Source organism: Aphelocoma coerulescens, chromosome 2 (assembly GCF_041296385.1).
Source record: "Aphelocoma coerulescens isolate FSJ_1873_10779 chromosome 2, UR_Acoe_1.0, whole genome shotgun sequence".
In the NCBI taxonomy this organism is placed as follows: Eukaryota; Metazoa; Chordata; class Aves; order Passeriformes; family Corvidae; genus Aphelocoma; species Aphelocoma coerulescens.
Window position 1 is genome coordinate 7907258 of NC_091015.1, and position 288358 is coordinate 8195615.

General features: G+C 41.9%; 2 protein-coding genes and 1 long non-coding RNA gene across 10 annotated transcripts; 1 reads left to right on the forward strand and 2 right to left on the reverse strand.

Moving 5' to 3' along the window:
- Positions 1 to 60130: 60130 nt before the first annotated feature.
- On the reverse strand, positions 60131 to 90669 carry LOC138105598 (uncharacterized). 4 transcript variants are annotated; one of them, XR_011148550.1, is made up of 3 exons: positions 90530 to 90669; positions 88137 to 88249; positions 60131 to 60420 (listed from the first exon to the last, which is right to left on the reverse strand). It is a non-coding gene; the product is annotated as an uncharacterized lncRNA (long non-coding RNA). The 4 variants fall into 4 exon arrangements; XR_011148551.1 differs by lacking the exon at positions 60131 to 60420 and adding an exon at positions 75126 to 77695; XR_011148549.1 differs by lacking the exon at positions 60131 to 60420 and adding an exon at positions 75126 to 77698.
- Positions 90670 to 92657: 1988 nt separating this feature from the next.
- RBM33 (RNA binding motif protein 33) lies at positions 92658 to 194183 on the forward strand. Of its 5 annotated transcripts, none has more exons than XM_069006399.1 (19): positions 92658 to 92921; positions 103721 to 103799; positions 108656 to 108704; positions 110535 to 110611; positions 112603 to 112903; positions 113989 to 114099; positions 120799 to 120970; positions 125828 to 126036; positions 127818 to 128127; positions 133304 to 133362; positions 149076 to 149235; positions 150133 to 150464; positions 151197 to 151445; positions 152236 to 152523; positions 159950 to 160588; positions 173581 to 173784; positions 175168 to 175356; positions 187216 to 187304; positions 187487 to 194183. In XM_069006399.1, exons 1-19 carry the CDS (start codon positions 92894 to 92896, stop codon positions 187533 to 187535), a joined length of 3594 nt encoding a protein of 1197 aa, XP_068862500.1. In that variant the 5' UTR covers positions 92658 to 92893; the 3' UTR covers positions 187536 to 194183. The 5 variants fall into 5 exon arrangements, with proteins under 5 accessions (XP_068862500.1, XP_068862501.1, XP_068862502.1 ...); XM_069006400.1 differs by having other exon boundaries at positions 173584 to 173784; XM_069006401.1 differs by having other exon boundaries at positions 127971 to 128127.
- A 23870-nt stretch (positions 194184 to 218053) lies between these two features.
- SHH (sonic hedgehog signaling molecule) lies at positions 218054 to 227934 on the reverse strand. Its single transcript, XM_069005728.1, has 3 exons — positions 227414 to 227934; positions 222389 to 222650; positions 218054 to 218867 (listed from the first exon to the last, which is right to left on the reverse strand). Exons 1-3 carry the CDS (start codon positions 227720 to 227722, stop codon positions 218161 to 218163), a joined length of 1278 nt encoding a protein of 425 aa, XP_068861829.1. The 5' UTR covers positions 227723 to 227934; the 3' UTR covers positions 218054 to 218160.
- Between the last annotated feature and the right edge of the window lie 60424 nt (positions 227935 to 288358).

The following is a 288358-nucleotide window of genomic DNA, read 5'->3' on the forward strand; positions in this document are numbered from 1 at the left end:
GAGATGATTCACTTTTAATTTTGTGGCTGCATTTATCATTACATGAAGGCAATATAAAACATCTGACCTGAACACGATTTTGGTCCTTATTACAATTGCTGGATTCATTAAAAAGACCATGTTAACTTTATTTTAATAGTGTAGAATCTTGGAGTACAAGTATTTTCAAAATTAAAATCAATCAACATAAGAAAAAGCCTTGAACAAATCTGAAATGCCTTAAAGGATTGTTCTGAATCGATTTTAACACACAATGTAAGAGGAAAATGTACTTGTATACTACTATTTTTATTATAAAAATGTATGTGGAGGAAGTTTGGAGAGAAATTGTTCACAAGCATTGAAGTGCAAAGTGTGAAATATTAAATATACTCCTTTTTTAAAAAGAAATTGCCCAGTTTTAACAAGCCAAGAGGGTATGAATGCATGAACAGCATCGGCTGTATTTCAAATTAACCATAGCAAGCCCTTCCACGTACCTGGAAAACCTGATCCGTGTGCTGAGATTTTGTATGTTAATTTATACTGCAGAGTCCTTAACATCTGACATCGGCTGTAACATTACAAGTTGTGCTATGACTTTATTAAGGGATGATTTCCAAAGCCCTAAAGAATACTTATTATGTTGTAATATATATTTCTGAAGAGGATTAGGTCTTTGATGCTAAAACCTAGACGTTTTAAAAGCGAGTTTACTGAAATGAAAAAGATTACATAGGTTCCTTTGTGTTGCACCAGGTAGAGCTTTTCCACCTTCATTTCAACTCGGTTTCACAAACCTCAGTGGTATCACGACCGAGAAATGCATTTAAAATCCCTCAGAGTTTCATTACTGAAATGGGATATTCCAGAAAAGGACCCGGGGCTTGTGCTGAACCACAAACTGAATAGGTAACAATGGGAAAAAAACTGGAAAAATGCAGAAAACCTGGGATACATCCCTCCCTGCAATGTGTTCATGTTAATATCAGACTGAGCAGCAGCTGGATTTCAAGGACTGTGTCTGATTTCAGATGCCAGTCTTTTAAAAGTTGAACAAATAGCAAGAACAATGTAAAAGTTTAGAAAACTTGACCTGTGAGAAAAGACTGATGAAACTGGGTTTGTTTAATTTAGGAAAGAGAGGACGGGTAATGGTTTTCCAGGATGTAAAAGGTTGTTGCAGAGAAAAACACTATCAGTTGTTCTCCAGATCCACTGGGGGTAGAACGAGAAATAATCAGTTTAATTTGCAGAAAAAAAAAAAAAATGTAGGTTAGATATTAGCTAAAATGTCAAACTATAAAGAGAGTTAAGCACTGGGAGAGGTTACTTGGGAGTACTGCAAAAAACCTGGCACAGGAGGTTTTTGGGGCTGGGTTAGAGGAGCAGTGGGGGGTGCTCCAGGTACAGGACCTGCCTCGGGCACGGGACACAGCAGGTCCATGTACCCAACTCTGCAGCACTGCATGTTTGCCACCACAGAAATAGAACAATTTAACTTCTTTGCAGAAATGTCTGGTCAGCTTGGGATTTTCAGACCGAGGGCATGTTGTAATTTTGTTTGAAATAGCCCATTTTTCTGTTCTAAGCATCAGGAAAAACACTTTTCTTTTGGCATTCTCCTCACAATTAATTGACATTTCAGCTCTCAGGTCAGTCCCTATTTTAATATATACATTTATGTATATACATATATAAAAATATATCTATATAAATCTAGCTTTTAAATAGGAAAATTGAATTATTACCTTCTGCAAAAGCAGAAAGCTTCTTTTATTTTCCCTCCCTGCAACCCTTGCCAGTACATCTCCAGTACACGTTCCCCAGAGCCCAGCAGCCAAATCAAACTTGCCTTTCCCTGTGGGATGGCTCATAAATCTCTTGGTCCTCAGCACTGAAGTCTACTGTATCCCCAAGGTCACTTCATGAGGAAATATTGGATATTGGTCGATACTGCTTTTCTCCTGCAGGGAAAATTCAACTTTTTGTTACTATGGTAAAATGTATTTGCTCAGAAGGGAACTTTCTCAGACACCCATTTGAAACAGCACCATGAGTGTGAGTCCCCTTGCAAGATCTGCAGCACTGAAAGCCCCTCCACACCTGGGGTTTTACAGCAAAAAGAGTGATATCTTGTTTTTTCTATTGTAAACTGAGGGAAGGGAAGGGAAGGGAAGGGAAGGGAAGGGAAGGGAAGGGAAGGGAAGGGAAGGGAAGGGAAGGGAAGGGAAGGGAAGGGAAGGGAAGGGAAGGGAAGGGAAGGGAAGGGAAGGGAAGGGAAGGGAAGGGAAGGGAAGGGAAGGGAAGGGAAGGGAAGGGAAGGGAAGGGAAGGGAAGGGAAGGGAAGGGAAGGGAAGGGAAGACTTTTTCTTTTTTGGGAATTTGTAAACAAATGTAAATCACACATGGACAACCAAAGTTTTTATTAATGTACACCGCAAAGGCGCTAAGCACAGATATCAATAAGAGACTGTAAGAAATCTGGAATGAGACTTACAAGTTTAGCCTGACCCTACAGACAGTAGCTGCCATGCTCTTTCTTCCCTCTTTGCTGTGATCCTGCTCACTCCCACACCTGGGTTTGCATGGAGTCCTGTGTCCTGCCACATGCACTCCCATCCTCCCTGCTTGTGGGCAATGAAGCTGGTGCAGGGTCTGGAGCACAGGTCTGATGAGGAGTGGCTGAAGGAGCTGGGGGTGCTCAGCCTGGAGAAAAGAAGACTGAGGAGTGACCTTATCACTCTCTATAACCACCTGAAAGGAGGCTGTAGCCAGGTGGGAGTCAGTTTCTACTCCCAAATAACAAGTGATAGGACAAAGAGAAACAGTCTCAAATTATGGCAGGGAAGGTTTAGATTGGATATTAGAAAAAATTTCTTCACTGAAAGGGTTGTCAAGCATTGGCACATGTTATCTGGGACAGTGGTGGAGTCACCATCCTTGGAGGTATTTATAAGACATGTTGATGTGTCATTTTGGGACATGGTTTAGTGGTGGACTTGGTGGTATTGGGGTAATGGCTGGACTCAATGATCTCAGAAGTCTCTTCCAAGCTAAATAAATCTATGATTCTATTTTTCTATAGGTAGTTGCAATGAGTACCACACTTTGTGGATGTCTAGAGCAGGAGTGCAAGGCCTCAGTCAGAGGGATGCTCATGAGATCATAGCCAATGGCTTAGGACAGGAGATCCTTGAGAGAATGGATCCTGGTTCTTCCACTGAAACTGTATTTTCTATTAAACTGGCACTGGGTAAGATATAGAAAGTCTAGAAGAAGCTCTCCTTAGCCAGGGATGAGGTTTTCTGGGGCTCCTTTTGGGGGATGCAGCAGCTGGTTGCAGATCCAGCAGTGCAGGCTCAGCCTCTCGCCCTGTATTGTCACCAGTTTTCCTGTTACAGGGACAAATGTCTTTGTCTTTATCAAGGCAGCTGGAAACCTGTATAAACCTTAAATGTGTTTTAAATTTATGAGATGAAAAAAAAAGGAGGGGGATGTGAATGGAGCACGTTTGCACAGTAGCTCAACTTGAGAAGAAGTGTGTAAATCTGCACTCTTTTCATCCAGCTCTGTTCCTTCTCAAAGAAAATCCCCAGTGAAATACTATTCAGAAAAAGAGTCACTTTCAAACATGGGAAATGACAGTGCTTTTAAAGCAGCATCTACATGCCCCAAATCCAGGGAAACCTTAAAGACACAGCATGAATCTGTGTTCAAGCACTGATGTCGTGGCACTTTCAGACATGGAATAAAACTGTATGTGATAGAAAAGTTGCTTACCAGGCTCTGTGTGCCAAACAGACCCTGACTGTATCCTGTGTATTAAACCAAACACTTCTCTTGCACAGTAAAAAAGAACACAGATCTGCAAGAGCTGAAACAAACACCCACAGGTGCTACTGGAAGTGAGGGCACTGTGTTTAAGTGAGGTGTCACCACCTCACAGCCAGGTCACCTCAAGGTACTCAGCACTGTCGGGTCCCTCACCAGCACAGGGGAGCTTGTGTCTGTTTACAGGGTATTTGCCCACTGCTCCTACCCCTAAACTGTGCTTTTCACTGTTTCTGTTGACAAGGTTCAGCAAAGGATGATTTAGGATATTAGGAAGGTTTTAGAAAGGAACATCCCTATTTTCCCCAGTAGCAGAAAATCCCTGTTCAGAACTACACCCCATTACTTTGTCTTACTGGTCCCCGATGTTGCCAATATTTGCAAAATTTCTGTACTAGATGTTCTCTCACTGTAACAAAGATCTCTTATTATGGCCCTTTCTTACTTAGTATTTCTCCCCAGCAAATTCTTTTTTTTTTATAGAAAGATAGCTAAAATAGGCTCCTCTTACTTTCTGCAAACCTTTGTATCAACTCCCAAAGACTCTTCCATATACCTGGGCTCCCTGGCCTGGCTTCTCTTCCTGTCCTCCACCTTCTGTGAGGCACCCTTTCTCCACTTCCATCTTGACAAATGCACTTGCACATCACTGAAAAAAAAGAAAAAGAAAAGAAAAAAAAGAAAAATGAAAATTCAAACAGGCACAAGAGCATCAATATTCCAGATTTTTGGCTGTGTTGGTACTACAACTGCAAAGGTCCTTGTTTTCCATCCCTCTATCCTCAGCCTTTCCTCCCCTGAGCATCCCTCTATCCGGCTGTCTGCACAGTGCCTCTCCCATTCCCATTCTCATTTGCATCCTTTTTTTGACTTGCTGTTCCCGAGGAGCTTCCACCCCTCTCTCCATGGTAGCTCACAGGCTGATCAGACACACAGGGAAAGGTTTGGCTGTGCAGAGCCTGTGCCTCCCTCCTTCCCTGGGCTGGAGGTGGAGCGGGTGCTGCACACAAGGGATATCCACCAAGCCATGACCTGGGTTTCAATCTCCCTTCCCTGGGGTGTTTATTGATACCTGATTTAGCACCCCAAAATCAGGTCTTCAGAGGAGACAGTGACAGTGATATGAACCTCAGCTCCAATATTTGATTCTTTCTTTTTTCTTCTCCTTTCTGGTCCTGTCTCTTCATGCACACTTCAAGTGGGTCTGGCAGCCACAAATTCCTGCAGCCACTTTGCTGCATGCCCACTCCTTCACCAGATGCTGATGCTGTGGGCCATGACCATGCCCAATTTGCTGTTGAAACAAGAAAGAAATGGTGAAAGACAGACTCAGCTTTGCCATCACACACTCCAGCTTGTGGGGATAAGCACCTTCTGGCGTGGACTCTGCGTCTGTATTATTCTGCCTTTTCATAACTCAATCCTGCCAGCCTCTGAACTATTTTTATTGCTCTCCTCTGAATAATTTTCAATCTGTCACTATCTTTCAGGTAATATGGTGCCCATAATTAAATACTGCAGGCGCTACCGCACCAGAGCCATATGCAGACGGACTATTACCTCCTTGTGCTGTGATGTCTTCAGCCCCAAATCAAATTGGCCTTTTTTTGCTGCCATATCTCAAGGCAAACTCCTGTCTAATTTACTCCACACTATCATCTCTAGATCTCTCACAGCATTATGGCTTCTCGGGTTTTTATCACTGATTGAATATCTGGGGTTTAGATTATTTTTCCACAAATGTTGTAACTTCTATTTTCTATGTTGAATCTCATTTTATTTTCCACTCATTTTTCCTGCCTTTTCAGAGTCCTTTACATTATTTTTGCTTTCATATTTGGGATTTTCAAACCCACCCAGCTTAGTTCAGTTTGCATATTACATCCACAAAACATTCACTTCTTCCTTTAGATCAGTGAAACTCTTGGTAAATAAGCTCCCCATTGAGAGAATAATTTCAGCACGTGCTTATAACCTTTAGGACTCAACAGTGCTCAGGTATGGGATGGAGCACATGTTAGAACACTCATTAGCTTGGTAATAGGGACAGCACCTTTCATATTTGATGTGCAGCAGGTTTCTGCAGCGGGGTTGTGGTGAGGGAGCGACGTGGGGCAGAGGATACAGCAAATGTCACTGGTGCAGCAAACCCATCACAGGCTGCCAAGTGCATCCACACACCCTCACCTGTGTGCCCAGGGCCTGCATTAGGGTTTTGCCCTGTTGAGATGCCACGAGAGGCTGCCCCAGATCAGCTCGTGGCCGTTCCCCCGTTCTTTCTGCTGAGAGACGTTCGAAGCCATGTCAATCTGAATTAATGTTGGGAGTGAGATGCTGGGTGACAGCAGTGACTGTTTTATTAAAATCCAAGGACCCAACTGAGCAGTCCTGAACTGTGCTCACATGAATAATCCCACGTATTTTGAGCACCAGGCCTGAATTCACAAATTTTCTGTTTCTATAAGAAGGAACTCAGTGTTTGGTGGTCAAAATTTTCTTTATGTAAATCTATGATGTTTCTTTTCTCTGTTAACCTCTAAATTCATAATCTCACCAAAGTCAATGGAAAGATGCACTTTGGCTCCCAACATCTTCAGATTTGGCTGCAAGGATTTACCTACCTGAATAAAAATATCTGGAATATCTACAGTGAAATAAAATCATTCCCAACATCCAAAATACATTATTTGGATAATCTGATCTACAGCAAAACAGCATTTGTTTCTGGAAATCTCCGCTCAAAAAAGATGATTATTTGGAAAGAAAACCTCATTATTTGGGGATATTGCCCACATGGGAAGCTGCTCCAGAACAGCTATTTCTTAGTCTGACTCTTTTTTTTTTTTCCCAGGGTGCAGGGTGGTGGGTGGTGACAGAGTGGCTTATTTTGGCTAAACTCCCTACATAGACAAGCTCAAACTGATGTTTGCTTTATAATGTTTGTTCCTTTGCTTGAATTGGTACAATAGATCTGTTATCTTTTCTAGAAAAACAGGACCAGCTTTCTTCTGGCATCATAACATTTTCTTCCTAACTTTCCTACAGCTCTTCAGCTTTTCATCAAGAAAAGCAAATAAAGTGGCAGTGCTTTATGAAATTTGTTAATTCCCTTAGTGGTGAAGAAATCCAGGTTAGGTAGTTTATATAAATGGCCACATTTTGTAGAACCAGACTGAATTGCTTTTTTTCTTCTGCTTGTCCTTAAGAAATTCCATTTCAGATCCTGTAGATATAACAGGTTTGTTGTAGGATTACTTGGAAAAGCCATTTCTAAGTAATATTTAAGAATACTTGAGGAAAAAAAAGTGATGATGTGATGCTGGAGAAGGCTGGCTGATGGAAAGCTGGTTCCTGATGGGGAGGCTTCCACCCCCCAGCTCAGGGAAGACCAGCACAGACTCTGACCTTTCTGTCCACTCAGATGAACCCACTCGGCCTCAGCTTGGAGGAGCAAATGCTCATCGTGAACAACTTGGCATCAACACGCACCTCACAAATAATTTTCAGAGAACACCATGCAAGGCTATTTAATAACTGACATTTCAGAAAGCTGTAATTCCCTTCCAGACAGCCCATGATCAAAAAAGCAGGAAAAAATTGAACAGATAATTTGCTATATGTTTTCCCACTCCTTTTAACTTGGCTTGCTTATTTATTTTACTAAGTTTTCTGACCTTCCTACAAAAATTTCCTCAATTAATTTTATTCGTATTAAGAATAATTTATTTTTGAAAAGTTCATCAGTCCAGCCATTTTTTGATTCACCCTTAATTTAATCCCCTTCTAATTAATTAATGGGCCTGCTGTCTCTCTAGAATGTCTTTTCCCTTTGATATATGTTTTAAAACCCTTTTAGAGTTCTTTGGTTAGCTTTAAATTCTGCCCCCACCCCTTATCCTTATTATTTCCCCTATAATCCCTAACTGAATTTGAGTATGCTTGTTTGATTCCTTCCCCTGCCCCCTCTTGCTTTCTAATTTTGACTACAGCTTTTTTTTTTTTTTTTTTTTTTTTTTTTAATTAAAAAAATTAAAGCCTCAGATCTTTGCACAGTCCCTTATGAAGCCACACTGGCCATTTCTTGTTCTCTCTGTTCCTCATTTTGAGAGGAGCAGGAGTCTCTTGCAGCTTAATTGTGGTTTCTTGCAGGAGTCCCCCTGCTTCCCCTCCCGCTGGTGGCTGTACAGTATTCCTCCTCCTCTTCCTCTTTTCCCTCCTCCTCCTCCTTCTCCTCTGCAGACTTTTGTTAAATATAGTATGCACAGCACATACCAACCTTTTAGATCCACCAGATTTGTCCCTCATTGGTATATAAAAATACCTGCTTAAAGATTTACATCCAGACAGGCTTTTTCCTGTCCTTTGCCTTCTTTCTGGAATTAAATCCCCTTCCAGAAGGACCAGAGGATGCTGCTCCTTTTGTTAGCTTCAGCGTCCATTTTTTTAAATTGTTTTCCAGCAACTGCAGCTGCAAGGTCACAACTGATCCATGGCCAATGTTTTGGCACATTTCATACATTTCACCTGAATATAGCTGAAACCAGGGCCAGATCCTGTACAGGGGTAAATCTCTGCAGCCTTTTACTCCCTTAGACCTGCTTTCTGCAGGCAGCAGATGCAGCTCAAAGTTCCTCAAGACACTTGGGAGCGATTTCAAAGCCCTTCTAATTTTCCTGATAATATTGGCACTCCTGGGTGCTGGTTTCCTGGTAGCTTAATTTTTTTTTTCTATATATATAAACCTGCCAATGTTGATAGCTTGAGTTTCTGGAATCAACTCTCAGTCTTCATGAAGCTATTTTAATTAGAATGGGAGGGCTCTGTTAACTAAAAGTGGAAGAAATATTGATATGAGGATGCTCTGAAATGTGCTCAGCCTAGCGAGCATCTTGTAACTCCTTGTGAATGCTGAACTGTAAGAAATTTTAGACAGAGTTGGGGATGGGTGACTTTTTCCTCTCCTTTCTTTCTCTCTCTTTTTCCCTGTCATTTTTCCTTTCTTTTCTTTCTTTTCTTTTCCCCTCCTCTTTTTTGTCTTCCCCCCCCCCCCTTTCCCCTCATCATCTACTACTACCACCTAAAATCTTTTGTTCTCACATCTGTAAAATACCACATTCTGAGCCACCCTTTTCACAGCTTGCACGGTAACCCAGAAGGTCTGCCGTATCTCCCCCCCACCCCTGAGCCCACATTCGGTGCCTTACAGTCCTGTCCTGTTTGTCTACACCCACTTCAGGGTTTAGCTCCTCGCTCTTTCTCTCTGCCGAGCCTTGGCCCCGGTTCCCTCTGCGCTGCCTTTGATGCCAGCGGATCCCGGAGGGATGATTGTCACCCGGGACAGGCGCGGCCGAGCCGGGCTGAGCGCGTTTCCTCTTGTCCTGGCAATTGTTCCGACTGCTCGCCGCTCCACGCTCCCATGAGTTTTCTTTCCCCTCTCCGCTGCCTCGGGTGGCTCTCCCGCGCCTCCTGGGCGCAGTCACATCTTCACACGGGGCTGCTTTGGCTTCCCCTTCAGGGACACTTCGCCTCTGCCTCTGCAGCAGATTTTTGGCCATTTGGGGTTGGGGTTTTTGCCATCTTCTGCCGGGACTGGGCTTTTTTTCCCGGAGCGAGCGTTGTTGTGCAGGCTGCCCTAATATTGATTCCCAGTCCTCCTGGACTCTTATTTTATTTCATTCAATGTTGGCACCATATGGCAGCTATGGCAACTGAATATATAACCCTATTCAGTTTCTGACTCCAGTCTGGTCTGTTAAAGGGCTTCATGTTCTGGTCGGGAGAAAAAAAAAGTGATTCCTATAGCACATAGAGGTGGAGAAGTTCAGATAACACTTTGCTGCCTGTAATGTTCCCCTTTTCTGATATGACAAACAGCAAAAGAAAACAGAAAGAACATAAATATATTTGACACGGTTTCATATAGGGCAGGGATATATGCTATTGAAAGAGTAACAGGTCAGTTTGAATTAATAACAGTTATAGCATCTATAACTTTATAGCATATAGTTATAAATCACAACTTGTGTAGGGCCCATGAGCAACACATTCGTGCTCATTTTTGTTCCACTGTATTTGCAGAGAAAGCTGTAACCCACTGCTTCTCAGGAAGCCAGCTGCCAATAAAGAACCTGGCTAATAAAGGGCAGAAATAAATGTCTGAGGGAAATATTTAAAAGCATGCCAGTGACTTAGGGACATGTGTCAGTTGGGACCCATCATTTATTTAGGCATTTTCAGAAATGGAAGTGGAGCGCATACTCACTCACATGAGTAGTTTTACTTGTGCACTGCCTTTGAATTCAAGTTAAGGTTACTCATGTGCATAACTCTCCTCAGGACTGGGCCCTCTGGCTGTTTCTTCCTCCTGAAAAGATACTGAGGGAACTAATTTTTCTGATGATTAATCTCAAACGCTGCACCTGCAGTGCCTGCTTTCACTTGAATGAGAAGAGATTGATTTATCTAGCTATCTTTCTGTCTGTCTCATTATCCATCTCCCATAGCATCACAGTACCTCGGAAAATGATGACGAACTTATCTTCCCAACAGCCGTATGGGGCAGGATGGAATTATCTCCACTTGCCAGATGGGGAGATCAAGGTAGGAATCAGAAAAGTGACATGCCTGAGGTCATGTAAGAAGTTAGTGTCAGAGCCAGGCAGTGCAAAGAGCTTCCTGGACTCCCAGACCCATGCCATAATTCCAGCGCCATCCAACTGCTTTTTAGATCCCCAGCAAAGAATTAATAAATCCTGCTGCCCAAACCCAGCTCCGCTTCATGGTGGAGCAAAACCTCGCTGTGGTCCAGCACCACTGATTTCCTGCACTGCTGCTTGAGCAGAGACCTGAAAACACACATGCCCTACTGCATGCAAGGTAGCTGCAGGGGGCTAGAAGGAAGGAGCAGTTTTTCATGCGCTTTAAGATTGGGCAAAATGTCACTATCAAAATTAGGATAAAAAGTAGACATCTCCTGAGGTTCCTCCTGCAATCCCTCTGGTGTAGGAATTCGGTTGGCAGTGAGGAGTGTGAGCATGGGGGGCTGCTTAGGGAGAGCCCAGTGACAAGTGTGGCATGGGCAGAGCAGGGCTGGGGTCTCCTTTGGAGGGGTGAATGTGTGAGGGGTCAGCTGGGTGTTCCCACCACTTGGATCAATGGCAATCCAGTCCTGGTCATGCTGTGTGGAGAGAGAGCCCGTATGCCAACCTCCCTCGACACAAGGTTTTTGCAGGAATATTTCAATTTTTGGGGGTGTGATTCTCTGCCAGTGCAGAGGACTTTTCACTCAGCCATGCAATTCCAGTCATCTCCCAAGGTGAGCCAACAGAGAGCAGCTCCAGGGTGAGGGACACCTGCCCAAACATCTTGTACACCTGGAGGAGCCCGTGCTTTTTGTCTGACTCCAAATCACAGCTTGAATACAGGCTCCTCTTAGGTGTTACCTGGACTCTGACCACCCCTGGTGCATCCCGTCCTGCCCTGCCAGTCCCAGCCAGCTGGAGTGCAGATCTGACCTGCTCCAAACAGGACCTGACTTCATGGTGATGCCACCAGGAGCATGCCATGAGAGAAGTCATCTGACAAACTCTCAGGTATCCCATGGTCAGAGGAGGGGACATTTTTGCAGATTTTGATAAAGGCAGACACCAGCCAGAGCACTGAGCCCAGAGCAGGGACACTGAAGTTTCAGGCTTGCCGAGATGAATTCCTACAGCTAAAAGGAAAATAGCATCAAATGACATTCCAAAAGCACCAGTTTTAGCTAACTTTTATGCTGCCCCAGTGCCCAGTAACACCTCCTACCCCCAGCACCAGCTGATGGTGGTGGCACTTCAATGCCTAGACATGTCCTAGCCAGGTGCCAGTGAGGCTGCTGGGGATGGCAGAACCCACAACAAAGCCAGTCTCTTTCTCCAGCCCCAGCCCCAGCCCCAGGGGATATCTCTGCTGAAGGCTCTAACTTTTCCGGGCTTGTCAGCTCCATTACATTCAACAGTGCTACAAGCACGGAGAACCTCACCTTTCTTTTTTCTTAATGTGTGTCTTAATGTGCAGTCGATGGGGATAGTTATCTTGTCAGGGGCCTGGGGTGAGTGGGGCCTGATGGGCCCTGGCAGCCAGCAATAGTTCTTTGCAAGCTGCTTTGTAGTGTGCACCCAAGTATTACAAGCCTGGGCCCAATACAAATAAATATTTAAGTGCATTTCCTGGGGCAAGAAAATGAAGACTTGGAGCTGTGGCAAGAACGAATCAGTACGAGACCTCTAGAGCTGCAGTGCACGCACACAGCGGGTGACTGACAGCGGGTTTCTTGCAGCCATCACATCAAAGACTCTGGGAAACTGCTGTGCTGGGTGTCACTGGGAGGAGAGGAGAGGAGAGACCCCTCCAGAGGGGGGACCAGCAGGCCAGGTGGGGGCTGTAAAGCAATCCATGGTACTGGGAAAATCTGGAAAATTTGACAGGAGAATTTGCTGTTCTTCAGGCAGCACCATCAGTTCTAGTACGGTGGTCTTCGAGTGAAGAGGAGGGTAAAGGCCTTCCTCTCCCCAGCCCTGCAGGTGGAGAGTCAGCAGCACGTGTAAAACCAGATGGACCCCAAGGGAGAAGAGAGTTGTCACCTGTGTCTCCACAAAGCTCCTGGCTTCCTCCAGAGCTGGCTCTCCTCCCATCTCCCACCTCCCACCTGCTCTTCCTGTCCCACTCCTGGCAGGAGTCAGAGCTTCCTTATCTCCTCAGAAACATTGGTACAAGCCTTAAGAAAGGAGGGAGCTCTATGCCCTAGCACTAAAGATCCTCCCATCATGTAGGATGCCATGCTGGGGATGCCTGGAACTGTCCCTTGATAACTGGGGCTCTTGGGAGGTGTGCTGGCAAAATGGGTCAGCATAAAAGCCATCCTCTTCTGGACCATACTTGGGATGCCTCCTAAATGTACTTCCAATGTGTAAAAACAGTGTGAGGATGGTTGGGCATAGGAAGCAAGAAGGCTTTACACACACCTGTGTGCTCAGCTTCCTCCCACAGAAGGAAGTAGCCAAAGTTAGGCTCCCCAAAAAGTTCATCCATTTCTTCAGCCAGGTTTTTTTGGGGCTAGCTGGAGTCTCTGTAGAGGTCTCTCCATTTTGGAGCATGTCACTTTTGGGGCAAGGTCTGAATGTTGCAGCAACTCGACACAGCACACAACACTGCCAAGGCATCGCTCAGGGGCTGCACATTCACCACCAGCTCCATCACAGGCTGATGTAAAACAGACCTCTGCTGTCCCTGCTTGAGTTTGCATTTTGGCCTTACCTTTTACAATAAACTGAGTTTTTCCTCTTCTCTCCCTGTAAATTGGTTTAAACTTAGCTTTTTTAAAATTTCCTTCAGGGATATTGGTTTCTATTTGATTTTGTAAATAACTTTTCTCACCTTTGAGGGGAAAAGAAGTGCAGCCCAGTATTTCCTGCATCCCACAGCAGTGGCTAAGTACCACTTGCACTACTCTTATGGCTGTTTGGAGGATGGACGCTCAACACTTTCTTAGTTTTGTACAGCTTTGCTCCTTTGTTCAGTTGTTTTTATTAAAAATTCCTCTAAAAGGTCATTCTTGAAAAAAACCATCAACAATAGTACTTAATTATGCCTGGTATATGTAAATCTCCTCTCTGCTCCTGGACTCAACTGGTTTTGGTTTTCCTCCTTCCAGTTCCTGGTACCCCTTGTGCCTTGTACAATCCTGGTCTATCTCCTGATCCACACTAGACCTTTCCTCTCTCTTGTCTTTATTCTCCTGTTTCCTCACTCCTTAGATTTTATTCAGTTTTCCTGACTCTGCTCCAGCATTTCTCTTCTTTTCCACAGCCTGGCTCCTCCCTAGGCTTTCCCTCTTTTCTTCTCCGTGGGATTTGGAGCCTGCCCTGGAAAAGACACAAGCACTCAGAAGAACATGACTGACTCAGAAGGGACAGTGGCACAGAGTCTTCATTTGTAGAGAAGGTAGGGACCAAACTTGAGCCCTTTGGACACCCATGAACCTTGGAGTACTGAATGGGCTGTGTAATGTTAAAAGGTGGGTGCTTCCATTGTCAGACACACCTGACACCATTCAATTCACAGCTTTTCTTTGTGGATGGATCCATGTCTTCTGAAGCTACAAATGTCTCCTGGACAAGCTTCTTCTGATCTGAGTGGTCTTGGGTTTGCTACAGAAGGAGAAGACCTGGATGTTGAGATGGGTGTTGTGATTCAAGGCCTCGGAAGCACAAAAAGCAGAACTTAAGTTAAAAAATCCCACTCTTACTGATTTCTGAAGGATTGTGTCCATCAGAAAGCTTGGAGCCATACTATCCTGGAGCAGACCTTTGTGTTTTCCTTCACAAAACTAAGTTTTCAGATCTTTCCACTCTGTAGGAGGAAGAAGATGGAAAATACACTAAGAGAGAAAACTCAACCTGTGTATTCTAGGTATAATTCATTCATAATGCCAGAATTGGTACCTGGTGATGAAAATACTGTTCCTAGGTCTGGGAGCTTGCAGACAAATAGAAAGATGTTCTTGTTGATATGGACAATGTCCATGCAGTGAAAAAAATCTGATTTGTTCTTAACTTGTACAAGAAAAACTCAAAACATTAGATGAGTTGCCTTGATTTGTTAGTGAATTTTTATATGGAGAGCTCAGCTCTTTATGTGTTCCTATACAGCCCAGCTTTTCCAAGAATCACCCATCCTTAAAAAGTCTAAGATAACTCCTATGTTCTGTCTGAAGCACCTCTTAGAACTGCCTTCAGGTAGTAGAGAACAATGAAAAAGTCTTTTGAAATGGAAAAGCTTAGATTTCTTGAGGTGTGTTTTAAATGAAGTCCCTGTGTCCCACTGAGGTTGATTAATTCTGCTATCCAGATTTATGGAAGCAAAATTTAAAGCATGGCAAAGAGTAACACTCTTGTGGAAGAAACAGTTGTAGCCAGAAATATTATTTGGACAATTAGTCAACCAGGAAAACTCTTCCTTGTAATCATGTCAAGATGTTGGGTTCATTTCTCCTTTGGGAGCATCAAGAGTAAGTTCAGTCAAATCCCTGAAATTTTTCTGGTAATAAATAAGTCTCATCAAGAAGAGAATGAAGCACTTAAAACTTTTAGTACGAGTGCTATGTCACAATACACGCCTCAACTCCTCCCAGTGTCTGTGGAACTGGAAGAGAGTACACACCACCTGAAAGGTGTTCTGGATACCTTCTGGAGATGTTCCCATAAGCATTATCCAAACAGGACCTTCCAGACAAACCTGTGGCTTATACAGAGTCTAAGAAGCCTGAAAGCCTTGCTGCAAATGGCAACTCGTCCTGTGGATTTGAAGAGCATCTCAGAACACCCCTGGTGGCTCCAGCCCACACTGCTGCATGCAAAGCTCTGGCTATATCCAAGGTACCACAAAACTTCAGCTACATACTTTTCTTCCTTGAGTCACCCAGTAAATAAATGACCAGAAGGACAGGTCAGCCACGAGATCATACAATCTCTCCTCCCTTACAGCTTGTGGCAACTGGAAGTGACTGGACAACAATCCAGCTTGGATGGGGCTCTGAACAACCTGGTCTAGTGGAAGGTGTCCCTGCCCATGGCAGGGGGCTTGGAACTGGTCTATTCCAATCCATTCTATGATTCTGTGATAATTCTCCCTGTGTGTTTCATGAGCTTAGAAGCCACCCTTCCTAACTTCTTGCACAGTGAAGAGAAGGTCTTGATCTCCATGGGGCAGGTGCAGTCTTGTCCATGCAGACACCAACTTTCTGCTGAGACCCCGATAAGGAAGTGGAACCTATCTGCCTTCCTGAACACAGCCATGACAAATCAGCTTCCAGTCAAGGTAAATTAATATTTGATTAAAAACTGTTGTCACATAGAACTAAACCCCAAAGCTGTGAAGTACAAAAGAGGCTTTCAAGAAGACTTCCCTTGAACTGTGGCAGCTTAAGTCTTGTTGCCATTGCTGAAGTGCATCAGGAAATCATTTGAAGGGCTCAAAGTTTAAGAATCTGTGTGTTCATCTGCACAGAAAGGTGAAAGATCGGATGGCTGACCTCAGCTATTTGTGCTTTGTCTTTTTATCATCATCTTCAAATGAATCAAGGAGCTGTTCATTCAGTTTCATGACAGCAGGGCTTTCCTAGATGTATCCAGAGTTGTTTACAGGTTTTTCAGGAGAGATGGAAGACCCTTCCCAAAGAGAAACAGCCAGAAGTTCTGAGATCCTTTGTTATTTCCATCACTGCATTATTTCAGGAGCCCCCTGAAATTAGACAGCTCATGACATTAAGTCTTGTAGTGATATGTAATAAAAAACATGAGCTCTGTCCTTACTACTTGGAGAAGGAAAATAGGTGGACTCAAATAAGCAGATTGGACAGGAGGATGGAGGAACATGTCCCACCATGGAGACTTTGCAAAGTCAATCAGAGGTGAGTGACTGCTCGTGCCTACACTGCTCGTGCCCATCTGGTGTTTCAGACTCTGCCTCCCACTGAGGAGAGAGAAGTGCTCTCTTAATCCATATGTGGGTACTCCAAGGCTCTCCTCTAGTATTTTTAAAACCCTCCACAGTGCAGCAGTTCTGGCCAGAATGAACTAGGGTGACAAAATCCCCACTGAGGAGAAGCAGTCTTAGCCTAAAAAGACTCCTCTTATCACGGGGAGAAGATACCACTTTCCTATTCCTTAGAGGTTGTGCGTGGGAAAGAGCTGCAGGCAGATAGATTGACATCCATCCCTCTTTTGAATCTGGGACACAGCAGACAGAAGGCTTTCCTGAGAACTTAAGGATTGACTGCACAGGAGAAGCACAAACATGGTGAAAATGTGAGGGTCACTCATTTTGGAAGATGGAAATTCCCTGTGCACTGTGCTATGCTATCACACCAGAAAGCCTCACAACCACAGCCAGCCATAGTTAATGTCTTTCCAATGTCTTTCTCACTGCCCTCAAGTGTCCCCAACACAAGTGTGGCTTAGCCCAGATTGACCTCAGCTGTCATCCTTCCATGTGCTACCTTGAAGTGTCCTGCTTGTGCTCAGCACCGCCAGCTGATTTCTCACCCTAGTTTCAAGCTTGAAAGACAGCTACTCCCCCTGGTAAAGTGCTCTGGAGTGTTCAGGCTACCCTGAGGAAGAGTACAGTCAAAGGCCATATGAAACATGACTCAGCCTCAGAAAACACCAAGCATCTTGAAATTCCTTTTATGATCTTATATGGTCATGTAAGGTTAAGTCTTTGAAAGTCAAAGCAAAATACCCTGACAAAACCAACCTCACACATTCCCACAATCCCTGGGATTCAGGCATCCTTCCAGGGCTGTGCTATCACCAGGTCACCACAAATCCCTCTGCTTCCAGGTGGGTAAGACATGGCCAGGAAGGTTCTGGGAAACACAGAGTCAAAGCCCATTCCAGGTAGGAGAGTGCTTAAGTACCAGGTGAGTGTTGGGGTTTAATTATGCATGGGAAGCTTCTTTAGGAAAGGCAGCCTCACAGCCTGGGGGCTGAGGGCTGGCACCACTGCCTGCACTGGGATTAGGCACAGGGTACTGGAAGGAAAGAAGGTATCTGAAACCATAAAATCAACCCAACCTAGACAGTTCAGTTTTATATTCTGAAATTCACTGGCAATCAGGAAATTAGGAGGGAAGGACATATATGAAGTATAATGATAACCAAAGCCACACAAGGAAGCACATTCCTGGCTCCTCCCCTTCTTCACCCATATAAGCACAAGGTACCCAGAGGCTCATGGAAGCTGCTGGGGTGCTCTCTTTGCATCCATCAATCATGAATTTCACAGATTAGGAATGACACTGATTTTTCTTCTTCTTCTGAAAGAGTCAGGAGTGTCTAGCTGGATGAAATGGACTGCATTTTGCAGTTCACATCGTGTACTGAAATGGGCAGAACAGTGGGCTGGGGACACAACCACACTGTCCTGTTTCTGGCCAACATAGATGAGCACAGCTCAGAAAACCCGTAACTCAGCTAAATGCAGTGAAAAAGTGAATATTTAGTCATCATGACATAGGTTACATGGGGAAAGAAGTTGAGACAAGTCTCCGTCTCCTTTGGTATCAGCAAACAGGCTTTTAATCAATCTTTTGTGTCCCCAAAGAACACTTTCTACTCATTTACTATCCCTGTGGAGGCCAGAAGAGATGGCCATGTGGTGAAGACTTGGCCATGGCAAGGCAAAGGTGTTTAATGTCTGCCCATTCTCAACCTGTGTTAATGAAGGAGCAGTGATCCTGCATCAGCTGGTGTGTGATGACAGGCGTATGAGCACTGGGTGAATTAACTCTGCTGCTCATGCAAGGCCGAGCACAGGGGATCCTGATCCTGACCAGGGCTGAAAGCCACCCCTAATGAACAACAGCCATAATGAAACTCAAACACAAAAGAGATCAGCTCAGGGTAACCTGGGCAAGGTAAGCTGTGTGACACACTTTCACGGTGCCCAGCCTTCACTCTCTCACTCTTTACAAGCACCAGTGTCATGCTGAAAATGACATCCCAGCCCTCAGTCCCCATCAACAGCAAATGGCTGGTGCTGACTTTGTCTTTGGTGTGTTTGGCCCTGATAGCTGTGGCAGCCAGGCACTGCTCCTGTGCTTTCATAAGGCTGGTGCTGGCTGGAGCTCGGCCCCGGCCTCAGGAATTTGCAGAATTGATCAACACAAACAGCCAGATAAATACAGCCCTGCCAAGCACCAAGGCTTTCTGAACTCTCACCTTTTGCTCATGTCACATTTAATATGACAAGGAAGAATTTTTTTTCTTTTTTTTCTTCTACCATTTAAGAAACACTGCCATACTGAAATCTTTTCCTTTCTTCCTTCATTAATGTCTGTGTCACCTCAAGGGTTGTTGTAATTCCTTATTGGCTGCTCTTCCAGAATTTGCTTTAAGAAAACTTCAGCTAGTTTTCAATGTGGCTGCGAGGTTAACTAGAAATAGAAAATGTCATGAACATGCTGGATATATATCCCTTCTGCTTCCCTGCCACTAAGCCAGCTTTTCATAAAGTTTGAAACCGATATTAATATTTAACTTTTAACTCACAAGATCTTTCATGGTCTCAGCTCTGCTTAATTAGCTGACATTTAGCTCCCTCTATTCCACGGCATACACCTAGGAGTCCTTGGGTACTGGTTTATTAACATTCCCCAAAGTAGATTGGAGCAGGCGGTTACCAGAACCTTTATCAATTGCTCCCGAAGGCGATGGAATTTATTGCTGAATGCCATTAAACCAGCCAGGTCTGTAAATATGGTTAAAGGCACGAAGACATTCTTGTTTTCCAAAGCTTCTCGCTCAGTTTAAATGAGCTTTGTGAATTGGTCTCTCCTTTTCTCCCACTCTTTCGCAGGCAGCCTTGTCGAGGCGCTCCTACAGAAAGCCTCTGTATTAACCTGTGTTGCATTAAGCACAGTTCTGCTGTTAATCAACGCTCGTGCAGCGATCGACGCCGCTGCAGCGCTGCTCCGGCACAGCCATGGCTGTGGGGAACTAGCCAAGTGTAGCAACTCCACTTTGCAGTTATTTCATAACCTTTCACACTCTTCCCTCACTAAAGGCTTTCCTTGTTCTCATCCAGTCTCAGAAATGCCATGCTCAGACAATAGGAGGTGTAAGTGCTAGTTTTACATCCACTCTGTGCCCCCAGTAGCATCCCAAGAGCTTTTCTCTCCTTGCTCCCTTTCCCACCCCTGGCTGGTCTCACATTGCCACCTCCATCCGCCGGTGGCAGAGGTGCTCCTGCCCAGAGGGGAATTCCAAGAGACTTGTTCCAGAAGTAACTGCATCCAACCCAGCACTAAAAGTAAGGACAGTTTTCAGAGACCAACACAATTTAAGATCACTCACAGCTCCATAACCAAAATGCTAATTACCTACTTAAGCCTCCAGAACAAAGTATGCTGCACTCGGATGTGTACACCATAATTACAAGGTATTCCTCAGTGCTCCTGCTGTAAGACCCACTAATAGTATTTAATTTAATATGAATCTGGCTCTCCTCATTTCTGGTAAACTTCATATGTATTAGGGACACCATACGAGTTAATATTTTGCTCATAAAATTCTAACATGCTTGTTCTTTATGTCAGTGAAACAGTGACAAGCAAGATGCATTTTCTAGAAACCATGTTTTGATGAAGCTATTACAGTATGACCAAATGCTAGGCCAAAAAGACAAATATGAATAAAAAATATGACTAAGTTAGTGGATAACCTTGTTTTAGGGCTTATCTTAATAAATAAAGCATTGATCTTGACCATTTAGGATCTTGCTTCATCCATTTTTGTTCCTCAGTAAAATGAACTTAGTGACCTCCACTCATTCAGCACAAGCCGCATTTGAAATAAAATCTGTCAGCAGGGGCGTGCTCTTTCTCTGGTATATTTGGCATGAAAATGAAATTAACTGTTTTTAAAAATATATATTAACAGTCGTCATGAACTGGAGAACCCCAGATCAAATGTGACAGCTCTATCCCAAGTCAACAGACTAAAGCTACTTGCTCTGGGCAAAGATCTGGTCCTTAGAAATGACCTTTACACTTCTGTTGCACTGATAAAAGGCAAGATCATGCCTTTGGATACATCTCTGACTTCATCAGGGCAGGGTGAGATAAATAAGGGAGAAAAGACAGGATCTGAAGTCAGGACACATTTCCTTTCTTTCCCATATAGGTGTTGAGATGCTCATTTCTTGGAGGGAACCAAGGGGTCCAGCTGAGGACAGCTACATAAATATCTGGATAGATGGGACTTCAAGCATGTGATGTCATGTCACATCATATATATCATATCATTTTACCTAATCTGCTAACTCACAGATGATAAAAAGCATTAATCCTTTTTTTTTGAGTTGAGCACTTCTTACTGAACCCAAGATGAGTTTGGCTTCACAAAGATCCTCACAAATTTTAAGTTTGCATCTCAGTCAGTATCTGCTTCAATAAAGAGATGGTGAAACAATCCGAGTATTTATCCCAAAAATAAATACCCAAGGGCTGGGGAGAGTGTGTATCAGATGTGGTCCACTACAGCATGCACCAGGTTACATCAGGATAAGACTGATAAGGAGTGATACTGGGGTGCATTTGGCCCATATCTTAACATTGATACAAAAAGCAAGACACCAAAATTCTCTGGCAGTTCTGCAGTGTGAAATTCAAAGACAGATTGCAAAAGTGTAAATGTGCAAATCACAGTTTAAAGAAAGGCTTTCCTTCTGAGGGATGGATATCTCACTGCTACCATCTCGTAGTGTTTTCTCAGCACAAACCACACCAACCACAGTGGTTGAACGCCCGCACCAAGCTCAGCACAGGATGACTTGATGCTCAGTAAAAAAACCCAGCCAGGTTACTCAGGAACTCTTTTATAGCACGATTGTGATCAATTTGGAGGGCACATCAAAGCACAAGGCAGCACTTAAATTTTAAAGAGACATTCTAACATATCTGCTGGAAATAATTTACAAGTCCCTGTTACAGAAAGCACAAAAGTTTCCTCTATTACAAAATACAAAGGAAAAACCCCAAAAGTTACTCCCTGTCACTGCCTTACTTTATTTATTTTGATCTTTTTATAATGGTCAGCCACTTGCACTATGCTGTTCTCCTGGATAATCAATTTTATCAGTTGCTTTTATGGGTTTTTCATGTTGAATGATAAAAAGAGGATACTAGAGAGGTAAAATATTTTTAAATTCTTGGGAAAAAAATATATGATTAAAAGAAGGTGAGAATTACCTAGACTTTGAAATAGCTGCACAGAATCCCAGTAGCTGTCTTCCTTTTATGTGACATGGTAACATATGTTTTTTTAAATGTACTTTGAGCCAAATCTGTCTTTTCTACCCACTCAAAAATCAACAGATTTAACATAATGGAAACAGGATGGGAATAGAAACAAACAGTTTGATATGTATATATCTTAGTTTTATGCACAATAAGAAACATTTTCTTGCTCTCAGACTTTAAACAGAGCCAGCTGATTGTAGGTTTTGCGTGTGAGGTGAGCTCAGTATCCGCACTAAAGAACCCACCTCAGCCTAAACTGGCTGTTCGGAAGCAGAATGAAATAGAAAGGGCGTTCAAATATTTGAAAGTTTCTTTAAAAATCACTGTTTACATACACATCAAAGAAGGTGTTGAATTGGATTAAGTGTGAAGAAAGTCTTCCTTAAATACTGAAGGCATTATTTCCATTTTACAGAGTGTAGCTGCTCCACAACACTCAAATTATAACTTTGATGAAAAAAGTGGTCTGTCAGTAGGATACGGCAGAAAATGTTCCACCTGGAGCAAAACTTCAATCTTTTTAAAAACATTAGATCAGACAACAAATCTTTGTATAGCAGATTTAGGAGACAAGATGTTAAACTGCTGTAAATCAGCATTGCTCTAATGGCTTCTGTGAAGCCCCAGCAATTTATACACACTGAGGGATAGACTGTGTTACTGTTGAAATATTTAACTTTAGAAAGATTGTAAAAATCTATAAAGAAACCTTAAAATTATGTGACATTATTAACATATTTTTAATCAGAGAGAGGTTTGTTTTTTTGTGATACAATTCATCATTTTTTATTCTTCAGTGTTTACTCAATCTGTAGGAAAGGTGACCTATGTATTTTCAGAACTTTTTTTTGTTATAGAGCTTACTTTTACAATATTCTACTGCTTTGAATGAATTAGCCCTGCTACCTTAAAACCATGGCTAAGTAACATCTAAGTTAACATCTTTTTAAACAATGCTTTTTGGAGTATTGGAGCCTGAAGCAGATATTCTCCCTCTTTATCTTCTGGAGACACCGCAACAACCTGAACCGAGTCCCATCTCCGGGTGAGATTTATGACCAAATGTTTTACACTGATTAATAAATATTTTGGACATAAAAAACACCCCAACGATGAAAGGCATAACCTCTGTCAGGAGCATTTTGATGGTTTTTGCCATTTCTTCAGCAAGAAAACTTTAATTAAAAAAAGTTATTACACTGGTGATGTTCACGTTGAGTGAACGTTTATATCAGGATCAGTGGGACTTTGATATGGAAATTTTAAAGGAATGGCTTGTTTTAAGGACTGCACACACTTTACTAAGTTATTTCACCTTTGAAAGGACAAATTATTTCAAAAGTTTGCCATCATCATCTCAATAACAGGGATAGAAACTTTGCAGCTCGTAGCTATAAACTCCAAACTCTTTCTAGTCTGGAAATAGAGATGAAAAAGTCATCTCTTAAACGCATGAAAAAAATAATAGCTTTTTAAAAATTTTCTGAGTTACCTTTTTCTGCTGGAGCGGAAGGCTCAGTTTTTACAGACCCCAGCTCTGTGACAATCAGATGTTGATTTTGTGAAAATTGGCACAAGTGAGATGAATACCTTGGGGTAAATAAAAACCTGAACATAGAAATAAGGTTGAAAAACCAGTTGCCCATTAAACTCCACATTCTCATCAAAATCTCTTCACATGTCATATCAAAATATCAGAAATAGAAAAGCAGTTAAAATACTACTAGTACTACTGATAATAATTAAACACCCCCTGTGGAATGTGGGCACATTCAACGATTAAAAGTAGAAACCAGTGGAGATATTACAGTAGTAAAAATTGATTATGCAAGGAAAAAACTGGTGTTCTCATCTTACTTCAGTCTGCAATGAGGAGCTGGTCTCTCCTGCAACCTTTGCGAGCAGCAGCCTCTGCTCAGGCAGCTAAGGTAGGAAAAGTTCCATGTGATTTACTGATGTCCTGAAGAGTAACACTTTGCTGAAATTACCTGTTTCTCTAATCAAAAATACGTATTTTTCAAACTAGAAAAACACAGGTTTTCTTCTTGAAGCACTTCCACCACTGAATGTGTGAAGGTGAAAATTGAAGTATGCTAAACAACTCTGGGCAATAAATCAGAAATGAGGGACAGCATGAGGAATAACCATGACACACTGACAGTGTCAGACTCTTTTAGATATATTCTACTGAAACAGATAGAGAAGGATTTTTTTTTTAAAAAGTAAAGCAATCTATTTATTTTCAATTCCTGTCCTCAAATGTGTTAAATAATTCAGTGTCTGACTCTTCCTTACAGGGCACGGACACAACTCATGCATCCCCATGCGAGAGGGCATTTTTGCAAAGCCCTGAAAACTCTGGCTCATTTGAATTGAAAAATTATCCCACCACGCTGGGCTCTCTAATGATTGTTACACCACATAAACACAGTTTATGGAGTTTTAAAAAAACTATTTAAAAATAGTTGCTGGAAAACCACCTAGGAAGCATCCAGGCTCTTGTGGTGAACCTGTCGCTGCCCAGGTGGGTTTCACATCTGGCTCTGGGCACTTGCTGGGGCTCCTGTGGATGGGTTTGGCCGTGGATCAGCCTTGGAGAACAGAGCCCAGCATAGTGGACAGTAAAACACTAATAAATACAGAAAATATCCCGTTTATCTCTCCGGAGGTGCCCATGTTAGTCTTTAAATTCATTACTCTGGTCTTCCCAGTATAACCTCATTGCTGCAGCTTAAATCAAATTTTTAGATCAAACCTCACATTTCAAAACAAGGAGTGTCCCAGCCCAGTTCTTTAATAGACCCCACTGATATGGATCCTCCAGTCCCCTGTAGCATTTGGGGAAATGTGTGCTCACAGATCCTATTGCAAGGGATGTAAAGGCTAATCTCTCTCTCTCTCTCCTGTTCTTTTTCCTAGTTGCACAGGGAGAAAAATGTGAGAAAATATGTAATTCCAGAGTGCTGTGGCAGCATTAAACTACAGCTTCTCACCCCATATATTGCCTTTTTAAACCCCAATCTTGCAGAGAGTGTTAAGGTGAGCGGTAAATGACTTAATGGCAGCTTAATATTCTTCACATACCCATAACACATATTTTAGTTGCTTTTAATTGATGTAGCTGCTAGCTTTGTTAAACTCTCCAGGAGAATAGCTCTCACTGGGAATGAGCCTCCTAGAAAGTATCAGTTTGCAAAAACACAATAGTTTGAGCGATAATTGTGCAGAAAAAGACTTCTGGATTTCTTTGCAGTTGAATAAGAGTGCTTTGTTTCACTTTTGTATAACTCAACATCGGGTGCCTAAATTATAGTCAAACTTTCCAAACAGCTAAATAAAGAAACACATGGGGTAAGTCACTTTTAAGATAAAGTGGGGGCTATAAGATTTTAACCAAACAGAACATTTTTATGGCTGTGAGCACATAAAAAGAAAATTATGTAGGAGAAGTCCTGGTGTTACTTAAACAGTAGCTTTCAGCACTCATAAAATACACGGTGTTAAATTATTTTCCACTTATAAATCAGCTGGCTCTGGTCTGTACATTAGCACAAGCTTTAACTGGTTTCTGGCTCCTTACTGGCCTTAACGTAACTCCATTTAACCCTGAATGAAATGCTGCTGGCATGGCATTGAGCCCCAACCATCACAACTAAAAATATATATAACCTCAGAAAGAGCACACAGAAAATGATTGCAATCAGAAAAGAAAATTAAAGGGCAACCAAAAAAAAATCTGTGTTATTCCATTGGGCAGACTGGCCACCATGCCTTCCGTTTGGGGGTGGGGGGGGATAAAAAAAAAGGTAATCTCCTTGAAAATTAACTTTTAGATTTTTTTTAAGCTTGTAAAAATAGTAGAGGATCTGAAGGTGCGTCTCAGCAGGTTTTGCCTGCCTGTCTAGCACTGAGACTTTTTGCGTGATCAAAGAATACATGACAGCGAATGGATCTATGCTTGTAAATATCAAACGGTTTGATCATGCTAAAAGACTTTATTGAAGTTTCCCACTTTTTAATCAAACAAGAAACATCCACCTCCAGTAGCCATAAAAAAAAAAAAGTCTGCTATGATATTAGAATTAAAGAAAAGTACTAAATGGGACTTGCGGAGAAGGGGTTTTCTTACCATAACATGGGACTTCCATTAGTGTCATGTTTGTAGGCTGACAGAAAACTGCAACCCTTATTATTTCACCACAGCACAGTATAAAAAGGGTTTGATTACACCAATATTAAGTCTGCAATGGCCCACAAGAAATAAGCCATGTTCACATACACAGCCTTTTAAAAGAAAATTAAAAGCATAATAATGAAATGAATACATCACTGACTTGGTTTGTGGCTTTTTTTTGTCTCCTGCTATATGGTGAAATCCACAGCATCAAAATCTACAACTGGCCTGTGGAGAGGTTTTCTATACTATTTCTGTCACTTAGTATGATAATTTGCACCACCCCCCCCCCCCCCCCCAAAAAAAAGAAGTTAAAAATGCCATTCTGAATGAACACACGGAGCTCTGAATAAAAAGAGCCAATAATTTACAGTAGGATGATAAGAGCGTAATATTCCTTTAATATAAGGTATTAATGAAAATTGCCATTGTAAGATAGATAAGACCTAATAATATAAGTCTCATTGTGTTCTGTGAGTTGGAGGCTTTGGTAAGTTATATGTTGGTGCTGCGTGGCTGGCGTGAAGCCTGACACAATTTCGAAGAGTCGCCGTTTCCAGTGCCACTGGTGCCTGAATTTATTTTCCTGGAAAAACCCAGGCAGGCACTTCCCTGCTCTGTCAGGTATAACTGTGCTCCTCTGCCACCTCCTGCCTGCTGCAGAGTTTGTGAAAACATGTTTTCATTCTTGTTAATGCAATTTAATACATTTATTTTCATCCCATTTTATACATAGGGCAAACTAGATTTAAAAAAAAAAACCCTGTGTCTTTTTTTAGTCTTTACTCTTTAATGCACTGATATTTTTAAAATGGGCAATGGGGTGATACGGGGAATGGCAGATTAATTTCTTGCCCTTATTTTATATCAGCGTAGCTCAGCATCACTCTGTAGTGTTCCTGCTGCTTTTGCAAGCATCCTATATTTACAACGATGAGGACTTGCACTTCTGTTTATTAAATGGCAGCTTGTTTATCTGTGCTAATTGCCAGGAAGAAAACTAAACTACTTTCCCCTCTGCGGACTACTATTTATAGCCAGGAAGAGCAGCCCTGCACATATGCAGGGGGGTATTTGTGTGAAGGAGGTTAACGTGAAGTTACAGCAATCTCATCTACTAGGAGGAAGGAAATTATCTTCTTGATGTAAGAAGGCTGGGTGAGAACACGCTGTGGGTTTTAAACCCAAAATGTATTTCAAGGAGAGGGGAGAAAGCTTTTGAGTATATCCATTAAAAAAAAAAACCACGAGATTTTTAACAGCATAAGCTTTGATACTTTCATATCAATATTTTGCCTGTGCTTTTGGAAAATATTTTTACAGTGTTACTGAAGATGCACAAAACTGCAATTTGTTCTCCAAAAGGTTTAGAAGCTGCTATGAAAGGAGCCAAGAAGGAAAGGGGATTTATCCCAGTCTCCTGTTCTCTGAGAAAATCACTCTGGAAGGTGATGATTTTTCTACACTATCCCATTGACGCTTCTGGGTTTTGTTTCTGAAATGCCCAGAAAGTTTTTCTGTGCAAAACCCACTACCAGAAATCCTGCCATCCATTTGGGAGGAAGTACGCTGTTTTCAAAATAATTTGCTACTCGCTGTGTCTGTTCTGGCACGACCGAGAGTAGCTCCATGATGGCAGAGATGACAAATAAGAAATACTTGTAATAAATCAAATTTGTTCTGGAAAGTTTATTTTTTGAAGTTTATTTGTCCAAGAAGGTTATAGAGAGAACTTTGTATCTTTACAGATGGAGTTCTCCAGACTATGTGTTTTCAATAAGTATTACAAATACCCTGTTGTTTTAAAGTATACAAACTTATTTCTATAAACTTCTTTTGCAACCTTCATGGGCCCTGTTTCTTACATCCCAAATAATGTTTACAACCTTTAAATCTCAAACCCACAAACCAGTATTTACAAGTGTTTATTTGGAGATCGATATTTTTATGCATGTTCTAGCACTGAAGGCAGCACGCTGAGGAGGGATAACCCAACTTCATTTATAATCTTATAATACTTAGTGCCTCAAATTATGTGCCTTTTACATTCAGAAATGAAAATAAAAGTTGAAAAAATACCCCAAAACACTGAAAATGAGGGAAGGAAATAGAGGAAAGGAGGAAGATTTTAAATAAGCTATAATTAATTTTTGGAAGCATTTTCTTACTTTGTCAGGATTGAAAAGAGGCCGTACTTATTTGGAATTATGTATTTTACAGAGAAAGAAAACATTAAAAAAATATAAAATACATTTTCACCAGGAGGTGATGGTGGTGGGCTGGCCAGCCCTTCTAAGGACAACTCCTGTCTGATGGCAAGTAAGAGTTCACCTAAAAATGAACAGCACATTTCTAAACCTGCCCTCTCATGGCTCCCAGTTCAGCTTAGTGGCTGCAATTAGCAATTAAACAGGAGAAACAAATGCCTCTATTTTGTTGCAAGAGGGTTAGTTTCATTTCTGACCTGGAAATGACAGCGCAGACACACAAGGAGCAAAAAGTCATGTTAACACCAGGAGGAAAACACACCGCGTTAGCTGGGATGCTCAAACCATGCTGCATTAATATGCACAAAAGAATTAAAAGAATTAAAAGCCTTTAAAGAAAGGGGATGTTTGGTTGGGTTTTTTTTAAAGCCATGTAGTGTCATTGCTTATTCAACAACAGCCCGCTTCTCCTGCAAAGCAGTACGCTGGGTTTGAAAAAAACACCCAACCCCACACGGCTGTAGAGAGAGCACATGTTACATCAGACACAGTACCTGATTTTTCACTGCACAGCTTGTCAGCTAGATAGTCTGCCTCTTGGGCGATAAGTGAGAATATTTCATCTTCATACTCCTCTACGATACTTTCCCACTGTAAGGATGAAAAAAAAGGAGGATACTCGTACTGTGCTTCTTTTTTTTTTTTTCTTTTTTTTTTTCTTTCTTTTTTTTTTTGCCAGCTAGAACCAAGCAGGGCGGCTGCGAGGAGCTCTCGGCTCGCTCTGCTCTGCTCTCCGTGCCCTGCACAGCGTGGGGATGAATGGGGACTGCCTGAGAATTCATGCTACCAAATATTACTTAAACTTCATGCCCAGCCTCACTGTTGTTTCAAAACCACATTCATGAACTGGGGGGGGGGGGGGGGGGGGGAGGAAAACCCCTCCAAAAGGCATTTCACTTGGTTAGAGACACCCCCACCCCCCCCGCCCCTTTGAACATGGACTCATGGAGGAGGCACTCGAAATTTAAATAAAATGAGCCCATTTTGTAGTCTGGTATTAGTGGTGACGATGTGCCATAAATACAGCTCCCTGGCCTTGCAGATGCAGCTCTGATTTCAGTGCAGATAGAGCAGCCGACAGCAGAGAGCCGCTGAGCTCCCCTCACCCCAGCATTTAGGGAGCTGCTGGCAATTCACCTCGGTGCCCCAAAATGCATCTCCACCCCCCTGGGATGGGTGGGTGAGTGCAGGTCCAAGGGGGTGCACCACCCAGCCTGGTGTTTGGCACCTTGTAGGAAGTCAGGCTGCATATTAAGAGGGAATTCATGTCCCCAAAAATACAGCCTTCAACCCATAAACAAGGGGAAGCCCTTTAACATGGGCAGAGAAAAACCACAGCGAAAGAAAATCTGCCTGCTGGAAGTCGTACACACACACACACACACACACACACACATGCACACACTCAAGAAAAGGCCGTTTGCTGTGCTTGACTGAAAAAATCAAAGCAATACCTGCCAGGACACGCAATAACCGTGAGCTGGCGGTGACAGAGGCAGAGCTGTGCCTGTGCTCCTCGCTGGCTCGCTCGCCTGCTTCTTTCAACTGCTCAGAAGGCCACGGCCAGCACAACCCCCTGGCTTTTCAGGGTCTTTTTGTTTGTTTGTTTTTGTTCACTTTCCACAACAGTCAAAAAGAAAAAAAAAAAAAAAGGCCCCAAAAGCATTAAAGAAAAAGATATAAAATAGAATTTTGAAGAAGGCACTGGCACGAAGCCAGGCAGAGCACCTTGGTGTTTCTAGCAGAATTAGCTGAGAAAAACCCATCTCTACACCACAAGGCCTAAGGAAAAAAAATGACAACCCTCCCCTCCTCCCCTAATCTGTCTATAAATATTTGAAACCCCAGTTAGCAATCTGGATTTTAGCCACTCGTACAATTCCCTTATTTCCTGCTCATAAATCAGCAGAGATATATTTTTTTTCCTGGGAAATGCTAATTTATATTTAATCACTTAGAAAAAAAAATCCACAAGTAAAATGTAGTTTGGAACTGTTGAAGTTTAGGAAATTTGTAACATATAAAGCATCTGGTCTAATCCGTGGGTTACTTCTGCAAGTGATGTGCCTTTTGTAAATGCTTTATTCATATTTATGAAGCTCTAAATAGATCCAAATACATTTCTAAATAATGTTATAAAGCATCTGACAAAATGCAGTGTTATCACAAAATACTCTGCCAGTTTCTGTGAGGAACCAGTACAGAGCATCTTAAAATATGGCAAGAATATTAAAACAAGGCACGATCTGCATTATTTTCTTAGTGATGAGAAAGAGTGACACAGCTGTGGCTGGAAAATAAAAGGTTACTCATTTGTTATGTTGGCCTACCCCAATTTCAAAGGTTTGTAAGCATCAGATTAAACACTGATTTTTTTTTTTTTTTTTTCATAGTCTGCATAGATTTTTCTCCCCTCGCCTAGGAGTAAATCTATCCCATCTCCTTTTCTGTCCCAACAACTCGGTTAAGTTGCTCTCTGACTTTGCTAAAGAAACCTCATGGAGGAAAAAACGGATTTTTTTTTTTTTTTTTTTTTTTGCTTATTACATCACCAAACCCCCCCCCACTTCATACAGATAATGCCTACTTAGATGGCAGGAAGAGCAAAAAGAACATCCCTCTCGCTATGTAGAACCGTCGACACATTACATTACACACGTAATTAAAAACGTCAGCTCCAGAGAAGGTGGCCCTGGAGAACCTGCGAGGGTCCTTCAGCTCGCAGCCCCGCGCCCCCCGCGCCCCTCGCCCTCCTCCAAAGGCAGCCTCCCGCTTGGAAACCTCCCGGCAGCCCGAAGGCACCGCTGCGAAGGGAGACGGCCGGCGGCGGACGTCCGGGCCATGACAGCCCTTGGCGCTCCAGCCACTTGTTTCTCTGGTTGAAGCGGAGTTTGCCAAAGTCCTGGGCTCTCAGTTGTTGCTCTGTCTTTTAGCCGCTGCTCGCCAGCTCAGATGCAGCTGTTTAATACCTCCCAGGGGTTTTGTGCAGAAAATAATAGCTTACAAAACCTAGCTTCTCCCAGGTTCTACTATTTCAGCTTTATTTCCGAACAGCTGGTCCGTGTCTTTGTCCATCCCCTTCCCTCCCGGCCGCGGCGAGAATTCGGCAGGAAACCTCTGGCCGCTACCTACGGCCTGAGAGCCACCACCGCTGGTGGTGGGGGTCAAAGAGCAACCCTCGCCCTTGGAAACGGGGACAAAAAAAAAAAAACCCCACAAACTTCGCGCCCCGTCTAGACAGGTCAAGGTGCAAGATGCTCCTCTCCCTGTTGCGTCTTCCGGAAAGGGGCGTGAACCGGAGCCAAGTGCACAGCAAACACCCGCGCCGCATCCCTGCCCCTTTAGAAGACTTCTTTTTTTTTCTTCTTCTTCTTTTTCTCTCCACCCTCTGCTGATCAAAGTAGGAAGTTTTCATGACAACCATAGTCAAAGGGCCTGCATCGCAAATGAACTCGATTTCGGCGATGTTGATATATCCCGGCTCCATTGTCTCTTTTCAGACACAGTATGAACCCTTCCGGTCTCAATGATTACATTACAGAAGGACTTTCACATGTGGGCTTCATTTGCACAAAGGGGTTGCCTTGCTTCACCACCATCTGGCCACAAATCAGATAAATAAAGGCAGGAGAATTAAAATTAAAGCTTAGAAGGTTTTTTTCCTCTCTCTCCCCCTTCGTCTTCTTCTTGCACCAGGCCCATTATGAAATCCCTCCCTCCCCCAGTCACATATAGATGAGGAGTCTACTTTTTATGAAAACTGGGAAGAGCAAAAAAAGTGTCTAAAAAAAAAAAGACACACACACACAAAAAAGTCTGGGAAAAGCAAAAAAAGTGCCTAGTAGGAAAAAAAGGACCAAAAAAAAAAAAAAAAAAAAAAAAAGACAGCAGCCTTTTGATCCCAACTATGTTTGTAGGGCAGCATAACTTCTTTTACAGTAAAGACAGTCTGATACAAAACCACGTTTCGCTATTAAAATTCCATCTCATCCACTGGGATGCAAAATATTTTTCAGGAAAACACAATGTTTTGCAAACTGGAAAACAAAGCTGGTGGAGGCAGAAGGTGGTGGCAGAAGTGGTGTTTGAAACTTGTGCTCCAAACTCTGCTGCTAGTTCCTCTTGCTGGGACAGGGAATGCAGAGGCTCGAGCAGCCAGGCACAGAGCAAGCCCTTTCCCCCAAAAAATCCCACAAAATATGCGGCTGTTTCTGAAAGTAAAAAATAAAAACACCTGTGAACGTGGAAGGAAGGTTTTACAGCCCTTATGATAGAAGGTGGGACTCAACCTCACAGTCTAATTTCAGCCCTGGCATCCCTTTTATTGAGCTCAGTGTTGCTCTGGGAGGGATTGGGGGTTTTTTTTCACTCTGACTGCTCTAGCACTAAATTGCACTAAATTTCATCCCCTTTCTAAGTTTACATCCAGGACAGTACCTTAAGTTAGTTGATGGGGAAAGGCACTTTTCATGGCTGTGTTTCTTTTCACATATCTCCAGCAGAAGGGTTTTACTCAGCAAATTTTGGACAAAAAGGTTTTCCTATGCTATACTCCAAGCAATATTCAGGTGTATACTTATACCTCCTGCAGCCCTTTCCTGTGGCTTCCTGACTGGTTGGGAATGTGCTGAGTGAGGCTGAGCCAAAGCCCATGGATGCCCCGGAGTACCCTGCCCAAACACAGGGCACTCCTTTCTCCTGAACATTACCATGTCCAGCACAGCCAGGGACTGACCTGGCAGAAAATGTATCCAACATCTGAAAAAAACAATGAACTCTCAAAATTCATGTGATGATCCCCGCAAATTTACAGAGAGGATTTTGCTGTGTGAACTTTCTTTTGGACGCACCAAAAGTAAGTTTTTGTACATGTACTAGCACTTCTGTGATGTGGTTCAGGCTTTTATTTAGCATCATATTTAGATTTGGGCTGTATTCCCTTGCTACAGTAATGAAAAGTATTTGAGAGATAACAGATACATAGAGAAGATGAAAAAAAGCACAAAAGATTAACTTGCCAAGAGCTGGATTTACAATTTTTTTTTTGTTTCTGTCTAATAAATTATATATTGGATGCATAATCTCTGCATAACTTTGCCTTTCCTCATATGGTTGGAGTCAGACTCACAATTTGGGTAGGAACTGTTGTTTATATGAGATTGTTTCTTGTAAAACCATGGATGCAGAAGCTGCCAAGACTATCTATTAATTTCTGGTGTCTATTTGTTGGGTTTTACTGAGGGAAAATTTTGCAGACATAAATGCAACTTGAATTTAAGCGAAGTATTTTTTTGCTGAGCTGTGCTCTGCCCAGTGTACAGGGCTCCAGGCAGTTGAGAGTGCTCTTTCTGAAAGTGTTTTAATAGTAAGAGAGGAATAAGTATTTGGACAAGTGGTGGAAAACTAAAGCCTTTCTTTCTATACTGTGAAGATTTTGAATAGTACTTGTCAATAAAGCAACTCCTATTGTAATTGTACCGGAGACATGGGCCTCCACCCCGAAAAAGCTGTCTCAGAGATACTAACCTCATTAAAATATGAATGAAAAGGCAGCCATCATTGTAATGGGAGAAAACCATGTACTCAGCAACAAACTTTATCTTCTATCTTGTGCAAAAATATAAATATGATTTTCCATTGCATTTGACGATGAGATTGATGAGCACATGATTTTTTTTTTTTTTAAAGTTTACACATAAGTCACAAAATTTGCTCCTTCTCTCCCTGATTTTTTCTACTGAGCATTTCAAAATTGGAAGCACCTTCAAATCATCTGAAACCTTAAAAAAAAAAAAAAAAAAAAAAAAAAAAAAAAGGAGGTTGTTTCTTTGGGGCATTTTTTTGAAGGTTGAAGGAAACTTTCGCATTTGTTTTTGTGGGGTTTTTTTCTTCTTTTTTTCCAGAATATCTCATCCAATTTCAAAAGAAAACAAGAGAATTCATTACAGACTACTGTGACAACACCTTAATAACAGTCAATTATAGGGTGCTCAAATGCCTGTTCATTACTATGTCTCTGTTAATCTAGTCCTAAATTTCTTGCTTGATAGATACCACAACTGGCCAAGAATACAATTGCATTACAAAGTGCAGTGAAAAATATACAAAATGTAACTGCAGGAAGTAGGCAGTTTCAAAATAACTGATCTGTCAATCAAATATTTGTCAAAATAATTAGACATATCTGGTCTTTTTTTTTATAAAATATGGACAGACTCAAAATGGATAATATGGGAAGGTTTAGATTTAAATAGGAATTGTTTCAATGACTTGGAAATAAGTCTTTTAAAATGTTTCATGTAGTTTAATCATTATCTTTTCATCCACAAAAGTGTTCAAATCATTTTTGATATTAGTTAAAAGTCAATATTTAGAAGTGAAAATTCAAACCTCCTTTGCTCTAGGCTAAAACAGGAGCAACATGAATGCTGAGCTACTCTAAAGGCTGATGGGATATATAATTAGCTATTATGTTAATTGAATCCACTGTGAGTTTGTTGTATGAGATTTCTTCATATAATATGCAAATAGCTTCGAAGGTTTAGTTTTATTAGACAATATAATTAGAAATCTTCTAAAGGACTGAATTCTAATGAGGCATAATAAAGCTTTGTAAAATATCTGTTTTCTGGGTGAGCAGACCACCTGGGCTTAATCAATACCGGGAAGTTTGTTCTGTAATGGCACATTTTAAAGAAAGTTTAAGAATTTACCTTTCTAATCCCATTCATTCTAGTTTTATTTTAGGGGAAGGAGAGTTCATTTTGGCAAGGAAGGAGATTAAATTCCTGTAATAAGTAAGGAGGTGAAATTCTTGTAATCTGAGGGGGGGAAGTAACTTAAAAAATAAACTACTTGAATTCTGCTTATTTAAAAGAAAATAAAAATAAATAATTTTAAAAAAAACCCTCTCCCAGCTGTAGCGTCAGTTGTGTGCATCTCTTACAGACCCTTGAAGTGAAATGTTACATGAGCAAAGTTAGCCATTATTGCTGCCATTAAATGCCTGCTTCAAGCAGATGTACATACTTGAGCTTCTGTAGTGTAACTAATCAGCGTAACTTCACTTTTAGTAAAATAGCCCAACATGTTAATATGTGGAATTAAACACTCTCTTCTAAAGAAAGAAATTCACACCAGGGTATTCCGGAGCCGGTCCCGAATTCCACCTTCGCATTCCGCTTGCTTTAAGACCACCACCAAAGACAAAGCTTAAATTATTTTAGTTAATGCCAGAATGCCAAAAATGTGTAATCTCTCATCTAATTCGCCTTGTTCGCACTTTAGACTGTGCCAAGGCTGCACTATTCAGTCTTAATATTAATTGAAAATAATAAAGACAGGATACTTTGCGCTGGTGTAGCATTCAGACCAGGGCATTTTTTCTCTCCTTGTCAACAACAATCAGTAGCAACACAGTAAGAAAAAGTCAGAAGTGCTTATTTAAGCAGTAGATTTAACTAAACCAAAAGGAAGCAAAATCCCAGTAAGTGCCCTGCCAGCCTGCTGGGGAGGAGAGGCAGAAAACAACACAAACTGCAGCCAGGCAAGGTGTCCATGCAGCCAGGCTGAGGCTACCGAGCAAACGTTTTCATTTCTTTGTGCCTTACCCAAATACTTCTGGCCCTGTGCTTCACAGAGATGCTCTCTGCAATGCCAAAAATCTGACAAACCCACACTTAATAAAGGCAATGAATATATTGCTGTGAATATATTATAAACTTACCATGCTTTGCATAGCATATTATAAAACTGTTGTACCTAGGTCTGGGTGGAGGCCTGCCTGGTACCACTAGCTGTCCATTGACACTTTTCTGATCCGTGCACTTGAAATCTGCAGCAGCAAGTGCTTGTTCCTCTGAATAATGAGAATCTCAGCATGAAGAAAAGGATAATACTGTACACATCATTTACAGCTGAAAGAAGAAAAAAATCACTGAGTTTGTTTTTCCAAGTCCTGCTCTAAGCTGTCCCAAAGTTGTTTGTGATCTCTCAGAAACTCCCCCCTCCCCACCACCATTTGAGGAAACAAACAGTCAGTCAAAACCAACCTTCCTCCCCAAATGTGAACTTTATTCACACTCTGTTTTTATTTCCTCCTTAGATTCAAAGCATCTGGAGAAGATAGCCTGGAGCAGCCTTCAGAAATCAGGACCGTGCCCTGGAGAATTAGTGTCAGAAGAGGATGTTACCTGTTTGCCTTGCCTGCTATCCTCCCCTTATCCCCTAAGGGAACAAATCCAGGCTGATTCTGCCCAATGTTAATTAAATCACTCTGTTAATTAGAAGTAAGGTGCTTTAGCAATAAGAAAACAAAGGGCCCTTTTCCTCCCTTGATCTTCAGGATGGACTCAAATGCATTCAAATGTTGACTGGATGAGCTCAGGAAGCAAAAAGGGACTGAGGAGGAACCCATGTGCTTTGATCATCCTTTCCTACCTCTTCCTCAGGCACAGGAGCTCTCCTAATAAAGGGCTGCCTGCAAGGGATGCTGGATACTGTTAGGAAAGCCTGGCTGGGCAGAGAACCTGGGAAGAAGTCATGTGTGTAACATGGTACTCAGCAAAGGAAAGAAAATGTGAAATGAAATTGAGTTTGGTAGGCTGTTGTGCTGGAGAAGGTTTAAGCGTTCAGACCCACTGGCCACATCTGGGCTAAGACTCAACAGGCACCATTGCAGGCACTGAAAAGCAGCTGCCTGTGCTGTTAGGCTTGGGTTTGGGGAAGCTCCTTGGAGGGGACATCTGGGCAGGTCTGAGGGGTGAGGGGCTGAGGAGGTCAGGCTGGAGGTGAACACCCTGTCTTGGAGTGCATGGATGGGCCTCAGCCCTGTCAGGAGGCCTTGGTGCTGGAGGGTACATTGTGGAGTTTCCCTGAGGGAAAGAGGGCTGAGATGAAGTGCTGGGATTCCCATGGGATACAGATCCGAGCTGAGTAACTGCATCCCTGGAGCCATCAGTTCACAGAGAAGGGGTGACACTCCCCACTGACCCCAGCTAGGCCACCTCCTGCCTGGGGGTGACACCCTGGACTTCCTGAACCTTTCTCCATCCCTGGGATCAGGTGAGCCGAAAGGGTTGCCACTCCCTGGTGCTCAAAATAAAACAGCAAGTTCTTCTCATTGCTCTATTAAAGTTGTAATTTTAAAGCAGCAACACGCCTGTCAGGGGACAGGCTGCGACTGGAGTGCAGGAAATAGCACTGATAAAGGGAAACCCCGCTGGAAATTTTTAACCAGTCTCATACATGACAGTAGATAAAATTTTCTAATCCGTGGACAATTTCTATGCTTCACAGATTTCCATGCTAAAAGCTCAGAATTTCTCAAACTCCTCTGTCCTTCTCTGCCAGCAGTCTCTGCTCAGGAAGGCAGGTCTTCAGCCTCCCCCCATGCTCCCTGGGGAAATCCTCCACATCCTCCCCAGCACTAAACCTGCACCAGGAGCCTGCATCCACCACTGCTGCTTGCACGCTCCCAGGCCAAGGAAGGGGTGGTAGGTTTCAGCTACTTGGCTGCAGCCCTCTAAGACCACCTATAGACTTAAGCCTGTTAAATTAACCTTAATACCTTCATTATTCCTCTGCTGGATGGTAACCATCTGGCCATGACTTCGAGTTACAGTTAACCTAGGCTCCTGCTTAGGTTTCAGCTGGAATCCCTGGGTTTTGCCCACACTGTCACAGCAGTGATCGAGGCTGGGACAGGTTTAAGCTGGTACTTGTCTCCCCAGCATCAGCAGGGATGTGGATTGATGAATCCTATTCCAGCTTACCCCAGAGCTGTGCCAACTGCACAGTGACTGCACACTGCTGGTCCTCTGCCTGTCCTCTGGTGCCCACACTCATCCTTCCATGAGAACAAGGGTCTGGAAAAACAGGTCTCCATGTAAGTGATACTTTTATCTTGGCTTTTCTCTTTGCTTGGGGACTCAGTTTCATTTCCACTTAAAACAACCTCCAACATGACAGTAGTAGCATGGATGCTACCCAAGCTAGAGCTCTCCATGTTACCTTAGGGGATGGATTTTGTGTCTCCCCTGCCTACTCCATCCTCACTCGCTCCATGTGTGTCTGAAGCCTCTCACATACCCCTGACTCCTGGCACAGGGGCCACTTCTCACAGCCCCATGGGTTTCTTCTGCCCTCAAGATCCCATGTACGTGTCCCCACTTGTAACAGAAATGATCCCACAATCACAGGATCAATTTTGCTGGAAAAGACCTCAGAGATCATCGAGTCCAACCTATGACTGAACAGCACCATGTCAGCTGACCATGGTACTGAGTGCCAAATCCAGTCTTTATCCATAAATATCCCCAGGGATGGTGACTTCACCACCTCCCTGGACAGTCCATCCCAATGTCTAAATGATGAAATGATGACATACATCCTGGTGGGCAGCAGCTTTGGGTGATGTTGCCTGTCCTCAGTCAACAGTGACTGATTTTTTTTCAGTTTCCTATCTCTGGACAGAAGGCAATACACTCTTTCTCTGCCTGAGCAGGCTCTTCCCAACTCTGTTAGGCCACCAGCCCATTTTCACAAGACTTTTGAGGAGAGAACCATAAATTTGCAGACAGAAAAAAGACTTTACTAAAGAAACAGAACCCTGGCTGGGCTGCCATGCCTTCTTATCACATCTCATCACTTCTTATGGTTTCTTTTTTACTTCTTAATAGGGCTTTCAGTTGTGTGCTGCACTGGCTTGTGCATGTCTGGGAAACCAGAAGTGAGCAGGAGGTTTACTTGAAAGATCTTGCTGGGTCACAAAGTACCCCAGAGCCTTGGCAAATTGTCCATTTGAGGTGTGTTTGAAAACATTGCACAGAATCATGTTATTCCCCACCTACTGTTGATGCTTCAAAGCACTGATTCTTTGACTCTAGGGGGACACAAGTGTATACATATAACCTCAACTATACGTATCATATATTAAATATTTGTATCATGATTGAGAAGGGTATCAAGCACACTGGATCCAAAAGGTCCACAAGAGCCTCACTCCAATTCTGCAGCACAAAATAAATCTCTGAGTGTGCCTGTCCTAAGAAAGGGCATCCCATGCAGTTTAAGTCTGCCTGAGTGATGGATCAAGAGCAGAGGTGATGTGGGTGAGCTCTGCACAATTGGCTGCCCAGGAGATTTATGTATTTTATGCCAGGTTTTCTATGGCAATGCAGATTCCCAGCCTATGTCTTGTTGGTATAAATCCTGCTCAAAACTGGGGAGAGCAGAGTGTGTCCCAGCTGCAGAGCCCTGCTCCTGCCTCCTGCTAGAGAGAGCTGTAACTCCCAAAGCTGGCATGCCTGGGACATGGATAAGGAGCACAGAAGTCATGGGTCTCCTCCTCACTGCCCCAAAGAGCATTGCCAGCATCTCAGCAGCCACAAGAAAACCAGATACTGCCTCTTCCTCTAGTCTGAACAAAAACAAGGGCGTTTAGCATCTGTGAAAGGTATTCCAGGAATGCTGAAGTTTTTGTGGTTTTTTTGCCTTTTCTTTCTCCAGAAAAATATCTACTGCAGACATTTAGAGCTGCCCCCCAACTCATCTGCCCACATACCTGCCCAGAGGAAGCCAGCAGAAATTCATAACCTCATCTATGAGCAATCTAAACTGAGCTTCCCTACTGCCCAAAAAATTGACTCCAAGTAACTCAGTGGTGAAAAGAGCCCCAGCTGATAAATAAACATCACCGAGTAATTCTGTGCAGACTTATCAGCTATCACTTACCAGAGGCACAGGGGATTATCACCCCAGCTGGCAGGAGTGGCCGCCTCCCTGCTGCACTCACAGGTACCAAAGGTCAGCTCCTTCCAGCCACTTGCTGGGACTCCCTGCCTTTCTCCAGGGAGTTTGCCCCCTTCTGCAGAAAACTAAGAGCTGACTTTACTTAAACACTGGGAAATGTTTATACACGTAGGGAAATTAGCAGTAAGAACTAGTTTGTGGTTTTATCTTACTGGGATGGCTGTCCCTAAAGCATCCCTTTTGTACAGCTGGTGGGACAAAACCCAAGTCTGTCAGTTTTTCTGTTCAGTGCACAAAGGTACTTGATAAATTGGATGTTATTTTAGTTAAAAGAAAATATGGAAAACAGTTGGTTTCTTAAAATAATGCTAATTTTCTGAGTTAAGCCTTTCTAATTTCTAGCTTGGTTTCTAGAATGTTTCTAGGGATGGTGGATCCAAATATTCCAAGCACATGCATATTTTTATGGGCCATCTGCTCAGTGATATGTTTGATAGTGCCTTAGACAGAGCTGTGTAACTCTTCCAGATCACCTGAAACATTTATGAGTGCTTTTTTTTACAGCAAAATTGAATAGAAATCTCTAAATACCAAAGTCATCTGTTTTCAAAGCAAATGCATATTAATGGCGATGATTGCACATGCAAAAACATTGTACAAACCCAGGCATACCTGCATGCCATGAGCTAAATACCATCAGCATAAATCTGTGTTGGAGCCCAGGTACCCCCAAACACCTGCCCATCCCCAATTCCCCATCCCGCAGCGACAGACTCCACGTGATGTTCAGGAGATGATTATGAGCACATTACCCCACCTAGCACTGCTGAGGAAAGGCTCCCACGCTGAAGGGAGTCACAAATAATTAAATGTTTCAAAACACAATGGATATGACATGCTTTCAAAATAGCATCTATAGAATCACTTCCACTAGGGCGAGGAGCTCTCGGGAGGAAAAGCCCTTTCACTCACTTCAGTTGATTACCTGTGTAAAAGGGCTTAATTTCTCTGGAGCGTTTCCTTTCCAAAGCACCTCTTTTCAACAAAGCCATTGCAGCAGGAGTGGCAGGTACTCACACAGCCTGTGAGGTGATGCTTCCCCAGACAGATCTATGAGGACGTGGGTCCCGGCTAGACTTAATTTGTAACATGCAATTAAAAAAAAAAGAAAAAAATAAAAATGGAAAGAATTGGAAAAAAAAATGCCATTCTTGGTCTTGTAGCTCACTGGTAAAATGCCCAAGTTATTACTAGAAGGTTAAGACTTCAGGATGTTTCAGAAATGTCTGGGAGCTTTTTCTTGGAAATCACCTTTTCCATCCCAATTCTGCTCACCTAGACCTATTGAGGGATGCCTTTTTTTTGCTCACTGTGACAAGCAGCAGGCTTCTGAAGGATTTTGACATCCCCTGGCTGAGAGACAGGCCAGTTCCTGGCCTCCTTCAGCACCCATTTGGAAAGAAGGGTTTCCCCAGCACCCTTTGCCATTGTGCCCCATGAGTCACTTCCAGAACAAAATCTTGCATTTCTTGGGCGGGTTCCTGGATTTGTGTCCCCAACTGGTGTCCATTTTAAAATGCATTTTGATGGGAGATACTGGATGGTCTGTGGTTTTCAAATATTCCCTCAGCATTCAGTGAAGAAACAATTGTTGGAGAATGCAGCTGCAATTGCTCTTAAAGAAAACCTCAGTTAGGTGAAAATAATTCCTTAAAAACTCTCTAAATATGTTAAAGTCAACAAATAAATTAAGTACTTCAAGGGAAAAAGAAAAAAAGTGTGCCATTACAAAGCTGTGTGAAACAACCAGATACCCAAAATTGTAGGGGAAGACAGTGCAGGACACAAGGAACTGATACCAACTTTTATCACCTGAGGTGAACTGGGATCAATATCCCATGATCAATGATTTGAACAACTGTCCCTCCATCCTTCCCAGCCTATGGCTAAATCAGGATCTGTGTCCCATTGACAGCAATAGTATTCTTCATTTATTCTGATGGAAGCCAGATCAGGTCACTGGATACTTCTGTGTTTATTACCTTAACGTGCTTTTAATTCTTTGGTAGTGTATATTTATATCTGGGCTTCCTGGGGGGTTTATGATCTTTTTAAGGATAATTACAACCTGCTAGGAAAATGCCCTTAAGTTCTATAAATACATTCTCAACTCTGATCTCCATTTTACACAGATGTTGTCTCTGGGATTTTCTCTCATTTAAAAACATAAAATTTAAAAGGGAGAAAGAGAGTGAGATTAAGAAACACAAGATTTTTGGTAGGCATGCATTGCTGAAGTGTTCATGGATTTGTAGGCTTTCTCAAGGACTTTATGAGACCTAAAATTTTTACCAGCTTGAGACAAATGAGGATAAATTGCATGTATTTTCTAGAGAAAATTGATGGAGATAAATACAGCCAGTCTGGGCTTTCTTACTGATGACATTACATTTCAGAGGGAAGGTTGTGTGGTGGCTGACTGACAAAAATAGGATGTTAGTGTCCCAGTGTGAGCACAGGTATGAGGCTGCTGCCAATAGAAATCCAACTAGAAGAGAAAAGACTTTAATAACTGTTTTAATAACTGTGAGTTTGAATTTGGCATTTACTGGGCACTGATTTTTTTTCCCCTGCAAGGTTGTGCCTGTCCAGCTGGCCCTGATGCCCTCTGAAAATCCCCATTTGTGCTGGTGGAATCTTTTTCCTCAATACCTTTGAGCTCTCTCTTTGGGAAACCTCTCTTCAGAAAAACTCAAATCACCAAGCAACTAAACAACTTAAAACTCCGATAGTGACAGAGAGAAGAACAAAAGAAGAATAATTAAGCATTAAAAATCCTATGTGAAAATGACTTCATTCTCATGTGGATATAAAACTAATATACGTGTGGGACATTTGAAGAACACCAAAGGCTCATGAGATACCACAGTGAAATTTAGACCACAGCTAATTTTATCTTCTCTGATGGAATGGGCTTTCCTTTTATCCTCTGGTGTCCAAATTTTCTGTGCAAACTCTGATTTCCCCTATTTAAAATATACCTGTCTTTATTATTAAAATTGTTTTGATTAGAAACACCTTTGGGCAAAAGCTGATTTCTTTAATGTCCTTATGTTGGGTCACGTAGAGTTGGTTGCTTCATGACTGAGACTGTAGGCAGTACTGAGGTGCCTGCACTGAGCAGTGGTAGCTTCTTAATGCATCCTTCTTTTTGCACCTCATCCCTTCAGGAGAGGTGGTATAAACACCACAAAATGGGATTATTGAAGAAAAATCTATTTGCTTTGTAACAAAATAAAAAAATAAATTCTTGTGAAACTTTCTGTTTAGCTTCCATACAACAAAACCTTGGGAACATCCGGGAGCGATGCAGGATCTGCTTCCTTCTCCAAAACCCTGCCCAGCAGCTCTCTGGATTAGGAGGTGACATGGTCCAGTGGATGGTGGCACCAGGCTCCAGATCCTTGCCCTGCTGTCAAGCAGGTGAGTCACAGAGTCACTCATGGCTCTGTTTCCCATCAAACTCTTCAGAAACAGAAATTCTGCTTCTATGTACCTGTCAGGGGCTGAGCTTGGCTTGGATGGAGATTTTTATTTCCATTTGGATTGTTTGGAGGGATTTGGGGAAGCAGACTGCAAGGATGATCTGAGTCTGTATTTCATCAGCATTTTTAAGGTGTTGGACTTTGTCTTTAGCTTCAACTCCTCACAAGGAGTGCACACCAGTAAAATGGGTGGCTCCCAGGGTGAGAGATTAAAGCCATTCACACCCCAGGGGATATTGGAAGTGACAAGAATATCTAAGAAGAGCTTCAGAAGTACAGCTTATCCTCCTTACATTGCCAATCTGCCTTTTGCTGAGAGCTGCTTGGGAGTGGATTTCCCACTGGATTAATTAATTCTAATTATGACCTTCCATCATCTACCCATAAATTGGCTTGGTGTGGAGGTAGGTGAGATTTCAAATATGGGCTACACATTAAATATACATATCTATGTGTGTGTATCTGTATGTATGTGTACATATACCAGCAATTCTCCATCTGGGACTGATGGCAACTGAGCTGGATGCTGTGTGCACACACCAGCAAAGGATATTCCTGTCTCCATTGAATGGAACCAGGCCAACAGGAGGGTAAAGAGCAGCATTTTATAAGTGACCTGTAGCAGATGTTGGGGTTTGGCCAGATTTCTTTTTTCTTGGTTGTTCAGCAGACACAACCAGTCACTGCTTTCCCCCAACAGTCAAAGTTGGTTTAGACTCTGGGTTAATTTTCACCTCTCACTGTTTCTGTGCTTCTGGCGGGCTCCAGGATGTCAGCAGCACCCCTTGGGATGCAGCAGCGCCTTCAAGGCCATCCTCAGGGCTGTTGCAAACACTGCTAAAAGCACCCACAGCCTCCACTTCCATCACACTGCAGAGCATGAAAGGTATGGATGTATACAGGACACTGACAAATAAATTAATATTAGCAATGCTGTTTAAAATAACACACTGGTTAGGGCCTGAGGGGTGCCAATCCAAGGGATTTACTGTAAATCTTCCATCTGCAACTCACCCTACTGAGTGTGGAATGTGCAATGTATCTTTGCTTGAGGAGCCCAACTTCCCAGGCTGGACCAAGGGGCCAGGGCTGCCCCAGTCTTGCAATTTCCTGCCCTTGGAAGCATGGAGGAGGCAATATTCTCCCTGCCAACATGAAGGTCCTGTAGTCCCAGCAGGGAGCTCAGCCACTGCCACATCCCTTGGTGATATGTATGGCAATACCAGAATCCAGGCTCGGCCAAGGGTTTTCTTCTTCCCAGGAAAAGTTCTGAAGAAAAGTGCTTTTAGTGCAATACTTTGCTCAAGAACATTAAAAAAAAAAAAAAAAAAAAAAAAAAAAAAAAAAAAAAAGAAAAGAAAAGAAAGGAAAATTATCCAGATTATCTAAAAGGAGAGGATTAAATAAATAATTCTCCTTTTCCTGGTACTTTCTGCTGTAAATCTTCTAGCACAACAGTTGCAGTAAGTATCAGCTACTGTTTGCAGTCCATATATGTGGAGCCATGTGTGTTACCATCTGGATTAAAGCAACCAGAGCCCATCTGATCTTGGTTGTCAATAAATCCTACTGACCCAGAAAGACTTGGAGGAATCTCAGGAATTGTAAAGTTATAGTTACATCTTTGGCCTATAATATTACCAGTGATTAATAGAAAGTTTAATACTGGTGATGTAAAGAAAACTCTTAACTACTCTGAAAATGCTCTGAAAGGGTCTGTTTTGAGAGTGTTAGATCTGAATTGAAGGAGATTTCTGAAGAAAATAAGAGCCAGTCTGTTATAAGCTAATTTTTGAGTGCAAAATTAATATTTACAGGATTATATAATTTTGGTGATGCTTATAAGAGCATTCCCCCTCTAACAATTTTTTGCAAGATTGGAACAATGGACAATTAAAGCTCAAAAAGCCTCATTAGTTTGTCTAAGTTAAGGAAATAAATGGCAAAATAGCTCTTTAAACCTCAGATCACAACACTCCTCCCACAACTCACCTAAACCACGAGCAAATTTTTCCTTGATTATTTTTTGTGGAAAAAAAAATAAGAAAAATGATCTCAGTTAAGGAAAGAGATGCTGCCAGCTCAAAAAATAAAAAATTCTCTGCTTTTCCCCTGTCTCTGAGTGCTGATCGGGTCATCCTTGGGGGCATCCTTTTGGGAATGCACTGCCCCGAAAGAGTGCCTGCCCTGCAGCCCAGAGGTGTAAAGGCAGAAGTGCAGTCCAGCCCCGCTCAGACCTCGGGGTGCCTTAGGGAGTCTTTTATGATTCGGCTGATGCTTCGTATTTCTCTGTACAAAGGCACATCGCCATCACACACACAGAGCAGGGTTTGTGGTCCACAGGCTCCTAGAAAAAGGCTCATCACTTCCTCAGTTATCTTTTTCTAAAGCAGGAGAGAACGGGACTCAAGACTTTAAGTTCCAATGGGTGAAATAATTAAATACGGGGTTTTTCTTCTGGACACACAGACACACACACACACACACACACACACCAGGGGTTTTTTGGTTTTTGTTTTTTTCTTTAAGGAACACTTGCTGCTCATTTTACCTGGAAGCAAAATTCCTTCCCTTTTTGATTTTCAGAGCCCAGGTATCACAGATGTGCTGTACTGAACCCTGAGGTGCTCTGCTAAAGCACCTCCAGAGCACATCCTCACTTGTTTCACCATCCAGGGCTGGAAATCCGAGGAGCTTCTATTCAGGTCTGAGAGCCCATGGCCAGGGCAGCTCCCAGGGCTGGCGCTGCACAGGGACAGGGAAAAGCCTTCATGGATTCCAGCACAATGTGCTGCTACTTCACCCGTTGTTGTCTCTTGTGCTCACCAAGTGCCACCTATGTGTGTCCTGCTGCTCTTGTGAAATGCTTCGATGGCTGCACAAGTCATTTTTCCAGTCTTTTATAACAGAGAAATGCCTTTATTTGATTGCAGGAGCGAGATCTGCCCTGCCAGATATTTTTGCAGCTGAGAGACCAACACAATCGAATCAGGCAGATGCAGCATAGAGGAAATAAGGACTTGATGCAGGGAGATGACACTTCAAATCATATGCCATTTTAGACACAGGAAATGAAAATCCCAAGGGGACTCCAAAGAAATGGAAAGTCATTTAACATTTTGATATTTCTGTATCAAAATCTCCAGGTTACAGCCAATACTGGTCTTTAGCAAATTAGGAGGCTTAGCAGCACCACAAGGAAACAGAGATGAAGCAGCACCACAAGGAAACAGAGATGAAGACTTCCAGGATCCAAATGCTGGCAGCAACAGGGAGTACAGTGGGTGGTTTATTTGCCAGGAGATGGGTGGTATACAGTGGTGTACAACCCTCGAAGGCAGGCAGGTTACAAGTCAAGCTATTGCATAAAATATCTTCCTAGTATCTAATCTTTTAGCTTAAAAACATTAACTCTTGTCCTACCCCAGAGCCCTCTCTTCTCCAGGTTACAAAACCCCAACTCTCAGCCTGGTGGAGAGCGGTTCCATTCCTCTGACCAACTTCATGACCCTCCTTTGAACATGATCCAGCAGGTCCTTGTCATTCCTGTGCTGATTAAAGTCCTTTGGGAACCTGCCACAGGCTAGAACATGCAGCTGATGTGCATAGGAGTTGTGTCCCAAAGGTGGCACCAATATCTGTCTAGTTTTGGGAGCAAGAAGATGACAGGGAAGAGGGAGGAATTCACCTTTCTCTCCCCACACCACTGGGAGAAGGGGATGCTCTGCCCAGAAGCAGAAGTTATTTTTGAATGCCATGACATTAATATTTCCTGAAATGCCTCCAAAAGCTTGTGGAGACACCAGCATAGCTTAGCCAGAGTTATCACTTCTATCAATTTGTCATTTGAAGCACTGAAGTCCAGGCCAGTCTCCTCTCAGGATATGGGGAGGCAGAAGATATGGCTGCATCTGGGCATCCTGACCAGGGTTAGGATGATGGTGGTGTCAAGAAAAGATCTGACAAAGGCCTGGATGTGCCACAGCTTTGTGGATTTCAGCACTGAGTTCAGCTAAGAGCTACCTTGGCACAGGTTAGTGTGTCCTGTGCTGCTGCTTGGACATTCCTGGGGCTGCCCAAACCCTGTTTATGTGGATGCTGTTGTGGAAGTAGCTGGAATCAGATGAACCAGGCATGATGCAGAGGAACATGGAGAGAGACATCTGAACCTGTGATGGTTTCCCTGGTGGTCTTTTCCATCCTGAGTCATGCAGATTTATCCTGAGTCACACAGGCCCCATGACAGTGGAGTCAGTCCTGTGGCTAGTTCAGGCTGAGTAAGACATGAGATGGGTCAGGTGCTGAATTTTTCACATTAAACTCAAATTAGACCAACAGATATGTCAGAGCAGTTATTTGATGACTATTTCACTGGGAAGACCTCACAGAATATCAAAGGGTCTAAGTTTCAATGCCCTGAGGTTAGACAAAAAAGCTCAAAGAAACACAAAGCAGAGAAGCATCCCTGACAGGGGACTTCGGGGACAGGTAACAAAGAAAAGCAATCTGTATATGGACTGTGTGATAAAGCAACCCAATATTCCTGGAAAACAAGTCTGTTCAAGAAGTTGAATAGTGTTTGTCTCTGAAAAAAAGGTAAGGGTGCAGAATTAGGGGGGAAATAAGTGGGACTCATTAAAGAAAAGCACAAGAGGGGGATGTGCTCACTGCCTGGTTAAGCACTGCTGAAAGGTGTTCAGGGACATGTCAAGAGCAAAGTTTTCCCCTTTTTTCTGCCACAGCCAAGGTAAGATCTGTTTGTGGAAGACCATAAGCAACACAACTGATCAGCAAGTAAATGAGAAGTCTTTAATTCCTGCCAAACCTCCCAGATCATTTCCCTTTAAAGGCTCTAAAATGCGTGGGACTTCTGACAGATGAAAGCAGAATTGAGTCATTTGTTGAATGCAAACTGAAAACTCTCAAAAGTGTTAAGTCCCATTAGTTGTGTCCCATTAAAAAAATCCAGCTCAGAAACGAACATGCAGATTTCTGCTGCGGAAGACACAGAGCACAAGCTTCATGGAGCTTCACTCTGCAGAGCCAGGCTCCCCATGCCAAGGCTGTGAGAGCATTTTACAGCTCCAGTGAGCAAAAAACACTGCACCTGATGGCACAGAAGGTGATGTCCGTCTAGTTTCTTTAACACTTTGATTTAGTCCTTCAGGGGAACTCAGGCTGGAAAATATGGAAAGCCAGGGAGTGAAAGGTAGTCAGGAGAAACAGAGCAGGCAGAGCAGAGAGCTTCCAGCATGAAACAGGAAATGTCTTCAGTGAGCACTGAGACCCAGGCAGTCCACACCCTCTTCAGTTCAAAGCCTATGGATAAATCTTGGATATCTTGATAGCAAGTGCTAGAAGTAAGGAAGCCATATTTATAAAGGAACTAAAAGAGAGATCCAAACATATTATGTTACAGGTCCCTTCACACTGACTGTCAGGGATATTCTGGATGAGTATTTTTATTATGGCAAAATGTTCTCTCTTGATCCTGCCTGCAGTATCCCAGGATCCAGTGCATGGCAGAAATGGGGCCATAAAGCAGTTGCTGAGGTGGAGTACTGTCACTGAGTTGATGATTGATTGGTAGCAGTCCTTATGAGGAGCTGTGCATTGCACAAGAATTAGGAGCTATGGTTGGAAAAACTAGTGGAGAACTGCAAGGAAGACTTGCTCTATGCCTATGGATTAGGGAATTATTTTTGTGCTACCTGCCCAGTTTACCTTGGCTTTGGAACAAACAAAGTAGTATTGTGCAAAGGAAATTCTGAAATCTGGAAGCTTAGGAATATGGACTTACTCATAACATCATAAAGTAGATATCCTTCCATGAAGAGATGGGTCTATCTAGATTGAAAGCAAAATCTTTCCATTGTTGAATGCCCATACACTGCTGGCTGCATGGATGTTAAATATCTCTGCTTGCTTCAAATTTTTCACTAAAGGATCTAGTAAAGGGAGGCACTACATAAAATGCAAATGTAACTTTTTGTGGAAGGGGAAGGAGATGCTTGGCAGTACAGCTTTTCTGGAAAGTCTTCCAGCAGAGGATTAGGAACTATGGATGGTATTTCCATAAGCCCTTGTTTTTGGCCTGACTATGACTCCCAGAGAAGCTGATGGTAAATCTGCCATTGTATCCAAGAGGAACAGACTTGAGACAGCACTGAGCAAACTGAAGATCCCAGCCTTTGACTCAGGAGTGTAAATATTTTGCTTTTATGCACAGAGATTAGTAAATTCAGGGATGTTATTCAAAAGGCAGTTTGGTAGCTGCCTCACTGAGCAGCATCCATACACTCAGAGCATACTTATCTCCCCCAGTTTTAAAAACTGCTTCTTGCCTTTGAGGGACAAGGGCATAAATCACAAAGGCAGCTGCAGTCAGTGTCGTAATCTCTGCACAAAGGAGACAAACAGTTCACAGACACATTATTCCCTTTGCACCCCTCGGGATGCTCCCCACCCCCAGGGGGATTCGTGGCTGTAGAGATGGGTGCTAGGAAATACCAACCCTGTCGCTGGCACAGCTGCCTGCTTCTCTGCAAAAGCTGGTGGAGTTGGTCTCTCCTGTTGTTGATGTACTGTTTCTAATGGGAAAGGAGAAGAACTGAGGGGGAAAAGGTAAATCCCTGTTCATGTTCAAAGTCAGAAATACTGTGTATAGAGAGAATTTAATCCACTCAGTAGAAAAGTGCCTGTCTGAAAAGGTATCCAATAAAGATGTTCAGATGTGCTTAAATGAGCTGGAGAGTGGGTTTTTCTGAGTTATCTGTCCAGCATATGTAGGAAAGATAGGAGATGAGAGCAACATTTCTTACCTTGTAGCTATAGCAGGAGACAGAGTGGTCACAAAAGCTTAGAAATACACAGACACTGTTACCCATAAAATGCCTCATGCACTCAGTGTTAGAGGAAGAAATGGGATTTCAGGCTGACATTTCAGGCAGACAGAAGGATATGCTTGTGCTTTCCTGGAGCACTTCATTTGAGTAAAACAGCCTTCAGATCCATACCAGACTTCACCTGTATACCCTGCCTTGGCTAGGAAGCTCTTCTGCCTTATTACTGAAGGTTGGAATCTGATAATTAGTTGAAGAATTTAAAAAAAAAAAAAAAGTCTTGATCTTTTAAGGTTGTTTAGGGTTTTTAAGAGATTCATCAGGATTCTGTATCTGGTTGAAAAAAAAATGCAATAATGGAACTTGTCAAAGAATTAAATTCAGACAAAGACCCTGACTTGAAATTTGTGTGTCTGGAGACTCTAGCTGATGAACAGAAGTAGACATCAGTTGGCACGGTGATGTAAGGTGCAGAACACCACAGCAAAGTTGTGGTGTGAAACTTTAAGGGGGAAGAACGAGAAGCATTTCTATAACAGCAGTTTTATTACTTGGAGCTTTTCACAAACAAGCTTGGTAACATCATGGCTTGCAGAATTGACATTTTGATGAATTGACATTTTACTTAAATATTTTGCTCCTGCTGCAAGATCTGACCCTACAGTTACTTTTAACCTGCCTAGAGTATTAGCTGAAGAGCAACCTTTCATGTCACACACTAGATTAAATCCTGTTCAGTGACTTCTCTGAGTGTATTAAGAAGTTCCTCTGTCTCTATGCTTTGGTCTGACAGACACTTGCTTCAATGAGTTTTTGCAACAGAAAACTTCTTCTGGGAAAAAAAACCCAGAAGCCAAAGACTCAGAGCAAAGACTTGAGAGAAGTCATCAGAAAACCCATGTGACAAGAAGGGATGGACAGTAGCAGAGGTTTTCGGTCTTTCTATCTCCGGTACAGTTTTGGAGAGCAGTAGAAAAGTGGCAATGCACTAATTTGAGAAATGGTCTGAGCTTATTTATTCTCACTCATGTTAGGTCTTGATAGATGCAGAGAAAGTCTGACACCAGTCCACCAAAGTGACTTACATGAAATAGGATAGCTCCCTAATTGAATTTGTTTCCATGGAAGCCTCAGTGATATCCACCCTTGGCAGCAGCACACATGTGGAGCACCTGAAATGGGCAATATCTCTCCACCTGAAACTGAGAAGCTGATATATCTGAGCTGGACTGAGCTGATCTTTTTCCTTTCATTTTGCTTATGTCTGTCCCATCAGATCTGCTGAAACAAACAGTCCAGGAGAGCCTGTTGCCCTCAGACATGAGTCAGAATCTTCACAAATCACTGCTCTGGCTACTGAAGCCATCATTCATGGATTCATGAAATCTTCCCATTATTCTGGAGATAAATGCTGGATTTTGAGCTGGTACTTGAAATTATAACCACAGCTGGCATCAGTATCACAAGCATGTGTGTGTCATCACCAAGTGTGATACCCACTCACAGCAGAGACAAGGAAACCTCTCCCAATCACATGTGCTGCCAGAGAGCATGAAGAAGAAGAGATGACAGGAATTACTGCCCTGCCCTCATGGGAACAGGAGATCAGAATCCACTATTGATTTCCATGAAAACTGGATTCTTTTTCAGTGTGGCCACTTTTTTCCTGTACGGTCATTGCAATCCTCTGTCAACTTTCTGCTGAGGTGACAATTCTCATGCAATCCTGTTTGCCTTCACTTCCTTGCCTGCATTTACAGTGAGTTCAGGATCCTCTAGAAACAAGTTTCTTAGTGCTTGCTCCAGCACTCCCTTGAGTCAAAAACCTTGACTAAAATCTACAATAACTCTCTGAAGAATTCCTCTTCCTTAAAACCAGTGCTAAAGCTGCCATGACCCAGAAAGAGAAGAATTTGTCAGATCAAAAAGCAGTGATCAGACATGGGGTAATGGAGGAAAGCCACCCTCCAGATGCAGCATGGAAGAAACATGCCAGCAGAATGTGAAAACCAGCCTGCTTTGAGAACTGAGTCAGACTTGGAGCCCTGCTCTGCTGGTTCCTCTCGACACAGCTGGAAATTGGACAGAAGAAGGATTGTACTGCCATGACCCAAAGCAGATGAAAAGGGATTTCATTCATACCCTGGTATTCCATGCCCTGGCTTAAAAATGCAACATTTGAGCACAGGAATGACAAAGTGGTGTTACCTAACTCCAGAGTAAACTTTCTGGACAACATCCAATGACATTCTTCTGAATAAAATTACAAGTAGCCATTTCCCACCAAGCTGGGAATAAAACCTTGCCCCAGTACTTGGGTGTGATTCAGAGCAGAGCCGAGGTGCTGGTACCAAGTGCTGCATCTTACATCACACCCTGCCCTTGGCCTACTGACAGTCAGGAGGTGCTTTATCCCCTTGCTGTTCAAGGACTCCAGCCATTTCCATATGGTTTGTACTCCTGCCAAAACTATAACTTGATTTTTTTCCTGATGTCTGAATAATCTGAGGGTTTGCACTATGACTTTCAGCCTCTGAAAGAATTCCCTCCATGTTCCAGCACTAGTGCCTGGCCAGAGGTGCTGGGGGACAGCCATCAATCTCCTCTTTTCTTCACTGCACTGTCACCTTTGTGTATCAATAGTGTATTTTTCCTTCTGGGTGGATGCCACCCTTGAGATTTGTCCCCATTAGGCCCCATCAGGAGGAAGAAATTCTTCCCAAAATAGTTCTAGTGGCTACTTGTGTCCTTTATCTCCAAGATACTGAGCTTGTTCTTCCCCCCAACTCAAATGGGGCCTCCTTGAGAAAGGAGCTAGAGTATCCCTGAAGGTTAGGGCATGCAGGGAATGAAGAGGAGGGGACAAGGAAGCTGGGATGGGATGGTGGGGTTTGACTTGCAAGCAATTTTTTGCTTTCTTTTTTTTCCACCCAGAAAAAGCAAACCCAAGCACCTTGGCCCATGCTGTGCTATGGGATCCAGCCCAGCGGGCCAGCCTGGCTAACTTCCCATAAGGGGAGCATCAAGATACATGGAATCACTGAACCACAAAGTCATAGATTGGTTTGGTTTATAAGGGACCTTAAAGATCATCTAGTTCCACCCTGCTGCCATGGGCAAGGATGCCTATCCATAAAGATGCTTCCTTTCACCTCTGCCTGACAGCCCCATTTCCCTGTCAGTGGACAGGGAGTATTTAAGAGCCAGTCTCAAGGTGCACTTTGGTAAGAAAAGCTCTGTGCACAGAGAATCACTGCAAAATGAAAGTGCTGCTCTGGCACACGCCTTGTGTTTGGTAAAACCTTGAACTCAGACATTTGTGACACATCGAAATTTTGTGGATGGAAATCCCAGCCAAGTCACCTCCCACTCATCTCTGCAGGGTTTGTATGATGGCTACAGGACTTGCCTCCAGGCTTTGGCAGTGGCTTGCTTGGGGGATAGTGCAGGTAAATAGAGTGAAAATATTTTTCTTTTACTGTTGGGAGGCTGCAGAGGACAGGGGCACCTGATCCTGCCTCCAGACTCTCTGGAGGCTGCTGCAGCCACTGGCTCTTGGCACAGCAAAAGCACTGTGTTGCTACTGTTGTTTTAGAGAAATAATGGCTACAGACCATGTTGCTCAATTGACAACAATGTGAAAGCAAAGTTTGGGTTTAAATAAAGCCAGTTTGGCAACTCTGAGATGGAAGTGCAGATGTGCCTAAAATCCCTATAATTCCCTGACTCTGAAAAGTATAAAAGTTGTGCTGCCTCCTTCAGCCTGCTGGAAAAGCAAGGGCAAAAGGCATCCCTGAGAAAAATTCTTTCCCTGAAATATGTTTATCCTTGCTCTCACCTGATGATCACAGCATCTCGCTTCCTGATGCCTCTATCAGCACCACCTGTGCATGTGCAGGTGATGCTACTGGAATGTGTATGGGATTGACTTCACATCACTGAGCAAGTGCGTGTGTAACCAAGGGTGGGGAGTGAGAGTGAGTCAGCCTGGACAGGGCTTTCCTCACCAGCCTGGCCTGGGTACCCAACAAGGTTTTTATTCTCATTGCTTCCTGATATGATAGACCTCCTCTGGCTCACTCTTTTTTTAACCTCCTCTGACATTTAGGGCTGGTCTATACTGGGGATTTAATTCAAATTGTTTGAGGATGTGAATTTAGAGAGGAATAATTATTCTTGATTAACTTCCCATGTGGACAGTCTAGTTCCAAAATAAAAGTGCTTTATTTCAAATGGGTTTAATTGACTCCAAGAAAATCACTATGTTGTTTTCTCTTAAAAAAAGGACAGACACAAAATGAAGAATACTTCTCCCCTCCCCAATTTCTTGAAAAATGCAAGGACTTTTGAATGTTATGCAAGTTTTAACTGAAAATTGCTGTATGTTATTATGTATAATTTGCACCTCTGATAAACTGCATGCTGTTAAAATTATTGTTCCATGAAAATAATTACACAGCAGCCAACATAATTAGACAAGCAGCGCAAAATCAGAGGCAGAAATGTAGGGCGAGACTGTGACTGGGGGCGATGTTTATAGGGAGGTTGCTCTGAGGTGTATTTTATTCTGTCCACACATTCACACAGAGCCTGATTTGCTGAAACTAAAACTGATTACAGACAGTAACAAGCCACACAAAAACTTGATCAAAAAAAAAGCTTCTCAGCTTTAGGATGAATTTTCTGTTCAAAAACAAAGCAAGACAAAAGATGGGTCCCAGAATAATCAATACTCTTCTGGGGAAAATCAGAGGTTGGGGTGCCAAAAAATGTCCAGCGATACCAATAGTGGAGGCAGAGATGCTGCTGATGCCTGTGGTACCCAGAAGGGAGAGCTGGTGTCAGGCAGGGTTCTGGCTGCCAAGTGTCACACATGGGCTCAGGCACTGATCTGGTATCACCCATACCATTGAACTTATCTCAAATATCACTATTTAAGAATATTTGATGGGGACAGTGCAGGATGCAGTGAGCAGTTCAGGGTGAAGGATGTTTAGTGTGAATCCAGACCCAACCCATGTCATACCTTTGTTTACAGGGCAGGGAACTGGTCCCTGCCTTGTTGGGTACCAGGACAGACCTGCCCATATAACCTCCTCTTTCCAAAGATGTGCTCTGTCTAGATGCAATCCAGCCTTGCACAGGAATGTCCTCCAGGAACTTAAAAGTTTGCCCTTATGAAATTGTCATCAGAGCTGCTTCATGGGCTTCTTCCAAAAACTGTTGTCATCAGCAAATCAGCATTTTCTGCATAAAACAAAAGAAAAAAGCCCCCAACCTACCTAAAGAATTCAAAACTCTCATGTGAATCAGTAGATGGGAAATCTTACTCTGGGGCTTCCCAGGCAATAGGAGCTACCACTACTGGCCCAGTGGAAAACACAAAGCACAGGCTTTTCTCACCTTCCTTTTTTCCACCCAGAAGCAATTTGCAGTGAAGCAGTGAGAGCCAGCAGCCCCTGGATCCCAGCCCTGATTTTGAGAACACATGCTGGGATGAGGGGTAGTACAGAGGTTTACAGGATGGCTCATGTACATAAAAATAGGCAGAGTTCTGCAGAAACAGAGCCTAGAATTGAGACTTCTGCAATCATACCATGAGAAGTGGGAATTTTAATGCTCCCAGAGAATGTTTTCTTCTTTGCTTTTCTGGCATTACTTCCAATACTGAGTTTCACTGCCCCTTCTCCTTTGCAAAGATGGAAGAGCAATGAAATAGAAGGGAGGTGATTATGCCACTCTTTTAAAACCTACTGTACATGTTACACATTTAACAGCTCAGCTGAGAAAACAAAACCTATTTCCATATTTATCCATTGTTTACGTTCACTTTAAGGTACATTATGAACCACTACTCACTCATACCAAGCCAAATCTTTCCCTTCATCTTGAAGACCAATATCCCAATAAAATGCATTCTTTTAATTGTCCAGCCCATCAACCAAAACAGGTCATGGCCAGGTGTGTTTAACTGCCCATCTCACCATCCTGGTCCTTTGCCAGGTCCAAAATGAGCAGGAGCTATTATTTCCACTTCTTTGGCCCACACAACCCAGTTTGTGGTGGGAAGAAAGGCAGTGGGTGCACAGACCTTGCTGTGGGGTGTAAATTGGATGTGCCAGATGCAAACATCTGAACTCAGGAGCTCAGGAAACATCTTCAGTGTCACACTTTAGATACAGCCCTAGTAACTTCGGGGACTTTCAATAGAGCTTGGGCTTTCTGGGGCCTGAGCCATTCTGAAAACAGGACTTCAGGATGCTTTTGTAAATGTTAGGCAAGGTGAATTTATACAGAAGTCTAAATCCACAGTTAATTACAATGAAGAATAAATGGTTCTGAAGAGATTAGGGATGAGCTTTTGAAGGAGGCCTCTGAATTTTAAGTAACCAATTCTCTTTGAAAGTCACTGGATTTGGGCTTCTAACTCCCTTGCTCACTTTTGAAGATCCAAACCAAGGTTTAAAATTCATTCTGTTAACAAGCTAGCCAATATTTCTTTCCTGGGAAAGCACTCTTCTGTTATCCTAAAATTAAGACAACAGAGGGCTACATTTTTTATTTTATTCTCCAAGGCTAATAATGAAACAATATAGAAATTGTGAAAAATAAACTACAGCAATTTAGATATTTAGTTTTCAAATCAGTTGACAGGCACAGCAAGGAAATGGTTTTGCCTCTGAAGAAATAAATGTAATAAAATACTGTTTAAATAATGTTTAAGTGATGTGATGAAAGATGGGTTCACGAACCCTCTGTTATGTTAACAATTAGCAGTACAGGACATGGATTTTGTTTAAGAAATGTGTGCTGCTAATACTGGGGTCAACATATGAATAAACAAGAACAGTGCTATGCACTAGAGTCAGGCTCTATTAATAACTGCTTGGTTATCTGTATTGCTTTATTTATCGTACCAAGATCTGCTGCAGTCAGGTCCTGTGTGTCCATGTGCCCACAGGCAGGCATGGGCAGCCATCCATACTCTTGCCCACATCGAGACATCATGGAGGTTGGAACTGGATGAGCTTTAAGGTCCCTTCAAACCCAAACCACTCTGTGATTTGTGTGCTGGAGCGACTTTCTTGCTCAAAGTGAGGACGAGCCACCTGTCAACCCAGTACTGAAGTCTGACCCGTGCTGTTAGAGCCAGCAAAGTCCAGGGGTTGGGGGAATGCTCTGGGACCACCCCAGGAGCTTGTTCTGCTAAGACTAACCATGCAATGCCAGCCAAGCCACTGTGCTCTCCTCTCACATTCTCTTGTAAATTGTTAATCTTACTTACCGCGAGCCGGTCTCTTGCTGTTGGCCACAATGGTACCCTGAGCGTGGAGTTCTCACTGACAGGAAAGATAAATTCCTTGGATCTGGACTTCAGAAGACTCAGATGTCTTGGACACCTTCTGATCCTCTCACCTCCAGCTGCCTTGGAAAGCTGCTCCCTCTTTCCATTCATATCCTTGGACAGCTTGATCCTCAGTTCTCCTCAGTAATAGCTTGAGAATTGACATAATTGCTAAAGCCAGGCCTGAGAGTCATGGGAAGGCTCTGCCATTTATAAAGAAGCAGCTTCCATCTTCTTATGCCTTATATACTCTCTTAAGCCTTTGAGTTTACACTTGGGGATGATGGAAAGGTTTATTATCTGAGTCAACAACAATCCTCTGGAATATTTGCTAAATGACCTAGCTCACCAAACATTTCCAGGGGTTTTTCTATTTACATGTATGGAGGATGATCTCTATTTTCCATGCTGCAAAACACATAGAGTAAGCCAAGCTTTGCTCCTGCAGGTTGGCCATGTGATGGCTTAGTCCAGCAAAATATTGATGACCCTCAGTTCCCACCACTGGCAATGGAAGTTGAAGGTATCCAGCAACCACAGGAAGCCCATGGATGGCAATGGGCACTATTTGGACCTCAGTGCAATGCCTGATTAGATAACAGTCTGGCTCTAGGTAGAGCAAATATTCTCTCTCTTTCTTTCTTCCTTTTTCTTTCTCTGTCTTAATAATGCATGTAGCTCTGATTTATTTTTTATCAAGATTAACAATGGAACAATACCACTTCAAATATTAAAAAGGCAAAGAAATGTAGGTACTGAAAAGGAAGGAAAATACCTCAATTTCAAGCCTAAAGATTACTTTGGGTCCCAGAGGAAGCAGAAGCAATTTAGTGGCTGATACCCTTAGCAAGAAAAAAGGTTGTAAGATTAAGACCAACTGCTGTTTGGATAAGTGGTTGGTAATTGCACATATCAGCAATTATGTGCTGTCATATCATTTTTCTGCTACCTTACTCCTCTCTTGTGTCCCGTCAGGGTTTACTTGGAATGACCCTACATCTATGGTCCTCTTTGGATTCACCTTCTTAATGTCATACCACAGTGCCTCGCAAGTTCAAAGAAAAAAGAAGTCATTATTACAGGAGGTGCCTGGTGGAGGTGCTCCTCTTCACAGATGTAGCTAGAGGCTACTGCTGTAATAACCAGGCTTCCAGGGAGAGAAAGAAAGAAAGGCCTCCTGAACCTGCAAAAACCCTCTTTGTCCTCCAGCCTCGCAGTGGGAGAAGGGGGTGTGTGAGGGGAGAGTTTTAGCGGGGGGAGGTTTGAGTGGGGTGGGAGAGGGTTGTCTCCATGCAGGGCTCAGATGCCATCCCACCCCTGAGGGTGCAGCACCCTGCTCAGGTGACACTGCAGGGACTCAGGGGAGCTGGGTGCTCTGAGTCTTGCCTGGTCAGGGCAGTACAGGTTATATTGAATCCTTTTCAAAGGAAAAGGGGGAGCTTCTGTTCCATACACGTAGGCTGCTTTTAACTCCTGCCCCATTTGGGGACATTTTGGGGAGTAACAGAGGCCAACCCTTGAGCTGAGCTCTGGGGCTCCCTTCTGTAACTTGCCAGAGGCTTTGCATCGCTCAGAAAGGCAAACACTGTCAGAAACACCTTTATCCTCACAGAAGTAACTGATTCCCCAGTAAAGTGTCAAAAGATAACAAAGTCTGTTCCAGATAAACTCATCTGTTCATTGCCTGAGGGAAGCCTTCAGCTTATATGGCACCGGGTGCTCCCATGGAGCAGAAAATATTTAGTTCACTAAGCAGACTCGGGAGTTGTAAGTGTGGCTGCCTGCAGTGTGCCTACAGTAGGTCTGGAGAGGACAGGCACTAGCTGGCTTTCCAGTGTCCAGTACTGACCTGCAGTGATGCCTCTGAGGTCAGTGGCTTTACAGGGATGTAAAGGAGAGCAGGGTTTTACACGGGGATCCCACTGCACAAGCAGAGTGTGCCCAGTCTCTGCAAGGGCCTCCAGGGTGGAAAGCCCTGGGAAGGACCAGCAAACCCTGGTGTCAGGCTGTAGGAGATGCCAAACCACAGCCAAACAAACCCAGGAGTCTCAGCAGTGATAGCAGGGCGCTACCTCACAGCTCGTGGAAGAGCTAATACCCTTTGAAAAGCAGATAAAAGATTCATCAGCACAGATGAAGATATGAGGGCTTCGGCTTAGACAGCCTGTAGCTCCTGCCAAGAAATTGTGTGGAAGGTAGAAATGAATTTAAAAGGTTGAGTGGGGGCCAGCAAGTCAATAACTGAATAATCCCACCCAGATAGGAAACCAAAGCATAAACTAGAGTCTCCATGTACTGACAAGTTAGCACTGGTTGCACTTTGGAAAGGATCCTAAAATAACAGAGATTCCTGTAGACAGAATAAACACATCTCTCAGTTGTCATCCTGAGCAGAGGGTAATTGCCTAGATGTCTGATTGACTTGCTGCTAGAACTAAATATGTACTTCTCTGACATGCTGTCACCTCCTTCGCTGTACGTCTGAGATTTTTCAGTAAAGCACATCAGGAATCAAAGCAAATGTCCACAAGGAAAGATGCATCTCGACCTTGAACTTTAATCACTGGCAAAGGGCTGAAAATGTATTTAAAAAGAAGTGAAGTTACTGCATTCCTGAGAGCGACATTTAATCTCAAAATTCCCTGGGGGCTTGTGCACGTATGACCCAACCCCCCAAGAGAGGAACACAGAGCTGCAGCCCAGTCTGAGAGCTGGGAGCTGACACACGGCTTCCTGAGCTCCCCAGGCACACCACAGCACGGTTCTCAGCTCTCCATCTGATTCCTTTCCAGCGGTTTCTTCCTGGGTTTCCTTCTGCAGGTCTCTTCTTCCCAGTTTGCAGTCCTGGAAGAGACAGAGGAGGAGAGCTCCCAAGCTAATCCTCCTTCTAATTTTAGCAGTTCTTTTACCCTGAACAAGGGTGTTTGATACCTTCTCAAAACTACTACAAGGCTCTTGGTTAGAGATTCCTATCAAGTGCTGAGCAGTCCTGTCCACCCTGCTCATGCTTTGCTGCCTTCCCACCTCAGAGCCAGTCTCTGTTTCAGCTGTGTTAAACTTTTAGTTACAGAAATGTAAGAGAACCTACTCAAAAGCCTTAACATTGGAACATTAATATGAACATTCAGTAAGTCCTGGACATTGCAAGGGGCTGGACAACTGTCAGCACAATACTGATTTTCAAAAGTAAAGTGAACTGGCCAAATCCTAGGCTGGCCCAGCCCCTGGGAAGGATGATGTGCTAGTTTAGAATTCAATTCATAATAGATATAAAAAACACTATACCAAATGCAATGCAGTGTGAATTCATGAAGGTAACTTTTTTGACTCGATATTACACTCTAACCTGTAAGAGACTTGTATTTTACTCCATAGTCTGTGACAGGTTTGGTACTGAATTCAACCAAAATTAACCTGGCATATCATATGTGAAAGGAAAATGTTTAAACAACATTTTAAGGGAAACTATAAAGGAAAACCACCAGTAATTAAAGGTAATATTGAAAGAGTCCTGGTTCTAAGTCCTTGGTCTTTCATATTTTGCATCTGGAGAAAAAAGTTAGACCATCAGAATGAACAGACATTTAATATGTGATTGGAGGGAGCCCTGAGCAACCCAATCTAGTGGGTGCCCATGGCAGGGGAGTTGGAATCAGGTGATTTGTAAGATCCCTTCCAACCAAAATCATTCTATGATTAACAGCACAATGATAACCATGGATGTGGGGTAACCTGCATCACCTAGTCAACTTCACTTGGGCATCTGGTGTGGCTGGACATGAAATAACTCCTCACCAAATGAGGACTGTTGGGAGAGCTTCCACGCAGGCTGCACTGGCACCAGGCAAAACAGCTAATGTGAAACCTGGGGAAAATCTGCAAGTGGCAGATGGGAAGGAGGAGGTCACACCACCTCCCACTGTGGATCTGCTATGGTCCCTGCTGCAAAACTGCCCCCAGGAGGGTGGCCCAGCACTACCATCAGGTGATGGAGCAGGAGAGGCTCTGAGAAGCTCTGCAAAGGAATTGTGGCATGGGCTGGGTGGAAGGACAGGTTCTCTTTTCTGTCCCCGTAAGAGGGACACTGGAGGCACAGGAGGGCTCAGGCATGTGGCAGTGGAAACCACGCACCTCAAATCCGAGCTGGTGGCCCAAGAACAAGACTATCTTCTCCATCTCTCTGCATTTGAGAATTCACCCTGAAGTGAACTCAATTCCAGGTCAGAGTGAGGTTGTGGGGGCCGTTTACAAACCTCTCCCCTCCCCTCGCCTCCAGCCTGTGCAGGAAAGAAGCATTTTTTAACAGAATCTTTGACAGAGCCATCTCTTTGTGAACACTGCAAATATATATATATGAAGCAACTTGTCTAATACATGTTCAAGATAAAAGTTTGAGATGTCAGAAAATTTTATCTGAAAAAAACCAGGCATTCATGCACAAGAGGATAACTTCAAACTATCTACCCATCTATTAAACTCCAAGCTTTAGGTAGATAGAGAAATCAAGCAGAAGCTAAAGCAGGCAGACACATGTAAAATGATTTCTGAAGGCAGAGCAGGCCATCCCTACAAGTACTCGTAAGTTGAATTTTGGGGGGGGAAAGTGGTAATTACTCAGCCCATGCCTCCTGCCCTCAGATGCGTGGCTCCAGGAGTGAAGTGAGGCACTCAGGTGAGACAGGCAAATGCGCCCTGAGGACTGGGAGGGCAGGATGGCACACATCTCCACCGCAGCCAGATCCTCTTCTACCCAGAATGACCTACTCATCTTTCTCTTTTCTTTTCATTTAGGAATATTATTACAACAACCCAGGGAGAGCTGGGCTAGGAAGGCATGCAGAACAGGCAGGAGGAGTCCAGCCCAAGCAGAAGATGAAGTGCTCAGTTGGTGCTTCCTTGGTCTGATTTCAAATCACTGATGACTGGAAATGAGCCCAGTGGTTTAAAGCTGGTATAAATGAGTCCTATCTTGGGCCTACTAAACAGCAAATTCCCTTTTCCTCCAAAATGGTATTTGTCATGAAGAATCTTCTCTCACAAAGACTGCAAAGCCAGAAGGCATCCTCCATCATTTACATATTAAAACTCAACAGATGAGGAAGAAGAAGCAAATACTGGAGACAGCAATAGTAGTTCTCTTACTTAAGTTTCTTAATTTTCTTTTTCTCAGTGAAGTCTATGCTCAACAGAAACCTGATTATTTGTATCCAGCACATTAACTTAAAGTGATTTAACACAGTCAAAAAGAATGAAAAAATGCAATGTGAAGGAAATGTGTGGCACTTCACAAGCAGGGAGCGCCATCATTTCATCTGGGCTGTGTCTGCCACTCTGTTAGAGGAGAGGTTTGTGCACAGAGCTAAGCACACCTTGAGGCAGTGCTCAAGTGCAGGGTGCTGCTCCCTGGGCAGAGTTCAGCTCTGTCCCAGCAGCAAAGTTGGCTGTTCCAGCTTCATCTTCATGATTGCTAAGGGGATGATGGGTGCTCTTTTTCACCCAGACCCATCTGCACAGAAGATGCACCCTGAAGATGCTATTTTAGACTTTAATTTTCCCTTCAAGTGCCATTTGGATTTATTTTTTCCTCTCCCACATTTTTTCACATTAGCTGTATTCAACTACAGGGAGTATCAGAAAATATTACCTCAGCTTGAGAATAGGTTTGCTCTCAAGTGACACCTTCCAATACTACTGATTTATACCCTTTTCCTGCATTGATCTGTTGGGAGATTCCGTCATCTATATCTGACATAAACACTGTATTATTCTGTATTGCATTATACCCTAGAAATCCACTCAAATCCCTTTGCTCCTCAAATTAAAGCAATATGCATTACAGTGTCCTGATTTCCTTCTATTCTTGCATTTGCATTTTTGTATCATGCTCTAGATTACTCATGTATATTTTGGCATAAGCATCTCCCTGCTCATTTAAGAATATTGCCTTTAATCTTCATTATACCTTGAAGCATACAAAACCCTGGCCCCAAAGGACACATGGAGACTGAGTGGCTGAATTTCTGTGGAAGTTATTTAAAGCAAATGTTGTGTTGTTCAGAAGCCCAAGCCTTGTTCCAGGGCAATCCCATGGACACCCACAGTGTCCCTCTGGTCTCACTGCTCCCCACAGCACATGAGCTTTGTCTGCCAAAAGGTTTTAGGCTGTGCTGGAGTGCCTGAACTCCTCAGCAGTTTAACCATGGAGTTCACTTGCCTGCAAGCAGCTTTTCAGTGGCAGAAATGGAGTAACAACTGGAGGTGGTACTTTGCTGCAAGATATTGGGTGTGTTCGTGACATTGTTCTAATTCACTTTAAGCACCTTCTGACCATTAGAATAATCTATTACTGTATTTCTTACAAAACATAATTCTACAAGAGAACACCTAATAAAATATCCCATAGTCTGGTAGGATTTTTTGGTGGGTCTGCCTTACTTCCCAGATTTGTTCTTTGGTAGGACTCCATGCAGGTCCAATGTTGGACCCAATCAGATACTAATGGTTATACTGGGAATGTATTCCGTCAGAGAGAACCCTGAGTTCAGTAAAGCTACATGACTTATGTGAAAGGTCAGGATATTCCCTGAAAGAGGAGTTTCTGACTTTCCTGAGGTAGTATATAGGCATGTTAGTTCAGAATTGCCCTGTTTGATAACCAGTCTAGAGAAATAGACATACTCTTTATTTTAGACTTTCCTGGACTATTACACCCCATAGAATGTGGTCTGAAGCAAAGCTGCTAGGAAAAGATGTCCTTTAGTGACAAGTAATTCTTTCCACAGGTGGGAGGGAAGACCCAGGTTTTACTCAAGCTAATGCTGAGATCATCATATTCAAAGTGACCCTATTGTTGTCTTCTCTTATTTTTAAACATCCACTGTAAGATATCCAAGATTTGGCTCAAAGGCCTGAGCACAACAAACTCTGCAGGCAATCAGAGCCCAGGTGCACAGAGACATTGGGTGGGCTCTCAAGAAGTATCTTGAAAGCTGTAGTTCTTTACCAAGAGCAGCAAGAAACCCACAATGCCAAGGAAGAACCATGTGCAAGCCATGACCAATCTCAGTGAGCACCGGCTTATGGGTCCAGTGTCAGCAAAAAAAATGGAATATTGATCATTGTACTTGGAAAGGAGGAGCCTCTGATTAAGGCACAGCAGAAGTTGAAGATAGTTTGAAAAGAAAACCACTGCTACCTGCAGTCATAGGGGAAATGTGTCTGCACCTTCCATATCAGCACAGGAAACTTCTTTCTCCACTCATATTTAGGCAATGCCCTCATGAAGAGCCACTGATCAGTCCAGCATTGCTTCAGTCACAGCCAGTAATGCAAAACTTTCCTTGGAGGACAGCCCAACATTGTGTCTGTGAAGACAGCATGTCCCGAAATCTCCCACAAAATGCCCCTTCAAGGCCTGTTCACACTCAAGGGCAAAAGATGCTATTACTGCTGAAAACTAATAAATTGTATGTCCAACCCAAGCAGAAGAGACAAACCTCTGCTAATGCCCACGGGGCAAGGAACAAAAAAGACAGACAAATAGAAGAGGGCAACAAAAACAGTTACATTGTGCCTTCAAGAGCAAGGGAAATACCATTGCATATTCATTAAGATTTGTTCAAAAGTTCAGAAAATTCCCTCCAGTAATATAATGGGTGATAATTCAATTTATTTATGTTTTTAAGGCATGAAGACTAGCTTTAATTTCCCTCAACTGTGCCTCTATTATTATTAATCTACTTATCTTCTAAAAAGATCATCTAAACTACACTTCAATAGGGAATGTGATCTTTGGCCATGTAGGGCTTTGCAATTATCCAGTTCTGAATGAACTTGTTGTTAAAACATTTTTAAAGTCTAATGAAAACATTAGATCAATTCCTTGCAGTGATAGCTGTCATTAAATCAATAGTGTGTGTAAGTCCATTATACTGATATTTGACACGAACTGCCGAAGGTCTGCTAACAGTGAAACCATACTCAAGTGTGTCCTCTGCTAAGCATATTTTATATGAGATAAAAATCTGTTAAGTCTACAGTAACTGAAACTTTTCTTCTTTAACTAAAATAAACAGAGATGTGAAATGTTACTGTAACTCACACTAGGACCACCATGATCACACAGGTTTTGGAGCTGGTCCTTTTATCACACCTTTATCACAGCTGTGCTCTCAAATCAGTCAGAAAAGCTTTATTTGATTGTTTATCTGTGTGGCTTAAAAAGAACAGGGAGAGGTTTCATAACGAAGCTCTGACGGAGGACTTGACCCTACCCCCTCCAAAAGCAATGTCACTGTCACCAGCTTCAGTGAAAGCTGGACTGCTCCTCAAATCCCTGGGAAATGGACTTGAGGAACAGTCTTCTGGCTGAGGATCTTCTCAAGGAGGAATAGCATTTTTGCATCACAGTGCAGCAGCTTGCAGGGGCAAGAACCACAACCAGACCCATTTCTCCACAGAAAGGAGCAGTTTCATTGTATATGCCATTATATTGCAAATGGGAAAAATAACTGGAGGACCTCTGGCTCTGTGTTTTAAAAATGTGGCCTACAAATTCAATTTCCACTCCTACCACATGTGCTTCAGCAACAGCCTCAATGCAATCCTGTGAGACTGCGATGTCTGATGTAATATATTATGGGACTCTTACCATGAGAGAAATATAAAACTTGAGAAAATGGCTAGCTGATACAACAACTGAAGACTGCTCAGCATGTCACTTCTTGGGATTTCTAAACCTAACAATTTTTCAGTAGTGGTAGGTAACATTTGCTCACAGGCAAGGGAGCTGTGAGTACACAAATGTTATGGGAAATAATGGTCAATGGCAGACATTGACAATTTTCTGGCTGCAAAGGTCACTTTAAACTGAAAATCCAAACTAGTTAATTTTGTAGATGTTAAAGATTTACTGTGAAGTAGGCAGAGGACTACTTAATTTCTGGAACCTTAGAAAATGTAATTTTTCACAAACAAATGCAATAATTGATGGGGAAAAAACCCCCAAAACAACCCCACCTGAGGCATTCTCGGAGACTCTGGTTTCTGTAATATTTGCAGCAGACAATCCCAACCAGTATCGAAGAGGAGCGAGCCCCAGGCAGAGACGGGTCCTGCCCTGCCCTGTGCGATGGCTCCCACTAATGGCAGCAAGGGAAAGCTCGGGCACTCCCAACAGAGCAGAGACAGAAAAAAACCCCTGCAAATCCTTCTTCAACCCATTTTTGGTTTTAAATGTCTAAAAATACAGTTACCAATTAGATTTTCATTAATTTTTTCCATAGTCAGAATATGAGCATGACAGAAAATAATCTGAAGATCAGTGTCCTTGGATGGGTTTTATCTCACCATCAGACACCTGCAATTGAGACTTCTGGAGATACATGGGAGCAAGATCCAGGGTGTGATTTCCATTGATGGCCTGACCTATTTCAGGCATGGGATGAGTCATGAATTCGATTTCCCTACTAACTTCTATCTTGACTACACATGGAGTCAGGGCAACTGGTCCAGACATGTGATGGAGATGGCCCCAGGGTGACTGCAAGGACATGTCACACAGAAAGCACAGTCCTTGTGCTCAGCCAGTGAGGATGATGGTGGTTGAAATGAGGATACTATGTAGGACTCCCTTCTAGGGAACTCAAACTGTGGGACCAGGGCTGTCAGATGGAGGTTCTTGTTTATGGCTGAGAAGAGTTCCAGCCCCCTTATCACAGGGTCTTGGGATTTTGGTCAAACGGGTGCTCCACACCTGTTACAAGGAGGGAAAGTCCAAAACACTTGGGTGAGGACTGGTAACCATGGAAGGAGATGGACAAATATATTTGTTTTACTTTTCAGCTTTGAGTACAACAGAGATTATCAAAACAGCTGAGAAATTTTCTCTTGGTAACATTGCAGAGATATCTTCTTGCAATCAGACACAGAGACCAGGTGCAGACTGTCCTTGGGTCCCACTTCTAAATTTCAGATACATTTTTATAAGGTCTGACTCAAGGAATAAACATGAGAGGATTACAGCTAATCAGATAAGTATGTCTTTATTTAACTGTAACATCAAGAATTAAGCTTGCTGTATGTTCTTAAGAGATAGAGTCTTCAATCTAATTCAAAGATTTTTTTGAAAGATTTTTTTTTCCTTTTAATTAAATTGTGTTGATTTTATTTGACATTTGATTTCAAGCAAGCCGCCAGTATTTCTCCTTCACCGTCTAAACCTGTGTGTAACATGTCACAGTCGAAAGACCACCCACTTCTCCTGAACATTGCTGCATTTTAGGTTCTCTGTGGGTGACACAGATCAGCCCAGGTGCAGATCAGACAGATTTCCCACTGAGTAGCAGGATTTCCATCCTGTGCAGGTAGCACAGTCTACATTTGGCATATGTACCTGCAGCAAAAGTGAACCTGCTGGCACAGGATGGACTTTCCTTGTGCCAAGGTACAAGTTATGCTGGGATCAGCAACACAGAAAATGTCCTACAAATACCCAGGAAGATATTTTGAATAGCTTGTACTGATCCATAGTGGGGCCAGACCAGCACCCAACAGGTATGACCAACGGCAAGAGGCTGAAGAGAAGCAATATTGTTCCTTTTCAGCAGCCTGTCCAAATCCAATGTGTTTTCTATTTCAGCTCCATGGATGAAAGCCTCAGGGCTTAGCTGGAGTAATTCCTCTGTTCTGGACCCAGGCACATACCTGCCACGATGGCACAGTGGTGGAGGGGGGAAGGACAAAGCTTCCACTCTTGATGGCAGTGCTCCTTGCAGGACCACAGTGGTGGCCTGTGAGGGCTTCCTCAGGTGCAAATCCACACACATAACTGCAGAACCCAAGAAGGAACCTACAGAGATACTCCATCAGCAGCAAAAGGAAGATTAAGGAAAATGCAGGGCTGCTGATGAATCAGTTGGGTGTCCCGGTAATGGAAGACATGGAGAAGGTGGAATTACTGAATGTCTTCTTTGCCTCAGTCCTACTGCTGACATCAGCCCTCAGGAGTCCCAGACCTCGAGGTAAGAGAAGAAGGCAAGAGAAAAGAAGACTTCCCTTGGTCATAGAGGATTGGGTTAGAGATCAGCTAAAACACAACACCCATAAATCCATGGGCCCTGATGGGATACACTCACAAGTGCTAAGGGAGTTGGCAGATGTTGCTAAGCCACTCTCCATCTTTGAAAAGCCATGGAGAATGGGAGAGGTGCCCAACGACTGGAGGAAGGCAGGAATATTACTCCCAACTTTAAAAAAAGGGAGTACTCAGTACTTTAAAGCAGGAGTACCCAGAAAGCTACTGGCCAGTCAGCCACACCTCCATCCCAGTAAAGGTGTGGGAACAGGTCATTCTGGAGGGCATCACCAAGCATGTAGAAGAAAAGAAGGTCATCAGGAGTAGGCAGCATGGATTCACTAAGCGGAAAGAAATTATGCTGGAGCTGGGCCAGTTTAGTCTGCAGAAGACAAGACTGAGAGGGTGTCCTGGGTTGAGGTGTATTCTATTACCATCCTCATGAGCTGTGGAAATCAGGTGGGGCAGTGTTTCCTTGCCTCCTCCCCCCAGACTATCTTGCTGTTAATGGCCCATCATTGTCCTGCCCCATGACTCAGAGATAACTCCCTCCGGACTATCTTCTGTTAATGAGCCTAATCAACACCTGGCCTCATGACTCATTACCCCATTGTGAGATGCTCCACCCAGAGGGAGGAACCAAGCATCCCATCGTGGATATAATCTGGGACTCTGAGCACCAAAGATACTGGCTCCACTGGATTTCCAGAGGACAGGAGCCCCACAGCCACCACTGGACTTTCTGAGGAAGAGCAGACCCCTTCTACTACAGGATCACCACTTCAGAGGACTGCAGCCACCATTCCACCAGACTGCTACCACCACCCTGCCTAACAGGGACTCAGGTTGTATCTTGACTCTGTCTGTGTTTTCTTTTACTTTCTTTTCCTTTTCTTTAATTTCCATTAAATTGTTATTCTGACTTGGTGCCTCCCACTGGTTTGTTTTCAAACTAGCACAGAGGGGATCTCATTAATGCAAATAAATATCTCAAAGGTGGTGTCAGAGGATGGTGCTGGACTCTTTTCCATGGTGCCCAGCAACGGGATGAGGAGCAATGGCCATAAACTAAAACACAGGACATTCCACCTTAGCATGAAGGAGAACTTCCTAACATTGAGGGTGGCAGAGCACTGGCACAGCTGCCCAGGGAGGTCATGGAGTTTCCCCTCTCTGGAGACATTCCAAACCCACCTGGACACATTCCTGTGTCACCTGCTCCAGGTGACCCTGCCTTGGAAGGGGGGTTGGATTGGATGACCTCTAGAGGTCCCTTCCAACCCTAACAACTCTGTGATTCTGTCATATGTTAAAACAGAGTGTAAGTTCTTTAGAATAGGATAACATAAATAATAAAAGAGCTAAAAAGAGGATGCTGTGCTCTACAGAAGTAATCACACTAATATATTAAGGTTTCAAATCAGAAGTTTGTAAACGCCTGCCTTAGTATCTGCTGGGAAAGAGCCCTGTGTCCACTCAATTCCCCTCTCATTTGTTGCTGAAACTGGAAGCTGCCCAGTGAACAAGGCAGGAAATTTGAAGAGGAAGGAGACATGGTGAAGGCAGCTGAATGGTGTCCTGGGGCACTGGCTGCTATCGCTGTCCCTGCTGAAGACTTTTTCTGAGATACTGCCAAGTCATCCAAACCATACATTGAAAGCTGCGTCTCAGTAATTGTGTGGGGTTTTGCTTTTTGAATGCATAAATTAATACCCCAAGTTCTGATTCACAAAACTGCTGAGCACTCGTTGCTGTCAAAGAAAACAAGGGCACTGTCCTTCCAGCACATAAAATGCTAAAGAATGTGAAGTGTTCAGAAAAATCAGGTCATTAGGCATGCAAATTGGGTCATCAAAATTAGTGGATCTTTTTGACATTAATCTCTCTAGACTTCTTCCTGGGAAAACAGGGAGATCCCATACCCTACAGGAGAGTTGTGAACTAAATTAATTTAATGTTTGTTTCTCCATCAGCTCCCACTCCATCTGATGCTGACGCTAGTTGCATGTCGGGTGGGCTGTTTCCTCCTCTTTCTCACTCACCACTATCTCTGAGGAGATGGCTGTACTGGCACAAAGCATCCCAAGCCCTGGACAGACATGGAATGGGAGTCCTGCCCTGTCCCCTACAGACACACCAGGCATCTCTGGTGCTGATGGATCTATCTGGGCTGCTGACCACAATGATTTTGAGCTCCTAAATTTTCAAATTTGCTCATATTTGAACATTGCTTCACATGTCCAGAGTATTGTGAGGGCCAGGATGACCGGACCACTGCCCAGCTGTAGGGCAGCGTTCCACTGCATAGAGCTTCCCAACAGCAAAAGCAACTTCTGAACGTGCTCGTTCCTCATAGTGGTTCCGCTCCCCTTCCATTTAGACATACCCAGGTCTATTATCCCTAAAGTAAAACACTAAAACTCCTACCACAGATGTTTAAAGCTAGAATTTCTCAGAACAAAGAGCTTATTCAGCTTGAAAAGACTTACTACCTCCAGAGCAGTGCTAATGTCTTAGCTCCCCGCTGCTCCAGTCCCTGGCATCTGGGGGCTGTCTCAGTCACTGCTCAGCCTGCCACCCCAAATCCTGCTGCCAGCGGAGGCAGCAGGGTGGGACCCCTCAAAACTGCTGTGCCTCCATCACCCATGGCTTTGTCAAGGGATTTGGGGAGAGAGGTACGGCTGCGTCTGAAGCCACGGCGATCATCAGGGAGGACTTATTTCAATATGTTCTTGAAACTATCTGATGTCAAGTTATGTGTCTCAGGGGGACGTGAGTTCCGTGTAGTTTGTTATGCCATCTGTTGAGAAAGGCAGCCACTCGTCTCTCCGCTCCGTGACCACAGATGGGGAGTTTTTCCCCCTGTGTGCATTACTGTCAATATATGCCAAAGCCTTCCTAGCTGGAGCCAGGTGGAATCACCACCACGACGAGCACGCCTGGGAAGAAGGGTGCTGCTGCACAGGCCTTCCCAAGCACCTTGGCTCACGGTGTGCAGAGGAGCTGAACGAACAGAGCCAGCCTGCACCAGCTAGGGAAGGTGCCCAGAACCCCTCTGACTTGCAGGGCACTGAGCAAAAACTCCAGCAGAAGAGCTCAAGGAGGAGCTCCATGCAACACGTGCAGCCCCACTGCAGATTTGACTCTCCTGTTGGCTGGCTGCGGATGGTGCTTGCCCCAAATCACCACCTGGCAGCAGCACCATGAACCTCAGATGCAGAAAAAAATCCAAAGCTTCAACTGCTGCCTCTATGGAGATGCCTCAGCTCTCAGTGGAGGCTTGGTGTGAGCTTAACTGAACAGGGTGTCTCCCCTCAGACTGCAAAGGACACCTGCTCTGCTGACTGACCCACCGAGTCCTGAGGGGAAAAAGCAAACATGGAGTGAGCACCAGGTCTCCCAATGGCCATAGGCAGCTATTCACTTCAGCACCAATTACACTCTTTTTTTCCAGGGGTGGTTATCACACCTTTTAATATTGATCTGACACTTTTCCAGTATAACTGGGTCCATTTCTGAGCCTGGGGACTGGAAGTTTTAAAGGGAGGCTTTACAGACAGGAGACTGTAACTGGAAGTTTTATTGAAAATTGGAAGACTTACAGAAAGGGGATGTTGGTTGGGAAGGAAAGTTTTACAGAAAGAGCTAGCCCACTCAGATCACTCTCCACGTGTGATCCCTTTGGAACAGGTATTTCACCCAAGCAGAATAGAAACTGGCATTGTATTTATTTTCACTGGAAAGCAAATGTTTGTCCTGCTCTCACAGCACTGCTCCCATCACAAGGGTGGCAGTAGCCAGTGGCATTCCCCAGTGCAAGCAGCTCTGTCTGGGAAGACACTAGTCAGCACCAAAAGCAGCAAAGCAGCTCCTTGCATATGAGGAAGCATTTTGGAGGTGAGCATGCCAGAAAGGGCTTCTGAAAATGAATCAAAAAGTATCATCTTTTACATCAGTGTTAGAAATATCTTCCCCCTTCATCCCCCAGCCCTGCTCCCAGCAGCCAGAGGTGCTCAGCCCTTCTGTAAACCTGCTTTCAAAGCTCAGACTTGTATGCTCTCGTGGCAGGCAGCATTTTGGGTGCCAGCAGATGTTTGCATCTATCACTTCTTACAAAAGCCGAGCTGGCCTCAGTGAACACAGAGCTCAACCAAACCTTTCACCTTGGCAAAGCCTCAGGGGCTCTTGCTGCTCACACCTACTCTAACCAGGCCCTGTGCATCTGCAAAGGCAGCTGAGGTGGTCCCTGCTTCAGATGTGCCACACCGGGGATCAGATGGGAACCCCAGAAATCATGAGGGATTGGCAGAGAGCCTGAGGTGCCACGGAGACTCCAAAGGACCAATACTTCTCACCCTAGATTTTTCCAGACAAATGCAACTTTTGACTGATGCCCAGTTCATCCATGCAAAGATTTCACTTTTGAAGCCTGTATGGAGTTAAGGCTCCTTCCTCCTATCTCACACTGAAGAATCAGGAATTAATTTACCAAGTGATGTAACCAAATAAGAAAAATGAAACTACTTTAATAGAATACACTGACTAACGGAAAGGATAACTTAATTTTCAGATCTTTTCTCTAGTTCCTCCATCAATTTACTTCTGCTATAATTTAAGTTTACACATGCCTATGAAACAACCCAAAGAACTCATAAAACCCTTTTCAAACAAACGGACAAGTTATGCACATATGTCTTTGAGGCATGTGAATCCCTGTACTTAAAGCAACTTCCAGCTCCTCCTGCAAGGAGATCTCAGCAGGGTCTGCCTGAACACATTCATTCTGAGTGCCCACATATTGCACCTGCATGTCTGATGGCACAGCAAGGGGACAGCTGGCAGGATCCCCTGGCTTGGGGATGCTTCAGCCATGACCAAGCTCACCAGCATTTACGTGAGGACCCACACAGTCAAAATTTTCCTCCAGGTCTCTTACAACTGGGAAGCTGCCAGTGCTACATCTGCCTCTAGAAGCTGAATCCTGTAACAAGTATTTGGACTCAAAAAAATAGGGCCCCAGGAGGGAAAGGATTAGGCATAACCCTTAAAACAAATGAAGTCTTTGTGTTTTACTATCTGCATTCACATGTCAGCCTCCGTCAAGCTTTTCCCACAGTGCTTTGGGGGGTGGGCAGGCCAGTCATGGCACCTCAGAGGGATCTGCTGGTTGAGGGAGCATGTCCTTAGACACCAGGAAGGGCAGAAGCAACACAGACCTTCAAGAAGAGAAACACTTGCTCCTTTCTGCACCTGTATAATTCCCCAGATGGACACCCGCTAGGGCTGCCAGATCTAAAATCTGAAAACATGAGGTGCAGCAGCCACAGCAGCTGGAGGGAGCTGTGAGGAACTATTTTTCCATCATGTCATTAAAAAAACCCCATTGGAAATGGAAAAGAAAATGGAATAAAAGTAGAGGAAAAAAAAAAAAGCAGAAAAGGAAGAATAAAAGCTGCAGAGAGACCAGGGTGGAAAGGAGAGGAACAGAAGCAACAGAAATCAGGAAAAAACCCCATCACTTTCAGGCCTAAAAATTAGTACTTTTGGAGAAAAAGAACAATTCTGCTCTTATAAAAATTTGAAAGTGAAACCCAAACAAAAAGCTCTAAATGGGCAGAAATGCTGTCCCTAACAAAAAACTCATGATCTCCTCAATTTTTTAGGCAAATGACCAGCAACATGACAACTTTTATGCATCAATCCTTAGGAAACAGCTCTCCCCCTGACTCCTGTCAAGGAGGACAAGGGATTAGCTCAGGCACTGAGGAGCTGACAGAGTTAAACACTGCTGCTGGCAGATACAATCCAGTTTATGACTGAGGTTGTAAAAATACGCATGAAAGCAAATTCGTAAGGAAGAGGCTCTAATGAAGATGTATAGAAGGGCTGTAATGCCATGTAGCCTCTTGATAGCTAAGGCCCTGATCCTGCAAATTAAGCTAAGTGGCAAAGTTAATCAGATGCATAAGCATTTGCAACATCAGTGGGTTTTTTTCTTCCCCAAATGAGCTAAATTCAAAAAGCCTTGGTTTAAATTACACGAAGATATTAGCAACATCAGTTCTTTATTAGGAACAGTTTATTCATTCAGGGTGTACAGTACAGAGCAACACGCCTGGCATGGTTAGCGATGCGTGAACCTGAAGGGGAAGAAATCCCTTTGCATTCCCTTCACAGCCAAGTTGCACAACAATTCAGGCTGCTGCCTCAGCAGCCAAATGGGCATTTTTCCAAGCCTAAAAGTCAGCAATGAACCCAAGTGTTAAGGCAGCTTTGTTCTCCCATAAAGCTGACCAGATATCCTTGGAAAACTCCCTTGGATCACCCTTCTTCCTCCCCATCTTCTCCCTGACAGCCTCTTTCTCTAAAATAGCACAACCATCATGTTCCACTCCAAATCAAGGGGTAAAAGCATCTCATGGCATCAGAGTCAACAACTAAACCTTTGGTTCATGGCAAAGCTATGGAAGTCCTGGTGAGGATGGCAAAACTAAAGCAATACACCTGAGGTAGGAGGAGAAGTAACACTCCAGGCTTTCCAGGTCTTCTCTCTCATGTGGCAAACATGTTTGCAGCAGGCCTGGTAGGGTGACACTCTGTGCTTGTCTTTATGGCAGGGAATGAAGGAAGGCAGCCAAATCCTGCTTATAATTTGCACACCTCAAACACATCACTAAAAACACCTCCTTTGTGTGATGCAGGATGCCTTGTTCAATGAGAGAGGAAAACCATCAGAAGCTGAACAGGTAAAGGAGAGTGAGAATCCTGCTCCATGAGCAGGGCATCTCCCTGGTCATAATATAACATGGTCAAGGCTGGGAGGCCACGGGACCTTGTTGTCCCCTCAGCACACCCCTCAGCACCCTGGTAAGTCTTTCTGAGTTGATCAGTGGAATGGCAATGCTTTCTCATTTCAGTAAATTTTTAGAGAGGATAACAAAGCTCATGAGCCACTGCTGTGAGGTGAGCAGGGATGACCTTCTCCGCAGTGAAATACAAGCAATGTGGGGATGGGATGTTTAAAATAACCATAACATACAGCAATGCTGTATAAAGGGTAAAGTTGTGTAAAACCTTTTAGAAATAAATTACTTTATTCAGGAAGAAATACAGCACTATGGGGAAAGAAAAAGAACAAGCAAACAAATGTCTTTTGATCTTCCTCAACACTTCTTAAGAGGCTTAACTGAAAATTTCTAAACATATTTTTCTCGATATCTATCCTCTCCATTTTCTATTGTCTCTGATAAGATTAACTTCTCACCCAAGCACTTCAGCAACCTCCTTGACTAGTATTGCCTATTTAACAAATACTGTCATCCCACACCATGGTTGTACTTAGCACTTTCATTCAAGTCTGTGCTGAATAGCCACAATGCATTTAGAAACCAAGAGTGCCTATAAAAATTTCACTGAGCATGACCTGAAATTTCAGGGAGCTCCCCCAAATTCAGTGGCCAGTTGTAGTCATTCATGACTTAAATTTTGCAACAGGAGCAAAGGATCTAATCTTGGTCTTGTACTGAGAAGCAAGATAGCAATGACAAAAGTGAAACAGTTTTACTCACAAAGACATAATTTTTAGTTCCTCAGTCACAAATGTATGGAAAATACTTTGACTACATATAATTGTTCTTTCCTCCTTTTCCAGTCTTGGCTCTACATATATCTTACTGGTCTTTCCTTGGGATAAATACTTTGTCAGATGGACTTTTGTTCTGACCTAGGACACAGCTTACATGGTTGTAGGACCAAGACCTAGCTTTCCAAAATTTTCCAGGTTTGGAAGCATTGAAAAATAGAAAAGGAAAAGAAAAAGGAATGCCATCAATCTAGTAACAGTTTTAAGTTTTGGTGGGTGTTATTATTATCATTAGTAGTAGTAGTAGTATTCCATGCACTATTCGTAATAACCAGAAAAGTATGAAGTAGTTACAGAGAGACAAAAAGAAAAACACAGAAAAAGAAAGAAAAGAAAGAAATCCCCAACCTCTCATTTTATTTCCCACAAGTCAAAAAGATGAAATGAGTATGAAAATTATCTTAAGAAGTAAAAATAAATGCCAAAAATTATTATCTAAAACAAAATGCTGTTTCATTTCAAATCTGCAAGAGAAAATCGGCTATTTTAAAATTTATTAAATATGAATTAAATTAATTCCATTCATTCATGAGGTAACCTCTTCATTTCAGTTTAACCTCTCTGCATCAGAGTGCCGGATGGAGGGGACATGGAGGGAAAAGAAGAGGGAGTTTCCTGGAGTGCTTTGTGCTGAGCCTATTTTGGGTTGCATAGCAGCTGGTGGGCAACTGTGGGCAGCATCCGTGAGCTATAGCAACGCTTGGGGTGACGGCTGGCAGCTGTGCCAGCCCTTGGATCAGTCCTGAAGCCCAGAAACACAAAGACATCATGAAGCTTTTTTCCTCCCCTGTCTTGTGTGGAGCCTCCTGGGAGGCACGAGACAAAACCTGGCACTGACGTTCTTCTTGATCTCTGTCAGCCAGAGCTTCCACACCCAGACACATCCAGCCCATATGCACTCACAGAACTGGACCAATGTGTTTCAGAGAGCTCTTCTTACAGTCAGGGCCATAACAAACTCCACATGTACATCAGCTCTTGGAATAACTGCTGGAACAAGACCAAACTGGTAGGCAGGATGTTTACACCAACAAAGCCTGGCTTTCAAACTTGGAAATGTTTGATAGCAGCGCTCCCTTAGCTTGCTGCAGAAGATCCCTTTTGCTGAATTTAGGCACTAAATAGCACTGTTGACCTATACTCTTTGCAGGATGCCTGGCATGGTGCAAAAGCACTTTCTGGAATAATCTGTTCAGCACAACTCCATAGCTGCTGTGCAAACTTAAGCATACACCACAAGCTGGTACTTGTGCAATCACTGACGTTTGCTGCTGAGCTGATTTGTATTGTCAGTGTCAATATAAAGGTGAGCAGGTTCTGGGAGGTACAATGCAAAGTCAGTGGAACCAGAGCAGGCAGCACTGGTCCATGACAGGCAGCAAACGTGCATTTCAGCACAGCTCCTGCTGGAAAGAGAGGAAAGCAACCATCAGTCCCTGGCTTCTGGATAACTAAACACAAAATACTTGTCAACAAAAACACCAACAAAATCAATCCTTTTTTTAAGTGGCTGCCAAACCTGACGTAGCCAAAATATCAAGCAGATGAAAGATGCTTCATTTTCCCCTGCAAATTTCTGCCTTTAGAGAGCACTTGGCCATATCTCTCCCCAGATTAACAAGGTCAGCAGCTCCTATCAAAGAGCAGCCTTTGCTCTGCAGCTGCAGCCCGACACCTGTCAGCTTAATCAGTTGGATTTGAAACCTTCCCCAAACCCACTGTCTCCATCTGGGAGCAGGCAGCCCAACTTGAGTTCAGGCCGGACTCATTCAGAGCCCAAGGCTGATTGATAAATCTCCTTCCTTCCACTGGCATCTGCCATCTGGCAGCTGAGCTGAAGAGACACAGCACTGTGCTGGTATGTCACAGGTCTGCTCCAAGGGCTCTCTGCTACTGCCACCACCCTGGGAGGTGACAACAGTGGCCAGGAGAACCAGGGAGCCTCAGCAGCAGAGCCTCCTGCCATGCCTGCCATGGAGTTCTGGCCAGGTAGCACCATGGTGAGGCTGGAATTGGAGTTCCCATGGCAAACCACCTGGCGTGAAATGACCTCCCTGGAGACTTTCTTAGTACAGGATTTCTGGATGATGTAGTAAAGCCGATTGTAATGCTAATTGTCTTACAGGACCTGAGCATCCATGGTTGCAGGATCTGTCCCCTCCCCTCCAGGGAATTTGAATCCTGCTTTAAGCAATCAGTAAAAATAGGATTTCACTAATTCCCAGTCACAGGAGTGTGGCACATACACACACACACACAAAACACAGAGGGAACAGCATCTTCTCCAGAGAGATCTACTGCAAGGATTTTGGGTCTATGAGGAGGTTTGAACGGCAGCCTGTGATGGTTTCAGCATTGGTTGCTGCAGTCCCAGAATCACAGAACAGTCTGAGTTGGAAAGGACCCACAACGACTGAGTCCCACTCTTAGGTGAATGGCCCATGTAAGGATCGAGCCCGTGACCTTGCTAGCACCATGCTCTGACCAAGTGAACTAATCTCAGTTTTGCTCAACCATCTTATAATTCTTATAATCCTTATATATGCTCTCATAATAAGCATAGTCCCCTCATCCTATGACAAAGGTGAATGATGCTTCCAAAATAACCTGTGAATGTGGCTGGTTGAATGTGGCTGGGCTGCCAGTTGGTTCTGCAGTACCTTAAGCAACTGGACAACGCTCTCGCTTCAGTCTTTTGATTGACACTGGAATGCTGAAAATGGAAATTTCATTTTTTCCCCCCTGCTTTAGAAGTAAAACCAAAGACTTCATCTCACCCACCTTTGCTTCCCATCAAAGCCAAACCAAAGGATGTTCCCACAGCTGTGATTCTGAAATCAGACCACATGAACAGTCGACAAGCAAAGAGCCATGCAGTGACTTCTGCTCTTGTCCCTGAGATTGCCCAGGGGTGTGGAACAGGGACACTTGCCTCCCAAGACCCAGCTGCGACTGTTCTCCCCGGACAGCAGGACATGAAGTCATCAGTGTGTAGAGCAAGTGCTTCACAATATAGTATCCATATAACCTTCACAGGGACACCTCTAGCATCCTCCAGTGCCTCTCAGTTCATTCACTTTTCTTGTTTTAAGCAATAAGAAAATGGTGGGGTTTGTTGGGTTTTTCCTAAGAGGTAAAACTAAAGCTTGTTCCGTATTGCTAAGCTGATTTTTAATTGTTGGGGGAGCTACTGAGAAGAATTTTTCACGGTATTTTGTGGTTTGAGGTTGAAAAGTGTTCCTGTTGTGAAATACTTTGTCTAAGCTTAGTTTCTTTGTCTGACTAGATCAGCAAACTAATATGTGACTCAAATATAATGACTTCATTTTTAGATCAGTAAAAACTTCAAAGGAACATGTTCATTGCAGACAACAAAACTGTCCCAGAATATTCACTGAGATACTCTGCATCAGGAAATATGTACATATTCATTAGCAGGTTTTATTTATCTTCAAAACACTACAGTTCTGAAAAAACAAATCAAACAGAAGTCTAAAAAGCCTTTGTATTCAGCCAAGACTACGTGGGAAATGATTAGTATTACTGCAGTTGTACTGAGTAGACAGGGTTATTAATTAAGACATATTGGTTTGCTCTGGTGCACTCTATCCCAGCAGAAGATCTGTCAAGTTATTGTGGTTTGCACAAAAGTTTTCTCCACATACCATTTCACATATTTTCTAAAATAAAAACAACTCAAGGCCTTCATGCTTTCAAATTTCTCAGGGCTCTATTCACTGAAAGCAATGTCAAAAATCCTACCCACCACAATCTTAATAAACTCAATTTAGAAATATACTTGCTACAATTTAAAAGTATCTTTCTGTTCTCTCAGTAAATAACCCCATAATTTGTTTTATGGGCCTTCGAGTCTGGGAACAACTGCCAGCAGTCTGTGTTCTGTGGAACAACGATCTTCTGGAGATTTGTGTTTGATTCGCCACAGAAATGAAATCTAACCTCTTCAGAGGGGAACAATGACCCAATAGTCCTGTATGAGGCTGAGAATTAGGGGAGAGGAATTCAGTTTTGCCATAACATCAAACTTCTTGTGTGATCTTGGACAACATCCTTGTGAAGGTCTACTCTGCTCTGCCTGGGAAGCAGCGTGACTGTGATGAATTGGTGTGTCTGGAGCTTCATGTCACTGCTCTGAGTCCTGAGCCAGGTCCTAGTGAGCCCATGCTGGTACCTCTACACTGATCTGCGTTGTAACTCTGAGAATATCCGTGGTCATAGACCTGAGAAGTCTAGAAAATGAGCTTTGATTCCTGTGACATTGGGCTTCAGCAATTGCTGAGGTAGCTCATGTATCTCTAAAGACCCTTAATTCTCCTGTAGCATTTTATTCTTAATTTTAAAATGGTAATGATACTGATGAGTGGTGAGGAGAGTCTGGCCACCCTGTTTTGGGGGTAACAAGAGTTCAGTGAGTTGGATCATTCATCTCAAGGACCAGAAGGTGATCTCCGATGTCTTCTCTTTATTGATACAGGTGTAGCCATTCTCTTAATACGAGGACTCATTTGCTTTTTAAAGAATGGTCCTGTGGTAAGCAGTGTGACCTGTGATTGTGCTGACTGAATAAATGGCCTGTGAAATGTGTCACAATAACACAGTACTGATGCCTAACAGAAGGAAATCTGTATTTTCCCTAAACAAAACTGCAAAGAAATATAAGCAAATTTGATCCAGACTTCAATAAAAAGCAGTGCACAAGATATCCCTTCTGTTTCTTAAGCTAATTTTGCCAGTAGCTGCTCAAAGTAGAACTGCATACTGATTCTTAATCTTCCTCAAGTTCTGAGCAAAGTGATGCTCTTACGAGATCTTTGTGTTTCCTTCTCCTACTGAGATTAGGATCTGCCCTCTCCTGGCTTTTGTGAGCGTTCCTACCTCAAAGAACCACAAAGTAAATATACAAAGCAAGACAAGCAATATATTGAAAACAGAGTATTGAGGATCATAAAGAAACAGAGGGGCAACTATGAGAAGTGAAATGGCCACTGTCACAGCATGTCAACTCTACAGAAAGCAAGTTGCATGGTTTATGTCCCACAGTAGGCACAGCCACTTGAGCATTGCAGGAAGGTGTTCTGAGATAAGCACAGCAACTCTTCTACCCCTCACACATTCAATGCGCAGTCCAAGGCTGCAGACTGAATCGGCACAAGCCTCTTTCTGCAACTCCTGTTAAAATTGGTCTTTCTCAAAAAGTATTCCACCTGGAAATTTCAGAGATAATATTTTGTCTGAAAAAAAAAAATCAAATGCCTTTTGGAGGTGGTTTTTTTCATTCTTCCCTCAAAGTTAAGAAGAACATTTCAGTATCAATGGCAAATTTCAAAAGGTTTAATTGATATTCCTATCATTTTTCTGTCAGGTAGACATTACTGGATTCAGCCCAAATCCCTGTGTCCAGCAAAGCCTGAATTATCATCAGCAACCTGACATGACTATCTATGGTTTAAGTTCTGACGTGCTTAGCTGGATATACATTTTCTTCTTTTTACAGCTTTTATAGTTCCTCATCTTTTTTATTCTTCAACTCTCCTTACTCCGCAACTCCTTCAACCCCTTTTCCCTTCATCCAGGTTCCCTGTAAGAGACTTCTCATGCCCTGTACTAGGAGGACATACACAAAAGTGTTACACTTTCAGCTTCCCTGAGCCTGCTTCTGAGCCTGGAAATTCCCTCTGCAATACAGGTCATCTCTGAATATGAAAGCTTTAGCCTAGATGGATGCTGTCAAATACTCCATGGAAAATCCTATGAGTATTCCAATTAAGATGCATAGTTTTCATACTCCATCTAGCAGATGGAGCAAGACTTGATCTTTGGATTTACCAAAAGGGTCTTGGCAAACATTAGGGGATTGTCTGTGCTGAGGTAATGTGAAACTCTTCTACTCCAGTGGATTTAGGGTCAAGCTGCCAAAGCAAAGCAACCATGTGGAGCCTACTACAGAGCTTTACAGTGAGCAGCTCGTTGGTTTCTTCAGGAGTCTTACAGAAGAGATATTGGTGCTAAAGATTTGTGTGCACACCCACACACACAAATCAGTGCTGTGAAATAATGAAAGCAAAATTCCTTTGGATGATAATATTATGAAGAGTACACAGCATACACATGGAGGATGGGAAGGAAATGAAAGCAGAGGAAGGTGGTGTGTCTTGAGGAGGGTCATGGAAAAGGCTGGTAGTAAGACTCAGAACACAAAGCAGATGTTCTGGCTGGGGTTTTTGTTACAAGAAGACTGCCTCTCTTCTCACAGGGATCCCTCCTCTTAGCATAATGCTGCAATAACTGCTGCAGGCATCATGGAAACCCAAGCATCAGCCAGCCACCTTTTCCAGAACATAAACTCTGAGAAATTTTGGCAGGTATCAAATGATTTCTTCCCCAGAACTCAGCACCAGCATATGGTTGTGACATGTGCAACATCATTGCATTATATCAGCAGTACCTGGCAATGCTCTTTGAAAAAATCTCCTGTATTAGATGGTACATTCAGATGCACACAACTTAAAAAACAGTAATAACAAAGATAACAGCTGTAGAGTCACCCCTGATGGACTGGCCATTCCCATCAGAGCTGTTTTACCTGCAGGCAATGCTTTTCCTTCAATTCTTGTTTAAAGAGTAAAATACTTTTTCTTCATTATTTTCTCACATCATACAAGGTATTCTAACCACTGTTGGAAGATGAATGTAATGTTAACAATACATAATTTAATAAATTCATGCCCATATTGACACCAAAATAAAACCTGAGATTGCACCACAGTACTGTGGTTTTATTATACTGTAAGTACAGTTTCAAACATAATAGGATTTATTCATAGCATATTTACTCCGCCGAAGTGAGCATAAATATGTAAATATCTAAGGCTTAAACTGGGAATTGCCTACTGCTGCTTTTAAGTCATGCAGCACTCTCTGCACTCTAAATACAGGCTGACAGCAGAAACGGCAGAACTGTACTTCCAAGGAAAGTATTACAGGAGGATCAACCTTGCATATCATTACCTTACCTCTGACTTCTAACACAGAATGACAGTGGACACACAGCTGTAGCTTTCACACTGCTTTAATGGAACAACTACAGAGAGAGAGTGAGAGAGCAGACATTGCTGACTGGGGCAGCTCCCGCTGGAGTGTGATTTCAAGGAAGAAAAATCCCTTTTTACAGGATACCATTCAGATGTACTAAGCAAAATAATTTCACGTTGAAATAGGTGAAAGTGAAGGGGTGTTGAATTTGTTTCCAGGTTGTCAGGGAAGAAGAGGACAGCAGAAGTGCCTGCGAGCAAGACTCAGACAAAATCTTTTTCTGAGTGAAATAAACATGAAGTGTGTGGTGGGAAAGTTATTCTGCTGAAACCAGTGGATGCTGAAGCATTGGTTTCTCTGGAGTATGAGGCAGCAGAGACCTGTTTCAAAGACTTGCAGGAATGAGAGGTTACACCAATGTGACAGAACTCCATGTGGGGCATATTAAAGTGAATGGACCCTGCTTATAGCTTTCTCAGAGGCAGAAAACTCAATCAGTTTCCAAAGTTGCAAATAAATAAGTAAAAAGACACAGCAGAATTGCTCATGGGGCAATTACTGGAGGGTAGTTGGAGCAACAGAAAAAAATACCAGCTTCACAGGTGACATTTCAGATCTAAGCAAATACCTGAGTAATCATCTTTAGCTGTGTACATATTTTAATTCACACCCTTCACTCACTTATTGCCTCTGTGCCAGATAGTTTTTAAGAATGGGAATCAATTGCCCATAAAAGGTACCATATTGTCAACAATGGAAATTAAATCCCCTGGTTCCTGAACAAACAGGCTCAAAGCAGCACTACAAACTTCTGCTCACTGCTGAGGCAATTTGCCTCTCGTGTAACCTGGAGGGTATCTCTCATTCTAATTGCTACTCAGTCCTGGCTTGAATTGCTCCAAGCTCTTCTAATACAATCTGATCCCTTCAGACTCTGCTTTACTGCCCTTGTTCAAGCATGAAGAATTCAAGCTGGAACAGGTGCAGAGCAGGATGATTAACAATCTGGGGAACAGGGGGTCTTTCACAAGCAGAGCTGCCAATGCTATCAATTTATGTGGTAGACAACTGCTTTGGGCAGTAACCTACTGGATTTCCAGTATGTGGCAGCTTAGGTTCTTGGATGCCTGGAAATTCAGGAGAATTTCACAGAGCATACGCAAAGCAACTTGAGGTGGAACAAACAGCAAGTCTGATGCATCCCTGGTCCCAGAAGGGGCACAGAGTCAATTGGTGGTTGTCATTTCTGGACCTGCAAAGACAGAATGGTCCAAGAGGGGCTCAGTTCAGATACTCTGGTAAAGGTTGACTGATGTCTGGGCTTACATGGGGATGGGAAAGAAAAACACTGGGAAGGAAGAAATGTCACTTATGCTAAAAGATTGTATCAGCACATAAGACAAAACAAGTATGGACTGGCCAGCGATACAGTCATACTGTAAACTGGAAGATGCCAGGTAATTATGAGTGTACGGATGTTGCACAACAGCCTTCCTCTAAGGGAGGGGGAGGCAAAAGCCCAGCTACTTCTAAAAAGAGCTTGAGTCTTTATGAAATGACTCTATTAGAATAGTGTCTGTAACATTAGGGATTAAATCAGCTAAATCCAAAGATCCTGTCCTGTTTTCAACCATGCAGTGGCCCTTATGTGGGCCTTTCTCATAAAAAACATATGCTCTTCTCTCCTTTCTCTGGAATTTCCTCTGTGTTTGTCTCCACTGAGCATTGGCAGTAGTATTATTTTGTGCTTCCAGTGTGTTCATCCTATTCTAAGAGCCAGGTCTTTGCATTAGCCTCAAGTTCTTTATACGTTTTCTGCTTGCATTTCTTTACATCACAAAAAGGAATAGAGAATTAGCCATAATTTAGCTTAGCTGACAACACAATCATTAAAAGAACTGTCTTGAAATTATTTGTCCCTCATTTTTGTCTATTGTGCAATCACAGTTTTTTCTAAACTTTACAATATGATCACAATTACAACCCTCTGAAATCAGCAATGAATGAATCTTTTTTATGACTATGAGATCATGAAGTCACTGGAAAATCTCCTCCTGCAAATCAGAGGCTAAATTTCTACTTCATCTGAGAGCTGGTGCATTGTGAATAAAAACTACATAAATCCTATTAGCAGTGAAGGCCACTGGTAACATTCCTCTCTGCTACAACCTTCCTTACAAAAATCCATCTGAATCTTTAATACTAAGTCATGAAGAAAAAACAACCTAGAACTTAAAAAATCAGGTCTTTTCAATTAAAGATTTAAAAGCAGAAGGCACCTTATGTACCTTTTTCTTATCTTTCAGATAAAGACCTCTTGGGTAAGCTTGGTAAATCCTTATCTGCTAGATAAAGGGCCACCATGATGGGCCTTATCGCTTAATTAAATCCTAGTACTATGTACAATGAAGTCAATAATTTGTTATACAAGATAGCACTTCAACCTGAGCATTGGATAATGCATCTCTATCAGTTCCCTGTACCTCAGCCCACTGTAATGGGTCATGTTCCATAACCTGCTCCTGGGCTGCCAGGAATTCAATACAAAAAAGGTACCCAGCTTAACACGGACAGGCTGTGATAAATAAATCTGTTGGATCAACTAGATAAATTAAAGTCCCCATATCAAACTGATTTGATACATAAGTCCTGATTCTATCACTCTTCCTTGTAAGGAATTTAGCTGAATGTGAAAATTTCGTGGTTTTGACCCAAATAAAATACTGATGCCACCAATGACTGTAATGGAAAAATAGTATAACCAAAGTTAGTATCAGAGGGTGTTGCAAAACCTGTGGACCAAATGTAGCTACTGAAAAAAAGACATGATAAGGTCTGAATCCTGACCATCCTTGTGTTCATTAAGGTTCACATACTCATTGCATTTACATCTACACATATCAGGGTGAAAAGAGAAACTGATCAATAACAGCTGTAGCAACTATCACCACATATACTGGCAAGGTCTTCCTGAATGTAAACCCAGTTCAAATTATTCTGTTTTCTATACAAACATATTTGCATAAAGCACTCTAATACTTGCAATGCTTCATTTCACTAATTGGCTTATTGGTAACGTGCTAGAGTGATCTGTTCCTGAGTCTGTTTGGCAACAACACTTTTGTGCATATGGAAAACCCATAAAATCAGGTGCTTTGTATCTCTTGAGTCTCTGAAGGACCCCATTAGAGCCTAAACCCATTACCCATTAGGCCCAGCAAACACAGAAATAGCTTGATTCTGTAATAATGCACTGAAGCTCTCCAAGCCAGGAGTCTTTTCCTGATAAACGTGGAAAATGTTGGACTGAAGATCTGCTACCAGCACTAATCTTGCTCAATACTATAAAAATAGAGACTCTATGGCTGGGATTTATTTCCCTTCACTTTGACCAAAAGAAGTGTCCCTCAGCTAAGAGCCCCCATTCAGCCCATCCAATGTAACTGAATGAAGGAGGTTACACAACGAGCTTAGCTTAGGCATCTGACCTTTGCATAACCAGAGACAGAGGACATTTATCCTCCCCTTAGAAAGAAGCCCCGAGGAGTGTCTGAGCATGGAGTTGTACCAGTGCTACAAGGCAAGATGTCTGTCCATAAAGGATAGGGCATTAAAATTCTCAGGTGCTCAGTAAAACAAAAGGTCCAGATGAGGATGTTGCTCATGCTGAAGATGCTGAGTGCTTTGGAGTGTATCTTTACTAATTTATGCCAATGATGTGCTCAGACCTGCACTCTCAGTGTTAAGCAGAGACAACTCCGAGCCACTGGGATAAACCATAAACTGACTATAGATTATGCCACTCCAAATCGCCCTCATTAGGATTCTTCTGTAAATTTAGCATCTCCACACATTTACAGGGTTTGTTGCTATCACATTCTGCTTTCATAAAGCTGAGGGAGCAAAAACTGCTTCCAGGAACCACTGGTACTCACTCCAGGCTAATAATGCTCTAAGTTGCTCGAGCTGTGTGCAGGAGTTCCTGGATTTCACAGCTGGCTACTTCTAGCAAATTGTACTCCTTTCTGTTCATAGTCCCAGAGGATTTCCCCGTAAATGCATAGACCTAGTTCTTGCATGTCTGGCAAACTCTTCTTGTATGCTTGCCAAGTTTTAAAGGGCAAGGAATCAACAGCTGATAATTTATGCCAGGAACCTACAATGATCCAAACTCACCCCTCGTGTAATTCTGGTAAAGACAGCAGAGTTCCAGGGGAGAAGTTGTTGGCTTAGCAAAGCAAATTTTCACTGACATTTGAGAAATACACAGTATCAATTAAAGCAGAGCTAATTATTGCTACTATTATTTGCATTGCAGTAGTTCCCAAAGGCTTTTAACGGGATTATAGCCTTCTGGCACGAGGAGTTCTTAGGAACATGAGCTTGCATCTGGAAGTTTGTACATGATAGCTGACATTTGGTACCTGTGCACAGTGTTCAGTGGGGCTCCACAGAGCACTGTGTTTTGCTCACAGGTATGGGTCACAGGAATCTGAGCCACAGGAGTTCCTTGTGATGCTCTGAGGTTTGCCTAAAGCCATCACGTGTCCTTCTGCTCTTTTACAGGCTGGCCTGTGTCCAGAGAAAGCAAGCTCTTCCCAAAGCTCAGCATTTGGGCAAGGCCAACAATGCTGTACATTGGCTCCTTGTCAGGAAGTCTTGGGAAACACTCCTAACCTTTATTCACTCTGATATGTTTATCATGGGGTACCACTCCCTTTACCTTAGAATGGGGGATCTCAGACATTATCCACTATATTGAGTCATTCTTGAAAGGAAGGACTGCCTTACATTTGTAACTTCACCCCGATTCACCTTCTGTCCCTGACACCAGATGGGCTTCCGGGTGAAATGAAGCAAAGATTTGTCAGATTCCCAGTTTAGTCAGATTTCCAGCATCCAGACTGAAAAAAAAAAAATAAATAAATCACTGTAAAATATTTAACACTTGGATTTTCTTGGTGCTTTTTGATTTCTTTCCACTAGATTCCCAAAATATATTGCAAACACTGGGTCCAGAGCACTACTCAGGCTTCTGAGTGCTGCTCTCTGTTCAGAACCCAAAGTACAGCCCAAACTTCCCTGCAGCCAGTTGGAGCTAGTAAAAATTTATATATTTTACACTACAACAAGATATGTGTTCTGTTGAGATTTTGATCTTTGGTGGTTGACCACCTTCCTAGGGACTCCACACGTGACACATCAATAACACACTCGACACATTGCTTGTTCAGCCCATTTCTCAGCTCACAAGCTCTCCTGTTCTCCACCCTCGCAGCTGCTTAAGGGGTCCCAGGGTCACAATGCTCTGAAGAAATTACAGTTGAAATAAGATGCATCAAGTGGATTGCAGACTGCAAGGCAGATAAGCTGCAACAAGGGGATAAATATGTAACAAGAATGCAGGAGGAAACAGAAAGAAAAATTACAGTGAAACCAAAATTGGATACACATGAACACTGCCCACAGCTCTGAAACTGCAGTTAGTCATGGGGCTGTAACACACTCAGAAATGTTTTCTGTTCAAACTTTATTGCCAGTATTTTTCATATACTTTGTTTTAATCCTCATACTGTTCTCTTTCCTTAAGGATGACACTTATTAGTTTTTAAGTCTTTGCAACTTCCTAATCTGCCTCTGTCCTTCCAGGGAATTGGCTCACAGAGAAAGCACCTTTCACCTGTGTCTCTCTTTTAAGAGGTACTGCTGCCCCCTCCGATTGCTGTCACCGCCAACAGGTCATAGATCAGGCCCGGTGACACCTACAAGAGAGCGGATTTGCTTTTGCACCCCTCATTTGTACACTTTAAGTCCAGGATTTCCTGTCAGGTGTGACAGAACATTTGCTGCATCACAGGATGTTGCTGAAGTAACCCAGGAACTGTTTAATGCCTGGTTTGGAGGAATTCAGCCAAAGACAGGTTTAACTTTGGATGAAAGACGGTGCCTCAGAGTGAGGTGTCACTTTGAGAGGTTCAGCACAAGGAGGTTATGAGCCAAACCCATGACTGGACCACCCATCTGGGACAGCCTGCCATGCTGTGAAAACTCAAGTCTGGTTTTGCCAGACTAGAAAGCAAGCTCACAAAGAGGTAACTGTGGTTAAAAAGTAAGTCAAAAGTATACTTTGTCTAGGGAATTAGGAACCATTTGCTGTTGATAACACTGTTCTAAGCACCCTCATATTAATTTCAAGTGTTTAATGGAATTAAACTTGGAAGGCTGCTGTACTGGATTTCTGACTGATTTTTAACCATTGGAGTGTGCAAAAATAAATAATGATTTAAATATAAAAAAGATTTTTAAAAGATTGTGCATGCTCCAAAAATAAGTCAAAAATTCTTTTGACAAGAAAATGTTAACATCCAAACCCCGTGTAAATAAAAGTGATAATGACTATTACTGGGGAAATAGCTTAATGTAGAGAAGTTAGGACACAACAATTTTTATTGAAAGGTTTAAAAGAAGAAATCTGAGGCAGGAAATGCAAAGCAACCTGCTCCAGTAATGCAGTGAGTGCAGAATCAGGATTACTGGATCTTGAGTTCTCTCTCTGTCATTTACTTAATCCCCTTGCAAGACAATCTGTTGCATTCCTAACTGCAACAGGATTTTCTTGGAAGACTCACAGGCAAGTATATTATTTATGGAGAACTTCCAAAATAATTTTTTAAACTGATGATGATTAGTTCACATAAAGTAATTTTAATTCATGGGTTCCAAAAACTGTATGTTAACTAACCAAAAAGACACGAGCACACTTGAGTTTTATAGCACAGCGTAGGTAGTACAGAGAAAAAGCTTGAGTTTTTTACACCCAGTCCAGAGCAAGTATAGTTCCTGGAATTTGAAAATTCATAGGAAGTTCTGAGTGAAGGTGAGTAGAGTCACCATACCTGCCTCTGTCATTATCATTAGGTCCCTGTTCCACGCCTGCTGACGTTCAGGTACCTGGGAATGGCCACTCATTTTGTACCAGAGCTGTGCAAAGTGGCTGAAGTGTTTGTATATTAACAAAATAATAGTTAAGTGTCCTCTTATTCCTCTTTAACATTGGTTTGGTCTGCTAAGCAAATGGTAAATTGGTTTCTGTTTGGACTGTCAGTCATAGCAAAGAAATTAGTTATTAAAATGAGCAAAAATATGGAGCATAAGACATCCATAAAACACACTCTTCTACATACCTGAATTCCACAAAGCTGCCCATTGTGAATACATTAGGTTTAACAATTTTCCAGCATCAAACAAAAGGAATACAGAGAATTTTGACAAGAGAGCTGTGAACTGTAAAAGGCTGCAGCTGAGACTGGCTGAGTCTTGCCCCACACAGCCTTTAAGGAGCCCAGGAAACTCCTTCCCTTGTCAGGAAACCCTTTTGTATTGCAAACCAGCTTCAGGAGAGAAAGATCAATACCAATGAATAATTGCTGAAATCCTGGCTGCACTGAAATCATGGTGGGTTTTTACCATTGATAGTTGTAGTATTCACTTATCGCCCCTACATCAGGCAATCAGAGCTGGACTGATGGACTACATATTAAATTATCAGCAAGCATCACCTACTGATGCATTAAAGACAGAATTCAGCTGAGTTTGTAGGAATACAAAAAGAATAAACCTCTAGCTGTATGGTTGTGAAGAAAACCTGAAAAATGAGATCAAATGCAATGTAGAGACAAGTCTGCAGGGAGCACAGAACAAAGTGACATGAGAACTTCACTATTCTCATAGCGAGGGTTTAATCAGATAATGCTGATAATTTAAATACTAACATTGTTAATTATTTCCATGAGGACTTGTCCACCTGGGAAAGTTTTGCCGTTTACTTGAACTAGCCTTGTTATAGTAGGCTCCATTAAACTGTTTTAGATCAGATTTGGTTTCCTCACAAGTAGTATAACCTAGAAGTTTGTTCTATATCACGGCATAATTTTATATTGCATTTAACCTGGCCTGTGCAGAAATCTGGATTCTCCTGTTAAAACTGGGAGAACTCAAGAAGGAAACTCAAAAGGAAAACTTTTTGGTAATTACTTTTCTATGGGATCAGTGATCCAAACTGATGTACTCAGCAGCCACACGATCACTGGGTCCTTTGAAAAGGAGAGGGGAGCAAGCAGCCAAGCAGCCAGGAGGGAAGTGCTTGGACCACCAGCAGGAAAGGATTCACAGTTTGCAATGAACTAAACTGAGCATGTTGTAAAACTGAACCTGTAAAATGAGAACTCGGGTGAGGTTTGAGTGGGAAAGCAAGAACCACATGGTCTGAACTTCTTTAGTTCAATTTATACATGGGTTAACTTCCCTGCATGCTCAAGCCTTGAGAGATGGGGGACCACTGATCTATCTAACACACCCCGACCCATCCCCTTCATGGTGTATTTAATTCATCAACTCATGAGGTTTTTTGTCACCCAACAGGCAGCTGAACTGGGGCGTTCAAGCTGGAACTGTGACTCCTGAAGCCTCACTACAGCCCAGTGTGTCCAGTTCTGGGACCCTCCATTCAGGAAGGACATTGAAGTGCTGGAGTGGGTCCACAGAAAGGACACGAAGCTGGTGCAGGGTCTGGAGCACAGGTCTGACGAGGAGCAGCTGGGGGAGCTGGGGGTGCTCAGCCTGGAGAAAAGGAGACTCAGGGGGGACCTTATCACTCTCTACAAGCGCCTGAAAGGAGGCTGTAGCCAGGTGGGAGTTGGTCTCTTGTCTAAAGCAACCTGTGATAGGACAAGAAGAAATAGTCTTAAGCTGCCCCAGGGAAGGTTTAGGTTGGACAAAAAGCGCGATTAGACATGGGAATGGGCTGCCCAGGATGGTGGCGGAGACACCGTTCCTGGAAGTGTTTAAGGAAAGACCGGACGTGGCACTCAGCGCCGTGGTGTAATCGGCATGGTAGTGTTTGTTCAGTTGGACTCGATGATCTCAGAGGTCTTTCCCAACCGAACGGATTCCGTGATTCAATGGGCGCCGCGCATTTCAAGGCGGTACGAGGGGTCACCCACGTCCGCAAGAGACATCTACAGACTCCCATCAGGGAGTCTCTCCCTTCCATTCCCACTGCTCGTCCAGGCCAGAGAAAACCGCACCAGCCCCAGCTCGGCTGCCCGCACTCGCAGCCGGGACAGCGACTGCCGCCCGCGCCCCGCCCCGCCCCGGCCGCCATTCCGCCCTGACGGCGCCTCCGCGCACGCGCCCCGCCCGGCCCGCCCAGGCGCAGGCGCACCGCCCGCCCGGCCCGCGCACGCGCGGAGCCCGCCGGGGCGACCAACCAGCGGCGCGCGCCGCCCGCCCGCCCCCTGCGCGGAGGAGGGACCTTGGTCCGCCGCCGTCCCGGGATGCAGCGCGGCGACGACAGCGGCGGCGGCCGCCATGTTGTGCTAGTTTGTTGTTCTTCGGCGGCGGGAGCGGGGCTCGCCGGGCGCTGAATCCGAGCCCTTCCTGGCCCCTTGCCCGCGTCCTTCGCCGCATCGCTGGGAGCCGCCGTTCCGGCGGGCGGCACCGCGGCGCTGCCGCGACCCGCCGCCGCCGCCTGGGCCGGGCGAAGAGCCATGGCAGCCGCGCTGGGAGGAGGCGCAGGTGGGTGCTCGGGGGCTGCGCCCGGGGGAGCGGGGCCGGCTCGGGGCGGCGCGGCCGGCGGGGTGCGGGGAGCCGCGGGCTCCTGCGGGGCCTTCCCGGGGCGGAGGCGCCGCCACTGCCGTGGGCCCGGGTGAGGGCGGCGCGTCCCGCGTGGTTGGGGGCTGGGGGGCCGCGGCCCGGGGGGAGCAGGAGCTTCCCTGGCAGCGTAGGTTCCCGGGAGCGCTGCTCCGGGTCCTGGGAGCCCGCGTCGTGCGGCGATGGGAGGTGCTGTGGCCGCTCGGCCGGGGCAGGGCCGGGAGGGACAGCGGCCTCGCCACTCGCCCCGGGTGCGGGGCGTCCGGGGGACGTGGGTGTGTTTTATGGAAAGGCATTCACAGGATCAGTTAGGTTGGAAAACACCTTTGAGACCAACCTGTGACCGAACACCACCGTATCAAATAAACCATGGTACGAAGTGCCACGTCCAGTCTTTGCTTAAATGCCTCTAGGGACGGTGGGTATTTTTTCATAGTTTCTACAGGTACAGGTGTGTGGCCTGTCTGAGTAACACGTCTCTAATCTGCAGTGTAGTTATAATTTATTTTACAGATTGTCCGGAAGTAGAAAATATCGCTTGGAAAGTGTAAAATGAAGTCAGTGCTTGGCTCCCAAGACTCTCAGGTGTTTGTTCCACTGTGCTTCTGCGTGGCTGCAGACACCTCTACACACAGTATTTTAATAGATAGCTCAAAACCTGTGGTTCTGATTAAGCAGACTTTAAAATGAGAACACTTGTTTGGGTGATTAAAAGAGGCCTTTCAAGGGGTCACTCTGAAGTGTTCAGGAGAGATACATTTAAGAGGATATGTGTGTTTCTGTGTTTGCTTTCACTAGGAATATCAGTTTTTGATAAAGACTGATCAGAGTGCTCAGTTGACCCACTTGTCCTTGTCCATACAAAAGTTTGGGGTGATTAAGTCTCTGTAAGTTGTTGAGGAGAAGAGTGGTGGCTCGTTCAGTGCTCACTCAGCAAAGTGGTCTGACTGTGCTCCATGGTTGGTTTGATCAGTGACAAGGCACATAAACGTAATTACATTTTTATAGTAAGTGTTGCCATACATAAAGGTAAGTGTTAGAAAGAAATTCCCAAATTTAGGAGCTGAGTTTGGGAAGAAGGTGAGGAAGGACAGCGCTGACTGGTAAAATAGCAAATAGTTTAATACCTTAGGCATTGTTCTAATGGTATTAAATATATTGCAGTATTGGAGTTATTTTTCAAAAATTGTCCTAATTCCTGTGGTTCAGATCAGTTACTTGTGATGTGGAAGTAAGGTTGGTATCTGTGTTCTAGGTAGAAATTTTTGTGGTATTACGAAGACAGAGTAAATTAAAGAAAGTGCCACTTTTGAAGCATTTTGGTTCTTGTGTTTAAAGCTGCTGCAAGGTGGATGAATGTGCTTTCATGTACAGAGGCATGTGCTGCAGCAGACGGCCTTCAACGAAGTGGTGAAACTGCAATTTCAAGGCTGATTTTTGTTGTTGTAGAGTTCTGTTTGTGTCTAAGGGTGAATTGGGATCCCTGTGTTCTAAGTGGGCACAAGCAGTTGTTTGTTCAGCGTTCACACTGAACATTGGGAAATGGTGGCCACTTAAATGTGATCCCTGCCCCACATAAACAGTGTTTGTTTAGTCTTGGGGATCACTGTGCAACACTTGCTGAATGAAGGAACCCACTGGTCACACACTTATGTCCGTGACTACTCAGGGAAAATTCCTGGTTGAGGCTGTTAAATACACTTTTAAAGCCCAGTAAAGAAAGCCTAGAACTTGCAGAAATGGAATATGCACCTCTTTGGAAAGGGACTGCTGTCTAAAGTCAGTAGTGGTAGCATGAGAAAGAAGCTAAGCGATTTTTGTCATTTAAATTTTAACTGTAGAAACTAATGTTTGGGATTTAGTTTTTCAGTTTTTGGGAGTGAGGGGAAGACTTTAAAATATGGACATAACAGCACCCCACAGTTTTCTTAAAAAAAAAAAAAAAAGAAAGCTATGATTGGTAAAATAGTACAAAATAGGTATTGGAGATATAAATTAGTGTTAATTTGATGACATTGCAGCATAACAGCTGACAAAATGAGATAGTTTTGGCTTAGAGGATACAGATTAAAGTTTAAATCCTCTGTAACAGTATGCTACAGGACTGAGAATGAAATGTGAAATGTCTGTGTTGGCTGAACATTTAAACGTATTTGATGGAAGGAAGATGATTTGTCTGTTGGACAGCATGTGTAGACTCATTCATGGGTCATTTATAATCTTTAAAGCTTTGGGGAAATACTGGCTTGATTCATAAGAATAAAGCATTCACAAGTACTTTTGTGACCAGATGTGTTGGTGCAGCAAAGCTTTTTAAGGATAAAGGTTAAGAGTCTTTTGGTGTTAGGTTTCACAAGCTAGAAAGTTTTTAAGTGGTGGTCTGTGAGGTCTCTGGGAGTAATTCACAGTTGCATAATACTTTGCAAAGTCTTTAGCTAGTAAACCTGATTCAGCCTGCTTCTAATTCTAGAATGGCTGCAAGTAGAAACATGGAAAGTCGAGGTGGGTATGCTGGTGATGAGGGATCTTGAGGGCTCATAGCTGGTTATTAGTCCACTGATAAGACAGTGGTTCCCAACCTTTGTTCCAATTTTGCATACAAAAACAGAACCAGAGGAAACACTGAATATTGAGAACATAATCTTACTTAAATGGTGAGAACAGAGAGGATGGAGGCTTTCTCTTCACAAGGAGCTGCACAGAGAAGACAAGGGACAGTGGCTACAAATTGCACCAGGAGAGGCTTCACTTGATACAAGAGAGACTCTTTTAAAAGGGAGAATCATCAGTCACTGGGAAAATTTCCTTAGGGACATGATGGGGAGCCGCTGTTACTGGAGGCTTTCAGGATATGTTAGGACAGGGTGCTAGGTAATTTATCTCATCTAGGCTCCTTTTCTCATGGGAGACCAGGTGGTGTTGGAGGGTCCCTTCAAACCTGGACTATTATGTGGTTTAATGATCATATAGCATAAGGTAAAAAACATTTTGTATAGATGCTGAAATTTTTTATTGATATTTACTGCAGTCAGTGTGCAGCCAGACTTTGGTCCCATATAGGGGGAGGTGGTTACAGGTTAAACACCAAACCATCTCCAAAACAAAGCAAGGAGCACCTTTTCATTGTCTGCCACACTGCAGTAAGGGAAAATTATTGTAGACTTTCTTCCTTTCAGATTAGTTTACTTCTGATAAACTTCAGTGGCCTAGAAGACTTTTGGGTGGAGATGTCCTTGGTTTGTGAGTCATGGCATGGGATTGGGTGGAGGAGGAGTTGGGGAGGGTCCCGTTGACACGTGTGTCCCTTCCTGCTGGAAGTCCTGGACCAAGAGTAGCAGAATTGGTGTTTTACCTCTGAGGCTGTTACCAGCTTCATGTCATTTGAACATATATGAGGTTTGCTGTTGCACTCTCAGCAATGTAATGGCTTTAAAAGCCTCTTGTGATGCTGTTGGTGAAAAGTGGAGAAGAGCTTGTTACACTGCTAGCACAGCAAGTAGCTTTCTGTGTGTTGTGGGTCACTGTCCAAAGATGTAGTAGAAGTTATCCAGTGTGATAAATTCACTTGAACTTGTTGTGCTTCAGGCTATTCAGCAGTGGCATCCAGGGACTGGAAGTAGATTCTACATTTGTGCCTAGGTTGATGCACACACTAAAACTCCTCCAAGTCTTAGAGGTCTATAGAGTTTACAATTAAGGAAATAGTATGTGCATGGGTGTATTAAGAACTAGTGCCCTTGTGTTGTACTTAGTATTGTACCAAGAACTAGTGCCAAAAAACATTGCTACTTCAATGTGCTTGAGGCAGGGAGATGTCCTTTGAACACAGCAATTTTTAATCTTTCTGCTTTTTTGACAAGCTTTCACTCTTTTGAATGTTTCCTCTTTTCAGGTAATCTGAAATAACATATCCTTAGTATCAGTTGATTTTATAAAAGCCAGACCAAACTTTATTGTATTAAATACTAAACCTCAGATTTTAGGTCACATAGAATTTGTTGTCCAGAATAGTTTAGGATGGTGGCTGTCACAGGCTTGACCAGAAAACCTCCAAGTAAGTGATGTGATTCATCCTGTGTTATGTTGTGCTGTAATGCAGCCTCAATTTTAACTATGACTTTTGGTTGCTGTGAAAGATGCTGGAGAGTTTCTGGAGAGTTACAGTTTCTCATCAATGTCCAGATCCATTTGGGAACTCAATGTGATTTTCATTTAAACTCTCAGCCTTCCTTTGCTGTTCAGCATTTGTAGAACAAGGACTATGGCACTTTTGGTTTTCTGAAGCAAATATATTTTCTAGTTCAATCAGACTTTGAAAGAAAACTAAAAATACTTTCAAATAAAAAAAAATTAATTTTTTTTGGTGGCTTGGTGGTTTTGAGTTTAGATGTAGTTTATTAATTTAAAAAAAGGAAGAAGAGGCCCTATTTCTTTCAAGCATTGGTTAGAGAATTTCAGTTCCAGGCAGCATATCATAATTAGTTCTGATCTTGCCTATTGCTAGTGGCTTGCTTTGCATAGAAACTAAAAAAAAAAACCCTGTTGGTTTTAAGAAGGTAAAAATAATTTCTCTGCTGTAGAACTTACTTTTTTTTCTTTATTTCTTTGAGGAAGCTAAACTTTGTCTGTAGGAGTAATTTGGAAACAAAACATGAAATACACTAATTGAGGAATGTCTTAGGCAATTGCTAGGTTGTTAAAAATACTTAGTCACCAAATAGTTAAGCCTTCTATGAGTAATTGTTTACCAATATAAAGGCTGAATGATGTCTTTTCCTGAACAGATAAACTAAACTGTTTGTGGTGTATTAGTGCATAATGTGGTGGTGAGACCGAATGTGATTTTTGTGACGGTGTAGAAAGCTTGCTTGTTTTGTAATAAGTGGGACTGGATTTGTAGTGGGCTTCATAAATTGTTGGGTTTATGTCTCAGACTTGGATTCAGAAATTCCTGTTGACCTTGTGGGTTTTTTCCTGCCAGATGCTGTCAGGATTTGTTACCCGAAGTTTTTGTTCAACTGGTGTTAACAGTACAGTTATATTGCCAGCCTGTGCTACAGACACAGACAGTCTTCATGAAACCTGTTATTTTGTATTGCATGGCAAGAGATACCAAAATTCAGTTCATTGGCTGCTTTTACGTGGTGTACTTGGGTGCTGAAAATCAAGCTTTTACAATTCCTATGTGTCGTGTAGCTTTTTGCAGTGAAACATGAAGAAAAATATTTTGTAGAAATATGCTATTACAAAAAAGAATCTGGTAAGATGTTTTTCATTTGGTGTCTTGTGCTTGAAATGCTGTCAACTTGTCATGTTTAGTGTTTTGAATGGGATAGAGCAAGATGGACTTGTTATATTCAGTATTATTTGAAAAATACAGAAATGGTGTTTTTTCATGTGGTGACTTTTTCCCCTCTAGTTTTCTGTTCTTCTTTAATTTTTTTCTTTTACTAGCTCGCTTACCTATCACAGAATCACACTGGGTTTGTTTTTATTTTGCCCAAAAGCAGTGAGGTTTAGTTACTTCATTAAAAGTCCTGTTGGGTAAAGAGCGCATAGAACTATTTTAGCTGCTGAACTATAGGATCATTGTGGCATCTCCATCTTGTTTTGCATAAGGAGAAGTCTTCAGTGCCTTTTCAGTGCCTAAAACTACAATAATATGCTTTGTGTTCATGAAAGTGTAATGCTGAAACAAACCAGAACACAGAATTTTGAACTGTTCAGGTTTGTGAGACAGCATGTGGTTAGTGTTCTGGAAAGCTTTCAGGTGTAGTTCTGGGAAGACTGAAAATGCAGTCATCAAATGTTTTCCTTACTGTAGAAGTCTTGGCCATCTCATTGCAGTAAAATACTCCATCTTAGCAACAGTTGCTATGTGTGACTACCTTTTTAGGCTGTTAGTACCATTTTAAGATGTTAAGAGCTCTGCAGTGTTCTGCTGATTCACCTCCTACGCCTGTGAGACTTGACTGTGCAGCTTAAGACTTCCATTTTACACAGAAAAAATAGTGAGGATTTTATTGAAGGGGTGTCCACAGAGTTAGAAACTGCCATCAGCACAGCCAGAGAAGAAATGAGGCTTGTATTTTGTGGTTTTCTGGTGTGGATGATCTGTTCTCATTGAACAGGAAAAAAGATACCAGTTGTGGCCATATATCATAAAACTAGAACATAAGCTGCATGGAACAATTTACTTCACTGCTGGTGCAGCACCAGGGTAAGTATAAAGAAAATAGGAACCTTTTAGTGTGAGGCCCCAAGTGTGTTTGTGTTTATTCTGCTTCACAACTGGCCAGAGCCTTGTGAGGCAGGCTGGTCTAACAAAACAGGCAGCATGAGTCCTTCTCTGCAGCATCCTGAAACTTCCCTGCCACTTTGATCATGGTGGTTTTCTTAGAACTGCTGTAGGAAGAGCCAAGTGGTGGATTGGTTTGGTTTTTCCCTCTATAACTGGCCCCTTCTCCTTGCTTATTCAGTTAATGCGTTTTTGGTGTTTGATAGCTCTCCTTTGGTTTGCTGTGGCGTTTTTTTGTTTTACTTACTAGTGTTGCCTGGAAATTAGAGGGGGCTTAGTGTGTTTGGTGATCACCTATCAGCAAGTTCCAGTTGGTACCCAGCTGATGCACAAACATCATCTTGGTGAGCTTTGCCGAGGAGCCATGGCCAGCACCTTGCGTGTCTTAGCAACAGTTGCTGTGTACGGCTGCACCGAGACTGCTGGGAGAGATGCAGACCCTCTTCCCTGTCATAGACATTTTAAGGCTTTAAAAGCTTATGCTCATGGATTCCCACCATCCATTTTTTTTTTCTACTGTCTTACACACAGTAGTACTGAGAATTATTTTTAAAAAAATATTAAACTTCGGCTGTGCTCTCAGTGGTTGTATACTCTGCTGATTCTGAGTGGTTTTATTTCTGTACGAGTTAATGTTTTACAGGCATTTAACCACCTGTGGCACAAACACCGGCTTTGAGTTTCTTAAGGAGAAACAGCTATAAATGTTACATTGATTGTTGTTTACTGCTGTTTTGCAATGTTATTGCCTAAACAGGTCGAAGAAAAATGAAAGTCTGTGTGGTTTCAGAAATGGAGAGAAAGTGATGCCTCATGAGGTCTGTTAGGTATCCCATCACATTGCAGGTGCAAGGCCCGAGTCCATTTCAGAGCTGCTGTCTCAGAAATAAAGCTGGCACAGAATGTTATTTGTAGATGTGTGGCTGTCATGACCTCCTTTTCTAAAGGAAAGCTACAACCTGCTCTGGGCTCTGACAATCCTTAATGTCAAAATGGCATAATTTGTAATGCTCATTGTCAGTGTCAGCTGTCACTGAGCAAATAAGCATAAAAAAAGAAAAGCTGTCTCCCTCTGTCCTGAAGATCTTTATATCATGTGTTGAAATGGGGAGAGAAGAGATGAGAAAACAGGGAGGTGAAGGGGACATGTGGAGCAGTTCTTGCAAGCTGTGGTCACTGCAGGCTAATTGTCCAGTCATTTTTTAGGCTTTTGTGTGCATCCTGCTAGAGAGCAATTTGGAAAAGAGCTTTGCTGGATGTAATTCAGCTTTGAATTTTGGTAGAAGTTGCTCATAGATAAGGAGTAGGATGTGAGAAATTTGGAGGGGTTGGAAGAGCTGGAGGGTAGAGGTTCAGGGTGTTGGCTGAGTGGTGGGGATTCAGGCCCACACTAGAAACTTGCCAGGAACTTGGGCCTTCCTTTGCTCTAATTTCTTCACCAGCAATAATAATAGGTTGAAACATTTTTATGGCTGTGAAGCTTTGATATCTGGTTTGGAAAAGTGCTGTGAGTTGTACTGAAAAGCGTTTCTCTTTGCTGTGAAGACATTTTAACAGAGAAGAAGAGTTTGGTGTGTAACTTTGTGCTGTCTAGATTTAAACCTCGCTGATGTGAAGGCCCATCTGTGGGAGGATTGTGTGCTAAGAGCTCAGATTTTCAAGTGTCTTGGTTTATAATACAACTCCAGTGCTAAAGGGGTGTCTGGCATGAAAAATATCTTGCAAGCAGGCATAGCTTAAAAAGAATTTACTGTCTTCCTAATGGTGGTCGTTGTCTTGAGCTGTGCTAGGCAGTATGTGGACACTTGTTATTTGGGTTGCTGCCAAACCAGTTGCTTTACCTTAAAAAATAATCTTTGGTGGTGGTTATATCAAGTCAGTGGATTACTGCAATCCAGCTGTAAAAACAGTGTCAGTGCAGGATATCAAATGCACTTAAAATGTCACTGCACTAAGACAGTCACTGCAGCATGGTTTTGAATGACCATAAGGAGAGCAACATGGTGTTTGTTTTTTTTTTTCTCCTCCCAGAGACCACAGAACTGGTTAATTTAGTGTTCAAGAGGAAGATGGGAAATTTTTGTGTATTTGTTTGGCTTTCCCCGTGAGTGAAATAGGAATTGGAATAGGAGGTTGCAATATGTAGATGTTTGAGCAGAGAAATGTAAAACAACTGTTTAGAGTGGTTTTAGCCCATATAAATCAGTTTAAATATAAAAGATTAGTTAAAATATAAACATATCTCTTGATAGTAAAGGGGAGGACCTGATCAAGGGGAATTATTTCTACCTACTGTTTCAAAATAAGAGAGTTGCCACACTTCTCATGTTGCATCATAATTCATACTGAGCAGTCTTACTTTCATAGCTATTTATGATTAAAATTTCGGGTTTGAAAGTTCTTAATATAGTGATGCTGCAAGATCTGAATTTTCTCTTTTTAATGTTTTTACCTTCTTTTAAACTTCTATCAGTCACTAACACTGATATTTTGATAAGATGAAGTGAGAAGTGAATAGGTTTGTCACTGCATGTGGGGAACATTCACTAAAGGATACTGGGTTGAGTTTAAAGAGCTGAAGAGAGATTTGGTTTTGGAGGTTTATTAAAGAAACCAACCAACCAAAAAAAACAGTTGAATAAAACAGTTGTTCCTTGGCAGTGTACTTGGTTAAAGAGTTGAATGCAAGTAGACCCAGGAGGGCGAGTGGATATATGGCATCTTCATGATCCAAATTTACAGTGTCAGACTGCAAGGACTGGATTGCTTGACCTCCTGTATTTTGCAGACCATTGAACTGCAGCAGGTTTCCCCCTGTGTTGAGCATAACTTTTATTTGTCCACTTGTTTGATTCTTACTACAGCTGTTAAAATGTGTGAAAAGAGAATAAATTCAGGTGTGCATTCTATGTTGGGCTGTAGTGAGAGAGTGGGAAATTGGAGGCAGAGTATAACTGAGGGTATGTGCTTGCAGTTTCCTGGTGACAAGACATGATGTCTGAGCAGAGCAAATGACCTTTGCATATTGTCTGCAGAGAAATGGAAGTTCTTGTATTTTTAAGTAGGAATATTGTCATTTGCAAACTAAGCTATGCAAGAGGATGTGGTGGGCTAAATTGGGGTGTTTGTTGAGAGAAATACGGAGCACCAGTTGTTTCTTGGAAGGCAAGTGCATGCTTAGGTACAGAGTGTAGTGTGCTGCAGTGACTTCTTGGGGGTTTTACTGCCCCAGTTGAGATAACTGATGGTGCCTTCCAGCTGACTTCTCTCTTCTGTGTCGTGTTGCTGGTACTGACCTGCCCTGTGCTGACCTGACGTTTACTCCTATTTTCAAAGTGCCTTTGCAGGCTCAGTGTTAGTGGTTGAGCTTGTGGCCTCCAAGGCAAGCAAGATTTGGCAGATGTTACCTTCACCTCCATTGCACTAAAGTCTCATGCTTTTCTGGGGAGCTCTTTTCTGTGGAATGACTTTCATTGGCAAAATCTGCCAGTGATTTAGCTCATGCTCTGTTTTCCTCAGGTGATCCTTGCAACAACAGTGAGAAGAGGCAAAGCTGTGTAGTGCATTGTGGGTTTTTTTTTTATTGTTGAAGCATGGGGATGTCAGTTGATAGTGGCTGAATATGAGCCAGAAGTGTGGCCAGGTGGCCAAAAAGGCCATCTTGGTTTGTGTGTGTGGCCAGCAGGGCAAGGGCCATGATCACCCCCTTGTACTCAACCCTGGTTGGGTTAGGGTTAGGGTCAAATACTGTGTTCAGTTTTGGGCCTCTCACTGCAAGAAAGACACTGAAGTGCTGGAGTGTGTCCAGAGAAAGGCAGCAAAGCTGGTGCAGGGTCTGGAGCACAGGTCTGACAGGAAGCAGTTGAGAGTGCTGGGGGTGCTCAGCCTGGAGAAAAGGAGGCTCAGGGGGACCTTATCACTCTCTACAACCACCTGAAAGGAGGCTGTATGCAGGTGGGAGTCTGTCCCTTCCCCTATGTGACAAGGGACAGAGTGAGAGGAAATGGCCTTAAGTTGTGCCAAGGGAGGTTTAGATTGGATATTTGAAAGAATTGTAAAGCATTGTAAAATTGTAAAGCATAAAGGCTCCCCAGGAAAATGGAGTCACCCTCCCTGGAAGGGTTCAAAAACCACTTGGCTATATATGGCACTTGCAGACATGGTTTAGTGGTGCACATTGTGGTGGAGCTGGGTTGATGGTTGAACTTGGTGATCTTACAGGTCTTTTCCAACCTTAATGAGTCTATAATTCTATGTTGGTATTTGTCTGTTTTCTTCATGGTAATTAGAAAGTAAAAAAGGGTATTTTTGCATCTTCTGAACAATGCCCACCCCCACATGCACCCAGAAAATCCCATCTGTGTGGTTGCTTTGGCAACGTTTCATTTCAGTAAGAATTATTTAATGTAGTCACCTTTTTTTACAGATGATGACTTTGATCAGTTTGATAAGCCTGGTGCAGAAAGGTCTTGGAGAAGAAGAGCTGGAGATGATGACTGGGACAGGTCGGTAGAATATTTTCATGTTCACTTTCTGATGAATTTCAGTGCTGAATTGCATTGTTCTGTTTTCCCCTTCTGGCATTTTGTACTCTAACATTTAGAGCAGTGCACATTTAGATACTAATGAAGATGTTGGTTGTTTTGCATGTGTCAGCCAATGCTAGATCGTGCCAAACATGTACTTGCCTTGAGGAATATAGAGCATTGTGAAGAGGTGCCATTTAAAATTGAATAAATAGTACGTATTTATGGTGTGTAATTTTGCAATTAATGTTCTGGTTTTCCTTTTAAATATTTAGTAGACCTCGGTGGTTTACAGAGTTAGAATTTCCTAGTACTTGAATTTGCCCAACTTAATTTTTTTTTTTCTTGATGTTTAAGTTCTTATCCTCAAAGTTCTACTTCAGTTTTAAATCAGGGAAGAGGTGGAGAGCTTCGGCATGGGCTTCTTCAACAATATCACTGTTTTAAAGATTGAGAAGTGTGTGTGCTTTGGGTTATTTTGGGGGAGCATGTGTGTTCTTTTATGTGACAGGAATCAAGCTGCTAGCTAGACTGGTCTGCTCTTTCTGGGAGAAAACTTTTCACTTGTTTCTGTTATTTTTCTATGATTCCTTTTTAGTAATAGACTTGTTCAGGCTTTCCCAGTGGTTTCACTCTAAAAGGGATAGATTTCTGTCTTCTCTAATAATCACTCAAGTGACTGTAGTAAACAAATTTTACTAAGTAAAGTAGTTTTCCACTGAGCTGAGCCCTTGGAGTAAATCAGCTGCTCTACATTTATTGTCATTCCAGAGGCATTCAGTTCCTCCTCTGTGCTTTTCTGCTAGGTTAAGTGAGTAGTTTTCATTGCTGCAGGAGGTGAGTATATGACTGAGGAATTTGGACAGTAGCTCCAGTATATACAGGGTGTTCTGCTGTTTGCTGGTGAGCAGTGTCTGCTCTCTGTCAGGCCAGTACAGCTCTTAGAGGGTTGGATGCTGAACAGCATTGAGGAACTGCTCTGGTTTGAGAGTGTAATTAAAAGAACTTGCTCAGGGTGGGTCACTCCTGTGCTGCCTCCCATCCTCAGGATGGGTTATTCAGAAACCTTAAAATCAGTCTTAGAGGCAGAATGTTTTGCATTAGAATATTTTCTGAACTTCTGGCCTTTGCTGACTTTGTGGTGTAAATGGGTGGGCTCTTAGCTGCTGACTGGTCACATTTGATTTTAGCTGCCCTACTCATCACTTGAGAAAATTTGGAAGAGTCAAGCAGCTGTTGCATTGGAAATTGGAAGCTTTTACCCAGTGGTAAACTCCCTGTGCAAAGCTGGTTTTAATAGGGCTTGAGAGCACTTCTAGAGTATTTTCACCAAGCTGAGACTTTGAAGTATACAAGGACTTAGTTTTAGAGAAAAAAATTAATTTGTGTTTATTATTAGCTGCATTTATTTAAGAGAGATGATAAAAAATTCAGTAATGAAAATGTGAGGGAAGTAGTTTTAGGTGCAAAGCGGAAGATTCCAGACTTTAATCTTGCTGTCATTTCAGAAGTTTTATTTTACAAGTGTATCTAATAAAATATTATTTGCATGTGTTGGAATATTTTTTTAATTAAAAAAAAGTCTTTGGAAGTGTTGGGTTTTATGAGTGTCTTGGCAATTACAAATGCTGTACATGGATATGTTGCCTATTGTAATTGCTTGGGGGTTTTACCTATTGGCCTAATTCAGTAAAGGACGTGGTTTCTTGAAGATGGAAGAAGGGCTGGATGAACACAGTAGTCTCAGTGTTTTAGTCCTTCATGCTTTGCTTTCAACTGAAGCAACATTTGAGGGTGGGAGATGAAGGAGTTCTGTTAGTCACAGATCTTCATCAACCATCAGCTCTTGCTGTGTTGTTACCCAGTAAGGCTTGACTGAGTCCCATCCCCCAGTCACTTAAATAATTTTGAATTTTCCAATCTTTGTCCTTTCTCAAGCCCTGGGGGGTGTTAACTGAGAGTTGGAAAGCCCCAGTTATTTGGGAGTACAAAATGTAATATTGTTCTTGGAGAGTTTTTCCCATTTTTTACAGTTTCTTTTCCTGAAACATTTGTGTCCTTGCTACTGCTCATGTTTAATGAGGCATGCTCGTGAAACTGGAGGCCTAAGTCTGATGTCTTTATCATGTTAATTTATACATTTATACACATTAAGTAGCCCAAAGCTTGGGTTTGGGATAAACCTGCATTTCTGGTGCTCTTCTTCAAGATGACAGGGCTGATTTAGTAGTTGACTTCTGCTGAAATTCACTTGGTTCAGACCCTTCTTTGAGATTACTAATTTCTCTATGCTGGCAGAAGACTTTCCACTTTTTACTGTCTGCTTTTTTTGGTTTTTTTTTCCTTATTTGGGAAAGCTAAATTTATTCAGTGAGGAAAATGTTGGGTGTTGCGGGTTGAGGAAGGGGAAGAAAATCAGTCTCTTTCTTTTGAGAGCAGCAAACCCAAAATTATCTTAACCCAGAATTTCTTGTGGCTTTGGAAAGACTTTTGTGTCTTGATGATAGCGAGGGTGAGTTGCCTTTATCACAGACGTGTACTTTTATTCACGTTTATTTGATGTGGATTTGTGTGATATCAGATTGCAACCATTCATTTTTGTCTGTTCTTCTCAGCTAGCCTAGTATTTGGGGTTTTTTGTTTGCTTCATTTTCTTTGTGGTTCTTTAGTTTGTTTGCTTTCTTTTTAATGCTCAGATTTAGTCCTTGTGGTCCCCCTTTTTTCTAATAGGTAACTTTTTCTAACAGATAACTTGTGTACTTGAAAAGAGCTTGAGATAGTTCCACTATACGGTGCAGTCTTTTCACTGTTACTTTGCTTATTCAAAAAGTCAAAAATGGTAATTTTTCTTCTAATTTATCAATGAAAATTCTGAATGACATTGAATATTTTAATATGTTTGGATGGGTATCCTTTCCTGATACAAACTTCATTTATATCCTAGTGTTAATTTTTTTGACTGTCAAGCAATAGGCCAGAGTTTCTAAAAATCTATAATATGTTTGCAGTTACTTCTAGTGATCAAATGTTAATCTTTTTCTGAGTAACCACATCAAGGATGCTTTTTTATTAATATGCTAAATAGCCCTAGCTATGTTTAGATAATTAATTTATATCTTTCTTTTCCACTCCTTTCCTTAATCTGAATTTCTTGCTACCTGAACTTGGATTTTGTCTTTAAATGCTGCTATAACATATGCTCTTGCCATCTTTTGGAATTTCTCTAGTGCAGTTTTATTAAAACCTGTCAGTGGCAAACCATGTGCTGGGAAATATTTTCAAACCTTTTGATGCATTTGTCAGATTACTGGCAGTTGAAGAGATTAGTGATTTTTTTTAGAGACAAAATTGAAGTAGGAAATTTTTCTGCAACCATTTCTGTTACCTAGAGTTTCCTGTCTCAGAATGAAGAGGCTTAAGTTCTAGTCAGTTTGCTCTTTGGAATGTATGATATGTTTTATCTCCCGATTTTTGTTTAATATTACATTGAGCACAAAACCATTGCTATTAGTTAGTGTTCAGTCATTCCTGGAACTATTTGTGATCAATAACCGTGGAGAAATTCTGTATACTGATGATAATGTCCTATTTAGGGCTTCTTCAGTGTATCATTTGTTCTTTCCTAGCCCATAAGATTTTTACACCACCCCTATGCCTCCTTCCCTCCCATGTTATCTGTACAGTAATCAGCACTGAAAGAGATGTATCCATCTGCAAACCAACTAATTTATGTTTTGGCTCCCCATTTTCAAGTATTTGCCATGTAGTCCTAAGGAACTCATAGAAATTCCTTTTCATATAGGCCATTCTCACTTGGGATGATTTGATTTTTATGTACTACCCTAAGGCATGGTGGTTTTTGTTTGATTTTTTTTAAGGTGTGCAAGTAGAAATAGTCTCCTCTTAAGGTACAACTCATATTTCAAATCACTGGCATCTCATTTTAGTATTGATATGCATATTGTAATACATGCTTTTGTCAGTAACAAGGGTTTATTATAGAAGGGGAATCTGTTTATCCCTGTTGCTAGATAACTCTTTCACTGAAGGAAGAGTGAAATTAAGCAGCTGTTCTAAAGTTTAATGCACCTGGACTGTAGCTCCTTGAATTGAATCTTATTTATGGGGCAGGTGTCCTGTGATGGCAGAAGTTTTGTAAGACAGGTATTTCTGCGCTTCCTGAATTCTTGGGCACAATTATAGAACTGGGGAAACATGCATTTGATTTTGTCGCCCTACAAATATCTGTTTGACCTTACCCTCAACTTGAGGAGGAGGGAATAAAGTGTTTATGAAAGATCAAGGCCTAAGCCTGGCCTTTAGGAAAGATCCAGGCTCCCAAGCCAGCTGGCTGCCCAGCTCTTTGTTGAGCTGTGGCTCGGGCCACATGGGGACCTGTAGACTGAGTTTTGCCCACAGGACATTCTTGTCTCACTTGCTTCCTCCCTGGGGAGCTGGAAATCAGCAATTTGGACAGAATGAATTTGGACAGTGTGTCCAAATGGCCTTGGTGTGAAGGATCTACAGTGGCTGTGTTTTGGCTGGCTGTGCCTGTGCTTTGGCTAGGTTTCTCTGCTGTGTTGTGTTTAGTTGAGGGGATATGGAAAGGGGAGCATATGGAAATGAAATGACTGTGCAACAGCAGACTTATTTAATATGTATGGTCTGTTGTTTCACTAAAAATACAAATTTTTATTCCCTGAATGCTTTGCTAAAAGAGTCTTTGTGCTGTCTTGGCAGCAGTTCTTCTCGAGGCAGTTTTTTAAGGCACATGCCCTGTAAGGTGTTTGGTTTTGTTTTGTAAGGTTCAACTTAAATTTGTTACTGTTTTCCAGTGAACTTGATGATGACTTGCTTGGCGAGGATTTACTAACTGGAAAAAAGGTAAGAGATGTGTAGTAAAGTGAATTGTTGCAGACATTAAAATGTGAATGTTATTCAACTTAACCAGTTCAGGTTTGGTCTCGTGTGCTTTACAGTCACCTCCCCAAAGCCTGACAGCCACAGGTACCTGAGATCTTCCTTATTGCCAGAGCATTCTGCACTCAGGGCTCTGTTTCCTTCTGTGAAATAGTTTTAAGTGTGGCTTTTAAAAATAAAACTTACAGGAAAATTTTTTTTCAACCCAGCTAGGTCTCCTGAATGCTAATTAGCATGATGGAGAATTTAATCCAAATGACAGTTTCCTGCCTATTAAAAATCACTTGTCAGAATACCAGCAGTATTTACCAGAGAATAAATAAAAAAGCAGTCAGTGTTGTCTGTGAAAGTTCACACTTGGTGTGCATGACCTGCTACGCTGCTGTCTGATGAGTAGGCAGAGGATTTCCCCTTTAAAGTGAGGGGAAAAATATGGGAGCCGCTAAAACTGGGGAACATAAACAAGTTCTCCTCATGTCTGCTCTTCCTTCTGATACCTATTTCCAGAATTGAACTCTGTGAAAAGAACTAAATGTATCTTTGGATTTGCCAGATATCTGTAGGAGAAGACAGGACTTCTGTTTAAAAAACCAAATTGACTGGTCACCTCTTCCTGTATTTTATCTGCTAAAAGAACTCATTTTTAAAGTAATTTTAAAGGTTTTCGTTGGTGATTAATAGGTAGTTAAAAAACCCAGCTTTATTAAGAGTTTATTTGTGGTAGTTTTTTATAGCCGTCCTCCAAATGTTGAAAGTTAGCTTCTTGAAATTATTCTATAAGCATTTCTATTAAAGATAGGAAGTTCCTTATTCTAATGTACTGGTTTAAAAAGAACAAAATTCCAGGAGGATAATGGTTGTAGATGTTTGTTATACAGTTACCAAAACCATAAGGAATTAGCATTGTATGCATCTTTGTACTATGGAGTTGATAAAGCCACTTACTTGCCTTAAAAATTATATATGTGAATACTGACCAGTACTCGATTCTCCAGTGTATTATGGTTTTTTGTGCTTTTTCTATTCTTTTTACTTTGTCATGTCACAGGGCAGCATCTGTGGGTATGGACTCATATGGTGGGGTAATAATAGATTTCTCAGAAAGTTTTTCCCTGAGCTATTTAGGCTAAACTTCCATCTATTTAATCTCATCCCAGTACTTTTAGATAAATCTACCTTTGTGTAACCTTTCTGGCCCTATTACTTTAGGGGTTGGAAATGTTGCTTAGCAAAAATGCAGTTACCTCTTCCAAGGGGGTAATTATTAAAAAAACCCCAAACCAAACCAAATGAATGTTGTTTAATTTGACAGATTAGGAGGAGACACAGTATTTTCTTCTGGTTTTCTCTTCGCTTACAAACTAATAATGATTTTTCAGTTTTCTTTATTGTATCCTTTCTTCCACTCTCCTATCTCAGCTCTCTAGAAGTTGCAGTTCATGCATTTTCTTGACTTGCCTAATGCATCAAGGTCACAAGGCTGTGTACAAGAGCTAGCCTTTCTTCCTTCCTGGTCTGTCTTAAATTGTCATCTTTGGCTGTGTTTGAGAATGGATCAGTGAAAAAAAATGTTGATAGGCAAGTCTGAGTTCTGTAAATATCTATAGGATTGTCAAAGATGTATTTTATGATTTGTGATCTTGCAGTGTGTGTTTTTTCTTATTGAATTACATAATTTCTTTGATGATATGGTCTTAGTTTGGAATGTATTTTTCATAAAAAATATTTATCATTCAGTACTTAATTAAAAGTTTGTATCTTTTATGTTTATGATTGACTTTTTCTGAAACCTAGAATCAGTCAGACTTGTCAGATGAAGAGCTGAATGATGATCTTCTGCAAAGTGACAATGAAGAGGAACAAGAATTTCGGTATTTCTCTTTTGAATCTTGTTTTGGATAACTCAAAGCTATGAATGACTACTTTTACTGATAACTAATTACTAAACTAAAGTTACTGATATATACCTTGAATAGTTTTGCTTTTTAGCTAGCCAGCTACTTAGTGATATATATATATAATGTATTCAGTAGCATTGTTAACATTTCAGTAAAATTATTTTTTGTTTATTTTGATCTAATAAATTTATTCAGATCTATAAAAAGCCTATAAGAAGAAATTCTGTCACCTACTGTGCATATAGAATTAACTATAAGCACTTACAGAGCTTTCTTTACTGCCTCAGTATTGCTTATAAGCAAGGTAAGCTTCCTTCTCCTATATAGTCCTTTTCTGCCATCTTTCTTTTAAAAATCTATCTTACCTCCTAAGACCCCAAGGAGGAAAATTTGTGACTTAAGTATTTGTGTACAATTACATAGCAGAAAATTTTGAACAGACTTACTAGGCTGGAGCAGGTACTGCCGTGGGAGTTGACTGAGGATCCTGCCCTGTGGATACCCTGTGGTGATACAGCTCCACAGCTGAATTATGGGCATTACAAGTCAAAATGAGTGTCTTCTTGTTTTTACTTTTCAAGCTGGACTGAAGTAGGAGGGAAGATGCTTGTGATGCCAGAGTGATGCAGTGCCATTGCTGCTTCTTCTGGCCTGTGTGTTTTTCTAGCCTTTCCTTTACTGGTCAGGGCATGTCATCTGAAGGGCTTTGAATGTGTATGTGTAACAAACACAGGTGTATCTCCATCTCTGACATCCCCTGTCTTTAGCTGTAGTGTGGATAAGGAGTCCTGCCCCTATGCTGGACTGATGAGGCTGTGATAAAATACTCCACCATCAATCTCTTCACTGGCTGCCGTTTTCCTCCCTGCAGGAGTGAGGGCTGGACTGTTGCTTTCAAAGGGGGAATCCCAGTTATAGTTCTTTGTGGTTTTTTTGCTGTATAGCCTCCTTGAGACCCCTGGGTAACAAAACACAGTGATGATGAAGTATCTCAAATGTGATAATATTGCCCAGTGGAAGCAGGTTTCTGTAGCCAAGATTTGCATTTTTAGCAGTTTTATTGCCAGAGAGAGCCTTTCCCTTCCCCTTATGTTTCCATTCAACCTCATGCTTCTGTAGTTAGGAGGATAATGATAATCCTGCATAATGTCTTCACTTTCCTGTTAAATCTTCTCTGTCTTAGAGATGCAAATAGCTCAAAGCTGCCTGGATCTTGTTCCCCCAAACTTAGGAAAATGGTGAATAATAGGAATGTTATTTAACAAAAAATAAATACTTTGTGTTCCCTATACCTGGAGCCCTCAAATCAAGAACTAGTCTGCTGTTGGTTAGTTGCTTTTTTATGTGTTGATGGCACTAGCTTTTTGTCAACAGTAAACTGAGTTTTGCTTTGCCTGCCTGCAGATTATAAACTTGCCAGTTTTTCTATTGATTGGTTTTTCTCAGTATCTATGCTAGTGCTAGTTAAGAATGTCTTAATCATTTAAATTACAGTTCTTGACTATATTTTATATGATTTTAAGTAGAACATTAAATCTATCATAAAAATGTAAGTTGAAATTCAAGATAATCAAGAATGAAGAACATTAATACATTTCGTGAAAAGTACTAGTGTATTCTGGAAGATTGGGAAAACAGATGCAGTTATAGTAATTTTGTGTGGTTTTTTGTTAGTCTTGGAATTAAAATTGAATCTGGTCTGCTTTGGTTACCAAGCAGGACTTTTGCCAGTTTGACCTGCTAAACCATCTGGTTGGTTTGATTCCCCTGGTCAAATAGCCTGCAGCTGGTGATAAGCTGCATTTTAGTATGCATTATGAGAACATGGCACGGAGTCAAATAGTTTATGGGGTATAATTCTATCCACCAACTTGGATTTTATGTTTGTTGGCTTTGTTTTGCTAAATCTTTGTGAGTAGTTGACAGTTAGACTTCAGCCTCTGAATTCTCCCCCTATCCCACAGCTCTCCAGGTGTCACAGTGAGCCTCAATGCCACATCTGGCATCCTGACATCATACGAACTCTCCGAGTCCATCAACGATCCCTCACTGGAACACGAGTCTGAGTATGACCAAGGGGAAGATGAAATTGGTTATGACAAATCTGAAGCACCTGAAGAATATGCCTCAGAGTATGCAGAGGAAGGACATTATGAAGGCAATGATCCTGAACTGACAGAAGACCAAATAGAATATGGGGAAGAGCCTGGAGAAGAAGATGAAGTGCTAGACCTTGAAATCAATGAACCCCTAGATGAATTTCCAGTGAGTTTCTTTCTATTGTATCTTCAAAGATAACATTGCTTCACGTGCATAGGGTTTTAGACTGATTTAAAATCTGTTTACCTCCCTAGGGAGGAGGGAAAATTAGACCTATTATCACTGTCTGCCAGTTTCTTTATCTAGGCTGTGACAAAGTTTGTGTTGACAGCTTGTTTGGCGGTAGGTAATGCTCCTTTGTCATGCTGGAAAGCAGTTGAGAATCATGACCTTGAGGATTGTATCCTTAAGGAAGAAAACAGCTTTGTGTGGTGGAGATACACTGCCAATTGTTAGAAGTACTTAATGCAAAAGCTTTTATCCAGGCTTTAGACAAGATCTGATAAAGTCCTTCGAAGGTGAAAAGATTATTGACCTGCTAAAGACATCTTTAAGGTGCTAATATCCCAAAGTGATTGATGTCCTGCTTGTTCATCCTTTTTGTAACTGAGAGCTGTCTAAACCTGAATAAAGAGATTGGAGGTTAGTTCAGAAAATGTCACCTGCATAATTCAATATAATTTAAGCAGCATGTTAGAGAACATGCACTGGCTTTAATTGCTAATGAAATGATTTAATCTTAATTAAAACTGTATGTGTCAGTGAGGTGTTTTAAAATACAAGCAAATGTAAGAAAGATTTTGCTTTTGTTTTATGTTCATAATTTTTCAGAGTTGAACCACTCATATGTAAGCACTCGCAGAATGCTTAAAGAATGTTTATATTTTGAAGGGGTAAAACCTGATGTTAATGTAGATGTGCTATAGATGGATTTTTCCTGTAAGAAAGTCCTGCAGTGTTTGCTTCATGAATTTGTAATCAGTGGATGTAGGTGTATAGAAGTAGTTGGGGCAAACAGAATTAAATGGAATCTTTATGATGACATTGCTGGGATATGAATGGAAACTGTTTTGGTAATGCTGAAATTATCGCCTAGTTAAAAGCCCTGCTAATTATGCTGTATATGTGCCACATAACTTACCATTGATAGTTCTGAGAGATGCAATACTTCCCTTCCACTCTGGAAGCTGTAGCAATGCAACCTATTCTGCTGGCCTCCGTCTTTTTACCTTCCTGTGTTACTGCTTTAGGATGAAGATTACATGCAATCATATAATGAGCAAGCAATGGAAGAACAAGGAGAGTATGCAGCTGATGAGGAGCTGGAAGAATCCCAAACAATGGCTAATGAATCAGAAGAGGTATGCTGTGACTTTAATGAAAACTTGAAGTAACTAGTTCTGTTACAGCTGGATTTTTGTAGAGTTGTACATACTGCTGGGTAAGAAATGATGCAACTTTGCCAATGTTGAGTTACTGGTGGTAGTACTGTTTCTATAAGATGAACTGTGATAGCATCTGTATTGTCAGATACATCAGATCCCCTCTCTCCCTTGGGTTTAAAGTCATAAGGAAAAGCCCAAAATTAGCGTACTTAGTCTTGGCTTCAACATTAGAAACTTCAGGGACCTTTTTAGGTGGGAGATGACAGTAATACTGCACAGTCTGTTAAATCTCCAAGAGCTGTGGTGCTTCCCTTTCCAGATGTATCACTGGGGCTGTTGGAATGTAAATACATTTCTTGGATATCTCCCTTTGAGGAGGAGTGTGAGCATGGAAGGTTTGGTATTTTAGAGAGGCGAAGGTCAGATTGTTGTTTTGAAAGTTGTGGTAAGACTGAAATTCCTGTGAGGTTTATCTTCTTTGATTAGAAAAATGGATGAGTTCCTTCAGTTGCAATAAGAAAGCTTATGCCAAAGTCTGCCAAGTACACATTAACTGATTATAGCCTGGTAGAGATGCCTAAAAGTTTTTTTAGCTTTTTATATATTTTTCATGTATTTATAGCCTTGTAGATTTTTAATGTATATTTGTGTAGCTTCTAGTATTTTTCCTGCCCTCCCTCACAGTTTAACAGACCTTTACTATACATTCTTGAAATTCTGTTTAGTCTTATTCTTAAGAAGAGAATTCCTGACAAGGACATCTTATTTTCTACCAAAACTTGAGAGACATAACAAGAAAATAGGGCGAAGAAGGCCCGGGACCAGTTCCAAGGGGCTTACCCAGGCGTGGGTTACTGGGATAACTGATTTCTTATTGGATGTACTGGCTAGATATACTAATTAACCTTATAAAAATTAAGATATCTTGTATCGTGTGTGTGCAATGCCATATTTTGTGCACCTGAAAGCTTTAATGAAAATAATTGCTTTTTTAACGTACCACTTTAACTGTTGCAAGGTTTCTCCTTTTGTTATTAGGCAAGAGTATCATAACTGTTTTTAATTTGCAGCAAGTTTTTGATGTAAGATTTTTCTTTTCCCCACCAGGAATCTGCTTTAATATTACTTTTATTCCAATTCTTAATTAAATAGGATTGAATGGATTACCTGCTGAGAAGTGTAGTCAGAGTGTATTTCCTCTTTGGAGCTTTAACTCATCAGGAAATCAATTCCTCAAAGACACAGCAGCATTACTGTAGGAAGTTCTGACAACTGGGTGTGCTGTGATGCTCCGGTTGTATCAAACTTGTCTTGGTAAAACAACATTTTTGGTAGGTAGAGATCTGCATTGAAAGGGGCCACCTGCATCGTTCAGCCTTCACTGTTGCAAGAGTAGCATCTTGCACCAAATATACCTTAATGTGGTTAATTTCCTACTTCCCAAGTGTTAAATCTACCCTCCAAAAGAACGTGAAATCCTTGAACACTCTTTATTCATTCACTGGATTGATGATACACACTTTTGCTATGGTGTTTTGGAGGTGGACTGATGCATTTGTGCTGTCTGCAGCCACAGTCTGAGATGATGGACACAATGCACATCATGTAAAATTAAATACATAGCTGGGATTCACTGCCAAACACTGCTGTAGAAAAGCACAGCTTCATTTTGAGAGTACGAACTCCAGAGTGAGAATTCTGTAATAATCACCTTGTCTAAATTTGTCGAACTCACAATTAAATTCCTTTCATTCAAAAGGTACCATCAAAGCAAGTTCTTAACTGATTTTGTTAATGGAGCTATTATAGAATTTGCTCATCATTTAGGGTGAATATTTTGGCCATATCTATGGTTACTGTTATGTTTTGGCTTTATTCTGATGGCTTGCAGATTGCCATAAAATTCACCTTTCCAAAATAGGACCATCTTTTTATTCCTGTATTCTTTTGTATGGATCTTATTTCCATTTGGCAGTAGGCTCACAGTTGCACTCTCCAAAGGAGAATACCACCATGAAAGAGAACCTTTGTATTCACTTCTGTTCATTGCATGGTTAGATGCCTGCCTCCAGCTCTGAAGAGTTTTGTTCTTTATTCGAGTGTTATATAACAGCACTTTTCCTTAAATCTCATAACATCCACTGCTTGTAAACAAGGGTAAGGACTGGTGTTCTCCTGCAACACAAGACTGGAGCTGTAATGGATGCAGTACAAAGAGCGAGCATTATTATCTCTTGATTGAAATTTGGCATCTGAACAACAGAGAAGGGTGTTGAGTGGTTTATTTTAAGCAGTTTCCACATTAAAACCAACTAAAGTATCTTACTATATTGCATGAAGAAATCTTGTAAAACAGGAGAAAAGCTTACTGGCTGGAGAATTGGACCATGATGCGGGGAAACAAGTGAGTAAGAGAAGTGAGACACTTGTTACAAGTGGCACTCAGGTGGGAGAAGTGAGGAATAGGCAGGTAAAGTTTGTTTTTGAAACAGTGCTTGAAATTGCAGAACTTGGTTTTTAAGTGAAAAACACTGTGTGGCTTCCTTGAAAAATATAGTAGTGCTTCAGGAAATATTTTTGTCTTCCTAAGGTATAAAGCAAAACCCAACACCCAGAAGTTTGAGCAGCAAATAGGTGTGTAGAACAGCCACATGAGGTATCATGTCCTAAATATTTTTAGAGGAAAAATACCACTAATTGCTTCTGTGAAATGTTCATAAAAATTAAGCCTCATGAAATTAGAATTTATAATGTCTTTGTTTTATATTGGAAGTAATCTGTAAAGTCTATGATAGGGGATTTATCATTGCATAATTTAAACTGTGTCTTGGGTTATGCTGATAAGAAATGAAGAATACTTTAATCAAGAAAGCATTTAATGAAGAAGTGCTGCATACTACTTTTCTTTTGATAGAATACAGGCTTGAAAAAAAAGGCCAGTGCGTCTATCTGAATTGTTCCATCTGTGTTTAGCCAAAACTTCTGCATTTTAGTTCTATTTTTCAAGTTTGAAAACACTACCTGCCAGCTTGGAGGAAAACAGTCAGAAGAGTGCAAATCAAACCATCCAATTTTGAAACATATTTTAAGGCACTTAGATTAATTTTTTTACTCCCATTTTTCATCTGTGAAATTGAGGTGCCCTTAGAATAGGTGTAATATCCTCTTACCTGCCTTGTTATTTCTTGATCCCCTAGGATTGAAGAATTGATGCTGCTTCAGTGTTAACCTCTAGTAGATGCTTCCACTTCCTTTTTTATGGCTATTTAGTAGAAGTTCTTTGTTTCACCTTTAATTTAGTAGGTTTTGCATATCTCATGAATCTCTGTCACAAAGCTCTCCTGAACACGGCTGGGAGGATCCCATGTTTGGGAGGATCATGCTGTCAGTGTTTGTGCTTCCCTTGGGCTGTGTCAGTGACCATTCCTGCATCTGCCTGTGAGCTCTTCAGGGCAGGAGCACTCACTCCTTCTCCATAGCAGATCATAACTCAGTGTGAGGAGTTCTGCTCAGTGGCTGGGAGTTATGGCATAGTTATTTACAAGAATGGCAGGAACCCCTGACCTCATGGCAGAAGAAAGTCATTCTGTTTCTGTGTAAGGGCTAGCAAAGCTCTTTGGTAGCTTTGTCCAAGGTGTCATGATGGGAAATGTAAAGCTCCCTTTGAGGAGAGCTGCTGAGAAGCCTTGGCTGGTGAGTCCAGTCCAATGACCTCAAGTGGCCATTCAAGGACTGTTTATATATATGCAAACATATTCACGATTAGCAAGTATTAAAGAATCCTGTAACTTACAATATGTCTTAATTCTGTGTCTTCAGTTGTGTCTTTTTGAAACATAGAATCCATTCATGCATCTTGGCAGAACAGCTCCTGCTGTTTGGCTGGAAGCTGGAAAAGATCATGTAGAAGTTTTGCTTTGTAGAACAAACTGCAGGGGACGGGTGTGTGCTCCTACCCTGCTCAGCCAACCTTTCCTGGAGCTGTATGGGGAGAGCATATGGGTGGCTGTCAGTGTTTGTATCGTTGTATCTCCATTGCAAAATCCCTCAATAATAGGTGTAATCAGACTTGGGCATGGGTCAGTTACCGTTCTCCAGCACTGACTTGCCTTGGTGCCTGCTTTTTCATTGGCTCCTTTGATTTTTTTTTTTCTTTTTTTTTTTTTTGTCTTTGATACTTAATGCTTGTACGGCTATTACGAGTTAGTGGGTGGCATGAGCGTTATGCTGATGAATAAAGTGAGTCAGACCAAGACTACAGAATTGGTGTTAGTCAGTAAGAGTAGAATAGTGCTAGTCTAGAAAAGTTTGAGATTTTTTTTGTTTTTTTTTTTCTGTAGCTAAGCAGTTGTCTGATAGTCTGTCAGAACTTTGGATGTTTTCTTTTTAGAATAGATTTTTTTTTTCCAGAATGAATAATTATCAAAATGCAGCAGAGTTTCTGCACGTTGGTGTTTGTTTTTTTTTTAATAGCATTTCGTTAAAACACAGCGGAAGTTTCCAGGACAATGTAGACTTCATTAATCTTTCTAGTCCCGATTCTGAAGTTTGAGCTACACATAGAACCTTGCACATTAAGTTTAGCACTCACAGATGGGATTACATGACTGAGACCAGTCTTTGATTAATAAAAACCAGAATTCCAATGTAGCTTTTAAGGGGGGGTGGACATAGAGAGTAGATGTGTCTGGGATTTATGCTTTAGCGTAAAGCAGGAGGCTCAGTGTAGTGTGAGTATGTCTTGCAAAACAGTTGCTCCACTTCTGACTTCCAAATCCTGGTCCTGAAGGGAAAGTTTCTTAGAAGAAGCAGTGAGACAGTAAAATTATGGGGTTTGTGATATTTATAAAAACAGATTTGATAGAGATATTGCTACTCCTTTCTCTTTTGGGAATCCCTCTTTTGAAAGTAAAATGCCAACCCTGTCTTTCTCTTGGTGTTGTTTGTTTTTATTAAACTATGTTAGCATCTCTTTCCTTGCTAACATCCCTCCTCTGTTTCATGAGTATCAACTGCTTGTCCTCAAAGGTGTTTTGATTATATGTGGATATGTTAATTAAACCAGTTGTGCTCAGTTTGGGTTTGCTTTTGAGGTTTGGATTTATTTCAGTCTTGAAGGGTTTTTTTTCCTGCTTTGTCTGTTTTTACCTGCCTTTTTTTTAATATGATAGTGTTACACCAAAATAAATGTATTTCTAACGTGAAAGCCTTAAAGCCTTTTGTAAAATTTGATTGTTCTCTTAGCTATATCTTAAAGCAGTTTTGTGAGGTGAAGAAATGTAATGCTTAAAAATTTGTCTGGAATGGATAAAACACAACTTGAGCCCATTAATGCCCTGTAACTAAGTACACAGATCATTCATTCACCAGACCAAATCTGGAGTAGCTTTGAGCTTGAGTTCATAAAAGTTTGCTGTCATCTAAAGCAGAAACTGTCTTGCCAGGTCACCCTGTCTCTGATACTGCTTCCCACATTTCTTTTTGGTTATGGATGAAGTAAGGATGCTGGATAGGGAAATTTGCAATCTCTTGCACAGTTATGCCGTTAATTCTTTCTTCATTTGTGATTTAATATCTGTCCACATGACTGTCACACTCGCTGTGCCTTTCTCATATAAATTTCTGCACTGATCTGGCTAATTAGAAGATTAAACCATTTTTGCATGTTAGATTTGGCTCATTTTTTAACTGTCCTCAAGCAGCATAAAATTTATGATGTATTTAGTGGCTTTGCATAGAATTAAAATGCATGTGCAGGCTCTAAGAAATGAACAAATAGGCTTGTACAAGAATTAATCAAATACACAGTAACCAGAAATTTTTATGGAGAATCATACAGTATTAGAACACTTCTCATTTTCAGCTGTAGAAATCAAATATAGCTTGTGTAACACTCTGAACATTATTTTCATGAGGCCTGCATGGGAAAATGAAATTTTTTTTTTTAGTTTATATTAATTTGAAGGAGAGGAATCCATTTTCATTTGGAACATTGTTTTATTTAAATAAATGTTCTCTGTTTTAGAGAGAACTGGAAAGTAAATTCCAGAAGCATTCTGGTAGCATTCCAGAATACAAATTTAGTATTTCCAAATTTTATCCAATCCTGTTCTCATTCTCCCCATCAATATTGAATGAAAACTGGAAAGTATTTGAGGAACAGACAGAGTGAAGACATACATACCTAGGGGAATGAGATTGAGATGCAAGGTTATATTAGTTTTGTTGTTGTTTGGTTGGGTTTTTTTAGCAGCATAGGACTGACAGTTGTTAAAAGATGAAAAAAATTAAGATTTTACTGTTTTTATTACTTGAATCCGGTAGTAACCAAGGTTTGTATCTTAGTCAATTCAGTGGTAAAATGTCAATCTGTGTGCAGAAGTAGCTACTAATCAGATGGAGCTTCCAACTGGAGTTTTAATATTCCCTTAAATATTACAGCAAATTTCTTTTCTAAATAGATTTTACTTCATCGTTTATTATATAGTACAAGTATTTGTATTTCTAAAAAATTCACCAAGCTTTTAAATGCTCACTGAATTATATATGAGCACAATGTATAATGCCAGCAAAATTTGTAGAAAAGGGCTTTTAAAGAAAGCTTTGCTTTTTGACACTGATTGCAAGAGACTTGTTCTTTTGAGGCCTGCATGTCCTCTGTTTTTTGTGATTTAGGCAGCTATTGGATCTCTGGAACTTCAAGAAGAAACAAAAGAAGAATCTGATGAAGAGGAGGATGATGACGAAGAGTCTGGACGATTGCGTTTCAAAACTGAACGGAAAGAAGGAACAATCATCAGGCTCTCAGATGTGACAAGAGAAAGGAGAAACATTCCAGAAACTTTGGGTGAGGTTTTGTGGCAATGGACGGTTTTGCAGAGCTGTGATGAATGATAGTAAAGGGCAAAGGGTGTTTTAGCTGAGGTGCATTCCAAATGTGATTGCAACCATGAGACCATATTTCTACAAACCCCATAGAGACCGTATCTTGTTTGTACAAAAGGTGCTGGTGGCTTTACAAAACAGGGTATTTTAAAAACAAGACTGTACTGGAATAACTAAATTTCAGTACATAATTGTAAGGTAAATGACAATTGGATTTGTTTTCATGTATCTGTAGATTTATTCTTAAGTTTAATATAAAAACAAGACCAGCCAAGAAGGAGAAAACCTGAAGTGGAGCTTGGCTGTTAAAGGAACTGTGATTTGAATTAGACTTTTAAATGTAATTCTAAGTGGTCTGGAATGTAGCCCTGAGATATAAGGGAAAGAGGATGCAAATGTGGATAATTCTAGAAAGAGATTTTTTGGAAACTAACATTTGGCAAAAACACAATCTTGTGGTTGCAAAGTGGTTTCTACTTGCACTAGTTTTTCCTGATAATTTGTTGATAGAGACCAGATAACTGACCTTGTGGTCGAAGGTTTAAACTGCAAAAAATTCTTGTTTGCATATAAATATCTGCTTCCTTTTGAGAGTATAGAGCAAATTTTTACAGCTTCTGTGGTTTTAAAATGAAATTTCATTGCAGACCTACATCTCCTTACTCTAAAATATGAACATAGTTCAGAAAACACTTAAAGAGGAATTAACATTTCAGTTGAAGTTACAAATGTAATTTCCATCCTGTCACATTTTGGTGACCTTTTGTGACAGCTTGTCTCTATTGGAGGAGTGCATTCTTACTTACTGATTAAAGATGTCATTTGAAACCATTTTATTACCAGAGATAGTGAAATTAATTTTGACACTTAGAGACAGTAGAAAAATAATTGCTGATTCACAGCATTAACTGTGTGTGCGAGAAATACAGTCAAGATGAGACCAAGTGTGTGCTGGTAAAAAAGATGTAAAAATACTGTGTTCTCAAAAATGTAGCTGAGATCTTTCCTAAACATTTCTTTATGCAAGATAGTGTAAAGAATGGCTTTTCAAAGTTCAGAAGAGGGGTATTGTAGGACATCTATGCAATTGATTTCTAGTGGCATCAAGTTTGTCACCTTTGGTAAGAAATACTTAATTTCTTTCAGTGCATGTAGTTGAAGTCCTCTGAGTGGGAATTGTCACTATTCTCTGGAGGTAGTCACCTGTTAAGGAATGTGAAGAGGAAAAATGTCTTTGGTATTACTAAACTAAAGTATTCCCTCTGAATGTAATAAAAAAACCACAACCAAACTCTTAGACTTACGCAGTACCATTTGCAAAGTGTTAACAAAGGTCAATTGGATGTGGCAGTACTTCTTGTTATGCCCTGCTTAGTTGGCTCATGTTCACTCTGATGACTGGTGGCTGAGGTTTCAGGCAGGGCTAGGAAATTAAAGTGCATGTTTTAAATTTGTCCAGTTGTTCTGTGTCCAGAAGCAGAGAGTGTAATCAGTTTGCAGATCTGGATGATGAGGAGAAAAGAAATGACAAGGTATTGCATATATATGTAAATGAATATGTATTAATAGTTGTGCACAAGTTCTTAGCCAGTGAGAAGCAGTATTCATGTGAGTACCTAGCTGTGCTTTGGAAGAGCCCAGGGAGGGAAAGAGAATCTCTTCTTCCTCTGCTCATCACCTCTTTTCTACTGAGAAGTCTGAGCTTGCTTTCAGGGAAGCAGGGACTATTTTTGTTGCTTCCCTCCTTGCAAAACCATCTCCCATGCCATCTCTTCTGCTTGATCTCTGTATGTGGGACACAATGCTCTCAAATTCAATATGCAGCCCCTCTAATAACAGAGCTGACTATATTTTGCTGTGTGGTGATGTATAGATACCTACAGCACTTGAAGTTTTCATGGCATCAGTCTTAACATTTGCAGTCTGTCTGTGGTTCTGAACTTGAACTTCTGTGTATGAACAAAATTCTTCACTGTTGATCTCAGTGGCATGTTGTGGGGAAAGTATGTTTGATGTTGATATAATTTTTTTTTAATCAAATGGTTATATTGTACTTCTATGGTCATAGATGTGGTATCAATGTGAATTTATGGGGAGTTTTGTTTGGGATATTTTTTTTCCAAAATTAGTGTTACATGTGTTCACTTTCCTGACTGAAAAACTAAGCATGTGAACTGTGCCTTTAAGGACACGGCCTTAAAAGTTTGAGAAATTTTGTGTAAAGTGAGGAGTAAAACAATTTATTCACTTTGAAGAGGGTGATTTTGCACATCCAAAATTGACAGACTTGACTTTGCATGGATGCTGTCATCCCTTCCCCAAGCTTCATCAGCATAGTGCTCTGAAGTAATTTTGTTAGGAGCAGCCCATTCTTTCCTCCCAAGTTGTTTCTATTCAGTGTCCTTCAATGTGTACTACTGAGAGATTTGGCCATAATCTTACTTTTTAGGAAGCCTAGCTCTGTTCCCAGGTTCATTAAAAATTGCTTTCCTCACGTGATTTCTAAGCTGTTTAATAGGAGCTTACTTCTTATCTTGCATGACTATCAGTGGTAGGTACCTGTTGCAATGACTGAACTTTATTTTCCAGACTACAGCCTTGCTGAGTTCAGGGTTGTAGTGTGGAAGATGGCAGAGAAGTTGCCCTGCCTGTCCTACTCCTGGGAAAGCAAAACAGCTGTCCAACCAGCAGCATTTCCAGGATGCCGTGTAGGATTTGTATCGTTTCTGGATAAGGGAAAGAGAGTTACTCTTTTGCAGCATAGTGGCACTATTTTTCCCTGTGGATATATGGGAAGTAGTGGTCTGTTTTTCAGGCAGCTCAAGTTAAAGCTCACATTTGCCCTTTCATGCTCGTGGGTTTCTGAAGAAACACAACTTGATGCAGGTGTGGGGAGGAAGGAGACTTTAAATCAGAGCTCTATTTTTCCCATCAAACCAGCTTTTTTGATCCCTGGCTGACCAAAGATGGTGGTTGTTTTAGTTCCATATAATGCTTTTGATTGCTTCAGGCGAGAGTACATTTGTCTTAATTTTTGTCAGAAATGCACATTTGGTACTTAAGATTTGAGAGACTGTGGTTCCTTTCCTCCTTTTAAGCATTCTGTAAGATTTTCCTGATAAAGCCTGATTGTTGTGGGCTCTGCTGTGCAGGTGGCTTGAGGGCAAAGGTAGCATTTCATAAGAGTATCTGCTAAGGTTTTATGCCATTTGATTATGGTGTCAGAGTGGAGAGAAAAGGAGGTAGAGAAGCTTTCCCACCACCAACATGCAGAAATGAAATAGGAAACTGGGAGATCCTGGGCTTTTAGAAGTCTGTCATGTTTGCTGTGTTCTTACAGGCCATCAGCAAGTTCAGAACTTTTAAAAATTGAGAAGCTCCTGCTTTGTGGAGGTGCTAAATATTTCTGAAAACTGGGACATGCAAATTTACAGTCATTGCAGCTCAGTCATGCAGGTAGTTTTTGTAGCCAAGTAAGAACAACTGCCGCAGAGGGAATGCTCAGTGCTCACCCTTTTCTGCCCTTCTGTCAATCCTCAACTTCAAAGACTAATAGAGATTACTTATGAAGATGTTTAAGATGGTGGTTTAAGTAGCTTTGGCCTTTAGACTCACAAGAAATTGTAAGAGTTTTCTAATTGATTTAGTTATATATTCTTGGTGGAGGATATCTAGTGGTGTGGAGATGTAGTAGTAGTAGTGTCTCATGCCACATACAAATTATTTTTATTCTGATATTCAGATATTATGACCACTGTGTAGTATTGCAAATTATATATACAATATTAATTAAAAATGTTTTTATTTGTCAGGAGTGTGTTTGTTTTTAGTGGTTTAATTTTGCCTTGTTAGAGGCAGAAATCAGTGTTGGGGTAACAAAGGGATCTGACTGGCACATGGCAAAAGACTCAGCTGCATATTTGAGTTAAAGTTTATTATTCCTTTTAAGTGATTGAAACCTAGTGTGTGGTACAGCATATACTTTCATGGTGTTTCCTGAAGTGTGTTGTAGACTTTTTCTGTATTTTCAAGTAGTTTCATTACCTGGGTCTATTACTGCATCATTTCTTGCTTAATGTTGTCAGCATTGTCCAAGGTTTGAAGAAAATTTGTCATCTTTGTTGATTACCATGTGTTCTCTAGTGTTTACCTATCACGTGAGTTGGGTGGGTGTTATCAGCAGCCATGTGTTTGACTTGAGCTGAGCACAGACTTTAAAGCGTGCTCTCTCTTTAGTGGAATTATCACTTGTGAAGTACAGCTGGTTCTTAAACCACATACAATAAAACAAAAATTAAGTAGTTATGTGCTAGAAACATACTTAAGCAAGCAGAAAATCCTTCTTCGGAATAGGCCAGTGTGCAGAAGTCTGGGGGATAAAATCTGTTTATGTGGAAGACTCAACAGATCCTTTACTGTAAAGTTTACTGGAGATTCATTGTCTTGCCTGACATCTGCAGATAAGAGAGATGTTAAAGATAACGGAACTTTGAGAGGAGCCACAGCCTCCTCTTAAAGAAAAAGGCAGATTTCAATATACCATCTTCAAAAAGAAAACAACCAAACCTTTTTGTTCCTGTTTGTTTCATTTATCTGCTGCTTTTTGCCTGTGCAAAAGACACAAATATCAGTGCTCTTTTCTTTAAAAGATGTCTTTAATGAAATGTTAATATGCCACCTAAAGGAGATCAAAGTGCCTGCAAATTTTATGTTAGTTGCAGGGATTCTTCTATAGTTCTGGCACTGTTTTATTTGCCATTGTGTTTTCCAGCTTTTCAGCACAAAGCTAAAATATTTTTCCTAATATCTCTCTCAACAGAGCTTTCTGCAGAAGCCCAAGCAGCATTACGTGAATTTGAAGAGAGGGAAAGGCAGCTTAAGCAGGGGCGATACGGCTCCAGGAGAGGAGGGAGAAGAGGAGGCTCGGTTATGTGCCACGGAATGGGAGAACAAAGGAGAGACAATAATGATAGGGGAAGAATGAAGGATCACAGGCCTGCACTGCTGCCAAACCAGCCATCAACAATGGTACCTTTTAATCCTTAGTATTCTTTGAGCATCCTTTCAGGAAGTTGTGGAGAAATGCATTTTAAATCATGAATCTTTGCGAAGGTGGGATATATATTCTGCCTTCTGCTCTTTCAGGGCGCTGTTAGGCAATGTGGGCTTTCTGTGATGTGGTGATTGTAAAGTATGTGCTTAGTCCTGTTACTGGCTTGAGCAATCTCAAGGCCTCCAAATAAAAAGTGGATTTTGACTGATAGATCACAGTCAGACTTACCTGCTGGTTTGCATGAGGATGGAGGAAAAACTGAATTCCTCTGAGATGTCTTCTACTTCCAACATGGAAGCATGTTCAGTCTCACATTATTCGTAATAATGTAGTTTAAAAAATGATTCTGTAAAATACTTCTTGGGTTCTGTCAGGATTTTTGCTGATACTTCTTAAAAAAAATCTATTTGCATATAAGCTATGGTACTGTGGAGGTAAATAAAACCCTAGGACAGTAATCACCACTACTAGATAAGTTATTATTTTGGGATTTCAAATGAAATTTAGTTTTGTTTCTACTTTCTTTTTCTCCCCTGTGCTTTGTATCGCAATCTAAAAGGCTCTACTTTTTCCATCAAAAAAAACCCTACAAAAACCAAAACCAACTGTGGCAAGTGATCAAGAGGTCAACACTTATTTTTGTTCACTGATATAAAATATACTGGAAGCTGAGATTGTAGAACAAAGTCTGTAAATGTCTTTGCAGGACAAGGTCATCTGTGTTAAACAAAGGTGATTTTTTCCGACAGCAGTAAGTAGGTGCTGGTCACTGGCAGGAGTCGGTGCATATCTCAGCGCTTGAGAGCCCTGCAGTAGAGTATTTCGTGCTTTTCAAGCATTGAAGGTTGAAAATTTTTTTTCTATTTTGCTGCAGTCCTTGCAAGCTATTTTGATTTTAAATGTAAATATTTTTTGTGCTCATCACAGTGACTTCCTGTGCACACTATGTAGCTGCTTTGCTTTATGTGTATGGCTGTTGAAAGAAACAATGTCACATCCTTGTTGCTAAAAGGTTGCCTCTTTGGGTCGCTTCTTGCACTGCCATGGAAGGTACTGGAGTAGGACTGATATCTAGTATCAGTGACTTCAGAGGCAGAAGAATGTCTCTGGAAAGAAACAATATTTTTTTTTATTAGCACTGATTGTTTTTGAGAGTTGAGCAAGAGACTTTCTTGTGTGTTAGGGAAGATAGCTTTGAAAGGTATTTTTAAATGAGTTTTTTCTTCAAGCAGTATGGATAGTTGTGCTGCACTGGTATCTGAGGGGTATTTGAATTTGTGCTGTACTGATATCAGAATTTGTATTTTGACTTCAGTTGATGGTGCTAGGTCTGTTATCTCAGGTTCTTCTATACATGAGACAAAAGGTAGTGGATTTGTTTGGATACTAGGACTCAGATTTCTACTGATCTTCACACACACCTTATTGCAGTTGATAACAGTTTCCACTGACATAGGCAGAACCCTGCCATATGAAACTAGACAGTTCCACTGTTAAAAATGAGTGAATGTGTCTGCATTCCCTGTGTGTTTCCTTGCTCTTTGCTGTCCTCTCCTTCATATGAATGTTCTCGATTGCTCCTTTGCTTTTCTGTGCTGATGTTTTTTAATGGTTCCAGTTGATTATAGGAAAAAAAAGTTTCTCTGTTCATAATTGGCCTTAATTGTTCTCCAGAGATGTCTTGGTTTTGTGCTCATTTATGTCAGGATATTTTAACTTAAAAGCCTAGTGACTCTGTTCTTTTGTCTGACTTTAGACTCACTCACAGAGGTTAATTCCAACACACCAGCAACCTGTTATGAGTCTGTTCCAGCAGCAACAGCAGCAGCAGCAACAACAACAACAGCAGCAACAGCAGCAGCAACAACAGCAGCAGCAGCAACAGTTACAATCTCTGCTTCCTTTACAGCATCAGCATCATTCTTCTCCTCCTCCAGGGCTACATATGCCCCCTCAGATAGAAACACCTCGAATAATGATGACTCCCCCTCCAGTGACACCTCAGCAACCGAAGAACATTCACATAAATCCACATTTCAAGGGGACAGTAGTGACGCCTGTACAAGGTGAGCTTTCTGAACACCTTCCCAGTCATGCAAGCGTGACTCATCTCGTTCTTTGCCAGGGATGGAACAATTTGTTTGTTTATCACTTCATGGAAATGTGCTTCAGGCTGCTCTTTTTTTCATGAAGCTTGAAACAAATGTTTTGCCAGAAGTAAGACATAATGTTGTTGGACTGTGGCCAGCTGAACAAGCAAAGCCTTTTCAGCTTTTATCATGTTTGCTATTCTAATGTAAAGCCTGTGAAGAGCAGTGAAAATGGAAACTGAAAAAGAGAATGTGCTTTTCAAAAAACAGTAAGTGTCAGTTTTCAAAACTAGGAAAGTACTGCAGTTTGTAAATTTCCCAGGACATCCCAACCATTCACAGAATGACCATCTACCTGTTTCAGTGAGAGGGTACTGAGGCACCCCTTGCAATATAATTGCTCTGTGAAAGATACCAATTGCTGTCCTTACTTAACAAGATAATGGGCCCTCAATTCTCCTTTCAGGGCCACATCTGTAATTGTTTTGATTTGCAAATATACAAGTATGTTTTTTCTCTAAGTTAACACAAACGTTCTTTGGGATACCCTTCTTAGGGTAGCTCTCAGCAAAGCTGTTCATGTTACTGCTTATTTAGGAAGTGTTTAATCCCAAAGAGGGTTAAAAAAAGAGACACCTGCATAGCTCTGATTTCTGATTATGTTGGTACAAGACAGACTGAAGAAATACATAAATATTTATAGATATTTACCATTAGTTTTTCTCTATTTTTTCCCCTTCACATCAGAACTCCAAGCCAGTGCTATCTTTGCTTCATTTATTTGACCAATGAAAAACAGGAATTTGACAGGGTAAAATATTGCCAGTATATGGAGGTCTGTTGTGCTTCTCACAGATGGCTTTGTAGTAGCTGTGTCAGAGAGCTTATTTTGCTTTTCCCTGTGGTGCTTCCCACCAAATTATGCGTGAGGACAGATTATCTGGAAACGCTCCAAAAGACCCTTTACTCTTGGATTTGTGCCTTCTGTGCATTTTTCTAGTACTACCAAAGTAAGTTACTGTTTAATAAAAGCAAAAATTGCTTTTACACTATTCTAGATGCTTTTTCTCTGTCCCTGTGAAATAGTACCAGATCTTTTCTAGCTAGGTAATCAAATGTGATTGTAATGCTGGGAATGGCTATTAAGGATTTTGCCTAATGTCAAAAGTGTACCAATGTATTTTTTTTCTTTCGTCTGAGGAGTTCTTATTCACATTACTGGGCAGCTTCAGGCTCTTCTCAGCTTTACCACTATGTCTGTGGCACTGTGGCTGTTGCAGGTCTCCTGCTTGATCTTGTTCATAGTCTGTTTTTCAGTCTTCATTTCCATAGAGTTGTGTACCTCCTGCAGGTTAGGAGAGCTTCAGTATTGGATTTGTAAGAGGGATGGGGGTTCTTGGGGTTTTTTTAGATTTTACACCTGCTGACTTTATGTGCACATTCATTTCTTGGCTTGTAAAAGTCCGGGGGTTCTCTTAGACTGAGCAGCCCTGGAGAAGGAGTGATTGATTGTTGAATGGTGTTAAAACCTGCATTCAGCAAGGACATTCTTTGCTCTGTGTAGTGATGGCAGCTGCTTCGTATGAAATCCCTTTGTGCCATTCATTCTACTGAAAGAGTCCTTGGCAAGACTACTGAATTTTTCTGCTAATAGGTGTGCAGCATACTGTTAAATACAATCTTTTAAGTCACTGTAGAAATTTAATCTTTTTGATTAGAGAGCATATATTAGAAGCTGAGTCTCCTGCAGTGACTGAGAGTAGTGGCCATCTCAGTCTTAATTTGTAGCAGTACAGTTATGTTACACGAAAGTAAACTTGCACACCTAAGGAAAACGTGAAAATGTGTTGGAAATCAGATAATAGATAAATGAGCATAATTCTAAAATCTTCAATGGTATTTGCATGTTAAGGTGAATTTTAAAGCAGTCACTGCAGGCAAGTGGTTGATAGACATTCTAGTGTAGGGAGTGCTGTTCCAAACTCTCTTGAAAAATCTTCCTTTAATCCATCTACTTGAAGCCCCAGTAGGCGGAGACTGGTGGTTGACAACATAAGGATGTGTTTCACTTGCGGCATCATTTCTTTCAGGGTAGCAGGAAGGATGAAACATCAGATTGACTTTGTGTTCTTGATGATGTCCTGCCCCTTCTTGGCTGAACATATTGCCAGATACATGAGGGCTTTTACACACAGTCAGATAGGTGCAAAGTTTATTGGGATTCGGTTGTTAAAAATGTGATGCCTGGAAGCTAAAAATGCCATGTCTGGAAGGGCATGATATGCACACTTAGGTTCTGGTAATTTTAATGGTGTGCTGTCATGTTTTAGTGTAGACTGGCATTTTTTCCTCTCTAATTTTATGGCAGGATTAAGCTCACACACTTCTAATTGTCAGCACCAGGGACACTTTTCCTAACTGCAGATCATAGAAATACACTTTTTAAACATTTTTTTTTTTGTTTGAGTTAGTCTGGAAATGTATTGAATATATCAGTATTTTCTAAAATAGACTCAAACTTCCTGTAAATTGTTACGAAATTTTCATGTGAATAAAATATCATGTCTGAGAGCTCTAGTAGACAGCTACTTCAGCCTGAAAGGGAGTAGAAACACTGTTGAAGAATCCCATCATTGGCTTATTCCTTTGATGTTTCAAAGGCAAATCTCTTACAGTAGCCACCATCTCCCTGCCCAGCCTTGAATCCCGATTCAAAGAAATAGTTACTTTCAAGTCAGTTTTGTTTCAAATGAATTGGTACTATTTTTATTCTTTGAAGATTCATAAATGATTATGAACTTGGTCTATTGAGCCCCTAAAAGATGAGCCTCTGTGGATATCTGCTGCAGGTGTGTGCAGTTGGTGTTCAGCTGTGGCTCCTGTGGCATTGAATCCCATATCTGTTGCTTGTCATATAGTTTTTTCTTTGTATCCTGTTCTGTAAATTAGTTCTGAGTTGTAAGTAGTAATTTTTGCTGAATGCATGTCCAAATTTGAGTATGATCAATTTATTAGTGCTGGAGGACTGTACATAGATGTACTGTGAAAATACTGATTTAACCTGTGATAATAGGTGTTGCATTTTTTCCCCTTAAATGTTTATACCATAAGTAGCTATTTCAAGGATACTGTGGTGCTGCCAAAATTGACATGAACTAATAAGCAGTTTATGGCAGCTCAGTGTGCCATTTACCTTTTGAAAACTGTTTGGTGTCTTGGGAAAAATCACATTGTAATTCTCCTGAATAATCAGTTTGGGAATTGCTTCTTCATCTTTTCAAGTATAGCATTGGAATTTATAGCAAGAAGCAATTTAATCTTCTTAAAATAGTGTCTTACAACATGCTGTGTATTATTTTTGAAGCATACTTTTCACACCTATGGAGTATTTGAGATCAAGAAAATGAGGGCTTGAGACTTCTCTGCTGCTCAAATGAGTGTCCAAGGATTGAAAGGGCACAGAGTTTGAACTACTACCTTTCATGAGTATTAAATTAATTTGTTTAAAATATATGAGTATATAAATTTATATGCTACTGCTGGAGGCAGGATATGGAAGTAGACTTGAGTGCTCTGTTCAGTTGACATTTCTCTGTTTCCCACCTCATGATATTTTTCTCGGTGCCCCTCTGACCTGTAATACCTGATCTATTTTAGGACTAGGTCTGTCAAGAGCATCCTATCAATTTTTTCCATGTGGCCATGGCTGTTTGATACCGACAGATGTTCATTAGAGGCCAGGATGAAACTATTCAAGTCATCTTCTGGTGTAATGTGATACAAAGCTTGCACACAGTCCTCCCGTGCTGAAAGACTGCTGCAATTAGTTTACCTCATCAGTCTCTGAACCAGCAAACCACAAGTACTTAACAAAAGTGGATGGAAGCCAGGCATGGACATGAACTGAAAAAAACCCACTAATGTATTAGTTCTTGTGCCTTGGTTACCAAGGGAGAAGGGATTTTTGAGGCGTCTGAGCAAACTTCTGTGCTGGGGAAATGCACCCAACTTCGCTCTCAAACTAGCAGCATTTCTTAACATCTTTCCTGCTCTGAAGTGTAACACAGTAGCTGTCTGCAAAGTCAGTGTATAACCCTGCCTGGGAAATGTTTTCTGTTGCTTTCAGAAATGCTTAAAACAAATGATAGAAGAACCTTACTAAAGGCTTTTAGTAAATGAGCAAACACACTCTCTGTAGTCTAAAATGCTTTATTTAACTTCTCTAGACCTTTTGTATATCATGGGAATGTTTGTATTTTTAACCACTTAGACAATTCTGAGAGGAAATAAAAAGCACACTGGGAAATGGGAAAGCTGTCATTACAATTTGTGTTGGGGATTCAAATATAGGTTCAGTTCTCAAGGTGATCCAGCTGTATGTACCACTTTGTGCTTTTTGCCATAACATTCAGTGAATGTTTTGGGAAATAGCTTTTTGTGAGTAGCGTTTCCAAGTGCAGTTGTGAGGACAAACCATCCATGTTAATCCCCCTGAAATACTAGTTTTTGAGGTTGTTTTTCCGAAAAAGGTCTCCTAATTCTTGTTGGTGTCTCTATGCAATTGCAGTCTTTCATCTGAGATCAGCATTCTGTGATCACAGTTGCACTCACCACTGTGGTGGCAAGGCCAGACTAAGTAGTTTTTGTGTGTTGTTAATTGCAGCTGCCTCATTTTACCCTCATGAGCAGTGATTTTTACCAGTTAATGTCTCTAATGTCCATGCTTTTTGTGGTAGCTTGGTGATGAAACTGGGGATGCCTAGGAAATGTTGAGTGGTGTGAAGTTGAGAAGGCAAACTAATCGTATATCCTTCCATTTGAAACATGAAATTATTGTTGGTGTCTCTGTCAGCTTTGTCTAATAAGAGATGTCTTTGGCTGAATAACTATTCTAGTTTGCCTTCCTGCAACAAGGAGCAATTTAATTCTGGAAAATGCAGAACTAAATTATGTAAATTAACTAGGAGAATCCTAATTGCACTGTTGCATGTTGCAGGGGAGGGAATGGTTGCTCAAAGTTAATTGTCGGAACTGTGACATGTGAGGGTAAAAGTAGCATATTTTAATCATGGCTTTTTATTGCAACTGCTTTTGGAAATAACTACAACTGTTAGGTAAAACAAATGGTGTTAAAAGGTGCTTCTTGTTTCAGTGCCCTTGCTGCCAGTTCCCACCCAGCCACGACCTGCTGTAGGACCCCAGAGATTTCCTGTGAGTAGCAGCTGTTTCTTCTTCTCTGATATGGATAAGCATACATTTGCAAGGAAATATTAATATAGCAAATAAAAGCTGTTCCAGTGAAATATAATTTTAAGGATTTGTAAATATTGACAATACATTCTGCAGTTGAAAATGTTTGTTAAAAGCTTAAGGTCAATGGATTTTTGAGAGTAGAATTAATTCCGTTTAACTGTAAAATTGTTGAACCAGTCTCTCCAGTGGGAAAGGCATGAATGCATCTTGTCTTAAGGAATATGGGCTTCATTTTATTACTTGACTCTTTCTGTATAAATAGAATCCTTATTTTATTTGATGTAATAAAAGGCTATTTGAAATAATCCCTAAGCTTAAAAAGCAGTAATACATATTTATTGTAAAATGCAGCAATCATTTTCATCATTACTAAAGGTATTTCAATGCCCTCATGTTTTTTATGTATAAAAATGGAACTGGCATTGCATGACCTTGCTTTCTTTTATGTTTCTAATTTTGAAAACAGAAGACACATAGCTGCTTCACTGGGCTAATTTCACTTCATAATTTTTTTTAACTCTTTGAATGGAAAGAGTACATGCTTCTGGAACTTTTCTTATCATTTCACAGTTTGGTTATCCTAAACTTCTAGTTGAAATGGTTTGCAGAGTATCAAAATAAGCAAAAGAAAATCTTGCTTGTAATATTACCTGAAGTATTTTATGCTTCCCAAATATATAAAACACACAAAACATATCCTCTGTTGATGTGTGCAGGGTTGAAGGAGGAAAATAGGTGTCAAAACATCTGTGTAGTATCACACAGTAAATTACTGGCATAGAGATCAGATGTGTTGGAAAGAAACAGATTTCAGAAACCTGCTGTGACTTTTGATTGCCCAGTGAAGACCTGGTTGTTTTTAATGCAGACTATTTTTCACACAGAACATGTAGCTGAGGAATTGTGATGTCTGTATTTTGCAAAGAAACAGTCTTTACATTTCTGTTTTCTTCTGTGAAGTCTTAAAAGGTTAAGCAGTAAACCCACAGTTTCATTAAGTAAATTTGTGTTATATTTTATCTCAAAATATTTTTGAGCTATTTTTTTATTAAAAGTATTGTGGTTTTCAGAGGAAATCGTTTTCTTCAACAGCCTTTTAGTATTGTGGGGAGACCTTATTTACATTTTGAAAGTAATTTTAATTGCTACTTTTTATGAAAACAAGTGTCTTGCATTTGTTATTCTTTGACACTAAGTTGCTTTGCCAGTAAACACAATTTGGGATGGAAAAGAAATTGGATGATAAGGAATACCTGTAAAGGCATTGTAATTGGCATCTTTGAAGTGTGTTTACATCAGTGTAGAAAAATTGGAAATTAATTTTTTTAAAATTGACTGTGAAATTAGATTTTAATTCTGTTCACTTTTGAGGTTGCAAGTTGAGAAGTACTGCAAACCTAACTAATCTATATACAACAGTTTTTAAAAGGGAATAAAGTAAGTAGAACACTTTTTGGTAGGACTCTTGCTCCTTTAGCCTGCAGGAAAAACTTGACTGCTTTCTGCCTTTTTATTTATATAAGCAGTGCACCAGAAAAGAGTCAGTGTAATTAAATTTTCATAAGGAGGAGGAGGGCTGACTTAACTAAGAGGATTTGGCACTGTCATTTGGTTGCCCTGACTGTTTTTTTTCTACTTCAGCAGTAACGTGCTGCATGACCCTGAGAAAGTTGCTTCATCTTTCCATGGCTTACTGAGTTATAAAGTGGACTTCCCTTATGAAGTACTTTATAAATTTTGCATAGGTTATCAGTCATATTAGGATTAGGAATTAAGTGTCACTGTGTACATATCTCATGTTTGTTTTATTAAATGTAGTATGTTAGCTCTTGAGCTGAAGACAAATTTACTTTCTGACTCTAACGTTTTATCTTCAGAACTACCTTTTTTGCTGTTACATGTCAGATGCCTTTGTGCCATTATAATTCACTTGTTTATGTATAAATGTTGACTTAAAGCAATGCAGCAGTGGTTAGACAATTTTGACAAGCCACTTGAAAAAGATCAAAGACTCCTCCCAGACTACAGTTCATTCAGCCTTTTCTTCATTGTATAAAGAATCTCTGGATATGTAATAACTTGAATTTGCTCTTTTTTTTTTAGGATTGCATAATCAAAGGATAATAGTTAACTGATTTTTCTGATTGCTTTGCTTCTAAAAGATGGTGGGGTTAGAATTAAATATTTGCAGTCTGCTTTCCTCTTGAACTTTGAACTGGGTGGTTTCTTTTGATTGAATGTGGCAGAGGTGGAAACATGAAAAGTAATGAAATTCTTGCAAGAAGAGACCAGAAGTGACCAGTGCCGTAACTGAAGCAAAATTTGTCTCTGAGTTCCTGTCTTACCTAGGAGAGAAACCTCTCAGTGCAGAGAGCCTGTGTGCTCCAAATATGGGAAGAACTTCAATCAGAGCAAGTCAATTGACAACCATAAATCTATTGGAAACCAGGTGTTGCTAATTTAGGGCTGATGAGATGACTTGTAACCATGTAATGGTTAATTCTTACAACCTTCCGCAGAAGGATGTAATTGAAGGGTTGAACAAAGTTGTAATGAGCATGCTAACCTATGGTATGAGATCTAAATTATAGGAAATAATGTAGTGCTATGTCAGGCTAGTGTTGATCAGGACTGAACCTGCTTACAGTGGGGACTGATTAAATTCCCTTAAACTTGAATCTCAGTTTTAGTATTTCAGGGTAGAGCTCATTGTTCAGTTATTTCTTTCTTAAAACTTAACTTCTGGAATGTTTAGAGAGGGAATACTGGAAAAGATGCAAGGGAATGAATCTGTGTTGCCTACATAGAGTTATTTTAACACTTAGAGTAATCTTGAATCAAGCAGTCAAGTTGTCTTATCTGTTACTCTCTAAGTGTTTCAGGTGACTTGGTGTGAATGATGTTTGAGAGCTATATGCAGCTGACAAGGACTGAATAAATGGTGGATCTGAGGTGTGTCACAGCTGAGAAACATGGTGAACTTGTGGGATATGGGAGTTAAGGATGTGAATTCTGCTTGTCTGAATTGCACAGTACTCATGGCTGTAGTTTATAGTAATCCAGTCTTCAAGCATGGTTTGAATTAACCTGGAGCTGTGCAAGTGCCAAGTGCATGTTTTCTTTGAACAGTTTGAAGAATAGATTAAATAGCCTCTTTGGCAGAGTCCTGTAGGTCTGGCTTTATCATCTGCCTTTGCTTTAATGTGGTTAAGAGGCCTTTTCCCGAGTTCCTGTCCCAGTGTCACAGTTGGTATTTCACATTCTACTTTGGGGACTGATCCAGTAAAAGGAAAGTCACAGAAGACTTTATTCACAGACTGGTCATATGGATCTTCTGAAATTTTCATGTGTTTTCTGAACGATTTACTAATTCTTGTGGGTGCCCCAGTGCAGGGACAGAGCTGGAGGGTTTTATGTTACACAAGAGGGACCACTGTGATTCCTGTCCTTCATCCTGTGTTTGTTATCTGGGCTAATTTCTCTTTCAATTCCTGTGTTCTGTGAAGAAAGATGGGGTAAAACAAGTGAAGAAGAGTTTAAATGGGAGAGGTATTTTTAAATGCTTTATATGAAGGCTGCTGCTAACTGACTATTATGGAGGCCAGGGCATTAGTGAGTATGAAGCTGGGAGTTAAGCTGATGGTCCAGGTTTTTTCATTCAGTGTCTGAAATACTTCAGTGTTTGCCTGAAGAAAAATTTATAGAGGCTTTTGGCTTCAAACATAATTAACTTCATGAACGCTGAAGCAATAATACCATGTGACACACACATGCAATATTTTATGGACATACGAAAATGAAAGGAGTGTTGTCATGCCTGCTTTGGGATGGAACGTGGCAGAGGGAAGGTGTCAACGTTCTTCAGCCAGAAATTGTGAGTTATCCCTAGTATCCAGGTTTGTGGAGAAAAGGAAGCTGGGAAGAGCCTGCCTCACCCTGCTGAAGGCAGAAAGGGATTCCTCAGGTCTGAGGCCACTCCCCCTCTGTCCGTGACCCAGACCCTCCTCTGAAACTGCTGCTGCAGAGAGAGCAGAGCCTGTTAATGGAGCTTTTATGCCTTCTGCCAGGAAAACTTTCAGGAAGTTGGGATAAATTCTCATTTAGCTGTTGTTCTTAAGCTGTTACCCTGGGTGTGGTGTGAGCTGGGCAGGTGTCCAGCCCACAGACACATTTGGTCAACTTTGGTCAATTTGAGTTTCAGAGCGGAGGGAATGGTCTGAAGTGGCACCAAGCACAAGATACAATGGCACTAGTGTCTACCTGACTAATTTGTGCCAGGAAGGCTTTGTTATTTTTTAGTGCACAAAGCTTTTTTCTTTTGATAGGACACCTTAATGCCCTGGGTGGGTGTGTTTCAGATAACTGCTGGATTCATGTCTGAAAAAGTTGAAGTATAAAACATAAATTATGTTTTATTCAGTATTTTTAAGACTTTATTAGGGTGACTTAACCTCAGGCCCTTGTGAATAGCATATGTTGTATGTCTTTTTGATTCCCAGGGAGTTTTCATATGATTTGTTTTTGGAACTTAGAACTTCTTTTTAGAATAATCTTGATCTCAAAGCATACATTTTTTTTTTTTCCCCCTTAAACCTCAAAAACTTTAGTAAACTTTATATTCTCATTCAGCATGCTGCCATTTGATCTCCAGCACATTAGGTGGCATCTCAAATGGATGCTGTGAAAGGCAGTTGATTAGCTTTGATTCATTTTTTCCAACACTTCTGGAAACAGTAGTTTGAATTCTGAGCTTTCAAGTGTTGTTTGTGTTCCAGACACTGTTTTTAAATACTTCTTTATGATTTCATCTGTGAGAGGTTTTTAAACAAGTGACCAATCATTGCTCAAAACAGAAGTTGCTGTCCTTCATGGTCACTTACTTGAAACATTTCTTTTAAGAAAGCAGTGTATTAGTGCTATACAAATTAATTCTAAAAGGTACATTAGAATACAGCTTACTTATTTTTTCCTGGGTGATCCTTGGACTGACATGGATCACCCCACCACCATTTAACCAAACATTGGTTGGCTTAATGGTATTACAGTGGGCCTGGGTCTGTGGCTGCACCACCTCCTACAGGATGTAGAGGCAGAAATTTGCAGCGCTTTGAAAACAAAACTCCTTGCAATAGTGTTTGCTGTGTGTTGTGGGAAATGTGAATAGGGAGTAGATATTTTTTTCCCAGTTGTTTCAAATTCAGTCATGAGTTGCTACATGTGAGTAAGGGTTTTGTAGCAATTGTTATTAATGTGGTCTCATATTCTGCAGTACTCACAGTTTAGACTATTATATAAATATCCCTGCATCTGACCACAGTCAGTCATTTTAAACTGATGTTTAGTAACTCATGTGTTTGCAACGGTACGTATGGAGACAAACTGTTAATGGAAGTAAAAAGCCAATGTGAAAATGATTCTCTTACTTCCTCACAATTATTCTGCTTTAGCTATGGCTTCACTATAATGAGTAACAGTAAATGAAATTTTCACTCTACTGCTGTGTAGTAGTGGCAGATCACAGGTAGTGTAGAAAGCATTTTGTTTTCATTTAACAGGATACATGGTATCAGGTGGTGTTGATTGACATTTCTTGGACACTGCTTTGCACAGCATTTCATGCAAATCATGTTTGAATGAGACTGCTGCATCAAATTACATTTCTTTCAGATTATAGCCCTTGCAGATGTGAGACAGAGCTTGTTCAGCAGCTGGCAAAAGCCTTTGGTTTTTAACAGGTACTGTTTTCACAACTTGACTGCAAAGCTCTCTAATTACAGCACTTAAGATAGTGAAGGAATGATGGGCTCTTTCTCTTACCAGATCTATAAGTAGTAGGAAGCAAGTGCAGCATGAGATCCCTCCAGCTGTCAAGTATTGTCAGGCTGCCATAGAGGGAATGCAGTTTAAAATGCAGGTGACATAATACCCAACATTCTCCATTTGCTAGTGGGCTTCTGATTAATCACGATTACCATACATTATCATACCATCAAATTTAATCATATCAATGAATTCCCATCTGCAGGAGGAGCAGCAGCAGCTAAACATGATGGTAACAGCTATTAAATAAGAGAGAAATAGCTGGTTTCTAAATGCAGTAACCCTTTAACTTGTCATGCTGGCTCCAGCATGCGTGTGCTCTGTAGACAGTAAAATAGAGCAGAAAACTTCTGCATTTATATTTTATAGTTACTGTCATTTATTCTTGTTAGGTGATTGCTGTTTAGCACAGCCAGGCAAAAACAGTTACAGATTTTTTTTTTTCCCTGTGTTAATAATGCTAGATTTTCTTCAGTCTCATCTTTACTTCCTGCTAAACACAGAATCACAGAGGCTGAGGTTGACAGGGACCTCTGGAGCTCACCTGGTCCATCTCTCTGTTCAAGCAGGGCCACCTGAAGCCAGGAACACATGTGGATGGCTTTTGATACCTCCAAGGATGGTGCAAGTGCTCAGGCATCCTCAGAGTAAAAAAGTTTTTGTTTATCTAGATATATAGGTTGTACTTTGTTATTTGTATAAATGAAATGTGGAGCTTTTAATGCATTGTAAGCAAAGCACAGATTTTTATCAAGGCAAAGAGGTAAAAGTATTATGCATATGCTATTTTGGCATTAGTTAAGTACTGTTAGAGAGTTACTTTGCAGAAATCAAGACATGTAAAGAAATCCAATTAAAATATACAGTCTGCTGAGTACAATTCTGTAAGAGTAGTCTGGAGCTTAAACACTGAATAGAGAACTAAAATGTATCTATTATAATACCACAGAGTATTAGGTGATAGTATAGTTATCTTAGGCTATTTCACTGAGATGAGAAAGTGTCCTTTTAAAAAATAACTCAGTACATTTGTGTCATCACAATACAAAAAAAAGTAAATCTGTAAACTGGTATTTGTTCACCTTCTGTGCCTTCAGTTCTTGCTAATTCTTTAGAATGTGAAAGGGAAAAAGCTCCATTTTATTATAAAACAGTAAGTCACTACTGTTCACAAAAAAATGAGGCAATTCAGAGAGATATTATTGGTTGACTGTAGGATACCCAAAAATGAATAAAAAGTGTTCAGGCCTTCTTACCCAACACATGAATAGTACCTGCAGGCATATTGGGAACTCTTGAGTATATAAAGTTCTCACATCAATGTGTTTGTAAGGTCAGAGATGTGCAGAACACCTCAAAAATGAGATTTCCTTACAGAATTAAAAGTTGTGAATCAGGTATTGATTACTAAATAATCAGGTCATTTTCAAAGTCCATGTTAGCAGCAATTCTGATTTTTGTCTTCTGTAAATCTGGCTGCTTCTTGGCTTTTTTTGTAGCAACCTGAGCATTTTTTGTTAATAAAGGGAGGAGCGTCATCCTCAGGTCGCATTGAAGTTCTCTGACTTGTAGGCCACCAAGACACACATAAACACTGTGATAATGCTTCCATCAAGTAGTCTCTGGGAAGTCCAAGGGAAAGGTGTAAATTTTGTTAGATCTTATCCCATTGATCCTGAGAGCAGGAGGGGTCCAGTGTTTCTGGGTCCTTAATTTTTTACACATCCATAAAACTGTTAGCTTTCAACACAGAAAATATGGAGAAGGATTTTACTGTCCTTTAACAAATGATTATCAAATCCTCATCTCTTAAGGGAGAGTTCATTATTTTAAATGACACTTATGTCCCTTACACTCTTTCTCCAATTTCTATTTGCATTGTATTTAATCTTATGAAGATAGAGGCCACCAAACAAAAATTATCGTGCACTCTTCTATACCCCACTTCTGCAGAGGATTGCAAACTTAAGTGAATCTGAATCTTCCAGATGAATTAGTTTAAGAATTTAGTGTTTAAAAAATTCCTTAGGTGTGTGGTTTGAGAGGTTTGGGTTTACTCTTCCTTCGGTCTGTGCAGGCTGCAACAGCTTGTCTGTCACACTGTTTCTCATTATGGCCTGTCTCTGCTGGAAACACTCTTCCTTCATCCATACAAAATAGATGGATGGGAGTGTGGTTGTTTTGCACATCAGCACTTTAAATTAGGAATTTAAATCTAGAGCTGGGATTTAGTTACCAATACATTTTCTATGTCTGTATTTCATTAAGGACTCTCTAAAGCAGAAGATCTCCTGTGGAGAAGTGGTTGCTTGTGGGCACTTCTGCTTTGTTTCTTCTCTTAGAAACACATTGAAGTTGGGAGTATTTTTGTTTCCATTTGCAACATGAATCAGTTCCTACTGGATGTATTGCGGGGATGCCCTGAAACTGGATGAAACTTGATAAAACCTTTTAGTATACAATAGTTCTAATTTTTAGCTTTAGGCTCCTGCACCACTAGGGGTTGTCAGTATGCTTGGGTTACCCATCTCTGTCTGTATTGCCTGTGTTACTTATTTTAGCTATTTGATCATAAATTGGCTTAAATAACAGGGGATTCCATGCCTTTCTCTCCTGCTTGTACTGGTTTTCCATGTTGGCTGAATTCTGTTTTGAGACCCTGAACAGTGAAATAGGGCATTGGTGACTTCTCTTACAGATGACCTGGACTTCTGCCTGAGCCTCTCAACACTCTATCTCTTGGAGTTGAGTGGTGTCAAAGAGGAGCTTGTCCAAGTTGTGTGGTACATTATAATATTAAAAATTGCTTCCAGCTCAGTTGAAAATACCAGCCCATTATTCTCTCTGACTCAATCTGCCTGTAGTGCCAGGATCTGTGCAGTCCATGTGCTTGTACCAGTGCTTGGCTACCTTTATACGTCTTCCCCTCAGAAAAAAATTCCAGAAACTTTAAAAAGATTCACATATGGGTAACATAAAACTGTTGTCTGGACTTCTATGGGGACTCTGAACTTTTTTGTCTGTGATTGGCATGACTTCAAGGTGTGTCTTTTATATTAGGTGATCTTATCCTAAATCTTTTGGAAAAGCCATGGTGCTTGCTAGGTTTTAGATCACCACGATGGACTTACGTGATAGGCCTCAGAGGAACAATACTGAATCATTGAAACCGTATTTAAAAAATATTAAAATTAATTTTATGATAAAAAATTTCCAGGAGTCATTCCTTTTTGTGTGCTATGCAGACTAAAACAAAGTACTGTGAAACTTGAAGACCTGTGTTTTGTGGAACATATAGATACATATTTCTACTTGAAAATTTTTGAACCATATCCAAGGTACGAGTGGTGTTTCCTACACAAGAAGATGAAAAGTCAGTTCCTCTCACAGAAAGTAGGCAGTTTAGGAAAGCTTTTTAAAAAGTCTGGGGGCTGCTGAAATAAGAGGATTAACATCTTGTGACAGATGGCTATAGTTTTAATTGTCATAGGTTATAGTGGTCATTATTCTTTGCATTTAAACCATATAAGAAGAATTAACTGAATGGCCCTGCTTAACTGTCAATGGGGTTCTCCTAGCTCTTTGCATTTTAAGTGAGATTAATAAATGAAAACATGTTGTGCAGGCAGGGTGTATTTTATTGAAAGATTCATGAAGTTTCAATGACATTCTTAAGGTATTTAATTAGTCTCATGAAAAAAAGTGGAGTGACCCTTTTGGAGAAGTTGATAAATCATATAATAGCTGTTAGATCCTCTTTATTCCTTGCTTTATAAGATTAACTTTGTGCTAAGCAATTTATGCTAAGTTTTCCCTTTTATTGGTAACCAAAGTTATCTGTGCTTCATGAATAGATTATTGCAGATAACATCATGTAATTAACAAGAGATGCAGAAAAGTAAAAGCACAATTTGTGTAAGAATTGTATGAGAGAAAATGTTAATTTCTTAACTAGGAAGGATATTTAAAGGGATAAAAGGAAGGCAAAATAGTGCAGTTCTTTGAAAGGATTAAAGTAACCTTATCTCATGTTCTTTCAGAAGGTGGGATTGCCTGAGTGTGTGAAAGTCATGTTCAATGAGCTATTCACAACTCTAATGAATTGTAGACACAAGTTTGCATTGCCTTTTTTTTTCCAAAAGTGATTGATAAGGTGTAAGTTATGCCTTAACTATACTGAGTAATTGAAATTAGTAAAAAGGGAGATTGTACGACTTGCAGTTATTCAGAATTGTATAAAAATGTCAGTCTGAAGTGTAGGAAATTATGGTGTGTGTGGGAGGAAGAGTGGGTACATTTTTTTGGTAAACTTCACAAAATTAAAGATTTAAGACAAAATACCTGTCAGTAGCACTTCACTGTTCTGTTGTCTTCTCCTTTGAAGTATTTCTAAAACGTCTGTGATGGTGTTCTCTTTAGAAATCTACACAGAATCCTATTTCCAATGTAATTTCCTTCTAGACCTCAGTTCTTGGTTGTTCACACCAACTTTTTTTCCCTTTTTGAATTTTTGAAATAAAATTGCATGAGGATAAATTAAGTTACGGAGTCCAGAGCATTCCTTAAAAACAGGAAAAAATACAGACCTCTGCTGGGTTGTTCTTACGGACGTTTGGTAGCTGTCATGGTAACCATTTCTGTATGAATGTGAACCAACCTTGTGGGATCTCACTGGAAAGGCACATAAATATTTTGTCCTTTCCCCCAGTGTCAGAGTTGGCCCCAATGTTGGGCTGAGATGCAGAACCTTGGAGCAGTGGCTGATCATGTAAATTTGCAATTTTCTTTTCTTAGGTTGAAACCTGTTAGCTTGAAAATAGGTGGTTTTGAACACTGAGTAGGGAGGTTTCCTGAAAGATTTAATAATGGTGAAGTAATAGTTAAAATGTTTTTTTTTGCAGGGAGTCTTAGCTGATGTGTGTACTGAATAGTTGGGTGTAATTTGAAACTGTCTGGATAGCAAAACCATGAAAAATGGGAGTAACTACTGTGCACATAAAGATTTATTATGCATCTATGTTACAGTATGCTTATTTTATCAAAAATAGACCATTATGAAACCTGGCTTTTGCACCTGCTCTTCATTAATTTTTGAAGTTAAATAGCTCTGAGTGGTCTTTTCTACCAAATACCAGAGGGCAGTTGAGGGTTATTAGCAACAAATACTTGCTGAGTGTAGAATTTAACGTTAATGGTAAAATAATCCACTTCTAAAATTATAGTTTACTGTTAAGCACAAAAAAACCCACCAAAAAGCCAAGCCCACCCTCAAAAGCTTTAAGCAGTGGAGAACTGTTACATTACTTTGTACTGGTTTTAGGACAATTAGAATTTGGCATAAGTAAAAGTTGAAGTGGTAGTATTAATGTATTTCTATTGAATTGGAAAAAAAAGTAATGTCATTTGAGAATAATAGACAAACACCTCATAACTCAGAAAAATACCCATCATAGTTTACATATTTTCTTTTTTTAAAAAAGTTCATGTGTGTCTGTAAGTAGTAGCTCTAGTTGAACGTTAAAGTTTTAGTTTCACATGTAGTGTGTGATATGAATCAACCACACAATTGAATTCCTATTGGAATTATCCTGGAAGCTTTTTCAGAAGAAAAATCTCAACAATGTAAGATATGAAAATACATGCTTCCCCCTCCCTGTTTTACTGTTATTTAGGGCAGTATTTTTATCTTTAGGGATATAGGAGCAAAGCTGGTTTAGGAGAGAAGTGGAGGTCAGTCTGTCATGACTGTAAGAAGGAAAAGAATAAAACTAATTTTTTTTTTTTTTAGAAGTAAACATTGGTAATTCGTTTTTCAGCAAATAACAAGTGTCTTTGCAATTAATTTTGCATGATTGGCCTTTGGTTATCAGCCAAGAAATGTGATCAGTCATAATTTAGTAGTTTTTCAAAATGTCATGTACATAAAGTTAAAATCTGCTCAGCAATCAAATAAGTAGGTATTTGTTAGAAAATCTGGACTCTTACTTAAAAACTGGAAAAAACCCCAGAATTCTTAACTGCTAGGGATGGAAAAAAGAGAGGCCAATAGGAAGAGTTCCAAACTTCAGGTATTTCATTCTTGCTTTTTCTTGGAGTTATTTTGACCCAAACTTGTGTTGTGGCATGTACTTATATGAAATATACTACTAATAAAACTAGAGAAAAAAATTCTTAATGTATCTTAGTGAGCATTTGTTGGATTTTTTTGCCACCAGCTTTTGGATAACAGTTGGATACCTGTTACTTTGTGTTAAATCAGTGCAGGTATTTAGAGGGCAGTTTTTTAAGATGGATGGACACCTTTGGTACTGAAGATCACAGGGAGCTTGAAATCAGCGTTGCTACTATTTTTAGCAGTAAAATGTCTTGCTGGTTAGCAGTTTGTGTAGTTTTTTTGTAAATGAACTATAATATCGTATTTTAGAAAGTGTGACCTTTCTTAGACCTGAAATGACCATGTACTGCTCAGTTCTAAAATTCACCTAAAGCTTATTTCATGAAGGTTTGTTTTCTTATGATGGGAAGTGCAAATCTGTGCTCAGTGTGTGTAATACTAACAGACTTTGGTGGCCTAAACCAAGATGTTGTGCTGGTTGCTGGCCTCTTTTGAAATCCTTTTGGTTGAAATTTTCCAAATACTTTCATTCCAAGACTGAAACAGTGAAAAAATACTGTTGTGCCCAAGTGAGTTATTTAGAAATGTTTTATTATTGCTCAGTTTCCAAGGAAGAAACTTGAGTTTGGCTGCACTGAGGATGTTTCAGTACATAAGAGCTGTGTGAAATTCAATAGGACTTGCCATGCATTTGCAATTCAGGGCTGCCTTAGGAGGAGATGGATCTGGGCATAATAATGAGGGTACAGGTTGGCAGGAGAGGGGGAAGGCTGGTACAAAGAATTGTTTATTTAAAATACAAATACCAGATTTTTTTCAACCTGTGCCTGCTGCTTCCCTGGCAGGAAAGAGAGGGGAAATGGCCTGATTTAAGTGTACAGGCAAGGAATCAGGGGCTGAGTGGGACACATAGGAGCTCTTGACCAGCTGCCACAACACAAGCTCACCAGTTTGCAGTCTGGAAGCTGGATCCATGCTGGGATTAGGAGTGAAAGTGGCAGAGTGAAAAACATGATGGGGATGAGAGAATGTATCTGAAGAGTGAGCAGGACCAGGAGACAGTAAGGCAAATTTGGCAAGGAATTAATATTGAGGAAGATGCTTGAGACCAGGTTTCAAATGTGGTTGGAGAAACAGAGTTGGCTGCTTATTTTGTAGCCTAAGCCTGTTACCTTCCAGCCTAGCACTAAAACTGAAGTTTGGGAGTGAGGGGAGAGACTGATTAGGATCTGTTACCTCAACCAGGGCAGAATACATGGAGTTTGGAAAAAGCAGGTAGAGGAGACTGTGATCACTGCAGTGCCATTTGGTGCTTGGAACCAAGCCCAGACAGATCATTGCTGCTGCCAGTTCTTCAGCTCGGGTGGCAGATATGCGACACTTAAGATTTATTAGCCCGGGTTTCAGTAAGTTTCCACGTAATTTTTTTTTTCTGGCTAATTTACAAATGACCAAGATATGTATAGGCATTTGTCTAGGGTAAAATGTGAGGAATTTGAGAGCTTCCAAGCCAAGCTCTCTGAAAATGGGGAAAAAAGATTGTCTGTCAAGACCATGTTCTGTCCCAAGATGCAAGATGTGTGTGTGACTACGTGCTGTAAATCAGATGTGAGATTCAAACCATCTTGTGTGCAACTGCCCTGTTGAACTGTTGCAATGACCTTATGCATTGTCCAGTGATAAACTAATAAATAAATAGCTAAAAATGAGTTGGTTTTCTGGGTGCCTCCCTCAAGGATGTGCAGCATGTGGAAAGGCTGTGTGTTCCCTGGGATTGCTGTAAGAGCAGTACTTTTGAGAAATAGGCTTTTGTCACCGAGGCTTCTGAGATGAGGGAATGCATTTAACCTTAGTTTGAAAGTACCTCTGGCAGCTCCTATGTGCAGTGGTGCTGGAGATGTGTTTTGGGAGTGGAGGGTCAGGATCCTCAAGGCTTGTTTTCAGTTGCTCTTTTGGCAGGCAGCCAGTCCTGTCCTGCTGAACATGAGGGAAGAGCAATGCAGTGAACATCCTTGTTGAGCTAAGCCTGAAAAGGTTTCCATGGAACAAATAAATGTCACTTTTTCCATCCCAAACAGCTCCCCCTTGCTCTAACTGTTGTCTGCAGACAGTGTGTGAAATTCAAAGGCAGTAGTCACTTCCAAGGTGGCAGGAGTATTGTGTGGTGTAACTGTTCACTTTCAGAAGTGTAGCAGCTCCTCCTACAAAGTGTGTATTTTATGAGGACTGTCATGCTTGAGTGTAATATAATGTCTTTTCACTAAATGAAATACCCACAGGAGACTGGCTGACTGGAAGCACTGGCAAGGGGATATAGACCCTTTAATCTCTAGGAAAGATAATGTATTTATAGTTGGTGGCTGTATAATGACATAAAATAAGTAGTCACAGTCTTGCTTCCAAATAAGAGGTCTTAGTATCTCACATATCCCTGTTCAGGTGTTTTCAGGAAGGCCACAGATTTAATAATGGATCTGATCCTTGGTGCCTCTCATCTACTTACTTGGGCCTTGCCAATCCCAGTTGTATTGTGCTGGTAGAACACTGTAAAGCAGCTGTTTTGTGCTGCTTTGATAGCGAGTACAGTCCAGTTTCCAGGGCCATCTTTGCTGTGCGAGAAATTCTTATCCTAAAATTCTAGTCTTTGTGCAGTACAAATATGTTAGAGTGAGACTGTATGTACCCTTGGTGAGGGCAGCTCAACAGATAAAAGATAAGCTACTGCAGCTTAGTTGTTTGGCCCTTTCCTGATGACCATACTTCAGCCTAGCAGGGAGTTTTTGGTGTGGAATCTGTTTTGAAAAGCTTGTCTTCAGCAATGTAAGTTTAAGCTTCAAGGTGAGCCTTACATGTAGACAGAACAGATCCCATCACTCGTTTCACAATCCTTATAATGAGGGAAGCAAGGATGTTCACAGATTATTTTCATTACTTACTTGATTTACTCACATAATAAGGAAGTGGTTGAGAATATGATTTATGGGAAGCAAAGCTTATTCTGTGTATCAGAGGTTGCCAATATGTTTTGTCAACTTTTGATATAAAAGAAAAAAATAAGTGTGAATTACTCAATTAAATGTGTCTTCTGCAGAGTTCTGCTTTTGTATTAATATACTGCCTCCTGCAATATGCAAAGGCATTAAAAAAGAAAAAAATCCAGTGCCTTACTAGAGGAAAGAAAATTTTGTACTCTTTCTTATAATGCTTCAGATGCTAAACTGTGAATAGACAGAAATGTTACTCTCCTCTTAATTCTCTTAGAAAGATGATTTCTTTAATTTTCTGGGTGCCATAAATTGTCCTTCCCTCCTCCCCCCTTTTTTTTTTTAAGTAAAGCTGCTCACTTCTGTAGCTTACATTGTGCTAAATTGATGATGAAGAATAATATGGTTTAAGAAGATAAATGTCAAGAATGTCTTCTAAAGTAGACGTTCAGATTTTTTTGGATTAATGGGAAAGAAGGTCAATAATTGCATGGATTTCAATAAGCTTGAGAAGAAATGGCATTCCTGTGGTGCTACTGATTATTAAAACGTTGTGAATTCATTTCAAGATACTGTACTCGGGTTTAATATATCTTCCATTGTGAATGAATGACTCAGTCAGGGCTGTCAGTTTGTACAGGTGATAGGAGATAATTCGTACAGCAATTGTATTTTTAAGAAAAAAAAGTTACAGCAGACAATACTACATTTCTGCATGGTAACCTTAATTTTAATTTTGCCTTATTAAATAGGGCCCTCCAGACTTCCAGCAGCATACACCTGGACCAGTTCCTACCAACTTCTCACAAGCTCCAAGGCTGCCAATCCAGGACCAGTGGAGAGGGCCACCCCCACCACCTCCACCACTCCCTCCTCCGCCTCCTCAGGACAGAGATCCTTTCTTCATAGCAGGTAAGCATTTCCAATCCCATTAACAAATAACACCCACCTTTTGTAAGGTGACTCTGCACTGTGACTGCATAAACTGCAATGTGAAGTGTTCAGAAGAACCTGAAGGCTGTAAGATCCTTTTGATGTAGCCAGGCTGGTACATGCCAAAAATTCTGGTTGTTGTGTATATTTTTACTTTTTTTTATATGGATTTTTACCTTTTTTTTTAATATGTCTTCACCTGTAACTGCCATGAATCTGGATATTTATATAGACACAAAAGTAATTAATATCTAAGTGGCTGTAGCAATGAAGTTGTTGCACTTTGTTATATTTTGGATAAGTACTCTCTATACACTTGGGTTTCCATTAGTAACTCTTAAAACCACCTGGACTCTTTGTGTAATGTAAGAAATCTGTTAAGGTTAGCTACAGTGATAAAGCCTAGCAAACCAAAGAGAGAGAGTAAGTGTATGTTTATGTTTATGCCATATATATGTAATGTGTATGTATATAGCATATTACAGACATTTTACACACATATGATATGTAAAAATGTGCTGTGTACCTGGTCATAGTATAATGATGGTATCAATGTTTTATGAGTTCTTCTGTGGTTTAAACTATAATCACTGGAATCCTTCATTGATTTTATTAAAGTAGAATTTCCAAAAGGTATTGCTGATTCCAGCAAAGTACCAGTTGTGCTGGTCTTTCATGGATCAATTCCTTTTATACACAAGTGGCAGGAACAAGAGAAACATAACCTTGAGGGTAACTCATATAATTAAAACATCCCATACAGTTTTGCATTCTGCAAATTTCAGGTTACTTTCCAAAACAGAATAGAGCTCTATGTTTCTGAAATGTTTGTGTCCCAGGGAGGTTGTCATCTAATCAGTTCTTTCATTCCCACAGATCCGAGGTTCCCAGGTCACCCCTTGTTTGAGCAGCGAAGCCCCCCACCGCCACCGCCTCCCCCGCTTCTTAACAGCGCCCATCCCGTTCCTACGCAGAGCCCGATGCCGTTCAGCCCGCCCGGGCCCGCCTTTAACCAGCAGGGACAGCAGCCCGTGTATCCCCGGGAGCGGCCGGTGCGGCCCAGCATGCAGCCGCAGGGCCCGGTGGGGATCCTGCACTTCAACCAGCCGGGCTCGGCCACCCCGCGGCCCTTCATCCCCCCGCGGCAGCAGTTCCTGCAGGCGCCGGGACAGCCCTTCCTGTCCCCGCACGCGCAGCCCAGTATGCAGGTACGGGGCCGGGGGGGAACAGAGCCACAGCCATTGGGATTGCAGGTCCGAGGGGTATGGCCCTGTAACGCCGTTACTGCTGTGCCTGGGGAGTGATGGATCTTCTCCCTGCTGCAGTGTCCCGCTATTGTGCCCGTGTCCCGGTCTCTGTCCGGCCCCGTGTCCTGGTCTCTGTCCGGCCCGTGTCCCGGTCTCTGTCCGGCCCTTTCCCGGTCTCTGTCCGGCCCATATCCCGGTCTCTCTCTGGCCCTTTCCCGGTCGGTGCCCGGCCCGTGTCCCGGTCTCTGTCCGGCCCATATCCCGGTCTCTCTCCAGCCCTATCCCGGTCGGTGCCCGGCCCGTGTTCCCGGGTGCTGCGGGGCGGCAGCGCCCTCTGCCGGCAGCGGCCCCCGCCCGGGCACGGAGCTCTGCAGCAGCGGGGCCGTGGGGCTGCGGCACCGCTCAAGTGGGGCAGCGCTTTGGGGATGTGCAGAGGGGCAGAATAAACGTCGTTAGAAAACAGTGTAGCGGGCAGGAACCCTTGAGTTTGTCTGTTTGCACTTCAGCTGCTGCCTTACACAGGTTTATGTGTAGAACAACCTTACACTGTTTCTGTTAGTCTGTTTTTTACTCTGTATGATTTAGGTTTAACCTCATTTGTAGCTGCTTATAGTTCTAAGGACTCGGGAGGCTGGATCTGCTTTTCAGGAATTTATTACCTTGAAACTAAAATATTTTTTTCTTCATGTGAAGGGTCCCATGCATCCTCCAATACAGCCTCAGCCACAACCTCAGCCTCAGCAGCACCATCACCAGCAGCAACAGCAGCACCATCACCAGCAGCAGCAGCAGCAACACCATCACCATCTCCAAGGGCCTCCGCAGCCCTTGATGCCCATGAACCAGCCACAGTTCAGGCCTCACATGCAAGCCACGCAGCAGCAGCCAAATAACAACAGGATGCAGTGTCAGCCACGACAGGGTCCAATGAAGCCAAGGCATGTAAGTGTCACATATATCAGTGTCCTGCATGGGAAGCAGGCACGTAAGCACAGATTTCAAAACTCACCAGTGTGGTTTTTCAGTCCTATTTATTCCCTTCCTGCTCTTTCCTCTACTTTCACCATTTCTTGCTCATTTTCTGCCTCGATTGTTTTATAATCTACATTGAAAAATACCATGTATATCTTTTCTCCTCTTGTCTTCAGTGTTCTTTTTGATTCGGATCCAATAGGAGATGTTGCAATTTCCCAAGAACTAGCAATGAAGGGGTTATGAAGGATAGATCTGCTTAATAAGACTTTACAACTGCTGGTAGTCTGTGATTGTGTGGGAGCCTAATTCTCTGACGCGCTTTCAACGTGAAGGCCTCTCTGTACCACTGCAAATCAGTTTTCTGGTTCAGATAGTGCCTCTCCTGTCTGTGAGCTTCCTCCCATGCAGCATATTCTGCATCTTGGTAGGTTTGGTAGCACAACAGTCTGTAGCAGTGCTCAAGACAATGTAACTATAGTTTAGCATAGTTGCTTTGATTAGGAAAGCAAATCACACAGTGAAGCCAATTTCTCAGAATGGTGTTAAACAAGTGAGATGAGGTTTTGCTTTTAATTAGAAAAATAGATTATTAAAGCGTTCTAATTTCTGGGTTTTTTTTTTCTGACATTAAAAATATTGTGCTTTTTCACAAAGCTTGTTTTCCCAAACTTAACTAAATCAGGAAAATGTGAAACCAAAACAGCTTCAGCCTGGTTTGGGGTGGAAGTCAGCAGTTTTTTTCCTTTCTGCTTTTCAGAGTACCCCATCACAGAATATTGTCAAGCGTTCGAATCAGCAGCTTCAGTCAACTGCTCCCAGGAACAGTAACTTGCGTGAGTTGCCAATAGCCCCATCCCACGCCATGGAGATGAGCAACAACAGGAGGAACTCCACCCCAGCTGCTCAGGTCAAACCCATTACCAGCACCATGTCTGCCACCAAGCCTGTCACTGGTGGTGTGAACTCCCAGGGAAGGCCTGAGATGAAAGCTAAAGCAATCACACCAGTGGGCCAGGCAAAGTCAGAAGGAAAATCTGAACCAGAGGTAAGGGGGGTTTTTGTTGTTCTTAAGCAAAAGACCAACAACCAAACAACAAGAAACAAAGCTCTTGCCTTTAAAAAACTTTTCTAGTCTGATTTATGAACTGAAAGCACACTTAGTATATTATCCACCAAATATTTTTTGGTGCCACTAGAGGCCTCCCTTCTGAATTGCACTTTTCTCTTTTAATGCAATAGCAGAAACAGTCTCCATTGATATAAAAGGTCTGGAAGGTTGGCAGGGCTGTGGTGAATCTGTTTTGCTGGAGAAGAGTCATTTCTACTAGGGAAAGGCAGAATTTCAGTAAAGGTGATCAGTGATACAATCCTCTGAAATACTCATTTTGCCCATTTTTATCTTGGGGAATTACAATTTATTTTATTTTCAGGTGATCTTACTCTTCTAAGTCTTATTCTTTCTAAGTCTAAAAGCCTCTTCTCTGTCATTTTGTATGATGCTGTATGGCTCAAAAGAAAAAAGTAGGCTATTTGGAGAGCTGTCTTCCTCATGCTGTTTTCCTTTAGGCTGTTTAGTCTCTACTAGGCCTTGAGCATTCATGCAGAAGTTCATAGCTGTGCTGTCCGTGGAGCTTCTTGCTCTTGAAAAGGAAACTCTCCCTTTTATGAAACCTTTTTGTGTGAGGTACAATAGGAGATGCTTTTAAGTTTTCCATTTTGGAGAAAGTGATGCTGTTTGCTCTGCTGGTACTCTGCACAAATGAAAAAATGAGATGCCAGTGTTTTCAGCTCCACGGGATTGTGTAGTGTGAACAGATGACCGTTTCCCTGCACAGGTCTCATGGCAGCTAGAGAAGACTCTGGGAGCTCTGTTGGTTGGAGAGAGTGGGTAGGATTGGACTGATGGTGCTTTTTATCTTGAGCATGATGGCTAAATGCACCCTGTGTGCTTTGTCAGGCTATTCTGTGAAGAACTGTAAATCTTTATAGTTACAGTTACCCATGAGTCTTGTCTCAAGGACCAGGTTTTCTTCAACAACTGTTGAAAGCTTTAATTGTGGTAATGCTGTCTTCCTTTTAAGCTGCTCGTGATTAGCTTTTCATCTTCTTCTTGAATTAGGGATGGTCATAACTAATTTCCACGAATGAGGCACAAAAGAAACCCGAAGCTACCAGTGTTTCACCTCTTGTGCACTTGCTTTGTAATGGAAATGAAAAAAAAAATCTGGTTTTTAGCTTTTAATTTTCACCTTTTTTGGAAAAAATATTTAAGTAATCTCTTTCCCCTCAATTCAGTCTCTTGGAATAATCTCAGTCACAGAAATTGCAGTGCCTCATAGAGAAGCCTCTGTCTTTCAGGCCACTAGCAAGCTAAGTCTTGAAAAATCAGCCACAGGCCTCCCCATCTAAAACATCTTGAAGTTATTCCATAGTGTAGTCGTATGAAAATTAAAGCATCAATTCCAAAATATCTCTGGCAGTATTTAGAAAAGGATAAGAATATTTTTAAATTTTTAATTAAATTAACTAGAAAACTAAAAAAAACCAAAAAGCCCCAAAGCAGTCATCTTGTTGTCTTCATTTTACGTTTTAAACATACTCTAGCCTGTGGTTATCAAACGAACTGATCTTACTTGTGTGAATTCTTGGTGTATTACAAATAAAGCTTTCTCTTCATTTCTCTGTCAAAACTGTCATTGAATAAAAATCTGATACCCGTTTTATGCAAGTTTTTGCAAAGCAGGATAAAAACACAGAGTTGTATTGGAAAAAATGATGTCTCCTAGTAAAGCCTTTGTAGACAAATTTGGCAAGCATTCGGAGAGTGTGAATGTGTGCACCCAGAACCTCCTCCTTCCTAAGCACACCTGAACAGAGGCTGGTGCTGCAAACAGTGTAGTAGCAGTTGTCCCACTTCTGCTGTGCCACTGCAGTGGTCTTGCTGCTGCTTATTGTCACTCCTACAGATGGGAATGGTGCACTAAGAATGTTCATTTACAAGCATTTAATCATATTCTTCACTGTTGTTGTAATGTAGGTTATTACATATCTCTCCTTAGGCAGATTGTAATGTTTTCCAGTCTTCTTTTCTGTGTTTTTTCTGGTAATTAGCTGACTTCATCCTGTTCTTTTGCTTTCGATGACAATGAGAAAGAGTTAAGTTCTGTCACCTTTTCTAGCTGTATGGCACATAACTGAATTGGGCAGGTTATTTTGCAAGTGTCCTCAACTGGAAAATTAAGACTTCTCTTTGCATCTTTCTTCTTAAAGAGTCAGTGGCTGTATTTGTGAGTGTCCTATCATTCAGGAAGCACCAAAAAATAACAATATTGGCTGTTAGAAGTTTTGCTCACCTTAAATATAGATATTTGAAAGGTTTGCAACATGAGTGACTAGAAGATTAAAAACTGTGTATTAATGGAATGCTTGTGTTCCTGTTCCTGTGAGGCTGCAAAATACTGACCTTAAATTCCTGTTCAGAATAGCTCTTACTCCCCAGGATTTAAACTTGTATATCCTCAGTCTGAAAGATCATTTTGTCATTGAAATAGGAAGTCTGGATGACGTGGGCCTAATGCTGCTCCTGTTGAAGTCAGCTTAGGATAAGAGGAATTAAGGCAGTATTAAGCATTTTTGAGGTTAAAGAGGGAGAATGGAGAAAGGTGATGTATCTTTAGGGGAAATGGATATTGGAGCTCAGAACAGGAAGGAAATTAGTAGAGCACTGCATAATCATAGGTTTGCTGATGTTAGTACTTATATTGGGGTTAATGTTAATGTCCTTGATGTACTTGAAAGAAAACCTTCATATACCATTTTTCCAAATCCAGTAAATTGTGAAATTTAGTTGCTAGATTTTATGTTGCTGTCCTTTTTAACAAGGCTTACAATATAGAAAGGAGTTGCTGCATTAAGTTACTAGATCAAATGTATCTGAACATTTTTATCTTTTTGGAATTAAGCTACCTAAAAAATTGAAGATGACTCAATTTGATTTTTCTTCATTTGAGATAGCTTGTCTTCCAAAATTTTGTAATGGTGCCTCCTGTTTTGTGCTTAGAAGAGTCTTATCACAAGTTTTGGTTTTTTTCCATTTGGAAGTTGGCAAGAGGGCAGTGTGCTTCTTGGAGTAACTTGTAACCTTGTTCTTCAGTCTCTCCCTGTTTGTCCAAGATGTACAGCACCTGTGCTTTGTAGGGTGTCTCATACCTTCCTCGGGTTCAGGAGGTGATGTTATCAGCAATGTGAAATGTACAATGTGTATATGTAGGTACCCTTTAATTCAGATATTTTGTGGGTTTGAACACAAGCAGCTAAATGATGCAATTTGGCTCTGGCTGTACCTTTTGCAAACACTTGGCATAAATTTTTGGACGAATTATTCTAGTCTCTTATGTTTTTAATGTTACAGCATAAAAAAATAAAGGCAAGCCTGCTGAATAGATCTGTGTTTATGCCACAGATCAAACCATTTTGATTGCTCTGTTCTTGCACCCATTTTACTGAGACACACAAGTGAGCCTGGTTGCATGATTCCTTTTTTGTTCCTTGGGAGCCAACCAGAACATTAACAGTGTCTGGTTCTTATGACTCAGCATTTAGTTCTATTAATTGGCAATTAAGGCTGCAGACCTCTGAAAAAACATGGGGTTTTAAATTTTTTTTTAATTCACTATACGAAAAGCAAGCTACTGATACTAGGAATAAAATTTCAATGGAAAGTTTAATCCCTTGTTTTAGAGTGTGTCTTTGCTGTCTTTTCCTAAGTCAACAGTGCCATTCTGGGTTCCCCAGAAGAAGGATGTGGGGCTGCTGCTTCTCTTGCTGGTGCCCTTCAGCTAGATTCAGAAAAGCAGCCTGTAACGTTTTCTTTTGGTGCTTTCCATCAAAGCTGCCTTGGACCTTCAGGCAGAAGAAAAACCTACAGCTAAGGCCAGTCTGCCTTCAGATCTCAATGAAATGCGTTGTGTCCAAGCTGTTCAAAGATGGATGAGAATTTCCACTTGAAAAAAAAAATAAAAAAGAAAACAAACTTTCAAAACCTGGCACGAAAAAAAAGCCACCCCCACAGAACCAAGTGCATCTCTGGCCTTTTGTATTCTGCAGCCTCCTGTAAAAGGAGGAGCCATGTACTCGCATGATGCACCATTTCTTCATGCTGTGAAGTTTTCTACCCAAAACATTTGAAACTTAATAGTTTATCTAGGGAAAAGGCTGCTCCATGTTTTTCTGCTTTTTCACCTACAGATAATGTTGCTTCCAGACACGGGATGTGAAAATTATAATGGTTTGAACTTTGAAGGATGTGTACTTTCTCCCAGTTGATTCTGTAGGCACAATGCTTGCTTGCCTTGCCTTTTTCTTTTTTCCTTGGCAATCCTGTTGTTTGTTGGAGAAATCTATACGGGGCTTATTAAACTAATGGGATGAAAATCATTAGCAGTAGGCATTGTCCTGTGTTCATCTTGATCATGTCTTGCCTGTTCCATATGCTGAATGTCCTCATTACATGCTGTAGGTCATTGTATGTACTATACTTCACATATATATCCCCACTCTCTAGGATGCTGTATATAAGGTACTCTTAAAGCTGAGGAGAAGGGGATGTAACTGCCCCTGTTTTCATCCTGGTAAGGAGTTTGCTGTCCTTCTCAGTCTGTACTGTTGGGTCATTGTACAACTAAATTGAGTTAAACCTGACTTCTAATGCAGATATTTTTTTAATCATCACAGGGCCTTTATCTTCCTCTAGCTGCAAGGGTATTTTTGTTTAGAATTTAACAGTAGTTATAACTTGCTTATGGGTCTACCTCTAGCCTGTTGACAGACTGATCTGCAGTTGTCATAGAACCTCAGGGCTCTTGGCCCTTGATTTTCAAGCTTACCCTTTAAGAAGGGACTGACTTCCTAGGATCATTGCTAATTTCTTGAGTTGAGTTTCAGAAAGGAAGGTTACGGATTATATTTGAGATCAAGTTGCCTGAATATTCTGACAGTGAATATTCCGCTAAGCATTCTTCTAACTGCAAGTGTGTTGGTAATAGAGTTTGTCAGTCATCTTTTCTGTGTTTAATTCTGGCATAGTTGGAATTAGTGTATCTGTCCAAGGGCTGTTGCAGGGATGTGTTAGAGTCCCTCAGGATGTTCATTCCTTGTCTGCTGGCAGGACTCATTTAAGTGTGCTGCAAGTACACATCTCTCTGCTGCTGTGTGTAACCTTTGAGTTGGTGTTCTGAGCTTACCACATTGTGATCTACATCTCCCAAGGCCTTCAGAACTTGTTAGGTGATAGAATGAGCAGGCAAATCCATGATAATAAGGGGCACTGGTAGAAGTGGTCGCCTGCAGACTTGTGCTGCAGTGTTCCAGTTGAACATAAGGGGAAAAAAAAAATCACACGACTGCCTCCAAAAGTGAACTTGGTATTGGCTCATGGCATCTGTCAGGCTTGTTAAGATAAATTGTAGAATATTATGATCTAAACCAAAGTGCGTGAATAAACTAATTCATTAAGTGAAGCAAGTTTTCTCTTTGGACAATTTCAGTAACTGTGATACTTAGTATCTCTGAAAATGACTGAAAATTTTATTAATTGCATCAGGATCTGCATAACAGCAGATCCTAGCTGGAGTTTACCTGTTTTCTCATCCTTTGCAAGCTATTCTTAAGGGTCTTAATCTTTCCCTGTATTTCATAAAGGTCATTTTCTATATTTTTTTCTAAAATTCAGCATCTCTAGTTGTCAATATAAGATGAAATATTTGGGTATGTTTCTCATCAACACAGACATCTAATTTAGTTGTCACAGTGATTATTAATCATCACCATCATGTTCCACAAAGTATAGATAAAGATAAGAACTTCTGGGTAAATGTAGCATTCTCATGCAAAAGACTGTGTTAGACCTCATCCCTGAACTACAACCCATACTGAAAAAATAAATACAAATCGTAAAAAATGCAATTTGGTTAGTCTTATTTAGCCATTGTTTAGGCTTCTAATTAGACTTCTAATTTGAGACAATGAGCTGTTTTTTAGTAACTGTGAGAATAATCCCAGTCAATACCTGTTCAGGGAAGAAGCAGCTACAGCTGAAGGAAATAAGCATTCAGGATTTGTGCATCTGGGTGCTGTGAGTGCAAATCTGGGCTTTCACATCCATGAACCAATATTATGGCTGAATCTGTTCTGCTGGGTTTTGTCTTGGGTTGGGGACGATTCTAGGGTGCACCAGGATTTAAAGCACTTGAATATTAAAAAAAGCAAAACCAAAAACCTCAGGTCGCAGATTTGGGTCATGTATGCTCAAAAAATGGCAGTTGTGTTGACAACAGTTTGCACTGAGTTGCTGCAAGATACATAAAGGTTCATCACAGATTCCCAGGTTTTGAGAAATATTTTAACACTCTCTATGCATTCATTTACCAGCATGCGAAGTATCGTTACTTGGAGAGGCTGTTGTTAGGGGTGATTAATACATCTTGAGTAGAATGTTGCACTCATTACCATTTGTAAGCATTCTCTATAAGTCTAACTTAATATTTTAAATGGTTGAAAAGAGAGAAGTAATATAATTAAAAAATATGTTTCCTAATATTGAAAAAAATATGTGATTTTATTGCAAGAAGCATTTGATTTCTTTTCCAGGATGATGAGAATCTGCCTTTCCTTGACTCTTGTCCATTTTTATACAGCTTTTCATAAGAACCTGTTCTGCCAGAGTTGAGGAATCTTTAGAAAGGTTATTTGATGGTGTGCAGTACTTTCAGAGGGGCCCAGGGCTGGAATATTAAAGGCTTTCTCTATATACCATTAATATTCCAACACTGCATTTGGCAACATTTTGATTCTGAAGAGAGTGCATGAGTTCAAGGTCAGAGAGATTGACTTGTGCTGTTCATTATAACCAATTATTGTGTGACAAATGAGTTTGAGATCAGGCTGAAAATTCTGTGAGAAAAATCAATAGTTCTAATCAGGGCCTTTCAGGTCATTTACCACCCTACCTTTTGTTACTTTGTCAGAAAAGAGCAAGATAAAACCTGTGTGACAGTGGGTTGCCTCTGTATTGTTACCTTCTATTTGAAACATATTTTGATATCTTGAATTATATTAATAGTTTAATTGGTTTTGGAAACTTTTAAATTAGTTCCAATTTGTAAAACTTTTTTTTATTATTATTATTTTTTTAAGTATTCTGATCAGATTTCTCAAGTGGTATTAAAGCTTTTCTGTCTAGGAAGTAGTATATCTGAGTCCTAAACCAGATCTGAGCTGTTTGTCTGTAATGAATAGCAAATAAATCTTAGCAGCAGATACACTCCACTAATAGCCTTGCTTTGGTATCAGGGAAAATTTAAAAAGCTCTTCAGAGTTACAGCTTTACAATATTTGAAACAATTTCTTGTTGTTTTGACCATGCTGGGCATTTTTTTAGAATTGTATAAATTCATTTGTATTTTCCTTTGTAGTATCCAGACGAAGATGAAGAAACTCGGTTGTACCGTTTGAAGATAGAAGAGCAGAAGCGCCTGAGAGAGGAGATCCTGAAGCAGAAGGAGCTGAGACGGCAGCAGCAGGCTGGGGCCAGGAAGAGAGAGTTGCTGGAGAGACTTGCACAGCAGCAGCAGCAGCAGCAGCCTTGTTCCCAGCAGTCCTACATGCAGCACGAGGAGGACTCCTCCGAGTTCCCCACCAATGGCAGCCCCTACATCCCCCACTCCGGCTTGCAGACCAGGCACAACGTGAAAAACAGACTCCTTGTTAGAAAGCAAGACGCGGTAGTTGCAAACATCCACCCCAAACCCACAGATTTCCCCCAGGGCGCAGGGGATGGGCAGTACCAAGGACAGCAGATGAAGCCAGTGAAGCAGCTGAGGCAAACTAGAACAGTTCCTGCGAGTCAGCCTCAGGCACCACAGAAAGTGTTACAGACCAAACCTGCTGCGGCGGCGCTGCCCACGCCACAGGCGGCTCGAGTGGCCTCCGTCCCTGCGAGGCCCCAGGAGCAGAAGCCAGGGGTGAAAAGGACTGTCATGCAGCGGACAAACAGTGGTAGTGATGGGCCCCATGTCGGCAGCAAAGTCAGGGTGATTAAGTTGTCAGGAGGGGTAAGTTTACAAGGCTCATCTCATCTCTGTGTCTCCTCGTGGTTTGTTTCTGTGTGTTTGACTCTGTGTAATGCCAAAATAAAAAATGGGCCTGAGCTGGTGAGGAAAGTAACAGGTTTAGCACACCTAATAGTCCATATATTATATTTTCAGAACTGTAATTTATTAGCAGTTATTACAAAATTAATGTTTCCTGTAATACTGCCAGGCAGTTACCAATGAAATCACATAGAAATACTCCTTTCTTTTAAGTTGTAACTTGGAGACTGAAATCTGAAAGCTCAGTTGAGTTCCTTTTGCTTAAGGCTGATAGGTCTGATAATTGCTCAGAGAAAGGGATTTGAGTGGCTGTATTTAATTAAGGTTTGGTTAAAAAGGACCTTCTTATTTGGTAGGTGAAGCCACCTAACTTAGTTGTGTGCAGATGTGTGTGATTCTGTACTCAAGGGAAGATTCTTTTTATTTTCATGGGAAGCATGTTATGAAACTAATTTTAGCAGTATGTTGGAGGGGGATGTTTTCTGTTAGAGGCTGGGTTTAAAACATTACCATTTCACTTCTGCATCTAAATGAGATTTCCTTATCTCTTGATGAGGGGTCTTTTATCTGCAGTATGTCCCTTGAGCACTAGTGTGGGAGGACTCACAATGATCGTCTTGAGGACAGTGTGACTATTTAAAATCTGGGGTTTTGGTTAGAAAGTCTCTTGATCAAATTTCTTCTGTCTTAATGAAAAGACAAGTTAATTTGTTAGGGCTCTAAAGAAACTAAGATGAGGGGACATATTGAGATCATGTTGTCAGTGAGTGAAGTCTGTCCTTGGGTTTATGCTGAGGAGGAAAGAACGATGTGATGTAGCAGCACATTGGAGGTGTTTTTCTGGAAGAATGCTTTTAAATTATTTGTAGCATTATTTGGGAAAACAAAACAGTGTGTAATGGACTGAACAAGGGCTTGGAGGGTAGGCTGTACTCTGTAGAAATGGGGAGGAAGTTGAAATGCCAGAATCTTAATTACTTTTTATTAACTTTTTTCTACAGCTCATAAAACTTTTATACTCAGAACTGTGAATTGCATGATGACTGTGTGGTCTTTCCAAATATTAACATACAGGGCATTATTGACTACATAGACATCCTGCACGTCAGGTTGTTGTCAGCTCTAATTCCTCAGACATGGTAACTTAAGTACAGAAGAATAAAGTACAGAAAGCTGAAAGAAGTTAATTCTGTTGAGCTAAAAATATTTATATATAAGTATGTCTGCAGGAATCCCAGTGGCCTGCAAGAGGTATGACAGGTTTGTGATTAATGCAGAAGTGAATAAAGGAATCATGCCCAACTTCTTTTATTGTGTGGTGGAACAAAACAATGCCAATCACAACTGTATGCAGCTCCTCGTAACAAATAGTTATCAATGCCCACAGTAGCATTCACAATGAAATAGTTTTATCACAGTGCTCTGTTACAGAAGACCATAAGTTATTTGTTTCAGATAAGTCTCATGGTAAGCAAGAGTAATGAGCTTCATTAAATGCATGTGTAACTCCTCTTTTATTGTGCACAGAAGCAGATTTACTCTGTCCTCCTCAACTTTCAGATACTGAGGTTTCAGCAAGGTGAAGCAGGTTCTTTACATGTAGCCTTTGTCAGTTTTCATGTTGCCATGGGCATTTTAAGTTTCCTTCCAACTGTGGAGAGCGAAAGCAAACATTGCAATCAGCTGTTAACACTGATCAAGATAGTTGATTAATTTTTAATCAGTTAGTGACAAGCTGAATCTGTGACTTTATTTGACCACACAAGGTAAAAAATAAACACTGAGCAGCAGGGCAGACAATCTTCTAGTCCATTTTTGACAGGATTTAAAAAAAGAGTTAAAAGGTGCTTGGACTCCGAATACTAGCACGACTGGAGATAATACTTCGTTTCCACTGCTTTAGTCCTGCCACATGATTTATTTATTTTTGCAACTTTTGCCTGAGCACTAAATATAAAGCAAAAGCCAAATCTTATTTTCCCTAGCCATTCTCCTTGGCATGTAGTAGTGCTTCCTCTAATTCCCTGCCTTTGGCAAAGTGGTTGCTTGCATCCCTTACCTGTGTGCACGGGCTCTGTCCTGCAGCTAAGCATCCCTGCCCTTGCTCTCCATAGCATTTTCCTTTCTTGGGCCCTTTTGTGCAGAGGTGGTTTGAATACAGTTGTACAAGTGAGGGGGCTCACGATTAGACGCAGTGCAGGTTCTGTTTTGAAGCTCACTGGGTTCAAGTGAAGGCCTGGCAAGTCCCTCCTGTTGCAGCCATGCACAGCACCGCTGGAGAGCTCTTAGCTGAAGGAGCTGCTCGAGTCCAGAACTGTACTAACTCTAGACCAAATTGGCCTAAACCAGAAACTGGTAACAAGGACTTTTACTAATTTAGAGGGACCATCTGTAGAACCAGGATTCAGTGGTTCTGTGTTGCTGGTGATGTTTTTTGTGTACCAGTTAAGGAGTATGGTGTGTTGGTGAGACCTCTGGAGTACAGATACTGTCAGAAGAGAATGGCTTCTTCTCTTGAGGGCAGGCTCAAGTTTACCAAGCTGAGTTTTGTCTATTTGTGTTGCTGGGCACAGCAGTGCTGCCGAAGATCTCTGACCTTCAGGTAGAAATACCCCTTGGGTCCTTAGAAGAGAAAATGGTCTTTCATCTATTTCCATAATATTCTCTTGTGAGAGGATTTTACTTTTGGAATTGTAAGAATTGCCATGTAAATTCCAGGAATATTTTAACTTGTTCAGTTTTCCTGATGCATAAGATGCCTTAATTTATGACTTCTTATGCTTCAGGAAAATGAAAGTAGAAAATGATTCAGCATTTCCAGTATGTTAGGCTAAGTCTGTGTATCAAGGTGACATGTTAGGTACTGTCAGTAATGATTTTGTCTGTTGATACTTTTTTTTTTTTAAAACAAATCCCACCCTTCACCTCCCCCCAATACTGATTTTCCCATCGCTCTTTAATATACATATAAATTATGCAGGAATGGCAGTAAAGTGAATATTTTTCCATTTTAATTACGCCTTTAAATGTTATGTTCCTGGAAAATGAGACAGTGTTTTATCACATGGACTTGGAGTTTTTTTGCTGCTGGTTTGGTTTTGGATTGGGGCTTTTTTTTTGGGGGGGGGGGGGGTGGTTTGGGGGGATTTTAGGGATTTTTTGTTGGTTTGTTTTTGGTTTTGTTCTTGGTTTTATTTTTTCCAAGGAGGCCCAGATAGCTTTTGATGGATCCTGTGTGCTTTGTTTTGTGTGGCATTTCCTCAGAGCTGTCCTTTTCAGATACAAGAGCTCAGTGTATTCACTGAGTATTCATACTTGTAAATTTTACTAATAAAACATCTGAGACTTGCCTGGCTTGCTGAGGAGCCTGAAGTCAATGGTAAAGTTACTTGTAAGTATAAAGTCAATGAGAGTGTAGGAAAGAAACACTCTAATAAATCACTTCAAAATTTGATCATAAAATTATAGAAAATAAGGGTGAAAAGATTGTTGAAATAATTTGTCTTGAAGGGGGCGGGGGGGTGAACTCAGTAATATTCCTGACAGATTTGTCCAACCTTTTTCTGAGATCTCATTATTGCAGATTTCCTAGGTCATCTATTCCAGTATCACATGTGTATATTTAGGAGAATTTTCTTAGTGGCCAAATCACATTTTCTTGCTGTAATTTTGAATCTGACTATTTGTATTATACTTGAAGAGACATGGGGAAGAATTTCTATCTCTTTGTGCCTGTCTCTCTTCTTAAAGATATCTTAACTGTTTCTGAGCTCTCATATCTTTCATTCTCTCTTGATGAGTCATGTTTTCTAACACTTTGGCTGTTTGTGGTGCTCTTTGAGTGCTCTGTGATCAATCTTTCTGTTCATAGTTCTAGTACCAAATGCAATTGAATTCCTTACGTCAGTATATCCAGAGTTGTTTTAGTCCTGGAAGAACAGGTTTGTACCAGCTATAACCTTAGATATCTTACAATCGTATCAAATACATGCTGAACATGTTTTCTGTTTAATTGGAGGTTCTGTGGGAAACTACAATAGCTTAAACTCTGTATCATTGTCATCTTATGTTGTTGTTGGATGATTTCTCTCTAGCCAGAAAATGTCCTGCCATGCTCAGAGAGCTGTGTGTCTGTCCCAAAGGCCTGAAAATGCTGGTTCTTATGCTGCACCAAGAACACACCAATCTTTGTCTCTGTGGAAGGCTTCATAATGAGGGTTTTTTCATAAACACATTTCTACATAAAAATACATAAAAATCTTGGTGTTCCCTGTTGCATTACAAGCAGTATCTTATAAGTGATCCTAATTCCTGAAAACCTGAAATGCTTCATATGAAGAGCTTGAAAAAAGAGCTGGCAAGTTCTTTTGTTTGAAAAGCCTGTCACAAAAAACGTCCTTGGATTGCAGAAACAAAATGGAAATGGAAGATGGACAACTTCGTTCGTATTTGAAGTAACTGAGAAGTGAGATGAATATGGAGTTCTAAATATGGAAAAAAGATACTGATTGAGATGATTCTTGTTTGATAATGTAACCTTATCAACCAACTTTGCTTAATGTTTGTATTTGTTTCTACTTGCATGTATGTGTTCGAATTTAATTAAAAATATTTGACTCGAAAGCTCTTTTTAGCCCCTTTCATCTAAATGTCAGGAATTGTAAACACTGAGAATTGTGACATTTGTGTGAGAAGTTTGTGAGGGAGCCCTTTCCCCAACCCTTGACAAAGGAACCCCTGCTCTGTATGGTTCCATAACTTTTTAAGAAACGGGAGAATGGCACTGGTGTTTATTTGTATCCCACTTGTTTGAAGGAGGCATGGATAATGCCCACCTAGGAGTGGGCTGAGAGAGCTGCAGAAACCATATCTATGCCCAGGTACCATGGCAAAATGGGCAAGACCTCTGACTAACGTAAATGCTGTTGAAGAAGGACTCTGTCTGCCACAGCCTGCAAGATTTCGCTCTGGAAATATTTCACAAATGGACATTCATTTCTTAATTGTAAGAAACTGTTGAAATGTGTCCAGGAGCCACAAAGTTGGTAAGGGCACTGGAGCACCTCCCCTCTGATGACAGACTGAGAAAGTTGGAGCTGTTCAGCCTGGATAAGAGAAGGCTCCGAGGAGACCTTATAGAACCTTCCAGTTCCTAAAGGGGCTACAAGAGAGCTGAAGAGGGACTTTTTACAAGGGCATGGAGTGATAGGACAAGGGGGAATGACTTCACATCGAAGAAGGGTAGATTTATATTGGATATTAGGAAGAAATTGTCTCCTATGAGCGTGGTGAGGAAATGGAACAGGGTCCCCAGAGAAGCTGTGGGTGCCCCATCCCTGGAAGTGTTGAAGGCCAGGTTGGCTGGGGCTTTGACCAACCTGGTCTAGTGGAACGTGTCCCTGCCCATGGCAAGAACATTTGAAAATGAGAATAAACCCTGTCCCCCAGACCTTCAGTGAGGATGGTCCCTATTGAGATATTTAATGGATTGGGGGTCAGGAGGTGGGCTGTGCTGTACTCTTAGGGCATATTTAGTTACTGGGAAAAGGAAATATTAAGGGGGTGTGTGGACACACTTAGCAAGTGAGACTTAAGGTGACAACCAAACCAGATACAGATAATACATTTTATGCGCTTCCAATAAAATGGTTGAAAGGGGGAAGAGATCTTTACCTAAACTGAATTTGATTTTGCTATGGGTAGCTTGGATCTAAAGTGCAGTAAAGTATTTTCTATTGTAGACTGCAGAACAGGTTTCTCCTTTTCCTCAGGAGACTTTTAAATTGTATGTTGAAGAAGAGTGCAGCTTGCTCCTGAACATCTAGAAAGCAGAACGTTTGTTACTTGTCACTCTTGTTAAGTCTCAAAGGAGAGTTTCTCTGCCGTAGTAAATGTTACAGTGTACAGATATAAATTCTGCAATGTTGGTGTTACAGAGTATCTTGGAGCTCAGTTTCCTGATAAAGACAGCTGTGACACCACTAAAGTGCTTTGCAGAGGGAGAGTCAGTTTTCATATGAAATTGCAGTCTCTTAACTAGGGAGGCAAGCTTGCAGATTTGTACAGTTAAGTAGTCTGGGAAGTCACATCCCTCTCTTAAAAGGCTGGACCACTTGGACTAGACCTTTGGCGTGGAGATTTGGCTCTTGAGTCAGGAGTGTTTGGGGAGGGAGGGAGGGAATGGGGGTTGTCTTTATGAAGACTTACCAGGAGCTTCAGGCAGGACACAAGAGGGATTTGACTTGCCAGTAATTTTAAGGTTAAGGAACATGAACTAGAAAGACCAGACATGGCATAAGAAGGGAAGTTCTAGTTGTACAGGTCTTTGATATCCAGTGCTGGCTTTCTGTGCCGTAGCTGGTGTCCCGCTGGGAAGTGTTCCTCCAGGAGCTTTGGGCCATCAGAAGTTTTGAATCACTGAGATTTTCCAACAGGAGCTTTTTCTCTTGGTGATTCTCTGCATGTCCAGTCTTTGCTAAAATTCACTGTACAAATAAACCTCTCAAGCTGCCAACTGAAAAGCAAACCAGGCACGTTTGCTCAAAACATTGTTTATATGCGTTACGTATTTTGCAGACACATAAAAATGAAGGTATTTCTGAGAGTATGTTCATTCCAGAAGCTTGATTTTGCTGTAGCTTTGACACATAGGTTTTTTTTTTTTATTTTTTCCATAATAAGCTGGTGGGTGGTTGTATTAAAAACCATGTAGTTGTTATTCAACACTGATTCAATGTGATTCAAGCTGTGCTTTTGTCACTCCCAGTGAAACTTCATGCAGCATGGGTATGGCTGGGACTCTGTTTGGCCAGTCCTTTTCCATGCCTTAGTTCTCCTTTCAGGCAGATGAGGAGATACTTCAGTTAAGAGTTGTGTTAGTACATAGGATTAAATGGAATTAGCTGCTTTTTTCTACGAGACATTTTCTTCTTGCAGTTCTGACTTTTCATACACCATTAGGCATAGAAGATACTCATCACATCATGGCTCACCAAAGCAGTGTAGCAGTGTCTTTATCACACGAAGGGAATTGTTTCTGCATTTTATTTATTTACTTATTGCTTAGTCTGTGTGCTCTTGCTTGGGTTAAATTCAGCCTATACAAAAATTTTAGGCCCTAAATCACTGACCAGCATCAGAAGTGTAGTTTTTCTCTGGTGTGAACTGGGAATGATTTGGCTGTTTCATCACTTTTGTTGTCTGATGTAGCTTATTACTATGTGTACTTTGAGTCAAAGCTAGACCATTAATATATCTTAAACCAGTTGTTAATGATGCGTTGTCTGTTGATAGAGTGGCATTTTCTGTCCTGGTGGGAGAGCAGTTTTCTTAACTACTGCTATTCTTAAAATAAAAAAAAAAAAGAACCTTTTAAAGGTCTAGAAGGCCTAAAAGAAGGCCTCCAGGTGTTTCTCTTTGGCATTTGACAGATTGAAAACAGATCGTCAACTGTTCAGAAACAGTGCTTGGTCATGTCACTCGGGTGTGGGATATTTGGCAAGTGATTAGGCTTCCTATTCCCAGCTCCCCAGTCTGTCAGCCAGCTGTATCAAAGTGGTAAAGCATTTGGAGCACCAGTCAGAGAGAAATAGCTCGTTATTAGGGTTTGCCTTTAATATGCATTTCTGCTAATTGTAGTGAAAAAATACTTGTATGTATTAGATGAAAATCTGTTTTTCTGTGTGGTTTTTGCTTTACATTTCTTTGTTACATGGGGTTCACAGCTGTCTGTGTAGATTTCTGTCTTTTTACTACAGTTAGTTACAGTATCAGTATAATACAAGTTTACCTATGAAAACCTTTATACCTGACGAGTAGTAATTTCTCTTGCCCTGAAAGTAAAGATGAATTTAATAACCTAAAGGATGTTTTCCTTGCCCAGCTACTGTGATACTTTAAAGGTACTAATTTCTAGAAATACTGCCTTAAACTGGTAACAGATGAGGGGTTTCTTCTTTCTTACAAGAAATCAATTACAGTACCGTTTTGGACTGAGATTTCCCTGCAAGATTTAAGTCTTCATCGTGTTGCAGAGAATTTGAGTTGTAATGCAGCTCAAAAAAAGATCACAACATTTTGCTTTTCTGTGATATTTTACACAAATCAACCAGAGTTTATTTATTCCTTTTAAGTGCCTTATCCAGCATGCGCATCCCTTTGCTATTGGATGATTTTGAATTAGCTTTACAAAGATTACATGGATAGACACAGCATTGTGGTAGTTAATAGAAACCTGTGCAGTGAGGTCTGTGGGCTGCAAGATCACTAACAGTGCCAATGACAGTGAAGTATGGCCTTATCGAAAGGAGAATTCATAAGAGGCTGCCCTGGGACACTGCAGCACTGTCCTTCTGTGTATCCTGACAATGTTATCTGTCCTCTCAGTACGGAGTATCAAATGTCTGTCACGAGTACAGAAATTAATTTAATGTCACCTGAAGACATGCAATTAATCTTTTAGAGGTTTTCATAATACCTTTACAGAAAGAGTTGCCAGTTTGGTGGATTTGGATTTTGGGGTTTAACAGAAGATAAGGAAAATTAATTTTTCATCAGGGTTAATACAAGCTAGCAGGGCCACAAAGGCTGAGAAAAATGGTTTGGGAATTTGTCAAGTGTTGTCACTCTAGAATAATGCTGCTTAACGTCTGATAGGTGTAATCAAGAGTTGAGATTTCTATAGAGGGGGATTAATCAATTTGCTCACTACAGAATGCAAGTTGGTGATACCATTCCTTCATGGGGTTTAAGAATGAAAATAAGATTTGATCTGTCAAATTGCAAGCAGCTCTGACAGTATCAATAGGCGTTTTTATCAGTACATTTTAAAGCATTTGTTATAAATAAATTTGTCCTGCTAATGTTGGTGGCAAATAAACTTCATCTTCGTCATAAAACTGTCATAATGATTATGACAGAGAGCTCCAGCTTGCTAAATTCAAGCAGTCCTTCATAAAATTCTGCTTTTAGAATTTGTGATCTCATATTTGACAGAATTCTTTCAATGTTGCTCAAAACACAGCACTGACTATATATAGATCTGTATAGTGAGAGGCTGATGAAAAACAGCTTTGATAGATATCAGTGAATTGGTTCTAAAAGTCATGGCCATTGAATGGCATCAGTTCTTTTTGTTAGTCTAGTTTCAGGTCAAACTGCAGATTCTTCAGAGCAGAGGTTTGAAAAACATTCACCATGTAAATCAAATCCTTTTACCTCTGTTGAGCTTAGTTTATATACACACAGTTTTTGAAATTATTTTGGCACTGCATGCAATCTTTCACTACTTGAAATTTGAAAGATACTTTTTATACTTGCCCCTGAACAGAACTCCTGCAACTTAAAAAAAAGGCATTTTCATTACTCCAGCTTTAATTGAATAATGGAAAGTTTGTTTCAAGAGAACTCTTTCCTGGCAAGATCTTAGGAAGGCAGACCTTTTTTAAAACTTGGAAATTCAGAGCTCGAAAGTCAGGATGATTTATAATCTAGAAATTAAGGAGTAGACAATAAGAGAAAAATACTCTTCCTTCGTTGGTTTGCAGACAAAGAATGGAAATTCCTTTTCTGCACAGGACTTTAGAGGAAATTTGAAGTATAAAATCAGAGCTTGTATCAATCAATCCTAGGTATCTGTGGTGGACTCTTAAGGCATTGTACCCAGGGTCAGCATTTTGTACATCAAATTAGATGAGACAGGCCATGATGATGAATAGATGAATCTCTGAAAAATTTACTGCAGCCCTGTACATTGTAAAATACTATAGGAAGGAAAACAGATAAAAATGTATTTTGACATGAGAAGGCTTAAAATTTTAATACCTCCCTCTGTTGCTGCATATTTAAGTGTGAGGAGGGCAGTGATGTAAGCTGGTGAAAAATTAACAGTACAGAAATTGTCTTTAGGAAAAACAAAAGTAGATTTAAGATGAGCTAGACCCGAGACATTTTAAGTAGAAGAGATGTTAGCAATTTAGCTTCTGTGATTTAGATGGCATTTGGGGTAGGTGCTGCAGTACAGCTTCAGTGGACTTACCTGAATTACTTAACCTGTAATTTGCTTTGTGTTTTGGTGCCAGTTCATAGGACAGCTCATGAGGGAACATCAGGAGTCAGCATATGTACAGTCATCTTTACAATTGTATGTCCTTTCCTCCAAAATGTCAGTGTTCTCCTATGAGCATGTGACCTGTCAGTAGTGTTCTGAGGGTTTGTAGCTTTAAGTCCAGATGTTAAAAAGCTCTTTTCAGGTGTTTTGCTCAACTTAGTTCTTCATTGTTGTGCCTAGAAGAGCCACCTGTTGTTGTCTTGGACAGTAGTTTAAAGGATGATGGTGGTGGTGAGAGTAATTTGGTACTACATAGGTTGCTCATTTTGGCTCAGACAAGCGTTTGTCCTTGCACTGTCATGTCTTTAAGCAGTGAAAAAGGAATTGCTGCTAAAATGCATCTTCTGTGTTGTTTTACCTGTTGGCACATGTCAGTTAGCAGTCATGTTTTGTTTTTATTTTCTTAAGAAAACCACCAGGTTTTATCTTCAGTTGAAGCCAGGCTGCCTGTAGCAGGAACTAATGTCTTGCTGACATGCTCAGCTCTGTTAGGCCTTGAGCACCACATTGCTGGCTCATGGACCTCTCTTGAGAAGCAGTGCTGCAGTTTCATGTCTGCTTGCCCTCTTCAAGTTGTCTCAAAACCAGTAAACGTTCAGAGCAGTAATGGGAAGAGAGGGGTTGATCCAGTTTCCTTTCCTTCTTTTTGCAGGAACAAGCAAAGCTTGTTCCATCCCCTTTCTTTATTGTTTTCTGTAGGTTTTCTTATTTCTGAAATGTATCAATTCATTAAAAAGTCCACAGCTTTCACCTTTTCAGACTCTTGCCAGAAGCATTGTGGTAGCAGCAAACTCCAGTGGTGGCATTTGAGACCCCAGCAGGGAATAGACCCCATCAGATTTTTCATCAGTGCAAACCAATGTTGTGTGCTAATGCCTTTGACTCTGTTATAGTTCTGTGTTCAGTTTATACCGTTTTATTTGGTGATAATTGAGCTTGGTAGTTAAATATTGGGTTGTTGTTGGCCATCCTAGACTTTTATGTGAAATGATTGTTTGCTTTTGAAGTTTCAGTAATGAGCATGTTCGATGTGTTTTGTACCTGAGGGCTTTGCTCTCAGATGCTCTTCCGATGTGCTGGGATCGTTTTTTGGTTTGGAAAGAAATGGTTGCAAATATTTATGGTTCTCACAGCAGGCATTTAGCAGAGATTAGATTTTAAATCCCAGTTATTGCATTTAAATTCCTCCTAGAATTTTTTTTGTTCTTTTTAGTTTAATCATCTTCCAGCTGCTGTAGGTTTGAATAAAAGAAATTATCTGATCAAGGCATAGGGCTTATGGTGATGCTGATATCAGAAGTAATACTAAAATGAGGAGGATTTAATGCTGTTTACCTGGTAAGGTTTTGTGCATATGTTTGGGTTTTTCAGGAGTGCTCTTGCTTTTGTACTTTTGAATACAAATTAAAGAGAACTGAAGGGAAAGCTTTATAATTTCTCACTAAATGCTACTCTCAAAGGTTTACATATAAAGTTTTCCATGAAGACTTTGGGCCATTCAGTTCAGCAGAGAAAAAAACCTGGTTTTGATTAGAGGTGGAAAAGACAGATACAGATTTCTGTTGCTTTCTCGTTTTGGACACTGTGGGCAAATGCCATGATGAGCTTTAGGATTTTCCCTGTGACAGATTGTGCTTTTGAGGTGTAGTGCAAGGAGGTTTGAATCTCATTTGTCTGGGATTTAAGTACTCGAGAACTTGTAGCCTGCATATACTTTATAATGCAGAGGCCTTAATTTAGAGGTGTAAATTGTGAACTACTGAACTTGCAAACATGAGACTGGCTTACATACCACAGACTATTTCTTATCAAATCTTAGCTGAGGCTTAGTAACCAGTCCTCACTAAGTGTTTCTTTTGCTTTTCTTTAATGCAGAGCGATACTAATTTGTATTCTCAGTAAAGATAATCTTGCTATTAGACCATAAATGTGTTCCTTCTGCACCCTTGTGTTTTGTCTCCTTACCCACAAGAAATGTGCCAGTTAGCATGAAAACCTCTGGTTCGTGACATGTTACAGATGCAAAAGGAGTTTTGGCTTGTGAATATTTAGGGAAAGGGAAAAGAAAACCCTCTGTAAGTAAAGGTAATTTCATAATATTTTACTTCTTTCCCTCAGACATGCCTTCTATTTGAGAGCTTTTGCAGGATTACCAGAGGTTGGCTAGGGACTTAGTCAAAGACAAAGACCCTGAGATGGTGTTTCACCTTGCTTATGATTACAAATATATATATATTAAGAGCTTTATAAGGTGAACAAAAAAACACCTTGAGGAACTGTTCCAAGTACAGATAGTGTCCAAGGGGGGGACTGCTTAAAAAGCTGCTGGTGGAGAAGTTGGCAGAATGAGTATGCACTTCAAAATAAATGCCAGTTTTTAACTAAAGGAAGGTTGGAGGTTTAAATATGAGCAGAGCAGTTGCCTGACTTTTCCAGCCTCCACAGTTCTTTGCTCCTTCTTCTGCAGTGTGTATGTCTCTATGTTAAAAAAAAAAAGTAATAAATAACACACACCATAGTTCACATGTAACCTGAAAGGAAGAATGATTTGGAAAGAGAACTGAAAACATCTTGTTGCTTTGTATATGAAAAGACATGATTGACCATTGTAATTATGATAAAGCCTGAGCAAAGGAAACTGTTCTTCAGTTAGCATGGATTTATCTTAGGGTGAAGTGTTAATTTCCAGGCTGAGCCTTGGCACGCGCCTGCCACGGCCCCCAGTTTGCTTTAGCAGGCAAAGCCCTGGATACTCTCTGAGTGAGCTGGAAGGTGGCAGGAGGCTGCTCAGGGCGAGGGTGTGCAGTGCCTGGACACTGAGCTGCTGTTGTGTTGTTGATTTCAGCAGGGGGGAGAGGATGCTGGCTTTTTTCACCCAGAGGGCCAACCCCAGCGGCCTCAACAACCCCCGGAGCCGAAACAGCAGCCAGTGCGGAAGGTCACATTGACAAAGGGAATGCAGCAGCACCAACAGCAGCAGCAGGCACAGATCCATTCACCAGCTCCTCAAGGAGTCAAAAACATCCAGGGAATCCATCAAGCTAAAAAGGTGATTTTTAGATGCATATTGCTGCTAGAAGTTTCACTGTCTAGCTGTGTTGCTCTATAAATAACCAGCATTCTGTTTGTCAATTGCTAGCGCAGGGCTGCATGACCCACGAGATGCATAATTGCATATAAAGCTTTTAATCTAGAGAGACTTGTTTGTACCCAGCACAGACTGGCAGTGCCTGCAGGTTGCTTCATCTGCTGACGTTCTGGCCGGCTCAGCACTCCCGGGGGAAGTGCATGTGTCCTGAGACAGCTACTGGAGGAGATGATAGATATCCAACGTGCTTTCTGGCTTTAAAACCAAGTGGTTTTTTGAAATTGTGCTTAAGTTTTTATTTTGGCTGTTTCCTGCATATGCAGGAGCACACAGTAACTGTTTCAGGATGCTCTCTGCTGGATCCCCAAAGTTGGTATCGCTCAAAACAGTTGGTGGTCTTGTAACTTGGTTTTTGCACCGATCGTGCACTGGTAGGAGGCAGGAAGGGTCAGGGTGTCAGCAGCGTGTGCCTTCTCTGCGTTTGCAAGCTGGCACACTCCTTGGAAGTGGCTGGCATTTCGGTTTTTAAGTTAGTTCTTGGATTTGAACTGTTGGCCATAATCTCCCTGCTTCATGTAAGGATAAAGTTTCATTGCTGATGTGGAAGGGTGTGAAAAGTTATTACCCATCATAGGGTTTCCAAGTGGGAATCAAGAAACTCTGTTGAATGTTGACTCAGTGTTAAGTGTTAACTTTGTTTAATGTTTGTTACTCTGTTTCATTGTTATTTTTCCTCTCTCCAACTGTTCAATATTTAATTTGCAAGAATCAAATCCATGCATTTCCTGCTCCAGAGTACAGGGGAGAGGAACTTTGAAAAAAGTTACTTTAAAGTTATTTAGCCATATGCAAATAAAACTCCGTTCTGGTAACAGACCAAGAGTTGGTAGCAGTAGAGATTGAAGGTGCTTCAAGCAGTTTGCTGATCCTGTGAATACATTAAATTTAACTGCAGGTAAAGAATAGAAAAAGGAGAGGGATCACCTGTTGGATTTTTTTGTCCAGATTCAAAATATGGGAGCTGAACACATGCTGCTGATGTGATCAGTGTTGAAAACTAAGTTATATATTTTTGCCTGAGGTCTTCCACTGCTCAATCTGTGCTAGAGCTGAGGCTTCTAGGATGAATGCAGTATATATAACTCAACATATAACTTGTTATCCTGCTAAAAGAGGTTTGTATATGTTAATAAGCGGCCTTTCAAATCAGCAAACAGCAACAAGCTGTTTTAAATCAACGTAAAATCTTCGAGTAAATAGCCAACTTTTATATCCTCTGTCAAGTGCAGTAAGCAGAGTCAGTGGGTAAGTAAATCAAAATACTGTTACTTTTGTTGTTGGCAGGTCATTATGCATGGCAGAGGCAGAGGAGTAGCAGGCCAGATGGGCCGAGGACGCTTGATGCCAAATAAACAGAACCTGCGAGTGGTGGAGTGCAAACCTCAGCCCTGTATTGTGTCAGTTGAAGGGCTTTCTTCATCAACTACTGATGTCCAACTGAAAAACCTGCTGATGTCAGTGGGACCCATTCAGGTAGGTCAACCTTGGTTTATCATTTTTGTGCCAAAAGGCTTTCATTCCGGAAAGCTCAATTAATTCCCTGACATTAAATACAATGCGTGTTTATTGGTAATTTATGTTTGAAGGCACCCCCACCCACACGAGCTACACCTCGTAGCAAAGACAAGCACGTGATGATACTGCAGCACAGGAGGCACAGTAGGACTTTGCTAACCATCACATTCCTGCTGCAAAATTCTCCTTCATTTTGGAGTTCCTGTGCTATTTCTGTTATTTTCTTAGGCAATACAAGCCTGTCCATTTTGTGAGGTTTTTAAAGCCAGATGGTCATATCAAAGCAAATGTATTTTTGGGTGCTGTTCTTGTTTATTGTTGACTTGCACCTACTTTCTTTTTTAACATTTACCTTTTTCTGTCTCTGCAGTCTTGGGGTACAAGCACTTAATGACCACTACCCAGTGGACGTTTTATACTGTGTAGCATCCTCTACTTTTTCAGATGAAAACACAGTTTTCTTTGGAGGATTTTATTGATCCTTAATTTTTTAGAAGGTTGTCTTCAGTAGGGGCCTGTGAGCAAGGTTATGACATGCACACACTGTTGTATCTGCTGTGCAGCTTCTGTTCATAAACTGCCTCCTGGAACTGATGTGTCAGTTAAATGACTTTAGGAAAGCAGGAGGTTTTCAAAGCAGTGAAAGGCTTAGGAGGCCCTGTCTGACTTACTGTTACTGCATTTAAAAAGATCAGTCAATGAATAATGAAAAATACAGGTGAGAAATTTTTTTCCTTTTGACAGGAACAACATTTTCAGACAAATGCAATGCGTGAATTGGAGGTGTTCTATGAGACTTCTTTATTACTGGGATCATCTCTCTGTTGCAAAACACACTGCTTTCCTAAAGATGAACACTCTGCCTCACTTGTTCCTAATTTAGTAAATGGAATAATGCTGAATTATTTACGTCATCAATTCAGAGAGGTTTAATTTGTTTGGGAAAGCAAAACTACTCTCACAAAATACTTTGTGCCTTCGTGTTCTGTAGTACTCTAGGAAATTATTCATACAGTTCCAAAGCACATTTATTCAGTGTTTACTTGCTAAATCTTGCATGAGAATATTAGGAGGAGATTAATAGAAGCCCTGCAAGGAAATCTCACAATTGAGAGAAGTTATTGAGAATGTGCTAAAAAATTTATTCAGTACTTGCTGTTTCATAGCAGACTCCAGACCCTGGTCTCTCAATTCAATGTCACAGGCCAATTTAGAAGGATGTACTTACAGGAGAAAAAACAATGACTAATTTTCTAGTGGGATTTGATGCATATCTCTGCCCTCCAGAACTTGTATTCTTGCAGGCACCATCAACTGTACCTTTGGAAATTATGCATTCTGAATCATCATCTATTTTCACCTTACCAGAAATCTAGAAGTAGTACTTGAACAAGATGCTTGAATTTATCTAATGATGCAGAATGCTTTTGTGCTAATTCTGCACTTGAATTTCAAGTCTGACTTGCAGAAGGCTAGAAATTCCCTGACTTGTTTGAGACTAAATGATGTTTCACAAGTATGAATGGTGAGATATGCAGGAAAAAAGTGATCCTTTTGTAGGAAGACTATAAGACTGGGTCCACCATATGTAATATTTAGCTTTTTGGTTTTGTTCTTTAATGCCATCTTCAGAAGTGGCACCACAGAAGTGTTAATGCACCCAAAGAGGAAGATGCAGCAACTATTTTAAGTGACTAGGCGGACAAGAATGGAAAACATAATGTTTGAAAATCTACATTGTTGCTATCCACAGCAATTAGTTTTATATAGGTGGTGCTAGATTTTCAGAGGTCAATATCCTGAAGTACACGAGTGGATTTTCCCGTGGCTGTAAATTAATGTTTTAACTATTTTTTGTGCTCAGTGCTATACAAAATCCACTGCAGCTGGGAGGTCGGGAGGCCCTGATAGCAAAGGGATACTCAGTTATTTCCTCATTCTTTCTTTAATATGGGTTCCAGGTAAGGGATTTTGCAGGGAGGAGTGCAGAAGTGAGCTGCTGAAGAGAGCCCAGTAGTGACTGGAAGGGCTCTTTCCCTGCAGGCTTTGGAGGTTCTCTGTGTGAGGACAGTGTGGGAGAGGCATGGACCAGAGCAAACAGCTCTTGGGTAGGGCAGAGCTCTGGTCCTCTAAGATGAAGTGTTGCAGCTTGATGGACTGGAATAGGAGGGATTTGGGGAGATGGCAATTGTGAGAAAAAAAGCAAGGTGAGAAATTCTAGCTGCTTTTTTAGAAATTAGGCAAGGTGCCCAGGTTTTTAGCTGGTGTATGATGGAGCTGAAGAAATAGTAAGAGGAGGGAAGGGTGAGTCAGTTCTGACTCAGTCTTTAAGATGTAGAGTATCCTGTCTTCAGCTGTTGACTATATTCAGCAGAATTTTCCTTAAGTAACTGAACTCTTTTGAGATCAAGATTTTTCATTTTATTTGTCTTCAGTGTGTTATATGTCAAACTCATCCTTATTTTTTTGCAATTGTAAATGAAATTTAAATCTGAATCAGAACTTAAGAAGTTCTTGTCGTGCCTGGATAGCGTTTTGAAATAACACATATCCAACTCCCAAATCCCTGGTTAAAGGTAAGGGTTCACAAACTGTGGCACATACACCTCTGATGTTAAACAAGCACCTTGCTTCAAAGCAACATGCAAATACAGCTCAGAAATCCAAGTATCTTGTGTATCAGTTTCTGCTGCAGTCAAGATGTGAACGTGGTAGTGGCTGCACTGAGACAGAGCTTGCAGAGAGGAGGAAGAAATTCTTCCCGAGGATCTCCCTGCTCTTTGACAGGAAGAATAGAGCATGAGCATTTGTCCCACCTGATGGAGGACCTCTGCTTAATCTTCACCTTCCATGGCATCTGTAAAGCAACTGATCCCACACCAGCTCTTGTTTCCAAATATCCTGAATTTGTTCCAGTGTGATCATCCTGTGTGTGTTTTCTCAGAAAGTGAATCTTTGCTGGCATAACAGTTTAAGTTGTGGAAAAAGTCTATAATTTATCAATGGAGTTAACAGGGAGACAGAGATTCCTTTGCTTTTCTGGGTTTGGGGTTTTATTTTTCGCTTTTTCTTGTCAGTATCGTTTTCGAGGTACAAGTACCTTGCACAAACCTTGAGAAGGGAAGTTAAAAACTTCCCTCGGTTTATGGTGTTCAATGCTCCAAGCTTTGCCATCAGCTTTTATTGAGTCACGGTTTGGGAATAACTGGGCATGCATAAGAGAGGATGGGGGAAACTTAGAGTTGAAGTTGGGAATTCAGCATTTTTCCCTTCCATCCTCCAGAAATTCTGAAAATTATCTTTCCCATACATAACCTTTGAAATACCCTCTATTGCCTAATCATTGAAAACTTTAATTCTCATCCCTGCTTCACTAAAGGTGCTCTGTTTTTAACGTGGGAGAAAAAAATAGCATTAAGATTCTCACATTGAATAGAAGAAAATCTTTGGGGCTTCAGGAACATCCCCTTTGTTTTAGCTGCCTTTTACAACTCAAACATGATGAAATTAGCAGAAGGGCTTCCTTCCAGCATACATTTTGCTGTCATACTCTTTCTGGTGAAGATAAGTTTTCAGAAACAAATAATGTACCTGCAGTAAAATCTCATTGCTGATTCTAAAATAATTACGTGTTATAAATAAAATTATGTATTCCAAAGTGTTGGAAAGTACAGAAAAAAAAGCACATCACCAAACTAAAGCCTCCTGAGGGTGGTGCTGGAGCAGTGACATTCAATACACATCCATCCGGAACCACTTGATAAAGTAGATTACTAATAAGTTGCAAAGGTCATGAAAAACAGCACTTGTATTTTTTTTTTGTGCTCTTGAATCCAGGTTTAATATTTACACTGTCTAAAGAGGCTTGTGTTCAGCTAGTTATTGCCGCCTTCAGATGAATTGGGTTTTTTTAGGATGGTGGCAGGTAGAATGGACTATTTTCTAGATCTCCAGATAATTTGAGTACTGAGGGAGTTGTTCTGTGGAGGTGTTCCATCATCATCATCTTTAATCATGTTTTCTTATATCAAATGGTTGCAAACCAATCACTGCAAAATCTCAGTATTGCTTTGTGAAGATTTAAGATCATAAATTCTGACGCTTAAAAAAAGGAAAAAAAGGAAAGATATACTGTTGTATATCAGAGGTGATGAGAATGTTGGGATTGTAGGTGTACTTTGAGTACTTCTACAAACAGGGGTTTTACTCTGCTAACATTGTCATTTCTAGTCTGGGAAAGAAAAAGCAATTCCAACGTTGATTTATGGCTTTGCTTTCTTGGAGTGACAGTGCTACCTAGTGCTCAGCTGGGGTAAAGGCAGCCACAGCCAGCCCGCTGCCCTGACTCTGCATTCCAGATTGCTGGATTTATCTTTAGTTCACAGAGGCATCAGTAGAAATGCCACGGATGCACACACCCAGAACATGGCTCTTGCAGGTCAGCAGGGGGATTCTCCTCTGGCGTAACGTGCTCAGGCTGACATGGGGATCACTGTGGTCTTTCTACCTGTGAAAACATTTTCAGCTGTTGCAGAAGCTTTGGGAGAGAAGATATGGGCAGTCCTGCTCCATCCTTGGGGCTGGGGGAAAAGAAGAGCAGCTCCATCATGAGCCTGTCCAGTTCAGCCTTGCTGTAGAGCTGTGTGTGAGCTACAGATGCCTAGCTCGAGGACAGAACAGCCTTTCCCCTCATGACACCTTGCATATGGAGAAAGAAAGCTGAGTACTTTTAAGGGTAGATAGTAGGAAGTCAAAGGTGGCAGAAAAGCAGGAAGGAGGAATAGAAGGTGGAAGAGATCAGTTGCAACAGTTAAGGTGAAATAAATACATTCTGTCCCACCCTCTGTGCCTGCTGGTAGTGGCTGGGAAGTGCCACTGCCTGGAAAGATGCTTCAGGTGTCAGGAGACTGTGAGGACAATAAAAAACATGTCTGCATTTATTGATGGGAGGGAAGAATAAATAGAATCTGATCTTTCTGTTCAGAAAGTGCCTGCTGTGCTGCTATTTGACTTGTTGCAGAGCAGCTTGGATCACACACTAGACATGATGTTGGTTGGGAAGGTTTTTGCATAGACCTGGTTTTTAGCAGCTTCATATGAGTTGCCACTCCTAATACCAAACTCACTGATTACTGAACATGTGGTTTGCAGGGCAGTCCATTTACTTCAGTGAGAGAAATTAAGTGGAGGAGGAACTTTCATTTCACATGTGTCTCCTATAGTTGAAATGAGTGCTTGCTCTAGTCTCATTCCTGCTTGGTTTCCATCTCCCAGTGCTCTGTAATCTTCCTTTTTAACTTCTTGCTCTCTGTGTAACCTCTGAGAGCTTTGGTGTCAAAGATGTTTGCTTGCTGCAAGCGATCTCTTGCTTTGTACTTGAGGATGTCCTGCTGTTTGTCTCAAGGCCTGTGGTTTTGCAGTGAGGCTTTACTGAGATAAATGTGCTGCTAACTGGCTATTTCAGTATTGTACAAGGAAGTGCAAATTTAATTACAGAGTGTGGGTAGAGGATAAATTTGAGGGCAGTGTAGATCTTCAGGCCTAAGGAAATACCATTCAGAGGGAATGGTCCTTTTATGATATTCATGCCTTGGTCACTGGTGATAGTTCAGTTGCAGAAAAAGCCAGAGCTGCTGGTTATTTTTTAAGTTGTTGAATTAAATAGTATGTTGTTTTAAAACACTTTGCAGGCAAACTCTCAATCAAAAGTCTGGTTATGAAATACTGGGTTTCTTGAATTTTCCATTCAGCCTAAGATCTGCATCTTCCCATGGCAATTCCTAAGCAGAAAAAGGAGACGGTCAAGATCAGTATGAGCTCTGTGCTTCCTAAATCCATTCCATATAAAATACTGTTCCTCACTCTAAACTAGCTTTTTATTTTAATGCTAGAAATGTGTCAGAATGTAATCTCTTTTTCCAGAGTCAAACAGGAGCATGCCCACAATACCTGTGGCCTCAGGCTGCTATCAGGAAGTGCTGCACAGTAGATCTGTACAGCCAAATCTGTAAAAGTAACCAGTCATTTGAAATCCCTTGGAAGTTATTGTATGTATTGTCAATCCTTTACACCTGAGTGGATCCCAGAAGAGGTTTTCATCCTCTGGTGAACATCTTACTAGATCAACTTAAAGAGATGTGAATGAAGTTGTTTTCTCAGAGCTGTGACGTTTGGGAGGATTGTGATATTTCAGTTTAGGAGTTCATGATAGCAGAATCTGGTGTCACACAGTGTGGCAATAGGGAAGTCTTCTGGAGGAAGAGTAAGGCCTCCCATTAAATGAGAAGTCAGGTGATGCTCACTAGAACCAGCTGGTCTCCAGAGGCTGCATCCTTCCCTGCCTCCTACCACTGGCCTTTCAAAATCTGTAGGTCACAGAATTATCCCAAACTCAGATCAAATTGCTAGTGAGGTATCATGCTTTGGGAAAGATAGAACCATATGTTTTGTCAGTGAAGATCATAAGACTGAGGACTGCTGTGATGCCTACTATTGTAGTAGTAGGCATGTACTGTGGTGACACTATTGTTAGAGGTATACTGCTGTTAGAGTAGATATTTAGAATAGTCTCGACAAGGTAGAGCCCTTTTCAAGCCTCTAAAGGGGGGGAATGATACCTTAGGTTTTAACTTTTATATTTTTCAAATCCTGTACTGCCTGGTGTGTAACTCTGAAGTTTGGTGTGGACTGTTAACTACTGTTCTCTCGTGCTGGTTAGACATAACAAACCTCTCTAGGTTTGCTTTCCAAGGACACCTCAATTGTCCCAGGCCCAAAATGTATAAACTAAAAGCCTCTGAAGAGGAGGGGCAAACTTGGGGTAATTACATCATTAAGTGAAGTTATAACTGGAGAATTAACCCTGATATGCAAATGGACCAAACTTATAAAAGAGTGAAGAACCCATGACCCAGGGTCTATCTTGGGTGGAGCCTTTTGACTGCCCAGGGTGTACCTTTGAAAGCCCTTCAAATCAATACCTACTTTTATTCTCTTATTGTTGTCTAGCCTCTGTTTTTAGGCGGCCACCCCAAGGCATCAGCTGTAGGAGTATTTGTTCTTTGAAAATGAGAGCAGCTGTCCTTAGTCCTGTGTGGTGCTCGTAGCTGCCTTGTGGTGCTGCTTCAAGTCTAAGAGCAACACACTGAATTACTTCTTGAGAAATGTGTATTGGATTTGATGGCCATGTTTTTGTAGTGGGGGGGGGCTACAGGGGTGGCTTCTGTGTGGAGCTGCCAGAAGGTTCCCCTGTGTCTGATAGAGCCAATGCCAACCATCTCCAGGATGGACCCACCACTGGCCAAGGCTGAGCCCATCAGCAGTGGTGTTTGTGCCTCTGGGATACTGTGTTTTAAAAGGGGGAGAGGGGCTATTGAATGTTATCACTGAAAAAAAACCAGCTGCCAAATTATTCAAAAGGGATGAAAATGTTTAAGTGTGTTATATTAGGAAGGTAACGTGATTAAGATTTGCAAAATGAATTAATTTTTAGATGTATTTTCCCAGCTTGTGTGTTTGGAATCAACAAAAGCAGAAGCTGATGCAGTAAGTCTTTGAGATAATGCCTTGAATATTTTGAGCTAATAAAATACCACAGGGTACACAAGGAATATTTTCTTCTGACTATAGTTGTGAACATCATCTAAATGCAGGATCAGGTCTAAACTGCAAATCACCCCAAATTCAAAAAGACAGAAATAATCCAGTAGGATGAGTATACAGTTATTTTACTTCAAATTTCTGCTGAAGTGGGGCTCTAATTTCTATGCCCAGCCAGTAGTCCATTTGCTCAGGGTGGGATAGCAGCAGTTCAGGACCTACACATGTGGCAAATGTGTGCCTGACAATGAGTGTTCTAAAAACATAAAACTTGGGGCTTAAGTAGTAAAGTAAGTAAGAAGGTATTGTTCCAAAATCAGAACACAAATCAATCTTTGTTAGATATATTTTTTTATATTTGTTTTACATTTGTTAGATGAATAATGTTCATACTTGCAAGTGAAGATAGATGAGGATTTGTTTGAAAACACAGCAAAGATATTTATGGTGGTATTGCAGGCTGCAGTCACATCTTCAGAGTAACTTAGCTTAGTAATTGTTGCTTGTTAAAACAAAACCAGAAGTTTTTTTATCTATACCCAAAGAAGGTGTATATACCTCATATACCTTAACAAACGTGAAGTGATTATGCATCATTTTTGCTACCATAGTTTGAGCGCAGCAGAGGCTGAGAATTTGTATTAAACACATTTAAATCCATTTTTTTCAGACAGTTTCCTACTGGAGCAGTATTGTTTCTGTAGCATTAGTGTATGCTTTGTTTTGCAGTCCTTAATTCTTGGTCTTAAGTCTAGGCATGTGTAATTACAGCAGTTGAGAAGATGCTTCCTTACCCTGGGCTGAGTGATGGGTGATGTTTAGGCAGTTCAGAGAAGGATCAGATGGGTTGGTTTTTTGTTTCCATAGTTATCTGTATTGACCAGTGAAATTAAATCTGATAAAGATGGTTTTCAGTAGACTTTCCCAAAAACTGATGTCTTGTTGCCAAAGCAGTTGAGTATTAAAATGCATTTAGTGTTTTAATTTGGATTTTTTTTTTTTTACTTTGGAAAATAAAGCAGTAATGCAGTGTAAGAACACAGTACCCAAACTAGTCAGTCAATAAACTTATTAATTCATTAGAAAGTATAAATAAGTTATCTATAATAATATTTAGATACTTTGCCTAATTCTGCTAATAAGTCTGCACTACACCAGAATATCTGCCTTTAGTTGACTTTTTACATGCTAATTACTGAGAAGCTTGTTAATAATTTAGCATCATGATTGTATAAACTGCAAAATCAAATTTTGCTTTTGTGCATGTCAAGAATATTAATGCAATAATAGCTCAGTTCTTGTGGGAAGCATCACCAAATGCAGCTTCTCTTCTTCAGTTGATCACAACAGGGGTCTGGAGCATAAAGCACTGGGAGAATCTGCTGTGGCAGTCGAGTGAGACCTGACATTGTGGGGAGGATCAGTTGGCAGCAGGAGAGCTGGAGGTGGATCTGGAGAGGGGAGGGAAGCAGCTGACAGCAGGACATGCAGGGTGCAGCTGGAAGGATGCATCCCTGTGTTCTTTTACAGCCCCTCTTGCTGAACTGTTCACTGAAATATTCATCCTTTTGATGATTCAAACAGGTTTTTCTTTTTTTAAAACTGTTGACTTCTTTGAAAGGAATGGATTTTGTTTGTTTGTTTTTAGTTGTAATTCCGAGATACTTTTTTTTTGTCAACTTTTAAAGTCTGTTCTTTCCAAAGCTTATTTAAGGGCTGTGTTTAATTTTTAGTCTTCAAAAGCTTAGTCCTCAGTGATAGCACTTAGTTTGTGGTTCTTTCTTTTCTAGCAAGAAAAGTGGTGTCAAGAAAGTGTGTGTTAAGATCTAGTTCTATAAATCATAAAAAAGTGAGATCAGTAAGGGAGGAAAACACAAACTACAGCATCACTTTCACTCATTCCTGCAGGAAAACCTGCAGGAGAATTGAGCTTTATCCAAGATCTTTCATTGCTGCTTTCTGCAGCGTGACTGCATTCTTGTAGGTAAAATGTGCTTAACCGTGTCAAGAGCATTCTGATTTAAAAAAAAAAAATAAAAATCATCCACTGAATGGCTTTTTTTAAAGCTAACTACTATTTCTACCAGCTCAGAAATGGGGAAGTTGCAGTGACTTACCTTTTCATCATAGCAGCTTTCAAAAAACTATAAAATGCAAATTAACCTGCTGATGCTTATCAGATTTGCTGAATCCTTTAACTTTTACTCAGCTTTTACTTTGAAATCACAGATGTGGTGGAAATACTAAACATCTGTGATTTTTCTGGAGAGAGGAAAATTTCCTGTCAGTTACAGGAAGGTGCAAAATTAATTGCTTCAAAATCACAGACAGGTAAGTTACAGAAAGTGGCAAAGCTGAATTGTCAGGCTTAGATGCAAAGAAATATGACTTATCAGGTTCCATGGCTCTTGTTAAATAAACATCTTTCCAAGAGAGTCTTATGTGCTCAAAAAAGATAGACGTAGACAATTTTAATGACAAATTTCATCTAGGCATTTGATATCTTGCTTAAAATGCTCCATTAGATTGAATGAACAGGGAACACATTCTTGGAATTAAAAGCTATTTCACTAAGAGATCTCAAAGTATGTCACCCTCAAAATGTATCAAGTGGGCTTGTATGTTGTTTCCCAAGGAATAGTTGTTTTGTCTAAAGAACTGTGGTACTTTTTTAACAGTCTAGGTGGTGATACAGAATTTTTGGAGGTAAAGTTTAAAATCCCAAAGACTGACCATCAGAGGACTGGAATCATCCAAGTGTGGGGGATGCAGCTGAGGTCCAGGCAAAATGCAGGAGCAAAGAATTATGTTCATACTTATCCATCAGGAGGTTATCATCTAGAAAAGTTTTAAGGTGTCCATATACATGCATTTGTCTGTGTGTGTATATATATGTGTGTGTATATATATGTATCTAAATCTCAGTATAAAACTGTATTGCCTTTATGTAGACACTCACAGAAAAGTAGAATGTTAATAATTCTTTATTCTGCATCCAAAGCCATAAGAACAACTGGAAACTGGAAGCTGAATCAGAACAATTCTGTCTTTAATGTGCTGCAGCATAGGCTGTTAAACATCCAGAACTTTCTTTGAGATGTTGGAAACACTGTGGAACTGTGAAATTTTGATTAAAACCTTCAGATCTGTTTTAATCGAGTTACTCTGAAATCTCTGGCCTGTGTTCACAGGCAGCAGGATTTCAGGATCATATTTCCATCCTGAGTATTCTGTGATGCTGAATACTTGTTGGATGTTCCCCCTGATTGTTGGGTATGTAACTACTTAATGTGTAAAGCTTAATCTTCTTGAATTTCTCAAGTGTCTTTTGGGAAACTATTCTATCATAACTGAAGGGCTAACTCAAAGCATGAACTTTCATCTTCATAAGTGTGGTAACACCTCTTTACCAAGGCTGCAGGACTCCTCTCTGAGATCACTTTGGCCTGAACTTCTGCTGCAAGCAGGGAGTAAGGACATGAATTCTCCAGAGCCCAGGCTCAGGTGTGCTGTAGTTTCGGAGAGCTCAGTACTACTGTTTGTCATAGTTAAAGCATTGTGAGCTGCTGCTCTCATGGTATGGGAGGTATGTATCAGATGGACTTGTCTGGGTAGATGTGTGTTATATGGTTTCCTTTTACTAGGAGGACTTGGAAGTGGTGACCTAATCCATCTCAGTGGGGTTTCATGGTGGTGCCTGTCTGAAGCTGGCCCATTGTTTTATGAAAACGGTGTGAGGATACACAGTTGAGAGATCAGAACTTACCACTTTTTTCTGTCTGCCCTGTTTAACCTGTGGGAAGCCCTGATCCCTTAATGTACATCAGGTGAATGACTCCAGGTGCTTGTGTGGGAAGTTGAGCTCTGACCAGTTGACTGCTTGTTACTCCTTGGAAGTTTGGCTGTGGGGTTTGGCTCATGTGTGTGGATTGAGTTGAAGTTGTCACCTTTGCTTAACAAATGATAGTCTGGGTTTTCCAGGTGGTTCGGTTGTTTAACACACCAACTCAAACACCTTCAGCTGGGACTGGGACTGCAGTCTCAGAAGTCTCTTTCCAGTGTGTTCTCTTACTGGTTATCAATAAGAGAACTGAAGTATGTTACTGAAAAAAAGAAATACAGCAAGATTTCAGTTGGTTTCGTGCAAAATAAGGGGTTATTGTGAAGCGGATCTTGAAGTGAATATTAAAAATATGTTTTGGCTTTTTGTCTCTGCAGAGTTTACAGATGCTTCCTCAACAACGGAAAGCCATAGCTAAATTTAAGGAGCCAGCACACGCTTTAGCATTTCAACAGAAATTCCACAGGTAAATAATTAAGCACTGCTGCCGCCGTGGTTCCGTCCCTCCTTTCAGAAGATATAATCAGTCTCCTCTGGCCCAGTGTTCCTTTAATCCAATCAAGCATCTGTTGATTAGTGACCTTCATAGAAGCTCCTTGCCAGAATCAGTCTGAGCACCACATTTAACTTTCTTTTAACTTTTGACAGGCACATGATAGATCTGTCCCACATCAACGTGGCACTGATTGTGGAGTGATGTCTGCTGAGAGAAGCCCCAGCACCAAGCTCAGTGTACTGTGGAGCTACAGACTCACAGTGAAAAATGCATCGGGTTGGGAGCCCTGTCAACTCAGTCTGTAACTGCTCTGTTGAACTACAGAAAGCACCGAGATGACCTCCAGGAGAGGTGAATTCAAGAGAATCTGCAAAGGTGGAATTTCTGTTCGGTTTCTTCACATTCTGTTGTAACCACATGGAATTACAGAAATTTTTTTTTTTTCCAAAATGCTTTTGATGCATGTAGACACTGTTCTTCAAGATCCTACTGTGTGACCACAGTGACTTGAGAGAGAATGGTTACAGCGAAAGATTTAAAAAACTTTCTTCATAGCAAAGAATATTTGATAATGGTTGCTCTTATCTTCAGTGCAAGGTATTTGAATGAAAACTCATTTTTCTAAACAAATTAGTTGCATTGTACACCTGAGAGCACAGAAGGTATTCTTGCATAGATTTGAACATGGTCTGCTTCACTGAATAGCAGCTTGCTGAGAAGCTTTGGAGGTGACACTGGAAAATTGTAGTTTTGATCTTTGTAAATAAGTCTGTCTTTGCATTTTTCTATTCTAACATAGAGTTCCATCTTCTCTTTCCAACTCCGCTTATTCCATAAAACCACTGCTGTATTTTGCCTTGGTTTTTAAAAACAAGGATCTTCACCCTTCAGTAGCATCGTGGGTTGGTGAACTCTGAGTTGTAATTAGGTTGTTTTAAATAACACTGCCAGATGCAAGGAAAAAGAAATATTTGGTGGGTCACTTCAAAAATGTTATGCAGGAAGAGTGGTGCATTCCTGGTAGTTCTTTTGGGCTAGTGTTTCATGGTTGCCTCATGCTTTATTTTGATCAGGTTTTTTTCTTTGAGATTTATTTTGTGATTAATGCTGAACCGTAAGAAACCCATAACTGAAAGGACTTGTTTTGATATGGTGTTCCTGATACATAAAGGGCTATAAGGACATTGTGAATCTCTTGGTGAACATGTCAGTTCCCAAAAATGCCATGCAAACATTAAGGAGCTTATCTTTTATTCAAAGTCAAATTCGTAGTATTTCCTTTTGATTAGAACCGTCCAGATGGAGTTGCCAAAGGAACAATTTTTTCAGTTACTTCTGAATAAACTTATTAAAATGTCATCTTTATATTGGATTCCAGTTTTTATGAACATTTCCTTAGTTTTTAGACCATGATGTTTTGCTCCATGCTTTATTTTAGGAATACTCTTAAGCACTCTACCTACTGTTTGAAGGGAGGGGGACTTGCAGAAATGTAGGTTTGTTACCTGAGTGACTGCAGAAATACACTATGGGTATGAAATAAAAGAGCTTCAAGTGGGATCCAAAATAGGCATGCCAAGCTGGAAAGGATGAGCTAAGGAAATTTATAGTACTTTTTTTTAATAGTATCATATTTTTTTGGAAGATTTAATGGCACAGATACCTATTTGTCTGTCTTCCACTTTTAGTCCAGATTTTCAATTAAGTAAAAGTTACCAAAAATAATGAGTGACTAAGTACTGTCAAAAGTCTGCTAGGTAGACCTGCTCTCCGTTCACTGAAATAATATAGAATAACGTGGTGCTTAGGAGATACTCTTAAAGTCCATTTAAAACTTAGTGGCAAGACACAGTGACAGAATGAGAATCTTTTCATGGAAGTGAGGTTTATACCCTCATGTTCATGCATAATGTTTAATGACAGCCAGCACAATTGCTGTACATGAAGTGCTGTTAGTGCTTCAGGGTCGAGCCAAGCTCAGGACAGAGCATGAGCTGCAGGTAGGAAGTGCCCAGTGGGACCAACCCCAGAGACCTGCAAAGTGATCAGCCCCAGGCTCTTTAATCCTGACACCGACAGCTCTGGGACCCCTACACTGCCTCCTCAGATTATGTCACTTCTGTTCTTCAGAAATAACTGCTTATCTTTAAAACAACACATTCAACAGTTCCTCATCCCAGTGTTAGGGAGCAGCTTCTCTGCAGTGAGAAGGACGAGGAGACATCTCAGAGTGGAGTGATAGTGGTGCGTGTCTGGAAGTCTGGGAGAGATGCAAACGCCAGACAGGCCAGCAGCTGAGTTCAGCAGTAGGAACATCTGCAGTTGATCAGCTGTCCTGTCAGAAGCAAACATTATTGGGGTTAGAGGGTTTCTTGGAGCCTAAGAATATGGGTTTGATTCAAAAGTCAAAGAAGTTTGTAGAAACGCTCCTGCTTTGGATTTTGAATCCATCCCAAAGAGCCTGAGGTTCAGCCAACTTAAGTTTTAAAAAATTTTATTCAGTTGGGTTTTTATTTTTATTTTTTTTTGACAAATGTGTGGCTTTGGAATAAAGACATTAAATGGCCTCATATCTATTTAAATGTAGGAGTGACGTGAGCAATGCCTGTTTAATGAGTAGATGCATCCTCTTTAACAGCAGTTGCAGGAGATTATTGCTTGTGCATAGACAGGGCATGGGTGGATTGCTGGGGATTAATTCAGCTGCTTACTGCAGTACCTGGGTATCTTCCTATATGTAAACATACTATATGTATGTATGTCTATATTTGTTTTATTATACACATACATACATACTCACACCCTGTGTTGTCCCCATCTCTCTCTAATATCCTGAAAAACTCAGTAGCAAAAGTAGCAATTAGGTGAGTCATTTTTTAAAACGTTTGTGTTCTCTTACTTCTCAAATCCTATCTTAAAAGTGGATCTCTTGGCATTGATTGGTTTGGATGATACAGCTCTTTTAGATCCATTCGTTGTCTCCTCCCAAAAAAACCCAAAGGAAGTAGAGGTAAAGCTAGAGTGTTCTTGATGTGTTCTCTTCCAGCACAGAGTTAAATCTGAGAATTTTAAGTTAACTTTCTTGGAAGATCTGTTGCAACCATTATCTTGTTCTTTCTTTGTAGTGAATTCACAATATGATGCAAAATGGAAAAAAAAGGCATTTAATGTAGTATGTAAATATTGACCTTTTAAAATTAAAATGTTACTCAAAGTGCTTACAGTCAACCACATCTTAGCTATTTGTTAGTTTTTTGTGTTGTCTTATCAAAATTTAAATGGATATGGTTCCATAAATGTTGATGTGTTTTTGTGTATATCTTCAAATTTTTATAAAGATGCTAGTAAGTCAATACATATATCCTGATCTGTGTATTATTTGTTCAGTTTTTATTAGCATAATTTTATAATTATTTAAATAGGCAACTCCAGTAGGTGGTTATATGAAGTCAGCTTTTTTTTTTTTTTCCAAATTATTTCATTTCCATCTTGTACCACTGGAAAATCCACTTTATTCATATTTTGCCTTGACTAAAATATTGAATTACCCATATGATCTGTGGTATTTTAGTAGAATGTTCTACTTTTTTCTTTTTTTTTTTTTAATTAAAAAAACCCCCTGAAACAACTCTGTCCTTTAACTTCTGAGGGGAAATACAGTGCACTGTCAGACCAAGGCACGGGGTCTCTGGGTTTGTTCCATTGTGCTGTGTGGTTGGTACAAATTAGGTCTGTGGTGTAATACTGTCCTCAAAAATTGGGGCTGTTTTGGTTTCACACGTAGGCCAGGCTGGTGGCACGTTGGTGCATTGCAGTGTTATCAGTGGCACATGTTATCAGTGGCACACGTTATCAGTGCCACACGAGCCATCTGATGGAGTGACGTGTGGTGCTGGGGACACTCGGGGTCCCTGCCACAGGCAGGGGGATGAGGACACAGGTCTGTAGCATTTCCATAGCCAGAGGGATGCTGTCCTCAGCCCACACACATCCCCAGCCTCACTTTGGGAAGGAAGAGTGGATACAAGCTCTCTATGCTGTACTTGGATATCTAGTTTATCCCCCAGATTCGCTTCAGTTTTCCAAATTTCTGTAAAGAAGTCCTTCTAGCCGTCAAAATGCCAAGCAAACTGAGCATTTTAATTCACTGATGTTAGGTTTCCATTGCAAGGTTATAGATGAGAGTAAAACTGAAGGTTATTTCAGAATAACCTTGGAGGTCCCCATTGTTCTTTTTAACATTAGCTACTGGGGATAAGAAAAAACCTTTCACTTGGTGCTAAATTTTTAATCTTTTTTTAAACATAGTAGCTTTTATCTGTGTAGCTTGAAATGATGCAGTTTCCCTGGAAGCTGCTGTAGGCACTTCCTGCTGCTGCACTCAGTAACTGCGTGTCTGCCTGTGTGTGTGGGTGTGTTCCCCATGTAGCTCGGGTGAGAGGGGGGGTGGGAGGCTCTGGGGTTTCTTCTTTTGAGGGTTTTTTTTGCCTTGTTTTTTTGGTTTTTTTTTTTTTTTTTGTCTGCTTGGGAGATACCCTGGATTTGTCCTCTGGCATAGTATTTGTGATGTTCCTGTCCTTTGTGTCGTACTGTGTCTGTGATGCAAGTCATGGTACTTGAAGGTAGAAATCTGGCTTCACCTGTTCACTGTCAAAAAGGCATTTTTTGTTCAGAGAGACATGAACCTTTTTTTAATGCATTTTTTTGTGCTTTTGTTTTTGTTTTTTTTAGCATCATGGTAGATGAGAAATTAAATGTAAAGGAAACAAATCCTGAACAGATTTCAGAAAGTTAGCTGTATTATACGGGTCATTTAGGGTAACACAGAGCTTTTGTTTCAGTGTTACCTTAAATCATGCCTTGTCCTCTAATTAATTCATAAACATAATACTTGAAAGTATTTTATCTTAAATTACTATCAAATCCTAAGGATTTTCTGTAAGGTTTTTTGTAACCTGGTTTTTAATCATGGAGATAACTTACTGTCCACATGAGCACAGGGGCTTGTGTACAAAACCAGATTCATATTGGATCCTTGCGTATACCAACTTCTGGTATAATATGGTTGGGAAGGATCATTTTGTTCTTTATAATGCTGCTTTTGGCAGGGTTGGGTTTTTTAATTTAAACAAAAAACCAAACAAACTCCGTTTTCTACTTCTCTGCTTGTTTTGGTGGAAAGTGTGGTCCTTATTGCACTAAAGAAAACCTTGAGGGGAAGGTTAATCTCATGGGATCTTTTAGGTGCCTGTGTTGCTCTCTGCTTTCTTGGTTGGATGCACTGATTTTTCTAACTAACTGGAAATGGGCTTTATAGATGCAGTTTTTCAACAGGTTACACTGCTTTTATTTAGTGTAACAGCACTTGTGTTCAGTGGTTTTTACCGTCTAAACTTTAAACAGTATTGCAGATTACAAATACTTTTGTGAAAGAACCTGTGCACAGTTCAATGTAGCTGTATTGCAATGTTGTGTGTAGTCACTTGGCAGATCACAGTTTGAAACACTGCTGTATTAATGTTGTGTTTGTTCAGGATTATCTTTGTCTGCATCTAATGGATTTTAATATGCATTGTATTTTTTTCCTAGCGTCTGTCAGGCTGAGCTCGGAATGTTACAGTTTTATTTCTGTTTCTAGACTAACAAAACCATTTGTTTGCAGGTTTTCTTTTTCAGATGATGAAACTTCTTTCAGCAGTTTTAGCTCCTAATTAATAGACATTTTCATTTACAGATCCAGCAGAGACCAGATTCTAAGACTTATTTATTCACAGCTGATCTTCTGTACCATTGCATATAATTTTATTTATAAAGGAGCCCTTGGATTAAGTCAACTTTTTTTTTCCTGTGGTACCCTTTGCCTCTCAGCTATGCTTTTTCTCATTTCCATCTCATTTGCTCCCATTTTTCCATTTTCACAAGGATATTTGTATCCTTGTTATGTTCCTGCCCTTTTCACTCCCTGTTCAGCTCTGTTTTTTTTTCCTGAGTGCATTGCATTCAATCTTTTGCTCTGTTTCCTGTTCTTCCAGCTCTCTTGACAGTACCTGAAGCCTGTATCTCCCACTCTGAAATCCTACCATACTCTACTTCTCTTTGCAGACTTTGGTGCATGAAGTTGAGGTTGCTTTTATACAGGTATCACCCCTTAGGCGATGCTGCCCATCCCAGAGCACTGGAGAAGCACCACTTAACATTTTTACTTTGCAGTTTTACCCATGCTGGGGAATTTAGACATTTCTGTTACATGCTTGAGCATTTAGCCAGGATTAACAACTATTTTATCCTTTTCACTTTTTCAGGATCTCTGTTCTTGAATTCAGTGATAGTAATAGCACTTTTTCTTATTGCCACGTAGAAATACCAACACTGTCGACACGATTCTACCTCCTATTACTATTACTGAATGTGATCCTTCCTAACCTGTAAAGTCCTAAACAGTGTATATATATATATATATATTTATATATATCTCTATATTTGGGTGTTTTGAGAATCATTTCAAATGTACTGCTCTAATCTGGATTGCAGAGTTTGTTTATTAGCAGTTCAGGATATAAATTCAACAGCCGACTGTATGATACTGACTGCACTGGGAGTGTGTCTGCCTCATGTTTTCTACAGCATCATCTGCACAAGGTGTGCACTGCTGATTGCTTGAGTGTAATACTGGACTGGAGGATACCAAATAAGAGATCTTTGTCGTACCTATTTAAGTGAATGTAAAAATGGAAACACAAAGATGATCTCATGTACAAGTTTTTTGACGTGTAAATCCATGTTTGAAATGTGAACATGTAAATATATTTATTGTACCTAAAATATGTCAATAAAACCTGATCTTTATCATTTCCTGCGTTGTTGCTTGATGTACAATTTCAAACTTGTCAAAAAAGGCTTCACACACTGGATTATTTTACCATTTTTATTATGGTGTCATCTCTGGGCTTACTTTTACATCAGCATTGTAGCACAGGGTTCTTCCACAGCTGTGCAAAGGTGCCCCAGATGGAAGCAAAGGTGCCTGAGGGTAAAAGGAACTTGTGCTTGTGTGGCTAGTTCAAAGGGTCTGGAAGCTAAGAGGAATCTCAACATGCACACAGGAGGAAAGCTTGTGAGTCTTAAAGCTTTTCTGGTGTTTTTTAGCCATACTGGCATGTCTAATAAGAGATCTCTACTTTCAAATGTTGCCTACTTTAATTTATGACATAAAGAGGAGCTCTTGGCAAGCTCAGTTTGGTCACCATGAATTACTTCTTGAACACAATTATATCAACATAAATGGAGGCTAATTCCACTGGTCCCTTGCAGATCAAGAAAAGAGGTCAGAATGAGCTGTCTTGCACTTTGTAGGGTTCCTTAGTAGTTTGTTAACATTATTCACACAGTTAAATATAAAAAATCCTGGCATCACTGGACGTGGCACCTGTGATCCAGCACACACGTTTCCAGGGAAGCATTACTAACTTGTCACATAATTACTGGGGTAGATCTCAAGAGAACATCGTTACATGGGGGCAACTCATGACACCCCAAATTGCTTGTTCTGCTGGGAGCCTGATGGAGGACATACAGCAGCCAGCAACACAGGGACCTGAGAAGGCTCATCAAGGTAAAAAAAAAATGCCTCTGATGCAGTGATTTAAACAGTGAGCCATGTAAGAACAGCCATCTTTGTGAGCAAAGTTCCAACTTAGTTTTCAGCCTGTGATTTTGTCATGTATGAAGAGTAGGAACACACTGTAAATATCTGACTGCAGCATTGCCTCTTCCACATCTCCTCCTCTAGAGAAGGCTCCAAACCAAAGTAAACCTCACCAAAACCCCTCAAAACCCAAACTTCATGAGTCCTATGTGCTTACTTCTTTGTACCACCTTTCCCTACCCCTGTCAATCCATAGTCTTGGGGCAGGAATTTGTGTTTTAGTGATGTTGAAGCACCACTGAGCATCGACTCCAGTCTACTCCTGCCATAAACTGAATGGATTGACCATAGCACCGCACAGGGGAGGAACAAGCTCCCTTTTCAAGAGGGCAGGTGAGGATTGGGCATAGAAGTCTGTTGATTTTCAGAAGTTAAAATGTCCTGCTGATGCACTTGCAGTTTTGTAGGATTGCAGGATTCATGCAGTGATGTGCTTTGAGAGCTGGAAGGCTGACAGCCAGGAAGAGAGGGAGGAAACCAATGTGGCTAAAAAATAGTTACTGAGGGGATGGAAAGGGAGTGACCAAGGGAGGTGCAAACAAACTTTTAAAATCAAATAGTGAGATGCCTAGTGGTGTGCTTCAAAAATTGGATTTGATTGACCTTAATTAATTTGTAATGATTTGGGCAGGAAAAGTTGGAGTGTGCTCACCAAGCGTGTTGGGAGAGAGATGAGGGAGGGCTTAGATGAGGAGGAGGATCAGAGCATCTTAGAGGAATTGGGTGAACTAGAGAATTAGAATAATAGAGGTGAGATTAAATTTAATCTTGCAAAGTGCAAGGCTATGCAGTCTGGTATTAATAAATAAGGATTTTTGCTGTTAGAGTCACTGGGAAAAGAGGAAGAGCAGTGAATTAATTGCAGATACCTGATCTATAGATGGGGTGATCTACTGCCTTTTTAGCCTGGATGCATCAGACACTTCCAGAATTGAGTTATCAGCATGTGTATGTGTGGTGTGAAGATTTAGTGCTGGACTTCAAAAATTGCAACCCAATTAGCCACCTCCCTACTGCCCTAAGTAGAAACACCCTGTGGATATTTATTTTGGGAATCTTTTTTGAATGGTTCATCTATCAAAGATTTCCTCTACTTTTGCTGTACACATTCAGCCTGTCAAAGACCAGGGCTTAAGCTACAGAAAACATCCTTAGCTGGGTTCAATGAGAATTGACTGGTCACATGGTGCCACTGCTCCTTGGTTTCAGATGTCAATTCTGGTAACTGCTGAATATACATTAAATATATTCACCCATCCATGCTGTTCTGAAAAGATCCCAGGGGAATGTGTGCCTTCAGCTGGTGAAAAATTAAAGATGCTGACCAGGAAAACTGTTCTGTGGAGATGCTGTTGGCATTGGGGATGCTATGGGGGGGAGAACTTAGGAATTAAGCATTTCTATTTCTTCTGATTCTAGTCCTGTATTCCACTGATTGTTACCTAATTAAAAACCTTTTCATTAAATTACTGATTCTCCTTTCATAGGAAGGATTTTAAGACAGCACGAGCATGGACTGAATAGCCCCTCAGCCTTTTCCAATCCTGTTTTCTTGGGTCTCAAATTAGGCTGTGCATTCTGAAACTGTGATGTTCCTGTACAGCATCACACAGCCTTTACTTGCAGCAAAGCCAGTAAGAACAGAGAGAGAGGGGTTTGGGAGACTTTTTCCTATGTTTATCTATGACTATGTAAGTCAGATGCCTTCCACAGCCTTAGTTAATGTGGATCCCACTGCAGGGCCTGAGAAATGAGGAAATAGCTAAAAGCTTCAAAGAAAAAAAGTGGAAAGCAGCTCTTTCATTTGTTTTTGATAAGACTCAAAAGGTATTCAGGGGTTTGGGATGCCTGGCTGTTCTTACAGCCCCCAGTCAATTCTTTGTCACTTTTTATAATTTGCATTTTTAAAAAAAGTTATTACTGCCATCATTTTTAACTTTATTATTGAAACTGGCACTTCTGCAAACAGTAGCTGGATGCAAAATCTGAGTCTTGGGGATTGGACAGTTTGAGAACCCTGGCATTGTAAATATGTCCTTTCATATTTCTAGCCTGGATTTTTGTGTGGCAAAACCTGTCCTGGAAGCCAAATCCTAATTAACTGAATGAGAAGATAATTTCTTTTTATATTCTCCATCTTAAATACTGCTACAAAAGGGCCTGTCTGCAAAGTGATACCCACAGTTCCTACTGCTTCAAACCTTTCAGAGTCTTTAAAGGTGGTGGCATATTGCAAAGGGCTTGTGTTCATTCACTTGGGTCAGGAAAATTCAAGGACTGCATCAAAACGGGGAAAATGTGGTCTTTCCCAAGTCTTCCCTGTGCTACTGTTAATCAGCCCTATCCAGAGGGAGGATGCACACTGCTTTTAGTGGGGGTGAGGAGCAGGAAGAATGTAATCATCCCTCATCAGTGAGACCCTCAATCACTGCACTTGAAACAGCTGGGGGTACGTAACCTCATCTTCATTTGAAAATTTTAGTACCTTTTCTCTTAGCCGCCTCCATTTTATGCCTTTTTTTTCCCCCCTCATAAATTTTTATGATTTTTTTTTAAAGGAGAATTTATGGGCGAAATGGCAGAGACCGTGTGAAATGTGGAAGAGCTAAAAGGCTATCAGGGTGGTAAATGAGGCTAAATGGTTCTCTGCCACCAGCTGTGTGGAGTTCAGTGATTGAGTCTAACTGACAAGAAATAATTACCCCCTCTCAGGGAGGTGAAATGGGTCCTCACACTGTGAATGCTGCTGATGAAGGGGCTGTCCCAGAGCCGGCAGGATCCTTGCCGAGTATTTATGCCACATCTTGGCAGCTTGAACCCCGTGCCAGCATCCTGCACTAAGGTTTTCTCACATAGGGTGATGTCCTTCAGTGACTCAGCACATCCCTCCTGCCCTTCTGCTCCCGGGGAGGTTTAAAACCCTGACACAACATCTTGCAGGGATGAGCCCAGAGCCAAGATATTCCCTGCATTACTGATTAAAACTGGCAAGTGTCTCTGAGCCAGTTTTATTTCAGAGCAAGAGCCCTTGTGTTTCTTATTGCAAAGATGTGCATTAGGATCTAAAGGAACCTGACTTTTTTCTTCTTGTCCAATCAATTGCAAGGAACAAATATGATGAGTGCATTTGCTTGCAAGCTGGGGAGGGGGAAAGGAAAAAGGGAAAAGGAAAGGACTTGCAGTTCTCCACTCTTAAACCTGCATCCTCACAGATCATGCTGGAGCCATAAAAAAACCCCGCACAAATCAAACCCTAAATATTTTGAGTATGCAAGAAACATGAAGTCAAACACAAAAGCATGACTGTGATGGCTTGAATGCCAGTACATTTTTCTGGCTTTATTATCTCTGTTACTGCATAGATGACAATGCAAACACTTTGGATACAGTGAAGATGATGTATCTGATATCTAATTAATTATTACTGTGCAAGAGCCCATCCAGGGTCATGCTGTGTGCTGCTGGAGGGAAACAGGTACCATCTCAGGGCAGCTCAGGAGGAGGCTCTGTTGGCAGCCTGACAACACTCTGTCCCCAGCATTGCCATCACTCACTGGTTTCTGTAGAAGATGATGACTGTGGTCACCAGATGGCTGCCGTGAGCCACCGTGGTGCAAACAGGGCTTGGTGGAGCCTCAGCAGTGAGGGAACAGCTGGGTGAGGCTCTGCATCAGTCTCTGTTTCATTGCTCCTCTTTTATGTGGCTGCTTCTGGCGAGACTCTGCATTTTGAGATTTAGGTGTGAAATGTCCAAGGTCCTGTGGTTGTAACAGCCCGGTCAGTGCACAGTGTTACCAGTTTGGCCTCCTCCTGCTAAGAAGTGCTGCCTTCTTCACTTCTTCCCCCTTGGTTTGGCCTCAGAAGGAGATGGGGTGGGCACACAAGGTAAGAGATTGCTGAGCCCCAGAGGCAGCATCCTCTGAGCATCTCGTACCTGGCAGCTGCTGCATCCTCCCTTTCCCCCTTCCTCTCATGGCGCTTAAATGAAGCAGGTGATTTACTGAGCACAGAAATACTTGTCTTATCAAAATAGTACCAATAAATACCTCCAAAAGCTTAAAAATAACCTAAAAGAACCCAAAAATCCCACAAGCAAAACCAGCCAACCCATCAAATGAAAAGACCCAACCAGTAAAGGCCTCTGTCCTCCTACCCACCATCAGTTCCTCACAAGCTCCCAGTCACCAGTGCGGCCCAGCAGCTCTCCCAGCTTCGTGTGTCTGCTAAAACATAAACACCAAGGACAGGATTTTCCCACTGTGAACCCACAGTGACTGTGCCTGATGACTGTATTATTCCTTAAATGCCTTTCTGTAGTACGCAGTATAATCTTGTCCATAATTTTTCCAGGAACTGACGTTGAACCAAGGATCTGTAGTTCCCTGGGTCTTCCCTCACACCCCTTTTTGTGTATTGAGTATCTCCCACCAGGAGGGACCTTCCCCAAACTTCCAGGACCTTTGGTGGATGATCAAGAAGGGTCCTGCCATAACATCTGCCAGCTTCTTCAGAACTCCAAGATGAATCCCATCAGGTCCCATGGACTTGGGAGCATTCAGTTGATACAAATGGTCTTGTACCATGGAGGAGACAAACCAGACCCTGGGTCTCCATCCACAGGGACTTGGCAGGAGGGTGAGGGAGGACTCAGGTGATCCTCACCCAAGGATCAGGAGGGGACCTGAGGGAAGGTGAGGAGGCCTTACAAGCCATGGGGTCAAGGTATTGAAGGCAAGCACTTTTGAAACATCAAAAACTTCAAAGCAAATGAAAAAATGCTGTCACATTCTATTCGAATCGCCTGGGTTTTATTTAAAAGTGCAGAGTGGGCAACACAATGGATGGGAACCTTCCCCATGAAGGTGGTGTTTATTTACAAGATATTTGGGGTTGCTTCCTGAGTGGATATATGAAGTTACCCATGACAAGATACATGAAAGCCAAGTGTCACAAAAATCCTCACTTTTTTTTAGGTTTCCTTATGTCGGTGAGTGAACCTTAAGGAGGATGTGCCAGTGTGAGAGACAGTGAACACAGTTGCCAGCTCTGTGATTTTTTTGGCCCTGGTTGCAAGGACTCATGCTGGGCATGAAGGTACAAGGGCTTTTCTTCTTTCTCAGCCTCATAAAATTAAGTAAGTCTGGTATACGTCCTTCAACCACACCTTTGCCCATCCCCAGTCCAGCAACCCATGATGAAATTCCCTGAGAAATTCTTCCCCCAGGACCTCCCACTCCCCTCTCAAACCCTCCACCCGAACTGTGCTGCCTCCTCTAGCACAGCCATTGGCATGGGGGAGCCTTGTCCCACCTGGGAAAGGAATCCTCCATCCTGGGAAGAGCCTGTGCCCATCTCTAATCCCTTTTATGGGTTAGAGAGCCATTTGTAATGCTTACCTTCCCCTTCCTCCTCCTGTCTCTACCGTAAGATGGAAGGACACAGACCCACGTGGGGCAATAGGGTGGGCACAAGCAATGCTGGGCCACTGGGCAGGAGCAATGCTGAATAAGGTGTGGGTTGTGCTGGAGTTTTGCCTGCTCCTGCCAAGCCCAGAAGTGCCAGGAGAGGTGTCTGGTGTGCTGGGAGGTGTGCTGGGTGAATGAGGTGCCCAGCTGGGCACTGCCAAGCTTCCCAGGGGAGCAGAGGGTAGCGAGAGCAGGATTGGAATATGGTCCTTGTGCCATTTGAAACACCCTAGGGAAACACAAAAAAAACCCTTGTTTCAGTTTTATGTCAGAATTGTTTACACCAAATGTCCCAGAATAGGCTCAGAGAACCAGTTTTAACATGTGATTTTGGAAAGGGCGTGAAAAAATCTTACATCAGACTGAGCCAGAGACGTAACCAGACCGAAACCCATTTACAGGAACTAATTACCAGTGGTTTGGGTAGGGTTTTTTTCTTTTCTTTCCCCCCTGGCATCCCCAACAGTCTTTAGACAGGAGCACAACGAACAGGCAAGGAAGCAAGCAGCTCTGGAAATGCAGCCCTCTGCAGTCTGAGCTGCTGGGAAGGGCACTCCTTGCAGGACACAACTCCTGGGCACGCTCATGGTCTGTGCCAGCCTTCCTCCTGGTGGTAAATCAAAATATCAGAGAACCACAGAATGGCTTAGGTTGGAAAAGACTCCCAAGATGCTGAGTCCAGCTGTTAATCCAGTACTGCCAAATCCACCACTAAACCACGTCCCCAAGTGCCACAGCTGCATGGCTTATAAATACCTCCAGGGATGGGGACTCCACTGCTGCCATGGGCAGCCTGTTCCAGGGCTTGACAACCCTTTCTGTGAAGCAATTCTTTCTTAAAATCCCATCTAAACCTCCCCTGGTGCAACCTGAGGCCATTTCCCCTTGTCCTATCACCTGTTCCTTGGGAGAAGAGACTGACTCCCACCTGGCTACACCCTCCTTTCAGATGGTTGTAGAGTCATAACGTCTCTCCTGAGCCTCCTTTTCTCCGGATTCAGGAGATCAGGTAGAGAACAATAGTTTAACTCGAGTTTATTGCTCAGTTGCAGTGTTTGAGGGATGCCAGAGCCTGGCTCCTGTGTGGCAGAGCAGGGTATGACTACAGGGAGAGGTGGGAGGAATGAGAGGAGACTGCTGCCACTGGAACATCTTTACCTGCTGGCAGAGGGCAGGAAAAACCGTAACACACCACAAGCTGGGCCCACTGACACCGTTTCTTCTTTGTATTTCACAGAACCAAAAATTCCCAGGCCCTTGTGCCATGTGAGACATTTTAGGAGCAGTGCTATTGGTTGGTGCTGACCGAAGTCCTGACTGTCAGCCTAACCTGGAAAAGGGGATTTGCATCATAGTGGGAAGAGGGGCAATACCTGCAATGTGGTCTCCATACTGCTGGCTGCTTTCTAAATGAGCTTCATTATACACGTAATTAAAGGAAGAGAGTTGAATGCTACTCAGCCACGTTTTAGGGGTATTAATTTCAACATTAAGGGCACCTGGAGATTAAATGAATTAACTCACAACCGAATCAGGTTAATTGTCATTTTCTTTACCTGGAATGAAGCTGAAAAAAGGAAAGGTTTTAATTCAGTAAAAACTGTGGATGTTTTAAAGAGCAGATTCTTGAACAGAAGGAAACTTGCTATGAGAAATAGTGAATTGGGCACCAAACTGGACAGGGAAAAGCTGGGTGGCAGTGTGGGCTTCAAGGTTTGGCCTGGCAAAAGTCCCTTCATCATACTGGGAAGAAACTGGGCTCTGGCTCTGAGCTGTGCACTCTCTTTGTCCATGGAGAAACCACAAGTTGGACCCTATATCAGGGGCTGCCCTTCTGTGCACCCTTCTGTGGTGGGGTGATGCTCTTGGATAGGAGCAGAGCTGGCCCGAGCCCACACTTCAGGGATCACCACTTTCCACCCACATCACATCAGCTCTTTGACTGCAGTCACCAAAAACAACATCAGCCAAAAGTGAGTGTTCCCAGGCACCTCACCTGAACATCCCCTCCAGGTATGCACATCTGTCCTGGAGCTCTTTCCTGCCAAACCCCTGTCCTGTGGATTCGACATGCCTGGTTTACCAGAGCTTGGATTGGGATGGGTCTCTTCAGTGTGACCTAGACCTCTGCTCATCTCCTGACTGCTGCTCCAACACCCATAGGTCAGGCTGGTCAGCCCTGGAAATCTCTCCTGACATATAAGTGCAAGCTAAACACTGCTTTAAATAACAAGTAATTAGCTATAGAGATATGTGTGAAACCTGCTGAAATTCCTGGAGAGATGTGATGTGTTTCTGAGTGTTTGTTTTTCCATGGGCGGTGTGACCAGCCAGTGTTAATGTACATAAAGGATGAGCAACCTTTCAGCAGAGGGCCTGTCTCTAATCCTCCCTCTTTCAGGGTACACAACCCCCTGACTTTCTTCCTCTATCTCCATCATCATCAGACTCACTTGAATTCTAAGCAAAAACATTCAACTTCAAAAACCCTTTTTTCCTGTGCCTATCTGCTACTTCCCAAACTTTTTCTCCCAGCTCTGGTGGAAATAGCTCACCTGATACCTCTTAGCATCATACTGGCTTTTTGCACAGGAATGCTACATTCCTGATGGTCACATGGATGTGGTTAATGCCTGCAGGAGTCTGTTCTTCCTTCTCCCCTCCCATTTCTAACAGGAATAACTGTTCTCACTCACAAGGAGCACTTCTGATTATCATTTTCTCATAATTTGTATTATTTGGTCAAGGTTGTCTCATGCTTCCTGACCAGTATTTTGGTCACATTTATTGACCGGGTCAGCTTTCCTCTTGTCACCCACCATTGCATACTCCTAAATTCCTGCCAGGGCATTAGAGTAGAGAAGTGAAACAAATCAATCTGTGAGGAAATCCATTTGTCTCCTCCTTCCATTTTCGTGGTGAGCTCTTCACAGCCCCTCATTGCCAAGCCTTCATCTTGCACACCAGCCCTGCTTGTTTCCACTCTCTTGGGCTGAGGTAGCACATGCTGAGGTAACATCATTGCAAATTCGCCTTAGATCAATTGTTCTCTCTAAAAATAAAATAAAATTGCTGACTTTATCAAAGAGCCATTCTACTTTAACCGACTCATTCTGGTACTATATATTCCATTTTCTGTTTGGCTCTCTATCTTTGATCCTTTTTTCATCTAAAACCTGCTCTGATTTCTTGTGCAATACCAGGGTCATGACATTTGCCTTGTGCTTGCTCAGGCCCTCTCCTCCCTACAAATTAGAGTTTCTACTTTCACAGTTGCCCTGCCAGCACAGCTGATTTGATGGGTCTGTGTAACATCATCCTCTCTGGGTGTGTTATCTCAGATAACTTGGTTCCTGTCTGCTCCTGGGTGGAGAGCTGCAAGGCTTCTTGGTTAGGGGCATAAAAGGACAAATTGAATTTCTACAGTGGATACAGTAATTTTCCATACATATCCATGAGCCATTTCTCTCTTCCATCCATGTCCAGTATCAGCACTCTCCTGGAAGCCACAGCAAGGTGCTTTTCAAGCTATACTTCAGTTATCTTTGACTCGCTCCTCCCTGCAGGGTGAATGAAGCTATCCCTGCACAGCCTCACCTTTACCTGGACATTTCAGCAACCTTTAGGTCATTCCTACACAAAGTCGAGCTACAAAACCTGGTTTATGGTAATTTTCCATATGAACCTCCAAAAAGATTGGCTTCTTTGCTACTGAGAGGCTGGCTAGCTTGTCTCTGGGAGTGAGGTGTGCCTGCAGTGATGTGTCAGGTTCTGCCTTGTGCAAGGGTGGCTAAAGAGGACTGGAAATGCATTTTCAACACTTCACAGGTATCACAAAATTGGCTAAACCACAGACACAGCCCAGGAGGATATACAGGGAGAAGAGCCATTAGTCTCAACACCTTCAAAGGGCTTCACTGTGCTTTTAGGCATCGTCCTTTCCATTAGCATTAGGTTTTGTTAGTAAACACTATTTTTTTTGCTTTTGGATCCAAAATGTGCTTGGCAGGTTGTGCAGTGCCACCAGGACCAGGGAACCTTGAGCTGTTATAACATTTTGACTCACTCTCCTCTGGCATGAGGGGAGTCTGGAGGCTGGCTCCATTTGGAAACCCCTGCAGGAGGTGCTGGGGAGGAGCTGAAGGGACCCCTCAGCCCCAGTGTTTGCCCCTCCTCTCTCTTGCTTCTTCCTTTGACATTTCTGAATCCACTCTTGGGTACCAAGGCAGGAAATCCAAATCTCCACAGATGGTTGTGAGGAATCTACAGGAGCATATTGTGCAGCACTGATTTCTCCCAGCTCTGTTCCTGCACCCCATCATTTCTTCCAGCCCCAATGCATTCAGTGAGACATTTGCTAAGGAACAGATTGTCAAACTCCTTCCCTTAGGAAAACTTTCCTTCAGACAGCAGTGAACCTTTTATAAAATATTCAACACCATCATGTTTCTCCTTCTTCAAGCGAGTGCCCACAGAGGACTGGGGTGACACTGTCTCTTGTGGACAGGCTGAGCTGGGTGGGCTGGTATCCAGCTGGCTGGTTTACACTTTTCTATGGTTTCCAGCATCAAAGACTTTAAATGTTCCACTCTGCTACTTTTGATTCATCTCCTGATTCCAGTTTCAACTGTCCAAACTTTGCCATGACATAAATACAAGATCAACTTTTATTTTAATTTCCTTATTTCCTTTTTTATTTTTTAACATTTCAGGTTCACGTTCTTAACATTTTTGCTGCAGAAAATGAAGGCTGGAAGTTAACTCGAAAAAATTCCAAAATCTGAAATTGACATGCAAACACATGCTCACAGAGTCAAATTTAAAAATGCCTCTAAGTATGAGGGTATTCAAAACAAACAAAATCAGGGTTTAGTAAAAATACTCTAAAAGGTCAACCTATTATGCAGTGTTGTTATCTGAGAAGTTCTGTCATCAAGACAATATTTCAGCAGCTTTAGATAGATGAGATTTCTAAAGGGGATGTCTAATTTGTATTTGGTTTTAATTTGGAATTTGGATCACAGCAGCAGCAACAATTTGTTTTGTTTTGTATTTATGGCTGCACATGTTTAAAATGGTAAATCTGCACTGACCTATTAGACCACAAAAGTGAAACTAGCTTCTGTCTTCTCATTCCTTAGCTGGAAAAATAAACCCACAGCATGCATGTGTAAAATAAATTATGTTTTTACAGCTTTCAGGGCTGGTAACCAAAGGCTATGCAAGTATTTGGATTATCACAATCCTGGCTTTAAAAATAGGAAATCGTTCTTTACCAGAAAGTGATTCTTTCAAGACAAAATGCATTTTTCTAGCTGCTGTCTTTCATTAAAGTGATATCATTTAATCCAAAATGAAAATGAAATTTTTAAGGAGCTTAATAAAATGTGCATGTTTCTTTGTGAAAGAAATTAACTGAAGCACAGAAGGATTCTGGTTTGGTTTAACACCAATAAAGATACCTTGGTCTAAAACATAATTCGGAGTTAGCACCAGATCATCCAGTGCTGAGCCCCCTGCTTTTTCTTACCCGCCTGTTTTTATTGGTTTTGCTGCTCACAACAAACAAAAATGTTTCCCTTCAATCTCTAATCCTTAAAAACAAACACGGATTGAGTAATATTTGACTTCACACAGAAATGTGGTGGGACCTGCTGCTTGGCCCCCAGTCGTAGCTCTGTAGAAAGTTTACCCAGGCAGAGCAGAGCCTGGGCTGGGACTCTCTGGTAGCTGGATTCATTATTTGAAGACAAATAGCTTTTCTCTGGCTAATTTCTAGCCCTGGACAAACACGTGCATCATTTCACTCATTCAAGTTGCTTCATGCCTCAGGATGGAGGAGGCTGAATTCAGGAGATGCTCCTGGGCAGTGGCAGGTGAAACCACAGGTTGACTGTAACAGCCCAACACTCAGGTCCAGCCTGGGCATTTTGAGGGTAGAGAGCAGTGTTAGGAATACAGCCTGGTTTTCACCATGGACACCCCAGAGAGGCAGGAGGGTCCCCAGCATCCCTGACAGGGCTGGTGGGGCAGGCAGAGGGTCAGGCCGAGACAGTGAGCCAGGCAACACCCATTGCAAAACTTCTCATTTCCATGTGAAGTCCTTCTGAAGTGTATCTTAGGAATGTCCCAAATAGCACTGCCTGGTGGGAGTGGAAGGTGCTGACAAATCTGGGGGGAAAAAAAAGGATCTTTATTGCAAGTGGGTGATCAGCCTGGCACTGACCACAACAAGGGAGCTCGTTTCATTACAGCAGCTGCAGCACAGCCTCCGTGGAAATTACAGGGAATGCTAAATCAGCCCTGGAAACGATTCAAACAGCAATTTGCTCTCAGCATGGCCATTGTGGAGAGCCGACAGCAGGGAGAGACAGCAAGACAGAAGCAATGTTCTTGTCCTTCTTCCTGCAGATGTCAAACCTCATGGTCTTTAATGGACATAGAGATAGGGCAGGAAAGAACCAGAGGTCAGAGATTAATTCTTCGAAACATGAACAAAAATAAAGCAGCTGGGTGAGTTTTCTTCTGGTAGGAATAGGGTCCTGGTTTTCACCCAGCTCTGATTCAGAGATTGACACATCTAACCTATGAAAGACTTTTTAAAAAATATCTACATTCTGAGTCCCAACAGAGCTCAGCATCTCCTTCGTGCCCATCCCAATCTCCTGTGCCAAAGGAGTCAACGATTTTTTCTGCCTTTGCCAACCCTGAAATATCCCTGGAGAATACCAGAGCAGAGCACACAGTCATCTTGCTGCTGACAGATCTTCTCCTGCATTGCCTCTGAATGATGACATCCCATTTCTAACTCCCTTTGCTATTGATTTTCATGGTAAACTGACATAATTTGGCTGATACACAATTTTCATTTCCCCTGCCACTGATGAATTGTAACATCCTCTCTCTATGCTCTTTTTAAAAAAACCTTAATAGTCTGGGAGAGAAAAGATGACCTTGTAGAGGTGACAATCTCTCTGGTTGAACCTGGGGATGGCTTAGCCCCACAGCAACACTCCACACTCCCTACACAACTGGTAATAATTTTGTGATCAGCCCGAGACTGTTTCAAAAATTAGGAACAAATGAGTTAAGTCACAAATCTAGTGCACTTCCTATCCTGTCTATTCCCAAAGAACAGCACGTCAGCAGTGCCAGAAGACACATGGATGATAAGTTACTAATAAATTCATTGTGTTGCTGATTTTTAATGGGCTGATAAAAACACTCCTTTTAACAGAGCACAGCTTGCATGAGAAGAAATGGTAGAGTTTGGGAAAATATTCTCCACTTGAATTGTAAGAATTGTTATTGCAACAGCTATTAATTGCTGTAATTTTGCATTAACCAGGTATTGATTGCATTTTTACCAGCTGAGAGAGCAGCACACGTCCCCTCTCACCCCTCAAGCTCAGTGCAGGCGGCTGCCGAGCTGCACGGTTAACAGGGAATCACTAGAGGTCACTTTGATTCCACCTAATGCAGCAAAACCTGAAAGATCTGGGGGTTTGTTTCTGCCTTTTTGTTGTTGTTGTGAGACACTTTTTAAAAGCAGACTCTTTTTGCACATGTGTATAATACTTGTTAATAGAAGCTCCTTGGGCTGAATTTTATTCTGTTGTAAAGAGCGAAACTTTGAAGAAGTTTATAAAGCTGTGTCTATATTCATCAAGAGGAAATTTGGCCACGAGTTTCTATTTTAATATGAAACATCTTCTACTGGATTTGATATTCCTGATAACAGATGTCACTATTTAACTCTCAATAAATAGTTCTGTCCTGTCAGGATCCATATAAGTAGGAAAAGAATAGCTCAGATGTATAATCGACAAGAAGATACTCCAATTTTGCTGCATATTCAGTTACACCCAAAGAAGAAGTAATATTTAGGTGTATTTCATTCCTAGCTTCAGTTGATAAACAAAGTACAGATATTTCCTTGCTAAGAGAGAAAAAAACACCCCTAAAAAGGACCACCTTGTGATCAGGCAAAACACTTCCTTGGTGCAAAGAGCAGCTCCACAGGGAGACCAAACTTGGCTTTTGTTTTACATTTTTAAAGTGCAAACTTGCCTCCCTGGGAACCTATAGCATGAAATCTAACTTTTTCATTTAGGACGTTTGGGACACTTTGGTCCTACCATGCCAGATACTCTTGTCACAGACTCACAAGAGCCTGAGCTCTAGCTGAGGAACCCATGGCACATCTCCCTAAGGAATGGCATCACTGCTGTCCAGATGCCTACGTGCTGAGTCCCTGATGGGTCAGGGGCTGCACAGAGACATCCCCCCTGCCCTGAAGAGTGGCATCATCCCGCCTGTTTCTAAATGCAGTTGGTTTAATCCTGTTTTGGGAAAAGCATAAACACTTTGCACGTCCAGGATGCTGGTGGTGCTTAGGTCCTTCTTGCTGCACATAGGTCAGCTTTTGCTGCAACCAGCAGATCCCACAAAGCTACACCTTTCCTTCTGCACCTGGTATTGTTCAGCTCCTGCTGGAAGGCACCAGAGCACCTGAGGGATCTACATCACCCCATGCACTGGTGGGTACCAACTGCATCCCTTCCACGGTGGCACCAGCTCAGCTCCACGCTGCTCAGCGCTGACAAAAGCAAGACACCAGAGCTTATTTGAAATGAAAATGTTTCAGAAGGGCTTGTCCCATATCCTGTGCTCAGTGCAGAGGATGTTCGTACTTGTGCTTGGGAGCCAAGGAGCCAAGGACAACACCTGTGATGCTGCCTGTCACTGTGCTGGTTGCAGAGCCCGGGGCACTCGCTCACTGTGAACGACCCCTTTCACACTTTCACACCCACACAGCACTAAAGGCAGGCCCCAGTGGCTCCCTGCTGTCTCCCCAAGTGACTCGGGAGCGGTGGGGGGAAGAGCTGTGGCTGTTCTGTGTCTGATGCCCAGGACAGCTCCTGGTGTCAGCACTGAGTCGCTCAGACTGAGCCCCGGGGCACAGACCCGGCTGTGTTGTAGCCACACCCAGCCACTGGGGACTTCTGTCCTTTCCATGAGCTGCCCGCAAACTGGACTTTGGAAAGTGGGAGGTTTCCCAAGGTCCCCGAAAGTCCCAAGCAAGAAGTCTATGCTGGGTGTCAGGGCAAGCCTCCATCCACATCTTCTCACCTTAGGGAGCAGATGGTCTTGGTCTCCTGTTATCCCTCCTGGAAACACATCACGTTTTCCTTTCGACAGGGCACTCATTAAGGGAAATTTCTTTCCAGGGACAGCTTTCCATGGTGCTCCTCAGCCCCCCACAGCTTTTTATCCCCACAGCACTGCATGTCCCCCTCCAGATTACATTAAGCAATGTGATGAGCACCTCTCCCACGAGCATGTATCTTCTCCCTTCCTTCCCCCAGGGGAAAATTGAGTGGGAATAGTTTTAATTAACTACACTGTACGTGCACGGTGTTTATACCTACACAGGCAAGGCTGAACAAGTGTGCCTTGTTCTTGGAAAGAGAGGCACTGAGGTTTGTGGCCTCTCTGAAGTCCTAATCCCACAGTGGAGAACCACCTCCAGAGAGAGCTCTGGCTTTGAACTACGCTGGGCTTACCCCAGCACAGAGAGAGGGGTGAATGTGTCTGGGCCCAGAGCTTGGTCACTCTGCAGAGCTGAGGAAAGTCCATGTGCACCCCACACCAGGACCACTGGATGAGTTAAGGATGTCCCAAATGTAGCCTGGGACCTCATGGGGAGTCTGCAGAGGGCTGACGTGACATTTTAGTAGTAGTAAAGTTAGGACTCCTACATTCAGACGTATTTGCAGGTGTCTCTGTGAGCTCTTGGTGTCTCAGCTCACTCATGAGAGATCTCATCCAGCCAGACTCCACCAGCCAGAAGGAATCTCCTCTCCATGGAGGAACATGGAGACACAATCAGAAGCCAAAATCGTTTCTTAGCCTTGGTCTGGCTAAACCCTTGTGGGTCATCCTTGTGATGTATGTGTGTAATGCTGAGTTTAACATCATGGAAAAGCCAGCTATCCTCTTTTCCAAAGGTATTTAGAATGGACTTCAAATCCTGTAGGAAGCATGCTTATTTTATATATAAGAATGCTTAATACTGGCAGCTGTGAGACATCTAAAAATTAGATGAGTTTTTTACCAATGTATAAATTACGTGGGCTCTGACTGTGTAAAGGTTTTGGATAGTCCCTGCATTTCACCATGTGCCCACAGAGGACATCCCTTAGAGTGGCACATGGGAAGTAGATGATACCTGATTCACTGTGTTTCTCATCATGTCGGCCCCATAGATGGTGAAAAATTATCCTCAGAGATGTTTTTCTGCCCATCTCTGGTAAAGCCAGGGAGACAACAAGCTACTTGCTCAAAATCAGAAGAAACCCCATCAAAGGGGCAAGGACCAAACCTGGCTCACTCAAAGCCCAGCATTGTTCTGGCAGCTTGTTTGTCTGTAAGAAGGAATTTTTTTCTTTTTTTACTGTTTTCTCCTTCCTACAGCTATTTATAGCTTCAGTTCATAACCAGTGGTTAATATTTTCAAAGTAGTCAATCATGTGGTCACCCACACAGAAGATGTGAGCGATTCTGCTGCGCTGCCAAAGAAGTGTAGCCCATGATATTCAGGATCTTTCTGCAAGGATCAGCTGTTGGCAGAGGGCAGGAAAGATGCCCTCCTGCCTTGGCAAGAAGGTCTTGCTGAGTCTACTAGACTGTGCAAGGCTCTGAGTGAGCTTGCAAAGCTGTTCTCCTGAAGATGTCCTGTGTTGGATTTTCATGGATATATTTATTTTTTACTGAATTTAATCCCCCCTCTTCAAAGTGCAGCTGAAAGTTCCTGAGTACATGGGTTAAACCTCATTGCACTCTGGATCAAAGACTGGCTGGTATTTCGTGCCTCCTCCTGCACTGTTGTGTAGTGACAAAGTTCCTGGTGACTTTAGTGGGAGAGAGGCTGTGTCCTGGGAGACAAAACTTAATTGAGTGTAATACCACAGGGCACGTAAAGTAGGACAACACAGTCTGACCTCATTTTGCCCATCCATAACCCTACTGACATCAGTGGGAGCTGCACTTATGCAGTCAGGGAATGACATTTGCCCACTCTTGGCTGCTCTAGGAAATTCTTACTTGCCTGATAAATTCTATTATTTAATGGTGCAATATGAGAGCGATGGATACACCAGGTAAAGCTGAGCAAACACAGCTCAGCTCCCTGCCTGTTTGAAGTTGTGGAAAGACTTCTTTTGACGCTGGTGGTTGTTGGATTGAGCCCACAGTACACAGTGATTCATAATAATTTTCCTCAGTGAAAGCAACCAGGTTGGTTTGTTGTTATTTGTGGGATCACATACTCATTATTTGCTAATATTTGAATGGCAGTTGGACTTTCTGATGCCTGTGAACCCCATAGCTTCCACTGGTGTTAGCACAAAATGGTTATTCACACAAATACTGTGCCAGAACAGACTTGTTTGATACTGTACATTTATTACGCTCCTGTTTCCAGAAAAACTTTGCTGAGTAGAAAAGGCATCATTTGGCAAAGCCAACAAAGCTTACACCAAACCAGTGACTATTCCAAGAGGATTGTTCATGAGCAATCCTGAGACTAATATTTATTTGCATTCATTCCTGTCTAATAATTAAAACCAGTTCTTACTGCTGTAGAAAACAGGATGGGGCTGACTTACAAGGAAGAGGTGAGATGGGTGAGTGAGGTTGCAGCTCGCTGCTCAGGGCAGGCTGCAGGAGCAGCAGCAGAGCTTGGCAGAGCTCTGAATGTCCCAGATTTTGAGCCTGAGATTTCTTAAAACTAATCTTGTTTTAACTCTTTGGTCTCCGTCCTCTCAGAATAAGTGCAAAGAGAATATAAAGGAAGATTCTTGATAGATATTTAGGAAAGCTGTTGGCTGATTGAACAGTCCTCAGAGGGATGGAGCCCCTCCATCCTTGCACACTGGGGGACCTGACAGAGGGTGGCCTCCAGCAGCTTGCTCTAAGCTGGCCTGGGCTGAGATGAGAGCTGGGACCAGCAGAGGCTGCTTACAGCCTAAGCTGCTCAAAACAAAAGCGCATGAAATGCTTTAATGCTCCAAACTAGCCAAAGCCTGAGCTGCCTGAGCTGTATCCTGCTTGTAAATAAGCTTCTTCCACCCAGGGAAACCCTACGACAGATCTGTGACACAGTGTCTGTCTGTCATGAGACCAAAAGGATGTTGCTGTAATTGCACACAGACGTAGCATCCACTCCTTGGCAGAGAATGCCACCAAAAGACTCAAAACTTGGAATGATACAGCATTCCCAAGGATATTTTCCTGTGAGTACATCCCCTTTTCAAGGGGGCATCCTGGTGTCCCAGGGGTCTGGTCCAAGGCAAGCTCTGCCTCAGAGATGGGGTGAGGAAGAAGGGGGTCCCTGTGCCATTCCCAGAGTCCAGCAAGCTGGGCAGAGCTGCATGAAGCACACGGTGTTCTCACAGCATCCCTGCTCCCCTGTCCATGTCCAAGCCCTCCTGCCCCTGGGCAGCAGCCAGATGTGAGTTTGGTGGCCAAGGAACCCTCCACAGTCACGCCACACAGAGCATCCCTTGTCACCTCTCCTCCTCAGTAATACAAACGGACATTTGTTCACACCAAACTGAGCAAATCTAATATTTATTTCACATTTAGGTCACAGGACATCAAAACAAATATTTTTACCCCAAAAAGATTTCCTGACCTTGTGGTTTCACTTCTGATTTGCAGCAATATTTGTCTGAAGAGATGTCTTGCTCTCACTTAAAAATGAAAGGAAAAGAAGTTATATAGGATCCTGCACTCAGCTTTAAGGTGCACAATTGCCTGTGCACCCAGATCACCTCTGGAGGCCACTCTTGATTTCACTGGAACCAGGACAAGACCATTAAACTCGTATTTTCCTGGATTTGCTCATTATTTTTCATCCCTGAAAACCAAAATTATTTAAATATGCAAGCCTAAACACCCCAAATGCAAAGCATTAAAAATTATATTTAACAATCTTGGCACAAACAGACCTCCTATCAAATCTGAGACAATCCCATCGCTTGTAAAGATGCATTTTTTAAAGATGATTTTTTCCCTTTCAGCCTGCAGAGGCCAAGGATCACATTAACACTGCTCCTTTGAAAGCTCTGATGGGCTCTGTGCATGGAAAATTGACCTTTTTTTCCAGTTAAGTTTGAACTAGTTTTTAGGTAGAAACTGCTGAAGAGAGAATTTCAAAAGCTTAAGAAATTCAGTGGTCCCTTATGGATTGCAGTAATGAGTAAGATAAAATGCTCTTTCTGGTTTCCTTCCCCCTGTAATTGAAATAGATGCTGTACCAGGGCTGCAAAACTGCTGCCCAATTATCACCCAACCAGGCTGATTTACATCTGCTCAGCCTCGGCGTGATGTGAAATGCTCGGGAGGGCCAATGTAAACATGTTTATATCCTGCTAGGCTATGCTGAGCTCCTAATATCAGGATAATAATATTTTATATGTATACATATATGTGCATATATATGTCTAACCATCCAGCTAAGCAAACTTTCCCATGTGAGGGCACAAAGAGCTGCTGGCTGAGGCACAGCACAGCTACCTGGCTGTGAAAGACCTGGTTCACCCCAGTGCTTGGCTTGGATTTTAGTTGCACTGTGGATGTGATCCTCTTTTACTGGCCCATCCAAGCTTCCCTTTGGAGGGTTTCCCTGGTGTCGGAGCACCAGGGCACTGCTTGAACTATTGGTCAGGTAAACACAAACTAGTCCCAGTCTCATTAGGGTCATTTCTCATGTTCGCTTGGGTGAGGGAGGTGGAGAGGACAGGCAGCTGCTGCTGGGCTGCCCTTCAGGGCACCTCTGGCCTCCCCACAGAACCCTTCCAAATGAGCTGGCTTTGCAAAGTCATGCAGTATTTCACAGGTAAATGACAGACTGTCTACGTGGCTGTAGGTGGGAGGAGAGGGATGTTGTGACCACCACATGAAGCGGCACCAGCACAATTCCTGACATGTTTGAAGAGTCCAATACCAAATCCCATAGGATCCCCACTCTGCATTTCAATGTCATCAGGGTAAAATCCTCAGAGAGTGTGAGATAGGAATGCCATCACATATCAGACATTTCAGGAAGTCTCTGTAATTTCTTTAATTATTCAGACAGCAGAGCACAAGGATAATAGCTTCAAGTACATTCTTATACATTATTTTGACAGTAATAGATACGTATTTAGTCATAAACTATTCTGTAGCCACCACTATGTGTACATTTTATACAAACTATTGCCATACTTGGACCCTGAAAATGGACAGTGACATCTCCTAGATGTCTTGCACAAGGTTATGGCAGTACATCCTTCATATAAGAGCTGTAGCTATGGGTTGGATTGGCCCATCTAAGGAAGCACTTCTAACACACCACTGAGGGGTGATCCTGACGAGAGGCGCCGGAGGGAGAGGTGAAATACAGACATGATGAGAGGAGGACATGAAGCTGCTTGGAATAAGTGCAACGGAGAACATGGCACAGCATTTCTCTGCTCGGTGAAACAGGCTGATCCTGGCCTAAGAGCATCTTAGCTTCTCTCACACCACAAAGCTCTGAGCTCATCTCGGCCTTTGGGCGAAGATTAAATGAGGCAATGTCTGGTGTGGTCCCATCCAGGCACGTGCCCTGCCCTGACACAAGCATGGGCTCTGGTCTGATGGCTCTTTTACATCTCAGCTGCGATTTAGACTGAAAGCCCTCAAGCCAGTGGCTTTAAGTTTGATCATTGACATCCCTAAACACCTCCACCATCCAACCTCTGGAGAAGGCACCTTCCAACACAGTCATTTCTTTGAGTGCAAAGGCCTTAAAAAACGTCAACCACCTCTCAGAGACATGGTAAGAGAGCTCAGACACCCAGATGCTGCCGTACTAAGGCCAGACTCTTACAGCAGAGACTCATTTGTTCCACGATCACATTCTCACATGCCCCAAATCAGCTGGGTTTGCAGCCCTCAGCACATCCCAAAGACAGGGAGGTGGCAGAGTCCGAGCTGGGGTGGGCAGCAAGCCCTCAGCACCCACCAGGCAGTCCACAGTCCCCCGTGATGCCTCATGTCGGGTGGGCATGGGGTGGCTTGGTTCCTCTCCTGGCGCTGCAGCACGCTGTGGTCACTCCGAAGTCTCATCAGCCTGGCCATGTCCGATCTTTGGAGGCTGGAAGTGGGCCTGGACTAGAGGTTGACAGGAAGAAGAGACCACATCCATCTGTTGGGACTTGACACAGCAGTGCTCATGCATGGGGCTCGGCCATCAGCTCCTGACAGTGCTCCAGAAGCTCCTAGGATTTCAGCGTGGAAGAGCACTGTCTACACTCTCTGGAGATGGCCCCAGGCAGGGGCATTCCGGGAGGCCTTGGAGCTGCCGTCCATCCCGGCAGAGAATACGGCTGTTTCTCTGGAGCAAAAGGCCTGGTGGATGAACATCCTAGACTGGTGAGTAATGGAAACCAAAGAAAAGGTGAGAAGACATTCAAGGCAAGCTCCCTTCCAGCACGGTCCCGTCGCAGACGCGCACACACATGCACACACAATGTTTTGCAAAATTTTTAAAGGGATCCTGGAAACCCTCCATGGAGGAGCACGCGGTGCAGCAGAACCTCACTGATCAGCACCTGTCAAGGATGATCCCCTTGGGGTGGGTTGGGGCTGGGACCAGGCAGGGGACGCAGCGCTGGCCGCACCACTCAGCTCCTAAAACACATCTCCAGCACATTCACCCATGGGTGGCTCGGGGCGGACTCCTGCGTTACAGCTAAGGAATGTCTCTCAGGATAAATGAACAAATCTTTATGCTTATGTTTGTTTTGCAAAGGGCGTTTGGTCTGTTCTCAGTGGCCCCAAGCCCTGTGCTGTTACTCAAAGTGGCCAGTGAAATCTGGTGGCCATCTCCTTCTTCCAGCATCAGCCACATGAATCCCTCTAACTCACCAAAGTCAATGTCTCTCCCTCAGGTTTCCATCTTCTGGGCACCCAAATTGAAGCCCACTGAAATCCCGGTGTTGTCCCAAGGTGAAGACAGCTGCCTGCCTTCACATTAACGTGCTTCAAAGGGAAAACTTGCTTTAACATCCTCAGAAATCAATTTTAAGAGCCATCCACAGTCTCCAGACCAGACTGGGAAGTGGACATGGAGCCGGTGCTGGAGCTGGAAGAGAGGAGCATCGCCTGAGCGCGGATGGGGAGCCAGGGCTCTGGCAAAGGAAAACCCGTCTGCCGGTCGCTCGTGCAAATAAGTGAGGTTCTACTGTCAGTACAAGAGATTCCAGGTTATGCACAGATGTGATGGATTCATTTCCTTAATTAAAGTACCAAAATTAAATGTTATAAGCAACACATCTAAATAAAATAACGGGCACTCATTTAGGCATCATAATTCCTAAACCAATAAGCAAAAAGGAAAAAAAAAATGGGATGCACCAGGAACTCTTAGTTATTATATACTAACCAAACTGTGCATGGCACATTTTATTTCTATAAAACTATTAAAACTATTACAAAATATTCAAAAATACATTTTAGTAAATTTACAGCAGTTATTTCTCAATTTATTAATGCAAAACATCCTTTTCCCCCCTCTGTACAAACTACCATCTCCATCGTCACAGAATTGCCGCCATGTGCGCTTTTTAAAAAATATTATTTTCTAATAAACTTTTTCTGAAGTTAAAAATAACAAAGTTTCTTACGGTTTTTGCAAATAAAAAGTTTGTGTAACAGTCTTGACTTCCATGAACGTGGCCAAATGGTGTTTTTACAACGCAAAACATGGAAAACAATACAGGAAATGATGTTACATTTGAAACTATTTAAATTAAAATAATATATTCTCATATTTTACACTATTTCAAAAAACGAAATGTGATTCAGTTAAGTATTGATCTCTCAAAAAAATCTAATTTACAATTCTGTGTATAAAAATATAATTTACGGACCCCCATGAAGTTTGTCTTTTTTGTGTGTGTTTGTTTGTTTGTTTGCTTGTTTTTTAGGCTTGCTGAAATGAAGGAGCAATGTAATGGAGAGATGGGAAAGTAGAGAATTTCGCTTTCTGAAAGTCAGGACACACGTGACATGTAGAAAAATAGACTCTGCGCAGTTTTACTTGGCCTCACAAAATAATTTTTTCCCGTGTGAGTACAGTTCACATGATAATAAATTATCAAAGAAACTATTTAAGGCTCTTGAAGGTCCGGTTCATATCATTTAAAACATCTATTCAAAATACCAAAGAAATAAATATCCAGGAGAGGAGGAAAAAAAAAAAAAAACAAAACAACCAACAAACAAAACAAAAGAACAAATAAAAATATATATATATTTATAAACTAAACAGAACAGAACTTCCAGGGGTCTTTGTTTCCCTTAAAGTCTACTTTGGACTGTCCTACTTAATTATTATTATTTTATTATTATTATTTTTAAGTCTTAATCCGTGCTCTCTTTTAAAAATATGTATTTTTTCTTTTTTTAACTCTTTTAGGTTTTTCTTTTCTTTTTTTCCTCTTTTTTTTGTGTTTTTTTTTTTTTTTTTTCTCCTTTCTCTCTCTCTCTCTCTCTCTCTCTCTCCCTCTGTGTCTCTGTCTCTCTGCTGGAGCCTGGCAGGTGGCCGGGGTGGCACAGGGTCCCCTCAGCTGGATGACACCACCATGCCCAGCGGGTGCAGAGAGTCACTATCCAGCACCCAGCTGCCGATGCGGTAGAGGAGCCGAGAGTACCAGTGGATGCCGGGGGCCGGGGGGTCTCCCATCGGGGCCCCCACTGCGGAGGGGCAGAGGGCGGCCAGCACGCCCTGGAGCAGGCGGAAGGGAGCGAAGGCCCAGTGCGCCCAGCTGTGCTCCTCGATGACGGCGTAGCACGAGGCCAGCACGCGGTCGATGAGGATGGTGCCCTGGGCAGTGAGCGGGGCGTAGGCGCCCGAGGCCTCCTCCCGCAGCGACACGCGGTGCACGGCCGCCAGCAGCAGCCGCCGCCCGCCCTCGCCCAGCACGAAGACCCGCTGGCCCGGCCGCACGCGGCTGGCGAACAGCGCCCGGCTGCTGGCGGTCCCCTCCTGCGACTGGTTCTGCTGGGGGGCCACGAAGAGGAGGTGGGCGGCCGTCAGCAGCAGCCGGGCCCGGGGCTGCCGGGTCTCGATGACGTAGAAGAGCTTGTGGGAGCCGTCCTCCCGGTCGAGGAAGGTGAGGAAGTCACTGTAGAGCAGACGGCCCTCCGTGTCGGCCACCAGCACCCTGTCTCCCGGCCTCAGGTCCTTCACCAGCTTGGTCCCGCCTTGCTCCAGGTGCACCGTGGCCGAGCCAGGGAAGCAGCCCCCAGATTTGGCCGCCACTGAGTTTTCTGTGCGAGGAGAGAGGTACAACAGGGTTAGAGGAGGTGCATGGCAGGCTGGGTCATGGGGGCATGTGGGAACTTATCACTTACCCAGCCACCCCAACCCACCCAAGAAGGTGCAGGACACAGCCCCACTTTCCTCTGAAATTCCTCCATTCTCATCTATGAACACGCCCCTTTTGCACTCAGTGGGTCAAGTGAGAATCCCCTTCCTGCCAGCTTTGAGCCAGTGCGTTTCCCTCTAGGTTAGGTGTTACAAGAGTGATTTGTCTCATTAAGGAAGTGAGCCAAAATATTTCCACTGAGAAAACTGTTCCAGAACAAAATCTCTTCTGGAAGAACTTCTCACTTGGCTACTGTTTACCCTGCACTGAGACCTGATGCCAGATAACTTGCAGGCTTTCAAAGACAAATGGTTTTGCTGGCATAAAGTTTCATCTCTAAGCAAGTGCCTGTGCTCACGATGCTCAGGGTCCCCACTCAGCTCTGACTCTAAGAGAACATCTAGGGCAGCAAACAGCAGGGAACAGGAGGAGGATTTGCCCCAACGTGCACACAAATTTTGCCACTGCAAAGCAACAGCCCGAATTTCCCCAGTTCCACTCCACCATGATGCACAAGCCCCCATGCTGACTCCAGCCCTCACTGCTCTCCTGCTCAGCAGGAGTGGTGGCTACTGGGGCACATCCCACCCTCATGGCACCCCTGCTTGGCATCTCCAGCACTCTGCTTCACTCCTCTTTCAAAAAAGAGTAAAGCTTCTCCCTCCCCACTAGAAGAAGGATGCTCTTCCCTGTCTCAGGTCTTGCGGTCCCAGAGCAGCCCAACACCTGTGCCAGGCCCAAGTAAATGCCTCCTTCACCTCCTCCAGCTCTTGGGAGTTACCCATTTTAGATACTACGTGCTGTCATCAGCTGTTGCTGCTTTCCAGTGCTACTGAGTGGAACAATCTCAGAGTAAAAGAAAGCGAAAGTAGCAATGAGACTCTAAGTCTCTCTTGCAAATCACTTTTTGGAAGCATTGCCGCCTGTGGAGCAGTGGGAAAAAAAGTCTGCTGTGTTCCAGGCTGGTCTCTGTCTTAACAGAGGGACTTGCAGTGTTCCTAAAAGCTCTGGTTTTCTAAATATTGGGTAATACCCCATAGTATGTCATGGTAGCAAGTGTCTTTGCTACAGCTGTTGAGATTCCCCATCCCTCCCTTGCCTTTCCCTGCTTTCTCCCGGTTACTCCCTATACCAGTTTAGCTCCTAAAGATGGACAGATTTTATATTTTGCCTCTGTGGCTGTCACTGAAATTCCTATGATTTAAACAAATCCTTGGAGCGTCTCCTAATGACTTTCTCAGGAAGGACAGGAAGGGTGAAAATTAGGCCATTATTGATTTGCTAATGACTTTATCACTTCTCCTTCAGAAATGAAGCAGCAAGATCTCCAAGGCTTCCCTCTTCAGGGAGGACCTGGCAACAAACAAGCTATGTGCTTTATGTGGAGGCCTCTGCTAGCAAACTACACCTTCCTACAAGCCGGCAGTAAAGGTCTGGCTAGAGCTCTGTTTGCATATTCAGGGACTTGATGAATAGATGTAGTAGTGTAGCAGCTCTACAAACATGCCAGTGAATTGGCAGAGGTGTGAAAATCTGCTTCTTTGAGCAGTGCTTGTTTGGGTTCTCTAATTAAAATCCAATAAAGGATCAGCATTGTCATTCTGATTCATGTAATAAATGCAGACACTCTTGGAAGAGAGGACACTTCCATTTTTTTCCCAGCTTCTTCCCCCCCTTTTCTCCCCCTCCCTATTTGTTCAGGTGCAGAAACCCTATGTGCCAATTCACACACATACTCTCCAAAAAACCCAGGACCTTCCAAGCACTATTTGCACAGCAGAGCCACTTTTCCAAGGCACTCAAGATCTGTATTTGAATTTTAAATGTAGAAGCTTGCTCTAAATACTTGCTGTAGCGCATTATCAATGTCCCTTTTACCACCCCTGCCTCTCCCTCCTCTGTTCTGGTGACAATAATTCAGGCCTTGGGGGAACTCTTCTTTGCATTCCAGTCTCCTGGATCATACTTTTTGCAAACAGACATCTAGATAAAGAATCTTCCTGCTGGCATTATGGGATTAATCTTCTCATGAGATGCTCTGTCATGAAACGAGGTTTGGACAGTTTAAGATCAGGCTGAGAGGATGGAATTCAAGCCTGCTCCCTTCAGACTGCCTCGTACAGTCACACGACCCTGCCTGACACCCTCTAAATATTGCCCCCAAGTCCGTGTGTGCCGAATCTCAATGAGCAGCTTGGGGTTGCTCCTCTCCTATGAAACACCCCTGGGGTGGATTAGGAGGCGCTCCTGGGCTAAGGTCATCGCGCACCACAATCGGACACCTTGCGCTACAAAGCCCATCTTGGCTATTGAAAGGGGTGTTTCGGATCTCCACACAGCTGACAGTTTTGCAGGGCCTCTTTTCGGCTAGAAAGGACCCAGGAGCTGAACAAAAGCAGTAGCAGGCTCTCAGGACAAAGCCCACATGGGCCAGGAGAGGTGCTCAGCCCCTGGGGAGCTCTGGGCTGTAGTGGGGGGAATGAACCCGTCCTGCGGGTGGGCTGGGCTGGTTTCCCTGCCGTGGGGCTGCTGGGTTCGAAGCAAACGGCGATATTTAAAGAAAGCCCATTATTTTCTTTTGCAGCCAAGTGTTTCTTGACACATCCAGCAGGTTGCTGGGCTAGAGTATGCTCTTAAAAAGAGCTTTGGATGTCATACAGCTGGATGGCGGGAGGCGGTGGAGCTGGGGGCTGGCACTTGTCAACAGATTTGCTACCCCAAAAAACGAGTCAAGTGTGAAGAAAAGGAACCCTTCTAGTTGGAGATTTCTTGTGAGCTGTTCCCGGGTTGAGACAGCGTGTGGCGTTGTAAGCACAGGGGAGGGGAGGAAAGAAATTATGTGTATGTGTATCCCTATCTGGGAATTTCCTAGCGGCTACCGCTGAAGGAGGCTGGGGACCACGTTACTTATTTATTTTCCTGGCCGGCTCCCACTCGGAGATTAGCGCTCGCGAGTAAGGCGTGCAGCCAGCGGGGCGGCTGGAGACGGCCACGAGTGTTTGTGTTGAACATGCTCCTTGGATGGGGAAAGCAGTAGATCCCACGGGGGGAGGAGAAGGGTGTGTGGCTGCAACGCAGAGCTCGTGGGAAGGCTGGCCGAGCAAATCACCCAAATAAAAATGCTGTGAAAAAACACTTGCAGCTGGGCTTTTTTTTTCCCCCTTCCCCTTCATTCTTTCCTTTCACCCACCTCTGCTACGGCGGGGTCACTAAGAGGCGGGGGAAGGCCGGCTGCGCCCTCGGGGCTCCATTCCCATCCCTGCGGGAGCCCCGACGGGGCGGGCCGGGCGATGGGGACCCTGCAGGGACGGGAGGAGGGAGCCCGGCGGCAGACACAGGGCACAGAAGGCTCTGGGGCGCTGAGTCGTGGCCCGGGGGTGTCCGCCCACTTCGACGCGTCCCTGGGCAGGCTGCCCGCCTTACCTGCTTTGACGGAGCAGTGGATGTGCGCCTTGGACTCGTAGTAGACCCAGTCGAAACCAGCCTCGACGGCCAGGCGGGCCAGCATGCCGTACTTGCTGCGGTCCCGGTCCGAGGTGGTGATGTCCACGGCGCGGCCCTCGTAGTGCAGGGACTCCTCGGAGTGGTGGCCGTCCTCGTCCCAGCCCTCGGTAACCCGCAGCTTTACCCCGGGCCACTGGTTCATCACAGAGATCGCCAGGGCGTTCAGTTTGTCCTTGCAGCGCTGCGGGGACACGGGCAGACAGGGAAGGGTCATTGTGGGGGTGCTGCAGCCAGGGGAACACTCCCCCTTCTCTATCTATACCCCCCTGGGCCTCATCCTGCCCTCCCTGCCCAGCCAAAGAGGAGGCATCCCTCCGCTCCCCGCCAAACACACCCCAGGATGGGCTCAGCCAGAACTGAGCATCTTTTCCCCCGCTGCCAGGGAGGGACGGGGAGGCAGGTGAGGAGGAGGAGAGTGAAACCTGGGGATACAGGATGAACAGAGGCTGAAACACCACGGATACCCACAGGGACGAAGCCGCCCCCTCCCCCGGCACCTGTTGCGGGGACAGGGGGTCCCCCTCCGCCGCACCACCGGCGCTGGGCTGTGAGTGTGGCGGTTCAGAGCCACCTGCACGCAGCAAATTCCCTCCACTAAGTGCCCTGTGCCTTCCCGAGAGCAAAGTTTCTGCCCAGAACAAACATTCGCCATATATCTCGGAGTCACGAGTTCCCCCCCGGAATGTCTCTCCTGGTCTTTTCAGCTTAATTCTGTGTTGAAAAGGGTATCAATACATGTTAACAGCCTTTATGTGCTGGAGGGAGGGGTGGTTTATTTTTCTCTCCCTTCGCCCATCACTCATTAGAGCCCTCAAAGCTGCATGGGCTGGGAGCCTTCACTCTTGCTTCAAACATACATCGGCGCTCGCCTACAAAGCCGAGCAAATCCATACAATAATATAGCTCTTAGTGGGAAGATGAAAAGCAAGGGAGGGCCAAAGAGGGAAGTTAAGCAAAGCAGGGATGCCATGAAGATAGGAGCCCTTTTGTGTGGAGTGAAACCCTTCCAACTCCTTGGAGAAAGCACTGCAGGGTTTTTCATCGACCTCCGGAGCCACCAGCCTTTCCTGGGCTGAACTGGGCCCAGCAGCACCGGGGCACGCAGGGACCGAGTAATGAGGGGCACAAGGATGGGAGAAAATGAGGAAAAGGGGAGTGGCAGCCCTGGAGGGGGATGAGCTCTAAATGAAACCCTGAAAGTTTTGGGGGGATTTCCATCTTAGCCAGGCGGGGAATAGACACAGCGGCGGTAGGGGAAAAGGACTCTCAGCCCTACAGAAAGAGGAAATCAGCACCGAAAGCATTGAAAAGTGCTTGACTAAAGGTACAGAGTTAGAAACACACATGTTGCCAGCTTTCTTCCTCCTTTTTGAGAGAAAAACAACCCATGGATATACCCGATGTGGTTGTCTTGATGCAAGTATCGATATGGCTGAAAGCCACGGCGGGATGCAGTAAGCTGCGCTCCCCACACTTTCGCTGGCCTGAGTGCTATGCTTGGCCTTCTGCAGGACCATTCTCCCCAGTGGGCTCACAGCACACCCAATAGCAGACCACAAAGTCCCCCTTTCACAGCTCCCCGGAAGGCAAAGCCCCTCTGACGACGCTACTTTTAGGGACGTGACAAGGTTGCTCAGCAAGAAAGATCCGATGTGTCCACCAACAGCCCTGAAAGTGATTCCAGCAACACACAGGTATCCAAGAGATATAATACACAGTCGTGAGCTCACTTTGGACTCTCTGGCCTACCGTTTTATGGAGAGAGACGGGTGTTTGGGTTTCGGCACCGTTCCTGGCAGCAAAGTGCAGCAGCACAAGGAAGTTGATTAATTTTTTTCCCTCTCCCTCTCACACCTGAGTGGATAGATACGCTCCTTCACTGATTTACAGGGGAAAAGGGGCGAAGGATCAAACATGTCAGCTACTGATAAGGCGATAGCACTGCGCGACACGGCGATGTCTTGCCCCGCACGGGAGGAGCGGGCGCGGGGGGCGCGGGCAGCGGTGCGGGCAGCGCCGAGGGGCTCTGGCCGCTCCGGCCCTGCCAGCACCAGTTCTCGGCTTCAGGCGAAATAACGAAGAAGAAACAGCGTCCTAAAGGACTTTTCTGCCTTTTATACTGCCTGAGCTGGATTGTCAGAGTCAAAAGCCGTGAAGCCCAGACTATTTATTAATTCATTGGGTCGTGTGCCACAAATCAAGCCCAATTCTGTTCAGCCACCGTGAAGCTCAGCAGGGCTGCCTCCACTAACGCTTTGTGTGGAGGCAAAGTTGTTCAACAAGCCCTCTCCTGCCAGCTCCTAATCTCTTCACAAATGAATTGCTTGAAGGAAACACTTAACAGGTACCTGTCAGTGTAAACAACCTGGTGGGCTTCCTAAATGCCAAGTTGATCTCTAAATTCCTCACATCACGCACCGGTTGTGTGCCTGCATTACACGAGATTGCTATTTTATTTCATACAAATTCCAGCTTTATCATACTGACCTGGCCTCCTTATCTCTCTCCCAAATCCGGCCAATGGCCGGGTTGGGGGGGAGGAAAGGGAGGAAGGGGGGAGCCCTTAGCAAACTGCTGGTGTCACCTGCAAAGTTGAGAACCTGACTTACCTACCTCTGTTTGCGTTCCCCTCCCTCCCCTTCTGGAGTTAATATTAACTAGCGGCTAATGCATTCGGCAACCACTCTGCAAGTTTAACGATTCTGTCCATGAAAGATCTCTCCATGGTTGAAGGGCTCCCGAAGCCGGCGTTTAAAGGCTGGGATTTAACGAGAGGTTGCTGGCCGAGGGAGAGAGGGAAGGAGACGAAAGCAAGGCACGGAGGCCAGCGGCAGGACGGCACCCCTGGTCGCCGGGGAACGGGGGACAAGGGCAACCATTCCGCTTGCTGCCCGGTCCCGCTCCGCTTCCCCGCTCCCTGCCTGGCCCAGGGGTGCCGGAACCCCGCTCGCTCCCCGACCACGTTCCCCCACCTCGCTCCCCTCTTTGCCGCCGGGTACCCGGCCCTGCGGCCTCCCCGGCCCCGCTGCTCTCAGCCCACCTCCCCCCTTTGTGTCTAAGGCACGGGAACAAGCACTGAAGGAGGGGGGGGGGGGAAAGTATTTGTTTTCGTTTCGTTCGTCTGAGGGAAGTTGACAGAAGGTCAGGAGTTCAGACGCTGCCAGCTAATGCAGCGGGAGCGGCCAGCCGCGTAGCCGGCGCGGCGTGCCCCGGGAGAGCCGCGGGGCCGGGGTCAGCACGCAGCCCGCCCCCGGCCCGTAGCCCACCGCTCCCGACCGTGCCCCGGGTCCCCCCGCGCCCGCCGCCCCGCTCCGCTCCGCTCCGCTCCGCTCCGCCGCGCACACGCACCGGCGCAGCCGCGCAGGGAGGGATGCGCCGAGCCCCGGCGGGAGCCCGTCTCCCGCGGAGCCGCCGCCGCCGCCGCTGCCGCCGGGCTGCGGAGGGAAGGGTGAAACCCGAGCCGGCGCGATCGATACGCGAGGGGAGTAAGTGGAGCTGAAAATGCGAGAGATGCGGCTCCGGAGGCAGCGGGGGCGGAGGACAGCGGGTGCGCGGAGGGGCGCGGGCAGCGCCCGAGCGGGGACCGGCACCCGCTCCGCTCCGCTCCGCACCCCTGCGCGGGGCGGCGGCGGCGACGGGCGGAGGCGCCGCCGCGCTCTGAGGTGCGGTGCGATTTAAGGTGGTCGGGAGGAGATGGTGGCGGCCGCCGGTCGCTCGCCCCGAGAGACCCGGCAACGTGCGGAAAATCAGGCCGAGGAACGGGGAGAGTTTGGGAAATTCCACCCCCCACCCCCCCTTCCCCGCGTCCACTCCCCGCCTAGTCCTTCCAGGCGAGTCCTGCTCTAGCACTGAAGGTGGGGCTTAAATGTATTAATATTAAAAAAGCGCTGTTGACCTATATTTGGAGGAAACCCATTTCCAGTGTCTAGATTGCATGTAGTTTCTGAAACTCCGGGATTGCCAGAGCAATTGACTTCACCGATCTCTCTGTTGATCATGAATAATAATTACGAGGTGACTCTCGGAGCGGTTCTCTCTTTCACTCTCTCTCTCTCTTCCTCTTTCTCTCTCCTTTATCTTTTTTCTTTTTTTTTTTTTTTTTTTCCCATAAAATGGTTCCGCAATCCGATTCCACCCGAGATCCAATATTTACCCAGTTGTAAACCTTGTGCCATCAGATTTTTTAAAACAGAAGGTGATGCAATGCCGATAAGTTGCAAGTCCCTCCCCTATGGAAGTACCAAGGCATTGGCGGCGAGCATCCTTAAAGAAATATCAATATATTTACGCTCTGATGGGCACAATTGCAAATGATGGTATTGCAATACGAGCTATATAATACGGAATCAGATGAGGAACGGTCGATCCGGCTTCAGCTGCCTTTTGTGAGTGCACGACTGCATGCCTACTAAATTTAGAATATGCTCGCGAGGAAAACAATAATAATAATGAAGGTTAAAATGAAATGAAGGAGAAAAAAAGAGAAATTAAATTATATATATATATATATATATATATAAATCAAGTCAGCAGGCGCAGCAACCACGGACTACGTTTGTAATAATGAGTGGGTGGCCTGGCGGTCACTATACACTTGGGGTCCGCTGAGCTGTATGCAATTCGTTTGATCAAAGTGCATCCTTGGGGACAAATGCAAACAGCAATCACTAACCAAGTTACAGGGAACGCCATGGCACGGTAATGACTGTAAGTATCACACAGATTCCCCCACCGAATATCTAAACAGCTCCAGCTCCAGCCCCTGCTAACTTGTCTGGATATATGGTATTTACATTTAATGGGGAAACTAGCAGAGTTTGGAGGGGCGGGGGGAGGAGGGGGAGAGGGAAGGGGGGGGCTTTCAAAAATACTAAGACAGATGCGTCCTTTAGGATTGCTCAGAGAGGTTAACAAACACAAATACAGGTATCTCTGTGGCTCTACCTGAGTCATCAGTCTGTCAGCTCCCGTGTTCTCTTCATCCTTAAAAATAATGTCAGGGTTGTAATTTGGGGTTAGTTCTTTAAATCTCTCGGAGTTTCTTGTGATCTTCCCTTCATATCTTCCACTGGCCCCTAGGGTCTTCTCTGCCACATTGGGAATAAACTGCTTATAGGCTAAAGGGGTCAGCTTTTTGGGGTGTCTCCTTTTTCCAATGCCCCTGCCTGGTCCACAAGTCAGCCCAGAGGAGACTAAAAGAGCGCAGATGAAGCCCACCAAGAGAATTCTTGTCAACAGCAGCATTTCGTCCATTGAATCCAATTACTTCAAAGCTCTCTGTGCCTATCCCTGGCTGTCTCTCTAGAGCTCTCTCTCCTCCTATGTCCTTGTCTGCTTTCTGAATCGTATACTATCCACCGATCCCTAGCAAGACAGGTGCTGGAATGGCAGGCTTTAGGTCGCTGATAACGGAACACATCGGAGTTTGGTCGGGAGACAGCAATCGAGAGACAAAAAAAGGGTCTGATTTTAATGGTAGCAAAGCAAGACGCTTGTGAGAGGAGTCTGCCTTTAGTTCTATATTATAGCTGCCAGGGCCGAGAGCTGATTGGCCAAGGCGAGACAAGCTTGTCTTCTGATGTTTTAACCCTCAAAAAGGCAACAAATTCTTGAAAGATTTTTTTTTTTCCTTTTACCTGAAGGGCTTGGAGCTGAGAGGGGTGGAGATCGTGCTTTCTTGGGATAACATCAATTACACGCTTTTTTTTTTTTTTCTTTTTTCTTTCTTTTTTTTTTTCCTTCTCCTTTTTTTTTTTTTTTTTTTCCCCAAAAACTTTCTTGGCAGAATGGTACATTTGTCAGCAAGAGGAACAGATGCCTCTCTGAAAGAGGGGAAAAAAATTAAGATTTGCAGGCTGCCTCAGTGCAAGTCAAGTTTGGAAGGGCAGTTGTGGTTAAATAAAATGCCGAATTATCGGGGCGCCGTGAAAATAGGAACGTATTTGGGCAATATTAACGCCCCGGGGGGGAATAATGACATTTCAGAGCGCACCCACCTAAATGGCTTTGTAACAGGTTTCTTGCCCCTGAAAAAGGAGATTGCTCTCCCTCCCAAAGACATACATTTTTAAACACATTCGCCTTTTAGCTGATAAATGACCACTTTAAAAGCAGAAACAGGTCTGATGCGAAGCGGCAGTTAAATGAAGTTAGGCTGTCTGACTTGTGTATCACACAATTGCACTGTGGCACTTTTTTTTTTTTTTAATAAAATCAGGACTATCACCCAGTTTAACGTGGTATCTTCTGAAGTGCATGAATAATCAACTGATTAAAAATAGATGCTCTCCTGAGCACGCTGGGGCTATATTCTTTGTTTCTTTGGTCAAAGTCGGAGAGGAGCGTTTTAGACTCTTACACCTCCTTGCGGGGTGTCATTAAGTTTTTAAGAAAAGCATAGCGTTGAAAGCATCCGCAAACACAATTAACAGAGATCGATCCAAGCAAAGTGAATGGAAAGGGGATAAGTTTAATGTTAAATTAATTGTTATCTCATGCAGCGTGGCAAGTGATGTCTTTATCCCGATCTCCAAAAGCTACTAATCAGACAAAGGTGTTGAGAGACGAGCAAAATTGCAGAGATGAGGCTGATAGAGCAGGTTAGACAGATCAGCAGAGTCCCATATGAACAAACACTTCTCTGCCTGCAAAGTGCTCATTTGCTTTTGCTCCTAAGAAAATACAACTTGTCCTAGGAGCTAGAAACTTTCAGGAGTTTTTTAGGAGTTCCTAAAAATTCCAGGACGGCGTGCTGAAGTAATTCAAAATCTACTTTCTCAGAAAAACAAAACACATCCAAAAAATAAACTTTATTTAAGTTGTGGGGTTTAAAAAAGGAAAAGAAAAAGAAAAGAAAAGAAATTAAAAGAGCTCTTTGGGGTGAACAGTTATATGGGAGTTTTCCAGTCTGTGACATTGAGCTGAGTAGTAATCAACTTAAACCTTGTGAAAATGGATTTTTAAATTAGTTTTTAAGTGGTAAAGAACTTGTATATACGTAAACTGTAACAAGCAGGTCAGCATGAACTTTTCAAGGGACAAAGTGGTCTTTTCAGGTAAACTTTAGCAAAGAGCCGAAAGAAGTGGTCCGAAGTGATCTCATGCCGACTCTAACTGGTGCTCTTTCATCTTTTTTAGCCTATGCGTTCCTTCTGCTATTTATGTTTCTTTGTGGAGTTTCAGTGAATCATTGATTTCTCTTTCCGATCTCTAAATTGAGGAGTTTTGACTTGGAAATGGGTAAAAAGTTACAAAGTCAGCAGCTTGGCTTCTAGGTTGTTATCAACCAACTTAGCTGCAGAAACAAGCTGTATAACATCTAAATACCTGCTTCAAGCTACTAAAAAACAAACTTAAGTTTTATCTCCCTGTCTGCGTGCATGCGAGAAGACAGATACAAGGAATATATAATTTATACAAAAGAGGGTAAGTTCTTTTGATGTGGTTGCTTAAACAGCATGACTTGATATAACAGTTGATTAAACAGCGCCAAGGAATAAAAGCTATTCTTAATGGTGTGGAATACTGCAAAACTTTTACCACCCCTCTTACCTTGTCCCCCTCCCCATGGAAAGAAGATCGATATCCCAGGCACTAGATTGGTGGACATCGCAGTGAAGAAGTCTAGAGAATAAGTATAAACTCCCTCATTATCAGATTGCCATATGTACAAAGCAGTCACCCAAAGATTAACAGGGAAGGAAACGCAAAGAAGGAATTAATTAAATGCAAGTAATAAATGCGCGGGGGGGGGGGGGGGGGGGCGGAGGGGGAGGGAAGGGGAGAAATCAAGAAAAGTTGTAACTGTGGGAAGCTCGAAATCCCCCTCCTATCAAATTAGATGTGAAAGAAAGCAGAGCTGGGGGAGCGGGGAGGCTCTGCTCAGCTTCAGCGCAGGCTGGAGCTGGCGGCGGCCCCGCCGGGAGCGGGGCGGGGGGAGCCGGGGGGGTCCGGGGGAGACACCGGGGGAAGCCGGGGGAGCCGGGCCGGCGCTCCCTCCCGCCCCGCAGAGCCTCCGGGATGCGCCCTGCCTCTCCTCCCCACCATGAGCTTTTCTTCTTCCTTTTTAATTATTATTTAAATGCCACAGCTTCTGGGGGGAAAAAAAAAAAAAAAAAACAAAAAAAAAAAACCAGCCCCCAAGCCCCCCGCTCCCCGCTCCCAGCAGCACGGTGGGCGGGGGTCCTGCCCTGCCCCGCCGGCCCCAGCCCCGGCCCCGGGCTGCCGGGGGAGCCCCGAGCCCAGCCCAGCCCAGCCCTGCCCTGCCCACCCCACACCTCAGAGGCAGCAAACACCCCAAAGCAGCCGCAACAGCCCCCGGCCGGCACCGGCGCCTTCTTTGGAGGGCCCACGGCGGCCCACAGCCACTGCTGTCCCTGTGGGCCCCGGGGTCCCTCAGGGCTGCCCAGCGTGAGGGAGCAGGGGACGCCCCTAAGTGCGGCCCCTAAGTGAAACCCCCTCCCTCCGCTGCCCTGCCCACATAGCCAGCTCCCTTGCGGAGCTGCCACCAGGCTCCTCATCGGCCCCCAAAGGCCTGGTGGAGTGGTGGGGTCATCCAGACCCTGGTACTCTGGGGTGCAGCCCACACCACATCCCCTGGAACATCCACTACTGACCCCACCGAGTCCTATTGCAAGTACCCACCGCAGGCAGCCCCATGGCCCAGCACTCCTCGCTGGCCCACAGGCTCTTCCAGGGGCTCTGCCAAACCCGCTGGAAGCTCCCACTGTCGGGGCATGGATGGGGCCATTGGGCAGCACCGTCCAGGGCCGTCCCAACGTGGCCTGGGCTGCAGAGGGGCAGTGATGGATGCACCCAACCCCCAGCCAAGCTCTTTGAGAAGCAGATATTATTTATCTTCTTTTTTTTTATGAAATCTGGATTTGCTGATGGCTGTGTGCTCTGCATAAAGCCAAGGAAGGGTTCAGACTGCACAAGTGAGGTTGTTTATTGGACATTTGAGGTTTCTGTGTTTTTCTTGCACTTATACATTTTGGTTGATGAATCTCAAAATACAGAAAAGTGCACATGCAAATGCTGTGTGACTTTTAACTGGATCTTAACTATTTAGCATCCTTAATAGCCAACATTTGTCTTCATGCTTAATATATAATTTTAAAATAAATCATCAATTTTTACAGCATGAAAGCTTCATTGCTGTAGCCTCTTTGCACCTGCGGTGCTTCCCAAGAAATTTGGAATCACAGCAATCACGGCTAGAGAAGTAGATCATGAATAACCAGTGAAAACAGAGCTTATACTAGAGTAAAACTGGTGTAAAAGGAAGGAGACTCAGGCAGGATTTTCACCTGAAGCTTTGTTTGATTCTTTAATATATCTCTGCCTCCTTCATGGCAATGTTAAACTATTTTATTTAAAGGAATTGGTGCACATCCCTTGTTTCCCATCCTGGTGGTATTGCAATGCCTATCTTGAAAATCAACTTAGAAATTTCAGTTCAGAATTACTGGCTAGCTGGCAACCATACCTTTACAATGACAAGCAGAACAAGTCCCATTCCTTGGACTTTCCTTCCAAAAGCCCCAAAACCCTGGCACCAACAAGAAAAATTTAGCTTGTAGTTTTCCACACATTTTGGTTTGACAGCAAAATTCAGGGAGCCATGCAGCCCAAACCAGGTATTGCTTTGCTGTGCCCCTAGTCTGTGGGCACTTCTGCTACAAGAAAAAAAGCATTTTATGTGTATGGAGAGGTAGAAAATGTTTGTTTTCCAGAAAAACTGTGCATTGATTTTGCAGTTTTCATATACGTTTTCTTGTGGATTAATGCTAATCGTTGGCTTAAATATGGTCAGTAGAGCCTTTCATCATACATGCAAAAATTTTTGTAGGCAGAATGATTCATAAGATGTCGTTATCTAAGTTTTGTTGTGTATTTGCTGTTGAACCAAACTTTAAAGCAGAATTTCCCACAGGTTTACTTATATCTTCAGCAGGGTGATATGCAGTGTCTGATTATAGGTTTAGAGAGAAACTCTTACATTTCTCTTTTAGGTCTTTTCATTTCTCCTTGAATAACCCAACAGTTTATCATTCCAAAAGTCCCAGGTAGGAGTGAGTATCAATTTTTTTTTCCTTCCTTCCTGGATTGTGATCTGCATCCCTTTTGCTGTTACTTCCTTCTGGTCATGAGTGGGGAAAATCCCAGCTGAGGTGTTTCTGTCCACGGGGACGGTGGGAGGGAAGCAGCCACTAGGGGAGCTCGATGTTGGGAATAACCTCTCAGCACCTTCCTCACAGCTTACACAGCTTTTCTGCAGTAGAAATTTGAAAGCAGGTGTTAAGTTAAAAAAAAAAAAAAAAAAAAAAAAAAAAAAGGAGAAGGAAAAAACCAGCAGCATACCAAATGGGCAAGTTTCTGAGCTTTATTTAAATTTTTTTTTTAATAACAATTTTACAGCCAAGTCTCCAGAAATTATTTTCTTGTTGCTCTGTACATTGAATTGTGAGGTGAAAAATGGCCACAATACATATTTCCTTAGTTTCTGAGAACCCATAAAATTAGGAGATATTGAGATGTAGCTGCTTAAGTAGCAGCCATGAGTACAAGAATATCTAATGTTTAGTCCCAGTTGTAAAGTTGTCCTTCTTTCCTAGTCATTGGCAGGTGACTTAGATTCAAATTTTGCATCACATAAACATTGCTAAGAATAAACCTTCAAAAGAAATTGTATCTTTCTCTTGTTGCCATTGTTATAAAAATTGTTGACTGGATTATTAATGGTTAGTATGTTAATTTGGGTTTTGGTTGTTTATCTAAGGAATTTATCTGGGCAATGGAGTCAATGATCTTTAGAGGTTGTGGGTGCATGAAGAGCCAAAATAGATCTTTTTCTCCATGCAGGTCAATACCAGCAGGTTCTTACTTGGCTGTCTTTGGGTCCCACCTATTCACAAATGTATCTCTGACTGAAAAAGCTATTTATTCTAATAGACTTGCTCTCATCTTTTTCAGTATCAATGACTCTGGAAGCTAATAAAGTGTTTAGTGTAAATAAAGAGCCTATATTTAATTTATATTAATACTCCCCACAAATGGTTAATGAATTAGCTTTTAGCAAGATCCACATTTTAATGTACTGTATTCTGTTCAGAAAATAACCAAAAAACCAAACAAACCATGAATGCATAAAAAGCATTGTGAAATGTGAGTATTTCTTAGCTGTCTGACTTGCACTGTTTTTGTGTTTTAGGGAAAAAGTGCAGAGTCATATTTTGGAATATCGAGTGATAACGCATCTCCTGCTCTATATGATATGACAGCCAGACAGGGGATGCTAAGAGAAACCTGAAGGCATGAGATAAATTCAAACTTAACTTGCTGGCTCTTGCAGTGTGAGGTTGGCTCGTTCAAAGTACACAAACCAACAGACTGGATCAAGGCTCTCTGTTTGGGCAGAGATCAGAAACAAAGCTTGCCCTCTAAAGTCCACCTCATAGCCAGATCCAGCCATGGTAACCACTGTATTCACTGGGCCATGGTAGCAGGAGAGGTATGTGCATGATTGTCTTAGTTTTTCTTGTTTCCTTACATTTGCAGACTATTTTTGAGCATAGTTTATATGTTTTCTTTCTTTTTTCCTGGCATATTTACACCCCAGCTTTTTAAAACGCTTTGTTCATGCCAGTCAGTTTAGCAATGCGCTTGTTAAAACAGTTCCTAATATATTGTATATGACTGAAAATGACTTAATTGTTCTATTTCTTTCTGACCCCAATAAAAAGTGTCCCTGATATTGTTTGAGTCACTCTCTGTTCACAAGCGCCTACATATATGTCACCGGGTGACTTTGAAACATTTCTTAGATACATCAGTTCAACTGCTCTTATTTATTTATTTAGATTTGTAATAATGACAGTAAATGGCCATCTGAATCAATCTGGGCACTTTGCAGTCATTAATACTGCAGCATCGATATCACATAACACAATTATAGTGCAATAAATTACCCATATGCCTCATCTGTTGCCCAACCAAAACAAGAATTCCCCATATCTATCACATTGCTCATTTATGCCCTTTCTCTCTAAAACACCTTGATAGCGGAAAACAGGGCTTTGAAATGTTCCTGAAAGCTTAACACAACCCTGTCCTTTCCAAGGGAAGATGCAGATACAAAAGCTGAGGAAATGGCATGTGGGCTGCTCCATCAGCTAGTATGTCCTTATGAGCAGAGAAGGGCCCAGTCCTCTGCACAGCCAACTCATAAAGTTGCTTGTATTAACATCAGAAAACCTCAGAAGGACATATTTTATTGATCACAACCGCAACCAGATTGTGTGACAGTTCAGGAAGATTTCTGCTCACTCATCTCAAACGATGTGGGGCTTCCAATGACAAAACCAAACCCTTGATTTTTGTAGAAACCCATTCAAACCAAGTCACCGACACAGCTGTGAAACCAGTGTGCAGCCACAACTAGGAGCAGGCTGTCACACTGCACATCATCCTGAGCTTCCATATTGGTGTGAGGGATAATGTAGCAGTGCCCAATTCAGCAGCTTAATCTCCAAGCACGGAAGGACTTGGGTAACTGCAGAAAGATTGGCGCCTCAACCCCACTATCCTGTGACAGCTGATGATGCAGGAACCTCTTTCATGCAGCTTCCTTCTGAATATGTAGTAGCAGCAATGATTGTTTTTACCTCAAGTAGATTTCTGGAGCATCTTTCCCGGGGAAACAGAGGGAGGGAGGGAAAGAGGGAGGAAGGGAAGCTTCTTGAGTGCAAAGAGTCCTCTGCGCTACCATGAATCTCAGAGCTCCTGTGCTGTTGTATCATGGGCTGGAAGGGGAAAGAAGCTGAACCAATGATTTTGCAGAAGCAGCAGCTCGAAGCAGCAGTAATCCTTGGATTCAAGAAATTGGAATCCTTTTTCCAATTTCCCACAGGATCCCCTTAGAAAACCCATTAGAACAGCAGACTTGACCCTGGTAGGCCTTGATTCAAAGTCGTCTGGATTCAACCGAAGCCTCTCTGTTGTTTTCAGTGGATTTTGCATCACTTTGATGTTAAGTCCATCACATTTGTGTTGCTCAGAGCAAACTGCTTGTGTTGCTGTTAACAATTCCTCAGATTCATACATAAAAGCAGAGAGCTAACACTATGGTTTTATAGCATCAAAGTAGTGTGCCCTGCTCAGTTCCCTGGTGAGATTTCTTTGGGTAACTCAGCAAGCAGCTCTACAGGGTAACAAACTGAATTAACTATTTGTGCTAGATAGTCGTGTCTCCTTCACAACTGCAGCAGTATTGCCCAAATCTGCTGTAACATGACAACTAATCTATTGGTCAAATTTGTTTGTAGAATTAATCAATTCCAATCACTAATTGCCTTTGGGCAATGGTTCAATCTTTCGCTTCTCACTGTTGTAAAAATATCTAAGTAAGTTTTGAAGAGCAATTTGCCTCCTTAGCACTCAAAATCAGGCAGTGTTGATGTTGATGCTTATTTTGTTCGTATAACCATGTTTTCTGCACATGGCCTCTTTGTGGGCATGGAGGAACAATGCAGTGATGATGCCATAGCACACAGTGAACCACGCTAAATGCAAATTAACATTGATAACCAAGAGAAGTCACTCTTGAGGAGTATGATGCATCTCTCACCCCAGTGCTGGAGTTGTGAGATCTCTGCATCTCTTAAGGTTCAAACAAAAGATACTGTTTTTATTTCAGCTCTTCTCTGTGTTTATTTTTCTGTATAGAAGAAAAAATACTTGCTGGAGGTACAGAGTTTTCCTCAGAAGGAAAAAGCACACTCTTGAAATATTCATCTTAAAAAAAACCAAACCAAAACCCCCACACTCTATTACTTCACTCAGCCTTTCTTTCGGAAAGCAAAATAAATCATAATTTATGCATGGAGGCTTGAAAATCAAAATCGTCACAAAGTAGCATAAGGGCAGCCTGACAAAATAAGGCACAGACCATAGGCTAGAAAATTACCCACCATGTAAATAAGGTGACACAGACAATTGGGCACTGAGATCTTAGTGATTTTTGAGGCAGGGGAAAATGTTTTGTTGATATAACCTAAGGGAACTTTGAAATCGCTCCAAAATGCACTACCTAAAGACAGGCAATTTTTTGGAATGTGTGCATATTATGTCATTATATCTAAATATGCTGAGCAAAGAGCAGGATAATATTTCCCTTCCCTCTATGTTGTTAAAATGAATTCAATTTGGGGAAAACTGCTCAGCTTTAATCAGTATTTTTGAGCATTAATATCCAGCTGAATCCCAGGGCAAGCCAAATAAGCTGCAGACATTGGTGCAGCTTGATATTGCTATTTTTATTCATTTCTGTTTATTGCAGCAAAGCTTAGAAGCCAAGAGAGAATTGAGCACCACCTTACTCGGCTTTACCCAAACAAATATAAGAACATCTCTTCTTCAAAGAGCCTACCCTTTTATTTGTACTGTTTGTACTTCACCTTATCTGCATGAAAACCCATTGAAGTAAGTGGAACAATTTACAGAATGAGGCATATTAAGATTTCCAACCTGATGTAGCAAAATGAAACTTCATAAAAGTCCTCAGCTGCTCCTGATAGGATGCGGGGGGAGAAATGCCTCTTGCCTTAGCTGAAGGTGCATCTGTACATTTTAAAGCTTTCTGGCCAAACTCATCTCTAGATATTGCTGAGGCAATTAAATTCAGAGTGATTCAAACAGGACTGGATATTTACATAATTGGAGTATCTATGCTGAGTAGACAGTTTTAAATGATGTGTGAGCTTAAGTAATTTTTGACAGAAGTTTTCGTTAATTATTTGGAACCAGGAGGAAACTCTCCCTTTAAACACCTTTTCATGTAAATAATCATTTTGAGGATCTGCCAGCAGTAGTCTCTGAACCTGGCTGGAGCCAAGGGAGAAAAGGTTTTAAAGACTCCTGGTGATTTGGCAGCACAGTGATCCTTCTTAAGCAATGAGCTGTGCATCTGCAATCTCTGGCACAAAACTGAATTGTGACAGCTTCACAAGCCACTGTGAGAGGGCATCCTCACTTGTGGCAAATGTGCAAGATAGGCTTATCACAGAATCACAGAATGGTTTGGGTTGGAAGGGACCTTAAAGACCATGTAGTTCTGACTCCCCTGCCATGGGCAGGGACACCTTCCACTAGACCAGGTTGCTTAAAGCCCTACCCAACCTGGCCTTGGACACTTCCAGGGATGGGGCATCTGCAACTTTTCAGGGCAACCTGTGCCAGTGCCTCACCACTCTCGCAGGAAAGAATTTCCTCCCGAGATCTAAACCTCTCCTCTTTCAGTTCGAAGCCATTCCCCCTTGCCCTATCCCGTCATGCCTTTGTCAAAAGTCCCTTTCCAGCTCTCGTGTGGTCCATTGAGGTGCTGGAGGTACTATAAGGTGTCCCTGGAGCCTTCAATTTTCCAGGCTGGATAACCTCAACTCTCTCAGCCTGTCTTCATAGGAGAGATATTCCAGCTTTCTGAGCATCTTTGTGGCCTCCTCTGGACCTGCTTCACCAAATTCATGTCCTTCTTGTGTTGGGGACTCCAGAGCTGGACACAGGACTGCAGTGGGGTCTCATGAGCACAGAGCAGAGGGTCAGAATCGCCTCCCTCAACCTCCCTCAGCCAGCTGGACACTCTTATTTTCATAGAATCATAGAATCCCAGAATGTCCTGAGTTCAAAGAGAGCCACAAGGATCATCAAAGCCCAGTCCCTGGCCCTGCACTGGACAGCCCCAAGAATCCCACCATGTTCCTGAGAGCACTGTGCAAATGGTTCTTGAACTCTGTCAGGCTTGGTGCTGTGACCACTGCCCTGGAGAGCATGTTTCAGTACCCAACCACCCTCTGGGTGAAGTACCTTTTTCTAACATCCAACCCAATAATTTTGATGCAGCCCAGGACACAGCTGGCTTTCTGGGCTGAAGGCACACTGTGCTGGGTCATGTCTAGCCTCTCATCCACCAGCCCAGCTGGATGTTGCAGAACAGTCAGGGCAAGCTTGTGTTGCTTGTAGGTGCAGAAAGCCAGGAGAGCTTGAGTGGCTGGTTATGGTGAGATGCTGTGTTGTGACTAATTCAGCCTTGTCACCACAGTGCTTCCTTGAATCCTACAGATCCATAAGTGGCTCTTGAAAATGTCTCTCAGGTAGGATAATGCTGTCCAAGGTGTTTGGTGAACCAAGAATCAAGCTGTGAATGGCAAGTCCTACAGAGGAGAAATGCAAAAGAACTCCACACCTTTCATTTTTCAAGTCACAAACAGAACGTAGAGAATGGATATCTTTGATTTGTATTCCCCTTTTGCTAATCTGATGTCTTGAAGTTCACTATTATTTTCCCTAGAAATAAAGATTATGTCAATCTATGTTTATATTATCAACCTCCAGAAACCCTCTGCTGAGATCTTAGTGTTCTGTACATGACAGCCGCTTAGAAAAACAAGATTTTTTTTTTGTTCTTGCACTGCACAGTTTTTATTTCCTGTTGAATGCATTTATTATACATTAACATAATTACTTTAATTTATTACCTTAGTAAATGTCAGGCCCATAAGATGCCAGCATATTCTGTGTGTTACACTGCACTCATTCTGTTTAACAAAGAGCCTCCAACAAATGATCAAACTCAGTGTCACGGTTGTACTTCACGTAGGCATTTTTGAAAGACTATTGTGCAATAAAAAATGTGCACTTGTAATTAAATTCTGCCTTTGTTTATACCTATGTACTCCTGTTGTGATCCACACAGACTGAGACCTGAGAAGCCATGTCCAGCTGACTGGGATGCTGGAAAGCCCTGTGTTGCTAGTTCTAATCCTAGTCCTTTTAATGTATTAAATGACTCTCACACCCTGAATTTAAGACAGAGTTTTTTGTTGTTTGATCTTATTTTCCCCTAAAGTTTAAAAATATTAGAACCCTCAAATTTGCTGTTTAAGAACCTCTTAGATTCTGTTTTACACATGGGATAGAATAAAAAATGGTCCTGAGAAGTTTATCTAACTTTGGTTCCTGATCCCAGACCAGGATCACAGCATACTTACACTTATTCACGGCTTCACTACTAAAAATGCAGATTTTGGACCAAGTACATATTAGAGACACTGGTTACAACAAAGTGCATCATCTGCTGTGCTTCATCAAGAGGGAATTGCAACATCCCCTTTCTGCCCTTTGCAGATTCCCCACCAGCAGGTGCTTCACAGGTCACTGCTGACCATGCAGTCCTCTTAGAGGAGGGTTGAAGTGTCCTTCTGTATCCTCCTCAGACTCTTGGTGTTTCTGTGCAATCTCTTTCCTCCCCAAGGAAGGTATGTAACTTCCTGTTAAGGATTATACACCCATATTTTTTCAAAAGCAAGTACTGAGAACACTATTCCTGAACTGTATTGGCAGAATTCACTGGAATGACTCCATAAAAGTCATGTTTGGTTCATATACTGTCAATATTTTTAGCAGTACTATCCTAATGTGGCATTATTCACAGACTATAATTTCAAGTATTTGCCTCTGATTGTGTCAGTGCAATGCATTGACAAGCTCAAAGAAGGCAGAACTTGTCTTGACAAAGCATCTGCACTCTGTATTTCCATAAACTATTGCCATGAATTTGGACAGGCCTTCTTAAAACACTGCATAGTTTCTGAGATCTATGCTACAATGTTTAAGATACAAGTTATTCCTATTCTTGATTTTTCTATAAAATACCTACAAAACAAAAAGGCTTTAGGGGCTGAGTGCAAGGGAGATGAAAACAAAAATATCAGGGAACTCATTTCTCTCCAGATTGGAAAGAAAAACCAGCGTTTTCTTCAAACCACTCATCTCACTGTGAGGAGGCCACTTTGTGGGAAGGATATCTACAGAATGAGTGGACATCTCTCTGAAGAAACCTGTTTGATTAGGACTCTATTAGACCAGATTTTCTATATGTGCACAGCCAACAGAATGCCTCAAGAGAGTTTCTGGGGTCTAATACAATTTATGAGAGATTGTAAATATTTCCTCTCCAATGAACTTAATTTATTTTCGAATTTGATAAAGAGTTCCCAGAATAAATAGATAGTCCTTCTAAAACACAGACATGATCTATAAAGACATGTTTCTAAGAAGCCAAACCATAGACATTTTTGATCAGAATCTACATTTTTTTTCTTGACATAGAAACTTAACAACTTTTCTCTGATCATTTAAAAAAACATGGCTAATATTATTGTGAGGAGAAATTTTTCATCCTAAATTAAAGAAGAAGTTCATCTCTAATCCTTCCTCTCTCAAATTGTTATCAGAATGACTAAAATCTCCCAATCCATTACACTTTAGACAAGATAATTTGTACCTCTTAGGTGCCAGCTAAAAGCCATCTTCTTGCTAGTGCTAGAGGTGCCACCAGTACTCTCAGCTCTGACCATAACTGGGTTTCCCTCCTTCACCTTTGCTCCTGGAGCAACAGAAGTCAGCAGGCAACAACCTTTGCAATGAGTACCTTTGTGGATGATTTCTCATGGATTTATGAATGAAAATCTTACTGTTCAGCTGTTTGTGGTTTTTTTTGTGTTTTTTTGTTTTTTGTTTTTTTTTTTTTTCTGAGAAGTCTGTTACATTCTTCCTTGCTGAGAAATGCAGAGAATTTCAACTTGAGACATTTTAAAAAGTAATATGATCAAAAAATATCTGGTTTTTCTTTCAGAATGTTACACTTACTCATTCTCAGTTGATGAATGAAAAGGAGCATTTACCCCTGCAATATAACAACATTTTCTTTATGTTTAGACTGTCAAGTACCAGACTGAGAAGGATCTCAGCTGGGACTGCATTTGGTGTGAAGACCTTTGTTTGGACTTGATGATCTTAGAGGTCTTTTGCAACCTTAATTGTTCTATGATCTTATTTTATGTTGGGATCCTGTATCTACTTTTGGTAAGAGGTTAAACACGTGGAAGTTCAACCTTGCAAATATCTGTTACATGATGTAAGTAGTGTGGAAGGCCATGGCTGGGCTTGGATGAGGCCTCCTTCCCTCCATGGACAGACAACCAGGCACAGCTGTCGGTGACCAGAGGAATCTTTTCCCACGTAGGTAAGTTGGACTCTTGGTCTGATGACATCAGCTACAATCATAATTTCATCTTCACAACCTCATTTTGAGGCCAGTCATGGAACAAGAGACTATCACTGAGAATTTGTTGTGGGGTAAGCTGTTTTCACACTTTGATCTTCTTTCTGGAATCTCTTGATGCATCCTGGATCCAAGGAGGAGATGAGCTGGAATATGCCTCTGTTACTTGTCCAATTTGTCAGCTTAATTTGATGAAGTAGTGTGCCCTGAGCTTTCCTCAGCAGATTTTTGAGGCAAAAGACAATCTCACAAAAATTATTAAAATGCCTTCAAGATGAATGTCCACCACACTTCTGGAACCTGTGCTTAGTCATGTCTTCCTTGTGAATGTTTCAAGCACCTTCAATGAATGGTAAGACAAGTAAGATGGTCATGCTGTTTCTCTATCTCTTGAGTGAAGTACAGTAGAATTTCTCTTTGAATTCAGCTTTCCAATAGAGCTGGGTCATTAGATTTCAATCAAGAGTGGCCAGCAGCTCTGAGGTTTTACTCTGAGCAGAGACTGTCAATCATATCAGATCTGATTCATTTTGTTACATGGATAAGCATCCAAAATGTAACAGGCTAAGACCAATAAACTAATTTCATTTTTAATCTATGGCAGATTTGTGGCTTTTATACTGAAATACCAGGGTTCAAAGCAGCTGGTTTCACCACATTCTTGGTGCTGCCCCCTCCTTTAACCCACAGTAGCAGAATCACATGTAACAATTTATGAGCTCGTATTCGTTTGAGATCTTGTGTTTCTTTGCTTACTGTACCTTTCTAGCTATTAAAAAAAACCAAAAAAACAACAACCCCCTAAATAAATATGCTTAAATGAGTCAGTGATTATTGAACTGGGAAGCAGATCTGAGTTTGACAATTAAACGTAACACATCCATATTGGGGTGCAGGAAGTAAAGAAGAAAAAAACCAACAAAACTTTAACATTTTCACATGCCAGAAAAACTAGCTTTCATGTACTCTGAATAAAAGAAAGGTAAGATGTGTTTGGGAATAAAGACACAGCCTTCAAATTCACTCTTCAAGTATACTCTGTTACAGCAGCATGATTCCTTTTATGATTGTATCCATCATGCTGTCAAAAAAAGAAATCTTATCTTCACTCATTACTAAATATACAAAGAGCTGGGATTTCCACTTGGCAAATGCTCCTGTTTACCTGAAGGCTCGATTTTCCCTGCACTTTGATAAAGTTCATTTGCTGAGATAGACTAAACTTTTTAATCCTTAAACTACTTGAGTTTGTAAACCAAGTTTTGCTCTGAAGTAAGCAGCATGTGCATGGAGTTGCTATTTTCTTTAGGAAAATTAAAGATTTTGTTATGGAAGGAAGCCAAAGGGCCCATCTGGATCTGTCCTGTCTGAGTTGTGAGTTACACTCCTGTTTACAACTGCTCTGCAAAATGAAGTCTAGGTGAGGATACCTTCAGTAGTCACTGTCAGCTTTGTCTTCTCAAGGTTTTTGTCTTCAAAAAAGGTCTATCAATAATGGAGACACTCTCTTGGCATCTGTCATCCCCAGTATGCTTAGACCTTTCTAATACTCTTTCTCATCATCCAAACCTTACATTAAATATATCAAAATAACTTTGCCAGTATAAAAGACACAGATCCAGGCCCTCATGTGCCATAGGTGTACTTTTCTTTATAATGAATGTGAACAATCCTCTCTGAACATGTCGATGCAGATGAACTTCCTGAATCTAAGTATTGCTCTGAGTGCCCTGGTTGATTCTCTTTCTATTGCATCCTTTCAAAATGAAAAGAATTATTATTATTTCTATTTCTATTTCTATTTCTATTTCTATTTCTATTTCTATTTCTATTTCTATTTCTATTTCTATTTCTATTATAATGGCAACCACAAACCATCACTGAAATCATGGTCCTAGTTTTTTGAGCTGTGTTTAAATGTGAAATCACAAACAACTCTCCACCTTGTTGTTGAAACAAACACAACAGGGAAAGGGTGTTACTTTAACCCAAGCACAGGAGTGATTTGCACGATGGATGTGACAACTTTCCCTTTGATTTGAGACTTTATCATCCACTTAAGTGTGCACTACTGTGTCTGTGTCCCAGGCTGGCAGAGCTCTATGGCCTGTACATATCTCTGTAACTCTACAAACTCTACTATTGTGGATCATTTGTTCTGTCTGAAACCTGTCTCTTTTGATTTGCAGTCTTGGGGTAATGTGGATTTCCCTCCCCCCCCATTCTTGTATTACTTTCCATCTCAGTATTGTCCAATTTCCTGTAGAATTCACTCTCTAAGCTTAACTCTGGAGACACCAATCACTACAGCTACCTGGTCCTTCTTTGTCTAAGATGGGATTTCTCCAACAGTTGCTGCCACTGAAAGCAGTGCTAAAATTTACCTTCATTGAAAAGGAAGAGTTCTGGTTCTCTTTAATACTTCTTTATTGTCCTTAGTATTAGTTTCTGTTTTTAGTCTGTATCCTCTGTAGTGCTCAGTCTCATTCATTACATGTTAATCCAGCAAATTAAGCCCATCTTTGGAGTACTCATTAATGACCATCTTTCCCTGCAGGTCCAGCCTGGTTAATTTAATCACCTGCTTCATTGTTTCTTTAAGGCCACTGGCATAACAATATGAGCAATGATCATCCATACACTAATGCTTTTGAGTTTTTCCCCTCCTATCCTGACCTGATTTTACATGAATTTAATCCATAGACCAGTTCTTCATGAACAGGGTGATCCACCCTTCAACCAACATTTATGTATGAGTTTATGCTTTTGCATGGTGCTATCCAAAAGTAGAGAATTCTGATGTGCTTACACAATTTCTCTGTAGTTATGACTATCTTTAATTAAACAATAGCTTTCTAGGTGTTCCCCTGCTGTGTTCCTGATTAATGTTTCCAGTAACTTCCGAGTTTATGAATCAAGATCTGCAATCTGTTATCATTTTTATGCCACCACTGACTGAAATTATTTTTCTGTGATAAAGATGAACTTTCCAAACTCTAGGAGATTTCACTGTGTAACGTGTGTAGGTGCACACATACACACACACACACATTTCAAACCTGCAACTCACTCCCAGCTTGTCCCCAGCTTCTTGGCAGAGTTCACACAATTTTATCTTTTTAATGACCGGCAAAATATTGGGTGAATGCTGCAAAACATTCAGGAAGATTAAAACAGAGGAAGAGCTATTTATGTTCCCTTTATGTTTACCCACAAATATTTGTTCAAATTTCAGTGAAGGGGATGTCATATAGAATGTGGAAAGCTGTGTTTTGCTGACACCTGGTTATTTCCACATTGAATGGTCAATTTCACAGGGGACAGAGGCTGCTAGAATAATAATATTCAGCAAACTTCCTTTAAGAATCCTGATATCTTAACCTAGGAAAGGATTAAAGGGTACCTTTGTAGCACTCACACAGAGAGTTGCATCATTCTGTTAGAGAGCCAGGGTGGTTTTTGGTGTGTGCAGTGCTGCAATCAGACTTGAACAGATTCAAAGGAGTCCCAGCATTTCCAGGTATTTCCTGGAGTAGTGCACTTCTGTCCTTTCCCCACCCCGCGACCTAGAGTGGGTATTGCTCACTCCTGGGCCCTGCTTCTACCTGCCCTGGTGAAGATTTAAATGAAGAAATTGTCTTTATGTAGATGAGTTTAGAGCTGTTTTTTCTGAAAGGAATGATACTAAAAGTTTCATGATTTCCTTCCAAAAGCCAGTAACTTTTCTGGCTCCCTGAACAGATGTGAGCCCAAATATCTGAATGATGTGAGTCCTCTGTGGCAGGACTTGGACAGAATTTTTCCCACCATAAAGTGTAAAAAGAACTTGAACCCCTCTAAGCATCAGGATGAAATCAAGGGCCAGCAGACTTTCCATGAATACAAAACAAAACAAAAAACAAAATTCAGCAGAAAAATATACTTGACAGCAGTGTCCACTTGCACCTGGGATGCAGAAGACTGCAGGATGGCTTTTGCTCGCTGGAGAGTGGAGACTGAGGATGGGGTTTCCCGTGTTTCCAGTGTGTGTCCTAATCACTGCATCCTGCGGGGACTGAATTTTCCCAGTCATTCCTATGAGAACCTGATCATTTGAATAAATAATTCATCACCATAGGGACAGTATCCACCTTTTTTTTTTTTTTAATAATAATCCCTCATTATGTCTTAGCCATTGGGGTATGAAGAGTTTTACTCTCTCTTTCTCACATACACACAAACATGTTTTCTTTTTTCCAGAACCCCCTCTCTGGCCTTGTGTTGTCTCTAAATGAGTGGGACATTTTTACAGCCACTGTTTTCATGTAACTGGAGGTTTCCAAAGGAAAAATATTTAGATCAAAACCATTTCTCACTAGGTTTATGCCACCAAGAAAAAGAATAATGCCATGTCATGTGACCTAACCAGCCTGTGTAATTAATATTTTCAAATTAGAAAGCAAAATGAAGGCAAAGTGTAAAAAGGAGATATAAGTACGCATCTATATGGTTGCCAATAATAGTATTTGTAGACATTTTGATTACATGTTTCTCCACAAATTTTTCACATTTCTGTATTTTTCTTTGGGAATGACAAACAGGTAACATCAAGCAGATGGATGATGTGTCCTCCTCCCTGCCTATTATTTGGATCAAATATAGCTCTTTGAAATTAATTGTATTGTTTTGTTTTGCTTTCTTTACTCCTGTCTGTAATGGGACCAAGTATTTCATCCATACTCTTTGCTCCTGCAAGATCCTCAGGGTAAACCAAATTTGGTTCTAGTCCCATTGAGTAACATACCCCTTGAGTAATCCCATCGTGTTCTGTGAGACTATTTGGGATTATCCAATGGGATCAAAACTACGTGAGTCTGGCCCCAAGGTACTTGCACACTCCCTGGCTCAATGGCACCTCAATTTTGGTCAGTGCCTTTGGGTTCTGTTGCATTTCAGCCTTTAATAATCAGTTTGTTTCAATTCCCAGAGTCACATTTTAATGAATAATCTCTTCATGTAGAAACCCAATCTGTGACAGTGTAAAAGTGTTCAAGAAAATGTTTTCCTATGCATGTGTCACAGAAGAAGAAAGGGTGAACTCACCCCAGTAACTATTTGCTTAGTTCTTGGGGAATTTACGCTTCTACGTCAATCGTTCAAAGGTTGTCTGAACTTGCAGTGGACTCAGATGTTCAGCATTTACATCCAGGAGTTATTTTCCATTGGAGAGAGTTGTGGATACCCTACTGCCTGCTTTGGAATGGTGCTGGGCTCATCATTCTCAGAAGGTTTCTCTGCTTCTGCTCTGTTCAGTTGAACTGGTTACCATCCTAGACTGAAGCTAGGAACAAGGGGTTTTTTTAAAGAAGAACAGCTTAAGAGTAGCAGAAGGGCATCATGATGGAGGAATCAAATCACAAGGGATTCATCTCACCCAATTTTATCCCTTTGACACTTAGTTTTCTAATCTAAAAGGGCTATCTGGAGTCCCCTATTGCCAGTGAAAAGGGATAGACAGCAATGAAGGGCCTTCTGGAGGTATTTATGTCTCTCTGTGCTGACTACAGGTGGAGCCCAGACAACTGGTTTATAGTAAATGTCAGACTTCTCCTGGCCTATAGTTAGAGATGTGATAAGTGGATCCTGCCCCTAATTTCCCAAGGCTTCATCTTCTTCCATCAGTGACTCAGGGGAAAAATAATAACTATGTCTACATGCAAGGAGTGTCTACACTAAAGGAAAATATCAATTTGTTATTAATCCTGGCCTGGGCTGAGGGTGTCTCAGTGGGAGGGAGGAGGAGCTGGTCACTGGGTTCACTAGAGGGAGCTCAGAAGAAACCTGTCAGTCTCACGATGATCATGGTGTTCCTGCTGCAGAATTATTCCAGAGAAGGTACTTCTGGTGGAAAGGCCTCTGAGGTCTCTTCTCCTGCTCACAGACATAATGCTGGATTTGTCAAACCTGATTTTTCAGCCAGATTATAACTTCTTGTCCATTTGATATTGTTTTGATTACCTTACCTGGGTAAGACTTGACATCTGTATAGAAAAAAATGTGGTCCAAGCTAAGCACATCTTTGTCTACAGAGAAAAACAACAACAACAATCACAACAATAAATCTACCTGTCTGCATGATTATGTTTCTGTCTTGGGAGGACTTTGGACACATGAGCACCTCTAGGGTTGTAAGACGCATTTTGCATGTGTGTGTACACGTGTATACAGCAATAAACATGCCCTGTTCTAAGATTTATAGTTGTGAGGAATAAAAAAAGTCTGACCACTCTCTTTTCTTTCTGAATCACCCAGGCCAGCTCATACTTTGAATCAATGCTTCTCCAGGTCTACATTTTGGTGGATTGAGACAAGACAGCAATCTTGTTACTGAGGTCAGTGCTTTAGCAGCCTCTGTTCTGGATTGCTGGACTCAGATGAGTATGAACTTTTTCCAGGAGCAGTCCCAGCTCTGTGGGATGTAGCTGGTTTCCATGAAAGTGCATGTCTGCCTGCACAACTGACCTCCCAAAGCATTCTATTTTTATGCTGCGAGCTGCTGTGTTGAGATCTAAAATGTTCAAAATAATTTTTATTGGACAAACACAAGTGCTGAAATCAGGAGGTTCTGGCAGGCTTCAAGCTCTGCCAGCTTAACACTTCTTTGTGCTTGGCAGGCAAAACAGTTTTATTATTTTAGTTTTACTTTGCTGGTTCCTGCACAATGAGGGTAGTTCTTAGTGACTTTAATCAAAAGGTAGGAAGTATGCAAGGACTATTATGAGACTTTTAACTGAATTGAATTGAATAAACCATTATCTGATCAATTTTAACAGCAATAATGCAAATTTAATTTTGGACCCAAACCTGTATAGTTTCCTGCAGCTCATTAGCCAGATGAATTACCCAATGTACTGGGTGTCTCACTGTATAGCTCAATGATTCAGATTTATTTGTGGCACTGACTGGGGATCAAAACCTGCACTGCATAAGCCAATGGAAAGACCCAAATAATTCCATTGTTTTGAAGGAAGTTATGTTCTGTTGACCTTGGACCTTCAGCCCCTTTCCTGCAAAACACAGGCTCAGCAAGGCAGGTTTAGTATTTACCTCGTGCAATGAGAAGGGGGGTGGTAAGGAAGGAAAGGAAAACCTGGATCATCTCCAGCAGTAAAAGAGCTCCAGGTAGATCATTGCCAGGTTCTTTTCTGCAGATAAGCTTAAATAGGTGTTACACCCAGTGAATGCTACTGTGACCTGCAAATGCCACAGTGTGACAGAGCCCCATAAAAGAGGGACAAATCAGAGGGAAAACAGAGGGAAAGATTGTGACCTGCAAAGAACCAGTTCCTCTCTTTTCTTCATAACCATGGTATGAGTTTGGATTAATATCACCAGCATTAACATGAGACTGCAGCAGAACTGCTGAGCCAGGACTGTGCTGTAAAGACAAAGTAATGCATCCTTTCAGAAGCCGCTCTTGCTAAATATTTTCTTTCTGTGGTGTGTTTCTCTGCTTCCTGATTATTATTTCCTGTGTGCACCTGACACAGTTGCATAAAAAGCACACTGAAATGGCCTCAGAGAAGCTTGGTGAGCTCACCATGGCTCAGCAGCCAGGCAGGACTATGGATTGTAATTTAGAGCACAGCCCAAGCTCTGAGCAGCAGATTCAATTTTATAAGTGCCTCTCTAGTTCAGCTTAGGTAAGAGTCTCTGGAACAGACAGCCTCTACATGTCCTATAAATAGTGAGTGGTTAAATGTGCTCCCTCAGTACACATCATTGATTGCCATGCAAAGCACATTCTCAAGAATAGCCAGCCTCACCCCCCTCATCACGTACCGGGGTATTTATTTATTCCTTATTGTCATTACAGGCAAATAAGAGGTTTGACCTGATGTAGCAGAGAGGTGGAAGGCTGATTATTTTATTTCCACAGCTGTTGCATTGCTGTATTTTACAATATGTTTGTAAATCATCAGCATAATGGCACATTATTATAGCTGGCAAGTTATATCTTCAAGGAAATATATTTTAATTTACTGAAAAGGAATACGAATAGCTTACTATCTTATCAGAAGGCCTATCTTAAGTACAAGAACAAGGTCCACCCAGATACTGATTAATATCAACTGTATTGATTTTATTACTCATACTTTATAAACGACACTGATATTCTTGAAGAGTGCAAACATTTGCTTTCTTGTGCTATTGTCTCAGTTGGAGTGTAAATCTCTCACTTTTGTGATTATTGTTCTGGTCATTGTTTCATGACTGGAGGCATTTTAATGATGATTTATGGGGTTATATATAGTTGGACTATAAACTTCTGATTGCAATTAAAAACTAGTTAAATGAAAACTTCCAGCTTGAAGGCAGTGTCTGTTTATCACAGTAAACTATAAAAGACTAAAATGTGGTATTTTTGAAAAAAAATCAATAGTTGTTTTATTTTTCCCTTTTCGTACTACAAAGCCAAAGAAACATCTAGAAATCCATAATTTGCACATATTTTCCAGGAGGAGAATTTTAGGATATACTACCCTAGCACCCCTGAACAGCTACAGATTCCTTTTTCCATTATTTATATGCACAGTGTGTGCTCAGCTGAGAGAAAGAAACCTTTTGCTTGTGCTTTGTCAGAAGAACTGTGGAACAACAGAACAACTTGGGTGCTCCAGAGTGCTCCTTGCTGAAGTAGCAATGTAAATCCTGTGGGTCCTCATCAAGGGGAGAGTAACTTTTATACCACAATGAAAACATCTCCTTCCATTTTAAGGTTCTCCAAGACACTTTCCTCAAATATTCTATTTCTGTTTTTACCATTTATCAGCATTTTCCAGTATGGCATTGGCCTGAGACGTTGCTGCCTATACATGAAAAATATTGCCTTCTGAAGGCCTTTGGTTTTTACTGTATTGTTGTGTGATTACAGTGGCCAACATATAAACCATTTTGGTTGAGTTTGCAAGGTGTGAGCAGAGCAAGCAGGTGCAGACAGTCCAGGAATGCCATTTGAACCTTTGTGTTTGCACAGTGCTGTTACACCATCACACCTCTCCAGCTTATGCGGGTGTTTGAATCCACACTGTTCAGGAATTGTTCCACTCCCAGTGAAATGAAGCTGTGTACAGCTTTTCATATAATTAATTGTATGTTGTTTGTTACACACTTAACAAGTGAAATAATTTAGAACTTTCCAAATCTATAGAAAACCCATCACCTTACTCATCACTTTTCCTTCTGTCTCATGGGTCCAGCTGTGTTGGCCACTGAATACTCTTGCCACTAATGGGGAGGGCCAGAGGTGAGAGGGCCAGTGTGCCAGGCTGAATTCAGACTTTTCTTAACCATTTGCTGGTGTATCCTGTAAGTCCTGACAGGACCACTGCCACCACCCAATCCCATACTGTTCACTCAACATTATTCCAGCCTTGTCATCTACAGGGATCAATTTTTAGCCCTGGCAGTTACAGCAGTTAGTGCTGTGCTGCTGCTAGGGCTTATGGACATTTCTGATCTGCAAACACACCAAAAGGGCACAAATAGGCTGAATTTTCCATGAGCTGATCGCTGCTGAAATCTCATAATTCTACATTTTCCTTTACAATAGGGATTTCACACAGGTTGGTGTAATTTGATATATCCCTGCCAAATACTAATCTCCTGTCTAAACAGTGGAGATACTGCAGTCATGTCTCTTTGCTTTCTTTCTGTTTTTAGAGGACCACTAGAAGGAGTTTTATACACCCCAAAATACATACATGGTTCTTCCACTTTATTTACAGGGTAAGAAAATCAAAACCAAGAAACTGTGCTTTTAAAGGTGCATCCCTGCTTCTAATGTAGGTGCTGTATTAAGTATTCCCTAAAGCACATTTATACTGTATTTATATTATCCATTCTCAGAAGCCTTTTTAATTTGTAGAAGAATAGGCTCAAATGGGAAGGATCTATGAAGTTAATGGCTGCCCAGCTCCTCTGAACCTTGGCAACCTGTGCTCTCTTTTTTGGGGAGCTTCCAAAGAACAAAATTTGACAGTTGTTGGTGTCTCCTGTGGACTTTTTCTGAACCATTTTTAGCACTGGACATGGACTTGAAATATTGTGAGATGACTACAATATCTAACAAGATGTTTGTCAGTGGTAATGTTATATATGTAATGATATACAATGTATATTATATATAATTATATATAACATATTACATATAATACTATAATAATCTAGTCTATAGTAACTATATAATAATAAACTAGTCTATAATAAACCAAATTCTACTGAGGGTGAATATTTTGCAATGAGGGTATTTTTTGGAGAATGCTGCTTTCCATAATTCTGGTACCTACCTCATGTACCTAAGGCACTCAGATCAACTGGTATGTACTTGGATACTGACCATTTACTGAGGAGTATTTAAAGACTTTAACAGTCCTGTGTACATGCAGAAATGTGACTTTTTTAAGGACATAATTATTACCAAAATAGGCAGCACTAACACTGAGTGATGGCTGAGACTCCTGCCATCTCAGCTTTATTCCAGCTGTTTTCTCCACCTTGATAGGGCGTTTTAGTGACCAAATAGTTCAGCTGATTGTCTCTTTTTTCCCCTCCTGATGATCACTGAGCCAGGAGGGATCTGTGCCTTCTGCACTCTGCTTACGTAGAAGTCAGTCAGAGCATACATGGATTGTGTTGTTAAGACTTTGAATCCCTCATACTTTAAGATCAACAGTTGTTGTTTGACCCTCAGAGCTGTGGGACTTTTTCTTTTCTGTTTGTCCTTACAAATCTTTCTTTCTAAATTTCTGCCACCTCCAGAAAAATCAGTGGGCTCTTTCGAGTGGCTTTCTGCTTCATCTGGCCAGAGGATCAAGGTCAGATTGTGAAGAGCTCCATTAACTGCAATTTTAGTTAGTTTGTTATTATACAATTTGAAAGTATTTGAAAGTAGTTGAAGTCAAAGCACCTGAGGGAATGAATAAGAGAGTTAGGGGGTAATACCTCTGTACTCCTCACTGCTTTTGGGGGGCTTCTTGGACATGGTGCTTTTCCCACTTCAAACTGGTATATCTGAAGTGAAGCCCTTTCAATTACTGTTATGGGGGAAGGACATCAAAATTAACTGAGGTGGTTCTTCGCAGCTTTTAAATGTAAGAGCTAAAATCCTCCTGGGACATAAAGCAGTTTGATGTTACCAACTACCATGACTTTACCAAGTCTTTGGGACAAACTCCTGGTCCCATTGTGATCAAAATAGTGAAACTGCAATGGGGTTTGATGGTGTTTTAAATACCAACTAAGAGACTCATCCAGGTAAGCACTTCATTATTTTCCTACCTTCATAAGGAAGAAATAACAATAGAATCATAGAATGATATTGGTTGGAAGGGATCCTAAAAATCATCTAGTTCCACCTACCCTGACATGGGCAGAGGCACCTTCCACAATCCCAGGCTGCTCCAAGCCCCATCCAACCTGGCCTTGAATACTTGGATGGGATGGAGCATCTACAGCTTCTCTGGGCAACCTGTGCCAGGGCCTCACCATCCTCACAGGAAAGAATTTCTTTCTAATATCTAATCTAAATCTGCCCTCTTTCAATTTAAAGCCTTTTCCCCTTGTGTAGTAACCACTGGACTCTGCCTAGCAGGCTGCTGCTGCCTGAGAGCTCAGCGAGGGTTTCCTCGGGCCATGCCATCAGTCGCACCCCGGAGTCCATTTCGGACAGCCCTGAGATCTGGCTCCAGCACACAGCAGGGTTACAGGGCAGTGGGTGGTAAAGAAGGTAGAGAAGGGTCTCTCATGAGGGTTTGAGGTGGCTTTAATCACATCTTGTCCCAACGATGTTCAGAGATATAGAGACTGTGTGGTCTGCGTGCAGGGTGGTTTTGTCAGGGGCCCAGGGGCGGTCCCTGGGCGGGGTTGGGATACAGAACAAACAGGGAGAAACCAAGGGAGTGGCCAAGGCTAGGGAGGGAACAAGGGGAACATACAGAATCACAGGGTTAACAGGCCACCATGCCCTTGGCCTAAATAAACTGTGATGGTCCAGAGGAAAACCAGGCTAGAATGAAACATAAGAGAAAAAGCATTAGATTGCAAAGAAAAAATAATTTTTTCTTTACCTGCTGAGCTTTTCAAGACAGACTTGTGTTTTCTGTAGCCTGACTGCTGACTTTTAAACTGTCAAAGTGGCTGGTACAATAGGATAACCCCACAGAAGATTGTTATGAAAGCTGACATTGATGTTTTGGGGCCTGTGGATGTTGCACGACCGCCTTGGGGCCTTCCAGTGGCACCAAAGTGTGGGGCACAACATTTGGGCAGTCACATCCTTAGACCCAGTGGCAAACAGATACAGCAACAGTTCTCAGCAGCTGGGATTTAGCACTGTGTTAATTGTTAACTCAGGACCAGCACCATTTTTATTCTCTTCCTGACGCACCATGGGATGAATCAGTGGTGCTGTAGGTCTGCATCTGTACCGTTTGTTTTTTTACTGGAGTGTGGTATGGGTTTGGGCTGCTTTGTAACAGGCATTTTTAGGAAAACTTGAGAAATAGGCTTCCAGGTCTGTGATGGGTTTGTAAAACTCAGGCAATTTGCAGAATGCAATTTGTCTGGTCCTCTTCCTCTTTCAACCCAGCATAAATGCAACAGATCCTTCCGACTCCATGGCGGTGAATCTCTCTGCTTCATCTGGTCTATTTTGGAGTGTCTGGATTTAAGAAATTGTTGCTGTCTTCTGGATTTTTAGTAACAAATACTGTGAACTTCCACAATAAATTAAGAACTAGGTGAAGGCTGCTATACAGCTATGAAAAGCTGAAAATTCCCTTTTACTATGGCTACAAATTCACATTAACTTTTCTTAAATAATTGCTCTATGCTGTTATTTTGTGATTAGTCATAGACTTCTGTATAAGCCAGCACAAATTAAACCAATGTAGGTAATGAATTAGGCAATAAATACCTACAAAATAATAATCTTAACAAAAATGCTAAAAGAGCAATATTGTAAAGAAAGTCTCTGTCTACACAAATCAAACAGGAAATAATCTTGGAAAAATCTGAAAATGAGTACAAGCACTACTGACTGTTACTCAGAGCAAAGAAATATTGATCCTTGCCTCCTTCTATTGATTTTATGTCACTTCTGTGATTTAATCATGTTTTCCTTGTTATCTCTTTGCAGTCTTTCTTCTATTGTCTGGTATGAAATCTCAGCCAAGGCCTTTCAGTCTGTGGTGAATCAAAATAACTTTGCCTTCCATTTGCATTGTTTTAAAGAAATGATTAAACAATCAAGATGAGGTGATCCTTGCACAGGATTATACAGTATAAATGCATCTCTGAAAAATGAAAATGCCTCCTCTTTTTCTTTCCTCAGGGAGCCAGAAAGGTTGAGAAATTCTTCTGCTGGCAATCCAGTGTGCAAACCTATGCAAAAGGGTCTAAGCACTTCACTTTTGCATTAATCCATCTATTAGTTTCGTCTCAAAATACTCAAATTGTGTTAGAGCTTCTGGCCACTGAAGTATATGGGAAAAAAAATTGCATGTGGGAGAGACAAAACTTGCATTTTATTAAAGCAGTGTGGCTGCTGCCATGCAAACTTCTTTCCAAGATAGTACTGTGCTTTTGCTGCAAAGTGCTCAAATTTCACTTTCAGGATAATGGCTGCAGTGAAGAGCAAGATTTGGTCTAATTCTTGACTTATGTTTAGAAATACATATCTGTGTTTTCATTATTGTTTGAAGTAAAAAAAAATATATCTAGAAAATATAATTTCTTTGAAAGAACAAAAATAAGACATATTAATAGGCATATGCATTGAGGCAGATATGAATAGAGCAGCGTTTAGATATCTGCTACTCTACAGCTCACTGTTTTCAGAATATATATATTGATTTCTTTTCCAATTTCATTAGAATATGCTTTGCACACATAGTTGCACACAACTGGCAAAACACTGTTGTTCACTTGTGTGCACTTAAAATTGTTAACGTTGATGTTTCTTAATATCTGGGTCTGTTTTCATGATGGAATACCTTTCTCACCCTTTGTATTAAGATTCCATTTAGGAAGGGTTCAGAGAGGTTTAATATAGAGTCAGTGGATTTATGAGTGTGTTACATACATAATTATTATAGATGGTTATAAGCACATCAAAAGGAAATGTAATAGATGTTTGTGAGCTCTGGTTACATGAAACCTGTTGGACTCTAACAACTGAATCACCATGTATTAAACTTACCTTAATAATCGATTATAGCTTTATTATGGCTTTTAAAATAATGCTCAATTATTTATTCTTCCATTTGAATCTGGACTTTCAAACCTAATCGGAAAAGGCCATAGTAAATTCCACACTGGGAGAGGACTGTATTGCCAGTGGATGGGAATTACAGAATATTAGGCAGGTTTATAGCACCCAAAGGTGTAGTCTTTGCAAATACATATTTTGAAAATTTAATTCTTTGTTGAACCATAATGTTGCAAGAATCCCTTTTTGTATGCCATGAACCACAAAAACATTTCAGCTCCTGTCTTTGCACCTTTGAGCTGTAGCAGAAAATATGTAAAAAAATATCTTGGGGACCACTGAATTTCTGCCCATCAGAATGTTTCGTCTTGCATAATGTGGCGACCCAGTTGCTTTTCCAGTGGACATCTGTGGCAAACAAAAGGTCAAATTGGAGGCGGAAATCAGAGTGGGTGGGGAAAAAAATCGACACATAAAAATGCCACTGTGCTACTTGTTGCCCTATGACAAAGATAGTGTGGGAGGACAGATTGGAAATGCAAGTGAGACCTTCCCTGGGCATCCACAAGTTGCTCTCTGCATCAGCCCGGCACAACTTCTGTGTTCTGGTTAACAGCAAGTGCTCTAAGCCCTCAAATATAAATAGTTACTGGTGACTCACCCAATGTAATTCTTCAGCTATGTCAGTGGGACGTGAGGGTGGCCTTATGGGTAAAGGCATGGCTTTCAGGCAGGAAGTGCACATTTTATTCCTGCCACTAGCCACAAGATAAGTCATAAGGAATTTCTTCAATCTTTCCATTTGTAATTTCATGAAAAATTTTACCCTCTTCAGAGCAGTATTGTGACTTTATCTGGGGTCAACAGAGCATTCACTTGCCTATGGCAGGGCTGCCAAGGGCTGACGGGGCCCCACTGTCCACTTTGCTTGTGCCAGAGTCCTGAAGTGCTGGACTGGGTGCTGTTGTTGCTGGCAGGATGGGGCTGTGGCAGCTTTCCTGCTGGGAAAGAGGAACACCCCTCTTAGGAAGAAGGCACAACTACCCCACCTCCTTTCACCACTGCAGATCAACAAGCCCAGATTTGCCCCCATCCCTGGTGCACACCTTTTCTGGAGCACTATTTGCCATGCAAAAGCACCCCCGCCTACCTCATGCTCCTGCCCTTCATCCTTGTTCCAGCAATATGTGATTTTACAGGTGGTGCTGCGAAACCTTGAGCTAATTCAGGTCAAACTCTTCTGCATGGTGACCTCTTGAGACTTGAGACTTCCTTGGGTACTTCAGGGATTGCTGCATGCTGGAAAAGCAGATGCCATATAAAGTTATCCAGTGCAGATAGGAGCTACATACTATAACTCCTATTTTCAAACACATCTGGAAAAGTACAAATTAAATAGCACTCTAGAACTGTTCAGCTTTGGCTGGGAAAAGACGCTTCATTTGTTAGGATTTAGCAGCTGCTCATCATATGTGCCTATGATTACTTAAAATTGTATAGACCACAGGGCAGCATTTGCTTTCAAACCTCAATCTCCTTTTCAGAAGGAGAACAGGGTCACTCAAATGTTGAAGCTAGAATGGTTTTCACTCACTCTTTGCTGCTCTTTGTATTTCAAAGCCTGCATAACGTGGGCCTGAGCGAGCAGAGGGAGCCTACACTCTGCAAGATGATTACACAGTGAAACCTGAATCCAAAGTTTTGAAGTCAAATCATCAACTGCATCCTTGTCCATTTGCTCAGGGTAAAGTAGGATTTAACGTATAAGAATATGGAAATTATAAAGAACTGCCTTGTTCAGAGCCTTCTAGGTACAGTCAGGTTTTGGTCAAATGAAGAGAATGATGGCAGCTGATTTAATTTGCACTTTATTCAAGCTGAGACTCCCTTACAACTGAAATTTGCTTTCATTTAGGTGTGTGTAGTGTACGTTCCCTGCATGGGTCCTCTCCTCATGCCTCACTATACCTGAAGGGTAAGTTCTGAGCTAGGAGTCACATAAGCAGAAAACCATGACCCAAGGAGGAGCTTTGCTCGGTTCCAAAGCAGGGCTTAAACTCCTTCTTGTTTCTTGCATGTTTGATATCAGATCTTCAGGGGAAGCATTTCAATAGCAACCCACATCTTACTCCCATATATTCAACAATTAGGTTATTGACAGTGTTAGACTGAGGTAACAGATAAAAAAAGGGCAAATATTTTCACAGTGCAATAGAGAGTGCAGTTCTATTGTGAAGGTGAACTTCTCTCATGCAGAGAAAAGATGTGGTATATTGTGAGAAAGCCTCACAGTGCATGTATCTCCCTGCCTTCCCTAAAAGGCTCCTCACTTGCTGTAATGTCTATATAGTTGCTATTATTTGCAAGTTCATTTCAGCAGCTACATCCTGGTATCGAGTTCTGTTACATTCTACTGCTGCACTAACACTTACACATTTGTTTTTGCTGATGAACGTCTCCTAATATTGAGTTATGTATCAGGTTATTGCAGGAAATCTGAGTGAAGATGTAATATTTCACATGCTTGCCTTAAGAGGAAAGAACTGCTAATATCATGAATAATTTCTCACAATAGAGATCCAAGCTGTCAGCTCCAACTATAATATCTGGGCCCCTAGGGAACTCAGGTTTTCATCTGGAGGTGTACAGATCCAAATGAAAATTTGGCAGTGTTATCTTGACAGTGGTGGATAGTTCTACTTCCTTACTCCAGAGTTCCGTTAAATACATCAATAGATACACCATATTATGAATTTTTAAGCACCTCTCCAGAGACAGTACTTAATACAGAATATTTGAGGACTCAGCCACTGCAGGGTTTGTTTGGTGCCTTAGAAATGTTTCTGCTGGGTAAATTTCTGTGGGAGTAGAGTTCAGCCCTTTATTTTAATCTGTCTTCTTTCAAGATGAATGTGTTTGTTCTTAAGGTCCAGGTGACATTGGCAGATTCTTTAGGCATCTCCAGACACCATGGCTGGAAGATACTATAAATTTGTTTTAAAGGGTAAGATTTTCTGAGCAGTGGCCAAGATAAAATGAAATTTTCTACTGTTTTTAATGTTCTTACCATTTTCCTTAAAAAAAAAAAATCAAAGTTACACAAAGAAATTATTTCCCTTGTGAGGAGAATGAGAAAGACTGTGTGTTCTTAAATGGAACATGAGTGCAGAACAAGATCCTGGGACACCATTGTCACGGATTCAGAGCGTGTGAAATGTTGTAGGCTGGATTTCTCTGAAATGACTCACATTTGAACAACCTGAAAGTGCTTTCTACCCCACTTCTTAACAAGAGATGGGAGAAAACTTCAGCAAGAAATGGGGTTGTGCAGTTGAGTCTAACAGCTCCCTCAAACCCTACAGAAGACAAGGGTGCTCTGCAGAGTGTTTTGTGCTTAGAGATTTTTGTGCTCAGAAAGTTTCAGAGGCAGGGTGGAAGAGTCCAACAATCAACATTGGGCAGCCCACAGGATACTGAAACCATTCCTACCGTGTGTACATACAAATACAGAGAGCTCTGTCACTTAAAGAGGTCGAAACAAAAAAGAATTTGCTTCACTTGCCCTGGCAGAAGTCTTGTTCTGTGACCTGAAGATCAACATATCCTGGCATCTTGGTAGGGGAAAGGATTTTTTTAAATGCGTGACTTAATAGTGTATAAACTCAGTCCCATCATTAAGCTTAATATATGGTATTAATTATGTCAGAATTCTCTAAAACAATTACATTCTTCCCAGTGCTAAGGTTGAAGCTTTTAAGGCTGGAGAAAAAGGCCTTTTCAAAAGCCAATATCTTATCTTGGTGTTGGGCATTGCTTTGCTTTCAGCCTGTGGGTCTGCTGCACAGCTGATGTAAATGCGGGAGATTTTTCATTTGCTTGCACCAGCTTATTCTAGATCTAGCTGCTGTATTTAAAAACAAAACAAAGCACTGATGATTGTATTTTTGGTGCATGTACAGAAAGCATGTGAAAATAAGCGAAGAAAATGAGCTTGCAGCTAAATTTAAAGAAAATAAAATGCTCAGAGGGTGGTAAGCAGGAACACACAGGAAAAAGCTTTGCACTCTGATGTAAAGAGCAGCCAAGGAGAAAATGGTTAAAGAGGCAGCGAGACTCATTGGAGAGGCCAGTGACCTGATGGCAGGCGCTCAGAGGCGTCTCACATATCCACATGACATTTCTTGAGCTAGCAAACATGGCAAGGGCAAAACCATGTTTGCAATTTGCAGGTAAATAACGGCTGTATTTAAGCTAATTTATTACCTCAGGTATTTCTGTGTGTCAGTATAAGCTTTCAAGCTAGGCTTGAACTGCAAAATCACATACAGCCAGCAGAGCTGGTGTGTTAGAACTGAAATTATGGTGCAAATTATGGTTCTGTCCACTCACACTAGGCTCCCTGCCTGAGTAACTGAGGTCTTGTCAGCTATATAAAAAACTGCTTATAGGCTCAGGCAGTCCAATTGGGGCATGTTAGGCATCTCATCATAATGATGTCTGGTGCATATTTTCACTCTGGGCACATTTGGTGTGAGTGATGGCATGAACCTGTATCCAAGTTTGCATGGGATAATATCAAACATTTGGCCACTTCCTTGGGTATGCCAACACTGTCCTCAGGGCATCTGGCCAAGCAGATGTGTTTGAGCCATATGTTCTGGCTCTTCTTGCCAATCCAGAAATGCACATCTCTGAAAGATTCGGGGTTTTTTGATTTGGCCTATCAAAATGTGTTTGATACGATAGCACTGTCTGTTTAGAGTTGCTTACATGTGATAACTGCTCGCGTTTGCTTTCAAATTAAACCTTGTTTCAGCAGATTTGCTAACAGTTGTGATGTTTTCTCTTTCACAACATAAGGAGGCTGCTCATGTGTTGGAATAAGAAAGATGGCCTATGCAAATAGTAGCTCCCTTATGCAGGGAAGGGTGGTCCCTCAGGAACAGCAAACAGAAGCATTCAAAACAGGAAATATCTACCTCTTATTCATAAAACATAGAAGTTGTCCTAAAATGTAAAATCCGGATTCACAGTGGGGAGTTAGGCTTCTAAGCACTATTGATTTAACAGGAAAGAAGGGCTGGTACCTGGATAGATTTAGCATTATGGTTTACATTAAGCAAAACATACCTAATTGAAAGCAAGTGCCTTATTCCATCGCAATCAGCGGGATGTAAGTATATGCTTGTGCTAGACATGGAGGAAGAGACTGCTGAATTGGTGCCTGAGTGAGGGACAAAACTGGTTTATTTATAAGCACTCTATTTATAGCTTTTGCTGTGTTGGAATACACTAATTCATTTTAAGTGCTCTATCTCTGCGAATGAGCTCATAGCCCTCAAGAAGGTGAAGCTTTCTGTCTGCGCTGCCTTTTCTGATGTGGTCCTGCTCTCATTGAACAGATCTGAACTCCTCACCTTGGCAGATGCCACCTGGGAGAGAGGCAAAGAAATAGTCAGGTTGTGTAACAACCTGTTAAATCAAGAATATACACTGGAAGGACAGCAGGATGCTTTTTTGCCATGGGAGAGCAGGGCCAGCCCGGCAGATGTGGAAGGGTTTCACTGGAAAGATCTTGGTGCAAGAGGAGCAGTTCATGATGCAGGACCCATCCATGGAAATACACTGGAGGACTGCAGGGTGGGAGTGAGCCTAGGCACACAACACAGAGCACACCTCCACACTGTGTCTATCACCACAGGTTTGCTGGGTTTGGGCTGAGGCAGAAGAAACTCCTCCCTGCCTGTGGCCAGGCAGCCACTGGGGAACAGCATGGAGGAGGATGCTGTCCTCACAGCCCTGAGGCCTCCCCAAAAACACCCACAAAAGCCTGTTTGCTAAAGCCTTTCCATGCACTTGAAGATTTGGCCCCTAGATAGCAAGATGGGTAGTCTACAGCATGGTTCTGCTGAACACCCCCATGCCTGTCGAGTCAGCTTAGAGCAGGCTCAGTCCTGGGAGAAGAGCAGTGCCTCAGTGTGAGGCTGGCTGCATGGAGGAGGCCATAAGGCCAGTCTGCTGATGGGCAGCAGAGAGGAGGCTTCCTTCCACAAGGAGCAGATAATGTAAAACCAGCTGAAGCTGAGGCTGGAGGAGGAGCAGGGGACTTCAGGATTTTTCTTCCTCACCTTTAAACAGGAGCTGCACACATGGAGCCATTGTCCACTTCCCTGAGGACCTATACATGAATTTCAGGACTTCTACTTCAAAGGACGCACCCCTGGAAGCAGGAGGAGGTGTGTTTGTGTGGGGCAGGCTCCTGACTTGCATCTCTTTCAGGGAGCTCTGAGTCATTATTTGATCCTGGTGTGCATGGCAGAGGTGGTTCTGGGCTGCCCCCATGTTTTGGGCTCAACTCTTTCCTCGTTTGTGGTCCTCTCCTAATGGCATCTCGAATTTCCAGTTTGGCCCTTGTCTAAATTTGGAACTGGACAAATATGTCATATCTCATCCCCAAGCCAGACAACCCCTAAGAAAATCCCACAGTCCCACTTTATCACTGGACATGTTTTTAGGACAGTCCTTGTGGAGATGCCATCAGAAACTCCAGGAGATGACAAGCAAGTGGAAACAGGTGAAGAATTGTATGCAAATTTCATGATATAACCACGGTCTTGTGTTTACAAATCACACAGCTTCACCTTTGATTGTTTTCTCTTAAGACCTGAGCTCCTAAAAGGGAGTAAATTAGACGTGGCAAAACATGTACTTTCCCCATTCTTGTTCTTTTCCAGAAACAGTGAGAAAGCAAAGGTTAAAAAGGGCTCAATATGTATATATATACTTGTGAGAGTTCGTTATTTATTTTTAAAAAATATTATTACAAATTTAGCTAAAGTGGCCTTCTCTTATGTTTCTCTCCTGAGCACAAAGGAAATATTTTCAGGAGCACAGAGGATTTTTTCAATGCAGCCTGCTCTTGGCTTTATCTTTATTTTCTATCAAGTAACTGAAAACGAAACAAAGATCTCAGACATAGGTTCATCTTTAAGAGAATTTGCTCACTCTTAACTTTGTTTGAATGGGTAAACCTCCTCACTGTTTGCCCTTAGAGCTATTCCAACAGAGAGCTGTTTTATCAACACTGGCTTCTCGGTGAGGAGAGGCATTTTCTTCCACCTTCAGAGCAGTTTTCTATGCCACTGTTGGGGGGTGGGAAGTTGACCTTACGTGGACCCTCAAGACAAAACCAGAGGTTTTAAGCAAGTGAAGAATAGGCAAACACTAGCCAGCAGTTGCCATATACAGAGTACACTGCTCAAAAATCCCAGAAATCTCACTGATAGAGTGTTACCCTGTGACTGGATAGTGCTTCTCCCCTTGTAATTTATACGTGTCAATAGGAGATTACGCCTGTAAGTGCAGACTTGGCAAACTCACTTCTAGTGTTTATTAGGGAATTTTGTGGGAGAAAGCTAAAAGAAGTACTGCAGGTATTTGCACCAGTCACGGTGCCCTGGAATGGTGCAAGTCCCTCTGGAGCTGTTTTGTAAAAACTCTTAAACAATGAGTATAAAACAATAATTTTCTGAGCTTTGTGGAGAGTGATTGTAACTAAAAGCTTAATGCTAAAGTCCAAAGAGAAACAAATCTGTAAGAAATGGGCTGCTTGTAATTATTAGTTGAACAAAAGTCCCTAAATCTGAGTATCTATGAATTTTACAAGGTGTGAGAAACAGGTCTGAATTATTCTGACCTATAACTCAGTGTATGAGAAATCATCGACAGTTAAACAGTGGGCTTAAAAATAAAACTAATACCTGCACTGCACAGATGTTTTGGTTTGTCTCAAGCCTGTTGGGAACAGGTTCAAGATAAACTGAATTATGCTACTATTTAAACTGTAGCAAGAATGTCCACAAACCTTTTTGCAGTGATTTAATGGAATAAATTCGGGGAAAAAAGGTATGCTACACTTCCTGGTCTTTCCCCAGGAAAGGGTTTGTGTTTGAGGCACTGGAATGGGTTTTAGGAAATCTTGATTCTATTTCTGGCCCTGCCAAGCCATTTATCCTCTCTATGCTTCTATTCTGTTCCACCCAAGTAGCTGCAATTAATAAATCTTTGCCAGGCATGCAGCAAGGGTGAAACCCTGTATGCTCAAAGACTACATGACATGGATTAGAGGCAAAACACAAACTTGGAGAGGTGAAGTTTTTCAGCATACTAGGTGCTACCATCCAAAACATTCCAAAACCTGGGCATTTAACTCACTCTGTCAGAAACTGAAGTTGTCAACTGCATGGATATGTTTAATTCTGCTGCAAGAAAGTGTTGAGAACTCTGTTGTAGTGCAAATGCCATCTCACAGCAATCTGGGAAGGACTGGCAGTTCAGTGTTCAGATACCATAACTGAGGGATATTCACACACTTTCACATAAAAAAATAATTCAGATCTCCATATTTGAAGCTTTCTCATGGACGTGGGGACTCCTCAATAGATTCCATTCATTTTTCATTGTATTTCGGGGGCTCACAAATTAGTTTTAACAAGATTGCATATAAAAATAATTACCTCAGCATTCCAAGAAGGAAATTCTTTCTAAGTTGATTTAAACATTAAAAAGCTAAAAACCAACCAAGATGCCAAAGTACATTTTCATCTTCATCCCACAATCTTAATTTTAAAAATCCCAAATCCAGCCTAATTGTTCCTATTATTTAAATTCTTTTCTTTGCTGAATTCCAGCATACATAATGCAAACATGGCAGTGCTGTGATTTGGAAAGTGCAACTTGCCCTCCATTCAGCTGAGGTGACGTAATGTGCTGCTCAGCCTTGCAGCTGCATTACATAAATATTATTAATGATGAAATGTGGGCTGGGTGCTAAAGTATTCTTTTAGAGAAATCCAAGGCAATATCAGTGACAAAGTATTTTAGACACTATCTAAAGTACGGCAGATGAGTCTCCGATCAGGAAAAGTGTTTCTCTGGAAACAGGATCATATATTGGTAGTTCTGATTTTATTCGATCTGCTGGTGAAAAGTAAAGAGAGATGTCTTGTTATGTGGAATCCAGCCATGCCCATTTGGGGATGGGGGTGCGGTTTGCTGCAAGGTATTTCAATGCAGCAGTGAATAAAATACTTCTTTTTCCCCAGAGTTTGCATAATATTAGGGAAAGCCATGCAAACACAGGCTCTACTGCCTTCAAAACTCTTAATCAAGGGCCTAATAAAACTCTCCCCAAAGTCAAAGGAGTTTAGGAAGCAGTTCATCTCAGCCTGAGCTAGACATTTACAATAAGCCAGATGAACTGGTCCCTTTGGTCCTGGAAGCAGACAGACAACAGGTAAGCTGTGCATTGTGTCTGAACTGGTTTGGTGGGAATTTTTAGCTTTCAGGTCTTCTATGTGAACTCTTGCTCCTACAGAAATTGCTTTATGGTCTTTGTTGACTATATGGAGGAAATGGGATCTTAGATCTAAAGAGCTCATTTGAAAGGCATGTATATGCTCAAGTATTCACACATCACACACACAGGCAATAAAATCCATAGTTTGAAAACACATTTACAGAGCCTTCACTATCACAGTATCACTGAAAAGATGCTGTCAGCTCACGTACTCTAAACCTCAGTATTTTATCTCTCTAGATTTACAAAACTGAAATAATGCCAATAAGGCATACATTTTCTGTTAGATTTTATTATTTTGTTTAGTTGGGACAATGATGAGTAGCAGAATCCTCTCTCTTTTTGTTCACAATCTTTTTTAGTCACTGCAGATTCGATTTCAGGCTGCACTGGGTAGTGCTCCTTCAGACCGACTGCTTTCAATGGGATTTTTTTTTTTTAAGTCAAATCACATCTATTGATTTAAGAATTTGCCACAGTGACTTGCTGTTATTTTTATTAATATAAATAAAATTGATAATGTTGCCTTAGCACTGAGTAAGGAATAAACGTCTTTGTTTTGAAACCAAGCTCAATCAAACACAAATCCTACTATGAATAGAGGAACGAATGATAACAGCAGCCATATGTTTATAAATGAGTAATAACCTTTACAGCAGCAGAGTCCTTCGCCAGGAACATCACAGATGGCGATATTTACAGTAGTTCTCTCAGAAGGGCTGACACCTAGGGTGGGTGAGCCTCCCTTAGCACAAGCAATCTTAAAATGGCAATTTTTGACCTTCCAGGCTGGACAATGGAGGAGTTTCATTTTTCCAGAGATTTTTTGCCTCCCTTCTGTCATCAGTTTTGCCACGTTGCTTAGTGACCTTCCGGCACTTGACCAGTCGGCGATTTTCAGAATGCAGGAAAATGTTCATGGGAAACAATGCCAACCCAAGTGCCAGCTTTCCTCAATACCCTGCTTTTGTATCTGTACAATCCAAAACCTGTAGGAGTAGGAGAGATATAACGCCGCAGCAAGCAGGACTCTAAACCAGCTATTGAAAATTCATATGTTTTGATGAGATAGCACATAAAACAGTGACTGGCATCAGGCCACAGCATGATTGCAAATGTTCATATTTGTTGGCAAAAATGAGTCTTCTGTGACCTCCCAAGGTCACCTCTCCAGATTTCTCTCTGATTCATCAGTAGCAGTTTTGTCAGTGTGTGCAAGCATACAACTATGAGCTCTTCTCTTTCTCCTCTCCTGGCTCAGTGCCACTTCTGAGCAATAAAGTTTCCGGAATTGCTTCTGCATATTGCCTGTGACACTTGCCCCACTCTGGCTCCCACTGCTTGCAGAGAGATGGCAAGAGAGTGAGCAAAAGCTCACCCACATGCAACATCAGAAAGTCAGCTGGTGGCTGGAATGCCACGCAGTCTACAAAAATGCTGTGAATTTGAGCGTCCAAAGATCGAGGAATTCTATCCCAGGAGGAACAGTGTCTTCTGAGGAGGGAAGGAAATCTGGATGTGTCTGAGGCAAAGCAAGATGCCTGGCTTTTTGGAAAATGCATGAGGTGTCTGGTCTTGTTCTGGTCAGGTTCTGCCGAGGTCCAGTCTCAGTGCCCACCAGGGCTGTGTTCTCAGTGGACAGTGGCCAGGGGCATTTCTGAAGACTCAACTCCCCAGCCTGCACTTTTGTTGCCTTCGTGGGCAGGTCCATCTTTCCCTTCAGTCCTTGGACTGTCCCTTTGCATGCTGGTTGCCTTGTGGTGAGGGTTCTGAATGCACTGACTTTGAGGCACTGAATGCAAATGACAAAGTGCTTCCCAAATCCTGGGTCACCTGGTGGGCACAGACCCTGCCTGGACAGTAACAATCTGGACTGTCCAACTTGAACCATCCATTTCTCTGTCGGAGCCGACCTCTCAGGAATCAAATCCTGGCTCTGCCCTGTTCCCCAGACACAGCAGCATTTTAGCCCAGGGTCTTCTCTGTTTTAACTCTGTTTTTAAGTTCATTGGATCCTATTTACACCTTCCCTCATCAGTGACACACCATTTATCTCCCCTTCACCATGGTGAGGGGATCAGAAAATGGATCTTATGACTCCAGCTGTACATTTTCATAGTAATTTCATCCACATTTAATTCAGATATGAGTTTCTTACTCTCCTCTGTGCCTCAAGGTAAAGCACTGGCCCTTTCCAGTGAAATCAGCTAAGTAGAAACACCATAACTGCCACAGGTCCCCTGATGGTACCTTTGACTCCTCCTGCAGGGTTTCGGATTTAATGACTTGGAATCAGTAGCAGATACTAATGGTTTGCACATCTGTTACGCTGCAGCTGGAGAGTGTGTTCCTGTGTTAGGGGCTTGTTTTCATGTACTGAAAGTAGATGGACAAAAATAAAGGCTCATTAAATATTGAAAAGAAAGGTATCTTTTTTAGTCAGAATCTTTATGTCTCTTCTAAAAATCACAGTTTATAAAAAAAATATTATGTCTTCCTTCTGATATGAAATGATTGTCTTTACCAATGGAATACGTCTATTATTTTTTAAGTTGTCTCTATTTTGACTTCAGCCACTCATCAAACTATTCCTCATTTTTTATTTTTCTTCTCTCCTTTCTGCCTGCCCATTTTGCTTAAAAAACAAAGCTACCTTGACTTGTGGTGTATTGGAGGAAGTAAGGAGACATCCACAGAAGACAAAGACAACTGTAAAGGAAATTTCCTTTACAGTTTTTCCAGTCATCTCAATGCAGAGATCTTATATGATTTCCTCCATCTTGTGGTACTATAAAATACTCTGGAGGACTTCACTGGCATGAAATTCAAACATGTGCTGCCCTTTCCAGCTATTCCCATTGATCCAATAAAAAAGTGTTAGCTATCTGTTGAAATCTTTCAGGTCTAGAATGCTCCAAACAACAAAGCATTTCAAAAAAATCTGAATCATTGGACAGCAGAAGAGTGCCTCACTTTCTGTGCTCCTCTGATGAAAAGGGAAATCACTGGGTTTTGCTTTGTATTTTGAGACCTTGTAGTGTTATCTTCTTTGAACCTTCGGCACTCTTTGTTTTTGCCATTGAAGTGACACTTCAGGGACAGCTGTCCTCACTAAAGTTCTCATTTTCCTACTATTACATCATTCTGTGCACAAAGACATCCTAAATGTATTCGAGAAAGAGGCCTTTTTTATACTGGGTACAAACAGGAAAGAATGAAAATTAAGTCAGATCCTTGAGAACCTGCACTGGAGTAAACAAACACAACAAAAATATTACCGTGGCAATCAAGGAAGGCAGCCTGAACTCAGTGGGAGCTATCCACATCCATCTGAGCACAGGCTTTGACTCGCCTTAGCAGCAAAATTTAGAGGTGAACCTGACCTTGAAAGTTCAAGGGTGTTCTGATTTAAAGTTCTAGTTTGAGCTGATCTGCACTCACAACAGCAGGACAACAACTTCTGTTTTTCTCTCTTTGTTAGAAAGGTCATAACTTGCCTTGGTTTTCAAAAGTTTGTTCTTTTCTTGCAAGAAAATAAGTAGATAAAAATAGGAGAACAGAGAATGGCAAATGATAGAAAATGTTGGTTTTATGTGAGAGAAAATAATGCTTTATTACAATAGCCAGTCTTCTTTCACAGACCTTGTTTTTTGCCTTCTGTTTGTACAGCAGACAGAAGATGGAATGGGGCTGACTGTGAGCATGAATATAAAGGTATGCACAGATGTAGGACTTTGTGAACTGCATGGGGTAGGAGTCTTGATTAGTGTTGCTGAGTAACAGATTAATTCCTTTAGCACTTTCCCGTAAACATGTCTGACTGTTTATGCAGGCAGGGGCTTTAAACTGAATGCATAACTTGAATTCTGCCTCTGTTGTCCATGTGAGCTGACATCATGTGTTTCTTCAGCCCAGTTCTTTTTTCTCCTGTACCTGCCTTTTCCCTCAGTGGGGATTTGTGCTCCAGAGTGCCTTGCAGGACCAGTTTGCAAAGGCTGTGTGGTCACAGCAGAGCTTTGCCTGTGTTTGCTTCCTCCCAGAGATCCAGGGGCACAGCGGGTCTGGATGGTACTGTGGAATTGGACACTGAGCAGCTGCTCAGGTTTTCAGTACTGAAAAGGGTTTTCAGGTTTTCAGTAGTGAAAGGGTTAGGGCTGCCTCCACTTCTGCCAACAGGAATCCTCCCATTGATTTTTCACTAGGAGCAAGTTCAGGCCCTTCTTCAGTAAGTTACTGACACAAGTATCAGTGTTGGTAATAGTGGCCCTGCAGCAGATGGAGTGCTTCAATTATCTTGGGCCCGTGATGAATGAGTGCTATTGACAGCTGCTGCAAAATCCATAGCAGACTGAGGATGCACAGACAATTATGATATCGCTGGTAAACATATGGCAGGATTGGATCTCTTAAAAAACTAAAAACACAGGCTCTGCTGGCCTTGGGTTTGGTCCAGAGCCAAGTTCTATGCTGGACTTTGGTCACACACCATTGCAAAATCCCATAGGGGTCACAAACCAGGGTCTTAGGGCCTTGGTATCTGGAGATCACTCTGCCTTTGTTGAATATTGTCTCTGGGTGTAATTGTTGTTTATTTGGTGTGAGGAAAAGGAAAGCTTGTTTTTCTATACTATTGCTAAAATGTATGGGTGAATTCCTTTCAGCCTATTTTAATTCACCTCACAAAACACAGTACTGCCTACAGAAGACTGTGTTTGAACAGGTCCATCAGGAGTATGTATTTCCTCACTGACCAAGCCAAGGAGTCAGTAATATCTGTTATTTTAGCCCAATGCCTGCAGTTCATACACCAGCCAGTGAAACACAAAAGCAGACTTTGTTTTACCAGCTGTTCTCTTGCTGATTCCCATCTCTCCTTTACTACAAAATCATGGTGACTGGGAGTACTCTGGGGCCTTTTGCAACCATCTCCCATTTGCTTCATCTGTAGCTCTTAGTATTTCTGGAAAGGATGCTGAGGTGGTTGCACACCCACCTTCAACCTCCATGGTCCCTTTGGGCACACTTGTGACTGCACCACTGGAGTCTGGAGGGCTTAGGATCCCCAAGCCTTCACCAGGCCCAGTGGTTCACAGAGTTCTGCCTCACTGTTCTTTCCAGACTCTGAGATGGTGCCTTACAGACCTGATGAGCTTTTATTTCACTCAATTCAGAAGAAGAGAAATAAAATAAGAGTCTGTTTTTCTGTCTTTTTCTTCCTGGAGAGGATAGTTTTTCAGTTGCTTTGTCATACAGTTGTTCTTTTCCTTTGGCAGCATTAACTATATGTTGTGATTAACAAATAAATGTCCCATCAGCTCAGGGAATTAAAAAAAAAACAACAACAAAACCCACATTGGGTAAGTGTTTTTTTCTCTATTTGTTGAATTAACAATTTTAGCTGATCTTCCTACAACAGGCCATATTCAGAATTCTGCATGTTCATTAGACAGCTGAGAGCAAGATTTGCCCTTCACATACACTCTGCATCCCCTATCACTTCACATCTCAGTGCCTCCCTAGAAAATGCACCAATTTTCATTCCTGCTGTATTGTCTGTAACACTTATTTATCTATTGTCAGCTTGCAAAGTTATGAGATCAAAGGCTTGAGCAGGCAACTACTACTCTAAAACATTAGAAAAATAGACTGAGTGATCTTATCCAATTCTCTATTGTTTGGTAATTGGGAGAGAATTTTGGATCCTATTATCTCTGTTGTCATTCCATTTTTTTTTAATGCCAACTTGTTTCTTAAACATTAGAAATTATGATACCAGGTGCAAGCATTTCTCAGCACAGACCACTCTCTGAAACCCATCTTTAATTGTATCAGATTATGTTTTTATTTTGTTTTTAATAAATAAAAATATGCGAACACACCTACACAGGCAAGGGATGTATGAGCTTGTTTGCTTACTTTGAAACCTACTTACATGCAGAGAGTTCAAAAGCTTGAGTCAGACATCATGCTCTGCTTAGGGGAAGCTGAATAAAGAGGTGATGAGGGGTCAAAGAGGGAAAAAAATTCCAACCAAAATGGCTCTGTAGCTGACCACAGTAGATGTGAGGGCGTGTATTTGCACTGGACTCATCAGAGATATCCCTCTTTGTCTGGACTGAGCATTTGATGTTGTTTAAATACTGGTACCTTATCTTGGCTACTAATATGTGGCATCTCTTTCCCCTTTGTTCATGGCACAAGGCTTTCCTTTGGTTGAAAACAGGAAAGGGATTACTGACAAATGAGAACCAGAGAAAATCAGAGAAAAAGGTTTGTGAATTCAAACAGTGTTTGATAGAAGTGCCTTGCCTCTCAGACCATCAGCCATATCACCATGGAGCACAAGCCACAAGACATTTCTCTTTGTCCACACAATCAGAAGAGTCTTTTTGCCATACAAATGCATGGTCAGGTTTGTTCTCCTCTCTCTGTGAGGCTTGTCCTCTCCAGCCTCTTCCAAACAGCAGAGGTGTGGGCCCAGCCTGCTGTAAAGTATTTTACAGACCTTTATTTTTTTAAAAAAAAGAAGGTGTGGGGAAAGAACAAAGGAATAGCCTACTTTTTGGGGTCTGAATCCTGTCCTTTTTTGGGTCTGAATCCTGTCATACTGAAATTCGAGGAAGAGCATAGATTATATGGTGTTTTCAAAATGCAATAAGCAGATGTGCAAATAAAACAAAACAATAAAACCCCAATTTAATTCCCCCTGCCAACACAATCAATATAAACATATAAAGCATTTGTTAAAACCAACTTAGAAAGAACCAGAAGGACTGGGGACAAAAGTGGGAAAAGATGTGCCCAGAAGACCACGGCACTGCTTCCCTGCAAGGCAATGCCTGCCTCTTGTTGGCATTGTGCATCATTTCCATGGTGGCTCATGGCTCATCTTCCTCTCAGGAAGCATGTAGGCATTCAGCATAAATGATTGTTTGAGATTTGAGATTGTTCAAGACTGTTTGAGGTTTGAGATCCTTACCAAAGACGTATTAGTAAAAACACCGATCTGATTTAAAAAAATGTTCTGTTCCATCGGGGGTCAGATTGCATTTGTTATCATTTAAATTTAAAATGAGGCTAGAGAAGATATAAACCCCTGATATTCTAGGAACTGACACAGCCCCAGGTCTGACTTTGAACAATTTATCGCAGAGACTGGAGTTGTCAAGGGATCAGTCATAGCCTGTAGCTGAAAGTCATAGACTATGTGCAGGAGAAATCCAAATATGCAACAGAAAAAAAAAAATTCTATTATATACCTTTTTTTTCTGTAAACATAAGATTCTTCTCCTTGTAGAAGTTTATGCATTTCACCAAAACTAACCAGGAAAAACTGATAAATTATGCCCAGATAGCAATCTGGGACCAGCAATGCATTTCTCCTGATTTTTGTGAATTTTTGTGGAAGGATGCTTGTATTTAAGATTGACACTGTATCCATTTGATACTTAAGATGCATTTTCCTTATGAGAGCTGGTTTTGCCACTCACTGGTTCTAATGGTCTTATCACTTAAATGGTCACAAAGGGGTTTAGGCATAATGTCCCTATTAAGATGTATGAAAGATGTTCAAAGCCCTGATGGATTTATTTTTTTTCAGGCTGTCTGGCTGTAGATTCGACCAGATTCAAGTGCATTGATTTACAGAGCACAGACAATCAGGATAACCAGAAATCATCTGTATTTCAGGGCATATTTTCTCCTTCAAACCCATTAACTTTAGGAAGACTTTCTAGGTTGGTACCTTCAGGGGAATAATAGACTTGTGAACTTAAAAAGAAGTTACTTCCTTGCTGAAGCAGTTATGAGATGCTTTAAAACCCAGGAACTGAGCAACTGCTTTCAGTTTGGATTGACTGTAACAGGGAGAAGAAAGGCCACACCATGCCAAGCCATGGCCCATGGAGAGCTGATGTGCACCTTGACCAGCCCCAGCACAGGAGGTGGTGGCCGTGCAGAGTCCAGGACATCTTCTCAACCCACCACCATGGTCCCCGTACCTCTGAGGATGCACTTGAGTTTTAAGCAGGAGCTGAGCTCCTCCAAAATGCTTGGAGTCTGCTGCAGTGCCTTGGTGGATTCATTCCCAGAATGAAGCTGTTTTTTAACACTAGACATCTGCATAGTGTACCCACTACACAAATGATTTTTTGTGTCATAATAATTTGCTTTGGGATATGTCTTTTGACCTCTCCAGCACTCAGAGGGGCTGGACATAGATAGTTTTTCACCAGTCTCAGATAGTCCCCCATGGTAGCCACCAGTGGGAAGGGGATCATCAGAGCTGGTGTGCTCGGCTCAGAGGATCCCAGCTGGGTGCTACTGCCTGGCCTTCTCCCCATCCGCATGTCTGGACACGGGTGGAGATTCATTAACTCTGTGCTTCTGTTGGAATTCCTCTGTTGTGCCAATCTCCTGCTATCTGATCATTTCCAGCAAATTTATCTGGCCAGTCACGTAAAATTACGGCAAACTCTGACAAACTAGGGCAAACCATTTATTAAATTCCCAGATGAAACAATTTACCGTTTCTGCAATCATTTAAATACAAATGGCTTTTCTTGGATTCTAGTGAAAAACAAGGTAAGCTGCTAGAGATACATCAATGACATCTACAACTCCACAGATTGGGTTTATGTCTTTTACTAAATGATGTCTTAGAAAGCATTTCTGTGTGGATTTCATTTCTTAATGTGGTTTATGGCCCCAGAAGCCTCATGAGCCAGTGTGTGTGTAGCCTCCCTTCTCCCTGACAGTATAAGACTGATACCCTTTACTTTACATTGATCAGCCCATGCTAAAATTGATACTTCTTCTATCGCAATATCTTTTTATCTTATGACTGACAAATCCTCTCTGGCTCATTTTTTTTCAGCAATCACAAATGCTGCTGGATTCAGTTCCTATTTTTTTTTTTTTTTCTTAACTTTATGAGTAACTACCTATTCCCACAGCAGCGGCTGCAGAAATCCCTCCTCAGCCCAGTGCTTCTGACAATGGCCTGTAGCAGGTATTTCGGGGAACAGTGTAAAAGCAGAGCAACTGTAGAGGGATACTTTATTCTGGCACACCCTCCCAGCAGTCTGTGCCTTAGGGGCACTGTGAGCCAGAGATTGTATCTGCATCTTTGCGTTTTGTAACGCTCGATGAATTTTTCAGCCAGGAATTTGTCTAATTGCTTTTTGAGCCCATGTATACTTTTGGCCTCTACAACATCCTGTGGCATTGAGTTCTGCAGTTTAATTATGCAGCATGTGAAAAAAAAAATTAATAATAACTTATTTTGTTTTAAATCTGCATCGTGATATTTTTATGTGGTACCCTTCCTTGATACCCCCTTTCTTGAATAGTAATAACTAATAAAGAACACACTATCTTTTTTTTTATATTTAGAATAGTTTCTGTTTATATCTACTATCCTGCATTTATCAAATAAATTTAATTTGACTGTTTTTTATCTGCTGGTCACTAATTAACATGAAAACCTTCAGCCATATGTCATAATTACATTTCACTTTTAATTTTGGTGGTTTGTTTTGGTTGTTGGGGTTTTTTTGGTCATGTTACTTCTCAGCTCCTTTTCCAGTTTGTTCATGAATATTTTGAAGAGCAGAGGTCCCAGGATGGCTCTCTGTGAAACTCCACTGATAATCCCCACCATGGTAGAACATGACCATACATTCCTACTCTCATTTCCCCCTTTTGTCTAGTTACTCATTCACACAAGAATTTCTTTACCCAAAAGTGCTCACTTTCCCTAAACAATCACTGAAGGAACTTACAGGAAACATTAGGGATCGAAGTGCAATATGGGAACAGCCATAGTGGATCTAACTTGGCCACATGCAAAGCCATATTCTTGTTCCACTTTCTAGGTATTCTTGCTGCACACTATGCCTTGGGTCTATTCCTTTTCCTTTATATTATATTCTTATTTTATGCTTGCTTAGAATTTCTGGTTTGCTGGTACAGCCAAGCTTCTTTAGCTCTCACTTTTGAAGCAACATGCATTTTATAATCAAAGCTATGAGCTATGAGCTCTCCTTCATCTCCCAAAAGATTTTGGCTTTCTACAGAAACTGTTTTCATGTCCAGGCTATTCACTGTCTGGATATGCAGAGTAACTTCCCTGAAAAGACAGCGGGCATGAAAAGGAATTGTTGCTAGATGCACTGTATATTCATAATGAAGACAATGTAGTAGGGTTGAAAGAAGCCTCCTAAAAAGCATGTCAGGCAGCAGTGTCTGCTCCTCACAGACTTTGGGATGGTGCAGGAGAATATTGAAGCAGGAGAAAAACGGAGTGAGGTATGGTTCAAGAGAGAAGTAGAGTTCTTCAGAGAACAAGGGAAGGGAGTACTGCAGAGACAACATGGGCCCAAGCATTAGATATTTTGGGGGGTGTAGCAGTTACTTCTCTTTATATGTGAGTGGAAATGGCTTCCTGTGTTTCTCTTGCATACTGGGAGTGGGGACTGGCAGTGTCTCAGGCCTTTTAAAAGTGGCCTGTGGGACTGGGTCCTCCTGTGCACATTTCTTCTGGACAGCCTCCAAAAGACATGGCAGATTGAGCTGCAGTGATGCAGATGGTAGTGGGGACTTAGGTTTTTCACCTTTTCCTGAGTCTCCAGCATATTATTTCAAGTGAATCAAAGGCCATACTTCACCTCTAGTCTAGAGGAATTCTGGGCTTGTCTAAAATCCTCAGATAGGGCTTGATTATCTGTGCTGGGCTCCATGAGTACAGGGAATATGCAGCATAGCCACAATCCAGGTGGATGATTCTATGACTCTTGTGTCAACACACTCCAGCTATGCATACAAGAGACAAAACCTGCATGTTTTATTCAACAGAGTTCCCTCACTCCCAAGTAAGAAGAAAAAGTCCCTCTAAATTCCTTGCCTTCTGTGTGCCACCATTTACTTATGCTTGTCTGGCTTGCCTTCATTTCCAGACGCCACAGGCAGATATGTGGCATCTCACAGCAGCACACACCTTCTGGCAGGTTCAGTATCTCCTAATCCTTCAGGCCTGACCCATTTCTGCACACAGTTCTTGGCAACAGCTGTCTTGGTTTTTGATCCCTGAGGCCTTCTTAAGATGTTGACTAAGCTGAAAGACTAGGGACAGAATTTTAGAAGTAGACAGAAAATCATGAATGTTCTGCTTTTTCTATCCCCATGGTGCCAATCCTCCTGTGAAAAACATTAGTTTTTCATGCCGCCCATCTTCCCAGGCTACAAACATGATTCTCCTTTGACACTGATCATGAAAATAGTTCTGCTGCATTTCTGCAACTCATGGGATTTTTTTCCACCCAAATAGAGCTGTCCTTCTTCAGGCACGGCCATTTTTTGTCTTCCCTTTGACCACATAGTAAGAAACTGCTTCATTACTGCAAATTGACCAATCATTCTTTTTTCAGAAAAATCTGAAACCCTTTGCCAACCTTTTTGTGTCTCAAGTTTCAATGAGATAAATATGTCTTTAAAATTAACTTCTATTATTTTAATTGAATTGGAATAAATGCCACAAGAGAAATAAAGTAACAACAGCAACAAAAAGAACCCTATTGGCATGGTGAGTGAGTCCTTATCTCCAAAGCACATCCAGCACTATTTCAGATCCAGTCCTTGGTTTAAATTCCAGGTGCAAAGCATGGGTAATCAAAAAGTTTTTCTTAACTCACCAGAACATCACATTCCAGACCTTAACTGTATGGTGACTGTGGTGTCACAACAGCTCTTCAACTTTCAAGTAGAACAGTGAAATATATTGGACTACAAATTAGCCAGAAGCTGAAACTTTCTCTTTATTGCATCACATGCCTGTCCATCAGTGTCATTATTCTTGATTTTCTTATCCTTTTCCTGTTTAATATTGGTCACCAGTACAGTGAATCCATCCTGCTGAATTTTCAGAGGCCAACATCTTGGTACTACACCTAGAAGAGGCAGGCCTGGGTTTTTCATTACGTGGGAATTTCTCATGATTCAGCATTGCAACCTTTGTCACTAGGGTGTTATTTCATCTTTGCTTTCCTCCTGTGCCAAAGGGTTTTATCAAAGACCTGTAACCAGTTTTTAAACAGCTATTCAACAACAAAGATCCTGCATTCTATTCTTGTGGGTCAGTTCAGAGCAGGGACTTGGGGGGCTTGTGCTTCAAGATCTAACATCAGTAGCTGGAGAGGCGAAGTGGCTACATCATCTGTGAAGAGGAATGAGAGTTTGAAGCAGCGAGTTTAGGTCACAAAACCAGACATTCTGCAGTGGTGAGAACGATTATTGCTCCTTCCTGAGAGGAGGTGTAGTTTCAGGAATGAGATGTCTGCTCTGTGGTCAGAGAAAGGGGACTCTATATAAATATTTCTGATGAAAGGTAGCACAAATGGCTCTTATTTTCCTCCATGGGCCCCTTTATATGACTTCTCTTGTAGATCAAGATAAATAATATATGAATGCATGAGTGCAGGCATAGATCACACCTTCTCAGAGATCAGATGTTTCTTTTCTTTTAAAGGTTTCAGACCAGAAATAGATACAGCATTGACTATCTTACTGGCCATCATGTAACATGCAGTTGTGCCTTGAAAATTAAATACATAATGCCTTTGAGGTGAGGTCAGTGAGTTAGCCTTGCATTAAATATTGGGATCCAGTGAGCAGAAATTAACCTATTTGTTATCTTCAATCATAAACCTCCTTGATTTCAAACTTTGTTAACAGAGCAGTAAATAAACCTCTGTAGATCTCTCTCTCCCTCTTAGGACAGCCAACACCATTAACCACACCTTCTACTTTTACGTTGGTGTTCATGTGGTGCGTTTGAAAGATCTTTTTAGCTTCCTGACATAACATTTAGGATGAGTCTACTAGTGCTGGGGAAACTTAAGATGTTTGCCACCATTTGATGAGAAGAAATAGATGTTTCATCTCTGTTTTTAGCAGTGAAGATCTTTTCCTCCATCAGCAGAGCTGTTTCCCTCCTCATCAGAGTGGCACAGACAGCCTGGTCAGAAGTATGGGATGGTTGTGGTGATCTCTGCTGGCCTTGAGTTTTTGTAATCCCCTGTTTTCCATCCATGATCCATGCAGAGTACAATCTCTGGATTGTCCCCAGTGTTATTTCAGACAAATGAAACTATTTCAAATAACAACAGATATTGGACCTCAGGCTTCAGGGACCAAGGAAGGAATTTCCCTTTGGTAAAGAACTGTGTGCACACACACAAGACCCCACATAAACACGCGTGGAACATAAAGACTATACCCCACAGATAAAGAAAGACCCCTAGATGGGACATTATAGTGTGCCCAGATGACACAAATCATCCTTGCCTGAGTATTGATCAGCATTCATGATTCATGGGCTCAGGTCATGCTGATTTCCAGATTTTGGGGTTGGGGAGGTATTTTCCATGAGGTCAAACAGCAAAAGTCAGGATCATTCTTTTCCATTGCTCCCCAGAAAGTGTGGGGGATCATTTGGGCTTATCCCAATTAATCAATTCCCTGTCAATGCAGAAGTCTCAGGCTCTGTTTTCTGTTCTCTGAGTGCTATATATTTGAGGAGGTGAAATGAGATAATTTGGTTGATTCTTTTGTTCTTGAAATTGGAATTGGAACATTTGTCTTGTACTCAGTGGAAGACAAAATTGTTGCTGCCATAATTTAAAGAGAATTATGATGGAAATGGATATAATATGTCCTTGAGAACTCTGAACTTTTATACCCAAAGCAAATGATAGAGGTAAGAGCAATGAGCAAAGACAGGCTGCAGTGCAGAAATTCTGGGGTGTTGAGGTAGTGTTTGCCTTTGCCCACCTACAGACCCTTTGCAGCCTGAAAACTGGAGCACCTCTGCTCTAGTCAGTAAAACCATGTCCATTCCCAGCCAGCTGATAATTTGGCCCTTAACCCTTACACTTGTGTAATGGCCTTCTATGCCAGGCTTCCAGCAATGGTGGATAAGAGAAGAGTTAGACTTCATCTAACTGAACTCGTGCAAAGCTTTCTACCCTGTCCCGCACAACATCCTTGTCTCTCAGCTGGAGAGATGTGGATTTGATGGTGGAGCACTCGGCAGTTAAGGAATGGCTGGATGGCTGTGCTCAAAGAGTGGAAACCAGGGAAAGGTTCTGGTCCTCAGGGGTTAGTATCGGGATTGGCCTTGCTTAATATCTTTTTCAGAGACATGGCCAGGGGCACTGAGGCACCCTCAGCAAGTCTGCCAATGACACCAAGCTGAGTGGTGCAGGTGACACCCTGGAGGAAAGGGATGGCATCCAGAGGGACCTGAACAGGCTGGAGAGGTGGGACTGTGTGAACCTCATGAAGTTCAGCGAGGCCAAGTACAACGTCCTGCACCTCGGTTGGGGGGATCCCAAGCACAAACAAAGGCTGGGAATAGAATGGATTGAGACCAGACCTGGGAGGAAGAGCTTGGTGGTGTTGGTGGATGAGAATCTGAACACAAGCCACCAGTTTGCACTTGCTGCCCAGAAAGCCAAGGTTGTCCTGGGCTGCATAACCAGCAGTGAGACCAGCAGGGTGAGGGAGGGGATTCTGCCTCTCTACTCTGCCCTTGTGAGACTCCACCTGCAGTGCTGTGTCCAGCTCTGGGGCCTCAAAAATAAGGACATGGAGGTTTTGGAATGAGTCCAGAGGAAGGCCATGATCAGAAAGCTGAAGTTATGAAGAGAAAGGGCTATTAGAATTGGAGCTGCTCAACCCAGAGAAGTTCAGAGAGCACCTTTCAACCCAAACCCTTCTATGATTCTATGAAATCATAATCATAAACACAGGAAATAACAAGATACTCCAAAATGTCACATTGAGGGTGATAAAAGCACTGATCCCTCTTATTGCCAGGTCTGCAGGTAATATTGATAGGAAAGGAGTGTCAGGGAGATTGTATGGAGTAACAAGTGGCAATAAGGAAATATTTTTCCTGGAAACTCAATTAAAATTAAACCAAACACAGCCATCTCCTTATTTAGACCAGAGAGTTCAGCTGGCAGCTCTGAGAGTTGGTCTTTTATGACGGTGTTAAGCAGCACTTCTCTTATGAGAAATTGCTAGTAAAATATTCCCCTTCTCTGTGGGACTTTACACATCAGGGCCAGGATTCCTCATTAAGCTTGGTCCCTGGTTTAAAGTGTTTTTCACCACTCTCTGGTGAGGATAAATCTAAGCTAATGGTGGATTTGATAAGACAGCAGTTTTATGATCCAAATACATTGCGTTGTCTATGAATATAGCCTATTTTTGTCAGTTACATTGGAAAGAAATAAATTACTCATCAGTCAATCCATTATTATTATAATAAGAGCACGGCACTACTTAATTGCATCAGTTAAGTGGATATGACTCTGCCAATGCTCATAAATGCCATTACATCAATCCACAGAAATGGACCTGTTGATTTATTAGATGATGATGGACAAAGAAGATGTTGCAATCTCTTTTATAATTTAACCTGTGTTTAAGACATATAGGTGTTTAAAGCCAATACATGTACAGTTATTACCACAGAGAGGGAAAGGGAAAAGGGAATTGTAAACCATAACAACCTCCATCAAGCACATGCCTATTTTGGTATGTGTAATAATCCTGAACATGCATTTATGTAACACACTCTATGGTACTTAAGCTGCTGTGGGCTATCAAGTACAGTAAATCCACATTTAATCAAAGGACCCATGGCATATGATTGAGTACTGTGCATTTTCTTTACCATGGAATAATGCAACTGCAGAACAGCAGTTCTATGGATGAACTGCAGCCATATGGGTTGTCTAGCAATAATAAATTTCTCAGAGGAATTCCTAGTCCATCACTGGTGGTTCATTTACCAAGTGCCTGTTTCATTTATTTATCTATTTTTGACAACAAAAATAAACAACTTACCAAGCAGTAAGCCAGTGAATGCAGCCCCTGTAAGGATATCATTACCAGGAATAAGGACAAATAGACTGTTGTGATTTGATAACCCACCTGCTCTTCAGTTATTTTTGCACAATTCCATTTGTCTGCACGAAAGGCCTTCTGCATGCTGGATGAAGGTCAGAAGTGACACAAAAATGGGAGTCATCCCAGCTCTTGTGAAAGCTGTTTCTATTTGCCTTTTGCTGTTCACTGCCTCACTGAAACACTCTGTGTTTATACCTTCTAGACTTCTACGTGTGTTTTGGGACAAAGGTGCTCCTTGAGAACAGTCTGATTGAGGAGCTTTAAAAGATGGTCTTCCAGAAGCCTTCTTCACCAAGAAGAAAGGCCAGGTTCTCTTAAGTGTCTGAATCCTGTTTAGGCACCTGACTAGAGCAGTCATAGTCAATTATTTCCTCCCACACAGAGCCCTGGAAGCTCTTTGTTGAGAAGGCCTTAAGCTGCACAGTCTGTCTACAAACACAGATCTTAGTTGTTTGAAATTCCAGCCTAGAAAATCTGTGGGAAAATCTGCATAAATTCTAAAGTGCATATGCAACTTTAAGTAGCTGACAAAAATGAGAAATAGGTTGAAATTTAATCTGTTTCAATTAATTAAATATTGAGATTTGATATTTTTACTATTTGCACTTTTGACTCCCCAGTGGGTATAATATTATATTAGGCTTCCCAATAAGTCTTCTAATTATAATGTCTAGAAGGTCAGCATCTTATTAGAAATAAAAATTGAAACTTTGAAATAGTACTGAGCATTGTAGCATCTACAGAGCTGCCATGCCTGTGTTAGCAAAAGCCAGATTCCTGCGCCCATTATTCAAGCTGAATAAATAGATTTCTTCATGAGAAGCTTCCTTGAAGTCAGTGGACTGTGCAATAAGTCTCTGTTTGTAGTGATTGAAGGCACCAGGCTCTGACCTCAAATAAGGAAAGAGATTTTGATTTTGCCAAACCTTTGGACCATATTGCACAAGATGACAGAGTTCCTGGTATGCTGACAGAGGAGAAACCTGCACAGCAGTGAAGATGTCTGAGTTATCCCAGGAAGGAGCAGAATGGTCAGTCCCTTTTGAGAGCTGCTCTTTGGGCCTCACAACCCTTTCAACCTCCTTCTGCAGGAGGACACCAAAAGAAGGCCACAAACACACCTTCATGCACTGCTTCTCTGGCCCTCAAACTCACCAGCAAGGAGAAGAGAGAGCACCTTATGTCTGTCCTCCAGGGAAAAAGGCACTGCAGCTCTATGGGCTCTAACACCACCATTTCAGGCACCATAAAGCCTTTTCCCCCCACCAAAGCTTGAATCTTCTGGTGGAACCATGAAACCTTGGATGAAGTTTCCAAGGAACCTCCTCAGACCGAGGGCTATCCCTGATCCCACCCTCCAGAGAGATTTTATCAGGTTGCTGCAGAGAGTAGATTTCTGGTTGAGATTTTCAGGAGAGCCCCAAGAGATCTGATGAAGCATATCAGAAAACACAAACCCAAGAGCCCATCCTGTACATGTCAGAGAGGGGTCTGGATCCAGCTGGGATTAAAAAGCATCCCTAGTACACTGACTTTGGTAGCATAACTGACAGCAGGATTTGGCCCATTGTTTCCTGGGAAAATTAATGAGCTGTAAGAAAAATATCTGACCATCATTTGACTTATCAAAGCCATTGTGACTCCTTCCCTAAATAACATGAAGATGAATCACCTATTATTTGAGAATTGAGAGTCATGGTAGTGACTGAAGCCAAGTTAGGAAAATAGCACTGCCATTACTAGCTTTGCAGGATTGAACTTGACTTGGAATCTGGGGTTTTGCCCTGACAATACCACAACGTTTGAAATCTTATTTACTTTGTGGGGTTTCTTTTGTACTAACCTACTCACTCTAACATCACATGAAACCTTTAATAGGTGTCCTACATACACGGAATTTATCATCAGCTGCTTGAATCCTGATCTCATGTGCAATGGTGCAAATAAGAATGAAGGTGCTGCAACTTGTGCAGAAATATCTGGTTTTGTTTTACAAAATGCAGTAATTGAATTTTACAGTAACAAAATCAGACCTGTGTGCAAATTATTTCCATTACTTTGGGGTTGCTTTTATTTTTTTTACCTTTATTGCTTTTGCACATTTTTAAAGTGGCTTTTCTATGTTCTTTACTCTCTCACTGCTTCAATTGCACAAATGGAAAAATATGGGAACCCTCTTGTGGCCAAAATAATATCTGTAAATCCCATTCATCCTTAAGTACCTCTGAATGACCTAGTGACAGGGTCAAACTCTGTTGGAGTTTTATTAATAATATGTTTGATCAGCTTTTTTTTCTTCTGTCCATATACCTTTGTACATAGCCTTACATGAAATGCCCTGCATTTATCTAGATAATTTAAACAACATGTTTTTTATTGTGGTTGAAGGTCTATTGGTCTTTAATTGCTGATCACTTGCTCAGTGGTTGGGGCATTTCAGAATAATTAAATTGTGAAGAAATGAATTAAAAAGTAATCAGGACTGCCTATCATGGAGTCCTCTGTGCAGCTCAGTTCAGATGTGAGAATGCTTAAAGATAATAGAATCATCGAATCACAGAATTGTTTACATTCACAGAGACCTTAAAGATCATCTCATTCCAACCCCCTGCCATGGGCAGGGACACCTCCCACTAGACCAGGTTGCTCCAAGCCCCATTCAACCTGGCCTTCAAGGTATGGGGTATACCTTCAAGGTATTCAAGTGTGCTTCCAAGTATGGGGCATCCACAACTTCTTTGGTCAACCTGTTCCTGTGCCTCACCACCCTCCCAAGAATTTCTTCCCAATATCTGGTCTAAACCTACTAGCTTTCAGTTTAAAGCCTTTATCCTCAAGAACAGATGAGATTTTTCATCATCCCTCTCCCCACTTAGGGGAGTTTAAAACACAAAAAATGTGAGCCCTCCAGTGGTTGGAAAAATCCAGCTAAATCCAGGGGTAGTGATCAAGGGTTAGGGTTTGGAGCAGTTGAGAAACAACGAATTGGCATAACCTGTCTGCTCACTGTGGAGAGGCTTCTTTTCTATCCTTTTGTCACGAGCAAGGGCATCAGGCCTTTAGCAATGTAGATTTGGATGTCCCCAACTTCTACTGCAGTGGCATTTGGACTTTTTTTTTGTCTTGTCAGCTTCATTATGTCTCCTAATAAAAGTGTAGACTCCTCTCAATTTGCTTTCAAAGTGCAAGGTAAGCCCACAGGACTGTTTCATTATTCTTAGCAATCTTCCCTGGAAGCTGCAGAAGTATTTAAATTCTGCCAGAGATCTATGGACCACAGTCTGCTAGTGCCCTCCAGTTTGTCAAATGGATGAAGGTCTGGTATGAATCACCACTTTTCCATTTTGTGCCATTGTACAATCAATACACACTCATATAAATGAGGATGCAATGGCCAAGGCTCCAGAGGGAGTTGGGCCCCACAGATTGCTGCATCAGAAGGTGGTTGCATCAGATTCCTGTTCTTTTTTGCTGATGCTAACCTCAATTTTATTGCTATGTTAGCAAATTTGGCCCACTGAAAAGCTTGTGGCAATTGTGACAATCAGCATTTCCTGATCAATTTTTGCTTACATTTTTATTCCTTTCTTATAGGGAAATCAAATATTTTAATTTTCATATATTGATTTAATTATTTCTTGAGGAAGACTTCATCCAGACCACTATGTACTAATCTCTGGTCGTAAAATACATCAAGGAATATGTATATATGTATATATGCTGCTCACTTAGATGCTAAGGTCTTCAGGATAAGGATCATACAACTTTGCCTTGTAACGCTTTGCAACACCCACCGTGACACAGATCATTCACAGTGCCAGATTCCACATGTATTGTGGTTTCTTACTTGGCATCAGCTACTGGGTATCAATGAAGCAGTAAAGGACTGTTCTTCATCTGCTCTCCTTTGCCATCTGAAGTTTAAAGAGTTTAAATCTAAGCAAGTCAAATTTCAAACTCGTTTTAGTCAATGGAGAAAATTAGGAACCAACTAAGAGTAATTAACACACATCATGCTGGACATCTAAGATATGTCAGGCATCCCCAAGGAGTGAGTCCAGGCACGGGACTGCTGACCATCCACATGTTTAAATTGTTGGCCTGTTCCCTGAAAGGGTTTGTGTATGTGCCAAACAGCACTCCCTTAGACATTGCTTGGGCATCTTTCTGGGGAAAGATGACCCATAAGGTTGTCTTGGGACACAGCTGTGCCAGATAATGGTTCATCATCACAAATCTCTTCCAAGCAGTATACCTACAACCTCCCTTTCCTACTGTGAAAACACCTGTCTGACAGGCTGCAGCACAGCCCTCATATAATTTCAGACACTTGCAACTGAAAAACATAATATCCCAGGGCCAGGGAGGCAGAAAACAAGCCCAGAGGAGACCTGGAGTCAATTGCGTGGGTGAAGTTAGGCCTTGCTGCTTGGTTTTGAGGTCAATCTCCTTTATACTCAATAATCCCTCTTCTCTTTCTATAAAATTGTATGTAAGTAAATAGATTTTCATTTTGAGTTTAAAAGGCAGTATTTCTGTCATGTCAATTATATGGTCATTTTTTATGATTGTATTTTATTTAGGCAAATACAAAGAGAGATGAGTTAAGCCCAGGAGCAGCAAAGGGACTACATCAAGGGAAGCAATACTTGCTGTTCTGTGGATGTAGCAGTGCTGCTGTATCACAAAGACAAACCTCTTCAAAGGGAACCAGGGAAGCTACAGAGACCCAGCTCACTCAGCCAGTTCAGCCTCTGGTAGCAGTTAAGGGCAGGAAAAAAGCAGCCGTGTATTGACTGTTTCATTAATGTGCTGCTCCTGCAGCACAGGGAGAAATGCTTTGTGAACATAACAGCTCATATCTTGCTGCTGTCTACCTGTACATCTGCAGTCTCACTTTGTTCTGAAAATTCATTGCAAAAAATGTCACCTCCTTGCACTCCTGGGCACACACACAAACGTGGCTGTACGAGGCCACAGTGCAGAATTTGCCTTTCAAGTCCTAGGCACCTAGGATTGGATGTATTGCTGGCTTTTGCTCCTCCCAAGGCATCAATACTTCAGGGAAGCTGGGTTGCATAGAATCCCTGAATTCCTCAAGACCTGAAGTTTAGGAGGTAGTTTGGCCTGCAGAATGCTGTCTGCAATGGCAAAAGAGATTAAGAGAATCCACAGTCTATCTTCAGACTGGCCAGACAGCATGGATAGCTAGAAAAAAATAACCATTTCCACACAGAGTGAGAACCTGCAGCCTTCACTGTTTGGGACAGAGCCCACATGCAACTCTGCAGTGCCATTTGTGCAGGTTCTTCCAATAAAGGAATTGCATTTAAAGTCCATGTTGAGGCAAGCAGAGGGGAAACAGCTTCTCATTTCTTAGCAGCCAGTAGTAAATCGATAGTGTTTTTGTTTCATGGCTTGGGGAGGAGCAGATGAAGGCAGAGCCCAACACCCCAGCAATGTGGGCTGTGTTCAGACCCAGAAGTGTGGGTTGTGCTCAGACCACCTACAAGAGGCCTCGCTCAGTTGCCACGACTGTTATGGTAATTCAGGTTAATAGAGAAGGAAGACAACAGACCCCTACAATCCAGGTCTGCTGGATTTTAACTCCCTGTGCAGACACTGGATGGGAGCAGTCACTGTGCCTAAGTTAGGCACTTGCAGTAGGAGGGTACAATAAAGCCCCGTGTGCTTCTGCCTCATCTGCAGAACTGGATTGCTTTTTACTCAAGGAGGCTCTGTAATGCTGCCAGGAACTGATTAACATCTGAATCACGTTGTCCTCTGTCTGTGTGGCAGATATAAATAGGTTGCAGTAGAGGTGGGCTGTGTCCACAAGCACTTCTCTCCTCAGGAGATGGTCTTATCTACACACACACACACACACAAAGTAGAGAAGACTCAGCCTTCTTGGGCAAACTTCCAAGATATTCCCCTTGGGATGAGGAGTTATCCTGCTGATCCTCTGCTTTGGAATCACCCCCTGACCCCTTGTCTCAGGCTTTACTGCTGGCAGGCACAAAGCGACACGGCTCTCCACCCATTCGACCCACACAGGGCTGGACAGCTGAGGAACCAGTGAAACTGCACCAGCTCAAATTTGCTTTCAGTTTATTATCTATGTAGTGTCACTATAAAAGTCTGAGCTAATCTTAGCTGCATAATGGGCTGGTAGAAAGTATTCTATTTGTTATGCAAATAAATATTTACTTCAAATGTGGTTTCCCAAAGTATGGTCACCTTGCACGCATCTGCTTCCAAAAATGCATCTGCTTTACAACAAGGTAGTAATTATCCTTTCCTCAAGGGGGTTCAGTTTGAACCTACTATGTGTACTAGACTGCTGGCAAAGTTTTTAATTTTGGCTTATGATGTTTGTAGTTTTTGGAGGCACAGGATCAAACGCTTGAAATGCAGTATTCATCTGATACTACATACCAACCCCAAATACAGGTAGGGTTTGCTTGGTGGGCTTTTTTCTCCTTCAAGAACAGTTCTTTTCTCCCGCACATTTTCTTCCCCCTTAAAACATCAGTCAGATGAGTGGATAGATGCAGAAAATTAGTAACTTCATTTCACTGGTAGAATACCTTAGTGGAGTAACACAATAGCATTATCATCCTTCTCTTTTACTGGTTCTTCTTTTAATCTGTATGTCATAATAGTGTCATTAGAGGGTGACTTCATCTTTTTACCAGGCTATTTCTGCAGTACTTAATGTCTGTTTGATCTTTCATTCAGATATCTATTACCATACGTATCTATTATAAGTTGAAAAGGTTTTTAGTCTGACATAACATTGGAGAGGAAGAAATGTCAGCTTCATTAAACCTCAGTTCTAAGATTGGAGGTAAATCACTTATTCAGAATACTTTTTAAGAGACATACTGAAAAAATCTTATGAAAATATGTAGTTTTTACTTATTTATCTTCCCTCTTCTTTAATCTACCTCTTAATGCACTTTGCTCTGCTTTCTCCAGAAAGGGAGCAGTGAGGCAAACATTGCCTTGAATATAGAAATAAGGCAATTCCTGAGCTGGACTAAGTAGCTCAGTGAACTCAGGGCTGGGAATAAGAGAGAGGAGGAGGCTGTGGGGTGACATTGTTCTTTAGTTCCTCACACACCATGGCCCTGTATTGCAGTGGGTGATTAGAACAGTTCACCTGTAGTTATCCACTGCAAGGCA

Coding starts and splice junctions, on each gene's coding strand:
- SHH (XM_069005728.1), bottom strand. CDS start 227,722: ATGGACGAAATGCTGCTGTTGACAAGAATTCTCTTGGTGGGCTTCATC. Junction 222,651..227,413: donor CTGACAGACTGATGACTCAG/GTAGAGCCACAG, acceptor GTGTCCCCGCAG/CGCTGCAAGGACAAACTGAA. Junction 218,868..222,388: donor CCACTGCTCCGTCAAAGCAG/GTAAGGCGGGCA, acceptor CTCCTCGCACAG/AAAACTCAGTGGCGGCCAAA.
- RBM33 (XM_069006399.1), top strand. CDS start 92,894: ATGGCAGCCGCGCTGGGAGGAGGCGCAG. Junction 108,705..110,534: donor ATTTACTAACTGGAAAAAAG/GTAAGAGATGTG, acceptor TCTGAAACCTAG/AATCAGTCAGACTTGTCAGA. Junction 133,363..149,075: donor TAGGACCCCAGAGATTTCCT/GTGAGTAGCAGC, acceptor CTTATTAAATAG/GGCCCTCCAGACTTCCAGCA.